Source organism: Dermacentor andersoni, chromosome 5 (genome assembly GCF_023375885.2).
Source record: "Dermacentor andersoni chromosome 5, qqDerAnde1_hic_scaffold, whole genome shotgun sequence".
Taxonomy (NCBI): Eukaryota; Metazoa; Arthropoda; class Arachnida; order Ixodida; family Ixodidae; genus Dermacentor; species Dermacentor andersoni.
Window position 1 is genome coordinate 78,080,391 of NC_092818.1, and position 258,568 is coordinate 78,338,958.

The 258,568-nt window shown below is 46.7% G+C and overlaps 3 long non-coding RNA genes and 1 pseudogene across 3 annotated transcripts; 3 read left to right on the plus strand and 1 right to left on the minus strand.

Annotated features, from left to right (window-relative positions):
• Positions 1 to 58,635: 58,635 nt before the first annotated feature.
• LOC140218357 (uncharacterized) lies at positions 58,636 to 232,973 on the plus strand. The gene is made up of 3 exons (XR_011894636.1): positions 58,636 to 60,019; positions 171,199 to 171,266; positions 232,766 to 232,973. It is a non-coding gene; the product is annotated as an uncharacterized lncRNA (long non-coding RNA).
• On the minus strand, positions 87,232 to 87,331 carry LOC126532544 (U2 spliceosomal RNA; annotated as a pseudogene).
• LOC129385014 (uncharacterized) lies at positions 108,345 to 120,953 on the plus strand. Its single transcript, XR_008612544.2, has 4 exons — positions 108,345 to 108,519; positions 110,035 to 110,070; positions 112,726 to 112,930; positions 115,652 to 120,953. It is a non-coding gene; the product is annotated as an uncharacterized lncRNA (long non-coding RNA).
• Positions 189,210 to 196,796, plus strand: LOC129385015 (uncharacterized). Its single transcript, XR_008612545.2, has 2 exons — positions 189,210 to 189,295; positions 194,379 to 196,796. It is a non-coding gene; the product is annotated as an uncharacterized lncRNA (long non-coding RNA).
• Positions 232,974 to 258,568: the final 25,595 nt, after the last annotated feature.

Genomic DNA, 258,568 nt, shown 5'->3' on the forward strand with positions numbered 1-258,568 from the left:
AGACAGAGCGTGAATAAAACAACGCAAACTTGGCTTTGACATCGTCCATCTTTTTTTGTCTGTTTGCTTATTGAAGGAGGGATGTGGTCTACGTCACGCTTGAATATGTTGAGCTCCGTCCAGCGCAAGAAGGTTCCTTAAACACACTGCAAGGTGACCGAGTGATTAGCGAGTTTCCAGCGAGAATCATTGCTGAAGTCGAGCGAGATAAATTTTATTATCACAACGAGATTTTAGCAGAAGAGAATAAAAAAAAGATGAGAAAGAGAAACAGGCCAGTTCACGTTTCGAAATAAGAATGTGATAGTGGGAAGCTCAACAGTACAGCATCAGTCAAGTCGCAACGCACCAGAAACACCCCCCTTAAGCAACCGCCTAATTTTCAGGGAACTTTACACCGAAAATAATGTGGCTAAGAAATTACAGGCAGGACGCGTGCTGAAAAGTCGCGAAAGACAATATTCTTTTTTTTTATCATGTGGATAATGCGAGGGATTTCTTGCCCACTCATCTATATTTAGAGTGGGCACAAAAGGTTCATGTACATTCTAGAGATCACACGACCTACATAGCAAGTGTGATGCATAAACCGGTCCACCTGGCTCTATGTTGAATATCTACATATAAGCATTGCCATATCTTGAAAGTGATCACTTATGTGGCCATTTGTCAAACCACAGCTCGTGCACACTGGGCTTACAGCACAATGCGTCGTGCGTCATGCTACTAAAGGTTATTGTTATGTTGCTAACGGATGGGCCACAATAGCAAGGCGCAGGTAGTGTATTGAGCAGCCACATTTCAAGTAGACAAAGGTTGGTATCAGGTATGGGTTGCTTGTTAACCCTTTGAAGGTTTTAGCCGTACATGTACGGCGGCGGTTTTCTGTCCCGCAAGGTCTTTGCCGTACGGGTACGGTTCCGACCCTCCGTTTGAAATTTCGCGCCATAATGGCGATTAGCGCTCATCGGGAGGTGCTGCCACCTCTTAGCACTTACAAGATGCGTTTGAAATTGGTGCTACCTTCTTGGGGAGATAAACAGAGCTGATTGCTAGCTTCAGCGCGTCGTTCAGATTGCGGCAACGCCCCTTTGGCGGTTTCGGTTTCGCCGCGTGATCGCAACGGAGGCGCGCGAAACGTCATTTTTTTCTTTGTCGGCACTCTCTTGCAGGGAGGTGGAAGTTGATTTCTATCTTGATTGGCGCTGCTCTTAGCTTGCTTATAGCGGCGTTCGCGAGGTATTCCCGCTCTCAGTGGCAACGCGCTTTCGCGGTTTCGGTTCCGCCGCGTGATCGCAACGGAGGCGCGCGAAACGTTGTTTTTCTCTTTGTCGGCACGCTCTCGCAGGGGCGGCGGAAGTTGATTTCTATCTTGATTGGCACTTTTCTTAGCTTGGTTATCACCACTTGCTTATCAGCGCCGTTCACGAGGTATTCTCGCTCTCCGCGGCAACGCGCTTACGCAAGAGGGTGCCTCAGACCTCTGCCCAAGGCAGCCGCACGCAGAGATGGCATGTGTGCGCCAACACAACTCCTCGCTTCAAGAGAACAGACACGCATTTTAGGTGTGCAGACTTCGATAAGGCGCTGTGCGTAGACCCGTGTTACAACGAGTACCACGCTCGGAAATACTATTGAACATTTTGCAATTCTGAGTGATGCCAACACCAAAATACTGTTCCTAATTATTTTTGACTATTTATTCCCAACTTAATACATTTTGGACCTTCAAGATCCGCAAAAAAATAATTTGACCACCTGGGAAAGTTTTTTTCAAAATAATTCGACCCTCAAAGGGTTAAGGTAGTCTGTGGGTATAAAATATTCATTGAGCACACAATAGCGTTACAAAAAGTGTCGAACATTTTCCTGTCGAATCTTTTATGGGGGGGAAAACGGTCTTGAAATAATGAATTGAAGACGGAGTACCTTCTCATTTCTAAACAACATGAAATATAAAGTTTACGTGTGCGGCGGATCTGGAACATCCTTTCTGCCGCAGTCGTCACGGGTACGTGATCTTTCTGGATGAAGGCAAGTGGTCAATAAACCCGCACATGCTACCCAAAGGCATCAGTGTCGCCGGATTCGAGAGCCTCTTTATGTAAGAACGAGAAGAAGGGAGGTTGAAACCAAGGGGCCAGATTTTTATTAATCTCATCATGAGAAGCCAACAAACAAAGAAGCCAACAAACACTGAAACCAAGGATAAATAGGGGAAATTACTTCTGCTTAATAAATGAAATAAAGAAACGATAAATTAATGAAAATGAAAGTGGACGAAGAAACAAACTGCCGCAGGTGGGGAACGATCCCACGTCTTCACATTACGCGTGCGATGTTCTAGCCAATTGAGCAACCGCGGTGCCGTTTCCCCATCCAATTTGGTATTTATTTCTTACTACTAGAACTAAGCTTGGGAGTGCTAGCCAGCGCCACCACTCACACACCTTGGCGACGGATGGGGAACATACTTTCTGCCGCAGGCGTCACGAGTGCGTGATCTTTCTGGGTGAAGGAAACTGGTGAGTAAAGCCGCACACGCTTTCTGAAGGCATCAATGTCGCCGTATTCGAGACCCTCGTTATGTAAAACGAGAAGAAGGGCGGTTGAAACAGAGGGGCCCGATTTTCATTAATCCTATCATGAGAAGCCAACAAACAAAGACACCAAGGACAACATAGGGCATATTACTTGTACTCACTAATTGAAGTAAAGAAATGATGAACTAATGGCAATGAAACTAGATGAAAAAACAACTTGCCGCTGGTGGGGAACGATCGCACGTCTTCGCACTACGCGTATAACTTTTAACATTTAACATAACATATGACATATAATATAGCTTCCAGCTATCTCATATGTCATGACAACGACGGTAGAGAGTGCGAGAGAGATTTATTTAAATGCCCTTTATAGTTAAATTTTGGGCGCATATTCGCTTACATGCATGTTACTCTGGAGGGACTTTAGAAGTATAAGGAAGGAAGGAGCCAGCGCGCGTCATCACATGCTTGTAAAGTGTCATGTTCGTCGAAGAAGATAAGCGCAATACTACAACACTACGCATTATTTTAATTGAATGCGAACGTGTCGAGACTGGCCGAATAATAAACTGCTTTGCTTAAATCGAGAAAACAGATTCGTAGGCTGCCTAAAAGCGAGGCATTGTTGCTGAACCACGGAAAATTAATGAGCAGAAGTTATCTGTACCGTTCGCTCGCTTAGGAAAACAGGTGCCTTTGCGCAAGGACCCTCGACTCTTCTGAATCATTCGGAGCCATTTCCGCTTGCGTCGGTCTTTCTACATGGAAACTGCGATAAGTGTTGTTGTCCTTTATATTCGAAGATGAACAAATGCTCAACGATTTCGAAGAGACAATTCTCGAGATGAATACAGATACCAATGAGAAGAAGTATTCGATTAGTATGAGAAATGATTAATATTAGCACGCGTCTACTGTATTTATTGAAACAACAACACATACTTGAAAAGCAACCGTTCCCATAGGATGCAGCTTCATTCATATGTGGCACTGGAGCTGTACTGCAGGTTATAATAAGTTTTTTTGGTGAAAGAAGCACAGATGGTGGCTTCTTTATAGGCGTTTGTGTATACCGTCAGGTGTATCGGCTGGCATCGATCATGTTATCCCCCGACTGTAAGGTGATAACGCTCGTGGAAATCCCAGAAGTATAACGCGTTCGTGTGAGCTATTAAAAAAAGAAGCAACTAAAAGTAATAGGATGCGAACTTAATAGCGCTCTGATATACTCTTCCGCAACGCTCCTGTCTCCAGAACAAGGCCAAAATTCGTAAAAAAAGGTTGAGTATAAGCTGCATTGACCGAAAAATAAAGAAAGCACAGAAAAGCACAAAGAACAAAAGAAACAGTATTGCTATCCCACAGAAAGCACATACATCTATATATCTATGCATTCTACAAACATTTCGCTGTCCACTCCCGTACAGACTTCACAGTTATGGAACATTTCAAACGTAAATATTCATTCAGCCTAGGACGTTACACATTTCTTTAACAAATTTTAGGTGCATAGGCTATATTACAACAAGACGTGAGATGGAGGGAAGGGCAGTGGGCTTACTGGACTCTTAGGAAATCAAACAGCGCGAAAGAGTGGGTGGAGTATAGATGACAGCCGCAGCGCTCGTCCCTGCAAGGAGCAGCGCTTCAAAGCGTTGCCTTCAAGACGCACATTGCCTTGACGACACAGCCATGTGTTATACTTACTTGGTCCCACCTTTTGCATCGTTATATTATGTTGTCATATATTGCAGCAGAAGACAGAAATTGCGATATAAAGCACAGAAACCGGTCAGTAGATCGTTGAAAAGTTGTGGTATACGATATTCCCTTGTCATGTGTTAAAAAAAATGAAAAACAAACAACAGTGCTCACACAAGCAGATGCTTTAACGTGCACCTCCATGAACACAAACAAGAAGTGCAGAAAGGCATGGGCGATTACTTATCGGTATAGACTATAATGACTGCGGTAGCGCACCTCGGTTTGAAGGTACCACAGTAGTAGGAAGGCACGGGAATGATCAGACTAGAATCATTATCGAAGCAGCGGCCGTCGCTAAGGGTGACGCCGTCATCGCTAATTTTATTGATCTTTCACAAAAAATAGTTTGTCTTAAGATGCGTGCAAAGCGGTGTGCCCACTTAGGGTGCTTCACAGTCGGCATATAGTCAAGTACTTGTTAATAGGATTTTGTTTTTTTCAATATTTTTTCTTGCGTGATTAGGAATTTTACGTCTGAATATGTAACTTACTCTCGGAAACTAAAAAAAAAATCACAGCCCAAGCACCCCGTACAAATGGTTAACCAGCGAAGATGAAGCGCGCGGCCCCGGTGTTTGTCACTGGGTTTATCTCGACGATTGGTTAAACGACGGCTTGGTAAGCTGCCGGATCTTCGGTACGCAGTTGCTGCTTGCACTCGGCTGCACGAGCGTTTTCTTGTGCCCGGGCTGCAGCATCGGCACGGCGTAGCCGAGCTCGTTCCCGCTTCTGCACGCGGCGTAGCTGATCGAAAGCTGCCTGCTCCTTAGGAGTACGTAGAGCACGTGGCCGACCCATTTCGGAGCCGGAGAGAAACTGCCGGGCGCGCGCGCTCGGCTGCGACGGAGAGCAACGACGTCACTTCTGGCGCAGCCAAGCTAATTGCGCGCCTCTCTTTCTATCTTTTTTTCGCACATGCGTATGGGGTTGCGCCGGTGGAATTTTCAGTGCACAGGTGACAGATGGACGGATGGACGAATCGGCTAGCCATATGCAGCTTCGCTGTAAAACTGTTGGAAGTACACGCTAGTCTTGTAGTCCTCCCCGGTCTTTGTCGCGGTGTGCGCTGTAATTCACAATAACATGGAACACCAACTAGAAAGGTGTCAAACCGTGTCACATTCGTCATTTGGACCGCGCATGAGACATTTGACGTAACTTTTTTTCCTTATGCCTGACGGCGCAAATTGTTCTAGCGCAGTTGCACTCTCTTTCGCTTTACGCCTGGCAGCATAGCTGTTCTCGTTAGCCTACTAAATTTTATGTAAGTGTTTATAAAAATTGTTCAACTACCCAAATAAGTCTATTTGCAATAAACCCTGCGTGGCATACCAGTCACGGGAAGACAAGCTTAATTGGCTGCTGTTGACTGTTTGCCCTGTGTCTTCCTTTGCTCTATATATATAGAGCGGGATTTGCCAATTTCGCTCTAGTAATAAACTGCATCAAATGGCTACATATTCCTGCTGTACTGCTTCAAGTGCACTTGGAGAGGTCAATTTATTTCGCTCCAACACTGCTTGAAGAGGCTGCTGCGGCTGATCCTAAACTGCTCCAGAACGGCTTCTTTCCTGCTTCAGAAATTTCACCAGATCCTAAACTGGCGGGACCAACACTGATATCAGAAACATTTTTATGGGTTCCTTTCTTTTAAAAAATACATTAGCTTAAAGGAAGAGGGAAGCAAAGTATAAACATCACGGGAGGCATAATATTCAACGTTGTAGGCAATATACAGTATATTGCGGGCTTTGCTCGCAGTAGTCTGTCCTTACAAGCAGAACTAAACATTTATTTGTTCCTCTCGTAAAAGGACGCTTGATATTTGCGTGTCATTAGAAAGCGTTATGAAATGCAGAATTCCTGCCACATCGTCACACAACATTGCTGGCGAGGTTTCTCCCTTTTTTTAGATTCGGAAACTTTGTATGCAGTAGGCGCCCAAATTAAGCTTATGACATGGTGTATTGAGTGAATCACATTATTAGATGTTTCTAGCCTCTCCACAAAGTTAACATTAAGCAGAAATTAAAAGAAAAGATTACATGAGGTGAAATGAGTCCTTACGGTAATTTAGTTTGCTCAGACACACGGAGCAGTCATTTGCGTATAATAAATGTAAGGGAAAAAAATTTGGTAGCGCTCACCTCACGATGAATGTTGAAGTTAGGGCAATAAACATTGCCGAATGCAGTGCATCGACGCACCGCGTTGTAACCGCCGAAATGCGTTATATTTGAGGCGTGTGTTGTTGCGGTTGGCGTGTAGTACCCCGTGCAAAAAGGATGCTCGACCACCATGCCTCATCGAAACGAAGGGCGAATTCCCAATTTATTTTGGTTGTCTCGAGGGGTTGCCGGTCTGGCTGGCACATGCAGTGCTTACAGGCCCCTTTGTGTGTGTGTGACTTCAGAGGGACTCTTTCCTCGAACTGTCAAGCTCTACAGGAGAACTTCCGCGAACCAACGTCGCCTAGAAGAAAGGATCAAGCCATGATGAGGACTTACAACGTCAGCTGGGACAATGGATCAGCCGCCTATCCACAACCAGACGCCCTTTCCGCGAACCAACGATGCGCGAAAGAAAATCCTCAGCCTGTCCCCGATCAAGACTCCGTGGGTTGCCCCTGCGGAGGCAGGCTCATGAAATGTCGCCGGGTGAGTGGCTGCCGTCGCGAAGCACCGTAGGACTCAGTGCATATTACGTGACGTTGACGTGAGCAAGATCCCGCCTACAATTTTATTGGGTCTATTTAAGGGGCCCCGCAATTTACTTTTACATTTCATTCTCTTCTCATCTTTCCCCAACCATTCAAAACCATGCCAGTTTCGCACTAGAAATCGTCTCGTCCTTGCCTGGTCGCTATACAGTTTTAGACAAAGGTACGCTGTTTGGGGCGTATATCTGCCACACAAAAATAATCGTCATCTACCTTACTTGCGTTTCCTTTCTTGAAAACGCCGCGCCCGCTACTTTCCGGTCGGAAATGCTATGTCATGCTGATAGCCCGCATGCCGTTCGTTATTGGAAAGTACCGGGCTCGCAGCGTTAGAGAAAGGAAATGCGGACGAGACAGATGACGATTATTGTTGTGTGGCAAATATACACGCCAAAGGGTGCAACTGTTTTTAGAGTGTAGTCTACCGGATGCCTGGAGCCTGCCGACAACGCCGCGCTACCCAATAGTTACGTCGGTCGAGCTTCGATAAACAGGCCTCGCAACAACTGGTGGCAGCGGCGGGATATGCTACCCTGGAGAACGCAACTGGCAGCAGCGGTGGGATACGCTACCCCGAAGAACGCAACTGGTGGCAGCGGTGGGATACGCTACCCTGGAGAACGCAAGAGTGTGCAGCCGGGCTGCTCTCTCACTCTTTGTTCCTCCCACACACACTCAATGCTTACTCTCCACCTTTTCCCTCTTTCTATTCCCCTTTCCCCCACCCCCAGTGTAGGGTAGCAGACAGGGTGCTCGTCTGGTTGACCTCCCTTCCTTTCCTGTTCTTGCTCTCTCGCTCTCTCTCCCTCTGGACACGCTGATCGCGCCATGTATCGCCGGCCCAACGATGTCCCCTCGTAGAGCGTCTGTGAATGTATATGCAAATAAGAGTGTCTGAATATATATGGCGTGTGTTGCACTCCGCCCAGCACCGGATAAATTAAAATTATTTTTTTAGTCGTTGACGAGCGGCACGCACCCGGTGGCTGACACCCACGTGATCCAAGCTTTCGTGATATAGCTTCGTTGAAGAGCTGCACTTATTCGAGTTACACTTATAGTGACCGAATTCGGCGTAACAGACGTTCATTGAAGTGTGGCCCATACCTTGGGGTACATACTCAGCTGCACATACCCAGTGACCCAAACTGTTGTAACGAGGTTCATTAATAAAGGGAAAATGAGAGATCCACCAAATCGTAGCAATTGCTACAAAGGAAACTCATCCATGTTCCTCCAAAGAAAAGCCACGCAGTTGAAGAAAAATCCGTCGTGGTCATGGACTCGAACCCGGAACCACTGCCTTTACGGGGCAGCCGCTCTACCATCTGAGCTAACCAGGCGGCTAGCAGATGGCAGGGTGAAGTCGAACTTGTTGATATCAACAACTGGAAGCAAAGGCAAGACTTTGACGTAGTAGTTTTGCGGAAACCCGCAAGGTGAAGAGAATTAATAAAGGAAAAATGGTACATCCACCCGATCGTAGCAACTATTACAAACGAAACCTATACGGGTTACTCGAAAGAAAAGCCTCGCAGCTGAAGAAAAATTTGTGCTGGTGCGGGACTCTCAATTTCCCTTTATTAATTATTTCTATTAACCTTGCGGGTTTCCGCAGAACTACTCGTGTAACGAGGTTCACTGAAGAGCCCCCCCCCCCCCCCCCCCAATACATAACCTTGCCCATATACCTAGTTACCTATATAACCAGTGGCCCAAAGTGACATCAAATAGGTTCATTGAAGTGTGCCATATACATAGTTTCGCATACCCATTGACCCAAGTAGGGGTGAAATAGGTTTATTAAATGAGGTACATAAGCACTGCAGCAGATACCCAGTAGAAGTTGGCTTGAAACGGAGTAATTGATGTAGCTGAAGTGCGCTGCCCACGTAGTACCGCATGCTCGGTTTACCCGCGTTAGCCTAAATGTGATTCACTGACGAGCGGTACATACCAGTACCACATAGCCAGTGGCCGAAGTTCGCGTCAAGTTCATTGAAGAGCGGCACAGACCAAGTGGCACATACCCAGCGCTCCAATAACATGAAAGAGGTTCATTGAATAGCGCTACATACCCAGTGCCACATATCCAGTGACCTAAGTTGTTCCGTCGGTTAGTATCGAAACATGTTTCATCAACACAGTAGCACGGTGCGCTACGCATTAGACCATGGACTATCTACTCCCAGTGACCGAAGTTGGCGGGCAAACGTAGATAGATAGATAGATAATTAGATAGATACACACATACATACATACGTACACACACACATACACACACACATACATACATACATACATACATACATACATACATACATACATAGCTGCTGAACCCATCTCTCGATGACTGTCGATCTTAATGCGCTCTGCATTGAAGCCGTCGAAACGCCTCATGTAAGAGGCTTTACAACAGTGCAACTCCTCTCTCGGGCTTCCATATATGAAAACTGCATTAACTAGCGCCGCTGCCGCGAAGCCTGCGTGTGGCCTCCAAAATGCATGGTGCGCTGGTGCATGCGCTGAGAAAACCACAATGCGGCAACCGTGTTCCTATCTCGCGTTTTTTTCCTAGACACCCTGCGCCATCTAGTGGTGCTGCTAAGAAGTCAGCGCGTTGCCTCCGAGACGAGATGCGGTGCGGTGCGCGCCGGCGAGTGCCGAACGTTGAGAATTCTTCCCTCTCTAGTCGCACACCCTGCAGTGGCACATACTCAGTGACCGAAGTTGACGAAAGGGGTATTGAAGAGTGGCACATACATACCCAGTGCATTCATGGCGCAGCTCGTTAAAGTGTTGCTGTGAAAGACGTTCATTGAAAAGAGGCAGATAAATTCCCTGTGCATTTGTGCCGCATCTTGCTGCAGTGTCGGGATGCTGTCCTTGAGGAAACGGCGTAACGTGGGCTCGATTCTCCCCACACGGGAAAATTTCAAATGTACGCGTATTTATAACGGTACGTCTGTCTTGTCGAAATCGCCCATCGCGAAATCGGCTGGTCGAAACGCAGCCGGGTTCTTCTCCTGCTGCACTGTTGCTACTGCCCGCTGCTTCCCACTGGCCCCACTGCGCCGTCTGGCGGCGGCGCCACTAAGTCCGCGCTCGGCGCCGGTTCGATTCCGCCGAGCATAGAAGAAATTAAAATGATTTATTTTCGTCATTAAACAGCGGCACATTCCCAGTAGCATTTACCTAATTACCGAAGCTGGCGTCAAAGAAGTTCTTTGAAGAGCGGCACACACCTATGTATACTGGCGCATAACCAGTGACTCAAGTGAGTAACGAGTTTATAAGAGCAGTACAGACCAAGTGACAAATACAAAGTGCTCCTAGTCAGCGTGAAACAGATTGGACGGACGGACGGGCGGGCGGGACAGATGGCTTGCCTGACTATCCGTAGATATACAGATAGTTGCCGGAAAGTGCATCAAGTACACTAAGAATGCTAATCACACTCAAAGAGAAACATTCCAATTGCCATATATGGAACCCAAGAAAACAATCTCGTAGCATGCACGGCTTATACACAAATATCTGCATGTGGTTCTGTCGGCATGCATTCCCAGTGTGCTTAGCGTGGTCTACCCATGATGCATTATATTTCTGATGTAGATTCCATATCGTGAATGTAGGCTTCCCAGCCCTGATCCCACTCCTTGCTCCCTCTGATTATCACCTAGTACATGCTTAGAAAGCGTTCATTGTTCACTTTATTTCGGTGTAATAGAACAGTTGCGGCAGTGATGCGTGAAATGAGCTGAAAAGAAGTGTGATTAAGTAGAGAAGTGAAGGATCATTTGTATTTCCACTTGAAACATTCATCTTAATATAATAAATTGCCCGTCATCTTTTGAAACATCTACGTAAGTTAGTAACGTGAGATAGAAGCCCCGAGTCCTTTTTTGTACCTTCCGGCGTTTCGTGTTTCCGCGGGCAAATTGTGCTCGACGACCATCTTATTCATTAGGAGTGCAATAACTGAAGCAGTCGAGCGTTAAAAAAGTCATTTTTATTCACTTGTCCATTTTTAATGAGAACACGCCTTGGTGGCTTAGCGGCTATGTTGCTGCGCTGCCAAGCACGAGGTCGCGGGATCAAATCCCGTCCGCGGCGGCAACATTTCGATGGCGGCAGAATGCTAAAACGCCCGTGTCCCTTGAATTGGGGGCACGTTGAAGATCACCAGTTGGTCAAACTTATTCCGGAGTCCCCTACTACGGCGTGCCTCAGATCGTGGTATTGGCACCTAAAACCTCATAAGTTTTAATGAGCAAGGGAGACAGCGACTGTTACTATTTTATTTGCTTATATGCTCCTGACGCGTCTTGAAGTTATTTATTTGAAATGATAATGAACGGAAGTCAGGTAGTTAATAGTTCGCATTTCTTTAATCATGCATTTTTCACCGGACGCCGCTATGTATACGTTCTTTTCACTTTTGTAATCTTTTTCGTTTTGGTCAGTGCTAGGCACACTTGTTCTATAGTTTGCCAGCACCATGCCGTCAGCTAGCATCATCCTATCATCCCGTCTTCTTTCCCTAGAGGACGACGCGATTTTATGAAGGACACCATAGGATAGCCGGAAAGTTCTTGAGACACACACTCTGACGATAGTGTACGGAATGGGCCTTTGCTATCGGCATTAAGTAGGAGTTCGCGCTTCACGCGCCATTTATGCTATTAGCGTTCAAAGTATGGCAACATATCAGTCACAGCGGCATTCAAGAACCTCATTCACCTGGCTTGGTCACGGAAAAAATGGCTTGATTAGATGTATGATTCTTATGGAAATTCGGATTACCTGTTGAGGCGTTGACGTTACCATCTAAAAATTAAATTGTGCTATGTTTATCTAACTCTGTGATAAAAATAGTCACAGTTTTTTAATGTCGAACAGTGTGCATATGATATCTATCTTATTTGAGTGTCAACTGTGTGTTTACGTTTGTACTTGTGCTTACGCATGTGTTACGTCATTCCTCGGTCCGTGCTTTACATGCGTTATTCATTGAAATATAACGTAACAACCAGACCAACTCTCTACCATTCTCCGGTGACTTTCGTTACATCCTCGTTGGTCCGTAATTGACTAAAGAATACTTACAGTTACAGTATCCGGGAGAAGTGCTATGCGTAATGTATGCTGATGGAGCGTCGTCGCTCGATGAATGTGTCAAACGCGTGTTCTCCGCTTGCCTGCGATGAACATCGGCGGCGGCATTCACAGCATAAATTGCAGTTCGGCGAAGCAAACTTCCAGACGATTGCGAAATAAGGTCATCGACGTACTGTCTACTTAAATCACTTTACAAGTAGAGATGCTGAAAAAAAAATAAAGAAAATATCGCAGCAGTCGAAAGAATTTAATCGTACGGTTCTACACAACTAAGCATAACGGTATGTTTAATGCTCGCTGCTACAAAGATTTATTTACAGTAACTGGGCTTTCATTAAAACAGCTGTCAGTTTCCAACCTTGGGCCTACTCTATCTCGGATTTACTGTGACAGTGTCCAAACAGTGCATTGCGGTGCTGATTCGAAGCAATGCTCGTCCGAGCAATGTGCGTGATCGGGCTAGCTGCCTTCAGCCGAGCCTGCGAAGTCGGAGAGCTCATCCGCGAAAAGTTGCCACGCGTGCTTGTGGAGCAAAGGCCAGATTGTTGTGCGTATACGTATTTTATACGTTCTACTATTTGGCTGAGCAGCACTCGCCCCACATATGTGCCGTATTTTCCTTCTTTGTAATGAGTCATGTTTTTTTCAGTCTGTGTAATGATTCTGAGTAGCCATTTGACGAGGATAACATCTTCTAAAGGGCGCGAGAGCAGGTTAAGAGGACATCAGTGGCGAACGCATAGCGCCTTCTTTTGAAGAATCATACGTCGTGCCTTTCGAGAAAGTGCCTCCGATCTTACAGCTGCGTTTCGTCAACATAAAGAACGAAGAGCACTATATCGCCTATTATATCTACATCCCCTAATTTGGTAAATATTCCATTAAGGCCCTCGCATTCCATCCTTCGCGATCTTACTTCGTCAAAACTTCGATACGTCCATTTTCTTGCAGTTTCACCGCTTCTTCTATACTCACATTTACGCGAAACGCAACTGTCTCCATGCGTGCGCGTCTTGCAAGTGGACACGTTTTAGCACGTTCAACGAGTTTAGACACTCCTGTCGCTCTGCATTCCGTAGCGACTGCAGCATGACGTCAGCGGCGGGGCGAACGTACAATCAGCCGTCGAAGCTGGAGCGGAGTGGGTGGGGATGCGTGGAGCGCAACAGCGCCATTTCTCTCGGACAGGAAGTTCACATTGAACCGCGTCACCCAGCGTCTAGGGAAGGCAGTTCGTCATCCGTGACAGGGTAGCGAAACAACCCTTTCATTTGGCCGGCCCCGACCAACTGCGCAGTCATGCATGCGCGCATTTGTATATACACGTTCTCAGGGGCCCTGCCGCGTGCATGGCCAGACGCCACGGAGACCGAGATTGCGAACGGGGTCTCGGGCTGACCGGGGGTCTGGGCCTGAAATTGAGGTGAAGGGGGTGGAGTTCGCGAGACACCGCCAGCCTCGCCACTCCTATAGCCCCGAAGTTTCACGCCAGAGGGCGCAAGTGCATGGCGAACCTTGGCTACGCCATCAGCGCTTTGGGCAAGTTCGCTGAGCGTAGGAGCAGGAGGGGTGAAGAGCGAAAGGATGTAGAAGACGCCGGGGTTGAGAGGCTGGGGGGGGGGGGGGGGGGGGGCAGTGTGTCACCCAGGGCACCCCCCGCTCTCTTGAGTGAAGTAGATTAATACACCCCGGGAGCTGCTGCGGGCAGCATTCCAGTGCGCATGGTCAGCCGAAATGTTCTTTGCCCGTGAAAACAACAATGGCGGGAGAAATTATTAATGGTCTTCGGCCGTCAAAACAATTGGTGCTGGGCGCCTCCCCTTCTCCGAGCAACTGCGCGCCCTCTTCGGCGCTGTTCTTTGCTTTCCCTCAAGTTTCTCCCCGCCTCTCTCTCTTTCTCGTTCTTCTTTCCTGCAGTTCTCCGATGGGGCGCCTCTATTTCGTTTCGATTATTTCGAGTTACACCCCGCGCTCTTCCGGATTTTCTCCTCGCTCACCTCTCTCCTGACCTCACGCGCACAAGTTCACCGATTCTGTGTATACTTCGAGAACGCAGTGACGTGTTATCGGCTGTGAATAGATCGCAAAAAAAGCGTAAATAAATCTACCTTCATATAAGTAATTAACCTTTAAGATGCGAATGCCTGACGTCGGTACAAACAAAACGGCGTTTCGGCACTAACATTAGCTGCTAGTGTTTTGGTGTTAACATCAGTTGCTTGAAGGGCAGATCCACAGGGTAAAGTTCATTCTATTTTGCGGGAGTGCCTTATTCAATATTCAGCTTTTGCTGTATACTGCTAAGGATTTCATGCTTGAGCTAGGCTTCCCATGCCAACATAGGAGGACAGTCGTTTCTTCATTTTATTGTAAACCAAAATGTATTCAAAGTATATTCACTTATGTGGTGAATGTATTCTTTGTCGTCTTCTGCGGAGGGCCTTAATTCTTTAATCTTTTCGTACTTTAAGTTTACGCGTGCCAAATCTGCATCGATCTTTTTCAGAGCTTGCAAAGCTGCCCGTAAGGTTGCTGGATGGTCTGTAGATTTTTTCAATGCGGGTTGCCCGGATGGTGGCATTTGTGCTAACCGCCACTCCCTGATTGCAGTGGTGCTTTACTGTTTGGCACGATGTCGCATGTTCGAATATCTGCTGCGGCTGCGGCGTTCAGCTGGAAGCCAAATGAAAGGAACCTATTGCCTATATTATACGGCGTAGTAAGTATCTTCAAATTGTCAAAATAATTACAAGGCTCTTACTACGGTGGCAGGTGTAACTTCTGAATGGATAAGCTTGTGAACCGATCAATCGATCAATCGATCGATCGATCGATCGATCGATCAATCAATCAATCAATCAATCAATCAATCAATCAATCAATCAATCAATCAATCAATCAATCAATCAATCAATCAATCTAAACCTATGTCTTCAGAGTGGAAGCAAAGTTCGGAGTCCGCAGTAAACTTTGACCACTTGACGAGCCATTACAGAAGGCGATGCTGGCATCATTATGAGTTTAGATATGTTTTGTAATGAACAAATGGTTTAAAGACATTATTGCATATCAGTGCAAAAGTCTGCGAGATTCTAAGTTTACGTAAGAAATTTAGTGATTACACGCGGTAGCTCTGTGAGCTTTGCGATTAACTATGGGAGATATGGGTTTCAAGAAGAGTGTCGAAAAAAAAAAGTTCTGCTCTTGAAAGCCTACCCTTTCTTGTAGACATTCTTGAAATGCATGAGAAATATATATTTACACAATAGCCTGCGAAAAACAATTCTGAAAAAAAAAATGTCGCAGAGTGATTACTAAGGATATAAGGCGAACAATAAAAGTGGTGGCAGCGGGAAATATCTTGAGAACATTAACCAGGTACGATTAATCTGAGCCGGCAATGTTTGTCACTCCTTACGGATGCCCACTGATTTTCTATTAGGGATGAATAGATCCAAATTTCTGCAACCAAAATCAGAAAGGGAAATTGTCCATTGTATGCGTGTCATGCTCATTTCATTTTTCGGAAAGCCGCACTCACTTCACGTTTTCTTCGGCCTAGCTTTCGTAGTCATTAGCTAAAGTTTCTGTGCCGTGATAAAATTTAATGTCCTTGCTATATGTGTGACCTCGTGACTTGTACGAAATGAAGAATTTGTCATTTCTGCGAAATGGCCACATACACAATTTTCTCTTGTTACATATTTTTAACTTTAAATCTTCCTTTCGTGGAATATATAACACGAGCGTTTTTTCCTACTCCGTCTGCCCGAATGAAAAGAACAGCGTGGCAGCAATGCAACTTCATCAAATGATCTCAGCAAAAGTTGAGGCCCCCCAAAAAAAGTAAATAAAAAAAAGAAAATTATGACGAGCGAGCAAATCACTGGGCAAGTGGAAGGCCTACATTAACAACACATTAGCGCACGCTTCTGCGAAAATAGCGCCTCTGCGGCTCCCTTATTTCCCGCCATTTTTCGCTTAGGGAACTTTCGCGCCGCTGCGGGACTATACAGGACGCCGATTCGGGGGAAAGTGCTCTGTGGACGCTGCGAGAGCGCCGCGCGAGCACGCGAGATGGCGCAAGTGCTTCATACAACACTTTTTTTCGCATTCTACGTGGCCTCCAGAACCTCGGAGAGCCGCACTTGTAGACGCAGAACTGGCCTCTGCGGCATTTCCCGCCTTTCCGGAGCTTCGCGTCAGCGCAGGCGCGTTGGTCAGCCAGCCTCCGTACAGACCATGACCGAACCCCACGAAGACAACAGAGTCGACAACGAACGTAGTAGAAATAAAAAAGACAAGAAAGAAAAAAAGAAAGGAACGAACAAACAAAGAAAACCCAGCTCTTTCTCCTTACGCCCAACTCGCTGCTTATTGGACGAAAGTCCCACACGATTTCGAGCAGCCGCGTTCGCTCCCCGTAGCGTCTCTCCTTGGATCGCTCGGAGCGTTGCTCTGTACTACGTTAGTGCGTGCGAGATCCACCCTCCTCCTGCAGCGCGGAGGCTCTGCCGCGGTGCCCTTTGCCGACCGGAGGCGGCAGCGAGGAACAACCGGCGCGAAGGAAGAACCGAGGAAGACCCGCCGAGACCGTGGACGCTGAAGAACACAAAGAAAAAGAAAATACCCGTAGAACGACAGGATGAACTGCCAAAGAAAGACATACTTCAGCGGTAACGAAAATTCAAAGTTCGGTGAGCGAAACGTCTAGCGCGGCGAAAGTTCTTGAGAAGAGAAAGAAAAGAAGCGAAGAAGTAAAAAAAGAAAGGAGCCGCGCGGCCGTCGCTGCTGCCACACCGGACAGGAAAGCGCGGTATCCTAATGCGAAAATAATCGCTCGCCGACGAATCACAGAGCGGCCGAATGCGTGGCTCCTGGGAGGAGGAGCACAAAGCGGCAGCGCCGGAGAAAGCGGACGCTCGGATGCGCCGGCGTGCCTCGAATCGCTTCTCAAGGTTTCCACGGCCGGCGCGGATCCTGTCCTCGCACCGCGTCACGCAGCGTCTTCGCCTCCCGAAGATGGTGAAATAATTGTTTGCTCTGCCCTTGCAGTCCTCTAGTGTCTCTCTCCTTTTTTTTTTTTCTTTACTCTCTTTTCTTCGCTCGCGCAGTGCCGCCTTGAATCGAGACGACGAAGGTGTTCCTTCCATGCATTGACCCATAGCGAGAAGATACTCGAGAGAGAAGGGTTTTCCATTAAATAGGAACGAACGAAAACGGTAGAAGAAACCGACTCCGACAACTATGCTGTCTTACCGCGCAGCTTTTATCGTAACTGAGAAGGCCGTGATTTGAGTCACTGATGATGCCAATGTGTCTACGCGAAAACACCGACCTTCGGTCGCAAAGCGGCTAGATCATGGGCAAGCTTGCTGCAACGTGCGCGTCTCTGAGGACGAGTCCTTATTTGTGCAATCAGTCACAAAATGCAGACTCACCGATGCATTGTGCAGCAGGGCACTTGTCCAGCATAACTAAGCGGCGCGTGACGGAATGATGCCGTAATTCTATTCCATACATTTTTCGTTATATGCGCTCGTCGTCAATGGTCCGAGCGGAGAGAGAGCGAGACCGAAATAAAGCGAAATACGGTGATCTTAAACAGAACAGAAAACCCTGTTCGCTACCAAACACTGGAGAACGGAGTACGGGGATATGCGGAAAGATAAGAAAAGAGAGAGGGAGAGGGAGCGCATGTACACGATAACAGCTGGTCATGATCACCGCATGATATATCACAGCACAGGTTTACGCGCAGCACAACGAACACTAATTCAGGCTACAGCCGTTTGTGCAGGTCTCGTGTCCTTTAATACTAGCAGTGGTTTTGTCCTTCAGTGGACCTTCGCCTATGTTATCAGCAGGATTTACCGGTTATGAGCGGTGGATGATAAGAAAGGGACATAAAAAGTCGAGCGAAAGCTATCGCTGGGTTATACAAGCTAGCCCTGCATTCTAAGTAACGCCCGACGTGGTCAACAGACTGAAAGCCTGCAAAGTCCAGTGCAATTAATGGATTCCTTTCGCTCATTGCTATTCTTTTCTTATCATCCTCCGCTCTCCGCGGCCCGGTCCTGGTGATAACGTAAGCCGAGTGCTGTTCGTACAACTAAGGAAGCGCGAAAAGGAACAGCACTGACATAGAATGGTTACGTTCATCCCGGCGTTGATTGGGGTAGGACTCTCGTTCCAGATGATCCTCAAAAACAGCGAGACGTAGTAGCACCAACAATAGGGCACGGCAGCTGGCCGCAAGGGCACATGGATAACCCGTTTACGTTAATTTCGCAGATAGCTGCAACCCTGCTGCTGATAGCCGCAGGCCATGGCCCCGGTGAGACACGAAGCCTACCGATGGAAAACGCGCATGCGGCGCATCAGATTCCGGACCGCTACACCACCGAGCCGGTCCTGCTGGCATTGCACAGCCAACAGGCCATTCTATTAGCACGCTTCAACTCGACGTTGGTGCCGCATCAAGCGATCGTGCCATAAGAAGGGACGACACGTTTACGCGGGCCATAGGGCGCGGCATCTGGCCGCAAGGGCACACGGTTAACACTGTTTGTGTTCATCGCGCAGGTAAGAAAGCGCTTTAAAGATTGCCTGCATTTGAACGAGCTTTGTTTAATTGCACTGCCGTGCCCTGGGCGGCTGTGTGAACTGATCTTTGACATCGTGGATCTCGTCAAATTACTGCTGTTAGCAGCAGAGAGAGAGAGAGAGAGAAAAAAAAACAAGGATAGGAAAGGCAGGGAGGTCAACCAGAACCGCATCCGGTTTGCTACCCTACAGTGGTGGTGGGGGAAAGGAGAATAGAAAGAGGAAGAAAGGGAGAGAGTAAGCTCTGAGTACGGGTGTGGGAGGGACACCATACACAAGGACACTACAAACGGTCTCTTAAGCCGGTGCGCTTCAAATACTCCAGTAGTGCACGAATTGCTTTTCGAGCCAGTGATGGGTGTGGCCGCGGTCCGAGTATCTTATATAGAAACGAACTCGGGTCCTAATACACCCGAAATTTCACGGCTACTACAACAAATCCTGAAGGATTCTATAGAAATAAAGGAACAGCGCTTAACAGCAATAGACAAGAAACTCGAGCAACTTACAGCCCTAGACAAAAAGATTTCGTCTTGCAAGGAAAAGGTCACTAATTTACAGAAAGTTGTTTAACGCTAGAACCAAGACTAGACGACCTTGAAAATCGCTCTAGACGATCAAATTGCCAGAAGAAGACAAGGAAAATGAAGACGTACTACAACTTACAGTAAATGGAAAAATTATCAAGAATGTCCTGAAACTTGAAGCTGTAAGTATCGAACGCATCGATAGATTGGGCAGGCCGGATACCACTAAAACAAGACCAACAATTTTTAGACTTCGCGACTTTATAGACCAAACTAGATTCTTGAGAAATTGTTTCAAGCTAAAGGGGTCAGGTTTTTCGATCTCCGAAGAATTTTCGCCTCGTGGACGAGACTTAAGAAGAATGTTGTGGAGTTCTGTCAAATCAAGGAAAGAATCCGGTAAAAAATTAATCGAATTTATGATAAACTACGGATGAATGACGATATGTTCTACTTGGACGAAGAAAAAGATAATATAGCTCATTTGTAATCTGTTTCCGTCGATATTGATCCAAAAAACCAGCAACACGGCCCTCGAAGCCTGCGTTCCAGCCGAACTTGATATCTGACTTATCGTTTTTGAACATAAATGCCCGTTTTTTTTTATTGATATGACATAAGGAGATGCTGACGCACAATTTAAGGCGCCGGCTGTAGTCCTTAGCTCTTGAATGGTTCTATCTTATAACATACAGGGTTCAAGATTAAATATCAAATAACCTTTTCACACAAGCACCAGGACTTGTCACGCAAGCATTCACAGTAACACTACGTCGTAAGAGACACACGATACATACAATATACAAGTTAAATGTCTCCACAGTTATGTAGAAGAAAGTCTCAGAAATAGAAATGATACTGCCGCCTAATAACACAGTTTCTAGTCAGCGGGTGGTACATACTTCGTGTAAATGCATTATCACATATAGTCACAACAGAACAGTCAACATAACGTAATCCACAAACACATACATACATACAGTGACATTGAAATGAAAGGAACAATAAAAGCGTAAATAACGGCCAACAATGCCGCTGTCTTCAAGAAAAGTCTTTAGTGCTTTTGAAGCGCTCTTCTGCAAGGACGTTGTTGGTCAAGGACCCAAAAGTTTCTTTAAACTGAAAAGTCTGCGGTGTAATGCAATTGGGGTTGATTTAAGTCGGCGTCTTGTGTCGTGATGTGGGCAATCTAGAAGGAGATGATATATATCTTCGTCTACATATCCCGTAGTATATTAAAGAAATGGATTCCCTTGAAGCTTTCATTGTTGCATACGAGCCTTTCTAACACTAACAGAAACTTGGCTAACAGCTGATATTAAAGATGTTGAGATAGCCCCTGCGAACTACGCTATCATTAGGAAAGACCGGACAACACGAGGCGGTGGCGTGGCCATCCTATTAAAGAAGGAAATCTCGTTTTTAGTGTTACCGGATGTTGCGGGCGCTGTGGCCGTCTTTTGGAAACTAGTCACTATACTATACCACACTATACTAAACCACACTATAGTCGTAGGCTGCGTCTATCGCAGTCCTTCTTCCGGCCTCGACAATATGCGCCGGCTGTATGAACGCACGGAGCAATATGCATCAAGGTCGAGATTAATAATCGCAGGTGATTTTAACGTTCCTGACGTAAACCGGCAGACAATGCAGCACCATTCACTCTGTACAGACGTGTTACTTGATTTTATGTTATCATTCAACCTTACTCAAACTGTAACTGAACCTACACGTGTACAGGGATCCAGCTGTTCCATACTAGATGTAATATTCCTCAGCAATTACTTCATAGATGACGAAACTAGATTAAGCTTACTAGATGGTGTTTGTGATCACAAAATCACCCATTGCCATATACCCCTTCCTGACATCATTACTCCTCAGCAAATCGTCGCTTACCCCGACTATAGCAAAGCTAACGACACCAGTATACTGGATTCAGTACTACCTTAATCAGGTAATCCAGTAGTACTGGATTACCTGATTAACGAATACGACTCGTTTTTTTCAACTTTCACATAACAGCAATACGTACATCTATACATTGTGGCTTGCATTTAACGTTATTATATCTCATTGTATAACCAATTACATACAATCTAGAAAAGAAAATTAGTAGGCGTAATCCATGGATAACGCGTGACGTTATACGTCCGAAACGTAATGTTAAACGAATGAGAAAATTGCTGAAAACTAACCCATTAAAATTTACGAATGACAATCTCAGCGCTGCTATCCAATGTATGAAATCAAAAATTAGGGCAGCTAAACAGTTCTACTTTAATAATACACTGACAAACTTTTTGAATACTGCTGCCACGAAGTTTTGGAGCTACATTAACCAAAAGAATCGTAACGACAACGGAGCCTCAAATGAAGATAATAGAAACTTGATGACTTGCTTAACGGCTACTTCTGCTCCGTTTTCACTGAGGACAACGGCACACTACCACAAGCAGGCTTCTCTAGAAATAAGCCGCCAGAGCCACTTACACTAACCGAAACAGACATACTTAACCTACTACTTGACTTAGACCCAAAGAAATCGCCAGGGCCTGATAGTATACCAAATGCATTCCTTCGCAGATACCCTGAGTGGGTGACCAAGCACTTAATAATTTTTAACAAATCAATGTCCTCAGGCACACTCCCTAAGGATTGGAAAACAGCTAAAGTGAAACCAATTCATAAATCGGGAAGTAAAACAGAACGCGCTAACTACAGGCCAATCTCACTAACATGCACAGTCTGTAAATTACTAGAACACATTCTCTTAAGGCACATAACCAAACACCTTGAGCAGGAAGAAATACTATCACACTGTTATCATGGTTTTCGCAAAGAAGTTTTCACGGTCACACAACTAATTGAGCTTGTTCACGATGTATCGTTAAGTATTGATCTACAGGAACAAATCGATCTAATCTATCTAGATTTTTCAAAAGCTTTCGATCGCGTAACAAATAAGAAATTAATTTATAAACTTGAACTTACCTTGGTAAAAGGCCCTATTCTCTGCTGGATCAAAGAATACCTTACTCAAAGCACTCAATGTGTAGAAGTTAGCCAGCAATATTCCATTAAATCTAGCGTAGGATCCAGAGTTACACAAGGAAGTCTTATGGCTCCAGTTTTATTTCTCATATATATTAATGATCTGCCTTCTAATATTCCAGTCAATGTTAGACTTTTTGGTGACGATTGTGTTCTGTATCAGGTAATCAATTCTTATAATGACCATGTGGCCTTGAACGACTCTTTGTCACTTGTATACAGATGGTGTAACGAATGGCAAATGACTTTAAGCATTAAAAGATCAGCTGCATTATCAAATACAAGAAAAAAGCTCGGATCAGAATTTACCTACACTATAAATAACGCCACACTTAACAAAGTGAAGGAGTACGAGTACCTTGGCTTAACATTAACACACGACTTCAGATGGGAGCGTCATGTTAACAACGTTACCTCGACCGTACAAGAAAATTTGTTTTTCCTAAACAGACATCCCAGACTAGCACCTCCAAACACACTATTACTAGTATATAACACATTAGTCAGATCTGTATTAGAATATGCTAACGCTATTTGGTTTCCTATCACAAAAAAAAAAAAATAACTCATTAACAAACTAGAAGCAATTCAAAGGAAGGCACTAAGATACATTTTCAATAAATATAGGTGAACAGACTCATCTACAGAATTGATAAAAGAGGCCGGTATACTGACCTTACAAAACCGAGACAAGCTTGCGCGATTAAAATTATGTATCAACTTATTCATAATGAATTAAAAATGGACAGTTCCAAATGCTTATCCATAGCACAAACACGACTCACCCGACATAAAGATTCATTATCACTAAACGAACACCCATTTCATACGGAAGGTCATAAGCATTCGTTTTTCCCTTTAATGACGCGTGAAAGGAATAAGCTGGACCCTAGTATTACACGAAGCCGAACCTTATCTACTTTTTTTTAAAGATTAGCCGAAAATGAATTGCAGGCTTCACAATTATGACGTACCTGTGTCACCATTTATTTCTGTGCCATTTTATTCTATTTCATTATATTGTGTGCATAATCCCAATTTATTTAACGGCACCTGAAACGTATCTCATTGATTACTACCGCTTGTGTATACCTAACTTTCATAACTTGTATTACTTGCCATTGCTGAGTACTATTGTTTATTTATGCAAATTGTTTACCTCTTTCCTGTTGTAATTACCTACCACCATTGCTATTTGACAGACTATCTCATTACCCCTTGTTACTCTTGATTTTACTGCCATGTATAATTGAGGAATCAATGCCTACCATTTTGTTCACCTTTGTAAATTGTCTACCTTTTTGATTACCTCTTGCTTTTTCGTAACATTATTACAATGTATTACATTATTTTTCTGCCTACTATATTGTTTGCCTTTGCTAATTGTCTATCTATTTTGTGTAATCTTAATATTCTGCTAAGTATTATTGTTGCATTGCAAGATAACTATGTAAATGCCCTTCCTGTTATGATCCCTGATGGGATCGACAGGATAAATGCATAAATAAAATAAATAAATAAAATAAAAGAATATTTTTTTCAGGATGAGCGTCAAATTAAGCCACGACAGGGTTCGTTGATTCGGCAAGCGCGAACACACTACTAACACCGGTTCCACTTCCTCAAATGTGGAGCCTCGGCAGCGATCCTCCAGTTTAGTGTACTAAAATATGGGGCGACCCCCTTCAAGCACACTTTACCTCAAACATAACGTAGAGACTGCGGATAATATTTTAGCACGCCACAGGTACAGGGTCTTTTAAGTTAACGTAACGGTAATTTTAATGAAAGCGCAATGCTAGTTTAAAGCGGCTTGCACAGGTGGTTTCTACACATTGGCAGACAAAATTTTTGCGAGCAGTAAGTCATCAAATCCATAATTAGCGAAAAATTCATTAATTTTCTTGCCATAATGAATCTTTTAAACGTATTTGAAGACAACTGCACTTTGATTCTGCTGGAGCGCTTCTGTTTCGACATATTTCGCATCCATGCCCCAGGAGGGAGAAATTCAGGGTCGTATGGATCTCGAACAACGTCAAGCCCCCATTGTGACGAAGCTTAGTGCATGTGGCATACAGTTTACAGGCTGGTCGAAGCTCATAACCGCGGCACGCTTGTTCTCGGCTGGTGAAAACAAGCCACGACTAACTTGCCTTTTCCTCACACGCACTGCTGCGTAATCGTCAGGTTTGACGTTGTGTCGAGATCAGACTTGTGTGTGAAAAGAACATTACATATAATTTATTACCATTAATGTATCAAAATTTGCCGTAAATTTGCAACATATTGATTACATTCCTTGCTAGGTAGCGCTCACTGTAATTTAATTACATTTTCAGTAACAAATTGCATCGCAAATGTGCCGTACAACTCACACACTGAAGGTCTTTTCCCCAAGTACAACATAACAAAAAGTCGTCGTCTCTACAAACAAACTCGCCTACGCACCTACTACTTTCAGGTAAACGATAGAAGCAACTTAATAACAAATATAGCAAACTTAAAAGAGAATGCACCCACATATGACACGCGCAGCCATGAAAAATGGCTCATTTTTTTCTAGAGCAAATTACGGCCATCAAATGGTCGAAAACATCTTGCCACGGCTACTAAATTCTTATCTAGAAGCCGGCATTGACATCCATGCCTTGACACCATCGGAGCTCATCTGTCTGGCGAAAACTACAATTTATACACCATGGTTCTGTAAAACCACATGTATTCAGTGAAAGAAATTTAATTACTCTAATTGATGTAACTCACTGTTCTTTATTTCTTTTTCATTTCTGAAAGTGTTCTTTGCCACTGGTCTGCCAATATGTAAAGGGGGCCAGGGACCACTCAAGCTGCCAATAAGCAGCTTTTACCTTGGCCCCCTCCATTTGCTTGTAAATGGGCCCAAATGAAATGAAATGAAATGAAATGAAATGCGACTAGTCACTTTATTGGTCGCACAACCTGCAATAGGTGACGAAAATTTGGCAACCTCCATTTTTCGGGACGTACAGAAGAAGGCCCATGATTTAGCCAAGCAGCATGGCTCGCGGACGCACATGTTCAGACGAGCAAGCCGGGGAGCTCAGTATATGTTTCCACGTGTCAACGCTCCGCCAGATGTTGGCCGACGAATTAAAGCGATGCTTGTATGTCTCGACAGCGAAGACCACTTAGGACGTTATTATCCGGATATGAACTACGGGCGATTTTTACATCTCTTCATTGTCCCAACCGGGAGCGCTAGGATCTTCTTTAAGTCCGAGCAAGAATGAAGCGTGCCGCGTCAGATGCCAAGTAGCGACAATCTTCTGCGCAAGGTGTCCGTACGTTACAACATTACCCTGCTTCCCAGCCCATGCATGGAGCGAGCTTTCAGTGCTGGTGCCGATGACGCACTGAATGTGCCAGGCCAGCTTGTTCTGTATACCGTATCTGTGTAATGTTATCAAAATTTCGAGGAAAGTAACGTAGACCTAAGCAATTACTTTAGAATAATTCAATTACTCTCGTGCAGCACTAATTGGTAGCTGTAATCAATTACATATCTAATTAAGTAATTGTAATTGTAATCAGTTGCCCTCTTTTTTTTCCGTAATGTGTTGAAATCTCGTCGAGGTCCAAACACTTGAGGGCGAAATTAGCTGGCTGAGTGTCAAATTTGATGATACCCGCCATGGCAGCGTAGTGGCCTTGGCGCTGCGCTGCTAAGCTTGAGGGCGCGGGATTAAATTACAGCCTCGGCGGTCCCTCGATGGGGGCGCGAAATGCAAAAAACGACCATGCACTGTGAATTGGGTGCACGTTGAAGAACTACAGGTGGTCAAAATTATTCGGGAGTTACACTACGACGTGCTTCATAATCATATTGCGGTTTTGGCTCGTAAAACCACAGCATTTATTTTTTCAATTTTACGATGACGATTATCTCGCAAAGGAAGCACTCCAGGAGGAACAAACAAAAGGAAGTTGTCCTCCAATGCGATAAGCTTCAAATATAATAAAAAATCTAAAGTACAAACACTGAAAAACCATACGCGACTATCAGAAAGCTAACTTCGTAGCAATAAGCGATGAACTGTCTCGCTTCTATGCTGACTCGGTCAAAACCTTTGAAGATCGTTCAGTTCAAGCTAACTGGGATTTCTTCACACGTACAGTTCACAGATTAACTGAGAAATACATACCTAACCACACAATCGCTTCAAATGCTCAAGCGCCATGGTACTCCGCTCATCTAAAACGCTTATCCAACCGGAAAAAGCGCTTCTATCGCTTAGCGAAATCTTCCCCTTCTGGGCAACTGGGCGCGCTGGGCAGCTTATAAATTGGCTTCAGAAATCTATATAGCAGCTCTAAAAACTGCTAAAGACAACTACTTATCTAGCATACTACCTGAAATACCAAAAACAAATCTTAAAAAGTTTTGGCATATAGCAAGCCAAATAACTAACAATGCTATTTCATTAGAAGATTCATCTGGAAATGCTGTTTTCGAGAACATATGAGCGGCCATTCTTAATGAATCATTTACAAGTCACTCTGAAAACTGGCAATGGTGAATTTTCTATTGCGTACCAACACGAATGCTTACCAATACATCCTGTGACTGTTGAGGTACACGGAATTCACAAGTTAATAGATAGTTTACTGCATCATTCATCACCTGGCGGCGGCGGCATTAACAGTAACTTCCTTAAAAGCACTAGCGTCTTTAATTACATGATACTGACAAAAATTTTCCGACAATCCCTTAACTCATGTGAGGCTCCACAGGAATGAAAAACTTGAAAGGTGGTTCGAATCTATAAACCTGGCCTCAGAAACTCACCTCTTAACTATCGACCCATATCCCTTACAAGTAGCTGTTGTAAATTATTAGAACATGTAGTTTTCACGAATCTGGTTATCTTTCCAGAATCTAACTTGTATTTTATTAACGCAGAGCATGGTTTTCAAAAATCATATTCTTGCGAAACACAACTAGCAACGTTCAGTCATAAACTACATCGCATCCTAGATCGCTCATCCGGCGCTGACTGCGTCTTCTTGGATTTTAGCAGAGCCTTTCATAAAGTGTGCCATCAAAAAAGTACTTTTTAAACTAAGCTTGCTAAATATTGACCCTAACTTTCTAAAATGAATAGAGCATTTTCTTACAAACCGCTTCCAATTTGTTACTGCTAGCAGTCGTAACTCTCCGCTCACTGAAGTTCAACTGGGTATACCACAAGGGTTTGGGCTGGGACCACTATTATTTCTTATATATATTAATGATCTGATCGCTAAAATATCTTCTAACATACATGTGTTCGCAGATGATTGTGCTATTCTCCGGGAAATTAGAAGCCCTGATGAATTTCTTCATTCAGGGGCATGGATTCTTATTTATATAAATGATTTACCTAACAACATTTCTTCCTGTATGCGAATTTTCGCGGATGATTGTATCATCTACCGCCCCATTAAACCTGCTGATGACCGCCTGGCACTCCAATCCGATCTTCAGCTTACCAAAGAGTCGTGCAAAACATGGTTAATGTGCCTTAACGTACCGAAATGTAAAGAAATCTCATTCAGCCGCAAATATAACAATTCTAGTTATACATACCATATTCAAGATGACTTACTGTCTCACGTCTCCCATTACAAATATCTCGGCGTTAACCTTCCATCAGATATTTCTTGGTCATTTTATATCCCATCCATTTGCGCCGTCGCCTCTAAGTCTATAGGGTATACCTACGCCGTAACCTCAGAAGTTCCCCTGCTAATATTCGCAAACTAGTGTCCTTACTTTTGTTCGCCCACAACTTGAGTTTGCTTCTTCCGTTTGGTCTCCTTATCATAACAACGTGGTCACCACTTTAGAATCCATCCAAAATAGGGCAGCACGATTCATCTCAAGAAACTATAACTACCATTCAAGCGTCACTCAGATTAAAACTGATCGTTTTCTCCAATATTCAGGCACACGCTGTGACACCGCTCTACTAACAGTATTTCATAAGTATGAACACTCGAATAGATCATGTTCCTTTCACCTCGATGTCCCATCCCACACGTCCAAAAGATTGCACAATCATTTGACTCTTACACAAACCTATGGTGACACTTTAGCTTTCAATTCATCAGCACTTCGACGAGCCATCAGATTATGAAATAATCTACCAGACAGCATCGCATCTCTGTCAAATGCTGGTACCATTCCATCACCAACTTATTACACATTTCATTGAAGCCGTCGTTTAGCGTGTTTCATATTCATGTTTCAGCTCATGTTTATTCATGTTTCATATTGATGTTTTAGTTCATATTTCGAAGTTAAGCATTTCGTTTCCTTTTTATTTTCACATTTGCTATAACACGCTTGATGAGTTGGGCACGTATTCATGCATCATGCGCTTTTTATGTTATGGTGTGCTTCAAAGCTATGTACGATATTTCTTGTTGTTATTTCCGCGTTTCTTAGTCTCCTCTTCTTTACTGTTATTAGGTGCACAAATTTTGTTTACCATGTATTGTGCTTTTTTTTTTCTTTTTCATCTGGTTGTGTATGCATTGTTGGGATTTTTCGCCCCACCCTTCTTACACCAATGCTCCACGACCCTGTAAGGTACTTCAAACAAACAAACAAACAAACAAACAAACAAACAAACAAACAAACAAACAAACAAACAAACAAACAAACAAACAAACAAACAAACAAACAAACAAACAAACAAATAAACAAACAAATAAACAAACAAATAAATAAATAAATAAATATTATTTATTTATTTCCCTTCTCCAAAACCTTCTTCCTCCTTCTCTCCCTTCTCTCCAAAAGTTTCCTCTCACTTTAGCCGCAAACACTGGCTGACTGGAGTCACCACAATGGGAGATCAATGGTATCGAAGTGTCTTCTTGACAGAACGCTTGTTTCTGTGCTCTCTGCATTTTTGGTGAACTCTTTGCCTTTCGGGGTGCCTTACCTCCCCGTCTTGCGACCATGGACGCGGAGCATGCCACAGGCCCTCCTGGCCAGAAGTCATCACGGCTGTCAACCGCAAGGAAGCGAGTTGGCTCCCCCAGCGACACCGAGGACACCGAGCTGTACTCTATGTCGGAAGACGACTCATCCGACGACGGCTTCATACCCGTCCGGAGTAAGAGGGCGAAGAGAAAGATCGCCAACACAGCGCCGTCACCTCCTGCGAGCACTACGACTATGAAGTCAAGGCCTGCGCGCTGGCCACACGTCATCATCTTTATGCCGGAAGAACCGTCAAGCAACCTACGGTTGCTGAACAGGCAAGCCCTATCCATTTTTCTGGAACGTGCGGTGCCGGATCAAATTAAAGACATCAGAATAAACCCACGCAAGAATATACTCGCCATAGACGTGTACAACGCGAGTGCGCTTGGAACACTTCAAGAAATCACGGAGCTTGGCGGAATCAAAATGCGCCCCTTCATCCCGATCGACGACACATCGATAGCCGGTGTAATTTACGACATTGACATTGCCATTCCCAATGAAGATTTACCTAGCCTCATCAAGCCGGCAAACGAGGGCACGATCATTACGCAAGTGCGCCGTCTTGGGAATACGCGCTGCGTAAAAGTAATCTTCAAGGGGGATTGCATACCCTCCCACGTTAAAGTCGGACATTTTCGACATCCAGTTCGACCATTCATCCAGAAGCCGCTTCAATGCCATCAGTGCTTCAGGCTAGGACACGTAAAGGGCGTGTGTCCGAACTCGCTTCTGTGTCCCCGTTGCGCTGAACCTCATGCAGAAGTGACCTGCGGTGCCACAGTTCTGAAGTGCGCCAACTGTAGCGGCCCTCACGCAGCCTCGTCGAAAGACTGCCCCCGCATCAAGAGGGAGCGCGCGGTTCTGAAGCAAATGGCCAGAGACAATTCGGCCCACAGGGAGGCAGCCGAAGTAGTCCGGCGTCGGCGTCGACGTCGGCACCGTCGTAAGTCTTCAAAGAAGGCGCATGAGCGAAGCGATAGTACCCGCTCCACTACGGTACCACTTAGTCGCGACGCGATAGGGCCCACCACTTCCACGAGGGCATCAGATAAGACTCTTTCTTTAGAGGAATGGCCTACGCTACCGAGCCGCTCCCTTGCTAAGGAACCTCAGAAGGTAACGGCGCCACCGGAGCCTTCTCCGGCCATTGATGATTCACCTAAAACAGATCAAGTCATCTCGGTGCTACGTTCCCTCATGGAGGCCATCCGAACGATTTTAGTTGAGATGGGGACACCGTCTGCTCGAAGCGCACTTAAAGTGCTGGACGCCTTAAGCCCAGTGCTTGAATCCCTCAACTAGAAAGATGGCTACCCATACCCCATCCTTCCGAAAAGAAGTCAAGGCAGCGTCCGTCATGCAGTGGAACGCCAGAGGGCTAAAATCACGAATTTCAGATTTCCGTCAGTATGTGTACACCAATGTGTTTCCACTCATCGTCATTTGTGAGCCCAACTTGTCGAAACCAATCAGACTGTCAGGGTACGAATGTTTCATGTCATCAACAAATAGTGCATGCAGCAAAATCATCATTTTTGTTCGTCGGGAACTCACCTATGTTTTGCAACCGATTGCGCCCCACGACGACAATCAGTATATATGCGTCACAGTTAAAAAGAACAAACTCTTGTTTACTCTCATAGGCGTGTATATATCGCCTTCCAACAATTTCGACACTAAAAGATTAGCGGATATCTTGAGTGTTTGCCCCGCTCCATGGGTCATCATAGGAGATTTCAATGCACACCATCCAGCATGGGGAAGTACAAAGACAAATGCAAGAGGACGAAGATTATCAAGCATCGCCTACAACTATGGCCTTACTCTCTTGAACGATGGTAGCCCCACCTTTCTTCGAGGCGTGACATACGGCAGCTGCCTCGACCTTGCTTTTGTCTCCAACTCTCTCGCCAGATATGTGAAGTGGTTTCCAGATATTGAGACCCATGGGAGTGATCACATTCCCACCTATCTGAACATCAAAGGCTTGATGTCTAGATCTGGCCCACGGAATACCATTCGGACGATTCAATGGGCCAACTTCAAATCTGATATGGAAGATGCCTGCAGCGAGGGCCTGCCCTCTGGGTTAGAACAAACAATTAAAAATACGATGCGGAACGCCACTCGCATACTGACGATCTCTCACACGCGAAACGACTTCGACATAGAATTAGAGCGACTTCGCGCACTTCGTCGCCGGGCGGAACGTCGATATCGGCGTACAAGATCAATCCATGACCTTAGGGCAGCCAGGAGGATACAAAAGAAGATTCAGCGTCGAATGAATAGATTAGCGTCGGAACGTTGGGCAACGTTTTGCCAAACACTCGACCCCCGCAAGCCGCTGTCTCACATTTGGAAAACGGTGCAAGGTCTGCGTTGCCTTCCGGAACAGCGTTTTCCATTCAAGGCACTCGCGCTTTTCCAAGGGCGGCAAGACATCGATGTCGCAGAAGACTTTTGTGTGCGAATGGCAGACCAAGCGACACGCCCAGATCCTCCAGCCCGAGATGATGTCCCCCATTCCCGAGATTGCCGCATGGACCTTCCTTTTACAATGGAGGAGCTCGAGGCGGCACTAGCTCTCTGCAGGCGCTCATCATCTCCGGGTCCAGATGGCATATCATACCGAGCCTTGTGCTATCTCGGAGAATCCGCACGGACAGCACTATTGAGTCTCTACAACACCTCATGGCAGGAGGGAAATGTTCCTGACGATTGGAAAGTGAGCCGCCTGGTGCCAATATTGAAGCAGGGCAAATCCCCACTAGAGCTCAGCTCTTACCGCCCGATAGCGTTGGCCAGCTGTGTAGGAAAGATAATGGAACGGATGATCCTTGGCCGCCTGGAATGGTACCTTGAACACTACAAGATTTATCCGAGTTCCATGGCTGGTTTCCGACGTGACCGCTCTTCCATCGACAATGTAGTTGATCTCGTTTCATATGTCCAGCACGAAAGGTCCCGTAAACGTTTATCTGCAGCTTTATTCTTAGATGTGAAAGGAGCATACGATAACGTATTGCATGAGGCTATTCTCGACGCTCTTGTGACGGTTGGCCTAGGTGGCCGAGTATATTTATGGATTGCAAGTTACCTATCTGCAAGATCATTCTATGTATTAACTGACGATGGCCCAACTACGCGACGCTATACCAGCAAGGGCGTTCCTCAAGGCGGTGCTCTCAGCCCGACGCTATTCAACCTCGCTCTTATTGGGCTTGCTGAACACTTGCCAACTACCACCAATATTTCAGTATACGCAGACGACATCTGTCTCTGGACTTCGGCAGTCACACGTCCTCAGATACGTGCACGGCTTCAGAGAGCGGCTACTTTGACAGCGAGCTACTTGTGTGAACAAGGTCTCAGCATATCGCCAGAAAAATGCGCCCTAGTGGCGTTTACTCGCAAACCAATGACGCCTTATGTCATCTCAATCAACGGGCGGACCATTTCCTATGTCAGAACCTACAGATTTCTAGGCGTAATTATCGACCGAGACCTCTGTTGGAGCCCGCACGTGGCTTACATGAAACGACGCCTAACAGCAACCTCCCAGTTGTTTAAATACCTGACAGGAAAGACGTGGGGGATGTCAGTAGACGCAATGCTGAGACTCTACAGAGCTCTCTTTCTCGGTTTTTTAAGATACAGTCTACCTGTACTGAACAACACCTGCAAGACAAATATTCGTGTTCTGCAAGCAGCGCAAGCTCAAGCACTCAGAGTTTGTCTTGGTTTGCCGAGATGCACGTCAACTGAGGCAACTATTGCGATTGCTCGGGACCATCCAATGCAGACTCACATCACGGTGGAAACCCTGAGAACGCATATCAGACATTTGGCACGGGCCCCCTATCACCACCTTGCAACACTACCTTCAGACAGGCACCAAGCATCATTCTCAAAAACTATTGTCAAGTACAACGACAAACTTCCCACGGGCTTCACCGCTGCATCTAAACCATCGATGCCCCCTTGGTGCCTTGTCAGCCCCACAGTCCATCTCAACGTGCCAGGAATCGGGAAAAAGTCTGAGCTGTCGTCGCCTGTGCTGAAACAACTGTCTCTGCTTCTTCTGCACGAGAGGTACGCAGACAGTGCACATATTTATACTGACGGTTCCACAAACATCCAGTGTTCGTCCGGTGCTGCAGTCGTCCCAGAAAGAGGTATTACCATCAGCTTTAGGACTGACCACCCAACGACATCTACATCTGCGGAACTAGCTGCTCTTCGAGCTGCACTTTGTTTTGTCAATCGGGAACCACCTCGACAATGGTCAATTTTCAGCGACTCAAAGGCAGCCCTACAATCTGTACTATCAGCTCTGCGTCGCGGGCCATCTGAACAGCTCGTATTCGATATTAGATGCCTACTTCATACATCACATGAGAAAGGACATCACGTGACGTTTCAGTGGCTGCCAAGTCACTGCGGCGTCATCGGAAATGAAGACGCCGATAAAGCCGCTCGGACAGCTCTTGAAGACACACAGGAAGAGGCCATACCACTTTCACGTTCCGACGCAGCCAGCAGACTTCAAGTGCTTGCACAGGAGATCACGCTCTCTCTATGGTGCACACCAAGCAGCCAGACCAACCGCAGCGATCATCAACACGACCTGCCCTCCTTGATGCATCTCTGTATGCCAACCGGACTCCGCCGAAGTGAGGCCACCCTGCTTTATCGCTTATGGCTAGGGGTGGCCTTCACGAAATCTTACTCGTTTCGCATTGGAATGGCCGACAACGCTCTCTGCAATGCCTGTCTTTGCGAGGAGACGCTGGAACACATTCTGTGCGACTGTCCTGAATATAATGTTCAGAGACAGTCCATGGCGTCCGTTCTAGCGCACCTTGACAGTAGACCATTGTCAGTTGCAACCATTTTCACATATCGCCGACTGAAGACATCGCAGCTGAAGGCGACGAAGGGACTACTTCGGTTTATGAAGGATACGGGCTTGGACAAGCGACTGTGACAGTGATGTCACGTACCACACAAGAGTGACAGACTGTAACCAACGATGTGTGTGCCGTGTTATGTGCCCTCTATCTCTTCTCCCCATCTTTCATCCCCCCCATCCCCCTCCCATGTGTAGGGTAGCAAACCGGTTAGGCAAAACTGGTTAACCTCCCTGCCTTCCTTCTCCACTTTTTCCTTCCTTCCTACCGGAATTCATTAGTCGGCTTTGATGACTTTAGCCCGAGAGACACTGCGCTGAGGGCTTCTGAATGCTCAACCACTGGAATAAATTAAATCTCTTCTCTCCCAGACGGTGCCGCAGTGAGTCGGAAGGCACTGAAAAAGAATTTGGCGCCTATTCTCCCGAGGATTACGAATGATGTCCCTTGTTATGGATACGAACTGCTCGTATGTTCAGTGGCGTTTCGAAGACCGGATATTTTTGAAGAGCTGCTCTCGAGTCATAAAGTACGACCCATTTCCGTGCTAGTTCATCAGTGACCGAGTTCGCAGTTGCACTGAGAGCGACAAGTTGTCACACCTCGAATTCAATTAAGGCCTGTTGATTTGAGATGACAACAGTATAAACAGGTATATAATGTTACAATAACCATACAGAGTGTCCCAGCTACCATGCGTGCATTCCACCGAAATTTTTAAACATGAGTATTGGGTATACCACAAGGGTTTGGGCTGGGACCATTATTATTTCTTATATATATTAATGATCTGACCGCTAAAATATATTCTAACATACATGTGTTCGCAGATGATTATGTTATATTCTGGGAACTTAAAAGCACTGATGAATTTCTCCATTCAAGGGCATGGATTCTTATTTATATAAAAGATTTACCTAATAACATTTCTTCCCGTATGCGAATTTTCGCGGATGATCGTATCATCTACCACCCCATTCAATCTGCTAATGACGACGCCGGAATTCACTTTCTGCCATTTCTTCAAACGCGTTTCGCACCGCCACCCGCTCGCCTCCTTCCTCTAGAAACGCCAGCGCAACAATTTAAGTTCCCAAAGGAAGCGCCATTCTCTCGAATTAAACTATGGATTGGATCCAAACGTGCCATGGCGCAGCCGCCGGTGGGATCCAATCCAATCCACCAGACACACCATGCGAAGCCGTATGATCGCACCCCAGGGGTGCGATCGGAGATGGTTGTTCGGCGCGTTCGTTCGGTTACCGGCGCTCGCGATTGGCCTACTCCGCGCCGACGTCGCCAGCCGCGGGGCGCGGCCACGTTTTTGGTGACGTCAAAATGACGACACGCTCCTGTCAATCATCCTCCAACCAAGCATTTCGTCTGCTAGGCGCCGAACCCGACGGGAGCTGGGAAGTTTGGAGCGATCATACGGCTTCGCATGGTGTGTCTGGTGGATTGGATTGGATCCCACCGGCGGCTGCGCCATGGCACATTTGGATCCAATCCATAGTTTAATTCGAGAGAATGGCGCTTCCTTTGGGAACTTAAATTGTTGCGCTGGCGTTTCTAGAGGAAGGAGGCGAGCGGGTGGCGGTGCGAAACGCGTTTGAAGAAATGGCAGAAAGTGAATTCCGGCGTCGTTTTCTTTTTCGAAACAAATAGTTCGTTGGTTGTACAGATAAATCGACCCCATCATCGGTGCCAGCGAACCACTGGAATGTTGTCGCTGCCTCTTGAAAAGTGCGCCACTCTTCCCTTCGTTTCTTTTTCTTTTTTCTTCTCGCTGTGCGCGACACCACCTAGGGACGACGCAAAGAAACTAATAGTTATAAATTGCAGTAGTCACACGTACTACTATTTGAAAACGTGTTTGGGCTTGAGAAAAAAAAAAAATTTTAAAAATAGAGATTTCATTCATTTGGAAGACGAGAAACATTTCGTTTTGTAGTATACTGTCTGCAAGCAGACGACAAACGACGGAAGTAAACTTCCGGGGTGGTCACCGCTTCCTGATTGGCTGCTCTTTCCGCCCCGCTGTCACAAATTTTGCATACTGCCACTTTGTGACGTTGCAGCAACCGAACGGAACGCGTATCGAACAAAATATCTCTGATCGCGCCCCTGGCACTTCAATCTGATTTTTCGAAAATGAAAGACATGACCTCTGCACAGCTCTCAATCAGTTAGATAGAAATCCGTTCACCTTGAACAAGATCTTGGGACCATGGCCTCGCATATCGCAGCTACAAAAGGCCACAAAAGCGCTGCTGCGATATTTGAAAGCTACAGGATTGAGTCAGCGTCTGTGATCTGGACTGAGTGACCGAATGATATCCCCAGTGGATTTTGTCTTCTTTTCATCTTTCCGTCTCCTTTTCTCTCTCCCCAGTGTAGGGTAGCCAACCGGGCTCAGTCCTGGCTAACGTCCCTACCTTTCATTTATCATTTGCTCTCTCTCTCTCTAAACATAAGTATCGTTCGACCTAAATAAGGTTTAAGTGCACGCTGAGTACAGTCTTGTTGGCAAACGGCCAGAAACTTTTAGACCTTGATCAAATTATTTAGTCGAAAGTCATTATCTTAATTTTAATTGTTGATCCAATTGTCAAGATGTCGATTAGGCCGTTGTAGATAATTGTTAGACACGTCAAGATGAGGTGTTTCTAGCAAGGTACACTCCGCGGGTTTTTCCCGGCAACAAGAGAAAGCCCGCGAAATTTGAAAAATACCACGTGACTGTGCACCCGTGCGCACGGTATAGCAGCGCCATCGGGCAGCCTCAGTGGCAGAGCAAGCTGTTAATCATAGGCTCATCGTTCAGGGCAGCACATAGAGTTTCTTGCAATAATTACTAGAGGGAACTCTGGCTCTTCAATCGTTCAGCCACCATGGGAATGATGGGAAGTACATGGATTTGTCTGATCTTCGCGCTTATGGATCCAGACGTTCTTGTGGCTTGGCTTATTACTCTTTATATGTCTTCATTGTCGTAAATTTCAGAGCAATCTGTACCTTTCGAGCTGCATAAGACGCTGCGAACACGCACAATCGCTACTAATTGTAACGGTTCACTTTGTCGAGGTGGCCAAATCTAAACGCGCCAAGCGTCTCAAGGCACTGGCTTGCCCGCGATATATTCATAAGGGCGTTTCATATCGCTTGTCGACGCACGCGTCCATTACGTAATGGTTTCCACATCCGGCTTCTGTGCTAGAGAGTCTGTGTTCGAATCCTGTCCAAGACAAGTTTACTTATGTTTATTTACGTATTTATCGCACAGTACATTGTTGAACATAACAGATTTTCTTGAGTCGAACAACAATCTAACTAATGTTCAGCATGGCTTTAGACGTGGTTTTAGTACTATCACCCTGTTAACCGACTTCACCCATGACATTGCTTATCAATTGGATCTCGGTAAACAGATTGACGCTATCTTCATTGATTTTTCTAAAGCTTTCGATTCATTGCTTTATTCTCACCTCTTGAAAAAATTAAACGCGATACCGAAAAATTCCCGTCTGGCCGGTTGGATTGCTAGTTTCCTTTTTAACCAGTCCCAATACGTCGACATTAGTTCTACAAGGTCATCCATACTTGAAGTAGGCTCCAGTGTTCCTGAAGGATCCGTCCTGGGTACTGTTTATTCCGTCCTGGGTAATGTTTATTCCAACATTCGTCTTTATGCTGACGATTGCGTCTTATATGACGTGATTGACTCTGCGACTAGTTACAAGCGACTGAACGATTCCTTTGTCTCTGTCAGTGCTTGGTGTGAATAATGGAAAATGAACATTAATAAAAAAATGGTTGTTCTGTCCTGAAAAGAGCAGCACCTGCAATTGCCACATATTCCTTGAATGGGTCACCTTTAACCAGAGTTCGACAATAGAAATACCTTGGCGCAACATTTACTCTTAACCTCTCATGGACTACACACATTGACCAAACATGTTCAAAGGCCCCAAAACAACATGGATACCTACGTCGTACTATGCAAAAGGTTCCGAAGGCAACTAAACCCTTAATGTACAAAACTTTTGTTCGCCCCGTTATCGATTATGCCGCAACAGTCTGGTCACCCCATAACCAAAACAACATAATCAAACTAGAAGACGTTCAGAAAAAAGCCGCCCGCTTCATTTTTCACCGGTATGACCGCTATTTTTCATCCTCGTCTGCCCTCCCTACGCTGAAACTAACATTACTTTCAGTACGTCGTGATGTGGAATCATTAAAATTTTTGCACAACATAATTAACAAATCCTATCATACTTCAAACACAGCTTGCATATCTTTCACCAAGCCTTCTTGCACGCGTAACTTCCACGAGCTTAATCTTAACCCTTATTATGCCGGCACAAATACTTTCAAGTACAGCTTTCCCCGCACAATAGATGTATGGAATTCCTTACCTGGCTGCCTTCGTTCACTCCCGATAAGCAAATTCGAAAGTGCTCTCTACGAAAACCATAATGTGTAAATACTTTACTTAGGTTTAGTTTGTACTTTATGTGTGTGCATTTCGCTGTTTCTCTGCTTTTAAGAATCGACGAAAACGATTTTCCAGTTCTTTGACTGTCGTACAAATGTAAGCGTCATTGTTGATATCACTTCATTTTTTGTTCACCATTGTTTTTACCTACTCCTGCAATAGCCCTCCTATGGGGCTGCAGTAGGTACAAATAAATAAATAAATAAATAAATAAATAAATAAATAAATAAATAAATAAATAAATAAATATGACGGGTTTACAATATCACGAAGCCGTCTGAAGACAGAAGGATGAAGTTTAGGGGAATCCATGTACTTCCCATAATTCCCGTGCTGGCTGAACCACTACCACTGCAGCTCCCGTAGGCACTAACGTCAGAGTTCCCTCTAGCAAATATTGTATGAAGCTGTGTGGGGCAGCGCAATTCCTTCATCTTGATCAACATAACCTTGAGTAAAAGGTCACCGCACGCTCGTGTGACGTCACGCATATGAGATGTGCCTGGAGTTTGTCTTCACTGCTAATAACAAAGAAACGAGCAAGCTTTTGCACTCTTATATCCGATCTCCATAGTGGTGATAATGATTACTGACCTCTTAATTTCTAAACCTGATTCATTACGAGCCTGTAGCTTTCAGTGAACAAACGCGCGGAGAATATGGTGGCTGTGAAAATTGTGATTGCTTCAAAAGGCACGAAAGTATTATAAAAGTAGTTTCATTCATGGGACATTCGATCATATTTAGTTACTATTTGATCAACATAATTATTTAGCAGTACGCTAGGTACTACTGATGAAAGCAGCAGTATCGCTAGCCAGAGCAGCTATGCTACCAAATATATATGTTTCGTATGCACTGGGGCAGAAACAAAACCATTTCAGGTTTAACCAGAAATAGCAGTCCATGCTGTAAGCTGTAAATTAGGTTCTTTGTCCAGGAACTACTTATAAACCAAGTTTTAGCGGTTCCAAGCTACCGCATTTTGGTGGGAGTGGACAGGTTGTGAATTGCAGTTTGCACAAACTGTTCACATTGAGACGAGACTCAAGGACTGCGAACTTGACACCGCGGACATAAAGCCACACACTCACGCACATACACACAGGTTATATACTTCCAGCAATTTATTCTTGCGATCGTGTTGCTACTTTATGCATTACAGACATCCGCTTAACCCGAGCATATCAGCGCGCAGTACCAGAAAAAAAAGAAAAAAGAAACGTAAGCGCTTGACAACCCCATCACGCTTCTTTTGCCGTCCTTGTGGAACACGAACGTGCCCGAGGTGCCACTATGTTTCAGCATCGCATTTGCTGCGATACTCAAAATGTGCTGCGCGACCTCTCCGGCTAACGTCCATTGTCACAGGTCTACAAGCACTGTCCAGCGTTGATGACACAAGTCCAACCATTCAGTGTTACCTCGTGACAGAGCAACGAGAACTGCGTTGCGAACTGAGCACTTTAAAGTGTGTGGAGCCCAATTTTTTTTTCACTAATTTAGGATTCACAACCACCTGCTCGCAGAAACATCAGCCACGTCTTGTAATGCTCGAAACAATGACGTTCCCTGGCGCAAGTAAATCTGTGTTTTGTACTACAAAAATCCACTTCAGTGATGCGTGGTCACTTGCTCCGCAGCGTTCGATCTCATCGCGGTGACGTAGATGCTGGGGAGAGGAGAGCTTTCGGAGGCCTTGAAGACTTAACTGTTGGAGGTGGTGCCTTGATATGCGCAATAATCGTAGCGAGCACTTCGGGCGTCAGGGAAAGACCAAGCTCGCTGTTATCGCCGCCCTGGACCCAGTAAAAGATGAACAGCTTGCTCTAGCCCTGCGACTGTTTGATGACGCTGCTATTCCATGCACACGGGGCCGCAGGTACACGGCATTTTTTTTTTCATATTTCGCAGGATTTTTTTGTTTGCTGGAAAAAGTAAACACGCAATATGCCCTTTGCAGAATCGACAACTTTTTTGACGTGTCTTACAATTCTCTGCAACTGCCTATTTGACATCCGGACAATTATAATAAGAAATAAAAACTTATAGAAGTACGTTTAATTAACCATTTGGATGTCAGAGACTAAGTAATTACTGACGCTTTTTCAACAAGGCTCTGAATGACGTGTATAGTTGGCTTTATTCGCGTAGAATGATCCGTATTTTATTAAAGCCCGTTGCATGATAGCTGGTCCATACATGCATGTGGAGCTGCAAACAACTACTGTCGTACGGCCCAGGAAAATTTATTTATTTATTTATTTATTCATTCGTTCATTCATATATATACTTTATCTTTCTTTAAATGCACCAAGAATGGCACAGAACGTAACGGTACAGCGATACCTGACAGGGTCCTCTGTACTGGTTATACAAAAAATATAGCATTTCAAATACGCAGGAAAGTACAATAATTAAGATTATTATACCATATAAAAAGGACAACACATCCGCAAGTTGTTTTACCTGCAGGGAGAGAAAAGAAGAAAAGAACACCACATAACAAGAATGCTAATACGAAGGAGCTTGCCTATGTACAGTGCAATTAATCAATCTAACATGAAATGCAACATAACAGTTAACTAGACCGGCAAGGCGGCCATTACTGTTTATTTCAGCTCATCCCCGCTCCCCACTTCGTCTTCGAATCATCTTTCTTGCTTCTTCTTCCTCGGCTAGGTTACACTTCCCCACTTTTCTGCGTCACCCCTCCTGGGGTGGGTGATAACGAAGAACGTTGCCTATGGCCGCAAACTCCAGCTGTCCATTATTCCCACAGTCTTGAGTACACCTTGTTGCACCGATAACTTCACTACTTCAAAAGGTCCAAGAATCTTTGCTTCACTGGCTGGTAGTCCTTTTCGAACGAGCACAAGAACTTGTAGTCCAACATCTGGTGTATGGCCTTGGCACCGCTTGTCGAAGTGAAACTTCATAGCTTTTCTATATCTGTATCACTTCTCAGATGTTTTTCAACGCTCAGTTAGCATTAGCCTGTCTGCCATTCCAAGCTCTTTGTTTGCGCTTACCTTTGGAGGAGGAGGAGGGGAAGGAGGAGGAGCAGGAAAAACTTTATTTGCTCTAATTGGTTAGGAATTAGCGGTGGCAGATTTAGTCGACCGTCTTCACGGTCGTCTTCCCCATCTGCGCAGGGTCGACGCCCCTATTCCAGGGCACCATTGAGGGTGCCTACTCGGTGAGTGTGCCTTACTAGTCCATGCTGGACTTCCTCGTCGCTGCTGGAGAGCACCCTCTCCCACTGCTCCACACTCGGGTCTTTTATTTGAAGGATTTGTTTATTGTGAACGCATACCCATGTAATTTGATACAAGGTGGGCTTGGCGCCGCACCAGGAACCTCATCATAGGTAGCAAAATACGAACTGAACCCAAGACTGCTTGTATGAGTCCTGTTATGATGAGCCACAGCCACTTCTAGGCAAAATTTCCAGCCGCCGTTAAAATTTGGATACATCGACATGAAGTCTTTCAAATCGCGTATCACCCTCTCCGCCATTCCATTTCCCTGCGGGTGATAGGGCGCACAACGCCGCAGTGTAATGCCACAGTTCTCTGCCCCCTCTTGAATCTTCCTGCTAATGAATGCAGGCTCATTGTCCGATATCACAACCTTCAAATTGGAGAGAGAGAGATAAAACTTTATTATGTCTTTGATGGGGTTCAGGGGTGGCGGGGGTCGGGAGACTAACCCCCATTCCCCCCCTTTCCACAGATGGCGGCCAGTCCTTGCTTTCTGGCGGCGTCTTCGGCCATCCGGACGGCCCAGAGTGCTCCTCTGGGTCCAAGCTGAGCAGCAATGTCTCCCACTGCTCGGCCGTAGTTATGATGCGTGTGTTAGTGCGGGAGGTGTTGGTGGGTGAGGCTTTGGGGCATTGCCAGATAATATGATCGAGGTCAGCGCGGGCCTCGCACGCTTTGCAGAGTGGGGATTATGCATCGGGGTACATGCGGTTGTAAAGCACAGGGTTCGGAAAAGTTCGTGTCTGAAGGAGTCGCCAAGTTGTGGATTGAGACTTATTCAGTGTTTTGTGTGCTGGGGGGTAGCGTAACCGCTCTCTGCGGTAGTGCAGGAGAATGTCTCTGAACGTGACCATTCGGTCCAGCGCGTGACCGAATTGGATAATATGCCTCTGTCAAGGAGGGCTAAGACACTGTTTGCGTCTTGCTTGCCTTGCCGTGCAGCCACCATTCTGGTACATTGATCTATTGCGATCAGAAGTGACTGAGTTTTGCGCACACCTGGACTTTTCTTTTTCAGCTCGACGAAGTCTACATGTATGTCTTCAAAAGGTTTGTCTGAGTGTTCAGGCAACACAAGCTCGTCTGGTCGTGGAAGATACTTGGCTTTGTTTACCTGAGACGAATGACATGACCGTACATAGGTTTCAATGTCTCTTTTCACGTGTTTCCATCTATACCTTCGAAAAATCTTGTATGTGCAGCAGAAACCATCGTGGCCGCCGGACTCTGGAGTGTCGTGGTACAGGTGGAGTATTTTTGAAACAAGAGTCTCGGGTACCATGAATTTCCGGTTTTCAATATATAGGTCGTCACATCCTTCCCACAGCTTGGTCATATTAATCATCTCATGTGGGAGCTCAATTGCCAATCGAGACAATGCATCGGCGTCTGCCAGATGGCTGCCTGAACGATGTGCACACTGCACCCTTTATGCTGCCAGAAATCCCCTCTTTTGAAGGATACTACTTGTGTACTATTTACCCAACAAACATGTAAGGAAAGATTTTTGGCGTAAGAGCCGAATTCGCATGGGAGGGTTGAAACTTCTGTAGACAATAAACCAAGGCAGAAAGCTACTTGGAAACATAATCCTCAAATCGTACCGGGAAACTGTAACGTCGGTGCACATCGTCCATGGAAAATCGGTGCGGCTCAGGTGAGTAGCACAAGGTTCCATATGCGACTGCGCCAATTTGTAATAGAACAGGTAACTAGACCGACAAGGTGGCCATCACTGTTTATTAAAGTTCATCCCCGCTCTCCACTTCTTCGTCTTCGGAATGACCTTTCTCGCTTCTTCTTCTCCGGCTAGGTTACATGAAATACCAGACATACATGGTAAGTGTGCTCTATGTAAAGCAAATATTCCCATGCGCATTATAAGGAAGAAAACTATAGCTTAGCTGGACAAACTGAATGGGAACGTGCTGGTTAATGATATATTTTTAGTGGTTTCTTAAAGAGGTGTTAACTGACGTCAAAGTTCAAATTTGTTTCGAGTTTACGCCCACTCCATGAGAGCCCAAATCTCTCGTGGCCTGCAGGACCTCGAATAAAGTTGATTTCCTTCCTTATTTCCTTCCGAGTTTATTGACAAGCAACTCATTTGTTGTGTCATTATTTGTTTTCCGTAATTAGTCCGTATGACTAGCATGTGTCATTATCGCTGACTAAAGTCAGCGAGAATGACATGACAATTAATGTTGCTGTTTTTGTATAGCTTTTGCTGATGCACAAGATGGAGTAATTTGTAATAATAGATTGTAATAATAGAACTTGTCAAGCTTTAAGAACAAAGACGTTCTCAGATCCCACGGATGTTCCTTGCAGCGTACATAGCAGCTGAGTATTCTTTATTTTCTTGCAATCTTGATTATTCATTGTAATTTCCTTCTTTTGTCGTTCCCCGTATTAAATTCCCATAACACAATCTAGAATAATAATAATAATAATAATAATAATAATAATAATAATAATAATAATAATAATAATAATAATAATAATCTCTTTATGTCCACTGCAGGACGAAAGCCACTCCCACAAATCGCCAATTATTGCTGTCATGCGCAAGCTGATTCCAACTTGCGCCTGCAAATTTCTTAATTTCGTCACCCCGCCTAAATTTCTGCCGCCCTCGATGGCGCTTCCCTTCCCTTGGCACCCATTCTGTAAGTGTAATGGTCCATCGGTTATCTGTCCTACGGATTACACGGCCAGCTGCCCAGTCACGTATGGATTTTCGCAACTTGGCCGCTGCATGTGGCCGCTGTCACGTGCCATCGACAGAGTCTGGCACATAACGTCAGAAATAAATAAGGTCGCATGCAGATGCTGCCTGGCACACCGCATACAGGCACAGCAACGCATACTGTCACAACGATGGGTCTCGCGTAAAATAAACAATTTGTGCGCGTCAACTGTCACGTGACCCCATACAGAGTCACGCAAAGAACGTCACAGCCGTTGTGACAAGCACCAATCTTTCTCTACAGGCGTGTAGGTGGTCTATCTCTTGTGACATCAACTACACATAGGCGACTTGTGTTGCAGTGTCCTCCCGTGTATGAGTTGCCACACGGCCACGGATGGTGTGTCGCGTAGAATGTCGCAACTATGTGGCATGTACGCAGCCGCGTATATGTCGATGCGAGAGCGCGAGCTCGACGCACGGCCGACGCCCCTGCGCACTGTCCTGGGGGAGTCCGCGCGCGTTTTCAACCCAGCGCAGTGGCCACGAGACGGAGCCGCGCGTCACGTGATCCACTTTCATTAGGAATCGCCGAGCTGGGCGTGCGGCGCGCTTTCATTCCACACGAGTACCTCGGCGCGGCGGTGGATTTGTTTTGGCCCGTGCCGCGGGGTGGGCTCTCCTGCGAGGCTCGTGTTTTCATCACGATGATGTACCCTCGGCGTAGGAATCAATTGGGGCCCTCTCTCTCACGGGCTTGCCGAGGCTCGGCGTGTACCGCTGCACCGCCGGCCGAGGTTCCTACTTCTCCCTTTTCTCTTGCTTGCATTCGCGTGTGCGGGAGCGCAATTAGAATAGGGTTTCATGCTTAATGAAGTGCTCGCAACTAGCGAGCAGTGGTTATTAGGGAGCGAAAACATAAAGCGGGATCATGGTCCAAGTTACTCTCGATAATTTCGGGCAAGAAATCGCAGAAGCAATTATGAGAAAGGAAGAGCGCATTGCGCCTGCATAGAGGTTTTTACTTCTGCATACTTTTGCCGAATCAGTTGTCTAAGGGGAAAAAAAGGAATTTTCGGGAATAAATTTCTGCGATACTTGTGGTTTCGAATGAGCGTGGCCCGCGTACCTTTATCCCATGTTGAACATTCTCACACGCGTCACATTGGAAACAAATATCAATCTCACCCACGCCGGCTTTGGAACAATCGCGACACATGTGGCTCTTTCTGTGCCTGGACGCAAGAGTGTTCAGGTAAAAAGAACAGGCCTGCCCGTCACGCTCAATATTGGCTTGGGGTGGCAGGCCCTGCAATTCAAGAAGGTGGATGCATGGGGATGTGGACATGTTGATCGTTCGTGTTTAATTGGGATGAAGTGTAGTGAAACACAAGGGCTGCAATTTTGTAGCGATGCCATTTCTTATACTATTCTTTTACCGCTTTTTTTTCCGCTGCGTCAGCCGCCAGGATGACCCCCTGCCCACGTTAATTATATCAATGGGATCAGCCGCCCGTGCACGGTGGATGATAAGATTGGCATAGAATCGAGTGAAAGGCATCGCTAGAAAATAAAAAAAGGAAACGACAGACACACAGGGCTTACTTTCAACATAACCATCTGTAGGTTCTATAGTGTCACGCTGCAATTCATTTCATTTGAATGTCACGGCATGAATTTTCAAAAGAGGTCGCCTCAGGGGCCTACTTTCCAATTTTGAGCGCTTCAGTTTTGCCTCATGATGTCCAATAATGTAGCCGCGGCCGAATACCAAAGAGATGCGCCCGACACCAGAAGCGTCTTCGTTCGATTGCAGTGGTGTTAACGACGCGCTTCACCCGTATACATCTTCGTAGAATGACAAATTCACGAGCAACAAATCTCACTCTAGCTCCATTTCTAAAGAATGCAGCAGCTATATATAATAATTAGAGCTGGCCGAGTATAGTTTTTTTTTTTTCGGATATGAATCGAATACGTATAGTAAATGTCAAATATCGAATCGAATATCGAATAGTCAAACGCAAACACATTCATCTATGGCAGGAATGTTCGTTTCGGTGCAATTATAAGTATCATGCTTGTACTGACTATGAAAACAAAGACATCCAGCTATTCCCGACAATTAGAGCCAGTTGTAAACGCACGATCTGTAATTGATTGTCAGTAAAGTAACTGCCCGAATAGTCTCAAAATTTTTATTGCAAACAAGCTACACAAGAATGAGTGGCTGGTGCATGACCAGCTTTCCGAAAGAAGGCGAATAAATGGTTGAAGAATACATCAGAGTTTGAGGCAAAACAAAGGAAAAACGTTCCGAAGGGCTTGTGCTCCGCAGACTGATGTAAAAAGGCCCGTTTCGAGGAAAACATCACTGGTTGTAGCGTAATAAATGAAACTGCTACGTGACTAGACTGGCAAAATAACACTAAATTACAGGCTACAACTAAGGATCACGCGGTGCCATGTAGCCTTCTGCCACGAAGCCGAAAACAAAGCTTGCGTCACTCATTTTGTTTCTGTATTGCTTCGAAAGCTTTTGTCGTTGTTTCATTACTGAAAATTGCGACACTTTATTTAACAGTCCGTAGTTGCATAAGTATTTGCTGAGTTTCGGCACTCGAAAATACTGAATTGCTAACTTTCTTATCCGAATACGAATAGTTAGTGCGTAATATTCGATTCGTATTCGTTCGAATAATCGTCCACCGAGAAGAATAATTCGAGTATGACCTGCAATTGAGAGAGTCACACGCGACACACTACGAGCTGTCGCAATCGTAGTTTCTGTCTTTAGAAATGGGCGAAAAAACGCCGTGCAGCTGGACGCACGCGGCACACCCATGTGACGCAGCGAGCACGCGCATCGGTTCACGTGACGAGAGGAAGAGGAGGCTGAGTGTGGGTTCTGCGTCCCTTCCCGCGAGCTGTAACGGCGCCACATTTTCTAGTTTCGACACGGGAAACAAAGATGTTTTGAGGCCACTTTCTTTTTTTTTTTTTAGATGAGGACATTGCAAGACTCTCACTATCACAGAAGGCAGAGCCTTAGTGATTGGGGGGGGGGGGGGATTTCAATGCTCAGCACGCGGCCTGGGGATACAAATTTGAAAACCCCAAAGGTAGACACCTATGGCTAGAGAGAAGTGAGAGAGAGAAGTGGTTCTTATAGGGAAAGGAGGAAAGGCTGGCACTATCTTCTGCAACCCTTGCGGGAGCACGGCTCAGCGCCAGCAGGGGGGCGGATATGGGAGTGAAGGAGATAGAAGGAGGGAGAAAGGTAGAGAGTCGCCACGGCAGCAGCGGAGCAGCCCGGCCTGGAAGGCCCAGTGGCTTCGACCGGAGGAGTGGACTGGTGATAGACCTTGGAAGGTGGCCCAACAAAAGCGAAGTTTAGGCGGATCAGGAGGCCCGAGGTGGTGAATAGCCTTACCCTCATCACAGACCCGTCAACACTTACGAGGCGGGGGTCTAGTGTTAGTGTGGACACTACGCCAGATCTCACCTTTACAAAGAACATTAAGGATGCGAAATGGATTAACACCCAACAGGATCTAGGCAGCGATCATAGCATCTTCGAAATCACTGTTAAAGCAGGGCCACACAAATCTAAGGGTAACCAACTCAAAACTGTAGACTCGAACAAACTCAGACAAATTCGCAAGAAAAATGATGATGTTATCACAGACATCGTGGACTGGAGCAAGCAGCTTAAGCAGGATGTTAACGCAGCCACACAAGTAATCCCCCAGGACGCGCAAATGGAACAGGTAGACAGTAAACTCCTACATATGTGGGAAGCTAAAGAAAGTCTCTTGAGGAGATGGAAAACTCAGAGACACCACAGGACGCTCCGACACAGGCTGGCCCGGCTTAACAGAGATATAGAAGCATACGCACAACAGCTCTGTAACCAACAATGGGGATATGGATAATCAATTAGGATTGTCCAGAACATGGAACTTCCTCAGGTATTTTTTGAATCCTGAGGAAAGTAAAGCCACGTACAGACAAAACAAACAAAATCTTACATGCATATGACAAAACTGAAGCAGCTTTTATCGATGAGATAGCCGCAATGTATTTATCTCGGGCTAAGCCAACAATTCACCCAGATTACAGAGGCACCAAAAACAGACAATTAGACGAAGAGATTAGCGAGGCGGAATTGAGAGCAGCTCTACAGAAGCTTAACACTACATCCACGCTAGCACTGGACGGAATAACAAACAAGACGATCCGAAATCTCGATGATGCCTCTCTAGAACAACTTACCAAGTATATGAACGAGTGCTGGAAATCCGGTACAATACCACAGCAATAGAAAACGGCCCAGAATATTCTAATACCTAAACCAGGCAAGCGGCTACAGTTGGAGAACCTGAGACCCATTTCACTCACGTCCTTTGTGGGCAAGCTCATGGAGCATGTTGTCCTAACGAGACTGACCAACCATCTCGAGGATAACGACGTTCTCCCCCCTACAATGTTGGGTTTCCGGAGAAATTTGTCGACACAGGATGCAATGCTCCAACTTAAGCATCAAATTATAGACAACACAAGTCGGAACACCAAAGCGATCCTAGGATTGGACCTAAAGAAAGCTTTTGACAGTGTTACCCACGAAGCAATACTAAACAGAATAAATGGGCTGGGCCTAGGCCAGCGAGTATACAGTTATATACGAGACTTCCTTACTAACAGAAAGGCACACATTAAGATAGGAGACCTTAACTCCGAAGAACTGCAGGTCGGAAACGCAGGTACGCCCCAAGGTTCAGTAATATCCCCGATGCTGTTTAACCTGGCTCTTATTGGATTACGAGCAAAGCTACAGGAAATAGATGGCCTCAATCATACCATCTACGCTGACCATATCACCCTCTGGGTGAGCGATGGCAACGATGGACAGGTTGAAAACACATTACAACGTGCAATAGAAGCAGTTGAACAATACCTAGCAGGAACTGGACTGGCGTGTTTTGCAGAGAAATCTGAGCTCCTCATTTATGTAACGTCGCGACGTGGCCGAAAGTCACGCAACTACGAGGAACGAAACAATCCGGAAATTCACCTAACTACGGCAGAAGGTACGCAAGGTTGACAAGGCCTCATCATTGAAAGTAACGGCTACAATGGAGAGACCATACGCAAATTAGACACTATAGCATCTCAAATCATGCGGCTACTTAAACGAATAGCCACCAAACATGGTGGAATGAAAGAAGGCAATCTGATTCAACTAGTCCAAGCGTTCGTAATAAGCAGAATAGTATACGTGGCACCGTACGTACGATGGTACTCGTCAGAAAAATACAAATTAGACTACTTAATCAGAAAAATCTACAAGCAAGCAATCGGACTCTCCATCACCACCAGCAACGATAGACTACTGCAGCTAGGTCTCCACAATACACTGTATGAGCTAATCGAGGCACAACGAATAGCACAATACGAACGCCTGTCCAAAACTAAAACAGGTAGGCAAATATTGGATCGCCTAGGTATAAGGTACCATACCCAACAGGGCGTCAAAGTCGATATGCCCAGACAGATCAGAGACATGATAACCATCCCTCCAATACCCAAGAATATGCATCCTACCCACCATCAGGGTAGACGGGAAAGCAGAGCACGCAATATACAGAAGAAATTCGGCAACAGCAAGGATACCACATTTGTAGACGCAGCTAGATACAGACACAAGCACGCTTACACAGCAGGGGTGATAAATTACGAGGGAAAATGCACGACGAGCGCTACATTCAAAACGCCACATGCAGAAACCGCAGAGGAAATAGCTATTGCGCTAGCCATAGCACAAACACCAGCGGGCGCAATCGTCAGTGATTTCCAGACGGCCATGCGAAACTTCGCCAACGGTCGAATCTTCCCAGAGGCACTACGACTCCTAAAATTAGCTAATAACCGCGACAAAAGTGTCGATCTCATTTGGACACCCGCTCACACACTACCAGACGGTAGCAACGAGGTGGCTCACCGCATGGCTCGAGAGCTTACGGACCGAGCCTCGGTTAGCCCCGCCTCAGCGACTACCGATGAGTGGGAGTGGAAAGATCGAATGACCAGATTTCACGAAATTACACAACACCATAGATTGCAGAGGCGTACATTCCCGCCTTCGCACCCAAAATTGAGCAAAAACCAGTCTGTAGAATGGCGGCAGTTACAGAGCAGATCCTATCCGAGTCTAGCTATTATGCACCTAATATACCCAGATTTAAACCCAACGGACAAGTGCAGACATTGCAAATCTATTGCCACCCTGAAGCGTATCCTATGGGAATCCAGGGTAACGGCGATGCAGGCCTCCGCGCGCGCTGGGAGTCTGCGTTGCTCAGCTCGGACCTACAGCACCAACTCTGGGCCGTCCAGCGAGCCGAGGAAGCTGCCAAGGGCCAACAAACCTTGGCTGAAACCTAGGCGGGGTCCAGGCCCACCCCACCAAATTGTACGGCACTGAATAAAGTTATTTGAATGAATGAAGACATCGCAGGCCCATCACGGCCCTCGCATCCCTTGTTCGCACTTTGCAAACAAAGCTTCGCACTGAGACGTTTCACCTCCGCGCACCAGGTGCACTTCATCTGCTTCGGGCGAACGAAGACCATTTGCTTCCGTTACTGAGTTTCGTTATCAGTCAACATGCTTTTCTTAAAATTCGCTCTATTTTTTTTTTAGGGAAACGTTGTTGCCTGCTCAGTGCACATGGAAATAAAGTCACTGGCCCTCCTGCCCGATTTGTCAACGTCCGCGTCGGCAGTCTCGAGGAAGCGAAGCATCCTCTCTATTGACAGTTGTAGGATACTCTGATAGTCTCAGACGACAGCCATGACAACGCTGTTGATGACTACATGACTGCACTGTGGCAGAAAGGAAAGCGTAAGGTGCTCAGTGCCTCGTGGACACTTCTAGCATGAGGACTTCAGCCGAAGTACGCCATCCTCTTCTTACCTGTGCTATAGTTCCGATAATACGAGGCTCCTCAGCCGGTCAAGTTGTGTATATTGAGCTCGAACAATCGCTACAAAATGAAATGTAGGACATCAGAGTCAATACTCGAAAGAATGTCGCGGCAGACGTCACTCAAGCGATGGCATTAGGCTCCCAGAACTCTGTCCCCATCCTCGGTGTCATGGACGTTTACACCATCATTTTGCTAAGCAATGAAGCCGCGACAGGTGCCATTTATGACATCGATGTGGTCCGATCAAACGACAACACGCCTACCCGTAGGTGTGCCATCGAAGGATGGAAAGTACTCCAGGTGTCCTATCTGGTCAATTATCGATGCGTGAAGATAGTTTTCAAGGGCGACCACGTGCCATCGCATGTTAAGGCAAACCATTTCCAACATGCTGCACGGCCATTCGTACCCAAGTCGCATTAGGCGCCGAAAAGGCCAGTAATTCAATCACGTGAGCGCCATTAATTCTGCGGTATGATCCCGTTTCGCGGCCTCATATACACTGCAGACACCTGCTTACAAGTTCCGAAACTGTTAAGGGCCGCAGACGCCTCATCAAAGGACCGTTCAAAAATTAGGCTGCAACTTTCCGTATTCAAGAAAATGGTGAGGGACCATTCACCACTCGAGAATCGTTTGCTGATGTCAAGCGATGTCGTTTTCGTAGCGGACTGCTGAAAACATTGCGCTGCCCGGCCGCACGCACACGCGGCATGTATCTCTCGATTCCTCTCGATTCCGCTCAACCACTACTGCTGAACATATTTCACCCGTGCACTAAAAATGCATTAGCTGAAAATGATGCCAAAGATAAGCGCTGCTACTGAAAAGCAACAAAGATAGGTGCCGCGAAGCTCTACACGTCAGCCAGATGAATTGGCAGAGCGTGACGACCAAGTTGTGATGGTGCTCAAGTCGCTATTGAATGCGATCCGAATTCTTTCGGGCAATTTGAATAAACCAACATCTCAAAGCTGAGTGCAAATATTACATACTCAGTCTTAATTTATTAAACAACTTCTTAAACGTTATGATTAGATGAAAATTCTCAAGGAAAAAATTGTAGAGCAACATAAAAAACTCGCGAGACAGCTTGATGTTGCTCAATACGCGATACATCAAAGTGTTTTTCCGAGCTTGAAAGAAGCCCGCGAATACGCGCAAAGTACCTCGAGCGGCCAGTCGCGCGGCAATTTTGCGTGGTTTCACGGGCTTCTTTCACTCTAGGAAAAACACTTTGATGTAGCACGTATTAAGCAACAGAAAGCTGTATCGGGAGTTTTTCATTTCTAATTTACACTTTCAATGTAACTATAATATTTGAGAAATCGGTTAATGAATCAAGGCTAATTAGGCGGTATGCAAAAATTAATCCAAGTATCTCCAAGTGACAGCAAACAACATCACCTCGGTCTGGTCCAGATATACGTGGCATTTGCATATTTTTTCAATCTTGGTGCATGATAGTTGGGACAACCTGTACATATAGGGCACGCACGTTAACGAGCATTCAACTGCGCACACGCTACATATATGGTCGCTGTGAAATATATTTCTTCTAAACATTGCGAATGTCAGCTTGCAAACTTTAACCGACGAGGTTTTTTTTTTTTCTTCTTTTTAACGCAGGCACGACCTGTATACAACTGTGGCTCCACCGAGGCTTGCATGGCCGCAAGTCGAGTCGCGCGAGAAACAGAACTCGTACGCGCTTCACAGACAACAGTTGCAGGATGGAAAAGGGTTGGCGCGCGCGGTGTAGGCCACGGGTCCGGCTCGGAGAACCCAGGAGCGGCGGCTGCGCGTTCATTAGTCAGGCGACCTATACCAGGAGCTGCTCGTGTGGCCGCTGCCGTCCCTTTTCTCCTGCGCGGGACAGCCGCCGGTTAATCAAGACGAACGCCCGTCGCGCCTCTTCCTATTAATTCACGCGTGAAACTGGAGTCCCGAGGACGACGAGGCCGGCGCCGCGGTGTCTCTGGCTCGCCCTGTCCTCCGCCTCTCTCGCGCTAACGCCGTATACCGGCCTCACCGAATTTCACGGGACAGCCTCGTGGTGACAGTGGTGAGCGTACGGCGTCAGCAACGCAATACGTATACGGGCAAGGCGCCGAGTTTTACGTTAGCGTCCAGATCCATGGAGTTGCTACATCCCCGTGGAACCTCTTACGCATTATATATTGTTACGGAGCGATCAATACAAGGATGAACGCGACGTTTGGCACAGCGATGAAGACGACGATGAGGTCACTTGCACGTGGGCCATATCCGATGTCTTCTCTTGCCCTAGCGTTCTTTGTAAATATTTTGTAAATACATTCTTCGCCTACATCTCGCCTCCGTCACACTTTGGTGGAGCTTCGTGGTTACCGAACCATACTTTTGTACTGCATTTGAGGTAGAAAATAATATTTGCCAACATCAGGGTAGGGCCCCATCGGTTGTAAGCACTCACGCGTTCGTACTCCGCTATAACCTGCCTTCAATGTCCGCTTCACCTGAACCGGAGAACGTGTCAGTATGATCGCTCATTGTATTCAATCTTTCTCAAAAGTTGCTCGGCCGTGACCATCCGGACGCAGCTTCTCGGAGGGGTGGTACGCCAGTATGGCACCTAGGATGACGTCATGGTATCACATTCCCTGCCGATGGTAACCTCCTTCCAGGGAGGAAGGAAAGACTTAGGAAGGTCCCCTACCCTACCAGAGGGGCTGGAGAGTACCTAGGAGCCATGGCAGACGCCAACGGATGCAGCTATTCACCGAGCTTGTTTATCATCATATACGGTGCTTAGGATCACATCAGTGCAAGACACCTATTATGTAAAATATCCATCTCCCTAGTGGGCCTAGCCAGGTGACGTTGAGTTTCCTCTCGTCTATTGCGGACAAAATAAAGTTGTTTCACTCACTCACTCACTCACTCACTCACTCACTCACTCACTCACTCACTCACTCACTCACTCACTCACTCACTCACTCACTCACTCACTCACTCACTCACTCACTCACTCACTCACTCACTCACTCACTCACTCACTCGGATATGCGTGAAGTCGCCCCATGCACGCAGAACTTTATATAATTGCACGATTATATTGATGCCCTCATCTGTAGCGAGAATTCACACATACTTTGTTTAGACCGTCGTGTTGTCACAAACGAATAAAAGCACCCGTGTGTTTCGTTACGAATGCCACGATTTGACATGACAATCCTGGCGTTCCTGGAAGAAGATCCCTGTACTATGTATACCCACCATTATCGAGCTGGCTAAACAGACATATTCTGGCAGCGCACGCATGCAGAAACCACAGCGTCAAATTTTTCTCCAGTGTTCGTAGTGCGAAACTCCACACTCTGGATATGGCCTTCGAGGGCGGCAGGCACAGATTCTTCGTGCGACGACCGGTCTCGGAGGCCATACTCTGAAAGCTGCCAGCAAGGATGTGATGAGATATGCGATAACATTAGGAATTTGTGAAAATTCTTGCCTGACATCTTGCCTGCGAGAACATTGATTCGCTATGCTGACAAAGCGGGTTTCTTTCAATAAATGATACCACCGTCACCTCATGATATGTCATATATTAAAGCAACGTCTCCCAGGAAGACACAGTTTACGTGTTAGGTAATAATAAATGAGTTGCATCGACCTTACGCAAATTTCTGTGCCACGAAAACAAGTGCAACGTGTAGTATGAATTGTTGGCTTGGTTAGTCCAGGAAATTCACATAGTGTGCAAGGATCGGGTCAAATGTAGCTTAACAATGTGTTAAACACTTGCGGCTGCGTGTGTATAGTCCTGGCGAGAAATGCGAGGATGGATAAATAAAACGAAAATGTGTCTATAATGTGGTATAAAAGGAAATTCATAAAAAAATAAAAAAGAACAAATATTTGAGTCGCAGCAAAATCGGCTTGCTTTGTAATTAGGACTTATACCACCCGCTTTCTTTCTCTTTCCCTTTACGCAAGATTGTGCAAACTTTAAAACATCGTTTGTGGCCTATAGAAAAATTTGGTAGTCGTTTTACCATAGTCGTCACTTCAGTGTCGTCATTCGAGTGTCGTCATGCCGTCGTCGTGGCCATAGCACCTTCGACGATCAATCGACGTCATTCCTTGTTCATCCTTCTATAGCGATCATGCCGTCATTATTCAATCGTGATTATGCCGCCGTTGTCATGCAATCGTCGTCGTTGCGTCGTCGTCACACGTACGATATCATGCATCCGTTGTCATACCGTCGTCGCCATGCCATGTTGGTCATGTTATCATCATTGATCCCTCTTCTTCATCCGGTAGCCGACGTACCGCAATCGTCAGGCCATCGCCGTCATGTCGTTGTCCTTATACGCGTTTGTGGTTCGACTGATATATATATATATATATATATATATATATATATATATATATATATAGAGAGAGAGAGAGAGAGAGAGAGAGAGAGAGAGAGGAATACAGGAAGGCAGGGATGTTAACCAGTCAATAGTCTGGTTGGCTACCCTACGCTGCGGAATGGGAAAAGGGGAAGAGAGAGAAGGGAGAGAGAAGGTGTAGATACGTGTACGGACGACACTTGAGTTAAAGCCGCTCGCGCAAACCAGAAGTTCTGAGAAAACACAAAAGTGCCTTCACTGCCTTCTGAGCTGATGATCGGTTGGGACGGTGCTCTAGAATTATCTGTTCACTCAAAGGACGATCATCTAGTTTTCTCAATGTGTTGGACAAAGATTGTCTTTGTGCTTGAAATTGAGGACAATGGCACAATAAGTGGTCAATGCTCTCCTCGCATCCGCAAACATCACATGCAGGACTATCAGTCATTCCAATTAGTGCTGAGTAGGTATTCGTGAAGGCAACTCCAAGCCATAACCGACACAGAAGAGACGCTTCACGTCGGTGCAGACCGGCTGGGGGTCTGAGTTGAAGTGACGGGTTTAGTCTGTGCAGTCTTGTGCGCCTTGTATGTACGCTATTCCACTCTGCTAAGGAGATCGTGCGTGCTAGAATGCCAAGTTGTTTCGCGGTGTCGGTCCTTGAGAGAGGAATGGGGATGCAGCGGTCTTCTTGGTTTGACGTCCGAGCTGCCTTATCGGCGTCATCATTTCCAATGATACCGCAATGACCTGGTATCCACTGAAAAGAGATATCGTGGCCTTTTTCTCTTAAGTGATGGACAAGTTCCGCGATTTCGCACGTGAGCTGATCGTCAGTTCCATGTCGGAGAAACGACTGCACACGTTGCAAGGCCGGCCTTGAATCGCAGAAGACTGCCCATTTTCTAGGACTTTCAGCATTTATCACTTGAAGCGCGTCGCGGAGAGCCGCGAGCTCTGCAGCTGTAGACGTAGTGACATGGGAAGTCTTGAACCACTTGGTTATTCTCATTGCTGGTATAACTACAGCGCCACCGGAACTGGTTGATGTAGTTGATCCATCAGTGTAGACGTGTGTGCAGTCGCTGTATTTCTCGTATTCCTTCTTTATATCATGAGAAGTCAACAAGGACACCAAGGAAAACAGAGTCAATTACTTGTACTTACTAATTGAATTAAAGAAATGATAAATTAATGGCAATGAAAGTGGGCGAAAAAACAACTTACCGCACGTGGGGAACGATCCCACATATTGGCATTGCGCGTGCGATGCTCTAATGCGAAGACGTGGGATTGTTTCCCACCGGCGGCAAGTTTTTTTGATCCACTTTCATTGCTATTAATTTATCATTTCTTTAATTGAATTAGTAAGCAAAAGTACTGTACTCTATGTTTTCCTTGGTGTCTTTGTTTGATGGCTTCTCGTGATATGCTTAGTCAAAATCGGGCCCCTCGGTTAACCCCCTTTCTTCTCGTCATTCCGTATTTTCTATTCTATCATCACCGCGTCGGCGTCGTGCCCCGACGCTCACCAGCAACCTTGGCAAGCGAGTGTCACAACAAAGTGGGACGATATCGAAGTATGGGGCGTGTAGCCGATGCAACGACATTCACAGAATTATACCACTATACACGTGTTAAATAAACGTGACTCCAGGAATATGGTCTGTCATTGCAGTGCTCGATTGCTTTTCGCATTACCGTCGACAGACACCGCGAGACGAGTTCAGCCGTAATTTTCTGTTTTTCACGTGACCCCCATCAAAAATTTGAAGGACGCTTAAACTTCGCGTTTAAAAGTGGAACGCGATAGCATTCAGATATCCCTGCCTGCTTCTCACGCTTCCCGGCAACTGCAGATTATATAACCGTAATGGTTACCGGAAAACGCTGGAGGCCAACGCTGTGCACGAAGGCTGGCGGGCGAGCTAATAGAAACGCGGCCTTCTCGCGTGGGCCGCGGATTCGCGCTGACGAGAGCCATCTGGACGGTGTTGTTGCAAGCAACCGTGCGCAGCGCACCGCTCTACGATAGGTGGAAACGCAGCGAAGGGGGTTTATGTTTGAGTTTCCGCGTAGGAGAATTGTGTTTTCTGGTATATTCAAATTACAACCAAATGCTTTCATGTCTGAGGGTTGCGCTTAAGTTTCACTTTACGATTTTTCTGACGCATCTTACTTTGAGGAGTTCAGTTAGCTTTGCAACGCAATTGCGCCACATGGAGGGCCTGCGTGGTTGTGGTTCGGAAGGATTTTTGGCCAAACGACGTCCGACGCAGGACGCCGGCGCCGCATGCTTTTGTGACACGGGGCGGTTAACGCTATCGCGTTAAAATGCAGCCGCCGCTGCCGGGATCTGGAGCTTAGCAGCGCAACGACATAGACACTACGCTACCACGCTTGCGGGTGCGTAATTGGCTTCAGAAAAGGATAATATGTGGTGTTATACAAAACATTCGCGCTGTTTTTGCGAAATTATTTTCAATCTTGGTCCCGTGAAGTGTCGAATCTTTTGAGAGTGAGTGACTGACTGACTGACTGACTGACTGACTGACTGAGTGAGTGAGTGAGTGAGTGAGTGAGTGAGTGATCGAGCGAGTGGGTGGGTGAATGAGTGAGTGAGTTACGCAGAGGCAAGAGTTGGCAGCCCACCTGCATACACAAGATCTGATATTGCTAATCTAGTTATTTCTCGGCTGGAGTAACAAGCTCGAAAATATGTGGAACTGCTTTGTCTGAGCACTTTTGTTGAATAATTCTCACGGTTTGGTCCCCGACATATGAAACCACCCGGTGTTCAAAATACACCCGAAAGACGGCGAAAACAGGCCAAATGGTTTCCCTCTTCATTCTTACGTTTTCTAGATTCATCTCACCGCTTTCTCGCTTGTACATGCGCCTTGAATATTCGCACCTTTTTCGTTGGCACACGGGGCCCCTCGGCTTCCCAAAGACGCGAGGCTAGGTCTTTCTTTCTTTCTTTCTTTCTTTCTTTCTTTCTTTCTTTCTTTCTTTCTTTCTTTCCCTTTCTTTTCTTGCGTCCTTTCTTTCTTTCGTTCTTTCTCGCCCAGACCAGTATTCTTGCATCGGGAATGCCATTGTTCAGGATGGAGCGCAAAGTGAAGAAGTAAAAGTACGGCCAACAACCCTTCAGTTCCCGCGTCTGTGCCAGCGCTTGTCTGCCGTCCTTCTGGTGGAGACGACGGCGACGAGTTCCCCCGTGCAGGCCGTCGCCGCTTCCGCAGCAGCAGCAGCAGCAGACAGCGTCCGGCGCGACAGAAAAGCGCGCGCGCGGTGGGTTTCTTTCAATCGCGCGCCACCACGATCATAATTTAAAGCTGTCAAGGAGAGGAGAGGCTCGGCTTCGCGACTCGGGGCTCGCTCGTCGCTGCTGGTGCCCTGGGCACAGATCAACAAAAAGAAATGGGAGTAAAAAAAAGAAGAAAAAAAATGCCTGGCGCCGAGCACGCGCTTGCTCCCCAGAAGTGGGCTGCCGTCTCCCGTTCGCAAAACAGCGCGCGGCAGCTTTTCCCATTCGCATGCACCGCAACGAGAGAGCGCAGCCGCATGTTGTAGTACGCAGCGAGGTCGCCGTGGTCCCTGCCGACGAAAGGGTCCCGTAGCCGACTTCTCGGAAGCGAACTGCGTGCGCATAGTCGTCGTCGGTGACGACTTGTGTCGTTTGCGGCCTGGGACGACGGGGTGGGGGGCTCTGCCCCGAAGTCGCCTTTTCGAAGGATGCATCTTCGCACGTTCGGACAAAAAGAAAGGGGGGAATGGTGGGGTTAAGCCTGCCACGTCGAAGCCGCCTTCCGGATTACACGACCTTCACAATAAGAGCCCCAACGTCAGAACGACCCCCCACCCATCCGACGCCGTTCTGCTCGTTAAGACAAGGATTCTTCCTCCAGTCGCCGGGCAGGCACAGGTAAGCAAATGGCGTTGCAATCGGCAGCACTGAAAGCACGAGAAGTCGCGGACAGGCGCCTTTTTGCTGGCAGTGGCGGCGGCTTTTGTCGACGGAAACAAGCTTAGCTATGCTTGTTGGCTTTTGATGCTCAAAGCAAATTGCCTCTCGAAGTCCCCATACCGCCCGTCGCTTTTCCTTTTTCTTGTTCCTCTTTTCTTGTCGGTGTTGTCGACAGGCAATCCTTTCGTTTCGGCTAGGCCTAATGACTTCTGCACCACCCTTCTCCATCCTTTCTTCTTTTGTAGGCGTTGTTTACCAGAGGACCAAACGGCGAACACTTGCAAGCAGGGACAAGGTTTTCCCGAGGGTCGGCTCCTTCCTGGTGCATTAAAAAGGACTTGCCCTTAAGAAGCCGTCGCAAATACTTAAGAGGCCGCGTATATGTCCTGATGTAAGGAGCGACTAATGCGTTAAGGAAAAGTGCGGTTTCGTATTCGGTAGAATCTGCATAGCGCTGTAAGCTTTCCTTCATTCATCAGCTTGGAGGAGTCTTTCTTTTTATTATCGATTTTTTTCTTGCTGTTTCTCTTCTTAAAACGGGCCTGTGTCACGGAAAACTTTCGGCATGTGTTGGCATCGACCAGAAACATCTTGGACATTCACCGACCATCTGTGTGATTTAGATGCCAGCTGCAAGCTTATTTTTAGACGGCCTTGCCAAATGCTTATAAGCAGGGTTGCCATGGTAGCAACAATATTCTTTATTGCAAAGTTTTCATTTCAACGTAAGGTTTCCACACACGTCCTTTCTTGACAAAAAGCGTATTGCGCAAATATTTTATGAATTTGAAAGATACGCGCCTGGAATTCTCTGCGCCGGTGCTTCAGTGCTAAGTGCTTCCAACTGACTTATCAATCTAACGCGATAACCAGGAGTACAGGTTTTCGGGCTAGTTGGTTCGTTGAAGTAACTGAGGTCGCAGAGCTTAATTGACACGGACAAGAAAGACGACAGGACGTGCGACAGGATAGCGCAAGTCATGTCGTCTTTCTTGTTCGTGTTAATTCAGCGCTATGACTTCAACTTATAACCTGATAACGTAAGAAAGCTATACGAACGGCTTTGTGGAAACGGGCCTTCCTTTGTAAGTTTATGCAGGCTCTGACGTCATCTTGTTTTCGGCAGGAATCCTGGTCTGCTAGAGGGAGAAATATTGTTATTGTTATATAAAGCTGATCCAGATGCGATTGGTATCATATCATAGCAGGAGATTTCCTGCTACACGTAGAGACGTTTTTCAAAAAACTTCGACTTAAAGTGGCGTATAAAAATAGCTTTCTGTACGGAACATGCCGCTACGTTTGTGAGTGTTTCAATGGTCATGAAATTTAGCACGTTTACCGTGCCCCTGAATACACAAAATTAGTACACAACTAAAGATATTGAACATACGACCCTTTAACATTACAGAAGTTACTTGCAGCAAAAGCGGAACAAGGCGTTTATGTATCAACGCACCGGCCTTGCAGCAGCACCTGGCCACACGAAGACGACAAGAGAGAAGACGCTTGACGAGCTGTTGATCAGCCGTACTGTTTTGACAGCCAGCCTTGTATGATATTGTAACTACATTCTTTTATTTTATCCATTCTACCTCTGTGTAATCCCGCTGACAATATCATTAGAATACTTGTTAGCAGGCAGCGCTTGAGCAGCGTTTGTGATAATTGGCGCTGTGAATTTGGGCATGAACTGATGGCCACTTATGATGTGTGGAGTGAACGTGATCCGAGCTTTGTGTTCGGATCTACCATCCACTTTAGCATGTGGAGAACTAGTCCGCCATATATATTTCTGTTGAAGGTAGATAAATGAAGCATGCGAGGTACATTCTCTAGATCAATGTCTCCAGAGCTACCGATTTACAACGTAACAGAAGAGAACGGATAACTTTTTGCTACTTACTTCACAAAATAAAACCGGCACTTCAGCCTTGACACTGACTACTTGAATCCAAGACTGACAAATATATAGTGACCTGCTTTATTTTTATTCTAACAACTTGAAAATACGATCGTCATTCAATAAAACGCATTTAATCATTGTTGCATGGTTCATCGAAACTTTTATTTGCCGAGATGTGGCAACGTGAGTCCAAGTATACACAGCAGCGCACCTCTCCGACGGCAAGGGGCTTATTACGACGTAGACTTTTTTTGTTATTTTTCAAAGAAAAGCTTTCGTTGCTTGGCCCCTCGCATCTTTAAATGATATTTACCCACAAAAATCATGAGCCATTCCACTCTGCGAAGGTGGTTGACCAGCGAAACTGTTTAGCACACGACACGGAGGTGACACAATAGTCAACAAAGGTACGAACTCATTTATTGTCTTGATGGGTGATCATCGTGAAGAAAGGTATGCACACTCATTTATCGTCTTGATCGGTGGTCGTTATTTCACTCGCAACCGCAATCACATTCTTTGATAATGTCAAATCGATGAACGTACGCAGCTGGGTGCATGGTTGGTTGGACCGGATCGGTGTGGCATCGCAAGGGATATGTCCGCAACACGGAACGCGTATATTGCTTCCTTTTCAGTACCGACACATAAACATCGAAATCACCGACAACACGGGTAGTGTCATCGCAGCTAATTCATGCAAAGTGAGTAGCCATGCACTTTATGGAGCTATGAGCCATTGCATTTTTTGCTTGATTACGATAGCATGAATGCTTACGAGGGTATGAGCCATTGATGATGATAGTTTTTGTTCACGGAGAACAAAAATGCATGGAACCCTAGCTTTATACAGCTTCACTGTAAAATGGTTCCAGTGCGAACATCATTGTTATAACACAATAAATAACGACATAAATCGCGCGAACATGCTGTCTGATCATGGTAATCACGAAAGCGCACTCATATGCTATACCAGAAGAGCGCATGCATGGTATTCAACGATTTCTTTGATGTTCTTAAGCTTCCTATATTTGGCCTGCCCCGTACCGGGGCACCTCTATATAGGTGCGCCACCGGGGTCTCCAACTCAAGACATTTAAATTTAATGTTTATTTTTCCTTTAGAACACAATAGGAAAGTGTCCAACACTGTTTGTACATGCAGCACCATACATGCAATGAGGCCGAGTGCATTATTAAACCATTCGGACCAATATCTTTTTATCTTTTCTTCCTTTTCGCGAAGTTGACCACCACCAAAGAGCGGGAAGCACGAAATATCCATGGAAAAAAAAAACGGGGGCGTCACTACGATCATAAAATGCGACCTTTCTGCGAAATTTCAGCAAGGACGCGGTATAGCGGTATAATGACAAAATATCTTGGATGCGAAAGCATTATATGCGCCATCACGCGAAAATCCAGCGTCGTCGGCGCCACCACCGAGCGTCGCCGCCGACCAAAAATGACCGAGGGCGCAAAGATTTAATTAAAACATGTCAAAAAATGCTCGGATCGGCGTCAAATTTCTCAGGAAGGTTCTGGTAAACGAATTAAATCAATGGCTTTGAAGAGAAAATTTAGTACGTTTCGGTCTGGGTGGGAACCGAACCCGGCCCTCCGGGTAGCGAGATGAGGACGCTTCCCCGACGCCACGGCGACTCCACGGTTGTGGCGGACTTAAGGTGTGCCTATACTGCGTGCGTCATTACACACGTCACGTCGCGTTGAGAGGAGGAGGAGGAGGAGGAGGAAAAAACTTTATTCTTGTCCTGTACAAGGTGTTGCCACCCGCCTGGCTAGTCCCATGTTGGGACCGGGAGGTCAAGCCTCCTAGCCCTATCACGGGCGTACTGGACAGCCAGGACTTGAGGGATATGATCTGGAGATCTGATCATTCCTAAAAACCGATTCCGGGAAATGCCAGGGCCGAGCGACCCACACTCACATTTGGCCCATTTAGATTTGGCCTTACCGAGGCGCAGTTGGAACGCAGGCGAGAGACTGTGCGCACAAGGGACGCCTGGAAAAGAACATTTCACCAAAGGGACCATAACGCTTGCGCATTCCCACACGTAAGCAGTCATAAGTGTCTCTGGCGAATTTTCTTTTTCTTTTTTTTTTGTTTGCGAAGCGCGTAGAAGAAACGTACGTCTCCGCGTTTACTGTTAGCGCGCCGAATTTCACGAAGGGTGGGCTCACGTTCAGTAGCTAAGAGTATCCTCGAAAAACTGTTTAAGGAACATGACTAACTCCAAAGCGCCACCTGTATGGGACTTAATGCAAACGCTGCCGCATATGGTCGGCGCATAAGTCACTCCGCATCCCACTGTATTTGCGTCGAAATTTTAATGCGACTCCTCACCCATGCTCAAGGGACACAGTTGGGTTCATGCAAATTTGCATGTAATTAAACAAGCAGCGAAACCCGCAACGGTCGCCTCGCTATATACGCACGTACGTGTTCCAGCGAGCCCGGGTGTGAGCATATACACGCATACAAGGCAGCACGGATAACTCGCGGCCGTCTTCGCTATGTGCCCGCGGTGCATTCGTTATTAACAGTGGCGTCGCTCATTTGAATAAGGTTTAATTTGTCCACCTACAGCGTCATTAGCAAGCAGCGCTGCCGGCAGGGGGAAAGGTGCGTGGCAGCCAAGTCCCAATTTCCAAAGCGACAGCGTGACAACCGCCTCGGTATTATACGCTCGCGGTTGAGCCAATATACCGCGCGGCAACAGTATACGACGGTGCCGCACAGCTTGGAGGCGGGGAAGCAAGGTGCGGAATGCGAGATTATGAAATGCGTCGCATTTTCGCGTCACACAATCAAGCGGCGACGACGACGACGCATGCGTTCGGCCATGATTACTCGGTTTTGCAACCCGCTCCTGTGGGAAAGGAGTCGGAGGGGGGGGGGGGGGTGCAAGTCTGAGTCACCCGGCGAAGTGCGCACACCGACGCGAGCGCGCAGCTCGACGACTCTTCGCTGCTTGACACATCGCAGGCGCAATATGTGGATGCCCGCGATTATAGACGCGCTGATTAGTCATCATAGCTGGCTACGCGCCTGCGCACTGTTCCTGTAGCCTCTCTGCGTACGTGACACACAGGTCGACCTTACAGGCTTCCCGACGTATTGCATTAGCGTGGAATCAGTGCGACCCGCCATTCAGGTCGCGTTGCATTAGTATTGTAATTTCCTGAAACGATTGCATGTCGAAGGTAAAAGTCTGTGCAGGACGGAGTGTCACCTTCAAACGTTCCCGCTGAGCTGTATAGGTTATTGTCTGGCAAGAGGCATTTGTGTGAGTACAAAACTAAACTCGTTCGGAGAGGGTGTTATATAGAGGGGTGGGGGGATGTACTCAGATGGTTACGGGAATAGTATAATGTCTAACTAACGAGCTTAACACAATCAAATTATAACTCCTCTGAAAGCAGTATGTGTCAAAATGCATAAAAGAGGGGAGGGGAATTACAAGGGAGGAAATAAAAGTTACAAATGCGAAGGCGCAGTTTTGCTTACGTAGGTACGACTACGCTGTCATTTGCATGCAAAAATAGGAGCAACCACTCGAGAACTATATTTCACTGACAGCATAGGCGTGAAAATTGTTACTAATGTAGGACATAAAGCGCAAAGATAAATTACGCATACGACCCCTGTGTTAAGTTCTTGCAGAGAAGACATAGCTAGTAGAGTTCAGCAATGCCAATAATGTAAATCCGGTTTCACCCTGCGGATGCCCGTGATTAGGCGGTCAACTTTGCACTTAGACTTGCATATTGCAACGCCGACGCCAAACGCTATTGCGGCAGAGAGCGGTCAAGGCACTGCTACAGCTTTTAAGGACAACAGCAGACCTGCACAGGCTGCTGTAGCCTAAATTCGCGTTCGTTGTATATACCGCACGTGATCCTGTTCTGCGATCACGTGCGGGGATCATGACCGTCTGTGATCGTGTATCTGTGCTGCTTGTCTCTCACTCTCTACTTTCCGCTTATCTATAACTATTTAAGTACTATAACTTCTTCCTATGATCCAGCCTGCCAGATGGACGAGGTAGATTTCACTCTTGATTAGCTGTGACACGCGCTCAGCCTCTCCAACCGCCGCACTTTTTCAGGTGAGGACGTCGGGACGTACCAAGCGTTGCGGAACATTGAAAAGAGTTTTTATGACCGTGCATTAGACAAGTATAATGAAGTATGGAGAAACTGTGTAATCCCTGCTGAATGGAAATCGCCCGTGGTAATACCAATTTCAAAGCACGGGAGCCCTGCAAGACACCTCAAGTCCTACCGGCCAATATCCCTATATAGCATCGAATGTCATCAAGTTAATAGAGTGAATGGTCCTGTTTTCGCCTAGATGTCAGGCTAGAGAAGCTAAATTTTTTCCCTGATGTCATGAGTGGCTTTCGTCGCCGCCATTCAGCTCTGGACAGCACTTCAGACTTTGTGTCAGTGGTTGCATTTGGCACAGGAAACAAGCACTCCGCCTACAGATGCTCTTCCTAGACATACAGCAAGTTTTCGGCTCGGTTCCGCATAAGGCGATTATTTTCGAATTTCGGGTCGTCTGCCCCGCTTTGTGCATAATTTTCGGTCGGAGCGCCGGATGAAAGCACGTGTCGGAAAAATAATCAGTGAGTAATCAGTGATTCACAGTGCGGTGTTCCACAGGGCAGCGTATTATCACCGCTTCTGCTTAAAACCGTACTCGCCGCGCTTCCAAGTCACTTGCCTTGCGACCGTGACTTCCCCATGAGCATCTATCTATGCAGAATATATTGCTCTGTCGATAAGTGGCCCTTCGAGTCTTGGTCCGCAGCTATGTGCAAGCTTGCAAAGAGCTCTGAACGCGACTTCGGAGTACTTGGCCGGAGTTGGCTTGCAAATATCACCTGCTAAGACGCCTGCAATAACATATCATCCTAAACAACGTGTTCGTCGGACAATGAGCCGACTGTAATTTAACGATACGCCAATAAGCTGGGTGCGACAACACCGTTAATCAGTCTTAAACGTGTCGCGTATAGTTTGATGGCTCAACTGGAACGAGAAGATCGCGTTGCCCTTCGACTAATGCTTGGATTACCTCATGAGGCGCAATCGGCCGCATTACTCACTGAAGCGCATCTGTTAACTGCTGAGGCCACAAGCAGACCAGAGAGTTCTCTATCATATACTGATCGTCTGCACCGCGCATCGAATGGTCAATCGCTCCTTGATCGTCTGATTCACCGCCTCTTTTCTCACAAGGGAAAAATGGCGGCATTATTTACGAACATTGCTGTCATTTCTAAACACGCTGCTTCAGTTACGCCTCCACCTCCGAAAGATATCACCAAACACTTATTCCCCATTTCTCTCACAATCCCTGACATACACAAAAAAGTCTGATATGCCTATTTCGGCAATAGTCCAATTGGCTCAGTCGCACATATTCGAAAGATTTCCAGATTCTCTCCAAATATATCACAGATGCATCTGTACAAAGTGACAGTCAAGACGCTTCTGCAGATGTTCTCTGCCCTTCGACGCAAGTACGACGTATATTTCATATACCCCATCTAGCCTCGACAACAACTGCGGAGCTAGCAGCGATTAATGTTGCACTGAAATACGTGCACGAGGGGTTAACCGCATCGAAGATTGCCATGCTGACGGACTGCCGCACTGCGCTTAGCAGATTACAGCGCAGTCAGATTGATTGTCGAGTTGTGCGCAGCATTATACTCTGCCAACAAGATCGTATCACATGGCACATCTCTCGTTGCCCAATGGATACCTTCACAAGTTCACACGTATACAGGATCGCCGTAAGTGAAAAGCTGATCGGCTGGCTTCAACTATAGCGCTCATAACGGCTGTGCCTGCCCTGAAACATTGTGCGAGCTTTATGACGCTCGTCTGCTGATTCGTCGACACCTAGTCAAGCAGTATCCAGACCGAGGCGTCGCAAATGGAACGTTCCCGCCCCGTGTTCGCGGTCGAGGTTTGCCTCGTCGTGCTAGAGCACATCTACGGAAGCTAAGGATTAAGGATAAGCTGTTAAAGCTATAAGGACTAAGGAAGCTACTGAAGCTAAGCTGTGTGAACGTGTGCTAACGTTTATACCGACAAGCATGTATGGCCAGTCCATCGTGTGCGTCTTGCGGCTGCTGCGAGACACTTAAGCACCTGATATTGGAGTGTCCCGCTTTCATTGGGCAGCGCACGATGCTAGTGACGTACTATCACCTCCCTGGCCTGCGGCGCACGACCCTCGACGAATGTTTGCACCCCAGTGGTTGTGCGTCTCGACGCAATCAGGCTCATCGGAGCTCTTCTTACTTTCATAAAAGCTTCTAACTTAGGTTCACGTTTGTAGCTTATTCCTCTTTTCGGGTGACGGGACGACAAACAATATTTCTTCTATTTCGACATGCTTTAGTTGCATCACCTGCAGTGACCGGCCCTATACTGTGTGCGACCTGTGATGTGTGTTTTCTTCCTCATTTTTGACATTTGTCAGCTTTCTCTTTCCTTTCCTCTTTTCTCCCCGTCTTCCCATCTTCCATTTCTGTGTTTCTCTCCTCCTTTCTACAGGGCAGGCAGGCACAGTGCCCCTTCCGGTGGCATTTTCCAGCCTACTCCTCGCTTTTTCTTTCATGTCAGCTGTATATATGTTTTCAAAACAACAGCAACAACAACAATTTACTCTTATCTTTCTATCTTCCCCTATATTAAGGCGCTGAGCTGTGCGCCCTAAATATTTGGAGAAAATAGCGCTTCTTCCCTCTTCACGATCACTCTCTCTCTCTCGCCCCATACCGAATTTCCCAGTGCAGAATAGCAAACCTGATATTCTTTCTGACCTTTCCCGTATCCTTGCCTCTCGTATGCTTGTACGAAACACAATTTTTTAAATTCTTTTTTCTCTTGCTTAGTCTTTAAATCTTAGATTTTTTACCATGCTTTTATAGCTTCATTCCAGTTTGTTGACGACACATTTTTGTGCACTTGCAGATTACACATAAAAAGCTACACTCAGTAGTTATATCTGCCATTTTAAGGTTCAGACTTACAAAAAGGAAAAGAAGCCGGGGGGATTAGGGTGTAAGCATTTATTATGCCTTATTTTATGCCATTCTTATCCCCTACCCCTCCGCAGTGGCCGATTCTGGCGGTGCCACATACAGGGCTGGTAAGTGACAGAACGCAGAGGACCGTTTATGGAATAAAACCTTTACGATAATTTGACCGAAATAACCACTGTGATGTAACTTTGCTTGAGTGCAACATCTGAAAATGCCCACCGTTGCAAAGAGAGAGGGATAGAGAGAGAAATGAGATGCGAAATGCGTAGAGGCTAACCAGAAGACACAACATCCAGTCTGCTATACAGTATTGGGGAAGGATGAACTAATTTATTTATTTATTTATTTATTTATTTACCCTCAAGTGCACAAATCTATACAGAGGAAAGTGGAGTAGACAAAGATGACAAAAAAATTACATCAAATGTATAGCCACCTGGAGGCACATACGAGGATGCCATTTTCAAGGCTCATACAATTGAAAATTCGAATACGATGCGAAGTACAGTGCATCCAAACAAGGAAAAAAAAAGAACAACGTTCACTTCACGCGTCATTAATTAAATGACCGTGTGTCGGTGAACGAAACAAGCAATGGTCTGAAAGGGAAACGATATCGGAAGTAAGGCGGTTCGAATTTTTGGCCATGCGCCGTACGAAATAATGAAGGAAAGTGTTAGTGCGGTAAATTGTGAAGGGTGCTTTACGGTGATACAAATGGGCAAAACGATATGACCAACTTACTTTTAAAAACTGGACGATGATATATCTTGGGAAAAAGCCTGAGTCGGGAGTTGCTATATATATATATATATATATATATATATATATATATATATATATATATATATATAGCTTTAGAAACGAAGGTGCTCACTTACGAAGATTGCATCTTTAATGTTCTTAACGTTTCGGCCGTGGCACGGCCTTCGTCAGACATTCTGACGAAGGCCGTGCCACGGCCGACACGTTAAAAACATTAAAGATGCAATTTTCGTAAGTGTGTACCTTCGTTTCTAAACCTACCTATGCACCAGACCTACAGAACTTCTAAATGAATTATATATATATATATATATATATATATATATATATATATATATATATATATATATATATATATATATATATATATATATATATATATGGTACCCCGCACCTCCACCAGAAATGTTACGTGTGGAAAGACACAGACGAGAGATGCTATTTACACGCTATTTACACTGGAGCCAGGCAGCCAGGCTGACACTCGCTCGTGCCGAGGGCACCGACCAACTTCTTCGTCGTTCTCGCGGCTGCTCGTCTCTCGCGGAATCATATCGTAATAATAATAATAATAATAATAATATATATATATATATATATATATATATATATATATATATATATATATATATATATATATATATATATATATATATAACATGCAGCGTTATTCTATATCATTTCAAGTGAGTGAGTGACATGTGATTGAAAGGGGCCTCAAATGAAGCGTGCATACTCAAGTGTCGGACGCACTGGTGCTTTATACATTGTTAGTTTCACAGGATTAAGGGTAGAAACACAAGAAGTTAAAGCGCACGCAGAGACAGCAAAAAAAAAGAAACAAATTCAAGGGCGCACATAAAAGTGAGCGGATGATGTAACCACTCCAAAGGTTACAACTACGGTAGTAACCGAGTTCGTATTATAACTTCCGATTTACCCAAGTTATTGTTCGCCGGCAGAAAAATTGCACAGAGGGCTGCACCCTCCCCCATTCGTCTCTGTCTCATTTTGCGAGGGTCGTAACTAAAATTAGCTAGGAGCGTTTACATTCTGCTCCACGAGGAACGGCTCTCCGGACCATCCGTGGCTTATTAGTGGCTCTAAAAACCACGACCGGTGCTGCCGCTATTAACGCTTAATGGTTCGGTTTCTGTGGCGCGCCAGCCTGCTTACCAGGTGTATACGGCTATACTATTCACACGAGTCTACAATTACCACCAAGGGGAACTAAACAACAGCAAGATGGTAAAACAAATAACGTCACCACGCTGCGAATAATGTGTACTTGTGTATATACTTCCCTCTCTATCACTTCTCCCCCACACTTCTCATCATACGGGGACTTTTCCAGGAAAGACTTGGCGGTGTGGCCAGCTTGCGTTTATAGACCGAGCTAAGGAGGAAAAAAAAATTAACGGAAAAAAGAAGAAACCTCCCCGAAGACGCGCAGAGGAAACCGCCGCTCTGAGGGAATGGCTATTTAATTACGTCGCGCGGCGGAAGTCAGTTATTAATTACAGTGCGGCAAGCCTTGGCGAAATCTAAATAGACGACTTAATCTTTGTTTACACGTGCTTTAGAGAGCGGTAGCACCTGTTAGCGTGCGCAGCGGGGAGGGTAATCCGATCATTTGGGGGGGGGGGGGGGAGGCAGGGCGCCGGGCGATTCTTCACGGCGCGCCAACGGAGGCGCGCGCACGCGCCCGGCCCTAATGGCAGTAATGAGCGCCATTTGTTCGCGGGCGCTGGCCCGAGACGCTATGTGGGCGCGCGCTGGGAACGCGCCGCGGTTTTAAAAGCGGGCGGCTACATATAGTATATACATGTACACTCGAAGAAGACGCGATGATCGGCAGGTCGCCGCGCGCTGTTGTGAACTTGGTGTACATGAACGCCCCCGCGAGGTCATCTAAGTTCATTGTTTACTAGAGCTACCTATTTTGAGCGCTGATGCTGTGCCTCCCAACGGAAGCGGAAACCCCGCAGAGAGAAATAAAGTGAAAGGTGTGGAGGTTAACTACATCGCAGTATCCACTTTGCTAGCCTGCGATGGAGGAGGAGAATGAGGGAGGGTAAGCGGCAAAGGAAAGCGATAAAGAAGGAGAAGATTAGAAATGGAGAAGCAGATATATGTTAACCAGAAGGGTACCTGCTTCGGTTATACGCTGGCGAAAATGATGATGATGATGATGAAAAACTTTATTTATCCCTCTTTAAAGGGAAGGGGGCAATGGAATAGAGGGTGGGGGGACGAACTACTTGAAGTAGGCCTCCTTTATCCTCTCAGCCCACTCCAGGATGGCCTCCTGAAGTTCGGGCCTGGAGCTGGCGAAAGAACCCGCTATATTTGGAGCCTCAAACCCGAGCCCTCGCCAGAGTTGATGTATAAAGGCCGCTGCAAGAGTGGGTCTGTACAATGCGCTTCATCATATGTACCGGCGACTGCCGTGGTACTCTGGCGGCCGCCCATCGACTTCGGCCCAACCAGTCGGCGCCCGAATTCAAACCTACAAATACAAGCCCGAGCCCAGACATACTACGCCTCTATATATGGCAGTGCCACCTCTTGAGAGTAGTAGATAGTGGAGCCAGATAATAGTTGAACTCCCTCTCATTTCCCAACCCTACAATCACCGCAAGAACGAAGTGACAAAGAAACGTGTTTTCAATCAAACAGGGGAATATGGAGATGAGAGAGAGAAAGGAAGGAAATAATTATGCGGTGTCGTGCAGTTAAATGTGTTCACGCAGGCAAGTAGACCTCAAGAAGCGCAAAAATACTTTCACTGCCCATAGCTGTGGGCCGACGCGCCGTGGATACGGTGCACCGACATGCTGTCGTCGCAATGCGTATAGGAGAGTGGATGTCTTCGTAGCTGAAATCGAGAACAGTGACCCAATAAATGCTCGATGCTCTTTTAATTTGCAGCTGCCGACATCGCATGCAGCACTGTTAAACATTCCAATTATCGCATTGTGCCAGCCTTTGTGAAGGCAATGTCTGAACCGCAGCCGACGTAGAAGGACTGCTTATAGCTCACTTCTGTGAAGCCGAAGTGGAGGTCTGAGTTGCAGCGAAGGGCTCAGAAAAAAGAAGGCATAGATAGAGTACAACATAATGAGATATAGAGCACAACGCATGCGCGAAATCAAAAACGCGCCTAATTGTGCGTCGTTTTTACAGGTACTTGAACTAGGAAAGCACGCGCACCTTCCGTGTTGACAGTCGGCGAGGCCGCCATTGTATCTTCTGTGCATGAAATTATGGGTTGCGGAACATTCCTCTATATACACTCAAGGAATGGCAGCCCTGTAATGATTGTATCGACTACATCCTATATAGTACTTTGTGTGCTGTATGAGAGTACGCGAATAACGTCCGTCAACAAACGTAGGGCAGATATGGCTTCCAGTCAAATGGACGGTTGACGCTCTACAGAAGCAAATATCCTGGATGCATGGCCTCACCCACCGTCAACCCAAAAGCTACGCTCACTCTAATGACTTTCATAAAATCAACTGACCTGAGAAGATGCTTATCTCTACACTACTGTTTGCGTGAATTCTCTCAGCTTTCGCCTTCCTTCTTTCAACCCTCATCCCTTTTATCCCATGCAGGGCCGTCAACCGAACGGCTGTTTGGTTAAACACCCTTCCTTCACTTGTTTTCTCTCTTTTCCTCTCACATAAAAATGGCTATGGCAAGGATTTTTTTTATAACCTTGATAGTATCGCAAAAATGACGTGCCTAGACAGGTTTCTCAAAAAGAAAGTTCTGAAGTATGGCTCATTTTCTAGTTTTGTGCTAGCTTTCAAGTGTATGTCACCTTTTCTTACCATTTACATTGCCTTTACTCAACATTGCGGATTTCCGCAAGATATGATTCGCCAAATGCCATGGACTTCCCACAGACTGTAGAATTATTTTGCTAGCATCCATTCATCCAGTGAGTGTAGTTGATATGGATCTTTTAAGCTGGCTATTGAGAGAAAGAGAGGGAGAAAACGGCACAACAATAAATCGTCATTATGCTGCGTAAGAAAGCGGGGTTTCGTTTTTCATGAGTGACACTCAGCCTTTTCTTGGCCTAGATTAAGTGAAAATTGAACGTTCCAACAAAACATTTTCCTGAGTGGCGGTGGTGGAATCGGAGATTTATGTAAATCGAGGCAAATATCCTGTTTATATGACCAGCCGTGCAGAACCACGTAATGACAATGCGAAATCGCACCAATGAACCTTCAAAGTGTCTAGCAAGTATGGCTGTGTTCGCCGCATAGCACATCGCTAGTGCAGCGAAGGCATCTTTCATGAACAAGCAGATGGGTACTTTACAGAGCACTGCCATCACCTTAGCGTACTCTCACGGTTTTCCAGCCGTCGTTGCTACTGTAACTTGCGCTAACAAGGCAAAGCGCGTAACTAACTTACCTGGCTCACATCCATTTGGGCCGCTAAACAGAGAAGTAGCTTGCGCGTAGAAACCAATGAAGATGACTGAATTAAGCCAGCTACACACTTTGCATTTAGCTTAGCTATATGGCATCTCCAACAGCAGCTATAGTTGATTAACTGTCAGGAAAGGAAATTTGCTTATACTTGCGTTAGGTGCACCGGTAGACTAGCCTACATAAACACGCTGTGGCCACCCGAACGGTCTTTCTTTTTGTAAAGTTAGTTACTCACCTCGCTAACCTTACTCGATAGGTGACAATATAATAATAATAATAATAATAATAATAATAATAATAATAATAAAAACTATGAGATATGAGGTCACATACTTTCGCGGCTGCGTACATAAAACACGTGCGACGGACTGCTTAGCAATCTGGTTAAAATTATGGCGTTGACGCGGGCTATTTCGTACATTTCGAAATTCTAACAGCGCGAAGGACGGGACAAGTAGGAAGACGCGAACGATGAAGCGCTGGTTAAAGCTTGCCGATGTCAAATATGCACGTGAACGTGCATAAAAATGATCACGTGTAAATACCCACAGAAAGAGACACGTGTAAACACGGCCAGAAAACACGTACTGCGAGATCAGTCGCACAATGGACAATAAAATACAAGCAGTCAGATTTGATTGCCCGTTGCCTTCAAGTGAAATGAATACATGAAACGCCAGGAACTGGGCTGCCTTTTTATCCTACGATGAAACGAAATCGCAGCACGTAAAATCCAGGCACGTAACACCGACGTACGACGAATGATACGATTGGTCTCGACGCACATTGCTTTCTCAAATTGATAGGGATACTAATCGTGCGCCAGTATTCGCACAGACAGTCTACGGCCATGAGAACGCCTATATTTACAAATGCGCACTATCGCGTTGCTGACGCACGGTGCGCGCTAGCGTAGACGATTCAATGGCCCGAGCCTCTATTATTAATAACCCAGCGCATGATCGCTGAAATCGGTGGCCACAGAAGCGTCAGGCGATCGCTATCTCTGCCCCGCCGCTTGTTTGGCAATCCGCGGCACAAATCAAAGATTTGCCCCGTTTTCTTTTTTTATTGTTCTTTTCTTTACATCGCGCAATCAATTAGGCAGACGGAATTGCATCCAGTTCGTCACGTGGGCGAGCAGCGACCGAGTATGATTCCGATGAAGTTGCCCCGCACGACAGCACGAACTCGCGGGCACAACATGCAGACACAATGGAACTGAACACAGGAATAGAAAGGAGCAAAAGAAAGGGAGAAATGTAACAGGAAAAAAAAATAAAGAACCGACGTAGTGCAAAAGGGAAGCCTCCCACAAGTAAGGAAGCGCGCGGAAATCGAGCGGGGGACGCATTGATCCCAGAGCGTTGTTTTCGTCGCAGCCCGGGCGATACGACGAGACCGTCGGTTGCGCCGGAACCCCCCCTCCCCCCCCCCCCCCCCGGCTCCTCAGTGCACAGGCTGCTTCTGCGGTGCTGGCAAGAGCGAAGTTGTGGGCGAGTGAAAGCACGGGTACGAGGTAGGGAACGAAAAAGGGTGAACCGGGGAGAGGAGTTGCACCAAAGAGGAACTGCTGCCTGAAGCAGTGGTGGCAAAACAATCGAAGTGGAGCGCTGGCGCCGGTCGACGAAAGAGAAAAACACACGCGCTCGCGCGCCCGCCGAGCCCCACGCACGAAGAAGCAAAACGCAGCCGGCGGCGGTGTGCGGACGAAGTTCGAGCTGAGGGAGGGAAAGAGCGTAACGAAAGCAGACGGCGCAGTGGAGAGGGTTGTTTCTCCTACGCGGAGGGGGCTTGACTCTATGCAAATCCCCGCGTTTGAGTGACAGGCGATCCATCCATTCAAGAGTGGTCAATGCTCCTCCCCGGCGAGGGGCGAGCGAGTCCCGGCTTGCTTCTGGAAGGTCGTAGGAGCGCCGCTCTCTCACCGTCGTAGGAGGAACACCACCGACGGGGGAGCAGAAGAAAGAGCAAAGTGTAGGAAAAAGAAGAAGAAGCAGAAAAAAGGAAGCCATGCCTGTTGCCGGGAGAGAAAAAAGGAAAACGACAGAGAGAGGAAGAGAGAGGTGGCGAGCGTAGAGAAGTGAGAGAGAGGGTTCTCAGGAAGAAACAAAAAGCGGTATTGCGAAGGCGAGCTGTAGAGAGAGAGGGAGATGAATGGAGCGAGAAGGAAACGAAAGGCTGCTCTGAGCCGCCACGAAGGACGACGACGACGAAGGGCAGAGGAGCCTCTGACGGACAACGGTCGAACTTCCTTCGCAGATTGATCGTCCGGAATGGAGCTGCACTGCTCGTGGCGACATGCGAGACTGTTGGCTCGCGGGAACTAAAAAGTTCGTCCATTTCCGCGTAACTGCCCTTTCTTCATCACCCAAAACGCCTTTCTCTGTTTCCCTCTTGTGCGGTCTTCTTTTTTTCTTATTTGTTTTCTCTTTAGGTTAATCATTATCGGCTTGTCCTTCCAGGATGAAGTTCTAATTTCTGACTGGCCAAGACGCTACTTCTGCCGTTTAATCTTCTCAATGGCAGTAGTGATAGGTGAACTACACCATGGGTTGAATACTGTTCGTGATTACGAAATGCAGCATATGATTTACATAACGCGCTTCTTTGTTCTAATAACCAACGTATAACCACTTAATGACTGTACGTCTGCAAGTACATGAATCATAACGTTGAAACAAAGACAGGAGGTCCGGTGCTATGTAACGTTGTCAATATTTTGTAGAGACAAATATAACACTACGAAACGTCTCCAGGACCAAGGTGTCTCGACAAAACATTACTTTTTCTTTCATAAGCTACAAACATATTGTAATACAATATCCTCGAGGGAGGAAAGTTGACCTGCTAAACACTATAGTGCTTATCGTCACATAAAACAGTCGCTTACACCCACATCTCGCACAGGGCGCAGCTATCATTCATCCCTGCAAGTTATCTCGAAGTGGCTGTGAGTGGGTGCATTGAAGGCATGAGCCAGATGCGCATATTCTGTTCTCAAGGATGTGTGCCACATTTCAGTGGCCGGCAACGAGCCTGACTATGTGGCTTGTTTCGGAACGCATTCAGGGCAGGTATGCATTTACAAATCGATGCATACACGCCGTGGTGGAGCCCATATGTTTACTGGAGTAGGCAACCCCTCTTAAGTGACGAAGGCCGGAGAGATCCGGCCCCAGGCGGTACTCTTTGTAGCCGATATCCTCGTAAATCTTAGCGGGCGCTGGTTGGTGTTTTGTCGTACTCAATAGTAGAGCCATATAGAAATTAATGAGGAAAAAAAAGTTAGTGGTTCCTATAGGAATCGTATTTCCAATTCCTCTGGATTTGGAGGGTGGAATCTGGAATGCCTGGCTATCACACCTATCTTTCTTGCTTACTACAAACAAATGAGGAAATTTGAATCTTTCTGTGTCTTCTTAAATGGCGAAATGATGCCATTGTGTTGTGCCTCGTTCTTAGAATCACACTTTATTACCATACCACGTGCGTGGTCACGTGTGCTTTGATTCCCTGCTTCCAAGTAACGTGAATTTACGTTCCCGTTAAAAGTGATTACACCACATATTGTAATACAACATGGGGCAAGCATTTATTTGCTCTCGCAAAGGAGCTACCAGCGCATTATGTGTCCTTTGAGAGAGGTACAGACAGACATTAACTTTATCTTACAAACGGTTCTTTGTACGAAAAGTCGCTGGTAACACGTTCTCATGTGTTTTGCTTTGGGGCTAAAAAATTCATTGGATGGGCTAAATGGGCTGCACGTATTCATCAGACTCCATGCAGAAGAAACAGTCTGTCATGTGCTCTCATAGAGTATAGTCAAAATGAAACAGCCGTCATTAAGTTGTGCGCTCATGAAGCTGTCAAAAATATTCTTGCGACTGCATCAACTTCTGCCATGTGATATCGCAGCCGGACCAACAGTTTCCCATCTTCATGACTGATATTTCCACGAATGTTACGAAATGAACTTCTCGAAACGTTATATGCTGCACCGAACATTTTGGAAACGTTTTTGACTGATACCACTCAATCTTTTTCGGCATGCACTCCTGAGAAGAAGAGGCATTATGACAAAGCGCATGCAATGGTCGTCGGCTATTACGAAGAGAAGGCCATATGTTGCTCGGAAACAAATGTATACTATAGATGTACCGGTGGCATGGTATCAAAAAAAGTAATGTGTGCCATGTGGCATATCAGCATCCTCGTAACTACTCGTTCGACAACTTCAGGAGAAGTTCTGCCCACGAAGTTAACGTCGTCTGAATTGATTGGACCCTGTGTGGTGTACCATTAGTGATATAGCTTAAATTTGAGGACACGTCTACATGGCCCTATTTACGTGCGTAAGACGATCGATCTCAATCTCAGCTGTTGACATCCAGAAACAGAACACACAAAACGAGGTAGCCAGCTATTGTGAGAGTTCACGAAAGAGAGAAGGAGAGAGAGAGAGAGAGAGAACAGGAATCAAAGGTAGGGAGGTAGAACAGGTCGCATCAGGTTTGTCCCCCTACACTGGGGAAGGGTTAAACATTTAGCGAAATTAAACCTTTCTAATGCGCCAGTTTTTCTTTTCTGTATTCCTTTTTCCGCTTTACAGAGAGCGAAACGCTTATGTGAGGTAAAAAACACGCCGGAACAGAAATGGAGCATTTTTCATGTCGACAACGGGTGTTATATATGTCCTCACAGTGAAGTGCACACATCGCTTGAGCCGCAGAAGTGGCCAAGAGCCTTTTTTGGGAGGAACCAAGCTCCTCGCGAATTGGTCTGCCGCCCACAGGCTATACGCGAGGTTTCTTTGCAGTGACCGCAACTCGAGAGGCCCCCTAAAAGAATGCGACGCGCTGAATGCTTCCGGCGGCGGTCCCCGTGGCGTGCCTGCGGTTTGGTGGCATGCGCGCAGAGGGCCAGGGGTGGCGCTGTCTCCCTCAATTCCTCGCTCGCTGAAATCGCTTGCCCGCCGTTCTGAAGCGCTTCACGACGCTGCCAGCCCTTGCTGCTTGCAGTGCCGCTGCTATGTGGGCAGTCCCCTCCAGCAGCGACTCTCTGCATCAGCAGCAGCAGCAGCCGCTGCCGCCGCGAGCTGCAGGAACGCCGAGACACCGGCGCGGGTAGGGGGGGGAGGCTTCGCTGTACAGAGAGCTGAGAGGGTGTGGGGTGGGGGTCGACGCGACGTGATGCGCTGGCCTGCGAGGCGAAGAACGCCGCCGCCGCCGCGGCCGTCCCCGAAATGATGGATTACAGGCAGCCCCATTTTTCCGCGATTTAATGAGATGGCCCTCGCGTGCGAGCACGGGGCCGTGCTCTCGCCCTCTGTACCGCTTCTTCTTCATCTTGCTTCTGCTACACGTTCCCCTCGTTTTCCTTTCCCCTCGCTGCCAGAAGGCTTGCCCCTGTTATTATCCGTGCGCCTGCGCGGTGCCCATCTGGCTCTGCCCGCTGCGGCGCGCGCGTATCTGCCGCTTCGGGGTTTTGCGCGAATCGTCTCCTCCTCGCTGGCGGCGGCAGGCGTCTCCGGCGCGCGGTCTCTCGCCGCGTCCTGTCCGCGCCGCTGATCACACGGTACGACGCCCAGCCACCCTAATTCGTTTCGTCTGTATGCGAGCGCGCGTGTACATTCGGATGAAACAGCGCGCGCACGTTCTTGTGTAGAGAGAAACGGGCGGATAAGCTGCGTGCCACGTTCTTTGTGTGCGCCAAGCTGTGATCGGCAGATTCCGCTGCATCGGGACAGCTAAAGCAGCTCGAGCGACGGAAAGTCTGCAGTTGCGAGACGTGGTGGGCAGTCGGTATCGTTACATTAGCCAACATACCCATTGCCCGCCGCAAAGAAGAAACATTAACGAGCGTAAGGCTATACTGCTGGCGAAGTGCACACGTTTCGTACCACGACGCACTTTTGAGTACTGTAAACGCGGCGTATGGCTTCCAACGTGTATACATCTCTCTTCGTGGTATCGCTTTGTCACGCTGACCGGTTCTAATTTCAGCAAAGTCTTCAAGTACATCGGAAAAGAGCCTCTACACATGCTTCGTGTAAGCAACGGCGCTGCGCAGGGAGGACGGTCTTATCTATACACCAAGCGATATCTATCGCTGCAACACGCGGAAGACACGGTGAGCGCAGAATTGGCCGGTCCGCGCGCGCGAGACGCAAAGCGTGCGGCAAAGGAAAGCTTCTCGCGCGCGCGGTACAAAAAGAGCAAGGGTAAAACAGAGAGAAAGCAAACAAAAAGAAATCAAGCGCACCGCGTCGGTGACGCGAAAGAGAAAAGGGAGCAAAAAAGCGCAAAAGTGGCGCGCCGCGCAAAAAGCAGCAGCGGCGGCCAAGAAACAACGAAAAGCAGCAGCGGTGGCGGCAGAGAGGCCCCAGGGAGCCGGATTCGGCGCCGACCGCCCTCGCGGGTGGAGCTTCTCATCGAGCAGATGGAGTCTCTCCTTTTGTGCGCGCCGGCCAGAGCACCGCCCAGGTTGGGCCCGGCACGCCGCCGCCGCCGACGGGTCGGCGCTGGCCTTAGCGCGCCCACAAGCCGGCGCACCGCCGACGCTGCGCCGAGCGCCGGAGAGGACGTCGACGCCCTTGCGCGTGTGCGCGGACAGCGGAGGCACGCCGCGTGCGTGCGAGCGCTGCGATCGGGAAAGCAGCAGCAGCTGCTAAAACAAACGAGAAAGGAGCGCGGGCGTGTATGCGCAGTGACGACGAGTGTGTAGTTGTTTTTCTTGGTCGCCCGTAACGGACAAAACACATCATAGGGCGGGGACGAAGAGAAAAAAAAATCGTTGCCGGTATATAGGTGCCAACGCGCGAACAATGGAGTAGACTCGGCAAAAAATGCGTTTGTGAGGATAGATTGCGATTTGCTCGTGCCTTGTCTTGTGAATACAAGGCAGTATATTCCCTTACCGTTTTCGGGCTTGACTTCATCTCGTCCCCTATTGGCGAATTCCATAAAGCGACCGTGAGCAAAAAACTGTTCGGAAGATTGGTTGATCTACAGTATATGGCCGATCGTGATTTAGAAGCAGTGGCAATGGGCACTGTGGACTTAGCAGTTCTTTTAGGGGGCTCACTTTTGGAAGAGCCACACGTTCTAGAGAATTGACGGTCTGCCTGCGTCTCGAGTGGAGCCACAGCATCATGCGTGCTTGCTGCGTCAAAGGCAACTGCGCAGCAGCGCGATTGTCGCAGCTGCACAAGCAAACGAGTCAACATGTGGAACGCAAGGGCGTATGCACACACAGCAGCGAATTGCTCTCGTTCATGTTCTATGCCTCCCAAACGAAACAGTCGTTGTAAAGAAAGAAAAAATATTAAAAGTTTCACTTTGTACGGGAAGCCTTGTGGGTGGTGACAAAGTGGTAGCACGAATGTCTTCAACCTTTTCGTCTGGGAACTTTTTACCACTTTCTTACAAAGTTTTCAAGCCAATGTAAGCTGTCCTGTAAGTCCATGGCAATGCTCGTTTTGAATACAGTTACTTTTTCTCTTATATTTGTGTTAAGAACTCATACTAAGCGGGTACATAAGTTCGTGAAACGTCTGTATCTAATCATGCCAAATATTACTTCCGGTGGAAAGTTATAGTTAGTCTTCGGCCTGGCTCGTGCCACTTATCTGAAGCGCCCTGCACGTCATATGTGTAATCCCGCGAAATAAATGTGACAAAAGACGCAAGGGCGTGCGCCGAAAATCTCATAGGCAACAGCCATCATACTCCTGAGTTTCTGCTAGATGGCACCACTATACCTCACCGCAACAAATACAGTCTAGTATATCCAGTATATCTTCACCTCTCTCGCGCAAGTTAATCGACGTTCATCTGAAGCGGGGATTAATGAGGCCATTAAAACACGTGCGTCAGCCGCGCATGAGAGTCACGAACTTGCCCTCTCTCTCAGGTCCATCCATTCGTTGTTTTATGTGACAGCCTGCATGTTGACAGATATACAGGGTGTTCAGCTAACTTTAGCCAGAGTTTAAAGATGTGCCGATGCACTCTAAGACGACGCGACCAAATGCATGTTGCTCACTTTTGGTGTGTCACGCTATGTTTCGTATTTTGCTTATTTACATAATTAGTCAAGATTATTTAACCAAATTTTGAAGCAACGAAGCTAGGAATAAAATTCAAATTACAAAGTTACAGAGCGTTTTGCAAAATGTCCGATGAAGCAGTTTCTAACTTTCTATCTATTAGGCATTAGTGTTTTCCTGCTTACTGCAGATGCCTGCGAAATGCAAAAAAATACCAGGTGACATGTCCGCGTCACAGACCTGTCGCCTTTTAAGCGGGAGCACGCCCTGCTATATGCTATGTTCGTTTGTTCAAGAAATGTTTGGAAGCGCTGCATCCACGACGCGGAAGCGGGCATGTCACGTGGCATTTTTTTTTTATTTCGCGGGCATCTGCAGTAAGCGGAAAAAGACTAATGTCTAACAGATAGAAATTTAGCAACTATTTAATCGGACGTTTTGCAAACTGCTCTGGAACTTTCGAATTGGAATTTTATTCCTGGCTCCATTGCTTCAAAATTGGTTAAATAATCTTGACTAATTATCTAATTAAGCAAAATACAAGAAGGGCGTGACACACTACTTACAAAAGTGAGCAACATGCATTTGGTCGCGTCGTCTTAGAGTGCATCGGTATATTATTAAACTCTGGCTAAAGTTGGTTGAAACACCCCGTATACAAGGCGTCCCAACTATCATGCACCAAGACTTAAAAAGAGATGCGAATGCCACGCAGCAGGACAGAACCAAGACAATGTAGTTTGCCATCGCTCGGAGATACTCAGGTTATTTCTTTCATTCCGCCTTATTACATTATTGGCATCAATTATTTAATCAGCATCTAAAATTATCTAATTAGATTAAAAATGTCAATTATAACATTGTAGAGCCGCATGAAAAACTGCCAGCTTTCTGCTGCTGAATACGTGCTGCATAAAAGTGTTTTTCCGAGCGTGAAAGAAGCCCGCGAACACACGCGACATTGCTGCTCGACTGGCGGGTCGAGGCACTTTATGCTAGTGCTTGTATTGCAAAAATGAAAAGAGGGGAAATGTGAAGCTACATTTGCACGTGACCTCCAACGTGCAATGTCTACGCGTAAACCACAGCGCGTGAAAAATGCCACCACTTTTCAAGGGCAAGCCGTTCATAAGCTTCAGTGCACTATGCCGTAACGAAGAAGGATTGGTGTGTATATATAAACCTGCGTGGTTTCAGCCCGCGGAGAGAAGTGGCAAAGTGGTGGGACGGGTGCAAAGGGAGCGATTTTTTTTTTTTTTTTTCGGGCGTGGTGCACGGTATGTACCTCCTCTGATGGGTCACTAAGTATACACTGGAACCTGGAACCGTCTCATCCCTTCCGCTCTCGAGAGCTCCCCGGGGTAAAACTGAGGCCGCGCTCCCGTAATAAACGTTCCACATGCACCGCGCATCTGTATACTCCGTTCGTTTTGCCTCGCAAAGAATAGAAAGGGCTAAAAGCAGACGCACAAAGTCGCATGCAACGCGTCGGAAGCGGGGCAAAAGATACAAAAAGAACAAAAACACCACCACGCGCCAGCGGCGTGGAGGCATCCTCCTCGCCGCAAAGGGCTGGCGAGAGATAATTAGGGCGCGTTACACAGCGTGTAACAAGGAAGCCGCGGCGAACTGCCGCCGCTGCTCTCGCTGCCGGCATGATTCATGATAGCCGAGCTGAACAGGCAGCGGAAATTTTCCCTTCGCTCGTCATTAATAACCTGGCGCAGAAACTGAGTGACGGCTCGGACCCCGCTGTTTCTTCGGGCGCACCGCCCGCGGGCTCTGCATGCTCGGCGCACCGGACGAACGTGCACATGCAGGCGTGGTGTGTGTACGTCTAAGCTCGAGATTGGAAACAAGTGTCCCGGCGCTGTTTTCGTATCGCGCACTCGGCAGAGAACACTGCGCGTCATTCATTAGTCAGCCGCGCCAACTCCTTATTAGCTTCTTTGTTTTCAAACACGCGCCCATGCCTCCTCCTGCTGTCAAGTCCTATAAGAGTCAGAGGTCGACGTCACTGCTTTTCGTTCCTGGTATACACATAGAGGCAAGGGCAAGCTGGGTTCGTCGTCCTGTGAGACTCCTACGTTCCTCTTTTTTATTTTTTAGCGTCCTCATCGTTGGCTTTAACGCCATATGTATCGGACCAGTCGTCGCGTTTCTCCAAAGGGGTGTGACGGGGTTCGCCCATGTTCAAGCTAAGGCATGCGATACAGGCACGCATTTCTTTTCCGGGGATAGTGTGTGTCGATAAAGAAAGGCGACGTTTGGCGCAGGTGTATAGGAAATGATTAAAGAGTCACACTTTATGTCAGCCCAAAACATACCGAAAATAACAAGGATTCGCAGAATTACCAAGATATTGTCACGTTTCATGCCGATATACAGGTTGAGATGATACGCTGCGGGTTTACAAATGCGTGGGTGCGTTGAACACATTGTGTCTATACCCATCGCCTAATAGGCTTTCTTCAGTTTTCCATGTGACAAGTTGAGGTATAGCTGTGAAACTTTCGTAGATACCTGCTAAGCTATTCGCTGAGATCATCGCTGACGGAATGACTTCGTCATTCAGGCACCTTGATAAACGGCCAATCAATACGTGGACCACAGTGCAACGAACCCTCGGCTCGAGAGGCACTTCTTTACTTTCTTTTTATAGATATCTTTTTGAAAACACCTTCGTAGCCGAGCGAACAGCCGCCAGGAGCTTGGTGCTGCCGAGAGGTTTCAAGCATACTGCTGCCACCCCGACACCGACAGCTTCCTAAACAGCATCGATGAGACAATCAGCTGAAGTTGCCTCAGGTACTGGAAAAACGAAACTACGAGCCCATTTCGTGCGCCTTTTGAAAGAGCCGCTCCATCGGACACGTCGTTCGGGTAGCTACTGGCTACGTCCGCCATAGTGCCGGTGTTCTGTTTACGACGCGGCACGGATGTGGGCCTGAGGGCCTTCCGTTTCATCCAAGGACATCCACACTGACGAAAACGGACCCGAACACCTGGGAACAAAAGATGCTATGCCATCGCAAAGAGCGACTCTAAGCTAAGCTTTCTTCCGTACGAAGCGTTACTATGTTCGATCTTTGACGTTTAGCGTACAGGGGCCGGGTGCGATGGTTTAATTCACCTACGAAATATAGTGTCAGAGAGTGCGCCCCTGTTCAGTGTACTAAAGCAATAAATCACGTCATAAAACGTTGAATGAATGAATGAATATTTGATGTTTAATGGCGCAAGGGCCATGTGTGGTCATAAAACGTTGACGTATAATGTTGCCTCATAGGTATATCTCAAAGCACGCATAACCCTTAATGTAATTGGCGAATGGCATAGAATGGAATATAAGATCGAATGGGAAGGACAATACGAAGGAACGCATCTCATAGGACTGCGCCTTCATTCACGGTTTATTTCACAACAACGAGAAGACAAGCCACGCGCTCCCGTGAGACGCACTTCGTTTTCGCTTTTGTTGGCACGTGTTCTACTGTAGCCGCCAAGACTGTGGTGTATAAAATTGGCCTCGGTGAGCTTGCTGAGCTTCAACTGCGCGTTTTCGGACAACAAAAATTAATTTGACAATAAACGCTGTCGTTACGCCTCCAGCCACCGCTTTGCCTCGTTACTGTCCTGCCTTTGCGTTATAGTTCAAATCACAAACTGATATATATAAGATGGTTGACTTCCAGTTGTTTTGAGGGCTTTTGTGAGTGGGCTCCTCTCCATGGACACAGTGCGTCATCTAGTGCCACCGCCAGGAAGACTGCGCGTGGCGCGTGTCAAGATTATCTAAATATATATGACGTGGATTGGATTTCACCCAGCACCGGATAAATTTTGAAGGATTTTTACGCATGAAATGCTTTTAACTCCCGTTGCCGGCGACTTTCAAGTCATCTTGAGCCGAAAGCCAGAGCAGTTGTTCAGGCCCTTAAATGACAACATCCAGGCCCTCAAAGAAGAACAAAACGAGATCCCCCAACCCTTTGTACGGGACCGCATCACATACACCAGTTACTCCCAAAGAAGGTACAAAAAAATATTGCTTCCAATTTCTTCCTAATGTTTGTTCATAATATTACTCAAGCTGTAACTTCTAGTACGGTGAAGCTTTAGTTGTCATTTCCAATAGGCGAGGTTCAAAAGGCAGGCATACAGGGCACCGTACATTTCGATTCTGGGAAGTGGAATTTGCTGAGGATTTAATGAGATCGCGAAGCTTCGGCGTGGCGTGGCGCCGGAAGCGTCTGACGCGCTGCTCTGCCTTCACAAAGAAAAAGTTAGGAGAGAGTATTACGTCAGGCAGCCAGCCAACTCTCCGTGAAGCCAGCCCTTTGCTCAGTGGTGGCCCAACACGTGACCTCTTGCCACGAGATGACAGAGCAATAATCGAGATTTGCTGAGACGTTTGGTCGCGCCTCCTTCAGGTGCTTTTCTTCTTCTAGCTGGGCAGTGCGCTCGGTCTTCCTGGCGTCTTTCGCTGCCTGGCGTGCCACCTTCAGCCTGTTTTGTTCAAGCAGGGCAGCGCCCATATGGACTAGTGCACAGTATGGCGTGGTGTGGTGTGGTGGGGTTGGGTGTGCCGTTGCGAACATGCACTACACCCATTTTAAGATTGTGGCTGGTATTATCACCAACCAATGTGTTTTGCCGGCCGCCATTTCATGCTTACATCTACTCTCGATTACGGGAGAGGGAGCAATTTTTCTTTTTGCAGTGAATCTCTTTATGGCTACGGTAGCGTGCATGTTTGTTCTGCGCAAGCAAAAGTGTTGGCCGATCGTGATGAAAGTGCAGGAGGGGTCCAAGCGCAATCGGACGTACCCATGTGGACTCCGGGTGGTGGGCTCCGGGACCTGTAACGCGCCCTTGAACTACCCTTGACACACCTGGGACCAAAAGAGGTCCCAGTTTAATATCTTGGGTCCAAATACAACCTGTATCAGATATTAAGCTGACAAGAACAGATAATACACTTTGACCCGCGTCGGCAATGTATACGTTCGCACCGCCCTCTCTTTGTCGGCGTTCCCAAGCGCTTTCGTATCTGCTTTCCTTTCCTTCCGCTCTCCCGTGGTGGCGGTCCCATCTAACCGTCACGCGTGTCTAGTTTCATCCGGCTTCCCGGGGCGGCGATCCCGTCGTCCACGCGAATGCATATAAAAATCACGCTGAATGAGTTCGTAACTTGGTTCTAAATTCCGTATCACTTCTGTGTCGTGTGCTGAACGCTGGTCACAGAGTACCAGAGTACAGAGCCATACCACCTTCACAGAGTGGTATGGCTCACGACTTTTTTTTCATTGGAGAGCGCACAATGCCATGTGACCCGAGTTGGCGTCATTAAAGTTCATTGAAAGGCGGTGCATGCATAGTGATCATAGTTCGCGACAAATAGCTTTATTGAAGAGCAGTACACACACACAGTGGCACATACCCTGTGACTCATGTCGGCGTCAAAGAGGTTCATCCAAAAGCGCTCACAGCCAGTGTTACATACTCAGTGGCCCAAATTGGTGAGAAAACGATTAGAAAAAACAACAACATATATATATATATATATATATATATATATATATATATATATATATATATATATATATATATGTATATATATATATGTTGTTTTTTCTATATATATATATATATATAAGCAACCCGGAAAGTGCGTGAAGATAAACGCGCTAAAATATCTGAACACTTTAAAGAAATGTGCAAGCACTTTAGTTCCTCTTTTGATTGAATCAGTCATGACACGAATGGGCGTACGTAAGTTCTGTGAAGAACCGGCTCATTTCACATTCACTGACAATTCTAAGCGGCCCATAGCGGAAACAAGGAATGTCGTAGTTAACTGTGGCGGTCGCCCAGAGACTACGGCGTTTTGTTGTTGAACGCCAAGTTGTTTTTCAAATGTATTGTTCATAACAAATTCTCCTCCGCTCTTGAAGATTGTCACCAGGGGTCATGAAATGCTGGAGTAGTCCTGGCATCTTATAGAGTTCAGCCCCGAAGCCCATCTCACCAAGGTAAGCAAGAAGTGTATCTGCTATCCGCTTCCGCTGATCATGGTCTCCAACAGGTCGCATCCACTTTTGTTATGGTTCAATTCCCTACCGTGGTGGCCGCATTTCGATGGAATCGGAATACAAGAATACTCGCGAGTTCAACTTAACGTGCGCGTTCAAATATCAGAAGGCGACCAGGGTCAATCCTGGGCCTGCCCTGCAGGACCATCGCGGATAGCGTAGGTTTTTGCTTATGAGGACAGGAAACTGGGGAACTCGATTCCGTATCATCCTTCACCATTCATGGCTGGCTTATCTCACTGATAACGCAGGACCACTAACGAAGCGCGAAAAGCACGTAAAGGAATAGAACTGGCAGAAAAGGCACCGCTACAATATTGCTGCCCTGGTATTGGCCCATGCCTTCAGTAATATTAGCGCTGGAAAGACAAAGACGAAGGTGAGTGACACAACAAAGTTGGTTAGAGGCGCAAAACCTCGCTAAACCATGGAGTCAAACGATCAAGCTTTTCTTGTGCCTTTTTTTTTCCAGGGCTTTATTTTTTATAAATGAGGAGCATAAACTTGCCCCCCTTAAGAAGCATTTATCCGTATTCGGTAACCCTTCACATATGAACTTTATTATAGATGGAGTGCCGATAGCTCCAATATAGGTTTTATGCACCCAATATAATTACTGTTTGCACGACGTTTCCTTTCCCCTTAACGTCGACTACTCTTGATGCAGATTTGGGGCAGGTTACTCTCGGATCTATATACAGGCGTGGGATATACAAAAAGACCCGAAATGCAAGGAGGCGGTGGAACGACCCACCTGTGGAGGTTGAGGGCGTGACGCACGGTTGGTGCTTGCCACAGGCGCTCCCTACGCTGATCCGTCAAGTATGAGTGACAGTCGGGCGGATCCTGCCAAGCAGGTCGCTCGCCGGCAGACCAATCAAAGCTGCCCTGACTCGTGATTATGCTCAAAGTTGACGGGTTGATTATTCGCGCGAGTGCACCTTTCTCCAGAGGCGTGAGATATATTATGAGGGCCACAAAATGCCTGCGCCGTTTATTTGTCCCAGCAGCCGCGTATAATCCTAGTGACTCGGTGGTAGGTCTATCATAGGCTCATCAGCATCTGGGCCTGTACTCACAGAAAGCCCTTTACGCTAGAATTGTTCGTAAGCGTAAATTCCCGCAAATCCCGATGGTGGACTTAGCATTAGAGAACGCTACTAGACATTTGCAAAGAGAGCTTATGAACAGAAAGCTTTGCGAATTCGGCCCATGTTCTGTTCAGTAAATAAACATTTCAGACAAAGAAAATACGCTGCGTAGGCTTTTGAAAGGACAGCTAATTTTTCTGCATGGTCGTGTTCTAAAGCACTACACAGCTGACTTTGCGTTTATGTTTACATGAAAAAAAAATGATATTTTTTTTGCATCCAACCTTCAGTCATATCAAGCCCTAACTTAACCTGACCTACTAGAAGAAAACCATGTCTGGCCATTACTTCGGACAAGGCATGCGACGCGCAATGGTCTCCCACACCACTTCATAAGCAATCGTACACTTGCGGGGCACATTTTATATTAGCGTTATTATCATATATAATTATTTATATAAGCAGTTTACATACATTGAAACCTGGTAAAACGATATTAATTCATTCGAATTATTAGTTTATTCGAAGTACTTTTGCAACAAAGGTCAAAGAGCATGCATTTAGAATTGGATTCGGAGCGCTGTGGCAAATTATTCAGCTTATGTGGGTAGGAAGGACCCATTTATGATATCACTTAGAACGATATTGCTTGAAATGATTATTTGAGAAACTCAACTTGTTGGTGAGACTTGTACTGCATGTATTGAGAGAATCCCGAGGTTGTGTAAGCATGCAAGTGAACCCACGTATGTCGGAAGAAGACAACGTTGGCCATCTAATCAAGGGGTTCGCTGATGACATCTGTAATTTTGTCATTGGCAAGAGTAATTTGAACTCTCTGACGTCACACGACATTGCCGCACCTTGGAAACATTGAAGATGTGCCAAATAACGATCAAGATCGGTCGGCTGGCCAGTGTAACGACGGTGGCAAGCATTGACGTGAACTTGTCGTCGGACCAGGCCCCAACGATACGCCAAATTGTTCGTGAATAGCTGCTACCGAGGAGAAGTGCCTTCATCTACACTACGTGTCCCGGGTGCAGATGAAGGCAAGATGATGTGCTCGTCACAGGACACCGCATTCTCACTGCCTACTCCTACCAGGCAATCGGTGAACGTCGCGAACGTCGACATCTACGCGGAAGCTACACGTGCAGGGGTGCTAGTGTCAGCGAGGTCCGACCAACCCCGCTCTCGCCCCATCGACCAATATCAACCACCCTCAAGTGGTTATGATGTGCAGACGGGTGTTGGTTATTCTCCGTATTCCGACATGGTTTTCTACTTCGACGTGCCGTGCGTGCGCCAACATCCGTTTTCCGCCATATGGTAATGCTGCGGTGCACCAGGCCACATCACATGGTTCTGCGGACGCCGACAGTCATCTTGGTACGAGCGACAAACTTTGTGCCCTCGGCTCTGTGGCGGCGGCCCTCCGGTTCTCAGTTGCCGACTCACACGACCTAACTAGAACGGTAGTTACCGGCAACGAAGCTTCAGAAAGGCCTCACTGGTCTCCGAACGGAGCTTGACACCACCGCCTGCGCCTCGGGCACGCCGTTCCTCATCGCCAGAGCGGCGCTAACCGTCGCCATTGTCTCTCGTAACCTAGCGAAGGAACACGGTCAAGAATGAAAGAGCGAGCGCGGAGCAGAGGGGAGGAAGGACTGCGATAGCGAAGAGAGCGCGAGGAGGAAAGCGGAGGAGGAGGGTTAAGTAAAGACTCTCGATTTTCCAAAAGTAGTGCCATTCTTAGAGCTTTCCGCCACCCCGCTCTCCCCGGCGTTTCCTCCTCCACGCCTGCTGTCGCCCCAGACACTTCCGCTCCTCCATTGGTCAATCTGTGTCACGTGGAAGCATGCGACGCGCTTTTGTGTATGTTTTTCTTTCCAGCGCGCTCCGACCGCCATTGCCAGCTCAGTGTGACAAAAGTACGCGCAGACGGATTGGTCGCGGCAGCTCACGGGATCAAATCGCGGCCGCGTCAGCCGCATTTCGATGAGGACGATATGCAAAGACGCCAGTGTCCCGTGCGTTGAGGGTACGTTAAAGAAGCCCAGGTGGTCCAAATTTATCCGGAGTCGCCCATTATGGCGTGCCTTATAATCTGACCGTGGTTTTGGCACGTAAAACACAAGAATATTTTTTTCTCTGCCTTGTGTGCCTTGAGTGTTCCAATTAAAGCAACACTGCCAAAAGTTCCCTGCGAGAAATTACAACGTAAAAGAATATAGACGCACGTAGTCTACAGATATAAAATTACCGCTTCAACAAAGGAGAGGAGACAAAGGAGAGGAAAGACAGGGAGGTTAGCCAGTGTAAGTACCGGCTGGCTACCCTGTGCTGGGGAAAGGGGTAAAGGGAATAACAGGAGAAAGAAGAAGAAGAGGAAAAAAATGGAAAAAAAAAAAAAAGAAAATTCACACAGTAACGCGAAACTACGCGCTACAACGTTCAGAGGCGGTCGCACAATTCGCATGTCCTTAAAAACTTCAACAAAGCCCTTAAGGCCTTGAGTGCCGCTTCAACAAAAGCGTTACTGGTGCTAATAAGGCATGGGGGGGGGGGGGGGGATACATATTGTCGGAACCTCTGTCCAGTGTTTCATTAAGTTCGTTCTTGCTATTAAATTCCAACCACTTGCACTGTAATAAATAAATAACTATTTAATGTGCTGGTACGTTGTTCAAATTATCGATACTGTCTACGTGTGAAAACGTTGCTCATGGCTGCCACAACCCGTGCATGAGCTACAAACATGTGTAAAAGGCGCGGAGCAGAAGTGACCCTGTTGCTAGGCATTGCTGGCCCCAGACAGTTGGAATCTCTCACGCGCCGGCCGAAGAAAAGTATCCTGCAGGTACGTAGATGAACCTACGAAACCACGTACACATACTTTCACGCAGTCAAAACCTGAAACTGAGGTCATTACGCGCGTGTTTGCGAACATTGTGTGCATGCGTCGTGTTTCAGCAATACGAACTCTCAACGTGAGGATGCTTTACGCCTTAAACAATTGTACTTTCCCCTATCTTTTGCGGACTTCCAACAAGACATTATTGAGGCCAGTTACCGATTGGCGACGCAAAATCTCGCCTCAAAAACTGCTCCGCAGAGCTCGAACGAACTTTTAAGCGGATTTCCTCCGGTAGCGTGTTAGCCGTTATCTGCTACGGCAGGGTCAGCATAGGCGGCTCCACTGTCGAGGGCGCGCTAGCGCGGGAGTGGAGCGGAGGAGGAGGGAAGTGGTTAGCACTACTTTTGGAGATTGAGGGGTTCGAGGGTTAAGGCTGTTTCACATGCTGCTACTGGAACGACGAAAATCGGTGCAGTCGCACGCGTCGCAATGCAATTTTTAAAGGACCCATTTGAGATGATTGCGATTTGAATTAACAATGCGACTGGTGCGACGCCCAGGCTTGCTTACTGCCAGGTTTCGTGGCGCACGCTGCATAATTCTTTTATTGTACTGAATAAAACGTTAACATTATAATTTTATTGACTTTTCTTGATTAGGCGCAAATAATATGCACGTTTAGTAATTCAATATCGTGTGAAGATTTGTTTTGGAGTGCGCAACAGCGGTTTCTGAAGTTCAGTGCGACATGGTGCACGTAAACAGCTGTTCGCAGGAGGTTCAGCGCTGTGAGGCTGTGTGTTGTTTCATCTGCCTTCTATGACCGTTTCTTTCTGCCTGCGCCACAACAATCTACAAGATGACCTATCGACAAGTTCATATGGCTACCCTCACCGCATATGCAGTATTCAGAATTAATTCGACTGCCACGGAGTCGTCGTGTCAGCCCAACAAGATCCTCGCGACCCGTGCTCGGCGGCAGCTTCTGGAGAAATGATGCGTGTATATTGCTCGTGATTGCGCATATGCGGTGCCTGCTCCGAGCCATATTCATGCGCCAAACGCAACAACAAGCACCAACCCGAAAGCCCGCGTGTGCCCCTGAACGAAGCCGCAAATGATCTGTGTGATTACTGAACGCGGAATGAAAATTGTGTTGTGAAATTCAACTTTAGCGCTAGCCTGGTTCGTCTAACGCCGTGCGTGTGCTGTGAATATATTATATATATATATATATATATATATATATATACATATATATATTGTGGGGTTCTCCTCCCGTGCTCTTGGGACAAAGGAACGACAACACAGTAGAGCAACCAATCACAAAGGCATTTATTGCACCTTTCATAGATCAATGCCTGCTAGCCGAGTTGCTGTCCACAAAACATGCCGATGGGCGCGCGACAAATCTAGAAGTCCGACTCACCGCGACCGCATAGCGAGCGAATATGTTCGCCCCAAGCTGGATCTAAACGCCTGGTCGTTCGCGCGTACGGTCACGCGAACGGTGACGCGTTCGAAGGCAGGCCACGCGAGGCGGTTTCGCAGAAGCATGGATCGGCGCCCGCGCGGGACGTCCGCGCCGCTCGACGATCTTGAACCCAAGAGAGAGCGCCTTGTCTTTCGGCGCCCCAGTAACCCCACCTGTCGGCGGCGTTAGTAGTGCAACACGCGCGCCATCTCTCGTACTGCGCCTCAACCACTCCGACCGCTGCGGGCGCCAGGCCACGCGAGCCGTGCGGGAAAACCAACATATCAGGGGCCGCGTGAGTCGCGCATCCCCACAATATATATATATATATATATATATATATATATATATATGGGAGTCCTCTCTAAATGTCTAAATGCGCAAAAGCCGACGCATTACATGTTTAGCAGTTATCGTCACTTTTGTAGAAACCTGTACGTTGTAACATAGGATTCTAAAAGACACGCTTCTCATCCACTTTGTTGTCTTGTGTCTCGTGCTGAAGTATAATTTGAACTTCTAACAAGAAGACCATATCAATACGCGCTATCCGTAATGCAGGATCGTATGCCCACGGCAGGCACACTTGCCGTAGAGTTTTCCAGATTTCTGCTCAGCCTCGCACGCCGCTCACGGTTAGCCTGTTTTCTGGAAATAAATATTATTATTATATTATTAATGTTATTAGATATTATAGTTTCTTCACTGTAATTTATAACCATCATCCAGATTTCTTAGGCTAGTCGTGCATTTAACCTTTATTAGATCAACATTGCTAAGACATGCTTATGGTAGTCATTTCAAACTAGATTGCTCAGCCAGAGAAAGTACAAATGAAGGTATCGATGTTTATTCCAATTTGGTATTCCTAAACAGATTATATTGACAATATTATGCCTGCTTGCACTGCCTGCAATTCAATGTTCAGAGCTGGAAAAGCTGATTCCTTTTCTTGCTGTCGAAAGGCTGCTTCAATGTCGATAGCAATGAATAATTATAATTCATTTCGAAAGTGTTAAGCAATGACTATCTCTAAGCTCATCAATGCGTTTTTGTTCCACGAACACAATTAAGTTTTCTTTCTTCCTCTCATTGACAGCCATGGAATGAAACTCTTCACTTTCATAAGTATCAGGATGCAAACATTCTGGAGTTCGTCCTGAGCATTTGTCCGCATCCTATAGTGTGCATGTTTGTATCAAGTTCTGGTGTTGGAATCGCAGTGATCTACGCATACTTTTATATTGCAGCAAACGGACTTATTGAACGTTGTTTTCAAATCTACAATGGGGCCATGTAGTAACGACCACATTATTTAGCAAAAAAAAAAAAAAGAAAAGAACTGCAGATTCAGTGTACGTGCTGGAATCTACGCGAGCAAGTGGTCAATTAAATGCTGCTAAAGTAATTGCGATATATACAATTTATCTTATTTTCAACAATCCAACATGCCATCTTTTGCAAGATTTGCTTATGCACCGCATAGGTCACAACCTTTATGTCATGTAATCTTCATGTACTACTCTGTTCGGCAGGTAATGTAGATGCACACTGCGAGACAACACAGTGACGTTTTTTGAGCAAGGAATGGTGCGAGGTGTATGCAGATGAATGAATTACATTAAAAAGTAGTTACAAAAATAAAAAAAGTTAAAAAAGTAATAAAAAAGTAGTTACAAAAGGAAAAAGGGCACAACATTAAGAACAAAAACCAGAAAAGATGCAGCATCAATACTATGCACCTACTAGCCCAACGTGTTTTACTGGCACAAAATTATACAATATTTAACAAACAATAACAGAAAGAATTACTGCCCATGCACCCTGTACAGATGGTAAACCAGCGAAGCTGAAATGTGCGGCCTCGGTGTTTATCACTGGGTTAATTCCGACGATTTATTCAAGTCTTTCTATATTATTGGTTGTGTATGGGTTTATTAATGAGGGTATACGCACACGTTTGGTTTAAGTTTATCAGATTGTTTATTTGGAATGCCACACATCGCGCTTCGCAAGATCACCATCATGGAAAGTGCAGTGAGTGGTTCATTGTGTTAATCCAGCGGGTACACCAAACTATTTCTGAATTATGTTACGCATTCATGTTTTGTAATGCTTTAATCATGGTATTTATGACTCGGATATGCACTGTAGTTACCAAGTGACACACCGGGCTGCACATTTAATTTAATTAAATACAGGGACACATTTATTGTTAAGAATAATTAAGAAGTCGGAGAGAGACTGCTGCATGTGCGCTCTCCTGCAATAGAGAAAAGACGTCACTATTGGAGTAGCCAATGGCCTACCACATCTTTGCTGCGAGATAATTATGACATGATCTTGTCTTAACCCCGTCCCCCTATGTATTCCTTCCCCGCAATAATAAGTAGATATATGTGTATGTTTTAAATGCGTTAGCATTTCTATATCTACTCAACAAGCAATTTCTCCGTTCGTCATGTAAGACGAATGCAATGGCTCACACCTCCATACTAGGGTTTTTGTGATCGGACCACGAGTGTTTCGCCTAGGCATATAAAGCTTCACTATAAAAAGAATGAACACCTTTCTACTAGAGACCAAGACGACCATGAGGCGTACTAACAAATGAAAGTTTATTGAACATGCCGAGTAAATGCTGGTTGACAAGCAATAAATTGAAGTTACACAAAAAGCAGAAGCAAAAACTGATTTGTGTCCATACAGATCCCAACAGGAAACGCATCCATCTCTGAAAGTGTAACAGAGGCCATGCTGACACAAGATTCTCCCAGTGTCTTTGCATTTACAGCTTCCATAATTTCTCTAGGCAGCCGATCCTAACAGCATACTAGCTTCTTCATCTGCGATGCACTCTCGAAATCTGAGCGTGCATTGTAGAGGAAGAAGCCAGCATTATATGCAGATCGGCTGCCTAGAGAAATTGTGGAAGCTGTAGATCTATAAACACTGGAAGAATTTTGTCAGCATGGCCTCCGTTAGAAATGGATGCGTTTCCTGACAGGAAACACACATTAATTTTTGCTTCTCCTTTTTGTGTATGTTCGGTTCATTGCTTGTCAGCCAGCATTTACTCGGTGGGTACATTAAACTTTTGGTCGTTAGGTCATCTCGGCTTTTTTGTTCGTACTATGCGTCCTGTGGTGCCGTTTGCAGCCAGGCTATTCTTTATTTTCTTTTAGACTGCAACAAGTCCCTTTAATGGCCCTTACGATGCTTCTGTGTACCTTATAAAATTTTTTATTTGGCCAATGTAGCAAGAATACTATATAGTGTGAAGCAGTAAGAACAGGGTACGCTAACTTCTAATGAAAAGGTTTATTGTGAAAATGCAGTGACTTATAAAGGTTACCAGAAAGTAGTACAGCAATATTGTGATCACCAAGTGCGCCTGCGGCTACCTTCCAAGAAACTCGTTTTTTTCCCAATGGCATGGAACGGGAAGAGTGTGCTTGCATAAGCAAGCTGTCGGTTTGTCTATCGGAATAAGAACAGTGTTTCTTGAAAGGTGCTGGCATGCAGGATTGGCAATTGTAATGATTTTTTCCTGCACTTGGAATTTTTCTGTATTTTCTTTCTGTAGGTCTTTTATTTATGTTTGGCTGCATCGAGCACCAATTTTTATTTAGCCTTCAAAGATGTCTTTTTTATTTTCCGGTAATTTGTATAACTCGCCACATTTTTACGATGACGCTTAGATGAAAGTTAGGCCTCATCCATCTCTAGTGTCATCTTGTTGATACTCTTTTATGCTATGCATCCTTGCAACATTTGTTTGTGTGCGTGCGTGCGCGCGCGCGCATGGATTTGGATATGAAATCACGCCCTTGGGAGGAGGTATCAACAGAAATACGATGGACAAGAACAAAGTGAACAGACAGAGCGCTTCCTTCTTGTCCGTTGTCTATCTGCTGCGCTTTAGTTAATAATGAATACCCACCAACTCGTCCAGTCTTCAGTTCTTATGTCGGGCTTATAATTATGCCTGCTTGTGTCCTGGAATGTCTGCATGGCTATGTATTCTGTAATTTAATTCTTGGCCATGTGCTTGCAAGTCGTGCGTCACTCTCCTGATTTTCCTGATAATCTCGTGTGATGTGCAGACCCAGACAGTTTCTGGTGAATCCACGCAGGTGTGCAGGGTGTAATTTGCACTACAAGTGCTGCTTTGATTGCTTTCAGTTCAGCTTTTCTAGGTGTAGGAAGACCTGGAATGGTATTCAGTTATATGAGGTTTAATTTTATGTAGTGTCATACTACTGTTACACTGCTATTGCTACATCAGTGTACTATATGTGCCTGATGTTTCCTTGCATCTTCATGGTTAGCAACCTCCTTTATGTGTTCGGTAGTAGCATGTAGTCTCCTGGCCTAATTGTTTGCCCCCATATTGCACGGTATGGGCCTGTTGTGTTTCAAGTTCAGGTGCTCACGGGGTTGTTTCTGAAGGGAGGGGTAGTTGTCTTTGCATCTCATGTGCTAGCTGGCATAGTATCTTGGGACGAGGTTCTGAGCTCTTGAGGCAAATAATTTGTGTTGCAGGCTGCAACTCTACTTTCTAGGCGCCTGTTCATTTGCTCTTTCTCATAGAGGTCTTCAAGCATGGTAAAGTCGGAAATACCTGTTGTTACCCGATGCCTGTATTCAATGAGTTGTCTTTTTTGTGCGCTGCTGGTAATTCATACCGTACAATACCTTGAACACAAGCACAGCATCTGCGATTTTACTTAGTATCCGCTCGTCCACCCCCCATGATTTCAAGGTTATTCTTTTCACCAGGTGTAGAATTTGTGTCCAGGCATGGTATAATTGTTTCATCAACGTGCTGGCTCTGCCGTCATGGTCTTACGCTAGCTGAGGATTTGTGGATGTTGACTTGAGGGTATATTTGTTCAGCTATGGTGGAGTACAATGTGCAATATGGGGTAGTTCTTGATTCTAGTCTTTTTTCCGACGTCGATGTAAGCCGACTTATCAGAAAGCGAGAGGCCAGACTGGCCAAGAAAGTCTGCAGTGTTGTCGAGAGCTTGTTGCATCATTCTTAATTTCTGTATAAGATAGCTTTTCCATACACTGTAGTACACCATAGGCTGTAGTACTTCTTGTAGTATGCCTGTGTTGTTGGCGTGGGTGGGCCAAATGTACCTCCAACTCTCACCTGGAATTTTCTGTCTTTCAAAAAGTTACTGTTTAACTTAAATGCTCTACTAGAATTTTTTTTGCTCATCGTTCCTCTTATCAGAGTAGCATGACGTACTGCTGTTAAAAGCCTCTTCACTCTCTTCATTCTTTCATAAGCGGTATCACACAACGCCCTGCAATAAAGTTTCTGCTGCTTATGGCACACTCATATCTGCCAGAAGGGACAACTCTTGAAAAAGGTTTTCTTTCTGCTGTGTTTGCGACGTAGTATGAGCATTCATGTCTTGACATTTATATATCTGTAGAACCAGCTTCCTGACAGAGTACTTGTTATACCTGATTATGCTTATTTGTGCAGTGCTGTTGAACAATACATATTGATGCAATGAATGTTTACACACTCGAATTATCACGAAAGATGGTTGTTTTACAATTGTGCCCTTTGCTTTCGATTGGTGTTAGATTTTGCATAAGCATGCCCCCCCCCCTATGCAATAGTATTTGGAAGTTTAAGGGTTCAATAAAAGGTGATGAACTAAATCTAAGTGCAAGAGCTTTTTTTTTACCTATGACTCCCATCGAAATGAGACTTGCATAGCTGGCAATTCAACCCCTCGCCTTGTGTTAGCAGCAGAATGCTATAGCCACAGTGGCAGGTGAATAAATGGAAGAACAATATTTTTTCTACAGATCTTTTTTCTTGCCTGTTATGTAAGTAAAACTTGGAATAAGTTTGCCATTGCAAAAAAGCAGTTTGTGGTCCTTTATTGAATAAACCACATATTGTGTATAGTTGAAATACATAAATTTGTTATAAAATCCCCGGGTGATATGTTCTTGCAAGTAGCATGGTATTTCATTACTTATAAAGATAGTAATCACAGCGGATATCACTGTATGGGTTTACACACTAATATATGTGATCACAAATTTATTGGAAACCTATTAGAAACATGTAAGGCATGAATGTTTCTGCACATTTGATCAGCTGTGAACGTGCAAGAACTGCTTGTACTTAAAAGATTCATAGTTTCACAGGAAGGGATGCAACTGGCCGACTTCACTGCACAGTTTTGATTTACTTTTCTTTAACGTGTCATTTTCTACTGTGTTATCCCCACAAGAACAAGCTGTTTGCCTGCTTTTCGCATTGTTGCACGAGTTTTACATGACGGTGCAGGAGGTGCAGCAAGCGAATAATTTACTTAATTTACTAGCCGCAGAGTTAATTACTTTTCAAAGCAAATGTTAATACAGCTGCAGTAAGGATACAAAGTCCGCAATGTATTCAATGTTTATTGGTTTCTGTGCAAGAAAAAAAAAAATTATCCAGAGAAGAGGTGCAACTTAACGGGCATGTAATATTCGAAAACAAATTAACGACGCTGTTTATTCAAGCCACGGATTTAATGCTGTCGTAGAAAATTCATTACGATAGCCTACACTTTTGCTCTGTCAAATTTAATAAGTTAGGTAAGATAACCTTTCAAAATGCATCGGGAAATTCACGCTTGAAAACCGACAAGAAAATGCAACTGAACGGCACCGCGTTCAGCACAACGTTGAAACTTCGGGTACTTTGCTGTCTTGTCATATGCCCTTGCTAAGGTTGAAATTATTTAAGCTGCTCCGTACACGCAATTTTTGTATGCTATTCAGCAAAAGAAAATTGTGAAGACCCCAAAAGGCCATGTCTCGTGGCAACTCGCAAAGCTGTACGAAGCAAACGTGAAAATGCACTTGATTTGATGCGTAGCGTGTCACCGAACGCGTAGAAATGGGAGAATGGAATCTGCGGTACAAGTTTTTTATTCTCCCTTGACGTACGTACCGAATTTGTTAATCCACGTCTCCGCGCATTGTATCTGTTGAGCGAGACGCCATTTCCCAAAACAAACCGACGAAATAGCTCTCCGCGCAATTGCGACGGAAAATCGCAGCGATCGCTGCGACAGTGCGACCAACCGGTTGGTCGCAGCCGAAAATCGGGGAGTCGGCCCTGCGACTGCGATTTTCGTCGCAAACGAAGGAAATCGCACTTCCGGTGCGACGAAAATCGCATCATGTGAAACAGGCTTTATGCGGAACCATGAGGCGGAAAGCGGAAGAGGAGAGTATGGCGAATGCGTGAGAAGAAAAGCATAGTGCTGCAAAAGCGTGCTTTGCCTCGACGATGGCTACGAGATGGCGCCAGAGTAGCACGCGTCGTCTGTATGGAAACAAAGCGCTGGATCGGCGGAGGTCTGTCTGCAGCGGCTGCTTTGAATCGCGTTCCCGCGTCACCCATGCATGCTTTGCCTCTCATGATCTTCTGATAAGCGAGGCAGTCGCGTCACCCTTCGTTTCCTTTGCAACGTGCCGCATGAGACAGATTGTCCGCGCCAGCCATGATATCGCGAAATGAAAACACGTATAGAGCTGCGCTCAAATTTCGCGTTAAGCAGCATCGAAGTCGTTTTTCATTTACTACCGAATTCGTAATTATTTCCCGATGCACGCACGACGTAATTTTAGGCATTGACGAGTTGAAGCAGTGTGGTGCTAGAGTTGACTGTCGAACTGGGGAGTTGTCAGCACGCGCCAACATTCCATGCGGATTCCTGCAGGACAGCAGCCTCCGGCACGAAAGTAATTTCTGTGTCTTTGGAGATACTAGCGTACCAGCCTCGTCAGTTGCCTTCGTTCCCGATGCATGCGCCAGCACTACATACTATATGTTTGATACCACTGTGGAGCCCGTTCATTTGGCCTGTGCAAGAAAGAACACCGTGATTCCGCACTGCCGACTGCCAGTGGAGCAGGGGCGCGCTTTGTTTGTGGACTGTGAATTACTCCATGGAGCCCGCTATACTCTCTGACGACTTGAAACTCGCCATCTTCCGAGAAGACGCGCATTTGACAGTGGCTTCGCTGACAGATGCAGATGCACCAGGCGAGGCGGTAAACCTTGAATCTACGAACTCCCGTGTTCGTCGCACGGTCGACAAGTCACCCAGTACCAGTGAGCACCGTGCCCTGGTCGATGTTCCATCAGGACACCTGTCTGTGTTCGACTTCTCACAGCATGCCAAAGCGCCTAAGATCCCTGCGTCTCGCACACATCCCAGGATCAGCACACGCATACCGTGTATCCGATAAGACAAAAGCCTTACCAATTGTGCCCAGTAGAGCACTAGATTATCGATGAACAAGTTCGCGAAATGCTCCCAAAGGGCGTAATTCAGGAGTCATGCAGTCCTTGGACAGCTCCAGAGATAATCGTCAAAAAGAGAGACGGAAAATAGAGATTTTGCGTGGATTATCGACGCCAAATGCGGTCACTAATAAGGACGTCTATCCCTTTCCACGGATCGACGACGCCATTGACTGCTTCCATTCAGCCTCGCACTTTTATTCACTTGACTTGCGCTCAGGCTACTGGCAGATCTCGATGGAGCCGGCACAAAGAGAAAACGGTATTCCTGACTTTAGGTAGACTGTATGAATCGAATGTAGTACCGTCTGGGCTTTTTCAGAGCGGGCATATGTCTACTCATCCCTTGTGTGTGCAGTGCGTAGACGGTAAGAGAAATAATAGAATTTTGTATTTGACCGTACGATAGGCCTCACGTATAGCGTTGAGTTCAACATTTAATACAATAATTCCTACAATTAATACATTCCGTTCATTCTTTTATCTTTCCCCCCTACTGCATGGTACCAAACCGGTTACCCCCTCCCTCATTTTTCTTCCTTTTCTCTCTCCTCCCTTTGTATGATTTGAACTGCATTTTTGATATCTACATTTACGCGAAATTCTCCGATCTGTCAGCCATCATACCACCCTCTTGCATTTGGTCCAATCATCGTCGTCGTCATTATAATCATCGTAGCGTTAGCAGGAAGCGTCAGATGCGAGACGAAATTGCTTCTTCTCTGGGAATCAAATTCGTGACAACCGCCCGACTGGGCCACTCACCGTGTGGAATGAGGAGCTCGCGACCTTAATGTCTCCACCTGCAGGGGAAAAGCGAGAAGCTTGAAGTTGATAGCACGAGAGCGAATAAGTAATCCTCAGCTATAAACGTTCGATATACTTTCGGAAGAACACAAGCCTGTAGATGACCGTAACGCTTATGTCAATAAGTACACATAGTATCTGCACCTGTAACATCTGCACATAATACACCTGTACGCGTTGTACTACTCCACGCACACTCACGGAAGCACTTTCGCGCATTACGAGAAAACACTGCATGGAAACCTTATTAAAGGGATTGACAACCATTTTTTATGGTTGAAGTTTTTTTTTTAGTGCAACGGAAAGCTTACTGGTCCGAGGGTCCATTCGCAAAGTTGGTAATGCGGAAAACGTCGTGGAACATTCTGTATCAGAATTTTTCGATTTGCATTGAGTTGGCAGTCCGGCTAAAGAAACACGCTGGGAACAGTAATAGGTGAGCGCGATAGCGATTATCCGCCAGCATTTGTGGGAAGCAGGCAACAAATGCGGGTTTAGCTGTAAGATAGTATTATTTTGTTTATCAAGCCGACGTTCCGGCGGCTCATGCTTTATGAAGCGTCGAATTATTTTTGCAGTAATATATGGTGTCCGAATTTACGCCACAGCGGTGACTCTCCCCAAGTATGACAAACTGATCTCGAAGGTCACGCTCTTGCTGGCTGCATGCGCCAGGATTTTGTTTTTGTTCTTGTTTTTAGTCATTCGAAGCTAAGTGATAGGATATACAAGTACTGCTATTATATAGGTGCTGCCACAGATTGACGGAACAATTCCTTGATGGCATTTTGCATTTAACAGAGATCACAGAACTCGGGGTACTAACTCGAAAACTCGTGCGCGTACAAACAGCCCTCGTGTGCGCCGCGATGTATTAAACAGCTAGCCCTGCCTGTTACCACGAAGCAGTGTCACTCGTTAGCGTTCACGTCATTTTAGTTTGTTATACGCATATAATAAAGCAAAAAAAGCCTAATAATATATGAACGGCAATTTGTAGCAATAAGTATATTGTACTTAATAATGACTAACGTACGACTGTACGACTTACGTACAGTAATCTCAAATGCTACGTTCAAACTTCTAAGACTTCGCCACCAGGTGACGCCACTTACTGGCTTCTGAGACTTTCTTTGCCTATTTAAAATTATAATTCCTACTTAAATCGCGAACAGTGTGCTGGATTCTATCGTAATAAATGATGGTCATTTCAGATTACATCAACGTCTCACAATACATTCTGGCCAGTTGTTTGGCCCTTTAACGCTGGGAGCTCGCGGTAATCAAATTTTCTTGCTCAATTCGTAAACTGCTAAATCGAAGCCAGGGGCCCGAAGAAGAACAAGAGGCAGACAGCCCAGCTGCGACTTGTTTATGGTTTGAGTTCCGGCGTCAAGGGTATACCGGTACCGATTTTGCGACATTTAGGGTCGTTATAGGCACAGAGGTTGTGGGCCTTGTAGAAGTCATCAAATGCACTGTTGGAGGTCTGTTAGCAATCATGCACGAGCTCGAGGTCAGCTCCATTTTCTTTATTCAAATACATGTAGTACGCAGAAACGCTTTTATAAGAAAACCACAGCGCCGATTTGAATGAAATCCCTTGCATTGGAGAGACAAAGTTAAATTCCAATGACTGTTGGAAGCGTAATTTTGATTGAGGGTATGAAATGCATTATAAAAACATGTTCTAGTTTGGCAAGCTTAAAAAGAAAATGTCGAGGAACGAAGTTTAGAAGTACGCAACTCTGCACCAAAAATAGATATCGTAGTTCTGCAGTCAGAGCATCTAATACAGACAAATTATTCATATGAATTTACAGCTTCCGTGAAATTGTTACAATGTTTACGAGGGTTTTGCAGAGGTTTTACTCACCAGTTAGTTGTATACTTCAAAGCGATGTATAATAAAATATTTGTGTCCACTTTTGATGTATATTGAGGTGTACATTAGAGAATTATGATATCTCCTTTTGGTGACGAATTACGTATTTACAAACTTCAGGCTTCAATCATTCTTAAAGTTACCAATTTCGGGAATTTTTGTAGGGCAATCCATAGCTTCATTCAAAATTGTGTTTCCAACAGCCGCCAGAATTTAACTTTGGGTGAAATTTACAAAAGTGAAATGTCATTTTTTATTGTTAAATTACAAAGTTGTAAACTTATTAAGGTTTTGTGTCAATTTTGCAATTTTCAATAAACGTTTCTAAACACACTGACGGTCAAATTAAACATCCGCTTTCGAGAATCACTACATTTAATTTTTTTCTTTTGAATACAACAAACCTTAGCAAATTCGGTGCAGTGGTTGCCGAGGAAAGCTTTTCGCCATTCCTTCGTATTCAGATAGGAGTCCCCCGGCACTTCCTCTTAATTTTGAGAAGTCCGGACAGCTCAGGAGTTTGTAAATTATAAATAACTGCTTTCAATTATCTGGGTCACCACGGCAATGGCAGTAATGAAACGCGCGAACAGCATGCTCACGGATGCACGTACAGTGTTGAAGCTCGCTGAACAAGTGTGACACAACAGCACGACGCATTGTTTTAAAGGGATGCAAAGGGATATGAGGCTCGCCGTATAATAAATTGAGTGAGATAAGTTCATATAACAGACTGCCTTGAAGGGACCCCTTATGAAAATGACTGTTGAAAAGTTGTTGGCATATTGTTGACGAATTGTTGACTCAATAGCCTTTCAACAATACCTCAACAATTATTGAAACCACAGGCAATAATTCAACAGTAAAGTTGTTGGGCAGTTCACAACAAAAAAGTCGTTGACTAAATTCTGTTGGTATATTGTTGAATAGTATTGAGTATTATTGAGCCATTGTTGAGCAGTTTTCAACAATAAAGTCATTGACTAAATTCTCTTGATATATTGTTGAATAGTATTGAGTATTATTGAGCCATTGTTGAGTAATTTTCAACAATAAAGACGTTGACTAAATTCTGTTGATATATTGCGGAATAGTATTGAGTATTATTGAGCCAATATTGAGTAGTTTTCAACAATAAAGTCGTTGACTAAATTCTCTTGACATATTGTTGAATAGTATTGACTATTGAACCATTGTTGAGTAGTTTCCAACAATAAAGTCGTTGACTAAATGCTGTTAACTTATTGTTGAATAAAATTGAGTGACGAGCAATATTGTGTTTCGAAGTACATGTGAAAAGCACACGCACATATGTATGTGTGCGTCTTTTGCACATATATGTTGCTTTACTGATCACTTGATCACCATTGCATATATACAGGGTGTTGTTTCACGTTACTTGAACCATAGACGTATATACACGTGTTTCAGCTAACTTTACTCAGAGTTTAAAAATATGCCGATGCACCATAAGACGATGCGACCAAATGCATGTTGCTCACTCTTGTACGTGTCACGCTATTCTTGTATTTTTCCTAAGTAGTTAATTAGTCAAGAAAATTAGCCATTCTGAAGGAACAAAGCTAGGCGAAACATTCTAATTAGAAAGCTCTAGAGCACTTTGCAAAACGTCCTATTAGGTAATTTCTCACTTTCTATCTATTAAGTGTTAGTGTTTTTCAGCTTACTGCGGATGCCCGTGAAATAGAAAAAATATCACCTGACATATCCGCTTGCGCGCCGTGCTTGCAGCGCTCCCAAACGAGCATACCATCGAGCAGGGTGTGTTGCCGCTTAAAAGGTGACAGGGCAGTGACGAAGGCGTTGGCTGTGGTATTGACGCCAGCGACGTGCTTCCCTCGCTGCGGTTCATGATGGCGATAAGCAGACGGGTGTTCACACCGGTTAAATGGTATGTTTTCATTTGTGCGCAGAAGGCTTAGGAGCAGTGCAATCACGACTCGCAGGCGGGCATATGTCACGTGGTGCTTTTTCTATTTCGCGAGCATCCGCAGTAAGCTGAAAAACAATAATACTTAACAGATAGAAAGACAGAAACTGTTTATTCGGACGTGTTGCCAACAGCTCTGCAACTTTCTAATTGGAATTTCTTTCCTAACTTCCTTGCTTCAGAAGTTGGTTAATTATGCTTGACTAATTAGCTAATTAAGCAAAAATACACAAATAGCGCGACACGCTACATACCAAAGGGAACAACATGCATTTAGTCGCGTCGTCATAGAGTTTACACTCGGCCTAAAGTTAGCAGAAACACCCTGCATATATATATATATATATATATATATATATATATATATATATATATATATATATATATATATATATATATATATATATATATATATGCAGTTTGAGAAGACAAACGTCCCTACAAGCAGTGACAAACAACCGATGATGGGACGCATCCTGCATTTCCATCGGCCTCCATTATAAGGGGCCAGTGCCCTGGCTGTGTGTTAGGAAACGGCATTGCATGCCTCCATGTTAAATATGGTCAAGGTGGCGGAGAAGGTTAACAAAATTCAAGTCTGGGGTTTGACGTGCCAAAACCACGCTTTGATTATGAGCCGCACCGTAGTAAGAAACGCCATATTTATTTTTTCCATCTGGGGTCCTTTAACCTGCACCGAACGCACAGTACACGGTCGTTTTTGCATTTCACCCCAATCGAAATGCAGCCGCCGCGGCCGGCATTAGATCCCAAGCACTCGGGTTAGTAGAGCAACACCTCAGCCACTATGCCACCACGGTGGGTGCGGCGGAGAAAGGAGTGAACATCGTTTTTACAGAGTGCGTTTCGCTTACCCGTTAGCGCGCTATACAGAACGAAACGAAAAGCTTGGCCGATATGTACGACATGGTGCTCATATTTCACATGGAGGCCAAATTCTTTTCTGTGACCTAGACGGGGTGCTGGGGAATGTGTTCGGAATCTGCTCGGCCACCAAGCACAATCTGCGCTGCTATACGTTCTCGGTGACAAATCGCACAGCGCAGGAGCACACGCACAAATGTTTAAAGAATGGGACGACAGACCGCCCGCAGTTTGCCATGACGTCGAAATGAGAAGCACAAACAGCGACGTTTCTGTACTTTTCTGGTCAATAGTTCAGTTCGCATGGTTGCGGCACGCATTACTTTTCTTTTTTAAATCCAAACGACGAAAACTGTGCGCGCACAAATTAGCGCGGCGTTTGTGACGTTTGAATTTGGCGCCTTTTCCCGCGCATGCCATTAGCTCCGGCCGGTTCACTGCGTTACTGCGCTAAAGAAAGTAGTTCACCAAAGAAGCGAAGCAAAAAACTTTTATACACTTGCAAATCGCAACAATTGTTCAGTAATAACATGAAATTACATAATTTGTTATCCAATGGTACAATTTATGATAATATAAGCGTGTATTTATATGAGTGCACATGTATGATTGCGCGTTTGCGCTGTTGATGCTTTGCGCGTTCCGGCGAGTTCGTGCACGCCGCTGGCTTGAGAGTTTCCTGCGTTTTCTGTGTTCTTTGTGTGCTTCGCTGTGACATCTTTGGAATATTCCTGCGTGTTGCTCGCTTTTTATGGACTTGTTGCCTCGAAGGTCGCCATGATCGCCTCCGACTCAGCGACATCAAGGGTGAGTGAGTGTTTCGAATTCCCCTTGTTCGTCCATTGCGACGCGGTGAACGGAAGCGGGGAAATTTCAGCGCTTGTGCGTGTCTTCCGCGCGCCTCTTTTCTAGTGTTCATTCCTAGTACTATCCTTCCGTTGCGAGAATGGGTTGTACAGCACTAGATTTGTGGTAGATAACGTGGAATTTTGTCCTGGTTTAACTTTACACTCCGCTTGTGGTGACGTAAGGCAGCTATGTGGTGCCACCTAAAACAGGGCATGTTGTACGCCATGATTTCTGATACGGTGTTCGAGCACCGATTCAGTTAGCCTTATTAATGAGCGCAAAACAATGCGACGTGAAACCATCCGATCTGTACTGTAATCGAAGATATTTCGTTTGCGCCACGCTAGTAAAAGGCGTGTGAGCGAGCTTTCAGCAAAAGGGGGGGGGGGGGTGCATTGGGATTGGCGAAAGTGTATTCTGTTGCGCTGTTCCCTTCAGGATCGAGTGACTCCGCGGTGCTTCAAGGCCACTATCTGACACGCCGTGCGGCCGATGTTCGCGCGATCGGAAAACACAGAGGAGGCTGTCGCGCAATAATAAAGAATTTCAAGGGTGTACATGCGATACGTGAGATACAATAGGGGTGATGCCACAGAGTGCTGCGAAATCATCGAGTTATACGCCTTGCCAACCGCGTGCGTTTTGTTTTCCCCCAGGTCGCGCGCATTCAACTTTTTTTTTGTCATCTTCTCCGTTCGTCGCCATCGAGTGGTTCGCCCAAACGGCTTCGCGTAGGCGCTCTTTGCATTCGCGGAAAGGCAGATTTCATGGCACTCCAGGTCCTACAACATTCAAAATAATGTAATTTCGTGAAATTGCAGCTTTTCGCACTTCAGTAACTGATTTAACAATAGTTTTAAAATCAGTAAAGGAACGAGATGCCTGGCATATCTGCGTTGTCGTCCCACTGTGTTTCGAGGCGGCATGTATACGTTATCGGCAACATAAACATCAATAATTAGCATTGTTTCTTGTGACCATAGAAGTAGCTAGTTATGTCGAAAAGCTATTTTTGCTTCGAATCAGAGCACTATAGAGTGAACAGATTCAAAGGGGAGCGCATCGTTGTGAACTAAATCACGACGCTTTGCCACAAGCTTGGAATAATGCTTTGTCGAAAGAGCAGTTCTGTGAAATTCTTTCTTTGAGAGTAGGCAAAACTTCAGTAGCATCAGGTAGACGGGGAGTAAAAGAATGTAACAATGGTTTTATATGAAGGAGCTGCCTTTAATATGTGGCCATAACAGTTAAGTAGATGCGTGGAAATAATGTTTAAAGTAACTAGAGGAATGTGAAATAAATTTTTTGACAAGCTCACACTGCCATTGGCAAGAGCGGCCACACTTTAGTGTATTCAATGACTAGTCATTTGTATCCGTCCACTTATGTAAGCCTAAAGGTCCATGTAGCTCTTTTGATTGTCACTTTTGCTGCATCGTGGCTTCACGTTTTAATAGTGACATCTTTTTTCAGATTCAAAATGAGCTGGGAGAGGCCCCAGCTGGAACGGTAAAAGTGAATTCTTTGGCCATCCATTCTGTAGCGTCACGATGATCAAATACAGTGATACCGTGAAAATGTATTGCAGGAAGCAGAAAAAACAACATTGCTGATGCAACTGCAACGCATTTGCTCCAGTGATCAATTGGTGCAGAGTGCCTTCATTAGGAGACATGGTGCCTTTAAGCACTCAGCTTAAAGACTTTGCAACTGCACCAGGACTGGGAGTGAATTTCATCGTCACTTGTGAACATATTAAACGTGGAATGTGCCTTTTTCAGTGTATATGCCTGATATGAGAGGGGCGTTCAGAAACTTAGTGTGGACATTAGTGGTCTGCATGAGTGCACATCTTTCTAGTTTTACCAGAACGAAGGTATTATGACCTATGTCATACAGCAGTGCACAGCTAGAGGTATCAAACCAGAACAGCAGCACCCTTTGAGAAAGTTGGCTGAAGAACGAGCAGTGATCGGGGCTTTCTGCATTTCAAGGGCCAAATTCCAAAAAGATTGATGCCGAGCTGGACGGTGTGAAGTGCCGCTCACCACATGCTGTAGCCAGCATGGCATTTTTAATCTCCTTGGCATTATGTCTCGTTAAGATACAGAAATTGCATCACTGCTCATAAAGAAATTGGAAATTGGGAGGTTGAGGGGAAGTGGAAGGGCTCCCCTCTGGAGCAGCCAGTGCATGCCCTTTGCTATACTGATAATCATACCTTAATGAGAACCAGTGATGCATGTTAACCTATTACGCAGCCAAGTGCATTCCTTGTTTTGTATTAAGGGGACACTAATGACACCTTAAATGAATTTAAAATAAAGCATCATCTTAAATAACTACTTCTGTAACTTTCTTGGTAGTTGTTTGATTATTAGAGAAAATAAAGCTCAAAGTTCAATTTTCTGAATATCGCCCCAAAATCTTCGTGCTGACACCTCATTGTCACATCATGGATTCCAAGTATTTTTTCAAACTTGGGCTGTATTGGTTCTGTAAAAGTTCCTGACGCTTTTTCTTTCGGGTTTTTGGAATACGATGAAGAATATCTTTATTTGTAAAAAAAATTGCTACACCTCAACAGACATCATCAAAATCCATGACATCACAGCAAGCGGGTGTGGTAACTTCAAGGCAGCACTGCCACCAATCTTTCCTCTTGCTGCTTTTACAGTTTACTCAGCCTCTTGTCAAGGTATGAGTGAATCTCTTGAATTGTAGGAAGGTCATGTACAGATACATCTAAAATAATTTTTCTCTTTAGTACTTTCATGCCGTAGTTGCTTAGGGGTGTTGGCACAGCTCCGCTAAGCACGAGGTCACAGGATCAAACAGCCGCATATTGATGGAGGTGAAATACAAAACTGCCCAGGTACCTTGCAGCCTGATTTGGTAAAAATTAGTCCAGAGTTCCCCACTAAGGCGTGCCTAAACATCAGATTGTCGTTTTGGCACATAAAACGCCAGAATTTAAATAATTTAATTTTGCTTTAGTGCTCCTTTAAGCTGTAGAATTCATGATCTTTGCAAAAACTCATGCTCAAAGTATTCTCCATAAAGATTAAATACACAGTAGATATAAGTGTCTATTTATATTTTGAATTGTGGTGATACGTGATGACTATTAGAACGGTGGTACGAGACAGACAGAATTGTCATACAATGTATGACGGCACGATGATGCACATCGAGGAAATGACTGAGTTTCCCTAGAGGTCCCTGACATGGACATCAACTGACTGTCCACAAACTTCTGAGTTCACTCCGTGATCTTGTGCAGCCTGTGCTTTGCGAGTCGATTAATTTAATTGAAGTGGTGGTTGGCACATACTGTCCTTGCAGCTTATGTACATTTCATACAGTGCAGTGGAATCTCACATATTACTTCTGCAGCACAGCAAGCTAACGTGACGTGTAGTGGTAATCTTAGTAATGATCGACAATCATGTCCCTCTTTGAGCTCCTAATGCTGCTTGCCAACACAAGCAGCAGCAGTTGCCCAAGATAGCGGGAAGGAGATTCATTGAAAAGTGGCATATGCCCAGGGTCGCATACCCAGTCACGCAAGCTGTTCCAACGGTTGATTTTGAACTCTTCCCTCAACATAGCAGCCCAATCTCCCCATTAGACCATGGACTACCTATTGACACAAATGGATGGGAAAATAGAGACAAACACCTGAAAATATGAAGTATCCTAAGAATGGTAATCACAATAAATAGTACTAGATGTGCATTAGCGCAAGCTCTTGGGCCAGTTGGTGCATGATGAACTTGAAAAAGGGGGGTACCAGCAAAACAAAGGACGCGCACACACGTAAAAGGCGTTAGACAGGGACGGACGCTGGTCCGTCCCAACGTCCGTCCCAACGTCCGTCCGTGTCTAATGCCGTTTCCTTGTGTGCGTGTCATTTGTGTTTCGCTGGTACTCCCCTTTTTCAAGTACTAGATGTTTGGATACTTTGGTTTATTATTCTTGTTTGTGCTGGATTGTTTTTCTGAAGCATGTGGCGTCCAGACAGCATAAGAAGCTTGTAAGAAGTAAAGTTTAGCAATCTAGATTTGCAACAGGTACTTCTGTAATTTATTTGCAGTAGGGCTGTTGCGTGAATGTGCTTGAAAGGCTTAAAACTGTTTTGCTAACATTTACTTAAACATGCAGGTTCACATAGGTTGAAGGAGTGCACATTGAGAAGGTTATCCTGGCACAGTTTACCATGGTCTGCCATGGTGGACCAGGAAAGTTTGCAAGGGCCTTGCTTCACCATGTGTTCACAGAGGAGGAGCTCATGGGCCATTTGGGCTTTGGAAATAACACCAAGGGGCAAAAAAGGCTCTTGACCCCACCAGGGTCAGTGCTGTTATAGGCAAGTACCATATATCCTTTCTGGTTGCATTTTTACATTCACATTTTTTTCTAAAATTATGAACTTGCCATTGGCATAACAAACGACTTTCAAGTAGCCCGTGTGTGCAGTTGTATGCGACAATAGCCTACTATTTGGAAGGACTGTTCGTACGATCTTAAGTGTGTAATGCCGCCATACTCAAATGCTTCTAAAATTTAAAAGCTGCCTTCACTGCTGAAAGTTTTTAGTGGCTCCACCACATAAAATGAGCTGCATTTGCGCATTAGCAGTGTTGCTTGGCTGTCATTGCAAGGAATAGTTGTCTGTGAAGCACGCTCCAAATCTATTGGCATGGAGGACATGTTTAGTTAGCCTGAAAATGTTATTCTAATACGCGAATTGCGGAGAAGGTATGCTCAAGTGTGGTTACTGGTCAGCTCGAGCAGGAGCATGTTCACCAAATTGCAGAAGTCAAAACAGCTCTCCAGGTTCTGAGATGTGAAACAGTAGTTTCACTAATTTTAACAGACCACATCGAATTAAGGTTGCTCCTATATTGAAGGAGTTCCATGTGATGCCAGACAGCAGCCTTTTAGCAGAGGGAACCTGAGTGGTGTGGCAATTTTCTTTTGGTTGTTTCAATCAAAGAAACAACAGGGACAGAGTTGCAAGCATTTCTGTCAACAGTACTACGTTTAGTGGGCGCTTACTCATTCTAAGCACTTAACCTATGGCTCGTATTTATTAACGCACACTTTATCACTTTGTATTCTAAGATATGAAAAAAATATTTATGTGTATTCTAAGATATGAAAAAAATATTTATGTGGCTTTTCCCCATATACTCCAATAAATTGAGAATAGGCTCTTGGGGCCTAATGTATAAAGCTTCTTACAGACCATCGGACATGTCCACTACTCCCATTCTGAAATTGTTAGAATTGATTCCTGCTTCCTTACTTCACCTACCTGTTAACAGGGTTATTATGAACCATTGCCAAGTAGATTAGGGGCTTAAAGTAATCAAAAAGATGAATGGGCTTTTCTGTCACTCTTGTTTAGCCCATTGAGGATCACATTTTGGGGAAAAATATGCCTCTCTAATTTAGGAGTTATATATTTTTTGTGGTGTGCAAATGCTCAAAACTTTCGAATTGAATAGTGTCCTATTCAATTTAGTCTTTGAATGGTCACTATTTGTAAATGCGAGTATTCTAATATTTCGAAACACCAATAAAACATGAAATTTGAGCCAAAGTACGGTAAATTTTCACCTCCAATAACATAGTGTAGACATAAACGTAACAACTTGTAATAGCAGACCAGGCTACATTACTTCAGTAGCTGCACTTTAGAGGCTGTACAGCAATCATTTATGCTTACTGAAGAGTCCTGTGCATGTGAAGAAACTTTCTGCTGCTCCATTTGTGCTTTTAGTAAACAGCTTTTCATAACATAACAATGACAGAAACTTGCTAACTTTAATAATACTAGGATGTGAGCCTCATCTTACATTAATTGTGATATCAGCTGTTCATTATTCAGAAACTATCCATTATTTGATTTGCTTCTAGCATTATTCGGTTCAGCCTCAAAAATCACTTTTCACGCACCCTTAATATTTTGATTGCAGATTTAAGTTCTTCAGAGTGACATTCCGAGAAAATAAACTGGTAAATAATATTTTTAAATAACAATAAAGTGGCAATACCATTTCAGTATTTGCAGTTTTACATGTTTTATTTTTTTATGCAGGATAAAGCAGCATAATTTTTTTGTGTAATGAAACTTACAAAAAACTTGTGGCAACACTCCCAAATTACTGCAATGACAGACACCAAGGAGCTAAGTGAAAATCAGTTTTGGAGAAACCCATGGAGCGAAAGCACTATAAGAATATTTTCTAGAAGTCTCAGAAGGTTGCAGCACCTCCAGTGGGATGCTAGGCAACACTTTGTTCTGAAAAGGCACATTTTTTCAGTAAAGTTCCGTCACAGCCACAGATGTACGGCAGTAAACCCTAAAAGGGTTAAAGAAGTCAGTCCTATGGCATATGGCTCTTAAAAGACAGCATTTCTTCGTATCTGTCACATTCTGCATGTGTCATGCTAAGCAGCTTGGTGCACAACTACATGGAATCCTCATTATAACAGTAATTCAGTCGTTGAGGCAGAAAACATACTTTGCTGTAAGCAGTGTCTTCTTTAATGTAGAAAGTCCTAAGTCATTGTAAGGCGAGAAGTACATTCCGATTGCATGTGAACTCAGGAAACCTAACTTCAAATGAAGCGACACTCAATTGTAGTGACATGACAGTATTGTATTTGGAGCATGGAAAAACACAGTCAAGTGCTGCACATTTTAATTATGAAAGTTACAAGAAATAATTTTAGTTGTCAGCTCAGGTTTATTTATGAATAACATGAATTTTTTTCACCATTTTATTTCTTAGCAAGTAAAGTTCACATCTTCGACATTGAGGATATTCATCAAGTTATTTTGCTACAGTGTTTTGTTCCTCTTTGCCCTTTCCTGCTTTTGACACTTAGTCGAGTCCTGTGCCACACTGAATAAATTTAAATGGTCATGCTCATGCTGTAAAGCTGTACCCGTGGAAAGTTGGAATAAAGCAACACAAATACATAAATCAATTTCATTATAACGAGGGCAGATTGCATGCCATTCTTTTGCATGTGGAAGTTGCTTTTTATAACTTGTTCTGGCTTCTTGTTTTTGCAGGCTTCACGTGTCGCAAATTGCCTGGTACCAACATGCCCTAGGTAAAGAACTGTGGCCTCGCTTCTCGCATGGGACCAATAACCTCTCAAGAGCCCAGGTTGGACAGCTCAAACCAAAACACAAGTGTTGTGCTTTTGTAGCTCTCGACATTTTTATGCTCTGTGTTAGTCTCCTGAAGGGCCCAATTTGAATTTCTCAAATGAGCTTACAAATGTTGTGCCTTTCTATGCATTCACATTTTTATGTTAATTTTATTTATGTTAATTATGCTAGTCTCCTGAGAAGTCCACATTGGATTGCTCAATCCAGAATACAAGTGCTGTGCTTTGTTATAGTTCACTGCATTTTTATGTTAGTTTTTGATATGGTTCTAGTAAGGAAAGTGTTTTCTTATTAATATATTTTTAAGTATCTTAAGCCATTCATGCCAAACCACCCAAATTTGTCAAGAACTGTTCCATTACGGCAAACCATTTCAAGTTTGCTTGATTTTGAGTAGGTACAATGAGAAAATTTGCTTTCGTACATACACTTGAGTCATTCCAGGGCAACCAACCAACGTTTTTTTGACCATCACAGATATAGTTGAAGCTCCAAACTCTTGCTCCCCATTTATTTTCCTTCGCAAAAATTTTTTTGAACTTTGGCAAAAATTTATTGTTCTTGCCCAGCTAAGCTAGAAGGCACTGATACACGTTTCTTCTGAAAGGGAAATTGTATGATCCAAATATTCAGATGGTGTTCATGTCAAGAGACTGAAGTGGTGTGAGTGCCAAAATTTGCAAAGTTTGAATTGTCTTTTAACGTAGGGAAATACAGAAGGCACAAAATAAATATAAAATCAGACTGGTTGACTTGGGATGGCTGCAAAATATTTCAAGCCTTGGAGGTTCAGTTGATCAGCTAAAAAACTGTAAAGTTCAAATTTTTTGCAAGAAGCTTCGTGTTGAAGGTAAATAAATTAGCTTTGGTGGTTGGCACAAAAGTATATGTCGCCCATCGTTACACAGCCTTACATGTCTGCTATACATGTGACAAGTAACAAAAAGGTATTATTGTTTAAGTGCGATAAATTATTTTTTATAATGTTGATTTGTGGATCACACATACAGCATAAATATAGCATAAATATATGAAGCCATGTCATCTAGTAAGGAAATATTATTAATATAATTAGCCACAAGAACTATTCAACAAACTGACTGCCTTTTTTATCATTGCGAAGGCAGGTGACGTCTAGCGCTGCAGCTGCAGTCTCAATTCGTATTTTTTTAACATGAACACAAGAAGTGGTTGCCAATGGTGTCTGACCACATCAGACTAAACATGGCACATATGACTTATAGATGAGCATGTTCCGGCTCTAAAACAGTGGTAGCAAACACCACCACAAGAATTTGTTCGTACTCATGTAGGTTTTCAGTCCTAATTATGAAGGTGTTTTCTACTTGCATCGTCATTGGGCTTCAGGGAGCAGGGCACAAAGTGTCCTGCTCCCTCTATGTTGCATTGCACTGCGACATGCCCTTTAAAATGCTTTGTATAAACAATATCAGCGCTCTTTCTGGATTTACTGTCTACATAATAGCTGATATTTCTTTTTGTAAACTGCACGAACCATATCTTTTACCACTGCAGGATTCCCTCACGTATTTAATACGTACGAGGTCTGTTAGAAAAGTATTTGACCTTTTTTTGCGAACACCTGACGAATATGTAACAAGTGCGTTTTCATCAGCCGCCCTTGAACCTTTGTGCGCATGCACGAATTTTTTCCTGCCTGCCAATAGCGTGACTTGCTGGGATGCAGCATTTGAATGAGGTAGTACACAGTGCTCTCGTCGGTTTTTTATTGCAAGGAAAATGGCGGAGTGACTGGAGCAGTGCTACTGCATCAAATTTTGCCAGAAACTGGGCGACAGCCAAGTGGAAACCATTCCGAAGATTCAGACTGCTTTTGGTGACTATGCTATGAGTAGCACACAGATTAAGGAGTGGTACAACCAGTTTAAAGACGGCCACGCATCGGTAGAGAGCGAGCCACGCTCCAGTCGGCCATCAACATGCCAAAATGACCACGTCATTGCCGAAGTGAACCCCGTGGTGATGCGGGACTGTCATGTGACTATCCAAGAAATTGTGGAAGAGGTGGGCATCAGCACATTTTATCCACATTCCATTATCACTGAAGATTTGGCCATGGAGAGAGTTGCACCGAAATTCGTTCCCAAGCTGCTCATGGTGGAGCTAAAGCAACTTCGTGTTGAAGTCTCACAGACATGCTGGATTCCACAAACAGTGACCCCAACTTCATGAACACCATAATCACTGGTGACAAGTCTTGGGGGTATGTTTACGACCCGGAAACCAAATCCCAGTCATTACAGTGGAAGCATTCCACGTCACCAACCAAAGACCGCTAAGTGCGCATCAACGTTAAAGTGTTGCTGACTGCTTTCTTTGACTCCCGCAGTGTGGTACACCACGGGTATGCACCACAGGGTCAAACAATCACTAAAGACTACTACAGGGATGTCCTCCATGGCCTATGTGATGCTGTGTGGCGCAAGATACAGAAGTTGTCAACAGGCAATTGGCACATCCATGACGACAATGCTTTTCTCGCACTTGATTCAGACTTTTTGGCGAATAACCAGACTCCTGTAGTTCGACAGGCTCCTTACTCTCCTGATGTGGCCGCCTGCGACTTCTGGCTGTTTCCCAAAATCAAGAGGCCATTGAAAGAAGCGATTTCAGACAAGAGAAGACATTATGGCTGCAACGACAGCTGAGCTAAACTCCGTTTGGAAAGAGGCCTTCTCGGAATGCTTCTAACAATGGCAGCACTGCTGGGAGAAGTGACTGGAGTACCAAGGAGACTACTTTGAGGGTGATTAGGTTTCCAACGCTCCAGTTATGCCAGTTTTTTTTTTTCTTCAGCCAAAGGTCAGATACTTTCCTAACAGACCTCGTATTGATAGTTTATGTGCAATGGCTGTATGGTTTACCTGGCCCACACCAAACACAAGCCTCGTTGCGTTAGAGCACGTGGCCCTTGGCAATAAAATGCAGACCCTAACACCGCTTCTCTGTCATCTGTGTGGAGACAAAGCCAGCTTTGTCGTGTGCATTCCCAGCCGGCAAGCTGTGCGCACATCCGAGAAAAGTCTGTGCTGACAAAATCTCAAAAAAGAATTTCTCGTATTTAAAAATAATTCCTTCTTTAACTTCACACATGCATAGCAGACATGTAGAGCTATCCAATAATGTATCACATTTTTTGGCCAACTACGAAAGCTGTTTTTTCATTCAACATGAAGCTTCTTGCAAAAGATTAGAATTTGTTTTATTTTTACAGGCGATCAGCTGAACCTTCAAAGCTGCACATATATTTTGCTATACTATGTCACCTGGGCTACCATTCTGTATTTAAGTTCTGTCCTGTGAATTTTTCGTTACGAAAAAAAATCTAACGGATTGCAATTTGACTCATTTTTGCCGGTGCCAAAAGCAATTGAAGTATTCAAATATATGAAAAATTGGCTATTTTGGCAGTTGCATCACTTCACGTATTTCCACGCACACCATTTGAAGGCCTCGATCAATACAATGTGCATTTGAAAAAGAATGTTGATTGATGTCCTCTAGCTCAGCTGAGCAGGAAAACTAAACTGTCACCAAAATGCTACAAAATATCTGGCAAAAATTAATAAAAGTGGGTAACGAGTTTTGAGATCTAGTAAACACATGGCAATGTTTCAGCTATATGTGTGGTGTCAAAAAAACACTGGTCGATTGGGCATGGAATCGCACGCCTGCAAGTGCATCTGTGCCATTGTCAGAGTTCAGTAAAAACTGCATTTTACATAGCTTTGTAAACATGGTTTATTGCTATCTAAAATACATGAGTAAAAATTAATAGGTATAAGTCGGCTTAAATTTAAAATGCAACAAAAAATCTCCGGTAATGGCAACGATGTGCCTTTCATGTTTGCATGAAACCATATCTTTTTCTGAATTCTTTCGTTATTTTTTTGTGACAGTGAATAAAATTGAACTCACAAAAGGAGTAACTGTTTTGTTCCAGCACATCAATAATAGTTTTTTTTTTCATATAAAAATCTGAAGTAGTTAATATGAATAAGTCGCTTGATATGGAATGACCTGCGCAGGAACGTTATCATGGCAGAAAATGCAACTGTATCATGCAACAGCAATGCAGCATAATAAACTGCTCCCATAAGCATCACTTATTGTGATTGCCATATTTCAGAAGTATGTAAGGTTTACTGAAATTGGCACACACCATTCAACCAACAAATAAGGATTGTACAGTGGTCCTTTTTCAGTTTTACAGATTTTTTTAAAGTTGTCTGTGCCAGGTAGCATAATTTTTGTTCTTGCGCTGGATTATTCAGAGGTGGACATTACTAGCACAAGAAATGGAAACATTAAACTGATTCTCATAAATTTATTAATTCACTTAAACATCACGGCACATATTTCAATTTGCAAATTGTAGCCAGTGAGGTTGAAAGACATATTCACTTGAAATTAATTTCCAGGATGACACCAGTTGCGAGATTTTTTCATAAATGTGAGAAATACATGGGCATTCCGGTTACTTTTGTGCTTCAATGCATAACAGTGCGTTGTGTTAACAAAAAAGTGCTACAGCAGTGCATTTCTACAGCCAGTTTGATGGCATGTGTCTTGTTACTGGTGTCATTCTGGAAGTTCGTTCTTAGTGCATACACCTTGTAAAATTACCGTCTACAATTCGTAAAAACTTTATTAGGAACTGAGTTTTTCTTAATCAGCTGACTATGGTGTCTTGATTTCTCATGCAAGTAATGTTTGGCACTCTGTATCTAGAATTATGTTAGCTGCAACAGTCCGTGTTTAATAAATTCCATGAAACTTAAAGATAACCACCCTGCATATCAGGTCTCATTTGAGTGCTGTGGGCTCAAGCAAATCGTGCCATGGTAATAGTACCACTGGCTCCCTAATAGAGAAAGCAAGTACCTTTTTTGAGTGTTCTTATTGACAGTCATGTCAGTCTGCTTCTACATTTATTTATTTAGGTATTTATTTTTTTAAATTTATTTCTTTTGGGAAATGTATTTTACTTGAGGGCCACACAGACTACACCTTCAGTATTCAATTTTGTTATGGTGTCAAGCTGCAGGAAGTTTGTACTGTGCAATAGTTTTTAAGAAGTTTCTGATGTTCTCAAACTACAAATGTTTGTACATTTACACAGATGTTTGGTTACAAATAAACAGTTCACCTAGAAAAATGGTTTTTGTCTGCATCAGTTCAGCACTCTTGATATTGTGGAGGACCATTCACTCTGACAATTGAAAAAAGTGGCATAACAGTACTGCTAGCAGTTTTGCAATATGTTTTATTACAGGCAATCTAGGAGCATGTTTTGAGCCCAGGGTGACAGAGGCCTGCGATACAAAACGGCTGTATTTAAATTTTATCCCTATCCTCTCACAGCAAACATACCAACGTGACATCAAAGGTACTTATATGCAACATAGCTCAGCAGTATTTTAAGGTAAGTGCAGGTTTAAACTGCTAAATACCCAGTAGGGCATAAAGGGATTTCAACATAATTTGTGTTGATGTTCAACAGATCTGCAACAATTCTTCCATGGGCTTTCAATATTGATGAACAACACATTTCAACAATACGTCAATGGGCTTTCAATTTTGAGACTGAACACATCTTCAACAACGCTTCAATGGGCTTTCAACATTGACAAACAACACATTTCAACAATACCTCAATGGGCTTTCAATTTTGAGCTTCAACAACGCTTCAATGGGCTTTCAACATTGACAAACAACACATTTCAACAATACGTCAATTGGGTTTCAACATTGACAAACAACACACCTTCAACAATGCTTCAATGGACTTTCAGCATTGAAGTACACCATAGTTTCAACGATATGCCAATGATCTTTCAAATTGAGAGGCCACAATGATGTTTCCAGTGAATGTCGCGGGCCAATTATCAACACTTGTCAACAATTTCCTCAATGATGTTTCAACAATTCCCCAATGATCTTTCAAGGTCATTTGTTGACGTTGAACAATGATACGTCAATAACCTTTCAACAATTTTTTTTGTAAGGGACCCATTCTTACTAAATGACTGGAAATTATTGAGCGGAAGTAATATCTTCTCCCATGTGTTCACTCAGGAAAGCGTGACTCTACGCAATAACCTCAACTACGTCGCAGCAGAATCACTCGCAACAGTCCTCACTTATATCGTTACTTTTCCGCGCTGATTTAACTAGGTGTTTTCATCGCTAATGTATTAGAAATAACGAATATTGGACAACTTTCCAAATTGGATTTTTGAATCGAATACGAATCATATAGCAGGCACTATTTGACTCGTAATCGAAATTCGAATATTCGCACGCGGTGATAAAGGATACGCGTAGGCGATACGCCGTCGCGACGTAGTACGCAAGGAAACTGATGCTGCGCATTAGACGGCGTGATGAGGAACGGTGCCAGCGGTTTTCCAGGAGCTAGTAGCAGACAGAAGGGGGTAAAACAAAAGGTGATGTATGCTCCACCAGAACGCCTGGATGACACATCGTTAAGTTAAGCGTCTAACTGTCCAGTTAGATCCTAACAAAAAGCTGTTATAAAACTGTTACTGATAGTTATCGCAAAATATATGGCAATGTCGCCAGAATTCCAATACTATCAATTGCGCCATTAATAGCAAACGTTAGCGAACTAGCGTATCACTGCCGATTGTATTATTGATGCTATTGAGACGTTAAAACATACTGTGGACACTATGGATGGAAAATTTGTCAATAATTTTGCATCGCTATGCCCGACAGGTTTGCCGACAGACGCGACATCTCGCCAAGCTTGACGCATACCTAGTAATCTTGGACATCGACATTAGTTCGCTTCCTCGCCTCTATGTGCCACTCTAGCATGCTTCATTGCCTCTCTAATAGTTGTCGCAACTGTTGAATGTCTTCTGCGTGAAAATAACTATGTTCTCAATTTGACAATACGCGCACAAACCACTTTCAGCCCGTCAATTCATGGTTCGCCCCTGTGCGTAGTTTTCACTGCAGTGCGCAGGTGCTTTACTCTTTGGTGCTTTACGGTTCCATGCGAATAGCGCTGAAAAATGTCTCGAAAGACGGGAGCACCAGCAATGGCTCTCGAAAGTACTGTGACGCATGCGTAAGTACCACACCAACTTTTTCGGGGAGATCAGATTCGATGATTTCGTACAGTGCTCGACATTTTCACTAAGCGAACGAGGAGAAGGGGAACCCAAAGGCCCGATTTCTCTTAGTAACAACAATGTGATGTTAACAGGTAGTGAAACCTCGGTACGCATAAGGGAAATTCTTTCGTTCGTTTAATTCACGTGCAGCAATGATGTGTCAGAGAGAAATGAAACCGTTATTTTACAGCAAAGCTGTTAGTGCGACCAGGAGCACTTGGAAACATTATAAGCGTACTTTCATAGTTTCCTAGGAGAGTCAGATCATTCACCGAGTTTATGTTTCAGAATATTCAGGGTGAGGGGAATATTAGGAGTGATATAGGTGAATTAGGGGCCAAGCAATGATTACTAAGGCCTCTTTTGTTGCCTGTGTAGAGGCTTTCTATAAAACGCTTACGGAGTTTCCCTGCCGCCCTGGAGAAACAAAAGCTGCTAGCAGTTTTATTTTTTAGGAAATGGGATGCGCGTTATGTGCAATATTTGCCGCATGTCTGAGATGTGTAAGTTGAATTTCAATGTTGAAAATAATTACTGAATACTGGTATCTTCATGTATCATACGAGACGCGTGGTTGTTTTTCCCTATTTCCTCGGTGAATAAAACGAGGCACGCTGCTTATACTTTGTTGAATTAGGACGCATGTTGTAGATAACGCATGATAAATGTTTAAACTGCTTAGTCTGATTGCAGCATTTGCTTACAGGAGCGTCCCAAAACTTTAAACATTCTACGAACCAGGTAGGAAGTATGCCCAATGTCCTGAAAAATTCAAAGAGCCAGAAAGTTGATATTCTAAGGAAATAGGCGTTACCTTATGGTAACGTGTGGGCAAAGCTTCATAAGCATCGGTAACCTACAGGCTTCGCATTCACTCGAGATAGCACCGAGTTTACATTATGTGGAAATGAGGCAACGTTAGGGGCGTTATGGGGATAAAGTTGAAGTTTTCTGGTTAAGTTGTGAGTGTTGCAAACAATTACTGAATACTCGTTTTTATTTATTGTCATATCCAGTACAAGTAGGGTTTGCCTACTGTCCTCGACGAAATAAATGAGGCACCATGCCTATATTCAGCGCAAATAAGGCGAACGTAATAGGTGATGTGTAGGCCAATTTAAAGTGTGTGGGTTCAAACTTCAAGGTGTGTAAGTTAATTGCGGCTTTTGCAGTAAGGTACTTAAGGAAGTGCTACAGAACATCAACAGGCGCGTTTTGCAAACACTATAGAAATTAGCTAGCTCTATGAAAGAGCTGTAACAACCACCCAGATCAAATTTGGCGTAAATGGAGGAAACATATTGCGGCTTGTGCATTAGAACTTAAACATGTGTGAGTGAAGTAAGACCTTTTATATAAAAAAATAATTATATGTGATATACTGTCTACCTTCTAAAGCATTAACTTTCATTACAGGCAGCTGCAGTTTGCCATGTTACTTCGCTAAAGGAACAGCTAACCTCGGCGGAAATCGGGCTATGATTCTTCACGGTCTCGCAGACCTGTGTTTTTTCTTCTTTCTTGGCAAGAGTTCGCCCAGTCAATTGTCAGATTCGTTTTTCTCTATTACTTTTCTTTAACGCGTTCGCATTAGGAGCGCTAAAGTGGAAGAAACGTGTTTGTGTGAATGTACGCGTATATGTACACATATAGTGCAGCTGACCGCGGTCTGCTCGGGACCACCGTCAGCTGAGCTTCGCTGCTCGAAGAGGCAGGACGTGTTTCGAGTGAGCCCCTGAACAAAACTTCGCATATGCGGTGAACGCGGTTTGATAACGGATCCGGGACGTAGCGCTGACGAGTTTCTCCCGTATCTACCACTATATCACCACTGAAAATTTTTTGAAGTCACTTCAACGTCACCGCCGTGTAAAAATATGGTAAAAAATTATCACCGTCTAGATGTCTAAAGTTATCCGTCATTAACCTCACATTTTGGCAGATTGCAGTCTACGCTCGCCATCTTTGTTCAGCGTTGCAAGGCATTCGGACTAATTGAAACGGCTTTTCTTCTACTCGCGTCCGAAACAATCAAGCGAGGACGGAACAAATTGCGGTAGCGGCACATTATTACATAGGCGCTCACGCTAAGCAGTCGGAGCCGACAGAATGATGAATGCCTCCCGCGCTGTTTATATTAGTCGGCCACGGCGTTAGCTCCCCCTCCACGATAGGTAAAGGAAAAAAAAAAAAGAGAACGCTTTGCATGGCTTCACTAGCAAAACAGTAAGTGCCTCTGTGCTCTCGCATATGTGTTTGGTCAACTGCGCGCTCGCGTGCACGGGCGCATGCACACGTGTGTGTGGGTGTGCGTACGTGCACCAGTGTAAACAGCTCGACGAAGCGGAAGCGGCTATGTTTGCCGGGACAGCTGGACCGCGCCAATACACACATGCATGTGCACGCACGCACACGCGCAGACACAGGCGTGGAGCAGCCAATCTATAAGAACGCCGGACGAGAACGCCAGTGTCCCCTCCCGCACGCGAATTCGGGCCACGCCAGGGAACCGGTAGTGAATCTGATATGAATGTGTCACGCAGCAAAGTCTCCGCTCCTATGCAGTAGCTGTAGCCGTGGGCCCAAGTCGATAGACACACTCGCCCGAATGTCTCTGCCGATGTCGATGCCGATTCCACCATGGGGGGTGGGGGGCGGCCATGCGCCAGTGCTCGCGCTGCTGCCATTACGAATCGCGGCGAGAACAAAAGGGAAACAGGAGAGACTGTAGCGTGGACTGAACCGCGGACATGTAGAACGCAACCGCGCTGCCTCGTGCTGTGGACGCCTTTATTGACGTTTCTATACGAATCATTGATGATCCTCACTTTCTGTTTTATTGTTTTTTGTTTCTCAGTGTCTTGTGGGTTGCTATTTCTTTCTTTCTCTCGTGTTTATTCTCTGTTGTCAAGTTTTGTAGGACTCGTGCAACCACAAACAGGGGCCCCGTTCAAACATGTGGTCCGTGTCGCCTACCGTGTTGTTTTGCCTTCTCACTTTGTTAGTGCTGCTTTTGGGAGGGTTCATTATTTTTGTACATACGTGGCAGGACGACGTGTACGCAAGCGGCCACGTGTTGTACACAAGATTAGGGATTTGCATTTGCGTAAGGGTTGTGTAGCGTGGCTCATTTATTTTTATTTATATAAATTTTGATTTTTCTAACGTTTAGCAGACAGTTGCACATACACGTACGGCATGACATTACAGTTCACTAAGTCCTGTGCGTCACTTCTGTCACGTCGATGAAATGGCAGCATGACATTCTGACCCCAGCTCAAGTCATACGCTAATTACTTGAGGCACAACAAAGACAAGACGTTGCTTCTGGAATTCATGTCAGGGAAATAAATAAATAAATAAATAAATAAATAAATAAATAAATAAATAAATAAATATTAGCACTATAGAGAGCGCCCCCCGCCCAGTCGCTGCAGGTGTACCACAGGGGTCAGTGGTGAGCCGCTTCCTTTTCGACCTGGCCATGGCACGGTTGCCTGCTGCCCTGCCCATCGACCCTCACTTCCCCGTGCAGTCCTCAATCTACGCGGACGACATCGCCCTATGAGTGCGGGGGCCACCGCAACACATCCGCAAGGCACGTGCGGCCCTACAGAAAGCCCTGGACACGGCGGCTGCCTAATTGTGCAGTATCGGCCTCGCTATCTCGGCCAGAAATACCGAGGCCTTGCTACTTCATCCCAGAGCATCAGCCCACCGCTCAGCTGCCCGGCTGCGCTTGGTGGGCGTCCAGATCCCATGGAGCAAGGCCGTTACCTGCCTGGGGCTGCGCATTGACCATTGGCTGACCTGGCTGCCGGCTACCAAGGCCCTGTGCGCCCACACGCTTCGGGTCCGCAAGGCGATCTCACAGCTCCTTGCCCGTGGACAGGGCTATACCACCAGGTGGGCCCTGCAGCTATTTGAAGCTGCCGCCACTTCACGGCTACTGTATGCCCTCCCTCTTGTGGCGCTGCCCCCACGCCGCCTGCGGAAACTGGAGCTGCAGCACCGGTCAGCAGTACGGCTCTGTCTTGGCGTTCCCCGAACCTCACAAGTGGCCGCCACTTTGGCTGAGGCAGGTGCCTGGCCCCTGCCATTACTCTTCCTGCAACAGGGGCTACGACACATTGATCGCCTACGCCATGCTGCAGAGGGTCAAGCACTCCTGACCCGCCTACGCTCCCGGCCAGCATCACACATGGGACGGCTGTGTGGCCTCTATAAGGAAGTCATAGGGGACACGCCTGCAAACGCTGTACAGCATCGCCCACCACATCGCCCACCAATCCCTATCTCGACGGAGCTGCCAGGTGTCTCGAAGAACCTTTCCCCAGTATCTGCCCTACAGCAGACGGCAGCCTCTCTCCTCCAAGAGAGAGTTGGGGACCACCTTTACATCTTCGCCGATGTATCCGTGATACCAGAGACGGGCTCATCCACAGCAGCCTGCGTTGCACCGGCCCTACAAAAGAGCAAGCTGTGCCGTCTCCCGGGACATGCAATCTCTACCGCAGCAGAGCTAGTAGAACTCCACCTTGATGTGGACCTACTTGCAGAGGAGCAACCAGCGACCCCGGCAGCCATCTCCTGCGACTCCAAGGCGGCGCTGCTCTGCCTGCAGAACCCTGACAGGGCTACCCTTGGGGTTACACTGCTCTCTTCAAGACTGACGGCCCTTCAGGACGCAGGATGCTCACTATCCGTGCATTGGCTACCGGCAGACGTGGGGATCCCGGTCAATGAAGAGGCGGACACTCTTGCAAACAGTACCCACCATTCAAGCGTCCCCCTCAGCTCTGCTGTAACGGCCGCAGACTTCTCGAGACACAGGCTGCGCCGGCGCATCATCGCCTGCCACCAGGACAAACTGGTATCCCTGGGCCGGCCTCCACGGCCTCTTCCACAGCGCGGCCTCATACGAAGGGATGTCTCGTTACTGCTCCGACTGCGAATTGGCTGCTACTGGACAGCAGCCCGCCGGCACCGCCTTGGGAAAGCCACCTCGCCAGCCTGTGCCTCTTGTGGTGAACCAGAGACTCTGGAGCACCTCTTGCTGGCCTGCCCTGCTCACCTGCAGCACCGCGGCCGACTTCTGCAAGAGTTCCATCGCCTGGGGCTCCCATGTTCACGACAGGAAGATATCCTCTTCCCCTGTCGTAATCAGCTACCAGCCTTCCTAAGTGTCGTCGAGTACCTCGACTCGTCGGGGCTCTCGGCGAGACTATAGGAAATTTCTACAAAGATTTCTACCACCTCGTGCTTCCTGATCCGCCACTACTTCACTTCTACTGGGCCACCTCCTATACAGTCTACCTCCAGCCTACTCCTCCGGTCTGAGCCACTGGGCCCTCCCGGCTGGGCAACTCTGATGCTGCTGGGATGACCCTCAACCTTCCTCCATCCTACCCTCTCTTTCTTTTAATACCATGTGCTCCACCCTGCTGGCGCTGAGCCGTGCTCCCGCATGGGTTGCAAAAGATAGTGCCAGCCTTTCCTCCTTGCCCACAAGAACCACTTCTCTCTCTCTCTCTCTCTGCTATTCCTGGAATTACAAGAAAGTCCAATCATTTATCGCCAACTCTGAAGCAACTTACGCTCCTATTATTGCACCAGACAATATCATGACCACATTATATATATATATATATATATATATATATATACCGATGGTTCGACCTCACCTAGGAGCTCAACTGCCGCGTTCGTCGTTCCATCTAAGCAGGTTACAGTTAGATTCAAATTGTCACACATGACTACATCTACGTCGGCAGAACTTGCAGCTCTCCATGCCGCTATGACGTACGTCACCGAAGATCCAACAGAGAAATGGGTTGCATTTTGTGATTCTAAGGTAGCTCTTCACAGTATCAAGTCTGCATTACATCACAGAACTTACGAGCAGATGACATCTGACATCAGGGAAGTGCACCACCATGCTCTGGAAAGAGGGCGCAACATTATACTTCAATGGATTTCTGCTCACTGTGGCATCGCCGGCAACAACCTAGCTGACAAGGCTGCCCAGTCTTCCCACGAAGATACCCAGACGCGTCCAAAACCTTTGGCGAGGTCGGACGCTGCCAAGGAACTTCGTCTACTTGCATGCAAAAAGTCACAATATCTCTGGAGTTCAAGTGCCTTCAATTGCCGATTGCATAAACTGGACCCCACGCTACTGCTACAACTGCCATCTAGCCTTTCCCGCGGCGAAACAACCTTGCTGTGCCGCATGTGGCTGGGAGTGGCGTTCATGAACGCATACTCCTATCGTTTGAGAATGGCCGAGAGCCCGATCTGCGACTCCTGTGGGTGCGAGGAAACAATCGAGCATCTATTGTGTACCTGCCCTCGCTACAATGTGCAACGCCTCCCTCTGCGGGCAACTTTACACCGACTGGACTCAAGACCGTCAACCGAGTCAACGATACTCCGACCGTGGCCACACCCGTCACTGGCACGAAAAGCGATTCGTGCATTAGTGCAACATTTGAAGTGCATCGGCTTCAGAGTCCGTTTATAGTGTCCTTGTGTTTAGTGTCCCTCCCACATGCCCTCAGTGCTTACTCTCTCCCTTATTCCTCTTTCCGTTACCCTTTTTCTCGCCCCCAGTGTAGGGTAGCAAACCGGGTGCTCTTCTGGTTGACCTCCCTGCCTTTCCTGTCCTTGCTTTCTCTCTCTCACTTGATGGCACTCACGCGACTACGCGCATACCGGCCGGCGCCGCCGTGGCCGCGTTTCACAATTTGTGCCTACGTGCTGTGCTTGCTTTCTTGTACGACAAAAATGCAGATGCTTGGCTGCGGAGTTCGCGTGCTGGGCTGTGACAGCGGAAACATTACAATCGTCCATAGCCTGAAGACAGCGCTGGAAGCTGGCGTCGTACGCTTTCATTTTATCGCCCTTGGGGTTTATACGGAACCTCACAGCGACACCGACGCCCACGGCAGAAATGGGCCTGGAGTGTCCATATAATTGCAATCGTAATAATATTTAATTCTGGAGTTTTAGGTGCAAAAACGACGTTATGGTTATCCGCAATGCCTTTAGTGGGGAAATCCGGATTAATTTTGACCAACTGGAGTTCTTTAACGTGGACCAAAGGCATTGTATATGCATGGCCGTTTTTACATTTCGCTCCTGTCGAAATGAGGCCACGTACCATGGCCGACATTTGATCCCGCACCCTCGGGCATAGCAGCACAGCGCCAAAGCCAATACATCACCAAGGCGATTTCCCCGTGAAATTGAGTAAACGCACGTCAACATATGGATGTGGGGCTACAAAAACTACACATCTTCTCAAGGAATAAGAAAGCCCGAGCAGATAATGTCTTCTTAAGAAGTCAAGTTAGGGCACATGAATACGTTAACAAATCACTGAAAGAGCGGGGCAAGTTAACTGGTAATAGAGTTAAATGTCATATAGGAGTTTTTAACTTAAATAATCACGTGCTGAGGGATAGCGAACCATAATTAGGTAAAAATCCTAAGCCCCACGTCCAAACTGGATCCTGAGTATTATATATATATATATATATATATATATATATATATATATATATATATATATATATATATATATATCCTCACTCTTCAGTATGGTGGAGGTTGCATCATCTCTCCTGAACAAATGTGTCATCATCATGTGTCACCAGCTTTTTCGGATGGTGTACCACCAGAAGCCCGCGCATACACGCAAAATTGCTGCGTGACTGGCCGCTCGAGGAACTTTGCGTGTATTCGCGGGCTTCTTTCACGCTAAGAAAAACACTTTTATGTAGCACGTATTGAGCAACAGAAATCTGTGTAGCGAGTTTTTCATGTCACTCCACAATTTTCTAATTGGCGCTTTTGATCTAATTATAATATTTGCGAAGTTGATCAATTACTTAAGACTAATTATGCAATCAGGCGGAATGTAAAAAAGATAATCTGAGTATGTCGAAGCGACGGCAAACATCATTACCTTGGTTCTGGTCTGCTACGTGGCATTTGCATATTTTTAAATATTGGTGCATGATTATTTGAGACACCCTGTATACATTCAATAAGTATACAACGAGTAAGCAAAGCTTGTGTACACCATGAACAAACGTGACAATGTAGGTAACTGTGTTTTTTAACAATGTCCCCAGGTCGCACCCAAAACACTACACTCTTAGGGAAAAAGCAATGATTGATCATGATGATGATTATGATGAGGATTACTTCATCGCAATTTTGTAGTCCTATGCTTGAGCTTTTCTTAGACGTAGTCATTATTATTATTATTATTATTATTATCTTTTTTACTTCAGCTTTATGCTTCCTCGTGTGTTGGCGACTCAATGGTCGGCATGTGAACGCGGGAAAACAACCAAGGACATATGAAAACAGTACCAGGTATGAAGAGTCTGCGTTGCGTATAGAAATACTAGCTTTATGCATCCCCTGCAGGTGGCTCACAAATAACCTCTCCGGTATGCATTCACATCTAGCGACAAATTGAGGCGAACGCACGCTCGGGACAATATAGGGGCGCGGTATTGAGGCTAGACATACTGTCTTAAGGAATTTTTCCCAGGAGAACGTGCTGGCTACGTCCTTAAGTAAAATAACTTCAGTTAAATCTGGCACTCCAAAAAGCAAACCTGTTATTAAGGTGTCTAAAGTCTCTCTGAATTTATAGACGTTCTCGCTATGTTCCCAACAGTCAAATATGTTGCTCGGTACCGTATAACTGCCCTTCTTGGCATTTGCAACAGTTTCGTGTCAGGACGTGGGCCTCACATAAAAAAGACCATGCGAGAGTGCGTGTGATGGTGCTTTTCTCCTGAAAGGAAAAAAGTGGGTGCGGGTTACACATGTGAGAGATCGAAGCACACAAATTATTTATGGCCTCTAGTGGTAGGACACCATCGACGAGCGGACGAGGCAGTTGAGTTGGACGCTAAAAAATTTAATTGTGCGGGCTTACATGGCAAAGCGACGATGCGATTATGAGACACGCCGTAATGTGGGACCAATGAGTAATATTGAGCATGTGGGATTATTTAGCACGCACATAAACCGAAATATACGCAAGCGTTTTTGTATTTCGCATCCAAGGAAATCCGGCCGGCGCGGCCGGGTATCGAATCCGCGACCTATAGAGCTCAGCAGCACGATGTAATAGTCACCAAACCACCACGGCTGATTTTGGTTGGACGTTGTAAAATGGCGGATGATTCACGTCGCTAAATGGAGGGCGATGTACCTCTTACACATACAGCCCAATGAACGTAAGATTAGAATCGTACCGCAAAAAAAAAAAAAAAAAAAAAAAAACAAAGCCAAAAGCAATACAAAAAAGTGTCAAGAACAACTTTGTTTTCTGCTCCCCTCCAAAACAGCTCCACGCCACAAGAAAGCTTAAAGAAGAACCAGATGATACAGATATGCTGATGGCCCGCATTTATATCATATACGCTGTTAAAAGCGCATCGTCCCCTTCCCCCTTCCCCGTACCCGCATACAAAATTTCTATACGCGGCAACGGCTCGCGCTCGTCTTATCGCTGGCGCGAGTGAATAAGCGCGCTCGTACGCGCTCGAGCTGTTTCAAGGTGTGATGCAGAACACCGCGGGGTGGCGAGTTTCCCGCCCTCCGTGCCGTACGTTTCCCCCTCACCTCCTCGCCCCCACAAGCGAGCTCAACACCAACGGTCAGGGGAAGGGGGGTGGAAGCTCGCGCCACAGGCCGCCGCGCAGTCAGCACGCACAGGCGCATCGCGGATCTCAATCCGAGTTTAATACGCGCCCAATTTCCATAAGGGCATAAATCGCGCGCCACTCGAGGACGCTCCTCTCCGCCGCTCAGCCCCGCGCCGTAGTAAACACGCCGCGTGCGCTGCGCGTTGTTGAAGGAACCGAGGTGGAGAGAGGGAGGTAGGAGGGAGGAGGGATGCGAAATAGAGGCAGCGCAACGGCCTCTGGCAGTAAAGGCAAGGGAAGTGGGGGAGAGGGTTTGGGGTTGGTAAGAGGTGGCCACACCAGCGCGACGGCGGCGCGTCAATGCGCGCATGGCGGCGTCGGCGCCGACGAAAACAAAAGAGCGCCCGCCGCCGTTGCATGCATGCAGAGGGCGGCGTGAGCGAGCGAACTGCTTGCAGCATTCAAGGGCCGCTTGGCGCACGCGTTGCGATCGCGACGGCGAGACTGCAGATCGGCGGCGGCGGCGGCGGCCGGAGCTCATTTGCAATGCAAAGTCGCCCTGCGAGTGAATATGACGAATGGCTTTCCGAAAGAGATTACACATCGGCTCGCTCGTCCCCGCTACGAGCCGCGCGGCGTCCGATGGCTCGAAACGCGCGCCGTTGGTGGTGGCGCGGCAGCTCAGGCAGACGCGGTGCGGCGAGCGAAGAAGAGCAAAACTGTTACTGAATGATGGCACCGAGACGTTGGTAAAGAATATATGTAAGCTATACCAGCTACTATCACAACGCGATGGTTTAGAAGAGGAATCGCGGGTTAGGCCCGAGTACAGGAGCGGAACCGAATGGCTATTCAAAGAAGCCGCAATCGGGTATTGATACCTTTATTTGTATGCTCCTTGCGTTGTCAGGGCAAACATCGACTTATGGAGCGCCGTGTTTATGAGGGTTGCGCTCTAAGAGACGCGCCGCGAAGAGAGTTGCGAGAGGGAACGCAGTATGGGGACATGCACGTGAATTGAAGACGCGCAACATGCGGACGCCCAGATTTGGTCTAACGAGTACACTTATTAAGAAAATGATCGCAATGCCTCAAAACCATTTTGGTTATTCCAACCTTAAAGTGCTATCATGTCATGGTACACTTCTTTTTGTTTTATGACGATACTGTTCTCCATCCTACTCTTTGTCCCTCGTTCGTATTTTCTCATAAAATATTCTCAGTGAACAAAATTGAAAAATAAAATAAAAGCTCGTTCGCTTTTCGAACAGACACAACGTTGTGTGTGTCCCTGTGCGTCTTCTTTTGTCCCGTCTTTTGATCGCGCTACCGTACACCCCTTGAAGATGCATTACCAACAAGCCCACATTGCAACCCTCGTTCGGTGAATTTCACGCTTTATATATAAAGTTAGCTTGCTGCTGGCAGTTGTATTGTTTATGGCTCATTTAGAAGCTACAGGTCATTTAGACTCTCAGGTGGTCATCGCTAATGTACTAAACCAACGCTAGATTTGAGGACGACAGCGTAAGTTGAGGTTATAATATGCACGACGAACATGACGTTGGTGAAAGCGGTGCGCCTTTCGTACGTCGTCGATCACATAAAGCAGCGTTGCAGGTAAACTACCAGGCCGCACAACCAGAAAACAATTACCACCGTTCGAACTCTTATTGACTGATTATAGTACTGGAAGCATCGGCGACAAATATTTCGCCGGCTTATCTGCCCCGTTGAACTGAATGAATGAAGGGTTGCGTTGCTTAACAAATGTATTTGTGAGGCAGAGTGCATGCTTATACAGTTGTTTAGCAGTTTGCTAAGGCGACGTTGGAAGCCAACAACATCAATGAAGATAAGTAATCTAGGAAAGTGGTAATAACGCTTTCCACGTGTTCTAAAATAGAATTATCTCCCTCCCCCTCCCCCAGATATAATAATAATAATAATAATAATAATAATGAAAGGAAGAATCAGAGAAAAGGAAACCGTCTGCTCTTTTTGTGTCTACCTTCTTTCTCTCTCACTCTGTGAATGTACGCGTGTGCGCTCACACATCATATATAGATCCGAATCTCTTGCACATACTAACTCGTGCAGAAGCTTTTTGCACGGATTTCTTTCGGAAAATAGCTAGCCTGGGTAAAACGTTCAGTACGTCATTATTGACATATTAGACAACCCGCTAACAACCGCATTAGTCACATGTCACATATTATGCACTCAGAGAATCCGCAGGTCACTTGCGTCGCTTGCCCATTGGCTGGAGTGTACAATGTATGCAGGAACGTGGCCGAGCGTTACTCGCACTACACTACAAGTTCCATCGTTCCTTCATAGGGGCGTAAAATGACCGGGATTATCGTTTCCTGCTCTGCCGTGGCAACCATTGCGTGAAGCATCGATCGGGGCCCGCGAGAGTGTCAATGCGTCTCCAAAAACGGGCCCGAACCTACTTCCGGGGGAGGCCCTTTGTCTCCTAACACCGCTACCACGCAGCCGGAAAGTTTGCTGGCCAGGGCCATTTTTCTAGCGGCTCTGACACACCAAGCGCACAGCTGCGCACGCCGAAGTGCAGCGCCAACAACGAGGACAGCGCGTTGGCTGCTTTCTGCCGTACAATCAACAAAGCGAGCGAACGAACTTGGTCGGGCGAATTCCGCGCCGCTGGCGACGTTGGGTGCGTCAAGCCAAGACGAGACGAACAAGAAAGTCGAGAAACACCGAGAGCACAGAGCGTGAGGAAAAAAAAAAGCAAGAGAAGTAGAGAAAGGAGACGAAATAGTGGACAGCCCGAAATCATCTCCTCTTCGCCCAAGCGTTCGCTATCCGGGGCGAGCAGAAAAGAAATCGAACCGCCAGAGTAAGAAAAGGGCGGCCCCAGGGAAGCAGCGAGGTAAAAGCGCGAAGTTGTCCAAGACGAGAGGAAAGAAAAAAAGGAAGAAAATGAGAGTGGAATGAAAGAGCGAAGAAAACCAGACACCGAGCGGAAAGATAAAGGAGAAAAGGACGCGAAGTAAAACAGCGGCAGCGAGCGCGCGCGATGGAAACATGGTCAGCAGAAGGAGTGAACGAAAGGAACACCCCAAGCGAGGCGAGGCCCAGCGAAGTGCTTTTCTAACTTTCCCACGATTAATCTTGCGAAGCGCCCTCTCCCTCTCCGCCGGTCTTCCCTCCCCTCTCCACATCTCCGGGGCGAGCCGCCTCTCCACCTGACGCTAGCGCCGGTGGCGCCCGCTCTAGGCACCACGCCACTTTCTTCCCTTGCTTTTACTAGCCTTCCTCTTTTTTTTCCCTTTCCCTGCTCCCTTCAACTAACCCCACTCCCTACCTTTCCTCCTTGTGTTATTTCCTTCCTATTCCTTCCTATCTCGGCTGCTAGCTGCAACCCGGGTCTTTATCGGGTTTTGTCGTTGCGCTGGCGGTTTCTGCTCTTTGGTTTTGCGCTCTTGCCCGTTCCTGCGCGAGCGATCGAATTCTACGAAATCCACGCAGCCCGCGAGAAAAAGGAAAGCAAGAAAAGATTAAATCAAAAGCTGGAGTGTACTGGCTCGAATTTGTTCTTTCCGTACGTGCATGTGTGCGTGCTTGTGTGCTAGCGCGCCCATTGTTCGCTTTTTTTGGTTTTCTGTCTCTCTCTTTCGTTTTAAACCTCTTTGTTCGCTGAAGAGAGACCACCGCATGACCGGCTACAGTCACCATGAAACAACGTGCACGAAATAGCTGGGAGGGAAAGTAAAAAATCGGCGCTTTCTTTTGTACTTCTTTCTCTCCAGCTATATCGTTCTAGATAGCGGTTTAAATATTGTACGCGACCACTGCTTCTGAATGGAATGGGAATGCGAGCTCCTAGCGCGGTCATTTAAATCGACCCCGCGCAGGGGGGCAGGTGGACTCATCAATCTCCGAGTGAATATTCGCATGCCGCGCCGAATGTTATCCCTGGAACCTGTTTCAGTAAAAGACGCACTTCCGGGGTGTCTGTGGCTGAAGACACTTGCTTCACAGGCTCGCGGAAGCACGTAAGAAAGATTGCACCCGAAAAGCATAGAAACAACCACTGTATTGACCGGGAAGGTGCAAACAACAAAAGTTGCTTCGCGCGATTGTAAAGGCACTTTCGGCGATGACGCTTTCATTGTTTGGTTCACCCGTGATGCGTTGCGATGGGCGCGGTGGGCGTGTTAACGTGAGCTAGCAAACTGTTCCGCGCTTAGATCCGCACGATATTGCTTTCGTGACTTGTTCTGTTGAACATTGAGTCAGAACGAACTTTCGAGGGTTGTATGCATTCGAGTGACGCCAGTTTTGAGCATTTTTTAACGGAGCACAAGTTGGTTGAAATGTAGGGGTGCTTGGGAAGCGATATTTTCGATTTGGATACAGATATTAATATCAAACAAAGAAGAAAGAAAGAAAGGTTTTGAACATTCGATCAATCAGAAATATCCTCAATATATGGACTTCTAACCATCAATTCAAGTTATTTTTTTTTCTCCTTCTATATTTACGAATACAAAAATAAACATGAATGGGAAAGAGGGAAGAGAAAACTATACATATTCTACCCAAGATATGCACTGCATTTCGGAAACCCTAAATGGAGCAGCTTGTAAACGAGTTCAAGGTTAGAAGTCATGGCAGGTTTTGATGAGCTTACAGCGGACACTCGATCAGGCCGGTATGTGTATACCCTTGGTCCATTTCCTTGGCAGGCACAGTGGGAGAACCTTCGTAAAGCCGTACGTTCAACTACGACCGGAGAAGTCGGACATAAGATTGTCCGGTCGTATACCTTTTTTGGAAACGCAGACATAATTCTCTTTCGAAATTTCTTGTATTCGAACACCCATATTCAAACGGGATCGACGAAAAGGCGATAAGCGCGCGTGGGTCAAGACATGGGGTGCAATGCCGCTGGCATGGTATCCGCCTCTCCTGGGATTGAAAGAATACTGATGCTATTAGCTAAACCAATGCAAATTACTTTGTTCTGCTGAGTAAAGCACGCGGTCGCGATCGAATCGCTTATTTGAGCATATTTAAAGGACAGTAAAATAATACAAAGAAAGTTTATTAATTAAGGAATGTCAAGAGCTAAAAATGCTGCTGCCATTGCAGCGTCGGTATGCGTCCATTTCGCGAACAGCCGGTATCAAATTCCATCATTATGCATTCTTTTCTGATATTATCCAAATGCACCGAATAAAAAGGTCAGGGGGCAGGTACACGCTAATTAAACGCAAATATGGGGATCCCACGCACAGTGGGAATAGATGTAAGCGAAGCTTTGTATGCTGTTTGCTTTGATTGACGATAATTAGCGGTGATGTTGGGGGCGAATGTGTAGTTTCTTCAGCGTCTCGTCTAATACGAGAGTGGTGAGCTGGTGTTAAACTTACCTTGCGTGCACCACTGCTGTTTTTCTCCGTAGTCCACAGAACACAGAGGCATACATGTTTGGTTGAGGCGCTCTTGTGCGTCATTCTTCCGATAGGGTTGAGCATTGCCTCACATGGCACATCGCAGAACTGTTAAACTTTAATTGAATTATAGGGCTATACGTAATTTAATTATAATTGTATGTATACATTGTATACATACATTCTCGATCTGCAGCACGCTCCTGTTCCGCGCGACGCTTCTTCCGGGCCTGTGTGTCTTCGACGCTAAGTGCGCGCTTTGGAGCTGTTTTGCTGGCGCGGGTTTACGTGTTCCTTCTGCACACGTGACCAGCACGCTGTTGGGACGCCAGCTTCAAGCGCTCTATTCAGGCTATGGACGATTGTAATGTTTGTACTATCATGGCCCAGCACGCGACCTCCACAGCCGAGCATCTGCATTTTTGTCGCATAGGAAAGCAAGCACAGCATGTGCCGTACGCACAAACTGAAACGCTGCAGCGGTGGTGCCGGCCGGGATGCGCGGAGGTGAGTGCCATCTGGTGGTGTTGCAAGAAACCTAGTGGCACGCGCGGCAGGACCATAACAGCAGCAGTAGCTAGAGGGAAGTTCAGGACAAGAGGCAAAGAAAGCTTCGCTTTAATAACTTGCGAGGACTTCGTTTGCTGCGGTCAGAGCGAAAGTCCCGACTACATAAATGATGACGGTACTGTGCTAATAGTATGCTCCCGATCCAACACAGAATATTATAAGGGCAGATGAAAGAAATCAACGTGCGACGACAATCTTCTAATGAGAAAAGAAGGTAGGATTACAATATGCATAAGCGGTATTTTCCAACACTTGGAGGCTGAACTTGGAACCTGGAGATTGTCAATAAAAATAGAAGGTCCCCCACCGGAAGCATTACAGTAAGCATTACACGCTTCGGAAGCCGAAATTTCTTACACTTAATAACAAACACTTTTGACAGGATTTTACTGCCTATATCAATTGTTCCCTGTGATATCTATATTGAGTACAGTTATTCAACTTGTGCATTATATTCATCAGATGCAAGATTTTTTGAGCAGATATTTTGTTTCTTCGGTTTGTGCCAGTGACCATTTCTGTAGATACCTGTAGGCTGTGGCCTTGTTGTTTCCGGATATATTGTGCGACAAATAAAGGAATGCAATGTGACGCCCGAGGCCTACGAAATGATTATTATTTTTTCTTCGTGAAGAACTTTGGAGGTTCGCAATGATCATTTCTAACCTCTTTTTTCAAAGTATTAGCTCACAAGTTTCGGTCATGGTATGGTGACGCAGAATCCCACTTGCTCCCAGAGCAGGACAGCTGAGGGAAAAGGCGGTCTGATGAGTTGACAGCTGCGCCGGCACCGGAGCGTGAGTCATTAGAAAGGAATCCAGCTGCATAGGCGCGCGCTCACGTCTCGCGCGCAACCAATCAGACCATTTCGCTTCCGCCGGAGAGGGAAAGGGCAGGAAGGGTGTGGCGCACGCTGCGCCGGTTTCATTTCCATTCAGTTCAATCTCGGAAAACGAATGGGTCAGCCACGCGATGTGCTTTCTCTCAAGGAACTGGCAGCCTTCGATGAGCAGCGGCGAGAACTCGCTCGTGAAACGGCTCGCCGTCGGCGCGCCGATCAAGCCGTTAAAGCCGCCCGAGCCCTGGCATTACGACAGCAACGAGAATAAGTTCCAGAGTTGAGGGAGCGGGAGGCAGAAGGAAAATCGGCAGTGTTACCTGTGGGTTACTTAACCGTGAGGAAGGTCACGTGCACGCAGGACAAGCTTTGGTTACACCTATATTGCGACAGGGGAAGGGTTGGTCATTTCATTTCTTACTGATTTTAAATGTTTAGTCTATCACACACTCTGCTAACGGGATAAGAGCAGTAAAATTGTTTTACTAGGAATTGACCAGCGTGTGTTGTCTTGGAACACCATTAAAGCGACAACAAAAGAGCACTTTAGGAATTTTTCTTTCTAAACACGCAAACAGAAATAACAGGAGCAAAGTGAAAATGCAATATGGAGGAGCCTATGTGTATATTAAGACCTTTGGAACCAAGAAAGTTAAGAACAATTATAGAAGGAAAAGAAAAAACATAACAAATAACACATCACAAGTATAGGAAGGCTACGAAACACAGCCTTACATACTAATTGAAGTTTTCTCGGGAAAATATTCCAGTGTTTAAGTTTTGCGGAGGCAACGTTTTGACTGAATTTTATATACTTGGTTTTCGCAAAGAAAGCACTGAGCTTCATCGACACCGTTCGCAGTACTTAGTTCAGCGACCCACACAGGAATGAACAACTTCAACATAGCGCGAGACCTACTGCCCCGAAGAAAACACGCATTTCCTGCATACCAGGCAAAACACCAGAGCAGCACGCACACTCCAGAGCGCCCGCCGTACCCGTGGTGCGTGTACTGCATGCAAAACCGACGTCGACGACGCCAGCGCCCGACAGCGACGTCGTGTCCGCGCCTCTGGAGAAATTTGCATGACCTGCCAACGACAGCACGAGATCCCCGAGAGTTTTCTTCTCCCTGCCACAAAGGGATCGCTCCCTCTTCTCCCGCTGCAAGGCGTCCCGCAACTGCCGCCGACACACGCGCGCACACCCACAGGCCGCAGAGGCAAGCTCTCCCGCAAGGCCGCCCTGCCAGCCTGCCCCGCTCACTCGCTCGCTCGCTTGCTTTGGGCAGGCACAGGAGAGAAGTGCTCTCAGAGACTCGTACGCTGGGCCCAACCGAGCCGAGCCGAGACGAGCCAAGCTTAGCGGCGCAAGGGCAGCCGAGCGCTACACCCGGGCGAGCTCGGTCTCTGGAGCAGTGCTGCTGCTCACGCCGGGGTAGAGAGAGACGCCGCCTCGCTTTCTCGCCTGCTTGCTTGCAGCCGTATTTACATATTTTTAATCAGTGAAGCTTCTGAAATTGGAGAGATCCATTAATCACGTCGAGCGTCGCTCCCCTCGCCTTCCCCCTCCCGAACGCCTCCACGAGCCACCGCACTCTCCTTGTGCAGCGCGGAGAGCACTTTTCGCAGGCGGACGTTGCCTGTAGCAGCAAGCGCGCCGCATCGCAGTGCGTGCACTCGCGAGTGCGTGCGTGGAGGCTCTGGCTCTTCCGCCGCCGCCGCTGTTCCAACGGAAACAAACGCGAGAGAGACAAATAAAAAAAAAAAAGGATCTGCCGCACCGAACGAGAATATGAAGCGAGACAGCGCTTCGCACGCGTCGGGTGAGTCCGTGCTTCCCTTTGTGAGCGGACACCGCCGGCAGCACGGCCGACGCACGGAGCTTGAGGAGCTGCGAGAAACCTGCGCTCCTGTAGCGGAGCAGACTGGATATGATGTGGCTGCGGCGGCGTAGTTAGGCTATCGAGACTCGAGAAGGGAAACACAGATGAGAGAGAGAGAGGACAACTTCATCGGGCTTCGGAAGAACGACATAATCACACCACCGGTTTTGCTGCTGTTTCCCCTCGGCTTGTGGCGTTGTACCTCGCGGATACCAGTCCTAAATGGTCGTATGCGAAATCCCTTAAACGACCTTGCTATTGGAACGCTACTAATTCGATTTCCGTCTATTTTTCGATTCGCGGAAAACAGAAATCAATATACAGCTCCGGGTCAGCATATATATATATATATATATATATATATATATATATATATATATATCCTATACCGAGTAGGTCTTTCTGACGTACCTCCACCACTTTATAATACCGAGACCGACCAATTTGTCCAGCGCTGTTTATTCCAAAAAAGGCAACGCTCCAGCTCACGCGCGTAGAAGTAGAACACGGAAGATGATGATGGCGGAAGGAAATTAATAAATATAAACAACTTGCAAGATAGGCTTGGTGGGAATCGAACCAGGGTCTCCGGAGTGTGAGACGGAGACGCTAACATGCAGCCATGAGTTCTATGGTTCAAGCCGCAACAAAAGCGCCTCTAGTGAATGCGGTGTTGCCTTAGAAACGTGCCGTAGAAAGTTATACTGCGGTGTATACCGGTAATTATGAGCATGTAAATTACAGAAGTCGTAGTTAAACGCGTAGCGAAGTAAGTTTCCGCTACATTTCTTCTGCGCTTGGCGCACACGCAGAGCCATCTTGCGGCAAACACAGAAGACCCCCCCCCCCCTCTCGATGTACGGCGCTGCCCCGTCAGGTGGCGAGCCACTCGCTCGCTTCTCCCCTTCGTCTCGTTTGAGAGCATTGGGGCCGTGCGGGGACAGGTGCGAGGATGCCCCAATACCGCTCTCGCTCTCTCCCCTTCCAACTTCCAGCGTGCATCACTCGAACCCTCGTGTTTAGGCGACGCGGCTCCTCTTTCCGCTCACAGCGCGATTCCTAGGTGCAGCGTCCGATGCGGGACGCCTCCGACGTGATCGCTGCGCCTTAGCGCGTCTGGTGGGAAAGCGTCCCCTGCGATGTGTGCAGTGCTGCTGGCGAGGAGTCATGTGTCTGCGTGGTGCTGCCAAGCGAGTTAGAGGACGATCCCATCGAAGCGTCAGCCGCATGCTCGCGTCAGCCTTCATGGCGCGTCGCGGTCCGGCTCTCTGTGCCGATCACGACGTTTGGCTAGCGTAGATCGTTTCTCCCTCCGAGACACTGAGTTCTTTGGTTCGTTCCGTTTGCTCAGGCGCACGTTTCGTCTTTGTGTGACTCAAGAGCATGCCGAGAGAATGAGTGGGCGGTGCGAATGGGGTGCAATAACGCTATCACGTTCCACTCTTGAAGGCGAAGCTTAAGCGTCCTCCAAGTTTTTGGCATCCCCTTCGAAGCGGGGTGGTGACAAATAGTGACCTATACTGCTCGAGTTAACCAGGTACAGCTATAGATGCAGCATGTAACTGCTATATGCAACTTGTATACATGTCGGGACACCTGGTGAAATACAACTCAACTGAGATGTAAAGCTTGCACACAGAGATGGCGATATATGAATTGAACAGCAGCTTATTGTGGTCGCGTAGACCGTGGATGCATTCGATTGAATTATCAAGTTCAGGGTTTGAACCGAAGAACAAGTCGTGCCGGTACCACGTGTAGGAGTTGTGACACTCTGCGTGAAGTTGAAAGTGAGCGTCAGGTCAAGAAAGTCGCTGGAAGAAAGTCAATGTGGTGTGAGGTTATTCGAGTCGACGTCTGGATAGTTGAAGTCGCCACAGACCAGATAATCAGTACCCGTGAAATGCGTGTTTAAATCTTGCAAGATGGAGTAACGATCAGCGTTAAATCTAGCATCACAGTCCGGAGCACGATAAGAGGCAATCATATTACACGTGCACTGAATGGAAGCTTGGCTTTCATGTATAATATCTCGTGGTGACAGTAAAAGGATACTGTGAAAAATGGCACTATACATTTTACAAAGGTCAACACTACCCCAACCCAACGTCGCGGGCTATATCACGTCTGCGGATTGTGTAGGACGCCCGTTCTGTCAGCCGTTCCTTTAACTTGTGCATTAAGCCATAATTCGGAGTAATGATTTCAATGCTAGCAACGATATCCTCGAGCAGTGATTCCATGGCATTCTTTTTACATTCTACCTTTACAACTGCTGATGCTGACGACCCAACGGAACTTGAACTCCGCGCAATAGTCTGGGCATTAGATAGAGTTTCAAGCACCACGCAAGCAAAACACATCGATATATACACCGACTCTCAGTATGCGCTGCATGCCTGCAAGTCGCGCCACACAGCATCATTGGAAGTACTCCTCGTCAAGCAGGCCTTCAGGCGTGCGGAGGCCAAAGGGGTCACTGCAACACTTCATTGGATCCATGGTCACCAGGGCATTGAGGGAAATGAGAGAGCCCATGAGGCGGCGCGCGCCCTTCTTTCCAACCGCGTCGTCTCCCGGGATCCTTCAGAAACCCTCACAACCAGCACAAGCAACACGACAAATGGAGCCCCGTATGACCCAGACAGAGCTCTGAGAGCAGCAGCCAACCGACGCAAGAGGGAACTCCGTGCGAATGTGCCCTCAGACCCAGACCCACTTCCAGCGGGTCTTCCCAGGTCGGGGCACGTGCTGCTGCATAGGCTCCGTTCCGGCTTCGTCCTCACACCAGATGTGCTGGAGCGGTGGCGACAGTACCGGCCACGCCGGGAAAGACGCCCTCCATCTCCATCTCCCAACTCCCTTCCATCGCAGGAACTCGGCCATCCCACAGCCTCCGCGGACCAAGAAGCACTCCAGACGCCACACAGGTGCCCTGACTGCGACATGGCCACGCGGCCATCCGCAGCCCATCTGTCTTGGGAGTGCCAGCGACACGCTCAACAGCGGGACCACCACCTGAGGGCGGTGCGAGTGTCGTCCTACGAGGAGTGGATTAGACCGGCAACTGGCTCGATGGATTCAGACAGGGCCATTCTGGACTCACTCTTGGCTTTCGCCAAGGGCGCGCAGCCTCTAGGACGGCTCTGAATACGTCTCCCCCCCTCCTCTTCCTATTCCTCATTATAGGCCTTCGCGCCATCCCTCAATAAATACATTTTGTCATCATCACCAGGCAAGGAACTTCTGACTTTGGTCAACGTCACCGGGGTCGTATACTTGAGCTCGTGTTGAATTCGGGCGCGGGTTGAAGCGCGGGGAACACTGAACATATGAGACACGCGGCAACTGCTGCTATGAATGTACTTCTACAACCAAGTCACGTTTCATAGCTATAGGAATACTGCTCCTTAGCTATGATAAGTTTGTCAAATAGGATCGCGAAAGGTAGTTTTTATTGCAAAGCGAAGGAATACAGTTCATTCACGCTTACCACACAGGCCCTGAGAAGTGCTCGCGACTTGAAGATGACCCGCCTTTCAGTTTCGGAGAGGGTCTTTATTTTATCTTTGCAACTTCCAAATTTGACAACGACAAGGCGTTTCATTGTGGTTTGAAATCTGTCCACACTTAGCGTCCAAGCACCCATACAACTTCGGTGAGGTGTTTACGAAGACATAAAAATGTACCTGTTAAGCCTGAAAGGCGAAGCGAGTGTCCGCGCACACTCGATGAGCGCGCACACTCGCTGTCAGAACGCTGGCGTTAGGAAGAGCGGTCACAGCAACGACCGAATGGACCTCCGTGCTGTCTCTGGCTTCAAGACTAGCTCAGTGGCGAGAATACAGCTCCCACGAAGCTATGAGCCCCCGGTGAACCTAGACTCTACTTATCGCAGATCGCTATCAAGATACGCGGCCGCGACATACGCAGCAGCAGCCGGAGTAGAACGCCACCCTCCCCCCCCCCTCTCTCCTATTCACCCGGTGCCTCGTGAGCGACGGAGGGCGGCGCGCTTCGTGCCCGCTTTCCTTTCTTGCGCGAGCAAGATTGAATCGGCATCGTCGGCTCACCCTCGCGCGCTTTCACTACGTTACTAAACAATAATCCCACAATCCTGGAACAATTACAAACCTCGAAATCAAGCTTGAGGTTCAAAAAAATCTGTTAAAACGTATTTTCTTCGCAGCTTTATTGTATAACTTCCTTATGTATGTACCTCAATGTTAATGTTTTGTTTTCCTTTTTTAACATGTTCTGATTAAGGTTCGAATTCTTTATTGTTTTGATATGTCATCATATTTTGAAAATTGTAACGCTTGTTGTTCTGTTGTTTGCTGCAGAGTGTCAACATGTTTTGGGTGCTGCAGCCTTTGTCAGGCAAGAATATTGCCTTTTGCTGCAGCACCTGAGACAGCTGTATGTCTCAAACAACAAATCAATGAAATGAAATAAATATGTGCCGTGTTGTTCCCCCCTGAGACTAGTCAATATGAGCGGCTGAACCCCTTAAACAACGGCAACTGTTATCCAGATACATCGATTACGGGCTGTTAATTTAATACTGATTCTCGTTTTCCTTTAACTCCATCATACTTACAGTTTGCGCGTGCCATAAAGCATTATTAGAGAAAACTGTGCTCGCATAAGCGCTCATTTATAGGCCGTGTTGTTCTCTGGCGAAAACGCGGATGCCATCGCTGACACCATTGGTATAACTGAGTGGGACGTTTGTTTATGCTGCTGTATACCGAATGCACTGTCTCTTGTTTCCTGTTTGACGCAGAGGTCAACAGTGCATCTCTCGAATTGAAAAATGCGTCAGCACAACAAAGCCGTACAGATCCACTCATCTATGTAGCGAATACGACAAGTCAGACACACGCTGCCACCACCAGCAAGTGAGTGGCGACGCTGCAAGAAGAGTTCGTTAGCAATGTGATGTTTTTAAGCGTTGCCCAAGTGTAACGCGGGGGTTTTTCGTTAACTTTGTTAGTCATCAATGAAAGGCGGCAACTACTTGGCTCACGGTCTAGTCTGGACCACTGATCCCTGGCCGTGTTCTGTTTTAAAGTGGAGTTGCAGTCTTGCTGCGCAAGTCTTCTGTACCGCATCGATGCCGAACTACGAATGGAGTTTCAGCGCGGCACATGGCACGAGTGTTCCGCGCGTGCCCTAAATTTTTTTTTCGGTGACTTTCCCCTGAGGTGGGACCTTGCGGCCGAGCGCGGTCCAAAACGTTTCGCAACTAATCCACTAGGGCAGTGCGCATGCGCCGTCGCGCCATGAAAAAGGCGGATTGCGACTGGAGTGTCCATATAATTGCTATCGCACTAAAAGTGAATTTTGCACCTATGTACCTGGAGAGCCTGGAATTTGAGAATACGCTGAGAAATTTGTGCCCCCTCCACCGAGGAAGGCAAACACTAATCTCTGGGTAGATGCAAACTCGGTGACAAATGTTAGCTGTTTCGCAAATGTCCTTATAGGCTTGAATAACTTGAAACCGAATGTTTACTAAATGTTAACAGCCCGTGTCTTAGCTGTCCCTAAGAAACACTTGGCAGACTCGGGCCCATGGAGCTTCTTGCGACAAACTGCGCAGAGGGCATACGTCCATATATATGCCCGGGAGCTGTGCAGATCACGACGTCGAGGCCTCACGAAAAACGTTGTTTTGCCAGTTTTGTTTCTTCGCGTCTTGTGTGAAGCCAATCAAGAGGAGAGAGTGAGGCGGTGGTGGCTGTGAAATTACAGCTAAATGATGGGGAAAAAATTACCTGAAAATACCTGGGACGAAAATAACACAAGTGCTTTTCTTCTAAATTCTCTCTTAAAGGAATCTTTCGCTACCATTGCTCGAAAGCGAAGTTACCATGGTGATTAAAAATTGAGGCAGGACAGAGCGTTCTTTCAAAGTAGTTATAATATATCACGAGGCACTAACCTAGTTAACAGTAAAGAAGAAGAAAACTGAAGAAGAAAAGAAAAACTACGAAATGACAACCAGAATTCATGTAATCTCTCATCGTTACACAACGTTTACATGCAGTCTATACTGAAGCGCAGTTAATGATATTCTTCTCTCAGACAACTGCATCCCAAACTTGCGCAAATAGATAAGAAACTCCTTGAGGCTTATGCTACATGCATCATGCATAGCTATGAAGCTTCTTCGCAAATTCTGTTCGTCATTAGACATACGTCCTGCTTTCAGTTACGTTACAGTTGTCGAGAATCGACATGCCGTGCACGTATACGACTGTTTGCATCGGTGATCGATCATCTGTCGGCACCGCGATCGATTACGTTTAACGTATGCCCAGAAGCTCATCCTATAACCTTCGTCGCCGGTGGCTATAACATCTGCTCACCGAATCTTATAGCTATAGATTGAACGGCTGCCTTTGTCCAAGCGATCGTGTCCATACGGGGTATGAGGGTTTGCAAGCCGTACGTGGTTTCGTCCGAGTGCATTGCATAAATTTTCGGCGTAGAATGCTGCGCGTACACAATCGCCTCTGGAACTTTTTCCGGTGTAAGCAGCATCCTGCGTGTACTCGCACAAACGAGTTGACGTATGTCGTTTTGCCCTCTCTGATACAATCGTATATTTCTTCAGAGGAGGTCCCAAAATTATTCAAATGCGTATAACCTTTCCATGTTGTTGGCAATGCTCCTCAGTGCCTTGGCAAGTCTGTGATCCCCGTTTTAAACAAACTAAACAAATGTTGCTAGTTGTGCTCCAGGAGAGTCATCAAGGAAATTCCGGAGTTCTTCATTAGGCAAGCCTCCATTGCTGTATTAGCGAAACCATTTCTTGGGCGAGTTCGTTTCATAATGAAGAAGCAAAAATAATACCGCAAAAAGGGCGAGAAGACAGGACAGTGCGCAGGACAGGGGCTAAAACGCATTTGCCTATGTGCGTTCAGCCTGTCCTGCACACCGTGTCTTGAGCAGCGCGAAGGAGGCGGACTTTCAGGTCCACGTGCTTCAACACCGCTGTTTATCCATCACCATGTATATTTACTAAATACTTGTCAAGTATTAGTACTGTCGAGCAGCATCTGGTTAATAGGACTGCTGCAGAAGGATTTGCCAGTTCGAGTCCGTGTGGTTAAGCCGGTCATCTTTGCATTGAGGATGCGCATTGTATGGTAGAAGAACAACACTGCGATGATTTCATCGCTCGCGTCAGTGGTTTCCTCCTGTTAGGGTTGGCGTCTGACAGCACGTGTTGAAAGGAATTTCAACCGACCGTCTCACCCTGCCTCGTCGAAATTAGGCGTGACTTCGCCTGCTATTGTGGGCGTCCTCATCCACGTGCAGAAAGAACTTTCTCTCACCGGACCTTTTACCAGGCCTCGTCGAAATGAAGCGTGACTTTCTAATTCGCCATAACCGTTTCGAGTGTGCCTGTCTGCCGGAAGCCCCGCAGTGTACAGCCTCTTTTGTGTGTGTGTGTGTGTGTGTGTGTGTGTGTGTGTGTGTGCGAGTTTAGAGAGGCCCTTTCCTCGAATGGGACCTAGAAGAGAACTTCCACGAACCCGCAAAGCGCAGAAGAGGCGGACAGACGTCTACAATTCCGAGAGGCGGGACGACTTCTTGCTTTCAGCAGGCTCGGTATAACCAGAGGAGGAGGGCCCCTCTTTTCGTGCCGGTCACGTGACATCGACGGAAGCAAGATCCCGCCCACGATTGTAGAGAGCCTATTTAAGGGGCTCCGAAATATACTTTTAATCACTTCATGCTCTTCTCATTTTCTTTCATTTACCTTTGGATAAACCGTGCAAGTTTCACACTAGAAATCGTTTCGCGCTTGCTTGGCCGCCATGGTCTACCGGATGCCTGCAGCCCGCCAACAATGCCACGCTACTCAATAAGTAACGTCGGTCGAGCTTCGATAGGCAGGCGCCGCTACTACTCGGCAGCAGTACGATACGCTACCCTGGAGTACGCAACACTCCCCACGCTATAATTGGTTACAGTGCAGTGCAGTGCTGATTGTATCGTTCCGCTTGAGCTTTTCTCAGTCGATAATGCCCTACATATGTCCACCTGGCACACAGGATGATCTTCAGAAGACGAAGACCCTGCTCTGGCATTGGTGGGAACATAATTTTGGGTTCAGCCATTTTATCCTTTGTATGAACTATCCGCAACAGAAAGCTCGTGTTGCCAGCAGCTTTCCATATCATCGACAAACCGTATCATCGACGAAACACGCCAATTTTCAAGGCCTTCCTTCATGCAGCAGTCCTTCTCATTGGCCTTTTCACGGGTGGTTTTACGACACTTCCAATGCATATGATTGTTTAAACGTTCAAAACAAAAGTGCGATGGAGAAAAACGGCATAGAGTGTGTGTGATGTAAAAAATTGTGCACCGAAACTGGCCCAATCAACTGCATGATGTCCTCTCAGTAATGACATACTCCCCAAAAACACTACTGTCTTGTATCCTCTGCAGTGGACGACTGCATATTAAACTCTCACAGAAGGTGTTGCATAATGACAGCGCATGCTGTTTCGATCTCATTCCAATGACAATTTCGGTTGACGATGGTGTGCGTCACCGCCGCCTCCGCCACCGGTGTCCGTAGCAGCTATCGCCAGGAATGAGAAGAAAATACCCAGTTCCCGCCGGGATCAAACCCGGGCCAGCTGCGTGGGAGTCAACTACTCTACAAATGAGCCACGCCAGCCATTTACCCCTTTATTTCCAGCTTGGCTACACGCGTAAATAAGTGTTTGTGATGACAGATCACACTCGTTTTATCTGCGTTAAAGCATTCAGCATTGACACCAGATCATCCCAGCTAATCGACTTATGCACATCACATACTTTCACAAAATTTCCTCTAAATATTCATGCACAGATCGGCCTTTAACATCACAGTGTCTATATGCCAGAAGACTACGCCAGACTGCATGCAGCCCGAGCAAAAAGACAACGCGCATCTGCTAAAAATCCCGTTCAGGCTGTAAAAAACGAATGCCATGTCGATCAAAAGGCAAGTCCATCTTTGAAGTTCTCTCTACTATATCCCAATGAGGCACACCAGCGCTTGCGAGCATGCATGCCCTACAATGCCCTATATACGCGTCCTAGCGCGCGTGGAGACACGTGATGCGACATGCGCGCGCCGTAGCGTCGATAGGGGCAGATTTTGTATTGAAGTTGCAGATTATTACACCACGTAAAACGCCATATAGCAGATGCATAGGTAGCGGTACAAGGCAGTTGAAGGTTTGAGGAAGAAAAAGAATTTTAGGGTGATGTACACAAGAATGCTAGAAAATATATATATTGTGTTCCTGATTATATCAAGCTGACTAGATAACTATGACACCGCCGGATTCCAAATAGAATGGCAATAAATCATCATCATCGCCATCAGTAGCACCGTATTCAGCTACTTCTCAAATCAAGCTGGCTAGGTGACTATGTCACCGCCGCGTTTCAAAGGGGATGCGAATAAATCATGGTCATCATTAGCATCGTATTGTGCAACTTGCCTTGCGATGTGAGAGATGTGCGCTGCGTAGCGTCTACACGTGCGCTCTTCGCACTACAGTTGCATATTATCACACCAGGTGGCACGCCACGTGGCAGTTGCATGGGTAGCGGCACCAGGTAGATAGAGTTATCCCGTGGAAGAAAAAGAAGATTATGGATATTTATAAATATCGATGCAATGAAAACATGTATGGCACTCCTGATTAATTCAAGCAGACTAGGTGACTGTTTGTTGCCGTCCCGTTTGTGGGCTCTTGTTGTCTCACAGGAGTACCGACCACTGCGGGTTCGAGCTTAGCGAGCTACAGAACCGCGTCAGCCTCTATAGCGCCGCTGTGCGCGAGCTCAGGCCACAAGGGGCTACCGAGCGACGCACGCAAGAACACAGTATTGCCCTACGTTGACGGAAACCGTTTATCGTATTCGATGGCACCCGACACTGCACAAACGCCCGGTCCCGGGGCGGCGGGGAACCAAAGAGGTCCCGCACCAAGGGCGAAAAAATACAGTCAGGGGCGCCTGTAGCACGTCGCTGCGAGAGCACAGGCTCAGCTGGGACACGCCGCTAGGAGAAGTCCCGGCGGCTATGCTACTTGCTCTCGCGTTAACCAATGGGCCAACTCGCGAGTCCTCGGGCAATCTCCTTCGGCTTGGGCCTCTGATAAGTGCGGCTCCACGTGGTACGACCACGCGTGAGCACTAGGCACCCGTTCTTCGGCTTAGCGTCGGGAGAGGATCAACACGCGGTACGCGCTCCCCGCACGGGCAAAGGCACCGTGCATGAGCTCAGTCCTAGTCACAAACGTGTCGGCGGACGAGAGGAAGAGTGGCGTAGCCAGAAATTTCGTTCGGGGAGGGGCTCAGAATGCAGCTCGGCCTCCTCCTAAGAGGAAACATTAGGTCGGATGCTCCTCTCTAAATACATGTAGAAGGAGAATTCATTTTTCTCGGCAACCACTTCACCAAATTTGATGAGATTTGTTGCATTTAAGAGAAAAACTTAAATTCTAGTGATTGTTTGTTTCGAATTTTCTATTTAGGTCGTCAATATTTTATTGAAAACCCTCTAATTCTCAAGCTTGTATTATCTGACGGTATGTAATTTCATTAATGTAAAGAAAGGCAAACTTGATATGTGGAGACCAGTTACAATAGAACATGGCCCTTACACTGTGAAAATGTTTTGTAGCAATACACTCAATGTGAAGGCCTCCGGATGCGGTGTTGACGCATCAAAACAACCTAGAATAATAGAGGTGCTCCATGGGCTAGATTTGGCAGAATCAAGAATTGGGGGGAGACAAGATACGAATTACATACATTTTAGCTATTCTAGTTTTTTTTTTTTATTGTGAGTGCTACAGGTGTTTCAATTCTGTTGTGCTGATTTTCTCAGAACCCACTTTTTCACGTTTCTCTCATGCACCAACAAGCACAATTATATTGACACGGATGCTTTATCTGTATTCAGTTACCGTATTTCACCGGCTAAAAAATGTTAAACGTTATCGCTCGGTGCAGGATGCGCCTGAACGTGTCGGAAGTTTCGCGAATGTTATCGATGGTTCTGTCTGTTGTCGACCGAACCTTGCTAATCTGATTGCATACGCGACACGAATTGTGTTGTAGTTTCTGTAAGGCGCGCGGGCACCAGCGAATAGGCTGTAACTTTCGACGACTGACGTATGCAAACCGACGCGCTTGACCCACAGATGAGATTTTCTACGATTGCCGACATTGCTCGCCGCTATCGTTGCGATTGAGCCGGCACTATTTATTTACCGTCACTACTACGTGGCAATATTTCCAACACAGATTTTTTCAGTTATACATTGCACGCCTAATTCTTACATAGTTGGCTGTGCAATAAGCTACCAAAAAATGAAATGGTACAACAGTTTTTGATATATGGCATCGTCGTGCAGGTGTTTGCAAAGCGATCTTGCAGACAGACGACGCGCGAGCGCTGATGTCGATATTTTGTACACTATTGTTACTTCAAAAATAAAAAAACTGTTGCGGCAGGTGTATATTCATTATTCAAACGTGTTTTTTATATCTAAAAGCACATACAGATCACTAACTTATTGTTTCAAGCTTAGTTTACAGCAAGCTGTTTTAGGCCGGACTTTGACGGATGAAGACGGAATAGTCCAGCAACAGTGCGCCGCAGCCGAGGAGCGAGCTTCGGCGCGCGTCGGAACTTGTCTCCAGTTTAGTCTCCAGTGGTTGCGCGCCCTTTCCCTCCAGCCGAAGCGAAGCGACGCATTCGCTTGCCAGCGCGCGCCGAAGCTTTCGGCGCGTGCCAGTGGTTGGGGCATAAGGCTCAGGCGTGCGTCGCTTGCTCAGGCGCACATTTCGTTGCCGCGCCGAACGCTGCGTTGCTCGACGCTCACCGCGTCCAATGCGGGGCGCGTAGTCGCTGCGCCGTAGCCCATTGTCTTACACCCCTTGGCGGGTCGACGGGAACGCTGTCGCGTTCCACTCTTGAAGGCGAAGCAGAGTAACGCATGAGTTGTTTCTCCGTCTAGCCGAACCAAATATAGCCAAGCAACAGCAGTTCACCAGGCTAAACAGTGGTTCAACAATTAAATAAAGGCTAGTATGCTTCGCATCCTGGGCTTAACCTTACCTAAGCCACAGCCATTTTTTTTATGCTTCTGTCACTACCACCATCGTCATAATCATCATCATAAGCGTATTTGTGTCTGCTGCAGCACGAAGGTCTTTCCCAGTGAGTTCAAGTTACCCGTGTCTTGCGCTACCTGATTCCATTTTCCTAATTTAAATAAGATTTCCTGATTTCATCACACATAAGTTTTTGCTGTGCTTGACTGCGCTTTCTTTCCCTCGCCTACTTAACTCTGATAGACCATCAGTTATCTGTTTTAAGCTTTACGTGGCCTGTTCCTCTTAATGGCAGCCAGAATATTGGCTGCTACCGTTTGCTCTCTAATCTGCACTGCTGTATTCCTGTCCCCTAACGTTATGCATATTAGTTTTCGTTTCATCTCTCGTTGCACGGTACTTAACGTCTTCTCAAGCTTCTTTGCTAATCTCCCAGTTTCTGCCCCACATGTTAGTACCGGTAGATTGCAATGATTCTGCTTTCTTTTTCTTCATGGATAGCGATAAGCTGTCAGCTATTACTTGGTAATGCCTGCTGTTAGTGCTCGAACTGATTTTCATTCTGCAAGTTTTCTCCTCATGATCAGAATCTCCTGTGATTAATTGGCCTATAGGCTAACGTAATCTTACACATACTGTAGAGGCTAACTGCTAATCATGAATTCTTGTTCTCCTACCAGGCTATTAAACATTACGTTTGTCTTCTGCATATGAGTCTTCAACCCTACTCTTGCACTTTGTCAGCTAAGGTCTTTGATGATTTGTTGCAAGTTATCTTCAATGTTTCTGAACAGGAGAATACCATCTGCAAACAGTAGGGTGCTGCGATATTCGCCAATGATCCTCAATCCTAATCTATTCCAGCCTAATAAAGCTTGAATAAACCTTCTAAGCATAAAGTGACGCACATTACAGAGTTTGTGCCTCATTGCCTCGCAGTTTTCTTGATCGGCATTTCACCACTTTTCTTGTGGAAAACTAAGCTATCTGTGTTGTTATATTGTTACTGCATCTGCTGCCGGTTTTCGCCGGGACATGTTTTTGCAAAGCCCTTGTAACATCATAGCTAGTTAAATATGGTACTTCTGCGCCTTATTACTCACTACTTCCAGTGAAAGTTGCGTGACTATTCTGACTATATGGTTAAGCATAGAATTCTTTGCGGCCTTTGCTATATCATCGAAATTGCTGATGACATTGCCCTAATTACCTTTCGCTACATACATCTCGCTCTTTGTTATGCCAAGTTTCCTTTTCACCAATTTAGTGCTGCCACCATTTGTACTACTTCCTCAGGATTTCCAACAGTTGTAATTTGGAATATCACTTACTTTTTTCTTGCTTATCAGTTTTGACAGTTCGGTCCATTCCATATCAGATCTCTTGGGTTAGGCACATTCGTTTTTTGTCGTTTGTTTATATGGTCCTTTGTTAATTGGGAGTCATTACCTGCTTGCTGCCTTGTTCTTTTACAGCCCACTTCAAATGCGGCTTCCGAAATAAATGTAGTTACAGCCTCATTTACTACATCTGTTATTTCCATCTTTCTGATCTAAACACGCGCATTTGTTTGAGAGCATTAGCCTGAATGTAAGTGGCTTCACTCTGAGTACTTGTACGTTGGCCTGTGTTCCCCTTGACTAATGTTTCTCTTCCTGTGTTGAGAAAAGAGCGCTCCTTGAAATCACTAACCTGTGAGCACTGCCCTTCACTCTACCTTACACATTCTACACGCTGCACAATGCTAGGATTGGTACACAGTATGCCGTCTATTTCACTTCTTTCCCCGTTAGGAATATCCAGGCCGATTTCCTGTTATTGCTCTTCCGGAAGAAGGTATGCATTATTCGGAGCGGATTTCTTTCTGCGAATTCTCCCAACATATCTCCTTTACTATTTATAGAGTATAGATGCCGTAGTTCCTACAATTACCTGTTCCCCAGCCTGCTTACTCCCCCCCCCCCCCCCCCACCCCTTTCCGCAATAAGGTACCCTATGACTACAGTATACTGCTTTTGCATCTTTCGCATTACTGATTCGACACCCTCATAGAACTATTCTATTTCTTAATGATGATGACTGGAAATAGGAGGATAGGCTTGCACTGCCGTTTATCTATACCTCTTATTTATCTTTATTATGACGACTGCTACACCCTTTCACTAATGCTGTTCAATTAATCAATCTTGCCCGTTATGTCCTGATGAACTGGAGATCCTACTCCTATTCTCTGTCATTTGAAAGGCATCTGTAACAGAAGACATGATCATTCCCCAGTGACGAATATGCCTTAACTGTACTCCTAACTTCCCTAAGGCCAATGATATCCGAGGCAATAACTGGTAATTCCGCAAAAAGCCTTGTTTATGCTAGCTTCATTCGAGAAGGTTCGCGCGTATACATATTAAACGATGTCTTCCTGTATGCCTCGCAATAAAGGACTGAGAGCGCAAGAAAAAACAAAGTGCTCGACCAAAGCGCACGACAGATGTTGACGTAGACAAAAAAAATAAATAAAAACAAGGTCTGCATTTCTTTTTGCAGAAAGTAACTGTCGCTTACAAATTCAAAATTCTGGTAGAAGGAACGACACATTTATTTTCGCCAGGAACACATGTAATTATCTATAGGCACCGTAAACGGGTATATTTAAATTTGCCTTGATTACTAGCGGCAAGCCGCTGCCGGGATTTGAACCCGCCACCTCGTACTCAGCAGCACAATGCCATATTCGCTGAGTTGCGCACGGCTGGTTAAGCATTCTCAACCCATGGCCGTCTGCTCTGTCTGTGCCTTTGATAGCCCAGGTGTTGCTAATAAACCTGCGATTGAGGACACTTTGTGGTACATTGTATCGAGCTTGGGAAGTTTAACTGAATCACTTAAAACGCGATGCAGGCACCCCAAGGACGCGACGTTCGCTCCGTGACGCTGCAACACATCACCTCCTGCGTTTTGTCTCGGGAACAAGGCAGTGAGTGCGACGGGCGCGTCGTCGAAACAAATGCGAGCGCACGTGATGTTATTGACTGTTCTCTTCAGAGCACGGTGCACCGTAGCCGGGGCGGGCTGCGTGCGTCGTCGCACGCGGTCGGTTGTCCCGGAAACAGGCACCGCCGGCGCTGAAAAGAAAGCCGAGCGGCGTGTTCTCGCAAAAGTCGTCGACGCGGCCAGACAGGCCTCTCGCGTGTCCCCGAAGCCTCTAGATAAGCCGAGAACTCAAAAGGGACACAGTTTAGAAAGAGTGCGTCGCTTTCGGCCCAAAGGAAGTATTGATTAGCAGTGGCGACATCCTTCGCCGAAGGCAGCATACGAAGAACTTGAATGTCGTTGAGGTTTCTTTTCGAAATAACTGGGCTTGTTTTAATGTGTCATGAGAAATGCAATATTGATATTACCTTGCTCGAATCAAAAGAAAACATTGCCCGTCGTGAGCGCCATGTGATTTCACAGTGGAGGAAATGTGGTGTAGAGGAAAAACACCGCAAACTTTAGTCCTTCGTTCAGTGGCTACACAGCAAGGCTGGGAAGTACTGAAGATTCATGCACTTTATATACTTTCTTAAGGTATGTCTTAAGACAAGCTACTGGGCTGGGTCGGTTCAAAAGGAATGGTACCAGAGGCAAGATTGATCGAGCAAAATGCAGTGAGAATTAACGTGAAAGCGGAGGTGAGCTTTAAATACTTTCGTACCGTTCATTAAAGCTACAGCGCAGAAGAGAGCCGAGGAACTTTGACACCAATCAGCGCCTCACTCAGCTCCTTGATTTCCATTATAAACAACAGGAACAACAGTCGCGGATGATAGCCGCTCTTGCCTGCATAATACAAAACAAGGAACGCCGTCCAAATGAAACTATAGGGCCGGAGATCTTTGGCGGGTCGTCAGCAGCCTCAAAAACGTGGCTGGTGTTCGACGAGTACGCTTGTGAACGTAGTAAGTGAAACAGCGACACAGAGAATTAAGGTCCAGTATGATTTCCGAATTTTAGACTGAGTCACTGAGAATAAGTGGAGCGAAGGTTTTGCACCAGCCTTCAGCCTTAACAGTGTCAGACAGTGGGAGAAAGCGTAAGTGATCTCGTATAACCACCACGGAGGCACCTTTCTCGATTGCTTTCTTGAGAAACGGAGGTTCCTTGAGTTGGCTGACCTAAAGCTCCCGGAGACGTTCCTTGTGCCGTTCCTCAATCCGGAAATGAGCAAGGGTTGTAGGAGGCAACTCCAAGCTAGGCAGGTCAGCAGTGTTGAAGAAATTCTTTCTCCTACTTCCTTCTTATCTTTCTTTCCCATTTTCCCCTTCCTGAAGAATAGGATAGCCAATCGGTTGTTACTTTGACTAACGTCTCTGCTTTTCCTTCTTGTCCCTCTCTCTCTTCTCTTCACAGCATAAAATACATCGTAGTGCATCAGCCTGCATATGAGCGCCGACGTGCCAACTGCATTTCTAAAGCATCACTGCATCGCTGTGCAAGCCCAATTAATGGACAAACAGGACCAGGTGCTTTTACTTCTTACGATGCGGCAACATGGAGTGGCATAAAGGCCCAATGCTCCATCCCGCAAATTTAGATGCATTTGTTTACCTTGCCAAACTTGAAGTTCTACAAGCAAAGATGAAAATAGGAAAGGATGCGGATGTTCTAGTTGACACAGAAGCATCTGTAAGCCTCAAACTCCCGTCTCATACCAGAAAATGCGATTCACAGAAACAAAGTCATCAAAGTGCACAGCTACGATGGAAAGACTAGATTCCTACAGGATTGAATAACCATTACAGTAGAATTCAAGGGCGTGACATTTGACATTGTAGCTGCAGCCATGAAGGACGTTGAATTCATCTTCATATCGTCAAGACCCGACATGAAGCGCCTGAAAGTTATCTCTTGGAAGTACGAGCTCCCACATGTTTCCGAGCCAATTGAGGTCGCTGATGCGAACCACAGGACGGCTGTGGCGTCAAATCTTCAGGAGATGTCCCTAGCGCCTATCCAGATATAACTGGCATAGGGGCTTACCCGGCTGCGACATCGGAGATGGACGTGCCCTTTAGGCGGAAAGATACAACAGTTCTTTGCAGGAACTTATAGCCTTTAAATTGTTGAAAAATGAGCGCCCGCTAATGCTGAGCGCTGAAATAATCAGGCTGGCAACGTTAGCATTCGCCTCTCTGATTAAAATAGTCCAGAAGGAAGATGGCACATTTAGACATTGCACCAACTATCAGCTTATCAACAAACAAACGTGTATTTTTCATTTTCCAATGGCATGGATTGATGACATCCGGAACGATGCAGTGGGCAATCGATAGTTCTCAGGAACTGGCCCGTGCGAAGCATCCTGCCCGATACCACCGGGAGAGGAATACAAGCAATACACTGCTTTTGTCGCACCCCTCGGTGTGTACGATATTATCCGAGAAATGCCCAAGAGACGAGCCGCAGCGAGAACAACGAAGTGGGTCTGTGCTCTTGGCGCGAGCGAGTGTCGGCCTGGCTCTCTGGCTCCACTGTATATAGCCTGTAAATAGCTTCTTTCGTCTGTGTCTTTCCACACGTAACATTCTGGTGGAGGTTAGCGGTCCCCGTCCTCGCCACGAAACTCCGAAGTAGTGGGTACATCGAGCTTGTCACCATGCCTCCCGGTGACGAGACCGCCTCTGCAACAGGTTTAGCTTGTCCGACTGCTCCAGTCGTCACGGTTGCCCAACGTTGCGACCCTGGTGTGTTCTCTGGCCTGGAGGGACAGGATGTTGACGAATGGATTACGATTTGTGAACCTGCCTGCGCTCATAAAAGGTGGGGCCCACCCATTATGCTCGCCAATGTCATCTTTTATCTCGGCAGCAACCCACGCGTGTGGCACCAAACGCCTGACGACGAGATAACCGGTTTGGACAGTTTCAAAGAAAAGCTACGGGAACTGTTCGGCGACCCCATTGGGCGCAAGATTGCCGCGAGAAAGGCTCTTGCGTCTCGTGTTCAGACAGCTACAGATCCATACGTTTCATACATACTCGACGTCTTGGCTCTATGCCGCCAAGCTGACGATGCTATGTCTGAAGCAGATAAAGTGGCGCATGTGCTAAAAGGTATCGCCGACGACGCTTTCAATTTACTTGTTTTCGGCAACGTTTCGACTGTCGACGGCATCATAAAAGGATGTCGTCGCCTTGAAGAAGCGAAGAACCGCCGTATCTCACACCACATCACCCGGCTACCCAACACTGCTGCTACGTCGACATGTGAGGGTCGACCGCGTCAGACTACCACCTGTGACGACGTAACTTGTATTGTTCGCTGCGAACTCGAGGCCGCCTGTTTGCCAGCTTTCTCAGCGACGCCTCCCGATCCACCAGCAACCACGATTGCGATGATTCAGGCCGTCGTCAGGCAGGAATTTGCGAACATGGGTCTGGAATCGATGTGTTCAACTTCTCAACCCAGTGTTTCCCAGTTCTCTAGCGGCCCTCTTCGTCCCCGGCAGTCCTTTTCTGCCACATCTCGCCACAACCAATCCGAATGGCGTACCTCTGATGACAGGCCGATCTGCTTCCACTGCTGTCGCATCGGCCACGTCGCTCGTCACTGCCGCAACCGATAGCCACCACCTCCTCGGACATACGCTGGCGCTTATTCCCGCACCTTTGGACCTTCTGTTACCTATACTACCCGCCATGAACCCACTGCCACTGATGCTCCTGCTCCGAACCTTCGCTACAGCCGCGCGCCGTCACCTCGCCGCCATCAGTCTCGTTTGCCCCAACGCCATCGCTTCTCTTCGCCGCCTATCGGCTCCCGGGTCCAGCCGGAAAACTAGGCACTGCAGCTTCTGGAGGTGAATCTGCGTTGTCGACCCTGCCCTCAAATCCTCTGCTCACGTTACCTACGAACCAAAACCTTCTTGACGTTGACGTTGACGGCTATCCTGACACGGCACTCATTGATACAGGAGCACATCTTTCTATTATCAGTGCTGCCTTCGGACGACGACTGAACAAGCTCCTCACCCCAGCGTCGGCACGCGTCGTCCGCGTTGCGGATGGCGGTACTATGCCTATCATCGGCATACGTGTCAGCATCGCCGGCCGCCACACTCCTGTGCTCTTCACCGTGATTGCTCAATGCCCCCACAACCTAATGCTCGGCCTCGATTTTCTCTCCGCGCATTCTGCTGTTATTGACTGCTCTGCCAGTACCCTTCGCCTTAAGTTACCGATTCTCGCGGAACCTTCTGACGCACCCCTGTGCCGCTTATTCCCCACCGGCTTTCTTCGCCTGCCGCCCAAGTCAATAGCCTATATTGAACTGTTGTCTTCCCCACCAGTTCCTGATGGCGAGTACCTCGTCACTCCTCTGCCCAACATTCCACTACAGTGTGACGTTACCGTGCCTCACAGTACACTTACTATTATTGCGAACCGCACTCGCATGTCTGTCTTTACCTTTGGATTGGCAAAGCAAATTCTACCGCAAGGTATTTGTCTTGCCAACGTTGATTGTCTCGGAGACCATCACGTGGCAGCGTTATCGACCGATGGTTCTTGCGAGCTCAGCAGGCACCCAACGCCAGCTTCGGGCGCCCAGCCCAACATAAAGAAAATGGTTGCGACGGACCTGTCCTCTGCGCAGACTGAAGACCTTTGCCAAGTATTATCGTCCTACCGAGATATTTTCGACTTCGACGATCGCCCTTTAGGCCAGGCGCTCACGGTGAAGCATCGGATTCTCACTGGCGATGCTACACCTATTCACTGACGACCGTATCGAGTTTCTGCGTCGGAACGCCGAGTAATTCAAAGTGAAGTGAACCAAATGCTAGATAAAAAACATCATTGGGCCTTCTTCGAGCCACTGGGCGTCCCCTGTGGTGTTGGTTAAGAAGAAGGACGGCACGTGGCGCTTCTGTGTCGACTACCGTCATCTGAACAACATTACTAAGAAATACGTCTACCCGCTCCCACGTATAGACGACGCCCTTGACTGCCTGCACGGTTCCAGCTCTCTTCTATTGATCTTTGTTCTGGATACTGGCAGATTTCTGTTGACGATATGGACAGAGAAAAAACCGCGTTCATCACACCTGATGGCCTGTTCCAATTTAAAGTAATGCCGTTTCTATTATGCAACGCCCCTGCCACCTTCGAGCATATGATGGACTCCTTGCTCCAAGATTTCAAGTGGTCCACGTGCCTCTGCCACCTCGACGACGTCATCGTCTTCTCGCCAACGTTCGACACTCACCTTGAGCGTCTAACAACTATAGTTGATGTATTTCGCAAGGCGAAGCTGCAACTTAACTCGCCCTAATGTCGTTTTGGCCACCGCCAAATTACTCTTCTGGGCCACCTCGTTGACGCTTCCGGAGTACAGCCTGACCCCGACAAAACTCGCGCTGTCCGAGACTTTCCGTTTCCGAAGGCAGCCGCAGACGTTCGAAGTTTTGTGGGGCTATGCTCGTACTTTCGTCGTTTTGCTCAAGATTTTGCGGCAATTGCTAGACCCCTCACAAATCTTTTGAAGTCGAACTCTCGCGTCAAATTCTCGTGGGGTACTTGGGAAGCCGCCGCCTTCTCTCGTCTCGTCGCTTTTATAACCTTACCACCCATTGTCGCCCACTTCGACACTGATGCCCCTACAGAATTGTGTACAGATGGCAGCGGTCATGGCGTAGGTGCCGTCTTAGCCCAGCGTCAGCGTGGCCAAGATCGCGTTGTTGCTTATGCGAGCCGCCTTCTAGCACCTTCGGAGCGCAACTATTCTACTACGGAACGAGAATGCCTTGCTGTTTTATGGGCGGTTGCCAAGTTCCGTCCTTACCTTTACGGTCGCCCTTTTCCGTAGTCACTAACCATCATGCTCTCTGCTGGCTCTCATCGCTAAAAGATCCTGCAGGCTGGTTTGGTCGATGGGCTTTGCGGCTACAAGAATTTTCATATTCCGTGGTGTACAAGTCTGGTCGCCTGCACCAAGACGCCGACAGCTTGTCGCGTTACCCTGTTGACGACTCTGACTCCTCCAATATTACCAATGCTGCTTGCGTATGCTCTGTATCACAGCTGCTTCATTTCGCCGACGAGCAACGTCTTGACGCCTACATCAGAGCACTCATCGACCGTTTTGAACACTCTCCGGCCGATGCTACTTTACGCCTCTCCGTCCTCCGCGACGGTACTCTGTACCGTCGTAACCTTCATCCGGACGGCTCTGAGTTCCTACTTGTAATACCTAAACACCTCCGCTCCGCCGTTCTAGAAGAGCTTCACGACGCACCAACGGCAGGCCACCTCGGCATATCTCGAACTTATGACCGTGTGCGTCGCCGTCTTTTCTGGCCGGGCCCTGCCCCTTCCGTACGACGTTAGGTCGCCGCTTGTGAACTTTGCCAACGACGCAAGAAGCCTTCCCAGCTCCCCGCTGGTTACCTGCAGTCGCTCGACATCCCTGCCGAGCCCTTCCATCGTGTCGGCTTGGACCTTCTCGGCCCATTTCCGAAATCTACATCAGGAAACAAGTGAGTTGCAGTCGCGGCGGACTACGCGACCCGCTACGCCGTAACCTGCGTTCTTCCGACCAGCTGCGCAACTGATGTTGCGGACTTCCTCCTACATGACATTTTGATGCGTGGTGCTCCGCGTCAATTGCTAACAGACATGGCCGTACGTTTTTGGCCAAAGTCATTGACGACATCATACGTGCCTGCTCAATACAGTATAAATTTACCATCTCCTACCACCCTCAAACGAACGGCCTCACTGAGCGTTTGAACCGCACCCTTAGAGACATGCTATCAAAATACGTTTCAGACGACCACAGTGACTGGGACCTGGCTCTACCGTACATTACCTTTGCATACAACTCTTCCAGTCACAAAACTGCTGGCTTTTTCCCGTTTTACCTCTTGTATGGCCGAGAACCGACGCTACCACTGGATACTGTGCTTCCGTCCACCACATCTTCAACTAGCGGTTATGCCCGTGATGCAATAGCCCATGCTGACCATGCTCGCCAACTTGCGCGCGCACGTCTGCAAGTGTCTCAAGACAAATAGAAGCAACACTAAGACCTCCATCACCGTGATGCGCATTTTGCGCTCGGCACCCTCGTGTTGCTTTCGTCACCATCGCGTAAAGTTGGCCTTTGGGAAAAACTGCTTTCCTGTTACACAGGCCCATGGCGCGTGCTCCGCCCAGTGACCGATGTCACCTATGAAATCGTTCTCGCCACGCCCACTGCGTCCTCCGCTGTGACAACCAGTGACATTGTCCACGTCGCCCGACTCAAGCCCTACACCTCTCCACGCGCCTTGGATATTTAACAGCACCGTGACGGCGCTTTTGCCGCCGGGGGGGGGGGGGGGGGGGAGGGTAGTATTACGATATTATCTGCGAAATGCCCAAGAGACGAGCCGCCGCGAGAATGACGAAGGGGGTCTGTGCCCTTGGCGCGAGCGAGTGTCGGCCTGGCTCTCTGGCTCCGCTGTAAATAGCCTGTAAATAGCTTCTTTTGTCTGTGCCTTTCCACACGTAACGGTACGAACACTGTCACGTAATAGCGACGGCGAAGAACAAAGTTGCGAAATCTCTTAACCACAAAACTAGCTGTTCATTGAGCGAACTCGTGCCCCTAAAAGCTAGTGACATTTTTCAAAGCAAGACGATAGCGGCGAGCACAGTCGGCGATCGTTGAAAATCTCACCTGCGGGTCAAGCGTGTCGGCTTTTGTTCTTTGCTCGTCGAAGGTTTCAGCGTCATCTTTGTGCTTGCATACCTTCCAGGAAGTACAGCACTATTCGCGTAGAGCAAACAACCTGATCACAGAAGGTTCAGCGAGAACATACACAACAGATTGAAACAACGATATCATTCGAGTAAGTTCCAAATTATGCAGGCGCATCTATGGCTGAATGATAGCTTTAGCCTGTTGGCGGGTGAAGTGTGCTCTCCGGAAAAAGGATAAACAAGAGCACGTGTCAATACAACAGGCTACTCTTTGGTTGGAAGAATTCCGGAGGATGGTTCCAGATAAATGATGAATGGAATCTTGAAAATTTGACTGGTGATAAGCGCAACGTCTATTTTGATTATATCATTGTGTGGTGTAGCACTGAAAAAGAATAAAATGGTGGTACAGTACCATCGTGTAATTTATGTATCTTACAAGATATTCTGCGTATGTTATATCTGTATCATGATACATTCGGCAAACGTGTATCATTATCTGTATTTTGGATACGTAATGCTGAGCATCATATATCGCAAGATACACAATACACCTATCTCTAAATCGACGTAAAATAACTCATTTTTTCTAATAAGCAATCATGATCGTTAAAATAGAATGCTGTGTTGCATTTGTGTAAAAGATTTATAAAATTTCACTATATAACTTTTGAATTACAGTCACTACGTGGAATCTTGCAACTGAAGAATGGAAGTCAAGCCAGGGCTCATTGCATGCACGTGTGCTAGAAACTTTGTGCTTAGGATATTTTTCAAGAAATACGTTATAATTTATTTAAACTATGAAGTACAAGTAGTTTTGCCGGTGTAGTCCATGGTGTCTTCGTTTGTTAGCTGCTTATGATATGTATATATAGGTATAGGTGTGTGTGTGTGTGTGTGTGTGTGTGTGTGTGTGTGTGCGCGTGTGCGTGTGCGTGCGTGTGCGTGTGCGTGCGTGTGCGTGTTAGTGTGTGTGCGTGTGTGTGCGTGTGTGTGTGTGTGTGTGTGTTCAGTTTCAAAAGCCGGTGCTAAGCAAATGAAATTATTAAATTATGGAGTTTTACGTGCCAAAACCACGATCTGATTATGAGGCACGCCGTCGTGTGGGGAACTCCAGAAATTTGAACCAGGTGGAGTTCTTTAACGCGCACCTAAATCTAAGTACCCCCCACAGGTGTTTTCGCATTTCGCCCCTATCAAAATGCAGCCGTCGTGGTTGGGAGCGGCGCTATACGAAACAGTTTTACTCTACTTGTTCTGCTGGCCGCTGTGGTACATATGTCTTCATTCCTGCACGCTGTTTGAACCAGACTTGTTGAAGTTACAAAAAAAAAAAAGAGAACGAAAACTGATTGGACATAAAATACGTTGCTGGTATATGCATTTTGTGATAACTCTGGCGCAGCAAAAGACCAGAGACAAAAGACCGGTTACTTTATCAATGGTAACCGATTACAACTACAAGAATTTAATTGAAATTAAAATTGAATAAAGGGACCAATTACGGTGCAAAAAAGGTATTTTGAGAAATTACTAAACTGTACTTCAGTACAGGGTAGCAGCTTCGACTAGTTAGTGCAACATAATTCAAATCCTGTAAGACAGGCGCTGGTAGTCCATAATGTGAACTAAAGTGTAACTGATTACGTTTGCGTCACTTTTCTCCCTACAGTTATTGCACAAATATAGTAAATGCAACGAGCTGGTCTGGTTATTTCAGTGCGTCCTCAGCAACCATTCATACGTTCTTTCTCTTCCAAATTTGTCAAACTGTCATTGGTCATTTTCTCTCGCTTTAATGTGAAGACATCGGGCAACAACGATGAACACTCGCTCGATGCGCGCTCTGCAGAGAAAGGTAGTGCTGCAACGTACGAACAAGTTGTGCACAACATTGCGTTTAGTCATTGCCGTGATGTTCGCGTCTGTGTTTTCTGCGTAGCGCAGCGTTTCATTGTTCATGTGGCTATTTGGGCGTGTTAGTAAGACATGACTAAAAACTTAAAGCGCACACCCAGACGAGGATGGTGAAATAAGACGGGAGACACACGAGCACTAACTTGCAACAATCTTTTTAGAACCACAAAGTGGAATACAAAGTCATGTCGTAGCTATAAACCACGCAAGCACAACCAGCAAAACAATTAGTGACGACTCAAGAGCGTAACTCCTTCGGAGATAGAGCAATCGACTGCTTGGACACAGTTTTCCTGTAAACTGTCAGTGCTTTCTGCCTTGATGATTCCGCGCGTGAGTCGACACCTGCTTCTCGTACCATGGCGCGTTTTCGATAGATTAGCACGCAGCTCAATTTCACACAGAGGTCTCTAACATTGACCGGAACTGAGAACAACACTGCGATTATCACTAACTTCACACTTCCTACAGTACACATGAAGGAGCCCTTCTCCCTTGTCCCTCACATTTCTACGGCGTTCTCGTAGGTGATCATTTACAGACCTCCCACTTTGGCCTATGTATGTATTGCCACAAGAAATCGGTATGCTGTACACGACCTATTTCGCACATTTGACGAGCTTGTCCTTATGCTTCTTTCTGAACCCAAGCTTGTGAGAGGCACTGAGATTGATCCTTCTGCACAGTTTCTGAAGCTTGTCAGGAGCGGAAAAAACAATTTGAACATTCACCCTTTGCCCAAACTTTATAGTTGATGCGACAAGCCGCGAATGTACGGAATCGCGGCTAGCTTCTATTTCTCAGCAGAAGCCTGCAAGGCATGAGGCTGCTTTGCCGGCTTCCGTTTTAGTATGCCTTCAGCGACACTGACTACTACACGAGTGGGGTACCCTGAAGGGACCAGCCGGAGGGTTTGTTCATAAAACCCGGCAGCCATTAGTTCTGGACAAGACTTATGTAAATTGTTAGAAATGCATAATTTTGCAATGCTCCTTTTAACTAGTTTAGAATCAGCGGAGACGTACGGGAGCAGTGGCTTATTAGAACGTGGTTCATACTTCCAGTAAACCTGTTCGTACTGAAAGAAAATTCTGATGTCAAGGAATCGACTACTGTCGTCTGATGGCATCTAATCGGTTATTTCTAGTGGTGCTAAGCTTGCGCATAAGAAAGTCAGTGCGTTATTGGCTAGTGATTTAAAAGAATCTGAGTCGCAGTCAAGAAATATTAAGCATTCACCTACGTACCTAAAAGCCTTGGTTACATGAAATTTGGCATGGCGGCAGCTAAAGTCCCTGTTTAAGTTATGCTAAAAACAAATCACTAAGAATGGGGGTGACACAGGATCCTATACATAGTCCCTCTTTTTATAGCCGCCCGTTCCACAGTACGACAATAGATCGAAGGCAAAGACTTAGCAGTTCCAAAAAACCACTGCTCGCCGTTCAGCACGCGTTCTGGAAAGTTACATTTCCAGACATATCTCCATACAGACTTGAACACAAGAAATCATATCACATTGCGACAACTATAGCGCTAGCGTGTCTCCCGCCTTCTTTAACAGTCCTCGTCTGTTTGCGCGCTTTAAAGTTTATAGCAGTTTCATTGTTGCTGGGCTCGTAGGAGGCGCTGCCGGGAGGCCCAATGAAAGCTGAAAAATTCATCGTCCGTTGCTATCGAGCCGTCTCGGCGTCGGCTCAATTCGTCAGCCAGCATTTGCTGGAGTGTTAAAATGGGAAAACAAATACTGAGAGCCCAGGTCCCGCTGTCTGAACCAGCACATTCGCGAAGCTGCTGCGTGACACGGTCATAATTGTTCGTTCCACATTAGCTCCCTCCCAATTCAAGTGATCAAGACTTTATCACCTGTTGCAAGAGAGAGAGAGAAAACAAGGGTAGGAAAGGCAGGGAGGTCAACCAGAACAGCATCCGGTTTGCTACCCTACACTGGGGGTGAGGGAAAGGGGAATTTATATTTATTGCAATTAATAAAGTTATTGCAATTTATATTGTCTGTAAAGGACCTAACTGGTTGCATGTAATTGGTCACTGAAGAGAGTGATCAAATTACAATGAGGGTTACCACGTAAAAAGCAATCAGTCGTTCATAAAATTACCAGAATTGCAATTCATTACAATTATTTAGTGTGATTCGTTACGTAAAAGTGTGGTTAGAAGTCAATTTACCTAAAAGACACTATATTCCAGATTATTCTACGGCAGTTGCACAAATGCGTTCAGCAGTTGAGGATAAGGAACGATTTCGATAACGCGAAACAGAGCAACAAGGCCGTTAGCACAATTAGCGAACAGTGTGAGGAGGTGTGCGGAAGGGAACGTGTAGTCTATTTTCGCGCGATGTTTTTACTGTTTTCGGGGCAAGTTCATTAACCTTTCTCCAACTAGCTTTAACCGTCGGCCATTAAAAACAGGCTAACTATAACTCCCTATTTGCCGATGCCCATATATATGAAAGTAAGGAGTTAGTTAGCCTGTCTATGGGTACCTTGACGTGATAACAAAACATTATGAATAGTCCCTGCGATATTTCGGGACGCTACAGATGAATAGTCATCGGCAAATCGTCTCCTATAACACAGCGTTTAGAGAATCAGTTACCCTTATATGGGCTCTAAGAGTAATGCTAAACGTTTGATTTCCACTGCTGCTTTCCTTTCCATCCCCCCGATCCGCTATGTTATTCCCCAACTTGGTTTTAACAGCATTTCAGTCCGCACGTCCGTGAACAGAGCAACACTTACTGGTTAGCTTCGTGACACATCTGCACACTTTTTCTACTATTCGTCAATGTTTTTCGAATACTGCCAACATTTTTCCATGTTCTTCCGACGCCCTTTCATAAGATTGTGAAATTCGAGCTTTTTGTCAAAGCGGGCGATCGCTGCACAGTCTACGACAACATTTTATGGAAGTTTCCACCGAAGAGCTGGGCATGGCTAAGACATGCTCTCTTAGATGGAGTATCATTTGAGTTTACATGGCCTAACAGTTCTTCGTCTAACTGCCACAAAGTCAAATCAAGATGTGCGGTTGGCAAGTCAGTGCCGCGTACAGATCCAACTGAAGCTTTAACATTCGCTTAAAATTACGCGCACTTTGAACATTGGTGGGAACACAGTATGTCATGACGGTGACGGGATATGAGCATCTGATGGTGGTATGATATGAGCAGCTTGGTGGTACACGCCACCAAGTTCGTTCTTGCAACGTTCTGGTGTTTCTAAATCTTTAAGAAGAAGAAGTATTTTAATGATTGGAAATGTAGAGAGGTCGGCTGGATAATGGAGCATCTGGCCTGCTACTCTACGTAAGGGAAGGGGAAGAGGGGAAGAAAAAGGGTCACAATGGGGGATGATAATGGGAGGAACGAGGTGAATGACACATTACACAACTGGTATCACAGGCGTGAGTCCAGGCCCGTGTCACCTAGGAAACGTGAAAGTGCACGCATTGTCTCTGTCGTCTGCCACCTCTGTGGCCACGCGCCTAGCAAGAGGTCCTCCGACAGTGGTCCATTGTGTAAATGTCTCAATGTATCTGCCAATATCAGTCTTTCTCGCGCATACTCAGGGCACACCACGAGCCCATGTTCTATAGTCTCTATAGCGCCACACACTGAACAGTCCGGGGAGTCTGTCCGTCCAATAATGTGCAAATATTTAATACCTGGATAAGCTGTATGGCATATTTACTGTGGTTCACTTACGCATAAAAACGAGAAATACGTAGCGAGATGCATCATTTATAAACATTGTTGCATCCATTAGGATGCGCGACATCTGTTTAGAGCGAGAAATGGAGATTACGCGTTGCGGCTTAGTGTAAGACAATTATGGACATATAAAAAGGAGCACGTAGCTAAATTACACGTTAATCATTGGATCATGATGCAGTGAATCGCACCTGGTGCAAAGGCAGCACAACACAATCGCTGACTGCGCAGCGTACCTGTGTTTCATGATCTGATGAAAGTCTGGTCAGCCTCGTATATACTGTTGGGAAACAGCAATATTATACATGGTTAGGGTGTCGAACAATGTTCTTAACAGTGAATAGAGGAACCTCGAAAGGAACGCCTGGGAGCGGGCGGTAAGAAATTTGCAAACAAACACATCCCCCTTGCGGCGGCCTCTATAGTGAAGCTATAATGAGGAAGGGGAATTGACCAATGTAACGATGTATCTGAAGATACAATTGACAATTATCGTATCAGTGACCATTAGTTTGGTAGTATGTCGCATCTTTATCTCAAACACTTGTCGGTTCAGTCTCATGTATCTGTATAAAGATAATACTTGCAAAGTATTTTTGTCCAGCTCTGCGACACAGATATGTTCCAGACAGCACATGATTCTGCTATGGAGCATCTTCCGCAAGTCTTCGCAAAATTTTTCTATTGTTTACATCGAGCACAGACCGGAATGACACTATATTACAAATATTTATTAGTTGTTACCTTCCTTCTCACCCGGATGACAACTTTATTTGATCGCTATGACCACCTTTACCTCAAATGGTTGCCTTTAAGAGTTTCTACATTCAGTGAGTGCCTAAGAAAGAAGTAAACATGTTTGAAATGGAAAGCTTTTCCTTCTGTGCAATCTGCCTTCGATTGCATGTTATAAGCAATTCACGCAGGAGTAGCTTAGACGTTTTTCAATGCCGTTTTTCCAAACATAACCAAAGCAAAAAGAAAAAAAAAAGATTCTTCCAATATCAGCTGAGTCAGCATGCTGCCCTGACTTTCATATTTAGGCAATACAGCTATTATTATTATTATCATTATTATTATTCGCAAAACGCATAAACGTAAGGAAAGAAAGGGGCGATCATCCAGATGAAATAATAGAGCAACGATAGGCAGCAGCAAAAAAATTAAAAAAGAGAAAAAGACAAAAAGAACAAAACCTAGAGAGATGTTCGTAAACGAGGATTTTAAATCACGCCATTGCCTCAAATAAGAGGGAGTTGACCACTGACGAATTTTGAATGAAGCTTTTGAATGCCGCATAAATTTAACTTTCCCGTCTCCCGTTTGTTTCTCCCCTTCCTATTTAGGTGGACATACAGGTGCTGGCGGTCAATTGAAGACCTCTAGGAATTGGAAGCCCAAGCCAGGAAAAAAGGTGTAGAAGGTTATTTGCAATACCACAGAAGGGTGTACTTTGCAGGGAATTTCTATACCCTGCAAACGTGGACCTATTTAATGCGTTTAGCATTTCTTGCCTATTTCAGGTATTTCAATCGATCACGGAATCGCTCACTCAATCACTCAGCATCCATCCATCCATCCATCCATCCATCCGTCCGTCCGTCCGTCCGTCCGTCCGTCCATCCATCCATCCATCTTCTAGTCAGCCAATTACGCCGACCCAGTGACCCAATTAGTCTACTAGCTTGGGTAATTAGATATGTGCTCGAGGTCGTGATGTCGTCGTGGTTGTCTCATCGTCGGCATTACATTGGCGCCATTCGGACTCTCGTCATGCTGCCATCGTTCCGCCATCGTCGTCATAAAGCCGTCGTTATCCCCTTGTCCTCTTGCCGACGACATCACACTGCCGTTCTTATACTACCGTGATCATTTAAGAATATTCCTACCATTGTCGCCATGCCGTCGTCGTCATACCGCCTTCATTGTTCCGTTGACGTAATTTCATTTTCGTCGTTTGACCATCTTGACTGCGTCGTCATCACTCCGTCCTGATCATACCGGACCCTGGCAAGCAACTGTCATAGAAAAGTGGGCAGATCCCGGAGACAGTCAGTTTGTCGCATACAGCCGAAGCAATGGAAATCTCAAAGTGACCCCGACAGACTCCGAACAAAGGTGTCTTCAACAGTACAGTGTGTCGATACATTGCTTGAAGGCTTGTCGGTATAATGCCGACAGTCATCGTGGTTCTACTAGAAATTTTTATTAGGCAGCGTTTGTTGTTTCATTGCGTAATTGTGTAGAGAACCAAGCTGTTAACCACGCAGCACATCTGTCGCGGTAGTATATATGTGGCTGTACATATAAGCCGATTCGCCCTATGTGTGGGGTCTGCAGCGGTGAGAGCGCCGGCGCAGTAGGCGACTGATATCCAACTCTTCCGCAGCCACCACAGGGAGAGAGGGACAGTGGGAGAAGGTGAAGGCTGCCCTTCCTGAGCGCGCCAGCACAGCTTCTGCACCTCAGAAGTCACAAAGCTCTCGCGCGACAGCATGTGTGTCTTAAAGAAGGGAGGCGGATTGGACTAGTTCGTTTCCATACCGATGAGTGGTGCAGCAGGAAGAAGAAAAGACTCGAGGGCAATTGAAGACGAGGACAAACGCTTACTACGAACTGAAGAGTATTGCTTGAAGCGGGGGTTTATAATCTGACGATGGGTCGCGTTTATTTGCCGGATGGGAGATGATAGTTCAGGGAAGGCCATCTACGGGGGCGCTTGCAGTACAGTCCCCAACTTCGTCCTTTTCTTCTGCCTTCAGTTAGTACGTTTCTCAACATGTCTTAGTTGCCGATGGGTTTTCGTGGTTGTCAAACCAAACCAACGCGGTGAAATCAAGGAAAAAATCAAATTTAAAATAACACTGGCTACTAGCACTCCAGTCAATATATTGACTCACCCGCCGACAGCGGTTGAGCCACTCATCCACGTCGTCGCCGGGTTTTTCTGTGAAGGTACTCGGCTCCCGGTACATGGCGCGCCGACGCCCTTGCGGATTGATGCTGGGCGTCTCCACCAGAGCTCATATATTGGCTATAGCAGTGCAAGGCTGGCGAGTCGGCGGCTAGGGCGGTTCTCGTGCTGTTGTGCTTCCGCCGTTAGTGGACGGCATTGCCGCAGAAGCAGTTGGTAGTGGCTAACCCTGCGTCTCCTCCATAGGTCTGTGACAATGGGTCGCGTTTATTTACAGGATGTGAGATGTAGGATAGCTTAAGGCAAGACCATCTACGGAATCGCCTTGCAGCAGTACAGTCCCCAACTTCTTCCTCCTAATCTACTCTCCGTTAGCACGTTTCAATGTAACAAAAATAGTATATTAAAAAATTGTGAGGTCAGGGAAAAAATGAAAAACGCGTAAGAGGAACAAATTGATCAATTTAACGAGTGAACAGGATGTCACAATAGACTGCAGGGCATGCTGGCATTCTCAACACATGCCAACTCCTTTTGCTATAGGGCGACTGGTGGCTTGCTTACGCAAGAGCTGCTGTACCTTGCTCTGCTGTGTGATTTGCTGTGCATCTCAAAGAACTCAAACCGTTGGCATTCGGCGTGTGACGCACCCCGCAACTCAGTTGCATGAGACCACGCGCCCTTTGCATCGGCGCATTTTTGTCGGTGGTCAACGTCCGGCCACCGGCCATCATACACCCAACAACCCAAAAAATGACAATAGAGTCAAGGAAAACTATTCACTTTCTATTTGTTAACAATTATTTATCCAAATCGCACTCAATGTGTGGTAAGATAAGTGATTCTGTGAGCGAGCCGTTACTTTATCCTGCAATACCTATATCGAATATGTAGCAAAGTGGCTAAGGTTAGTTTGTGATGACATGTATATTTTAAGATCAATTTGTGGCGTCTCCTTAAAGAATGCTGTATATATAAACCATTAGGCAAATCTATTATTAGGTACGGCTTAACAGCTTACGGTTCTGCATCTCCATGCAAGCTAAACTAATTCATTTTATTGTACAGAATATAGCATTTCTCCCAGCTTATAGAACACATTGTGGAAAAGATGCATTGATCTTAATGAGCTGCTTCAGCATGCTTGATGGATGAATGTATGGATGGATGGAAAAACTTTATTGGCAGTTCTGAGATGCGCGATTATCGCGCAGCGGCTGTACATGGACAATTCGTATTCGATGCTCTTACCCAACACTACTACTCTACTACCTTCAAAACTGAAAATAATATACACAGACGATTGAGAAATATCAAGTATAAACTCCCACAGGTATTCACAAACCATAGAAGGGGAACCCGTGCTTCTCATATTTTGCTGTACTTCATTAACTTGTAAACAATGTTTTCGACCAATTCACATAAGCAAACTTTAAATTTCATGAAGTCATTGGTTATCTGCTTGGGCAATAGAAGTGACGTGGAAAAAAGTAAGATATATGCCCACTACACGCTATGACTATGCTGCATACGCTGTCATTAAGCAGTGCATCTGCACTTAATTCTCTCTGTAACGCATGTTATCATACTCGGCCTTAAGTTAAACTTTTCCATCTTTCATCATTTTCTGCTATCTACGTGACACTGATGCGTTTTTGATGAATTTAATTAGTTTATTTTTGAAGCGGTCTGCGCTGGACGCATGACAGAAGACGAAGAAAGGGGCTAGAGGAGAAGTGAGAAGGAAGAAGTTGGAATAAAATGGCGGACGACACCCGTCTCACTTAGATTATGTCATTTCTGTTGCCGTTCTAGTTAGGAACGCTACATTTTGGCGCAGCCGACAGTTTCTGAAGACCAGCCATGAGGGTGACGTTTTTCGTCGACCAGGCTTCATCGGAGTCTGTTGTGTCCACCCGATACCAAGTGCACGGTCAACCAGCGACGGACCTTCCTCTTGAAGTTAGTTCTACCGCGCTGATCAACGTGGTGCTGCAACAAGCTGCAATCAGCCGCCAAGCCCTCCTGCAAACAGGATCGGTGAGAGTGAATCTACAACTGCAGACACTGAGCGAACTCGTTCTGGAACCCATACGACGTGGCACCCTCAAAGAGGAAACGCCTGCCGGGAAGGTGAGCCTAGACTTGAGTGTTATGGAACTGCAAAGGAACATTATACAACAGATCGAAATAATGAGAACTTTCGTCCAAGCGCTTAGTCGAGAGCAGTCAGCACGAAGCATTGTTGAACCAGATGTTTTTGAAGGAAACTCGCAAAGTGCACACTACTGGCTGTGGTTTTTCAAGTACGCCTGTGACAAGAATATGTGGCACTTCGACGACACAAAGATTTTGAATATGCGCCGCTATTTGGGCGGTATAGCCAGAAAATGGTATGGCGTGCAACTCATGGATCATGGAACAACATGTTGGGAACTGTGGAAAAGCAACTTTTTAGAGGCTTTCGAAGGCAACGCAGTAGACAGATGGGATGCGGCACTACGGTTCAGTTATACAGGTGGCTCTCTGCTTGAGTACTGTCTTGAGAAGCGTCGCCTATTGTATTCTGCAGAACCGAAGCTGTCGTCTTCTGCTGTTGTAGCTTTGATAACGCAAGGGTTGTGTATCGAGATCCGTAGTCATGTCCAGCTCAAAGGTCCAAGAACGTTTGATGACCTTCTGAACTTTCTACAGACCTCAGTGCCAAGAATTACACCGAGAAAACAGCCAGATGGTAGAACAGATCAACTTGATTCTCGTAAGCTGAGTGAGCATCTAGAGTCGTTGCCGTCAACTGAATGTGAACACAGCTTCATAAACAAATCTCTGGGAAGCGTAAATCATGACTGGGAGGATGGTGAAGAACCAATTACCGCAGTTCATGGCAACCTTCTTCCACATAATCTGTCTACCGTGCATCACAAACCCCAGCAAAAGAGCTTCAGTGAGACAGTGTATTTGGTGTCGTCAAGCTTATTGTACGCCCCCATTAAGGTAGATGGCATTGAAGTGAAGGCGCTCGTTGACAGTGGAGCTTCGGTATCAATTATCAACAAGACTCGAGTGGATTCCAGTCGTCTGCACGCTGGTAGAACATTGCGTGTCCAAGCCTACGATGGGTCAGTGACCATGCATAGCGAATGGGTAACCCTGGCTATTGAATTTCAAGAAAATGCTATTACCAGTGACGTATTAGCAATTCCCAATGTCACCTACAATTTTCTTTTGTCCCGTCCAGACATGAAAAAACTTAAGATAAACCTCTATTGGGATGACAAGGTAATGGCCGAAGACACGATAAGAACAGAAGATCGTGGTGAAGAACCTAGTCTATCAAGGCTAATTTTTCACCAGGAAGACATCAAGACTAAGTACCCAAAGCTTATATACATGGGAAGCTGCCCTCCAGCAATGAAATCACATGTTCCTTTCGAGCTCGCAGATAAAACAGTGGTTCGTAGAACCCGCTATATGTCCAGAGATAAAAAGGTGTGGCTGAAAAAGGAGTTGCAAGACGCAGGTTAGACGCATGTTAGACGCAGGTATCATCCGGCCTTTTGTATCCACATTTGCTTCTCCTATAACTATTGCACCTAAAGAAGACGGGACATTCCGCCTCTGCACAGACTACCGGGCTCTCAATCGTCAAACTGAATTGATACCTTATCCAATGCCGAGAATCGACGACATCATTGACGAAACTGGTGGTTGCCATTGTTTTTCCCGAATAGATCTCTGCAAGGGTTTTTTGCAGATTCCACTAAGTGAAGAAACGAAGAAGTGCACCGCGTTCATAACCCCATTTGACTTGTTTGAGTACAACCGCCTACCATTCGGTTGGAAAAACTCCGCTGCGTGGTTTCAGAAGATTATGACGGACATTCTGAAGCCTTACCTGGGCATATTTTGCAATGTGTAAATCGACGACATCATCATCTACTCAAAGACAAAGGAAGAACACCGTAGTCATCTTTCAAAAGTTCTTCATGCCCTCAGACTTGCCCAACTCAGTCAACTTCAAGAAAAGTGCGTTCTTTCAAGATACCGTAGTATTTCTTGGCAGGTTGTTTGATGGACAGACTAAAAGCACTAAGCAAGAATCGGTAGAGAGAATCTCCAAGCTGGTAAAGCCTTATGATGTGCACTCCCTGCGCGTTTTTCTTGGCCTTGCAGGACACTTCCGGGTGTTTATCAAAGACTATGCACTGAGAACAAGGTGCCTCACACGTTTAACTCAGAAAGATGTGCCTTTTCATTGGGACGAGAAGTGCGAAGCTGTCTATCATGAGCTTGTAAAACTAATATCGTCGGACCCCATCTTGCGAATACCGGATTTTTCTCTGCCTTTCGTGCTGAACACGGACGCATCACATTATGCTACCGGTGCAGTTCTATACCAGAAGCCATCCAAACAAGCTGATCAGACCAAACACTACGTTGTGGGGTACTACAGCTATACCCTGAAACCCACCGAAATCAATTACTCTACCACAGAAAAGGAAGCTCTGGCCGTCTTAAAAGCTGTGCAGTACTTTCGTACTTACCTGGAAGGTGCCGAATTCATACTTTTCACGGACCATCAAGCACTGACTCAACTTCTGAGCATGGCCCAGCCAAGAGGCCGCATTGCTAGATGGGTGAACTATCTGCAACAATTTGATTTCGTAATTTCGCACCGTCCTGGCCCACTCCTCACTGACGCTGACGCACTATCAAGATTACTTGTACAGGAATCAAGCAATAATCCAGAGACAATCAATCATTAAGCTATGGGAAGGTACAGAAGAGCTCCAGTTTACCAATGGATGGTATCACGTACCACCAACTATGATTCCAATGATTCTTCATCTATACCACGACACCCCTGGATCGGGTGGACATGATGGCTTCTGGCGCACTTATAAGAAATTGCTCATGAGATTCACATTTCCGGGCATGAAAAACGACATCAGCCATTACATCCGCACATGCCACCTCTGCCAGGTGAACAAAGTTAAATTCAAGCAATCGACAGACGTTATGACAAACCCTGAATATTCAAGCGTCCCGTTCGAAGTAATTCATTTGGACTTCGCGGAGCTCAAAAAGAAGGGGGAAGGAGTCAAGCGAACGCAAGCTTTCTTGCTCTCCATAGATGAGTGCACAAGGACGATTGCGGCTAAAGCTGGCAAAGAAGACGCAAACAGCGTAATAGGTCTCCTCAAAGCTGAATGTTTTAAACACACAAAGACGCTCATCTGCGACAACGGGCCGGCTTTCCGGAGTGCCAAATTATCAAAGTGGGCACAGGAGCACGGCATAATGATAAAGTATTCTTCTCCATACCACCCGGCAGCAAACGGCCTAGCGGAACTTGCCATACGAGACATCAAACAGTATCTGAAGATGTATCCAGACTTTGCCGGTGGCTGGAAGTGCTGTCTCGAGGCCGCTGTGAAACATCACAACAGATCATACACCAGGGCTACAAATGAAGTTAGAAATGAGGGCTGCGGCCCTCATTTTGTAACTTCGGGTACAGCGCCCATACTTCCTGCAGATCGTGAGCTAGGTCTCCTAGAGAACCTCGAACTCGCCGAAGTAAGGAAAACTGTCAAAGAACAGGAGGTCTACAAGCGCCGCTTGAAGTGAAACTTTGATAAAAGGCACAGTAGCGAGATACCGGACATACAGCCTGGAGACTATGTCCTTGTAAGGAAAGGAGCTGTGCCTTCAAATTCAAAATTTTGCGGACCATTTCAAGTTATTAAGACTGCATGCCAGCATGGAATATTGAAGAATGTCTGGTACGCCGGAGCCTCGGACCAAACGGAGTGCGCCGCTATTGGAAACATATTCAAGTATTACCCCAGGAGGTGTAATTAAAGGAAATCCGGAAGCGTGAAGCGGTCTGCGCTGGACGCATGACAGAAGACGAAGAGAGGGGCTAGGGGAGAAGTGAGAAGGAAGAAGTTGGAATAAAATGGCGGACGACACCCGTCTCACTTAGATTGTCATTTCTGTTGCTGTTCTAGTTAGGAACGCTACAATTTTATGCAAGATTTACCTTTAGTGATACGGCTTTTACAAACTCATCCTTGTGCAAGTGTTCCCAAGCTTCTGTATAATCTGGTGAAGTTGTCATCGCTCCGTTGCGTTGTTTTTCTTCTCTCTTACCGATGGCAGCCATGTTACACAGATTACGTGCTCATGAGCGATACCACCCAGTCACGCACTGAAGCAACAAGGATTATGCGGACTATATTACGTGGGTATATATATTTGCGCAGAAATAAACATTATATTCTACGTATTTCTCTATAGCTTGTCTACTGTGCTGCAGAACAACAGAACAAAATTAAACAAATAAAGAAGCACTGTAGCAACCATTATGCCACACGAAAGCAGAAAAAAATCCATCCGTGCAGCTTTTTTTTTTTTTTTTTGGTGGGTGATGAACGCCTAAATTTTATAAGCAATACGAATACGCCATGGAAATATTAGGAAGTGAACGCGATTAAGAACGGATAAAGCCCTGATGGCCCGAGGTGTCAGAAAGAAACACACTGAATAATTTTACATATTAAACAGGAAGATAAGTAATAGACAAATAAAAGGTCGCTCCAATGTATGTACAAGAAATGGCGATAGATTTATTGCGCTACATTGGACATATTTTGATCAGTATGGCCTGCAACTAAAATGCATATGTATGAAGAACCAAAATATTTGTTGCGCAGTAGACTCATGTCAGCAAAGACAGTGTAAACGTGTCCTTTCAACATTTATCACATGATTGACGTGGCCTGCCCATTCCCCCCCCCCCCAGAAAAAAGAGAAGCTTTGTGCAAACAATAGTCGCATATTTATGAGATAAAAGTAATCGAATTTCGCACTCAGTACACTACGGACCCAGTCCCCACACACCGTCCGGCTCCGGAATCGAAGTTTGGACTATGTACGTACGTCCGACTTATACGGACGTCTGCAGCACTGCACGCGGCGTCGCTCCGGAAATACAAAGCACGTGCACTTCGACCGGTACTGCCCTCGCACGAGCACGGAGAAGCGGAAGACGCAGCAGGTACGGCAGAGTAGTGCCTCGAGTTCCCGGCAGATGGGACGAGACTTGATTTATGGCCCCCGAGGCCTGCTGCCACCTTCTGACAGTCCGCCGAAACGCCCACCATTGATCGAGGCGGCGCGCGCATCGTGAAGTCGGCGCTCTCTCATAGATGTCGCCCCCTTGCCTGAGCGGCGGGACCGTGCACCATGCGCGCCGGAAATTCGAGTGCGCTTCGTACGACGCTTTTTATCTGCGACGTAGATATGAATGCAGTTCTAGACGTTAGAAAATTAAAAAAAACAGAATTTAGAATGCTGCAAATTACGACTAAAAGGTAAGGTGAGAAAATTGTGCCAAGGTTGTTGAAAGCACCAGAAAGTGCTCGCACCAGGTGCACGGTAAATGAGCGATTGCCCATCCCGTGAATGTGCGGTGAAGTGCGTGCATGTAAAGTGGGATGTAAAGATTTCATTCTTCATTGTTCACAGATAGGGCGTGCTATATTCGGTCTGTAACAGAGAGCGTAATTTGTCCTTTCTGCCTTTTCTTTTGGTGCTGTGGAGGGGACCCGGGTGCGAGAAGGGGGAAACGTTATATTTTGCCAGAGAAGGTGCGGTTATTTTTACTAATTTTGTGCGAGCGTGGTACTTGTACATAATTCAACTATGTAGCAAGTTCCTTTCACTGACTTTCTTTTTGGGGGGGAGTATGTTTAGCTACAGTTACGTGTCTCTGCAGGGAGGCCGAACCCCGTACAAGGGGTCAACTATCGCATGCATTTTTATTGCATAAGCGTAGTTTGGCAAAACGTTCAAAACAGTTTGCTCGAGGTTGTGCTTTATTTATGTGCAGGTTCTAAGCGCTGCCTTGTGCGTCGCAAGCAAATATAAGCGAATCCCCCATTCGACGACAGCAGGTACGAGGTTACGGCAAGGTGACTGCGGCAATTACATTTATTATATTTCGCTACTCTAGCCAAAGTAATAATAAAACCCCATAAGCAATCTCATTGTTTTACAGAGTAATTCGTGAGTGGAATAACCAAAAATTCAGATGTATTTCGTCTTGATTACAATAATTGACAGCCTAATGAACTAATGAATGCAAATGCATTCTGGAATAATTCTGCGCATATTCACCATTTCTGCGCTATTTATTTGCACGTTAGGCTACTAATGATTTTGTGAACTTCCCCAGTAGAAAATAGTATGTGAATTCGTTTCTGTGCGAAGTTTGCCAAAATTTTCCGGCCTGATTCCGTAAAGATTGTGCCTTCGAATATTCTATTGCCGCCTATCTCGCCTCCTCCCTCCCCTACCCCACCCCTATACCTGCCTAATTATATGAAAAAATAAAATGTTGGTTTCAGATAAGTTTTCTTTGTGTTTCAAGAACACTAAGTTCCTAAGTGGATCGTGAATGGTGCTTGTGATTTATTTACGGAACTTCAGTTAAAAGAAATCTTTCTGGTGACAAGATGAACGGTAAAAAAGAAAACCATTGATATGCCCTAGGGAATAACAACAACAAAAAAAAAAGCATCTTCCGTTGTCTTCAATATTGAAACCCTGCAAGCCTAACTTATTTTGCCGCAGGTTTGAGACAAACCTATCATAGCAAGGATATTTGTTGAATTCCAAACTCTTTTGCGCCGAAGGGTTCACAAATAATGCGTTACAGTCTAGAAAACGTAACCTTACAAAAAAAAAAAAGGAAACCTCGAGAAGCTTTTGGGTATTCAAAGGTAGTTTAAGTAACTTCTACTCTTTAGTTGTACTAACAAACGTGCCATATCAGTGAAATATTTATCCATGAAAGCTGGAAACGTTTGAATGGTTGTCACTATCGTTTGCAATATTATTTTCATTGTGCTCGCGTGAATAATTGCTGCACAAATAAAAAAGGTACTTAAATGAGTTCAAAATGCCGACATTATGAATCGTTAATTGTCTTTAGCTCCTCACTTATAATTTACCTGGCATGCTAGATTGTGCATGCGGCAAATTATGAAGCGAATTCTAAAACAGTGGTCTTAGATGTTCTTTCTCCGCTTTGAAAATTGCGTGTACACATTGCTGCAAGAGAAGCCTTCTGCGAAACGGCGTCGTCTTGAAAAACAGCAGCACATCCATCGGTAAGCTGGAATTTATGGAAAGCGAATTATTATTGATGATTAATCGAGTTTATTGGCGCAAGCGTCATATGTGGCCAAATAGCGCCACGTAGCGTAGCGAAGCTCAAACAGAGCTGTTAATTAAATGCTTTACTGCTAATGCTGGTGCGTACAATTTGTGGATGACAGATGTATGAACAAAAAAGCACGATACGTACAAGCAACATTTCGGGATTCTGTACGTCTTGTGCCACAGCGGGTCTCGCCAATTATGGAGGATTTGCTGTGAAGAGGCACACCTCCAATGGCACATATGGATTGGCTAACTCAAACAAAGTGGAGTAAATCATATAATTCTTCAAATATAACTACCTAGGTTGGTGTGCTTAAGAGATATCTGTGAGCTGACGCTTCAGCTTCACTTACTTATTTTATGTAGGAATCTTACAAAGTGGGGCATGCCCATTCTGGAGCATTGGTAAACCCAGTGGCAGATACTCAGTGGCTGAACAAAAGAAAACAAGTAAATCAAAGAAGCTCCTAAATTAGTTTTTTTCTTCCATTAACAGATCTGCGTGCATTAAAAATGCCTACGAGCCGACATTATATGCAAAAGTTTTGTACAGCAAGTTATTTTTTGTGACGCAGAAGAGAGTTCGACATATGAGCGCAGCATACACGGTTTCTATGAGCCACTTCATGAGTACCTTCACATACGTACGTGGGCACACATCGTATCTGTTCTTGCTCGACCATATGAGTTATCTTCCGCGAAGAAGAAGAAGAAGAACGGAACAAGAGTTTCTGCTGACGTCCCTGCCTGTTCCACGTCGGGGACGTCCACTTCTCACGCCATGGCGCCTACAGCGCCGTGTACTCCCTCGAAGGCCCACGTCTTCGATGTTGTCCCTACGGGGAATGGTACTAAGACCATCGTCGACGCGACGGCCTCAATAGCTCGCCTCTCTGAGGTCTACTGCAACTTCGAAGTCACCGTCGAAAGCACGGCTTCCGTGACTCCAATCGTCGATGCTGGCTGCCTTGTCATCGGTGGCGAGCGTTGTCCTGTCGTTCCCGTCGCCCCGCAGGTCACCAACGTAACCTGCCTCTTCTTGTCGTCCTTCGTTCCGAACGAAGTCCTCGTCCACGCACTATCACCATGCGGTAAGGTTCTGTCTGTCAACGCTGGTCTTATGAGCCGACGACGTGGCGTACAACTTGAGTACCACAACCCCGATCCGCAATTATCTGTGAGTCTCTGGTCATCGTGTGACGTTTGACTACCGCGGCTTGCAACGCGTGTGTCTTCGGTGCGGCTCCAGCGACCAATACCGTGCACTGTGCACCGCAGCGTTTTGTGGCTGCTGTGGCACCCATGGCCACGAAAGCGACGGATGCTACCGTCCTTGTCGGCGTTGCGGGGATGGTCACCCTACGGTAGCGTGCCCTGTGCGCCGTTCATACTCGGACGCTACTGCTGGAGCCTTTCCCTCCTTACCGCCGGCGTCAGCTGCGGTTGCGGCTGCGCGTGGCACCGTAACCAAAAAACTGCCCTGAGGCCTCATGAACCAGCGTCGACAAATGAAAAAGAAGAGGCATGCAGCTCGGGAAGTCACAACGCGCCATGTTCCCCGGCCTCCTCTACTAAAAAAGAAGACCGTGACGTGGCGGATCGCAATACGCCATGTTCGCTGGCCTTCCAAACAGCGAAGGACACGCATGCTGCGGCCGATAGCGCCTCCACTTCGGCTGCTACCATCAGTCCTCCTGATCGCAGTGAGGTTTCAAACACAGATAAAACACCTGACCCTGTGATTACTACAGCCGATACACACAGGAAATCTGCTGTGGCTTCATGCGCCTCAATTACGTCACCTACAACGCTGCATCAGTTACATCTGAATGAGCCCCTGGCTGTCGAAGTTGTCAACTGCGATGAACTCAATCCCGCCGCCCTACCGCTACCGACATCATCCTCATCAGAAAACAGCTTCAGCCTCGGAGTTGCAGCAGCGTTGGACTCTCGCCAAGCCTGGATGAACTCCACATAGAAATGGTGGTCCCACGAGAAGTAAAGCGTGCCCATGCATCAGCTTGTGGCTCGGACGGCGACCCGCGGATCGCCATGCCGAGTTACAGCGGCCCAAAAAACCTCGGCCTTCTTCGAGAGGATCGAAGAAGTGACGTGTGCACTGCATAACCCCTGGACCTGTTCCTGGGGCGCCGACTTGAACAACACGACCAGGTCAGTTTGGTGATACATTTAACATGACTGACAGCCTGAACATTATTTCATTAAACACACAAGGGTTCCGAAGTCTTGTAAAACAAGCCGATATTATCAGCGTGGCCCGCGCAAAAATTGTGACATACTGTGCTTACAAAAAGCAAACTTATTCAACATTGCACATGTTCTTACTTTCATCCGCACTTTTAACCTAGCCTATTTTTTCTCCTTCGCGACAGCACGCTCTTGTGGAGTTGGTATTATTTTCAACAGAACTCTCTTGCGAGATCATCATGTGTTTTATGATGGAACAGGGAGGATATTGACATTTGATTGTGTACCATCTTCATTTAGGTTACGGATTTTGAGCATATATGGACCCCCGCAGGCCATTAAGACCAATTCTTTTTTTCGTGACCTGGACGTGTATTTCCTGGACGGTCCTCACGTGGTGCCTGTTGGGGATTTTAACTGCGTCTTAGACACGCGAGCAGATGTGCAAGGCCCGGGCTGGGGTCGCCCTGATTGGAACGCACGGGAGTTGCGTCGCCTCCTCCAGCACCTTTCGTTGCTGGATACATATCGACTTTTTCATGGTTCTTCATTTGCCTACACTCTAAAAATTTTCACACCCTTATGGGTGTAATACGGGTGTATTCATCTTTTCACCCTTGTAAACACCCTTGAAACACCCTTTTTTAATGGAAAAGGGTGTTCAACAAGAAAGCACCCTTGGAACACCCCAGTCTTTCTAATATACACCCTAATTATAAGGGAGTAAGTGAACAAGCTTACAGTATATGATAAATGAACATTGCCAGTTAAGGCGTTGATATTGGCTTTACATGAAACGCGCGCTACCTGCGCTTGAATCAGGTAGCTGGAATGATTAGATCGGGGCATCTAGGCAGCAGCGCGCTGGCTCCGAACAGCGGTCAAAAATGAAGTTTCCCACTAATGTTGATATCGAACGGATGCCACTAACGCGCAGACTTTGCATAGCCAGATATCTGCAAAAGGCTTGATATGATCAATGGCAAAATATTTACAATGCTATCACTGAATACTTAAAGGTGTGCAACCAGTTAGACTGGGAATTGTTAGGAGTGAGGGCTAACGGTAAATAGCTCACCAACTTACGGTTTGTAGATGACATTGGCATACTCAGCAAAGCTGCAGACTATTTGCAACAAACGTTTGAGGACCTTGGCGAAGAAAGTGTAAGAGTCTGATTGAGAGTTAGTATGCAGAACAGAAAAGTAATGTTCCGCAGCCTGGCGAGAGAACGAATGTCATGGTCGGCAGTCAGCCTCTAGAACCTGCGCAGAAATACGTTTATTGAGGTTAATTACTCACAGGGGCCTCTGATCAAGGAAATTAACAAAAATAAAAAATTAGCTGGAGAGCTTACGGCAGGCATTACTAAATCATGACCAGGGAGCTTACTGCTAATCATTGCTTTCTACCGTTACTAACGTATGGGGCCGAAACTTGGAAGTTACCAAAGAAGCTTGGGAAGACGTTGAGGACCGCGCAACGAGCGATGGAATGAAAATTATTAGGCATGACGATAATAGACTGGAGGACAGCGATGTGGATTAGAGAGCGAACGGGGATAGCTGATATTCTGGTTGACATTAAGAGGAAGAAGTCGTGCTTGGCAGACATTGCAATGCGTAAGGGAGAGAACTGCTGGTCTATTGGAGTTGCAGAATGGGTGCTAAGGGAAGGGAAGCACAGTCGAGGACGGCAGAGAATAATGTGGACGTGATGGAATAGGGAAACTTGAAGACACGTGGAACCAGTTAGCACAAGACAGGGGTATTGGAGATCGCTGGAGAAGCTTTCGTCCTGCGATTGACGTCAAAATAAGCTGATGATGATGATGATGTGACGACATCCATGCCAGCTTCGCGGCATGTCATTCATGTTATGACATGCATGCGTGTCATGCACGTTCTGATAGCTCGATTTGCGTCGATTGCGGGGGGGGGGGGGGGGCGGCTAGTAGCGGCGTAGCCAAGTGGGGCACGCCGGGCACTTGTAACGCTCACTAACAGTAAATTTTTTGCTACTATGGCAATGGCCCCGCTCCTTCCCCCTCCACGGTCAATTGGGACCCCACCCCCCCTCACACGAAAAAAATTTTCTGGCTACACCACTGTGGGGAGGGGGGTGTAAGATTGCTCCAGACCCCTCCCCCTAACTTGTCAACGGAAACGGGGGAGGGTTGGGCCGCTGCCACCGGGCCGCAAGCCTTAGGCAGCCCAATTACCGGCTGCATTTCCCTTTGTACGTGAATACTGCTCTAACGTCATTACACTGTAGGATTCGTGGCGGTTCGAGGGCCCCCATGCGACAATAAAAAAAAAACACATACAACCATCAGCAAGTCTTACCTTGAGCAGATCTTTGGGAGCTGGGCAAGACTCTCATAAAAAAAGAAAGCTTGGCACCCCTCTTACATGCATTGTCAACTCTGGGTCACCGCTGACTGCACATTTCCGGTAAAAAAAATCACACAGGAACTCCTCTCGGATTTGTCTAAGTATGCGTAAGCATTGTGACTCTTCCTCATCCACACGCAGTCCATGTCGTTATCAATGTTATGAGACTTGATCCGACGAGTATAAGCGACAGCGCTGCGGCGACACGAGCTGCTGTGGTCGGCGGCGCCAAGTGAATGGCGCAAGCAAAGTACTGCAGGTGGCGGGGCCAGGTGCGCTGTGACGTTACGTTCGTTTTGAGCCGTTATCGCTCTTTAGCACTTCTCAACCGCGTCGAACCATTATCAACCGTTCTCCGGCGGCGGCGGCTGCTTGTGGCACGGCCGCGCGAACCGTATCTCGAAAGCGAACTGCAATTTGGACAGAGTGTGCCCACTGCTGAAAACTTCACGCGCTGTGTTCTCACCGTTTACTTCGCTTTGAAAACAGACGCGCGTACACCTATCTTGAAAGTGATCTGCGAAAAGAGCACAGTGCGGCATAAGCTGAGAGCTTCGTGAGCGCTGTGTTCTCGCCGCTTCAGTCGCGTTGAAGCGAGAGCTAGCACGAAGGTGAATTCACTCGCTGCTGCGGGTTCTATTTTGAAAGGTATCGTGCGGTACGGACTGACGGACGGATGGTTTTTATTTGTGGGTAATTATAGAAATGCTTACGTTATAAAAAAAATCGCAGGGTTCGCGGATGCCGCGATAACAACCAACTCTGTCTTGATCGCCCCCTCCCCACCCCGGGAAAAGGGACACTACGCCTCAACCTCAGTTGAAGAAACGATTATGAAACGTTAACGACAAGAACGGCAATTTTTAACGCGTTGTCTTATGGCCTCCAAGATTTGCGCGCAAAGCTGGCGCGCGCGAACCTGGGGGGCCATAATTGGCTGCTTAATAGCATTAAAGGACAAAAAGATAATACCAAACGACACAGTAAAAATGCAAACAAAGAACTGATCTTCGCTATACTGTTCGGGGAAAAGAAATAAAAAATTAGACAGCCGCAACACACGCCACTAAAGCCACTACCGCCGGCATAACGCGGAACCAACAGTTGGCAACATTCATTCGCGCTTCATTGTCCGCTTCGTCTCCGCAAGGAGAGCCGCCATCCTTTCGCGCCGGCCGTATTGTCATAGTTTTGTTTTTCTGCAAGTCCGCGCACGCAGCTCATCGGTAGCTGCACGGGTGCACGGCGTCGCATTGCGACCTGCGGCATTTTCTCGTGTTCGCGCAATCGGTGTGAAACATGTCCCATGTGAAATATTTGATAGAAGTGCCTCACGTCCAAGTCGAGCCGCCGTACGGGTGTAAGGCTGTGTGCCCCGTTCTCGGAAGCGTCGACGGGTTTCCGGCATGCGGATTTCAGGTACGTGCAAATGCGTTTCGCCCTTCTATTGAGCTCCGCAGCAAAGCGTGCAATATTTCATGTGAAAGATGCAGTGCCCGTCATCATGGTGTGAATTTCGAGCGGCAAACGAGAACTGTGGCGCTTAGAGCACACCGCGGCTGCTAAGTCAGCGTTGAAATTGTTTTACGTTACCGTAATATGTTGCTGTCTGTCTAATCTGCGGCTTGTGGACAGCTAGCCCATTGACTTTTGCTTGTGGCAGCGATAGGTATATAAATGGAAGCGGTAATAATTTTCGAGAGCAGACAGTTGTTTCGCGCGATGTTTGGTCGTGTTCATGGCGTTATGAAAGCTAGAAAACTAACTGGCTTGATCGTGCTTAGTTCCAACTCTAAGGAGCGTAACGTTGGCGCTGTATATGTTTGTTTTCCGTGCCGCGAGTACCACTTTCATGCTTTTGTTGCATGAGAGTGGTAGCTGCTGCATGCCGTCTGGGCAGAATACAATAAAAGCAATTTCCTCACTTTCATACGTATGCAATGTGACGTAACAAAATTTCCAGCGTCTTATTCGGAGCGTAAATGTCCAGTAGAGTTTAGTAAGAAACTCAAATTCTGTCTTAGCTTAGTAGGCGTGAAACAAGTGAAACTCTCATTCCTTTTTGAATTGTTCGCCCAAGCCGCACCGCCCCCAGATGCGTCATCGGGTAATTGACAGTAGCTTTACTACGTGAGTTGTTTTATGCGCCAATATTGCCCCGTTAAGTATCCTGTTAATTTATGCCGACGCTCGTTCATCTTGATTTTAAGCGATTACTATCCCCGAGTACCGGACGATGCCAAACTTGTTGTGAGGTGTAGCAAACGCGGGAAATTCAAAGTGGCGTGGCTGCAAGTTCCTGTTTTTACTTTTCTTGCATTCAAAGCCAACAGACACAGTATCACTGATTTATTTTCCATTTCTGCAGTACTTGACCAATCTAATATGACAACTGCATTTGCTCTTTAATGTTTTCCATTTATGTGTATTCAGCTGGGCTGCCAGAAAATGCTTGAATTTTTTTCAGTATCCAAGTGACGAAATATTTCACTTACGGCCGTGTGTGAAACACGCAAGATGACAAAACTGATAGCAAAATGATGAGATGTTTCTTTTATAGCGTTTGGACTCGACTTTTGGTGAAGATGTCGATCGACCTTGGGCCTGGTAACAGCACACCCGACATGGCCAAAGTGCAGTCTATCAGTTGAGTGCCCCCGAATGGACCATCAACATCGGAAAATGAAACAGAGCCAGGTAGGGGCAATTTTTACTTTGGAACAGAATACTGACAGCTGCCTCTTTTTTAAAGAACTAAATAACATATTTACAAACCCATCCTTTCTCTTTGTGCAGCCTACATAGAATTGTTTTTTGCTTGTTATACAGATCTTCAGAAAGCAGTTCTTCTGAACCCTTTCTGCATGCACAAATAAATAAAGAGGAGTGCACTTTCTGAAGAAATTGATGCACTGAAATGTGCGTTCGACACACAATGAGATGCAAAATAACCAATAACATTAAAGCGGTAAAAAAAAAACAAGTTTGAAACATGTTCTAACATCATAACCCGCCTTGGCATACGGATCTAAATATAACAGCAACAGAGGTGCATGCAGAGAAGTGTTTGTAAATGTTTGCAAGATATGTACGTTGTATAAGAAATTGTTTTTACTTACTCGGAGCTTCTTGGTGCCGTGGCAGTGCAGTAAAAGCTCAAGATGATGCCCCTGCTCCTAATAAAGCACCTTTCGGTTTTAAAATTAAATTATGGGCTTTTACATTCCAAAGTCACAACCTGAAGTTTTGGGAACCTGGCCTTCTTTAATGTACACCCGAATCTAAGTGCATAAGCGTTATTGCATTTTACCCCCATTGGAGGGCAGCTGCCATGGCCTACATTGAAGTTAGGACCAGCATGACTGAGCAGCATGGCATCATAGTAAGTGGGCTATAACACCACGTCAAAATGAGAAATACTGCTTAGAACTACCAACTTCTTGGCTCACAAGCACTTTGCACTAAGTTAAAGGAGTATGGAGTACTGACAGCGACCACTTATGTACCAATTTCTTTTAGGCTGACTCTGTTATTAGGGTGCGAAGCTTCAATTAGTCAAAACCAGCCTAAATTACAGAACCAGCTCAAAACACGCACCATGTATAGCTGGATTTGGACATGAAAATGGAGTCAATTCATGTCGCCGAAAATGGAGGTGGCAGTCACACTATTTCATGCATTTTGCCTAAAACATAGTCAATAATAATTAATCAATTTCTAAAATATTCTTTTCAAAAAGTTTTTTTCAAGCATGAAAGGAGGAGCCAAATGGTGTTCAGGTGCACGAGTGGTTAGTTGCATGGCACTTTTCGCATGTATTCACTGGCTTCTTTCAAGCTTGAAAAAAAAGCTTGTTGCACCTATTGAGCAGTAGAAAGCTGGATTGGTAATTTTTCAGGATGCTCTAGAATTTTTGCACTGACACTCTTGCTTTGAATATAATATTTGAGCAGTTAAATAATCGTTTATAACTAATTACCTAATTAGGAAAAATGCAAGAATTGGTTTCACTTCCTCCAAACAATGGCAAACGACATTACCTTGGTGCTGTCCAGCTACGTGGCACTTGTACATATTTAAAGCTTGCACATGTCAGACAGACCACCTGGTAATTACAAGGCATATATAGCAGTGGCTAAGTTGTGTGAGCCAGCCATGTGTAGCGAATCATGCGAAACGGCCATGTTTCTTTGACTTAAGGGCATGGTAAGATTTACATGCTCGACACCTTGTATCGGTGGGTTCTAGGCCTGTTCGTAGTTTAGCTGCTACATAAACAACATTTCTTCACGTGTAAGCTCATATGCATCTTTCAAGTATATTCCCTCATGTGTCCAAAATAAACCATCCTCGCGCTTCCTTCATTATGTCTTCATCTGTTGCTGTGCTAAATTTTTAACATGCAACTGCACAAATTTTCATCTAGTTTTCATATTTTCTCGTTGTTTGGTGGCTTTATTTCTGAACAAGTTGTTTTCGTTAAACCCTGTTGCACACAGCAGTACACAGCATTTCTGCCTAGAGTGGGAATTTTTTTTTTCAGAGTGACATTAATACACCTTGCCTGGGCAATGTAAGGCATTCTACATAACACGGCCCTGCAATAATGTTTTATATTGCATTCCAGCATCATGCAAAAGCTGTTTACTTACCAGATTAGAATATGTATAAGTGTTGGAAGTAACAGAACTGGAAGAAGCCAGCAGATAATGAGGCCAAGGAAAGCATACAGGAACATGTTTTAAGTTTTTTATATGAAGTAAGAAGTGATAAATTCTAAGTAAATGAAAGTGGATTAAAAGATATCCACCTGTGGGTGAGGAACGGACCCATAACCTTCACATTACGCATGTGATATACTAACCACTGTGGTACTACGGCCGTGTTCAAGCGTCGACAATCTGAGGGGCCATTGTGGACGGTTGAATGCTGCCTCGGTGGCACAGTGGTTAGTGCATCGCATGCCTAATGCAAATGCTGTAGGTTCGTTCTCCCCCCATGCCTGTTTTTACCATTTTCATTTACCTTTATCATTTCTACATTTAAATAGAAAATTACAAATAAGTTTCCATGTGCCTTCCCTGGCATCTTCCAGCTGTGATTCAGAAAAAGTTTGACCCTCAGTATCCTTTCTTCTCATTTGGAAGAACAGGAGCTTCATTTTAAAAATAATGAGTTCACTTTGTTCAGCATCTCAATGTGGTCTCAAATCTTATCACAGCATGTGTATTACTAAGTGAAGTTTTTGTTAAGATGATGATATAGCATGGGACCTAATTAGTAGCCTTTATGTTCAGATATATGACTAGTCTAATAAATAGGAGGATTTTAAGAAGCACTTCTAACATGGTCTGATCATGTGTTTAAAAAAACTAATCTAGCATGATTTCAGGTATAACTGTTGCCCCTGAAAAATATTTGGATCATCTGCATTGGTATTGTTTTTAGAGAGCACCAATACTGCTTTGGTTGAAGTAGCCTCGTGGAACATGAAGCATCGCTTCTTGCTGAGTCAAGGAAATATCTGCATATCTGAGGTGCATGTGTCATATGCTCGAATGCTGTTTAAAGGCTGCTAATAAGAAAATTACTTCACTTGCCTTCCAGAGATTGCTTCAGTAGTCTATGCTACTCGATCATAAAGAATTTACCAGAGTGAACATTCATCACAGTTGGCGTTGCAATGTTTATGCAAAGTACCACAATTGCCTACTAGACATGTGACTGCACTAAAACTTGGAATTAATGACCAGTAAGATTTATGGGACTGCAAAACTTGTTATTACTCCAGAACAAAATGCCAGGCACTTCGGTTATTTCTGCCATAGAGTTTCTTACAGTAATTACTAGAGGGAACTCTGGCGCTCCAGTCGCACCACCATGGGAATGATGGGAAGCACATGGATTTGTCTGATATTCGTGCTTGTGAATTCGGACGTTCTTGTGGCTTCGTATATTATACGCTATATAAATCTTATTGTCGTAAATTTCAGCGCAGTCTATACTCTTCGAAGTGCAGAAGACGGCGCCAACACGCACAATTGCTATTAATTGCAACGATTGAGCTTGTCCAGCTGGCCAAATCGAAAGGCGCCAAACGTCTCAAGGCACTGGTATGCCCGCGGTAACTTCATCAGGGCGTTGCACTCGCTTGTCGTTACATGCCTCCGTGGCTTAATGGTTTCAATATCAGACTTCTGCTCTAGAGTTCCTGTGTTTGAATCCTGTCGTCGGACGATTTTAATGTTTATTTATTTATTACACAGTATATTGTTGAAAATGACTAGTTTACAAAGTCACAAAGCCGCTTGAAGCCAAACAGACGAAGTTTAGGCAAATCCATGTACTTCCCATAATTTCCATGCTGGTACAGCCGTTCTTGTTTGACCTCCTGTAGACACTAATGTCAGAGTTCCCTCTAGTAATTATTGTATGAAACTGATTTCTGCACCTCACTCTTGCAGAAGCGGCACCACACCCGCTGCGTAAACATGCACTACCTTTCGTCCAAGTGCAGGGAATGCTGTGAACTCGCCCTGTACAAAGCCTGCACTTAGTAAAACAAATCACAACGTGCAGTTGCTGTCACGTTGAACTGGTGGAATGAGTATTGAAATGCAGCACCTCCTGAACTAGTTCAGGAAGTGCAGGTTAATCAAGTGGAGATTATATAGTAGCAGAAGTTGAGTGATGCTGCATTACATTCACGAAATATACTTCATGATACTTTTCCATTTATTTCCTCAGTTATTAAGAATCCATTTTGCATTGTTGGAGAAAACTACAGAATGCCAACATATTTTCTAGCATTCATTGGTAGCAAACATGTCAAAACATGTTCTAGTTTCTGGATTGCCGCTTCAACCGTTAACCCCCTAGTTAATTCCGGAAAAATGTACAAAATTTTCCAAATTTTTTACATACTCAATTTTTCGGTGTCATTCTCATTCTAAAAATAATTACTTCATTGGTCTCTGGTTAGAAATAACACAAAAATAAGAGCTGCTCTTGAGGGCAGCTTTCCCTCAATGCCGACTGTAACTCATCTTTGACAATAACTGCAGCATAACATCGGGCAGAAAGAGTGCGACTCGTCATTGGCGATATTGGTACTACCTGCAGTCACTAGTACAGCTTGGGATCAAGGGTTAAAGGTTGCGACTTCGTTGCTGCCCAATTTTAATTCTGCAGCTGTTACACGTGGGTGTATCGTGTGTATGTACGTGTGCATGCATTAAAATGACTTCACGCTAGAGCAAGGCAACTGTAGCGCAGAGAGGCATTAGTCATCTTTATATATTTGCTTTGTAAAGATGCGCTAAGTTTATCTTTTGCAATATAGACTTGGTGCTCTTTGGCCAAAGATGACCTTGTGCTACTAAAACCTATCAATTAGCTTTTTGCAGTAGCAGGTGCTTATTCCTTTTTCGGGATTGGTGTGTGAGTTTTAATTTGTTTTTCTTGAACTGTGCAATTCCCACTCAGAGGACTGCATGTCATCTGAGGTGTTCCTTTTTCAATCAAGAATGTTGAGGTTGTGTTTGTGAAACTCGATTTCTTGCCTCAAACGAGCTTGTACAAACTGACCAAGCTGATAATTCTACCTGCTTATATATGAAATATGTTGCGGTTATGAACCCTCATAATGAATGACACATAGTATAAAAATTATATCTATTAAAACAATTTAATGAAATTTTTCATGTTTTTCGCGTTCGTATTCAATTCTCTACTCTCGTGTCCTGTCTGCATGCCTCACCTCTTTTTTACCACAATGCAGGGGGAAAAGGTTCCGGTAACACCATGCATTCAGTATGGTGGCCCAGACGTGTATGCAAGCAATCTCCTTCATGTGGACCAAGAACTACTCTGCAGTGTCTCGCAGACTTCCATGCGAAGTCCTCAACATTCTCGTCTCAGTGGAATGGCTGCTCATCTATCTGCGTGTCCATCACCAAGACGGCCAGTTGTAAAGCTCCTGTACCCGTTTAAGAAAGCTTAATGATTTTTTTATTTAGTTTTCACGGTTGGCCATAGAATCTTAACATTTTTGATGTTTATAACATTTTTACCTGGCACAAAGTGGTGCAATAACTTTAAACCAGTGTAATGTATTTAAGTGATGCTCACTTTAATGCCTATCTGGTTTTGTTAGTGTTTAAGAAATTTGTATGTCTGATGAGGTAACAGCATTTGAATTTGTCATCGTGGCTCGTTTCAATGAGCTGCTAGGAAAAAAGTCGCAAAACTTATCACACGCCAGTTGTAGCATTTTTGTTTTCATGACTATAGTATACACGTTTCAAAAGATGGAAAGTGGGGAAAAAAACCTGTAGAACATAATCATCCTAGGATTGTCATGTCCTTACAACTCCGCAATGATAATGCCTCATACATCTTGGGAGCACATTGGTCACAATGCCTGCAGGTATACTTGATAAGAGAATAGCTTGCACCCAGATTTGCCACACAGTTGATGGCTGATGGCTTTTGTTTGTCGTCTTCATGTTACTACTATGTATTCAATATTCATTTAGATGTAAAGGACACTAGAGGCACTGAAGTACCAAATGGCACTTGCATTTCAGGGGACAAAGTGCCCAGCATGCCTGTCACAAAACGTGTTCTAGGGGCTACCTTGCCTCTATAGGTAAATGGATACCAGATGCTCTGTGTACAGTGTAATCGGTGTACTTGTCTGAAGTGCTTGAAAGATGTGCTACGGGCTGTACTGGCACTGTCTGAAGATAATGCATGGTTCTAGAAAGCCTGCAGCTGAGCATCTGCCACCATACTGAAGGAACTGTCCTAATTTTGTTGTTGAAATGTAGGAGCTGCAATGAATAGTTGTGAATGTGTGCTCTGAATCTTTTAATGTGAAATGCCTTGATTATTTCCCGTGTGGTTTGACATTTGTCTCGAAATAATTTTTGTGTCTTCAAACAAAGGTTTACAACCGCAATTGAAACAATGTGATGCTAGATGTGAAGCATTAGGGTTGTAAAGTGAATGTTTGTTTTCTTTTAGTCTAATATTAATGCACCTGCCGCTCTGTACAATGTAAGTCTTCCCTCACTTGAGAGGATACTGATAAACTATACCAGTGTTACAAGGCACAAAATGGGACACATGACTAACGCCGCAATTATCTTTTCTGTTTTGCCACCCTGTTCAAGTTTCCTATTTATCATAGGCACATGATAGACAACTTGCGGTGCCGAGAAAACTTTATCCACATCATATGTATTGGCCACGTTCCATAAACCATCTGATAATCTATGTATATAGGGCACCACAGCAAACCTTCTTCTTCTGTTTTTCTTGTTTCTTAGCCTGGCCTTTTACCCACTTTAAAAGCTTTTTGCAGGTTAGTGATAATAAATGCACAGGATAACTAGCCTTTTCGAGCCTATTTGTTGTGAAAAACTGTTTCATATTGTGTGGACATGACTAGCTTACTCAGCTCTTAAGTTTGCCATTACTAATGTCCGCACAATATGAAACAGTTTTTCACAACAAATAGATAGAGAGGCATTCCACATTAAAAGATTGGGAGAGACTTACATTAGCCATGCATCTTTGTCTCTGTTAGGATGCGAATTTCAGTATCTTCAGAACACGTGTGTTAATCTGAAGTAGTCTTTTTGTTGTTTCCTTTTTTACTTCCTTACTTACTGATATGTTTAACTGATGTCTTCATACCTTGTCATGTTCTTACGCTGCGGTTTTTTGCAGTCACCCATATATATATATATGTTCTTCGTATCAATAAAAATTTAGTTGAGAGTTAGCGCTCATCCTGGTCTGCTTCTAGTGTGTGTACGTGTCACTTCGCGCTACAATCCAAGATCATGTTACTGTACCAACTCGCCCAACTTTCTATCCTTGTGTTAACATAGACACACTCAGACTTGTTCTTACTTATGTGACCGGTTATTTTTGTACTTTATAATAAGATGCAGTGCTTTTCGAATGAAAACATGTGATAGTTCGTAGCGAGATTATTTAAAAAAAACTTTTCTGCTTAAAATTTATTTGAACAAGCCTGTGCCATTATTCGGTGCTTATGTCTTTGTATTGGTATGGTTTTACTCCTTATCTTTTTACTTTTAAAACGTGCAAACATTATTATGTAAGCATTTCTCTTTATTTAAATAATAAATACTTTTCTTATGACATTTCGTCACAAATTTTACAATGATTTTGTTCAATTAGGTAAGCTTAGACTAGCTGATTGTTATTCTGATAGCTTAACTTACTATGCCTGTGGGATATTCAATGCAAGCACATGGGGAAAAATAAACTAAATTGTTGGGTATAAGCAGGTCACTGGCAGTAAATGGAGCATACATATATTTCAGGAAATAGTGCATGCTTATATATTGAACAGCATGCACAGCTACACATGCTGTTTCGTTCGTAAATGCTGAAACAATATTCGAAGTGGAAGCGCTTTGTTGCACTTTGTTCTTTGGCTTTCAGTGCTACCTTTAAGTCATATATGTGAAAGTACTAGTAGAAGCATCCCGTGGAGATAAATGACAACTTTGATGAATAGAGGTATAGAATGTGTGCTTAAAACGGCAAAAAACTGCTTCACAGGCAAACGTATGCTTCTGTAGTACTGCACTTGTTACCGTCGCCAATCCATGCATTGCTTGCGCTCTATTGCATTCAATATGAGCTACGACAACGAGCTGTAGTGTCTTTCCCTCCTGGTCGAGGTGGTGTTGCGAAAATTTTTGACCAAGTGGAGGTTTTTAATTATTTCTGAAATGCATGCAGCCATGCTTTTGGCTGTGTGCTGTTTCCACGGAGTGATAAGTACTGGTGCACCAAGGTGCGGGAGATCCTGTGTCCTTTGTGCAGCGCGCGTTGTTATTGCGCTCTGCATCCTGCCGGCAGAGAACTATCACTGCAGAGGAAGATTACGAAAAGCATAGGATGTGTGCATTTCTGCGATCATGAAACTTAAATTTTTTGCCTGAAAGGGTCGCACGTTATGCTACCACATGACGGACCAGAAGCGCAATATGACGACGCCTCACAGATTCTGGCTCATACTGAACAAGGTAGTACCATAGCTAAGGCTAGGCAGCATTCACAACAGCTAGTCTGTCCATTAACTACATGGCTGTAGTGAACGCTAAAATACTTGCAGGGATAACACCCTTTCGGAAGGGTGTTGTCCATGCTACACCCATATTGAAAGGGTGGTGTCTGTGTTACACCCCATAAAGAAAGGGTGTCGTTTGTTTTACACCCATAGGCAAGGTGACGTCATATTAACACCCCTTCCTTTGTGGGGTGTTAATTTGCATCTCTTTGCTTGGGGTGTAGCAATACACCCAAAAAGGTGTCACCCATGGGACAAGTCATTTACACCCGTAAGGGTGTTAAAATTTTTAGAGTGTAGACGTGGCGACGCGGCGCGTCGTCGAGACGGTTAGACCGTGCCTATGTGCCAAGCACTTTAGCTCAGTATGTCACCCGATCTGATATGATAATTTTACATTCATCTCCTGTTTATATTTCCGATCACAGACCACTTATACTTCAAGTTCGCTTCCCTGCTTTCTCATCAGTAAATCCTTGGCGTCTAGATATCCATGTTCTTGCACGCGTCTTGCACGCCTCTGTTTCTAGATCTGACCCAGAGTCATGGGACGCGCTCAAGGTGCAGTGGCGTCTGCATTGTTAAGTTGAAGGACGTGCACTCAGACGACGTATGCCGGAAGAACGGGCGGATACTCCCACGAAGCTCCGTATTGCCCTTCGGGTCAATCAACTGACTCCGTTGATGCGGTCATGGCAACGTGAGCTACGGATTCGTTTCCTACGTCTCATCGCAGCGTCGTCTTTGTCACCTGCTGCTTGGCGATGCAGACATAATACGTGTGCACACCCTGAAGTTCTGCGGTTTGCAAGAAACTCGTTTTTAGACAGTCGAATTCATTCGGTTCTGCGGCCCCAAGAGCACTTCCTGTTACGTCGCCTGCCGCGCGTGATTATTCGCTCTTTGTAACGCATTTTGAAAACATGGCGCGTACGGCTATGCAAATAGACCCCGCCTCTCGAGGATTTCGTACAATGCTTAGTGGGCTGCCTCAGGTTCCACCTGAGGTAGCTGACCGTCTTTGTGCACGACCATCAGCTGATGAAGTGAAGTCATTGTCTTCCATGAAGCGTGGCTCAGCCCCAGGGCCGGACGGGTTACCTGTTGAGTTTTATGCGAAGCATATTACTAGGGCTCAACCCAGCTCCTCAGGCGCGGCGGTGTCGCCTTCAATACGACGTGACACCGTGACGTCACGATAGAGGAGAAACGGGGCTCCAACTCGCGCCGTCACTCGCGGCGTCGCGGCAACTCTTGCAAGATGGGCTGGGTGGGAATCGAACCAGGGTCTCCGGAGTGTGAGACGGAGACGCTACCGCTGAGCCACGAGTACGATGCTTCGAAGCGGTACAAAAGCGCCTCTAGTGAATGCGGTGTTGCCTTAGAAACGAGCTGTTTCTAAGGCTCAGGCGCGCGTCGCTTGCTCAGGCGCACATTTCGTTGCCGCGCCGAACGCTGCGTTGCTCGACGCTCACCGCGTCCAATGCGGGGCGCGTAGTCGCTGCGCCGTAGCCCATTGTCTTACACCCCTTGGCGGGTCGACGGGAACGCTGTCGCGTTCCACTCTTGAAGGCGAAGCAGAGTAACACATGAGTTGTTTCTTCTACTAGCCGAACCAAATATAGCCAAGCAACCGCAGTTCACCAGGCTAAACAGTGGTTCAACAACTAAAATAAAGGCTAGTATGCTTCGCATCCTGGGCTTAACCTTAGCTAAGCCACAGCCATTTTTTATCTAGCGTTCTCGGAAGATATTGGTGCCACTTTCGCATCTGTCATCAGCCGCTGCTTTGAGAACTTTGAATTCCCGTCTAGTTTTCGAGAGGGTCGTATTGTGCTGATACCTAAGCACGATCCATCATCAGTTCGTCCAGAGAATTGGAGGCCAATCACGCTTCTCAACGTTGACTACAAAACCTTCACAGCTGTAGTCACCCGACGCATGAGAAGTCTGATGCCTTCCTGACGCCATCAGGCATGCTCAGTCCCTGGCAGAGAGATACACAGTCTTTCGTTCGTTACGCGTAACATAATGACATACACGCTGACCAGATCAGCTCGTGGTCTCTTAGTTTCACTAGATCAAGAAAAGGCATTCGATCGCCTTGAACATAGTTAGATATTTAATGTACTGACCACGTTCGGCTTTTCGTCAAATTTCGTTGAACTTATTAAGAATGCCTATTCAAAAGTCCGAAGAACATTGTTCCTTGACGATCGTGAAAGTGCACCATTTCCTGTTACTCGTGGTGTTCGTCAAGGGTGCCCTCTATCCCCAGTACTCTTTGTGCTCAGCCTTGAGCCATTTCGGCGCTCGGTTGAGACCCTTACGTATGCGGTCTCCCACTACCTGGTAGCGGTGCTGTGAAGGCGACAGCCTTCGCCGATGACATAACATTATATCTCAGGAATGACGATAGCTTATCCCGTAGCTTTCGAATTGTAACTGAGTATGAAAATGTTTCAGGTGCTGAACAAAATTTTTCAAATGTCGTTATTTGTTCATTGGTTCATCACAGACCCGCCTAAGTCACCTTTTCCGTCTTCAAAAGAGCAATTCTCTTCTTATTTTAGGCCTTGATTAAACCTATGGTGGCATATCAGACTGTGTGGCTCTCAATTCTTGAAGATATAAGGCGAAATATTCAAGATGTTGAAGGGTATGATTTACCCCTATTAGAAAGAAGGTACTTAGCACAGTCTGGGATTTGCGGCCGAGTGTGGTACGTTTGTCACGTTGTACAGCCACCCTTACGGGTTACTAGGTCTCTGCAGTCGCCTTCTCGGTTCCTTCTTCTGGTCGGGAAGTACAGAACTTGTCTGTCGCGTGGCGCTTGGGCAACCACGCTCTCGCGGTGGGATCGCGTTCCCATCAGTATCTGTCCGCTGCCGGCTGCTTGCTCTGCGATTTCTGCTCGGCCTGTTACAGCGTCATCCGTGTCCTGCCCGTGAACTTGCTTGCTATTTCCTTGGTACAAAAATTCGTTACATGTTACCGGGCGTGCACTTATATCGCGGACCACAAGTTAAACGCACCTACATTTTACTGTACGGCCGTGGCATTTTATCGCCACATACAACAGATATGTCCAGATGTAGACATTCTCGAAAACCGTGTAGTAGATACTATGTCAGCCTTACTGCTTCCTCTAGTTCCCCTAGCGCGCCTCGCCCGTTCCAATAATGTGTCGTGGGATGCGATAACGGCATCATTTCTGCCTGGCCACCTAACGTGAATTCATGTGGCGTCTAGAGTGGCAAATGCTTCCAACTCGTGACAGGCTTGAGCGGTGGGGCGTTGTCCCATTTTGGCTGCGCGCCAATGGCCCCTTCAAGAATCCAATAAACATGTGCTGCTGCAATGCGTCGTTGCCAGAATATTTTGGAGGGCCGTGCATACTGGTGTCCTTGGCCTTGGAGTTAACCGCTTTGTTACATCTGGTCGCTGCTCACGTGGCCGCTTCGCACGACTTTTAATTGCTGCGGAGGCCTTTTGTCTATGGCGTAACCGGTGCGAGGCAGTTGCCGCGGGGCATCGCCGCCGCGCTCTGTTTCCACTGCACGCGGTAACAGTTTCGCCCAGGTAACAAGATACACTTATTTTCACAGCACGTTGGCTAACATTGCAAAACAAACTTCAAAGAAGATTACAAATGGCGAGGGCATTTTTATCTGCAAACATATGCTTGGAGAGCAGTGGGGAATGCGACATCAGAAGCAACTTCAATTAGTTCAGGAGGCAGCAGGTTCCATTCGTGGATTGTACGGGGAATAAAGGAGTTTTGGTATGTTGTTGTGCGCGCGCATATTTCTTTTATCTTAAGTAAGTGGTCGCGGCGCCCAGATATGTATGTTGGTGGTTGTAGATAAGTCTCTTTGTTTAGTGGTGTGTGATTGAAGACGATATCTCGAAGGAAAGAGGGGCGCGAAACAACACGGCGTAGCGAAAGATCTTCTAAACATATGTGCCGTTTTATTTCTGTGATGCTGCTTGGAAATGAGTAAATGCCGGTTATGAAACGGGCCGCACGTTTCTGTATCGCTTCTAAGCTATTCACAAGAATTTGTGTATGCGGGTCCCACACAACAGACGCGTATTCGAGAATCGGGCGAACGTTGCTTAGGTAAAGTGTTCTCTTGACATCTAGTGGCGCGTGCCTAAAGTTCCTTTTTATAAAATTAAGTACTCGCCCTGCTTTTAAAGTGATGGTTTGAATGTGACGATTCCATGTCAGATCGGCGGAAAATGTGACACCCAAGTATTTAGCTTCGCGTGTTTCTGATAAAGGCGAGCCGTTCAAGTAATACTGTGTACGGATTGGTTGCCGCTTGCGGGTGAAACAAATATGCCTACATTTTGAGACGTTGAGGGACATAATGCGTGCCTATGCGTCAGCTTCTGGTTCGGACGGCGCCCCGGATCGCCGCGCCGCGCCGGACGGCTAAAGAAAACTCGGCCTTCTTCGAGAGGGTCGAAGAACTGACGTGTGTAGTGCATATTCCCTGGAATTGTTCCCGGGGCGCTGACTTGAACAACACGACCAGGTCAGTTAGGCGACACTTTTAATTCAATATGGCTGACACCCTGAAAATTGTTTCATTAAATGCACAGGGGTTCCGAAGCCCTATAAAAAAAGCCGAAATTCTCAGAGTGGCCCGCTCTAACAATTGGGACATTCTGTGTTTGCAAGAAACAAATTTTTTCACCATTGGACATGTTCTTACTTTCAAACGCACTTTCTACCTAGATTGTTTTTTCTATTTCGCAACGTCACGCTCTAGTGGAGCCGGTATTATATTTAACAGAGCTTTACTGCGAGATTGTTTTTTTATGATGGCACCGGGCGGATATTAACATTTGATTGTGTGCTATCTTCATTTAGGTTACGTATTTTGTGCATCTACGGGCCCGTGCAAGTCACTAAGTCTAATAATTTTTTTCGTGACCTGAACGTGTATTTCCTGCACGGTCATCACGTGGTTCTTGTTGGAGATTTTAACTGCGTGTTAGACACGCGAGCCGATGTGCAAGGCCCGGGCTGGGGTCGCCCTGATTGGAACGCACGGGAGTTGCGTCTCCCCGTTCAGCACTTTTCGTCGCTGGATACATATCGACTTTTTCATGGTTCATTTGTCTGGACGTGGTGACGCGGCATGTCGTCAAGCAGGTTAGACTGTGCCTATGTGCCAATCAATTTAGCTCAGTATGTCTCCCAATCTGATGTAGTAACTTTACCTTCATCTCGTGTTTATATTTCCGATCACCGACCAGTTATGCTCGAAATTTGCTTCCGTGCGTCTTCATCAGCAAAACCTTGGCGCCTCGACATCCGCGTTCGACAAGACGCGCATTAGCGCTCTTGTTTGTGAAGAGTCTTGCGAGCCTCTGTTTCCAGTTCTGACCCAGAGTCATGGGAAGGTGCAGTGGCGTCTGTGTTCAGTTGAAGGTCGTGCACTAAGACGGAGGGGGCGCTGCGAGAGCGCGACCGGATCGGACGTGCAGCACATCGGTTCCTCGGTTTTCGACAGGATCACCGAACTACTTCATTGGACCCTCCCGAAATCACACCCATCGGCTCCGCAATGTATTCCAGTCCCCGTGGATACCTTTCTTGAGAAGGTGGACCCTTTGAAGCTATTCCCGGGCGCTTTACCTCCCGACAACGCTGGCGGTGCCACTAAGCCTAACGGACGCGGCGGCTCCCCGGCGAAGCGGACGCTCGGCTCCGCACCGATCTGCGTCCGATGGCGACAAGAAATTCCGAGGGGAGGGGTTACGACCCCCACGGCATGATGTGGGCGACCATTCCAATAATGTGTCCTGGGGTGCTATAACGGCGTAATTTCTGTCTGGCCACCTACGGGACTTCATGTGGCGTCTACGGTGGCAAGTGCTACCAATGTGTGACAGGCTAGAGCGGTGGGGCATAGTCCCATCTTCGCTGCGTCCCAATTCCCCCTTCAAGAATACAATAAACATGTGCTGCTGTGCGTTGTTGCTAGTGTATTTTGGAGGGCCGCGCATGTTGGTGTCCGTTGCTTTGGAGTTAACCGTTTTATTACATCCACTCGCTGCTCACGTGGTCGCTTCGCGCGACCTTTAATTGTTGCGCTGGCCTTTTGTGTTTGGCGTAACCGGTGCGAGGCAGTTGCCCTGGGACATCGTCGCCGCGCTCCGTTTCTGGAGCGTCTCTTCTGGAGAGTCTCTGCTCTTAGTTACTGTCGTTCCTGTCAGATGAGTTGTTCTTCCTTGGGGAAGAGGAGTTCCTTTGATAGTGATCATGCAGTTTCCTGTGGGTGGCTGATGGACGCGTATGGCTTAATTTTCAACCGGTCTGGTTCTTGTAGCCAGGTCATCAAAAGTATTGAAAGTGCACTGAATGTCGGTGCTCGTGATTTATGCGTGTGCGTTCTCTCGTATATATGATCACTTTTGTATATACACATCTCATACCATCACTACAAAATTATGTAAAATGTCTCTGTCATATCATCATTACACATACTGAACATCATTTTATTTATGTGACAATCAGTTTATGTGTAACTGTGCGCTTCTGTGCTCTATGTGCTTATATGTTTGTGAGTGAGGACCTTGACACTACTTTGAAAACGTGCCGTATATTTTTGTGAAGTCGGGGTTCCCTGCGGTTACGACAGCTCCATGGATGATGCCATGTGAGGTGCCGGGAGAAAGAAGGGTTCCGAGTGACGGTTAAGAGATGAGAAAAAGGATTATCTTAAAAAAAAGTACATGAATAAGTCTTATAAACACGGCTCCAACTATCGGAGCACACTGCATGCTAGAGTCTTTGCATGTCCGAGAGTCACTCACAGCCATTCGGAACCGCTCTTCATGCCGTTTATTTTCCTCTTTCCCCCGTCGAGGAAATTCACTGGTCAATCGCAAACGACTAATCGTTCACCACCACCCGTTCGCCAACGTCCCATGCGACTCCAACGTTGCACAATACGTGGTAACCACGTGGCAATCTGTGAACCTGCCGTCCACGCTTTTCTCGGGAGTTCTCGACAGGGACCCTGTCATCGATCGGTAACCTCTTCGTGGCGGTCAGGAGAGGGACGTTGTTGTCTTGAAGCAAGCGGTAATTTCTGGGCTCTCGAAAAGCCGAATATCTGGAACCTGTCTGGCTGTCCGTAAGACTCGGTGATGCTGATTGAGCTGCCTTGAGTGGACGATGAGGCGGGATCATCACCCGTGACAGCCACATGTCTGCCAGTGAAGCATTCTTTGTTCTCAGGGATTGTCAGGCTCAACAGCACACAATGCTTCGTGCTCTGCACATGTAATCCCGCTGGTGGAATTGTGCCGTCATTGTGACTCGGTGTTTCGTATCGTCTTTTGTTGAACTAAACTCTTTCTAAACACACAGCACCCAGCCAGCAGCTACAGTCAGGAAAGTCCGCGGTGGTCGCAAATAAAGGCTTTGCTTTGAAAAGTTTCGCACTCAGCATGGTGCGTTTGCCGTCCTGTATTTAAACTTGTTTTTCAGAACAGCCCATTTATCCAGAGAAATTGAAGAAATTAAATTTCTTAACACAAAGAATGATTCCTCCCTTGAAGCAATATATCACAAGGAGTAAAACAGAAGAATATATGGAGATATTTAAAACCAGATGTGGTCAAGGTAAGGAATTCCACGTAATGTCATTATGTCACAACGTAGTGGAATGACTTCTACTTGAAATGTCTGAGCTGATTTATGATTCCCAAGCATTAATATTTATTTTGTTCTCCATTGAGCTACGTTGCCGCAATAAATTAGTTTACATTCAATTGGAACGCATATGGTGAAATTTATCTGCTAGAAACATCATGAGCCATTCCACTCTGTGAAGGTGAATAACCAGCGGGGCGGTTTAGCACATGACACAGAGGTACATATAATTTTGAAGAAAGGTCAGTGACATTTTGCGTGTATTTGCGGGCTGCTTTCAAGCTCGGAACAACACTTTTATGTAGCACGTACTGAACAGAAAGCTGTATCGGGAGTTTCTCATGTAGCTCTACAACTTTATCATTCACAATTCTCATTTAATTATAATTTGAGAAGTCAAATAAATAATTAGGACTGATTATCTAATTCGGCTGAATGCAGAATATAATCTGAGTATCTCCAAACGACGACAAATAACATTACCTTGGTTCGGTCCAGCTGCGTTGCATTTGCATATATTTAAAGCTTACTTCAAGTTAAGTAAAAAAAAAACTGTATCAAGAAATTTTCGGCAGTCTTCTAAAAATAAGCTTTAAAAGATGTTTCCCTAAAAGGGGATCACGCAGGATGGTGGATGGCGTAAAGATCAGTAATGCATAAGTGCAAAACCTGATAAGACCGGCAACGCATGCATGGCCTCCTGAAGTGACGATGAGTCCCGTCGATGCTGTACAATTACTTTTTTTTAGATATAGACCACAAAGGCCACTCTTCGTCTTACTCAACCAGTTGAATGAAGGGGATATCAAAGCTCCTAGAGTAAGCTATATGGTAACCTGGTAACTTGGTGCAACTAATATATATCACACGAAACTTCAGAAGAAGATCAGATGCAAGAACTTGTTGTAGTTTGTTGCGAAGCTTAAGTAAAGCGGTTAATTAAATGCTTTACAACAAGCGGCGACGCGTAGTTTTGTTTATGCTCTTCCTCTGCTATGTGCGATCTCATGGAATGCTTGTGTTTATCAACCACAAAGGTCTCAACTTTATTTCGTGTAATTTTTATTGGTATGCACTGCATCTTTCACACGTTCTGACGAAATGCAAATTCCAAATCATGTGGACGCACAATGTCAGTCGGTTAGCCAATGATGTGCGGATATAGGCGTATGTGACATATAGGGGGGACGTAGGTGACTTATATTGGCAATGATGTATACATATCTTTGCTCTATATATTCACAGCACGAAATAAACTGTCACAAGGACTAAGGTGATGTGTGAGGCTTGTCGAAGGAAGAACGTTGATGGCAGGTGTGTGCAAAAAGAAGCACGCGTATTTAGGCATTCTGCTCCTATTGTGTCACAGTGCCGCCCAAATTGCCACGTCCACGCCGGAGACGAGGTCAGTGGGCTATCCCCCATTCCCTGTTTGTGAGCAGCGATGTGCGTGTGTTTCCGACAAAGCTCCATTCAGAGGGAAAGGGAAACAAACCTCCGGATTGGTGGGATCTGAGGCCATCGGTCTCTTGACGCCGGACTGGGTGAGACGACTGAACAATGACTACGCAGGGGATAAAAAGAGCGATGGAAGGCTGGAGTCATCGGCTGCTACAACTTCTTCATGAACTCTATCTGTACTACTTTAAGCTTTCTTGTAAATATTTAAGTATAAACGTGTTCGTAAAACGTCTTGGATATCGGGCCCAGCCCCACGTTCTCTTATTCCTGCACGAGCAAAGTACATTCCACATCTTCGGACTCCCAGTCGCAACTGTAGTAACACATAAATACCTAAGAAAGTCGATGGAGGGGGGGGGGGGAGGCTCTGCGAGCTGTCAAGGAGGGCGGACGAGTTTCATGTCGGCTCCATCGAATCGATGTTCTGCCGCCAAAAATTTCTTCTGCACCGCCCGAAACCAGTTGGACTACATCCGTGAAGTTACCAGGAACCCGAGAACACCACTCTTATCCAGGTGGGCCAATTTTTGGTAGTTCTACGGGACCTTATTCTTCAACCACGCGAATGAGGCGCGGGGTCGCCGCGCAGAATGTCCGTCGGTGGCGCATTTATAGAGGCAAAATGACGAATAAAATGGCAGTAATGCGAGCACAAGCCGACGAAGCTTCGAAATTCCTTTAACTTATTTTGGTTTTGGAAAGTCGCTGACTACGTGAAACTTGGCTCCATCCGGGACAACGCTCTTTCCCGACGCAACATGGCCAAGAATGGTGCATTGTCGGTAACGAAAACTTCATTTCTTTAAGTTGAGTTGGAGTCCTGCTTCAGTGAGGCCTTGCAGAACTTGCTCTAAATGGCAAAGATGCGTGTGGAAATCAGCAGAGAAGACAAATACGTCGACGAGGCAGCATAGAAACGTATTCAAATTGAGACCTCATGAAATATTCTTAATAATTCTCTCAAAAATAACTGGCGCATTGCATATGCCGAAAGGCATCGAGGTTAATTCGTATAATCCGTCGGGAGTGGCAAAGGCTATATTAGGTCTATCAGATGGGACCATAGGGACTTGCCAGCAGCCGGAAGGCGAGTACAATGGTGAATAGAGAGTATCACCGCTTCTTGCAAACAGTCGAGGTCGTCGTCGATGACCAGCAACTGGTAAACGCCCTTGCGTGATAGCACCCAAACCAAGCAGCTTTTCTGCGCGTTGTAAAGGTCTCTCGCTCACTGCCACTAGCCGGTATTTGATCTTGCCGTTGAGTGCGGGAGTTGGCCGACATTGAGGTGGACTTGGAGAAATGAAGGCTTACTTACATTCTGTACAGGACTTCGAAACAAGAAAAGTAAGAAGTCATCGACGGCCGGCAGCAAATCATGCGCTGCGGCCCGTGACAAGAAGAATGTCTATCCCTTTCCGATAGTTCTCCGGCGCATAACCCTTTCAGTCCGTCGGAGTCACGACACTTTCAGCCAATCGTCGAGCACATGCAGGTGTCATTTTCGTGGCCTCACGTTCGGCCAATGGGGAGACTCCCTGGGCTCTACCCTCCTATGGCCGCCTCCGTCCTGCGTTGCCTCCTCGCCTGGTCGTCCGTGAACGACCTTTCAGCACTGTAAAGCAGCTTTTCCCGGGACTAAGGTAAGCTGCCTCGAACCGTGCCGTACCACATGTACACTTTCGGGGAATCGTCACACAAGAGTGGAGACGAAAGATCCCCGCGTACAAAAAAGCTCCCTGCGTACACACTTGGGCAGGATAACCAGCCTGTCTGGCGCGTCTGGTGGCACGTTCTACCGTTCTACGCGCACCTGCATACCATAATTGTAAAACGTCGACGAGGGGTTGCGCTCAGACAATTTAACCGATGCTGAAAAATGGTCCGTATCTAACACCGCAAGTGGAATAGTGTGTACTGCGATTTACGATATGACAGATCCACTGCTACACACAGGAGATGCGTCGTTTAGATTACAGGGCTCAGTAGAGCCTGCCCTGAAAATTTCAACCCCAGGACGAAGAGTAAAGACTATCTAAATGTGGCGAAAAAAAAGTACACTTCCTGTTTAACTGAATGTTCCGGATTGCGAGTTCGCGATCATTGCGTGGAAAGTGTTCTGGCGAAAAGTGACGCCAACCGAGCTGGTGATGGCCGGTGTCTTGGATAGCCGACGTCAGAGTGAAGTTAACGGCACGCCAGCAGCTCTAATCAACACATCGAAATAAGGAAGATGGTTTGACCTACGTGGCTCATGCCGCGTGACGTCACAAGACGTCAACAGCTGACATTTTTGCGCACGTTTACAGTTGCATGCGTTCCCTAGGCCCTAGCTTCCACTCCCTCCCCCTCCCCCGCTAAAAAAAATGAGGTTTCTCCTGCTGCAGAGCTTAATCAAGAACTTCTTTCACGATTTCAAAACTGATATCAGATCACTTGACCAGTAGCTACAAACTTTCTCCTGTCAGCATCCTCTAAACTATGCTAATATAGTATATTAGTGCATTTAAATAACTTCCGGGACCATTATAACACACAGCCTGTTGCCTAACGTCCACCGCTACAAATAATACGGTTTGAGAAAAAAAAAATATCGTAAGTTCCCTATACAAGGTGTTTCACGTAACTTGAGCCAAACTTTAAATATATGCAGAAGTCACGTAGCTGGACAGAACCAAGGTAAGGTTGTTTGCCGTCGCTTGGAGATACTCAGACTATCTTTTTCATTCCGCCTATTTAGATAATTAGTTTTAATGATTTAATCAACTTCTTAATTACTACAATTAGATAACAAGTGCCAATGAGATAATTGTAAAGCAACATGAGAAGCTCCCGATACAGCGTTCTGTTGATCAATACGGGCTACTTAAAAGCATTTTTCCAAACGTGAAAGAAGCCCGCGAATACAACTAAAATTGTCGCGCGAGTGGCCGCTCGAGTCACTTTGCGTGTATTCGCGGGCTGCTTTCACGCTCGGAACAACACTTTTATGTAGCACGTACTGAACAGAAAGCTGGCTCGGGAGTTTCTCATGTAGCTCTACAATTTTCTCATTCACACTTTTCATCTAAGTATAATAATAGAGAAGTTTAATAAATAATTAGGACTAATCTGCTAATTAGGTGGAATGCTAAATATAATCTGAGTATCTCCAGGGATTACAAATAACATTACCTTGGTTCGGTCCAGCTACGCGGCATTTCCATATATTTGAAATTTGGCACAAGTTAAGTGAGACACCTTGTTTCTAGAAATTTCCGGCAGACTTCTTAAAGTTATGAAAGACGTTTCCCTAACAGGCGATCACGCAGGACGGCGGATGGCGTAAAGATCAGCAATGCATAATTGCTAAACCTGAAGACCAGCAACGCATGCATGGCCTTCTCACGTGACGATGAGTTCCGTCGATGTTGTACAACTATTTCTTTAGAGATAGATCACAAATATCACTCTTCTTCTTACTAGACCAGTCGAACGACGGGGCTATCAAAGCTCCTAGAACAAATTGTATGGTAAGGCGGTAACTTGGTGCAACTAAGTGATACATAACAAAACTTCAGAAGAAAAGCAGATGCAAGCACCTGTTGTAATGTGTTGCGAAGCTTAAGTAAAGCGGTTAATTAAATGTTTTAGAACAAACGGCGAGGCGAAGTTTTGTTTATGTTCATCCTGTGCAATGTGCAATCTCGTGCAATATTTATTTTTATCAACCGCAAAGGTCACAACTTTATTTCGTGCAATTGCTATGGTTACGCGCTGCATCTTTCACGCTCTATGCCGAAATGCAAATTGCAAATCATGTGGGTGCACATTGTCAGACGGGTAGGCAGCGATGTGCTTACATAGCCGTATATGACGTATAGACGTATATGACTTGTATAGGCAGCGATGTATACACATCTATGCTCTGTATTTTCATAGCAGAAATAAACTATTAATTTGTCTATGTCACAAGGACGAAAGTGGCGTGTGATGCTTGTTGAAGGAAGAACGCTGATGGTAAGTGTATGCACAGAGAACCACGATGAGTATCAAGCATCATTTAGGGATTCTGCACCTCTCCTGTGTCACAGCAGGACACACCCATTCTGAAGGAGGCCAAGAACGGGCACGCCCTCAGTGGCACATACCAAATGGTTAAATCAAAGGAAGTAAAGTCATTCAAGGAAGCTGTGAAACTCATCAGTGTGCTCTGGAGATATCCGTGAGCCGACATTCTAGGTTCAAGTTTTATGCAGGAAGGTATTTGTTACGCTTAACAGAGGTGTGCATGCGTAGTCGGCGTACAAGGGTTAGATAAGCCATTTCGCGGGTACTTTCACGTTACCTGTTGAACGTAAATCCAGAATACAATACATTCAGAAATATATCCGCTGAGACAGTGACGGCCGAGATAGCCAACAGCCAACAACAGCCCGGCAGCCGCTCCACACTCGGGAAAGTACGCAAAGAAAGCTTCAGATAAAAAACACCACTAGGCAACTACTCCACTAAATCAAAGACAAGAGTGACGACAAACTGACAAGATTGGGGAAGCAGGATTAAAGAAAATGAAAGTCAATTAAGCAGCCACACTCCTGGCGGTGAGACAGTAATTTTAAAGGAAATGTCATCGCATAACGGATCCTGGCGCCGCCCAGGCGCTGTTCGCCGCCTGTTCTTTCTTTTTGTTCCTTGGTTTGCGTGAAGCCCGCTTTTGCATTCGTCGACGACCGCCCCTGTGGTTAAACGCCCTGCTCTGTGCGCCGGCCGTGGCAACAAGAGTGAATGAAGAACTTGCGCCGCCTCGACGCTCGCTCCTTCCAAAGTTTCGACAGCGCACGCTTCGTATGCAAATGAGAGCCTCATCTGGAAAGTATGTCGTCAGCCGAAGTTGGCTTGTCTTTTTCGCGAGCCGCGTACATATCGAGAGTGAAGGCGTGGAGACCGTGCTGCTTAGGACTCAGAGAAAGCGTCGTGTGTTAACGAATGCGAAAGAAAAGACATTGGGCATAGCCGGGCATCAGATTGGGACAGAACGTTGAGAATAACGATCGTACCAGCCGGACGGCATTTTCTTTATTGTGTTTGTGCCTTTCTTGTGAATGTGATAATAGCAAGCCACAGTTTCAAGCTGCGACTAAGGCACTAAGTGCCACCGGCGCTCACATACACCCTTTTAATTCGCCTATAGAGAGAAAAAATGCCTTTAGAGGATGTCGACCCAAGTATAAAGACAATAAAAGGTTGGTTTTGCAGGTTCGGTTTAATAAGATATTTAGGAATGGCCTGGTCGTAAGTTATTGTGTTTACCGTTTGTTGTTATTGCTCTACATATTGTATTTGCTAATGTCGTATTAATTTTCCATGTTGCGTGCATATTCCTTTCATTATACTGATGCTTCTTTTGTTCCCAATTCCATACTAATACGTTACCGTAAGGTACATGTAAATAAATAAATAAATAAATAAATAAATAAATAAATAAATAAATAAATAAATAAAAAATAAATAAATAAATAATAAATAAATATGTAATTTCGTTGGAAGCGAACGAAATTTCGGCGCTTCCTTCATTCTGAGTTAGCCCGTGCAACGTCACGGAAGCAAGAAAAAATTGTGCAGAAGCAATCGACCATGATTGTCAATGTTAAGAGAATAGCCGAACGCTTCCAGAAATATTCTGCAGGAGGACTTGTTGCTGGGCTAGTTGGCGTTTGCTTAACGACATATTATAGCGCAAAGGCACAATCACAAAGACACACACGTCACAGGCTCTTTTGACGTGTGCCATGGCACAGGGGCTTGTGACGGGCGTCTCTATTTTCTTTGTTTACAGTAAGACTACAGTAAGACTCAGGGTACCTCCTGTTGAACAACGTGTAAAATAATCAGTAAGAGTAAGCAACCCAGGAATAAGCAGCAGAGTACGAACATTTACATATAAGGTAACGATAGAATGGAGAATAAAATCTTGATTACAAAGATAATATAGCTAATAGATGCAATTAACGTTTAATACAGAAGAACACAAATATCAAGAAAATCGTGCAGTTATTGAAGAAAATGCTTAAATATGTGGCACAACGTTATTTAAAAAAATACGTTCTGGTGTTTTACGTGATTAAACTACGATATAATTATGAGGCACGGCGTAGTGGGGGTCTCCGTAAATATTTTCACCACCTGACGTTCTCAAACGGGAACCCAGCGCAATGTACACGGACGTTCTTTTATTTCGCCCGTATGAAAAAAACGACCGCCGCGGCCGGGTTTCGAAATCGCGCCCTCGGGTTTATCAGCGAACGCCAGAGCCACTACGCCAGCGAGGCGGGTTAGAAAAACAATATTCACGAATACGCATAGTTCAATAGAATTAAACTGTGGGGTCTTATGCGCCAAAACCACGATCCCATTTTGAGGCACGCCGTAGTGGGAGACTCCGGAATAATGCGGACTAACTGGGGTTCTTTAGCGCGCACCTAAATCTAAGTACACGGGTCTTTTTTGCATTTCGCTCCCATCGAAATGCGGCCGCCGTGGCCGGGATTCAATCACGCGAGCTCGTGCTTAGCAGGCCAACACGCTATAGCCACTAGGCAACCACGGCAGGTAGTTAAACAGAATCTAACTATAAAATGCAGAAGCGAACAGTACAAGAATCAAGAGTGAAGTAAAACAAAAGAAGTTCAGCGATGATTACGATACTCCCTAATACAAAATTTGAGTGCAGGTCTATACGTACTTCCCTTTTGCGTTATATTGGCTGGCGCGGAAAATCTGTCTCGTGCGGCACATTCCAAACGGAGTGAAGTGGGGTGCGACCGCATCGCTAATCGGGAGATCGCGAGAGGCAGCACGTGGGTGACGCGTGGCCGCGATTCACAGCAGTCGCCAGAGACGGACCTCCGCTCATGTAGCACTTTGTTTCCATACAGACAAATGCGCACTACTCTGGCGCCATTTCGTAGCCATTTGTTGTTATGCGAAACCACAGGGAAATTAGACGTACTTCTGGAAGACATATATTGTTACCTTAATTTCATATTAACGCATCTTTAAGAAGCAATTCAGTTACAGAGAGCGCTCGAGTCTTGCATTTCTTTCTTTCTCCCTTGTGTTATGCACTGAATTTTTTGTAAACCATGAATCCTACCTTCTAATCTAGCCCAGTTAGCAGTCTGGGTTTTATACAGTGCTGAAAGCAAGCTAATGGGACTATAGTTCTTCAATTATTTAACGTATCCAGTCTTATTGATTAGTATAATTGTTCCAGCTCTCTGGTATACTTGAAGTCTTGTGGCATTGCGTATGAAATACCGGTAGATTTTCAAGCCTATATCATCGCCTCCGTCTTTGATCGAATTAACTATTATTCCATCTTCTCCTGTCCTTTTCCATGGGACATGTCTTGAGAGCTCTTCTAACTTCGTCGCTAGCTATACAAAGAGCATCTGTACCCTGTTAATCATTACTTTCAATTAAAATTGCGTGGCTGCTCTTGGTACTGTACGGCTAAGTATAGAAGTCTTCTGCTGCCTTTATTATATCATCGAAATCGCTGATGACTTTACCTGTTAACTTTCACTGCGTACAGCTTGCCCTGTCTTACGCAAAGTTTTCTTCGCACTGATTTCATGATGCGCACATTTTTACTGCTTCCTCGATCTCTCCTACGCTATAATTTCGAATGTCACTTACTTTCTCTTTGTTTATCAGCCTTGACAATCCAGCTAATTCAATCTGATCTCTTGAGTTGAAAACTTTCATCCTTTGTCGTTGCTTTATTAGGTCCTTTGTTACTTGGGAGAGCTTCGCTACTTGCTGCTTTGGTGCCTTTCTTTCCATTTCAATTGCTGCTTCTGAAATCACTATAGTTACAGCATCTTTCATTACCTGTGTGTTATGTTCATCTTCCTGTCCTAAATCTACATATTTGTTTGCGATCAGCAGCTTGAATTCGACTGCCTTTACACTTACTGCGTCTAGGTTAGCCTGTTTGTTCTTCATCAGTGTTACTATTTCTCTCTTCAAATTGAGAGAACTCTTGGAACTGACTAACCTAGTGTCACTGCACTCTACCCTACCTAACACTTCTACATATGGCACTATACTGGGATCGGCAGAGTATGAAATCTATTTCAGTTCTTGTTTCTCCATAAGGGCTTTTCCAGGTCCACTACCTGTTGCTGCGCTTCCTGAAGAAAGCATTCATTATTTGGAGCCTATTCCTTTCCACCAATTCTACCAACATCTTTCCTCTAGTGTTGCTAGAATGGATGCCCTAGTTGCCAAATGCTTGCTCCCCAGCCTGCCTTTTCCCCACTTATGCATTGAAGTCGCCCATGACTACAGCATACTGAGGATGTACTTCTCTTATAGTCAATTCAACACCTTTGTAAAACTGTTCCATTAAATGCGAATAATTTCTTGGCAAACGTTTGTCACTTTGACAGTATCTATCTATCTAGCCGCCTACGTCTTGGTGCTCTCATGGTCGCTTCGTTAATGTGGTATGTACTAAAATTGGCGTAGTATGACAAGAGTGTATGACGAACATAAATGATAGGTCATGACATGAATGTCGTGATATGTGTGTAACGTAGGTCATGAAACAGCTCCCTACGTCTTGGTATGTACCAAAATTGGCATGGTATAACAAGAGTGTATGACGAAAATAAATGATGGGTTATCACATGAATGTCATGACATCCGTGTCATGCAGGTCATGAAACAGCCGTCTACGGCTTCGTGCCCTCATGGTCATTTCGTTAACTTGGTATGTAACAAAGTTGCCCTGGTATGACAAGAGTGTATGACGAGCGTAAATGATATGTCATGACATGCGTGTCATGTAGGTCATAAAAAAGTCGCCTACATCTTGGAGCTTTCACGGTCATTTCGTTAGCTTGGTAGGCTCCCTGCACACTGCTTCGTATAACATCGATCCCTATAGGGCGTGGGATCTGCCGGCTTATTTTACGTCATTGGGACTTCAGGTTCGAGCGTAGGCTGGAGCTACCTTTACTCTCTACCTCCTATTCAGCTTGACCACGACGACTGCTACCTACTCATTAATGATGTGGGATTCATCAATGTTGCCCGCTATGTCCTTAGGTTAGCCTGTTTGATCTTCATCAGTGTTACTATTTCTCTCTTCAAATTGAGAGAACTCTTGGAACTGACTAACCTAGTGTCACTGCACTCTACCCTACTCAACACTTCCACATACGGCACTATACCCCGTATCCGCTCTTATCTGGTAGACCTCTGTAGCAGAGGATTGGGCCGTTAGTCAGCATTGCATAAGCATCGATCATCAGTTCTCCTAACCACACCAAGGCCAATAATGTCACTAACACCAAGAATGACGATAAGTAGCCTGCATATGTCCGTGGCCAATGCTTACAGCAATGGACTACCGTGCTGGAAGACACGTTCGATCCCATTATCGTTCATGTATTTCTTTATAACATTATAGGCGGACTTCATCACTGAAAATATTTAACAAATCCTGAGGTGAGTATCACGAGCGCGTCACAGTGTATGTGAATAAATCGCACATTTGTAAGAGATAGGAAGCATGGAAAAGCAATTTTAATAAAGCCAAACAGCTTTCTGGAAGCTTAACGACATATTTTAGCGTGAAGGCACAAACAAAGAAGACAGAGAGAAGCCCGTCACAAGCGCCTGTGCCATGTGACACGTCAAAAGTTCCTGTGACGTGCGTATGTGTGTGTCTTCTTTGTGATTGTGCCTTTGCGCTATAATATTGACGCGAAATAAGTTCGCACGTGTTGACAGGGGACCCTTAAGGCGAGAACGACGAAGTTCGTGGTTGCGCGCGGGCTCTCCGAGGACCAGTCATCGCTAAAGGCAGACATTTTTTGCCAATCTGTATTTTGCCAAACTGCTTTAGTTGTAATAGCTGGGTGACATTTCTGGTGGACGTGCTGGGTACGGTCGATGTTAAGATCTCCGGAGCATACCCCAGACCTAAGCCCGGTGAGTAGTTCAGCCGAGCTTACCCCTGTGCACGTACGTGCCAGCCGACGTCTCCAGGGACTCCAGCCACAGCACGGTCTGCTACCCGAACGAACTAGAATGACGAACCAACCACCTCCTGCCACTCCTGCAGCATCGCACGTTGTTGTCAATCACATCCGGACGCCGAATCTGTTCCACGGAAGTGCTTCAGAGGACGCCGACGACTGGCTTGACCATTTTGACCGGGTTGCCAACCTCAACGACTGGAACCACGAGCGTAAGCTACGCTACGTGTACTTCGCTCTTGAGGATTCCGCGAAAACATGGTTTGAGAACCACGAGGCGACACTGACGTCATGGGGAGAATTTCGTAGGCAGTTCCTCAATGCCTTCGCCAGGGCGGACAGGAAGGAGAGGGCGGAGTTAGCGTTGGAGGCGAGAATTCAAGGCCCGAATGAGCGAGTGACGGCGTACGTGGAAGACATGAATCGGCTTTTCAGACGTGTGGACCCCTCTATGACTGAAACAAAGAAGGTGCGCCATCTCATGCGCGGCGTCAAAGAGGAAATCTTTGCTGGCCTAATTCGAAATCCGCCGATGACACTTGCAGAGTTCCATGACGAAGCCACTACTATGGAAAAGGCCCTTCAACAGCGGGCCAGGAAAAACAACCGCGACGCCGTGATTTCAAGGGAGCTCTCTGCCGTCACCCTCGGTAACGACGTTGGCGCCTTGCGGGAACTCATCAGGGCTGTCGTCAAGGAGGAATTGCAGAAGATGCAGACGACCACTGCCCCTGTGGGACAACTTTCCATTGCGGAAATGGTGCGCGCCGAGGTCCGACAGGCCGTCCATGTTCCTGGACAGTACGAGGCACCACAGCAGGTACCGCACGCCGAAATGAGTTACGCTGAAGCAGTATGCCGTCCGCCACCCTCAAGTGCGTGCAGCATGGTACACCCCACTCATCAAATAGACGTAAGCTTCAGGCCGCCTCGCAGCCCACCGCACATCGCCGAAGCAAGGACTTGTAAGAGCGACGTCTGGCACACCACAGACTACGAACCCCCTTTGTTTTCATTGTGGCGAAGCCGGGCACATCTACAGAATGTGTCCTTATCGTCATGTGGGGCTTCGTGGATTCTCGCCGAATGCACCTCGTCCACGACCTGGTGAGCGGCCGCCGGAAATGAGAGTTTCGTCGCAAATCGTCGCAATGTTGATCAGCGATGGCCGGAGCCCCGTTCGTCGTCTCCTGCTCGTTACAGGTCACCATCACCAAGCCAAGCCTTTACTCGCGGCGCTCTGAGACGCCGCTTGCCTAGCCCGGCGGGTCGGATGGATGGATGGATGGATGTTATGAGCGTCCCCTTTGGAACGGGGCGGTGGGTTGCGCCACCAAGCTCTTGCTACTATGCTGCCTAATATCCTACCTAGGTTAACCAGTGAAAAAAGAAAAAAAAAACACCATGAACTACCGCGTCCAAACTTTCTGATCCCCTATTGCGAATTGTGCTTTTGTACGTCTCCGTCTTTTGTCGTTTCCCTACTTTTCTTCCACCAATCCTCCAATCGCCTCTTACTAATGTCTATTGCCGACCTGTTTGCTTTACCACTGCTCCCGCTGAACCCAAGGGCTTCAAGGAGGCCAGTGGTGCCTAAATCGACCGCTGGGTAGACGTCTTCACATTCTAATAAAATATGCTCCGTCGTTTCCTTAGCTTTACCGCAGCAAGCACATGCTTCTTCTTCCTTCTTATATCTCGCTTTATAGGTGCGTGTTCTAAGGCATCCCGATCTCGCTTCGAAAAGTAATGAGCTTCCCTTTGAGTTATCATAAATGGTTTCTTTCCTGATTTCGTTTTTTCCTCTTAAGTAGTTACTCATGGCAGGTTTCTTTTCCATTGCCGCCACCCATGAGATTAATTCAGCCTCTCTGACTTTCCGCTTGACCTTCCTTGTTGCAGTGTTGCCCACCCCACAGGCCGCATACTTGCTGGTAAGCTTCCTAGTTCTTTTCCTCCACTGTGAATCAATGTTTTGCCTGTACAGATACCTGAACACTCTCCCGGCCCATTTACTTTCTTCCATATTCGTCGGGAAAACTGAGTTCAGCGACCTCTGGAGGTGAGGCCGCTGACGACGACCGTACGCAATATCCTCCACTACGACGACAACGACGAAAACAGAACGACGCAGAGGTACAGACGGAGTCGAACACCTTACGAGAGGTAGTAACGTCGAACATTCCCGTCACCATAGACGACGAAGAAATAACGGTGTTGATCGACACCGGAGCGGACACCTCAGTTATGAGCATGGACCTTGCCTGCAAGCTGAAGAAAGTTTCTAACGAGTGGACAGGGTCGCAGATTCGAACTGCAGGAGGCCATCTGCTAACCCCGGTAGGAAGATGCACAGCGCGAGTGAGCATTCGTGGGTATACGTACCTCGGAGATTTCGTTATCCTCCCACGCTGCTCGAGGGACCTAATTCTGGGAATGGACTTTCTGCAGGCTAATGGAGCTGTGATCAACTTACAAAAGTCGCGGGTAACGTTTTCGACGGCGCAGGCCTTAGCAGGGAGCAGCACTGACGACACGTATGTCAACGCCTTGAGGATTGTTGACGAGAACATCCCGGTGCCGCCAAGAAGCAGCGTATTGACCCTCGTCACCTGCGACGCATTCGACGGCTATGAGGGTATCGCCGAGGCAAATATCCCGCTGCTGCTCGAAAAACACATCTGCATCGCCCGGGGCCTTGTTCGAATACAGCGTAAGTGCTCGCAAGTTTTGTTGACAAACTTCAGCCATGAGTATCAGCACATCCCTCAAGGTACAGCTGTGGCATTCCTGAACGAAATTGCTGACTTCTCCGATATCGGCACGTTACAAGTGACTTCACCGGACGCAACAACTCACGCCATCCTGAATACCCGCGTCCACATTAATGCTGACTTAGCAGATGTCCAGAAGGATCAGCTGCTGGGCCTACTGACAGAATTCTCCGGCTGTTTTTCAACGGAATCCAAAGTCCAGCGCACTTCCGTTACGCAACACCGGATAGTTACAGAGGAGTCGGCGCGGCCTGTTCGTCAGCATCCGCATCGCGTGTCACCTATGGAGCGGGAGGCGATTAAGCGTCAGGATCAAGAAATGCTAAATGATGACGTCATCCAGCCGTCGACAAGTCCGTGGGCATCTCCTGTCGTACTAGTAAAAAAGAAAGACAACACACTCCACTTCTGCGTTGACTACAGACGGCTTAACCGAGTCCCCAAACGCGACGTTTATCCCCTGCCACGGATCGATGACGCTTTGGACCGTCTGCGTCATGCTCAGTTCTTTACTTCGTTAGACCTAAAGTCAGGCTACTGGCAAATCGAAGTGGACGAGCGTGACCGTGAAAAAACCGCCTTCGTGACTCCCGATGGGCTGTACGAATTTAAAGTGCTGCCTTTCGGTCTCTGTTCCGCTCCTGCTACGTTCCAACGAATGATGGACACTGTACTCGTTGGACTAAAGTGGCAGACGTGTCTAGTGTACCTAGACGACGTTGTTGTGTTTTCCAGCACGTTCGATGAACATCTCGCCCGGCTACGAAGTGTCCTTACCGCAATACGCAAGGCCAACCTCACCATCAAGCCTGAAAAATGTTACTTTGGCTTCCAGGAACTCAAGTTTCTAGGCCACGTGGTCAGCTCCCAAGGAGTACGACCAGACCCAGAAAAACACGCTGCCGTTGCCGAGTTTCCTCGTCCTAAAGACAAGAAGGGTGTTCAGCGGTTCCTGGACCTCTGCGCTTACTACCGTCGTTTCGTTGAAGGCTTCCCAAGGATTGCTGAACCGCTCACGAGACTGACACGACAAGATGTGCCCTTTGCGTGGACGGAAGACCAAGAGCAGGCCTTCACCGAATTGCGTAAACGCCTTCAATCCGCTCCAGTGCTGACGCATTTTGATGACACCGCGGCAACTGAAATACACACCGACGCCAGCAACGTTGGACTCGGGGCCATTCTGGTTCAATGGCAAGATGGCGCAGAACGTGTAATTGCGTACGCCAGTCGTAGTCTGACAAAAGCAGAAGCTAATTATTCAACGACCGAAAAAGAATGCTTAGCAGTCGTGTGGGCCATCAGCAAGTTCCGACCCTACTTATACGGCCGGCCATTTCGAGCGATCAGTGATCATCACTCGCTCTGCTGGCTTGCCAATCTACGAGACCCGTCAGGTCGCCTCGCTCGTTGGAGCCTCCGCCTCCAGGAATACGACATAACTGTTGTCTACAGATCCGGCCATAAGCATAGCGACGCTGACTGCTTGTCACGTTCTCCTATTCCCTTGACATCCTCCGATTTGGAGCTAGATTTGCCGTTTCTTGGTGTCGTCGACGTGGTGCGCATGGCTGACTATCAACGTGCAGACTCTGAGCTGCTTCCAGTCATCCGATATCTCGAGGGAGCTGACGTTGTTGTCCCACGCCCACTTTCACGAGGATTGACGTCGTACTGCCTGCGAAACGATGTCCTGTACAAGAAAAATTTCGAGAACAGCCAGGAAACGTTCCTTCTCGTCGTTCCGACGGCACTGCGCGAGGAAGTTTTACAGGCGTGTCACGACGATCCCTGTGCCGGCCACTTAGGCTTCGCGAGGAGATAAGCGCGCTTACGGCAAAAATACTATTGGCCACACCTATTTTCGTCGGTTCAGCGCTATGTGCGAACATGCCGTGACTGTCAGAGGCGTAAAGTTCCACCCGTCAAGCCTGCCGGCCTCCTTCAGCCTTTGGATCCGCCTCCGGCGCCGTTCCAGCAAGTGGGAATGGACCTTCTTGGGCCGTTCCCCACGTCCTTCTTGCAAAATAAGTGGATAATCGTGGCAACTGACTATTTAACTCGCTATGCGGAGACGAAAGCTGTGCCGCAGGGAACTGCTGCTGAAGTCGCCAGCTTCTTCGTCCACAACATCGTGCTTCGCCACGGTGCACCCGCTGTACTCATTACTGACCGCGGTGCAGCGTTTACAGCGGAGTTATTGCAACAAGTCGTCACACTGACGCACACCGACCACCGAAAGACCACAGCCTATCATCCCCAAACTAACGGCTTAACAGAGCGCCTAAACAGAACATTAGCCGACATGCTCTCCATGTACATTGATGTGGAACACAAAACATGGGATTTTGCCATACGTCACGTTTGCTTACAATACCGCTGTGCAGGAGACCACCGAGTTTACACCATTCGAGCTTGTTTACGGACGTCGCGTTACAACCCCCTTAGACGACGGAACCACAAGGAATGACAACACTGAAGATTTCGTCGAGAAAGCCGAGGAAGCTCGCCAGCTTGCTCGGAATCGCATCCGCACCCAGCAGAATACCGACGCCTACCGTTACAACCGGACCCGACGGAATGTCCAGTACTTACCAGGCGACCGCGTGTGGGTGTGGACACCTATCCGACACCGTGGGCTCTCAGAGAAATTGTTGCGCCGCTACTTCGGCCCCTTTGAAGTTGTACGCCGCCTCAGTGATGTGAACTACGAGGTGGTGCCTCAAACATCTGATCCTGGTTCGAACCGACGCCGTCCCCGTGCTGAAGTCGTCCACGTAGTACGGATGAAGCCGTACTACGCACGCCAGAGCTAAGCAACCCTCACAAACCGCTTCAGCATTGTGTACATTCCTGTATGTTTTTTTTTTGTCTTTTCATGTTGGCACTCTTGCCCATAGTGCGCGCCCGCTGCCCTTGAAGCGACCGGGCCGGTCGCTTTTGAGAGGGGAGCAATGACGCGAAATAAGTTTGCACGTGTTGACACGGGACCCTTAAAGGGATAGTGAAAAAAAAAATTGTCGCCGAGATTTCTGTCTCGAGTGATAGCTGTCGCACCGAGAGCGACCAAAACAACACTCTTTCTGAGGAGAAGTGAGCGAAAAGTAATTATTTTAGTCACGGAGGAAGGAAACTAAGGAGAGGCCCTACCCCCTCCGCGCGCTAGGAGAAAAGTGTGGCGGAAATGACGTAGTAAGTTCTCATTTTTTTGCTACTTTTTTATTTTTTCTCTTGTATGGCCACGCCTTTTGGGCCACAATGGCGGCGTTGTTATGGTTTTGAGCGCTCACACGTGTTGCTCTGGTAGGTTTCGGGCCGTGGCAAAGGCGCTGAGTGGGCGGGTTTGCGTTAGTCACCGTGTCTTGTTGCGTTGTGTTACCTGCACCGTGCTCTGCCAGATGTTGCGCGAGCGCGCGCGACACCACGCGCAGCGCGGCGTGGTTTCGCGAAAGATGTAAACAAGCGAGGAGGGTGGCCCAAAAGGCGGAGCATCGCCATGAGCAACGCCAAATTCCGGCTTCACTTTTGCTTCACAAAGAGTGACGTCAGGGCCTCTCCTTAGTTTCCTTCCTCCGTGATTTTAGTGAATATTTCTCAAATCACAGCACCTACCGGCCTCCTCCGAAAGCTCTGGCAAAACCGGATATCACGTAACGCTTACCCACCTCGAGGCCCATTGCGAGCGATCATCCACACTGAGCGCGCGAAGGGGCGAGTTGACGTTTGCAGCAACGCGCTTTCTTTGTTCGACCGTCCTATTCGTACCGCTTCCTCGTGTGAGCTGTTCGAAAACCTCGTCTTTCACCTCGTGGATTTGTGGTTTGATGTGTGGAGCAGTCGTGTCAACGCCGCAAAATGCCGAGGGTCTGCTGTGCGCATGTGAACACGGCAGGCAGCGGTAGTCTTTTTCTCGCGTACTTGCTCACGCTGTAGTTTTGCGCACAGGTGCCGTTTGACCGTAATTTGTCGTTTGTACGACGTTCGGAGCCAGATGTTTGGCCAATTCTGCCAGCATGAATCGAAATCCGCATCGTCTGAAGCGACGGCTGACGAAGAAAAATTCGCCGACATTAGACTGGTGGCGCCATCTCGTGTGCACCAAGGGAAGGAGTGCTCGGCTGGGATGAAACAACGGGACGCTGGAACCGCTGCGCATGTACTCGTTCACTCCGTGAATAACAAGACGTTCCCTGCTTACAGAGGCGCATTTCAGTCACTGCACATGCCTGGCTTCAATCCTCACCCGTTGCTTCATCGCATCTATTCTCAAAACAGCTGCTTGCGCGCATCAAGCATCTGCCGCGCGAGAGTCGGCAGCCGACTGTTATGCTCACGCCACCGGCCACACCTGCTCCGATGGCGTAGGTACAGGGAGGTCTACACGCGTCAATATCTTCAACGATTTCTACGTTATTATTTTTTTTGTGCAATGTGTACTCACGGCACCTGTATTGTGCATTGGTGGCTTTCATGTTTTACGCGCTAGCAGCTACCCATCCAAGCGGGCGGAGCAAGCCGCTTTGCGCAGAACGCAGAGTAAGTTCCTTACGTCGCCTGACATTGCATAGCCTGAGGCATAAGCATCCTCGCTCTGTTGAAGTCAAACATGGCAAAGAGTTTGCGTGAGTGAATCACGCTGGGCGCACCGCCACGGATGCAACACTGTCAATGAGGCATGTGCCTCTCGTCTCGCTAATTCATTCGTGACAGGTGCGAGCTTACGATCCGAGCCGCAGGAACCGCGTTTATATCTGGTTCCCACCTATGATGCCGCCCCTGATCTCTCGAGGCGAACGCGTGTACATGGAATGCACAGTGTAAGCACTACTTTGCTGGTCCAGACTCTCTCGGCACCGCGGAGGGGGACTGCTGCGGCGGGTCGTCGTCAATTTAGCTTGACGACGTGGACGGATCGTAGGCATACGCCTTTATCGTTCGTGGTCTTTCAGTAGGCCGCTCATCCAAGTCGGAGCCATAAGTTCCGCTCATGCTATCGCTCTCACTAGAACTTTGCATTTTGCACTGCGCAGCACGAGGAAAACAAAACTGCGCAGCCGGCCAGCTCGCTCCGCGGCTGCTGAGGGTAGGTGTGACGTCAGATCCGCCGGCTTGTTGTCGGGAGCGCTTTGCGAGTGACGCGGTGGCCGCTCATGGAGAGTCAAAAATAAAGCCATCCGCTCAAAAGTAACCCGAATAATGACTATATACTATAGCAATTGTGTCTTAGGAATGCAATTGTGGGGCTCTCTCTATATTCTTCGATTTTTATTCTGTATCCCTTTAAGACGAGAACGACGAAGTTCGTGGTTGCGCGCGGGCTCTCCGAGGACCAGCCATCGCTAAAGGCAGACATTTTTTGCCAATCTGTATTTTGCCAAACTGCTTTAGTTGTAATAGCTGGGTGACAATATGTCTTTAAGCAAACGCCAACTAGCCCAGCAACAAGTCATCCTGCAGAATATTTCTGGAACCGTTCGGCTATTCTCCTAACGTTGACGATCATGGTCGATTGCTTCTGCACATTTTTTTTCTTGCTTCCGTTACGTCACAAAGGCTAACTCAGAATAAAGGAAGCGCAGAAATTTCATTGGTTACTTTGTATAGGCGTGCTATCTGTAGCTGAAACTAGGCATGCAAAGAATTCATGTGCGACACGTTGTTTCAGACGTCAAATGCTTCACTTTAGTATATTTGGATGTACACAAGCAGATATGTCGTGAGCGCGCATGTGAATAATTTTGTACTAAATACCCAAAAACGTTTGTTACTTTTAAACTGCACTCTACGCTCAGGCTACAAACACATTTGACACTCCGGTATATATCCTATCAAAGAGCGATAAGCACTGAATTTCTGGTAGAAGAAATGGGGTCCACCTTCATTTCGTATGTTATATCAATATATATATATATATATATATATATATATATATATATATATATATGTGTGTGTGTGTGTATGCAACGTTACCCGAATCAGGGAGCAATAGCATTTCTGCATTCCTGCATCCCGCCTCAATCCATTGGGATGCTGACTCCGTTGCTGCATATCAAACCCGCGACCTCGTTCTCAAAATCACAACGGTGTAGCCACTGATCCACCCCGACGCGTCCAGGTTCACGTTTTTGTTGCGCAATGTGTGGGACGGAAAATGACAGGAGCAACAAAGGAACGTTCGCTCTTTCGTCCCTTGAAAACCAGGAAGGAGAAAAAAAAGTACGCACACACACACGAGCACACAGAGGAAGAAAAAAAAACTATATTTTAGAATATTCTTCAGTTCACGGTTTCCTACACAGCTGAGGTAACCAGGCAGCTCCAGATTTAGTGTAATTTAGAATAACGCGTTCAGAAAACGTCCAAGTTTCAAACATATATAAAAGCCCCAAGCAATCTCTTTTATCATAGCAACAGACTCGTTTATTGTATCGCACCACAGACGATATATAAGCACATAAATTTCGACAAGAAGTAAGGAAGGATTATTACGTTGGCTAGAGAATTAGTTACCTCGATCAAAGAATTGATTGTAAAAAGTAGAGATTATAAGGTTGAGTACTTTCGTCGCATAGAGAATTCTCACTCAACATCGTGGACTCAACTTCTCACCGTAATAGTACACGGACATTTAGGCTCAGATGACGTCAGTGTACCGTGCTGTCACGCGTAGATCGTTGTTTTCTTCTTTGGTGATGACAGTTTTGCACAGGGTTATCACTATTGTCGATTTGCAACCCTACAATCCCACACCCCACCACGCAACGGTGGGAAGCCTCGCTGTCTGGCGTCAACTCGCGAGAACAGCTCGATCTGGCCATGAGAGCGCGTCCGGCGGCCCCGGCTCATGGGTCCTGGACTGAGTGAAGACGCCACGCACAACCAGGCCCCGTCGCAAGACCCTGCGGTTTCCCTTTATTTTACTAAATTTTTTTCTCTCTCTGTCACTCGACGAAAGATCGCCTATCGTGCTATCAGGTTTCCTGCGCGTACACTACCTCGCAATGATGGTACCCGGAGATGGTGGTCACGCTGACGTCGATGCAAGTTATCTCTTGTAGAAGAAAATGGCAATCTTGAATGGCGAAAGCCGAGACGCCTTTTTTTTTTTTTTTAAGTCGCTGCTATCAGCAAGCTGATTTCAGCGGTCTAAACACGAAAAGACATCACCATGCACTGAAACATTTGACAAAATCAACTGCGTTCGTTAGTCCGGATAAAAGCACCATAAATGACAAACGACTTGATACCGGTGATAAACTTAAGAATTTCTAATGATCCAACTGAAGCCTTCACACGTCAAATTCAACTAACAATCATTCTCGCAAACTTTACAGCCACACCTTCGCTGAAGTCGACAAATTTCTCTGAGTATGCAGGTTGCAGACGTTTTGATAATACACCCTAAGCGAGCTTTTTCACCACCTGACTTATCTTGAAGTGCAGACATATAAAAACTGTCGGCTCTGCCAGAAAGTTTTTAATCTATAGAACCATCGTGTCCGACGTGGGGTAATTATTTTGAGCTGGATATGCGAAATATTCCGTTGTTAAGTAATGAGACGCGCATAAGTTCAACGTAGTGCGAAGCGTTATGCGAGACAGCCTTAGCTGCCAAGACATGTGCAACTAGGCCCAGCATATCACGAACCGATCAAGTTTCCGGTTCAAGTTCTAAGGTATGGAAGAAACCATGCTTTTCGTTAGCAAGATGTGCACTTTACCTTGCGATCTGGCGACGTTCCCTTTGATGCCTTGCTTTGTCGGCGTATTCCCATGTTGTGGAACCGTCTTCAAAACTGTAGCCACTACCGATCATCCCGTGACACGCTGGCTGTGGGACAAGCTATGACGCTGTGTGAAACGGAGCAAGCCAAGTGTTCACTGTAGACTTCTGCACTGGCACAGCACGGGGTAGCTCAAGCTTTCCTTTGCTGTCAACGAAGATGGCGGGCGTTGCACTGCGGCTGGAAATGTGACAGTACAAGGAGCTTCGCGAATTCATTGCAATTTTGAATGTCGGTGGATACACCCCATCTTCTAGAAGCCGACATCCCCGGCACCCGTCGTCAGCTCGTCAAGCTTGCTTCATAATCGTTATGCGCATGCGCATGACTTCCGAATAAAGCCGACCACCGTTCAAAGCTGCGTCTTGCTTGATGGAACAGACTGATACTGAAATTTCAGGGTCACAAGAACTGTCGTTACCGCTCAGTCTCGACGACAGCCAAATGCAGAATGCGCACTTGATTCTGCCTACCGGCACGCAAGTCTTCTACAGTGTTGGGCGTGGTTAGGGGGAACATGGAAGTGCGTTGTTTCGCGTTCAAACAGTGTAACCTTACAATGTTGCTAGGAGCCACCAGCGTATGCGCTTACCAGCGCCACTGCTAGACTTCGCTGATCAATAAGCCATACACCGCGATCGCCACTGCACACTTCAGCATGATCAGCGTCATTGTTCGCATAGTGAGTTAGAGTGGTCATAATTAAGCTGCAGAGAAAGCAACCAATGCGTCTGTCATCCTGTGGTCCATCAATGCATCACGGCTACATGCTGATAATATCGGCTACGGAGTTCGAAATTTGTCTTGCATATGCACACATTATTAGATTATGGGGTTTTACTTGCCAAAACCACCCTCTGATTATGAGGCACGCCGTAGTGGGAGACTCCGGATTAATTTTGAGCACCTGGTGTTCTTTGACGTGCACCTAAATCTAAGTACCTGGGTGTTTCTTGCATTTCGCTCCCATCGGAAGGCAGACGCCGTGGCCGGGATTTGATCCCGCAACCTCGTGCTCAGCAGCGTAACACTACAGCCATTAAGCAGCCACGGCGGGTCCGTATGCACCCATACTTTGTGGACAGATCAGCAACTAGACCCAGTCGCTCCCCTTTCATACAACGCCGACTTTTGAAATAAAATTAGATTGTAAGGCTTTAGGTGCCAGAACTCTAATAAGATTATGAGGCACGCCGTAGTAGGGGCCTTATAGGATTAATTTTGAACGCCTGGGGTTCGTTCTCTGACGTGTGCCTAAATCTGAATAAACGAAGGTTCTCGCATTTTTCCACCATGGAAAGGCAGCCGCCACGGTTGTGAATCGCACCCGCGAGCTAAAGCTCCGCAATGTGTATGTTGGTGTGATTCTTATACCTATCCAAAGCGTGTTACAAACTTCTCTTATGCAGGATCGTTCTTTGTATTTTTGTACAATTTATTTATTTGTGATGGATTAGGAATCTTCAGGAATGAACATGTATATTTACGTGATTCTGTACCCATAGTATACACACAAATTGCTGCGAAGTTCTTTTTTTCTAGAATGATACTTGGTTCTTTTATAAAATTTATTTATTTATTGTTATTCTGAAAACGTTATCAAAAGATACGTATTTCTTGTACGTTTCTACATCGACTTCTAGATCGTGTTACAAATTTCTCTTATGCCTGACCACACCTTTGCAAGCTGAAAAAGAAGAAAGAAAAGACTCCTTTATTATAGCCATTCTTGCGGATTCATCAGTTGCCAAACTTATGGGATATGGACATCACCTTAACGCCCGCACCTGACTCCCACTGTGTCATCCTTTCATGGTTCTGCACTTCTCAAAAAAAAAAAAAAAAAACACAGGAAAGCTGATGCGGAACATTTCTCGCGTGAGGGACTCCTTTCTTTTTTCCTTCATCTTATCCACCTTCTGGCAAGCTTGTCACTCGAAAATTTTCACGCTTTTAGTATTCTTCCCATTCCTCTGACTGGCGTAACCATACGGTATATTTTTTGAAGCCAGCCAACGATCTACTTTCCATTTATCGAGTAGAGCAAGATTATATCGAACAAAAGATCCTTTCTAGGACACAGGATCTAAAAAAACACAATTAATTTCTTTTGGTTATGCTGCTAACTAGGCAACTCGTTCTCTCCCAGCTACGAACCTGGGATTAAACAAGGCATTGAAAAGAGTAAATCATGCAATTCAGTCCCGCCACTACAGTACAGGAATTGCGTACATATTCACCAATGACCGCTGCATTCTCCTACACATGTGAGCAACTGAACATACCTTTCTGTGATGGGATGTCATAAAATTTACACTCACAAAGCTCTCAAGCGTAGGTTTGAGCAGTCACTAATAATGAAGAACAGTAAAAATTGGATATCCATATTTATCATCAGCAAACGTGTAGTGTAATAAAAAGAAGAGCAAGAGCTAGGGAGAGAAATATTTTGATTTAGGTATCAGCAGTTTAGGGTCCCCAAATAAACGGAAGCCAGTATGCGGTCCTTGGGCCCTGGCGGCTTCCTCCGTTCGGTGGACGGTCCAGAGTTAGTCTTCCGGGGCCAAGAAGAGCAGGAAAGGAATCTGCGCTGGTCTCTACCTTCCTCGATCTGCAGCGGCGCTGAACGCTGCATGGTAGAGCCCATTTGTTGTGAACAACGCAGCTTTGGTATACTACCCATTTTTTCAGACGGTAATATTGCGCTCGGTAATGAAGCGTAGCTGTAAGTATAAGTCCCGTGCAAAGAAGGTCATGCACTTGCAGCCTGAATGCATGACGAGACAGAATGTCGAATTTTGGGCATTCAAATTTGTTCAACATTCAGGCTCGTTTAACCTTCTGTCTAGGTCAGACATTCCGCTTCACTCGACATTCATGCCCTGAATTCACAATATGGAGGACACTAGAGAAATAGGAGGCACTCAACCTCTTGGGTCTACTGTGGCAGTTGTCGCACGGAGTCTAGCAGCCTTTCCTTTCTTTTGTTTTACGCGTCTTTGTGAAAGCCATGGACTTGATTCCTTTCGTCGATGACACCAGAGACGTATTTCATATAAAAATGTTTTCTCAAATCATTTCATTTGACAAACGAAGACGTGTAGAAGACGTGGAAAATAAAACTTCCCAAGTTTTCTTTCTTCTAAAAAAAATATGAGGTCGTCCGCATATCACGTTGCATTTCGCTTCTCATTGCTCTTCGACATTATATGTGCTTGCTGCTTCAGAAAACACGTTAAACTAGCGAAGGACTGAAAAGACGACCTGAAGAGGGTGGACAACGAGCATCGCCCGTATGAAAAACGTGTCAGAGAACCACGCTAATATACAAGAACAAAACAGACACCCAACGAACGTAATCTCTGTCCAAGGCAAGAAAGTCGTCGGGGCTTCCCCGCGCACAATGGCTCGACGCGTTCGCAATTCCGGCATTCGGGAGAAAAAAACCCAACACTGCCATAGCTATCCTCTATATACTCGGCGTTCTGGTCCCCGATCTCGTTCGGTATCTTCGCCTTCTCTCCACGTCAACAATGGCAGTGTGAGCTCGAACTATCTAAGGCGAGGGAGAAAAGTCGCGGTATATATATAGTCGGGAACTAAGAAACTGGAAGCGCCCACACAACGAGCACACCGACACATCGGCCCCTGCGTACGAGGTTTCTACACGAATCCGATGAGCTCGCGTAGCCAGCGCGACGAAGGCAGCGGGCGTATATAACAGGAGAACGACGAGCCGCAATCACATTCCCCGCACGGTGCTACGGTGAAAGCGTGAGAACCTTGGCACTGCCTGCGTGCGACGCGTTCGTGCGTGTGCGCGCATGGCTGGTACGTGCGGCGCGGTCGGTCTTTTGGAGTCGTCCTTCTCGAAAAGAACGTTAGGGTGTTGGCCGCATTGAATGTACGTGTGGAAGAACCGTCCTCAATGCCTCATTAGGGATCGCTGCGCCGCAGGGACTCGCCGCTGCTTCGCCTTTCCCCAAAGACGACTTTATCTCGCCCGAAGATGATTTCTGGTGCGCGCCGTCGCTGAAGAGGCGGCTCTTTCCCCTCGTTCTTTTTTTTTTTCTTTCTCGCGACTTCCTGAAGCCTAACCACGATATGCGCTTGGGAGAAGTGTGGAAACAGGAGTGCCTTCCTCGCAGCGTCCGTTACTTCTCGGCTTTGAGAATTTTTTTTTCTCCCTCTTCTTTTCTTTCTTCGAGCCAGTACTCGTAATGGCACAGCGATCGAGTGACTGGAAGCAGCGAAGAAGAACACGAGCTGCGCTGTTCCTTAGGGAAGTCAGTGCGCAGAAGGCATAAGCGCGGTTGTGGGGGCCCGTTTGCGAACAAAGACGGCAATGGAAGTTCTCGTGTAGAAGCAGTGTGTGCGCCGGCCACTTTGAGGCCTTGTATCCAGTCTGCGATATTTTGTACAAGCACAACTCATATATGGGCGTACATTTCATACCTACTAATGAGTGTTGGTGACATAGCGGTTAGCGATGCAGCGGTTAGCGAGGATACTATTGAAGACTGTTGTACTTGTTACTGAATTTACACAATGTTCATATTTATCTCTTTGGTCCTTCAGGGCAAAGTACTAACTTTAAGGAGACTAAATCGCCTTTATTGCCATTGTCTACTTTGTATGAAGAGATTCAGAAGCATGGCACAGAAGAACGGACGCATGTACCACACAAGGGAAGTGAAAATAAATTAGGAGAAGCTCCATAATACGAAAAAGCGCATTCAAAAAGAGAGAGCTGTGGAGGTGGGTGTGACTCCACACGTGCTTTACCCTCACTAGCAAAAGAGAAAAATGAGTGTAATTTGCCGTTATTAAGCTAAGGGTTAGCTTCTTTCCGTCCAAAATAAAACTGAAACGTTAAGTCAGTAGTTTTCGCGAAAGAACAACGACGGCCTAACTCAATGATATCATTTTCTCATCTCCAAGTAGGCTTACCGTTAGGACGGCTGCGTCGATTCATTTACTCCCGAAATGCGAAGTTAGTTTTTCATCCAGAGACGCGACCGCCCGGCATCTAGTTCTAGTGTCGAGAGCAAGGATTTTAAACAGTCACGTCTGAGTACTTGCGCTATGACACATAACATTCGCAAAGCCCTCTCCTCGTGCGATCTAGTTCATATGATATTGACTACCACCGGTATAGCAGCAAGAAGCGAGAAAGTCACTGTTGCTGAAGACGAGGTGAATAAATCATCAACGTAGATGTGAGCCCTGTCCGCATCAATTGTCCATACACATAGTTCGACGTTCTGTGGTTCAGACCATGTTACAGAACTCATGCCTTGTTTGTTTGTTTTTGTTTTCGCAGGTATTTCAACCTGCAGGCACGGCCTAGTCTGGACTGAAAGGAATTAAGAAGATTACAAGTGTATGTCGCCGAAGGATGATGTAACAGAATCAACACAGAAATGACCAAGAAATGTGACGGTTGGAGCACTCATCCAACTTTCAATCGTTGAAAGGCCAAACGCAAGCACCTCGCATCTGGATCGCATATCTTGTTTCACGGCTTAACAATGCTCACTATTACGAGAAAAGCGTTGCTCGTTTTACACCTATCTCCGGCGACAACTTTCATGCGGCAGGGCATCCAAAGCTACGGAGCCGAAGCACACGTTTCCTTGCTGCGCGTCGGCATGCATAGTCCACGAATTTAAGCATCTGGAAGCTACTTAGCGTAAAACAAACCTTACCAATATTTTCTTCAAGTTCGCTCGCGTAACAACTAAAACACTTGCTTAGGAAAAGAACTTTCATTTTTTACTCTTCCTGGTTTTCTGGCTTTCTGGTGCCCATGTCTGGTATTACAGTTCCTGTACACCGCCAGCAAAACGTCGGCACTACATGGCGTAGTAACACAAGAACAGAAGTTCAGGACGTGCAAGCGCCTGTGCGTAGCTTTGGTTTGGCCGCCACTGAGGGCTGTCGTCGGGTACACTCAGAGTGAGACAAAAGTAATTAACCGCTAGGCGTGTCTTATAGCCGCATCCTATTCATTCCCAATTCAGTGACGCTTGCTGAAGAGGCGAGTGGGCACTATGTGAATATCATTAAGTTGCCGCGGCCGGTTCAGTGGCGCAACGACAAATTAAGTCGTGAACTCGAGATCCTCGCACGCTCCGAACTCCTGCCTGGCGGTTCCATGAAATCTGTCGTAAATATCGCACGTACAAGTCGACCGTGCGCATACGGTGATCTGCGGCGAGTCCTGCGCGGGTCCCGCTGAGGGACCACGCCTTCCTTCTCCGCCTCCCCCGCGCCGAGTCCGCAGTCAGCCTCGCGCAATCTTCACTCGGCGAACGTGCAGCGTACGGAACTTCACAGGTCAGCAACGTTCCGCCAAGACGCTGCCGCTTCGGCTCCCCGAGGAGAGATCAGAGGCGCGGGCAAACGCGGAGACGGGCGCGCTCACGCGCCTGACTTGCGAGACCAAGACCCCGGGTCGACTTCCGGCGGCGGAGCCGCCGAATCCAATTAGCGGACGGGGACTTCAATAATCACCTCGCGCGCCGGCGCGCTCGCCGTTCACATTTCAAAAGGGCCGGCTCATCAGTTAGCACATTTACAAGGCGTTGCAATCAGCCATGGCGGCGGTGTCGGCGTCGAGCAAGCCCGCATACACGGCACGCGCGTTGCGCGCATCTATCCGGAACGACTTGGCCCAGCCTTTCCCCCCCGCGGCCCTTCTCCTCGCACAGCGCCCGAGTCCCCGCGACTGCTGCCGCGTACACCATCCGCCAGTGCACGAACGGCCTACATAATACATCACGGTGCACGCGCGCGGAGGTGAATCATCTGCCGCGCCAAAACTTTCTTCGAAATTTCTTTCGGCCGCTCCCTTTAATCAGATTAAAACTTGGTAGAGGGGACGCAATCGCGCTGCGACCAATTAGACGGCCCACCGACTGCTCGCCACCGCGCTGCTACGACGCCGACGAGAGACGAGGGCGCGTCACGGGCAGGGTTGCGCCAGGATGCATGCAGGATGCGTCGCAAAAGGGGGAAGTGGGGGGGGGGGGGGGGCAGTGCGTCGCTGGCATCTCTCGCGGGACATGACCGCCCATCAGGAGGACTTCGGACCCGCGCCCACCGTATATGGAAAACGCACTGTATGTACGCACGAACGAATGCGTACATATCCGACACGCACACCGGTGTGTGCGTGCGTGTGTGTGTTCGCCGCCGTGGAAACCCAGCGCATCTCTGAGTATATACGCGCGCTCCGCGGAGAGCTCTCTATACTTTCCCGCGCGATGTCCCTGAATGCATTGCCCGGCTTGTTGGCCTGGGGCGCATGCGCGAGCAACCCTGCGACCCACATTATAATTTCAAGGCGCACCGAGGCCTGGCCCGTCTGCATTATGAACGCGGTGCGCTTTACCTGCGAAAGTGGTATCATACGTATTCGAGATTACGGTTATAGGTCACGAGCAAGTCAGCTTCAAAAGGCCCGCAGTCACTCGTATCACTGGAGAAGCACTCTCGCCGAAAGCTGTATGCGACTACTGCTCTCGACTGGCAGTTCACGTTGCCCGGCGAAAAAAAGAATGTGGGTCTTCGCTCTGAGAGAACGCTGGCTATTATTAACTACACGGGAATCCTTACTCCCGCAATTAGTACTACTCAGACTTGAGATGAAGTTACGCTGACTCATGAATTTTCACCCAATGATGGGTCAGGAGCGATTCGCATTCTTCATCTCCGTGTTCTACTCAAACACTGACTGAGATCCACATTAAGCATCTGCCCAGCTATGCATCAGTAGGTGTAAATCCGAGATCTGCGGCACCACACGCTTTCTGCGCGAGTAAGTGATCACGCAGTTGTGAATCACCATCCACACTGTTTCCGCTATTTTAACATCACAGTGTGATCTACCAAATAATAAGAGCTCAAAGGGCTGTTTAACAATGCCAAAATTTTGGCAGGAACCGTAGGTAGCATAGAGTCTTCGTTCCTTCTTGTTTCATCCTTCCATTTTCTTTTATTGCTCTTCTTTTTTTTTTTTTTGTAGACCTGGCTTCGGTAATGGGCAAAATAAGTGGATATAGCTATTACTGCCCGTTAACGAAATAATGTTTAAATAATCTTTCTCACTGCTCAGACACGAAGCAACTGAATCTTATAAGTTATGAGATCAACCAGAACGATAAATATAGTTTATCACCCTAACCGGGAGGGGGAAGGGGCGGGAAGCATGAAGAAAAAAGAAAGAATGTGAAGTTAACGGACAACGTTTCATTTTTTTCATTCTTTCCCGCTAACGCTAAATAAGCTTTGCGTATAAATGAACTTACACATTGCGACTTAATTTTGTTGCGCTACCTAGCGACAAGCCAATGGCATCCCAGACGCGGAGAGCGTCTGGGATGCCATTGATGCCAGATGCACGCGTCAAACACGCCCCTAAAGCGAGCGAGGCTGGATGCGCATGTGAGCGTTGGCCTGTTTCTTGACCCGTCTGTCTTCAAGGCGAAAGATTTTGTACCCCATGAAGTGGAAAATCCGGCGAGCAACCGGTGTTAACATCCGATGGCAAGAAAACTCACGTCACCAAGTGATGACGTCATGTTCTCGGCGCTGCACCTGCTGCGGCTCGCGCCGCGATATCCCACGGTGAACACCACTGCAAGCCGGCCTCTGCTACAGTGTCATAACCAGCTATGGCCGCTGGATACTTGATGACAGGTTCCCCAAGACACTGCTTCAATTCATAAGCGACACGGCCTCACAGTACACATATAATACATATATACACATCAAGATTTATGCCTTAAGGGGAAGTTTTTATCGCAATAAAGAAAGAGAAAAAAAAAACATAGAAACAGTGGGCGTGGCCCGCACCACAAAATATTGACTTTGCCTAGTTCGAAGATTAAGTGGACACGTTAAATATCGACCTGGTCGACCCCCAAAATTGACTTTGGCCACCCCCAAATTTTGGGTCACTCACCTTCGACACCTTCAAAATTGACTTTCCAAATTCGAGCGCATCACCAAGTGACCACGTCATGCGGCATAGTCACGTAACCAAGTGGTGACGTAATGTGACAATGTTACTTGACATGGATGCATAAATAGTATGGACGCGGATATAATTGATACTCCTGAGTGCTTTTGCATCCAGTGCTCGTAAGTATAGTTAAGCGCCTCTGTAACGTTTTCTTGAGATAACAATTATATGGACACTCCAGACGCGTTTCCGCCGTCGCCGTCCCAGTAATGTTCCGTATAAAGTCTAAGCTCGATAACATCGTAGCCGCACGCCGTATGCTGCTTGCGAGTGAAAGTATGCGAGGGTGAGCCGACGATGGTGGCTCTATCTCGTACGCGCATGGGAGGAAGGCGGGGAGGAAGCGCGTCGACTTCCATCGCGCGAAAGACACCGAGGGTGGCGCTATACTCCGGCGGCAGCTGCCTATGGCGCGGCCGAGTGGGCCATATCTCGAAAGCGATCTGCGATCAGGACCGAGTTCCCCGAGTGCTGATAGCTTCGTGTGCACTGTCTTCTCGCCGCTTCGCGTTGAACCGAGAGACATCACGAAGGGCAATTAACCCGCTGCTGCGACCGCGCTTCGTCACCCATCGTTTTGACAGCGACTGTCCGCGGTCATCGAGTGAGGTGTGTTCACGTTTGCTTGGGCGCGTGACACCATGCTTGTTAATTTTGTTAGTAAGCGAATGTTTGCACTGTAGAATAATTTACACCCTTAAAATTGAAAAAGGGTGTAAATGTGTCTATAACTCACACTCTTAGGGTGTGATTTATATATCTGAAACCCTAACGGTGTGAGTTATAGACAGATTTACACCCTTCTTCAGTTTTTAGGGTTTAAATTATTTTACAGTGTACAAGATTATACGGCCGATAAGACTGCTATCGTTACTTCGTATAGCTGTCTAATAATTTCCGATTGCAATCGATGCTTCGCTTTCGGGAGAAACTGCGACTTCCTTTTGGATGTAGTCTGGTTTCTTGGGCTCTCAGCGTATTCTGGCGTTACTTCTCCACTTCGACACAGCAACACTGCTATACTGGACTAGACAAAGTGAGAAATTTTGTTTGAGCGTCTGGGCTGCATTTCAAACAATTTATGTTTGGGCGCGGTACCGAGCGTTGTGGCGCAGTTAACGAAAACAGCTCGGCCGTTGTGGCGCAGTTAGTCTGGCGTGTACTGAATCGTACTGGGACATGTTTGCGACGCTTTCTATGGGCGCCCACATTATTGTAACATATTTCGGTGCTTTTTCGGAGCGCTTGATGCACCTGGCGTTGTGATGCCGTTAGCGGAAACCAGCTCGGCCGTTGTGACGCACTTAGTTTCGCGTGCATTGAACCTTATGGGCCAAGTTCGTGACGCTATTTATGCCTCCATCCCCCTCCCCCGCCTCCCCACGGCCCCAACCAGCAAAATATACCTTCTTTCTTTTGATATTAGCGCTTGTCGAAAAGGCGACGAGCGATTGCCAAGAGTGATAACATGGGAGTGTGTTGCTTGCGCCAGCAGAGCACGCAGAAGGCAACGTCGAGAAGCTCAAGTAGCAGGAACTTGTAACTCGAAACTTCCGTCTTCTGAATGACTGAAAGCAGGCTTTACACTCATGGATTTGTCTTTAGTGCGAGTAGAAGGTATTCTGCGAGCGGTAGCATGGTCTGGCTGGGAGCCTGTGCTGTGGTCACCTCTGTGTACTTGGCGCAGCATTGCGTCGGCTGAGGTCAGGTTGTGTCGAAAATGTGCAGTTTCCCGTGTACTTGAGCTCTTAAAGTGCACGAAGTAAGGCCCAGGAATGGAGGAATGCTTGGAAATCAGATGTTTTTGTCATATTTTATTCATGTCATTGTTTGGGATGAGTCGACTATTTTCTACACCACGATTGTAAAAGCGAATTGCTTTTGTTTCCCCCATTCACCACTTTGGCAGGTTTCGCCTCGACACGAAGTTTTCCTATAAGGTTTAAAACCAAAACGACACATGCTTGTAATTTACTTTTTCCAGCTGATGCCGTCCAGTGGAGTTTTTTACAGGAACTACTGTTGCTTACCTGGTGCCACATCATTGGATGACCGTGCCGAAAGCCCTGGACGCGCATTTATATAGAGCAAATTGAGCAAATTGAACATTTCCTCATTTGATAGGGTGTCTTGCATCTACTTTATTAAATTGCACGTTGTATTGATTCGATGGACGCTTGTAATGATAGTTCGTACTCATCGTTGAGGTTTTAATGCCAGCCATATCGTGCGGTACACTCAATTCGACTGCAGGCTCTGTGGGATCCTTGGCGCAAGCACAATCGCTACTAAACATTTCCTCATTTCGCAAGGCATCTTGCGTCTACTTTATGAAATTGCACGTTGTACAGATTCGATGGATGCTTGTAAAGATCGTCCGTACTCATGGTTGAGGTTTTAATGCCAGCCACTCCGTGCGGTACACTCAATTCGACTGCAGGCTCGGTCGGGTTCTTGGCACAAGCACAATCTCTACTCTCAATGGAGCGCATGGCACTGCTAACATACGCAATCCTTAAAAGTATCCGTATGTGCTCTGGTTGTACTGCAGATCTAGACCACATCTATAAATGAAATTTTGGGCCACCATGATGTAAATATCTAGCAATAAAACTCTTCGTGCTTTCTTCACAACCTCTAATCAAACATCTACAAACGCAAGGCCTGGAACTCTACTGAAGAATCTGCTAAAATACAGGGCCTTTTACTACATGAACATGGGTTACGCGTAAGAGAATGGGTGTTATGTCAACGACATTGACATTCACTGTGATGTCTCGCAGATGCCAGTGACGATTATACACAGAGCCACGTACCCAATCAGGTTATCGATGAAATCTCTTGAGAAGAGGTTTATTTACGGCTCCTTGTGCAAAGGCACAGCGACCGGGATCGGCGAGACAGCCCTAAGCACTGTCCAAAAAGACGCCAGCAATCAAGAGCGTGAGCCGAGCGTAGCCGCGCGTTGGCGATGCGGCTATGCCGCGAGACGCGTCTTCTTCTTCACAATCTCCCCCTGGACAAAAAGAGCCATCCTGGCGCCTTAAGAATCAGGAGGCAGAGGGTCGTGGTAGGGCTCGAGACGTCAGACGAGGACAACGTCACATCCACGCCTGCGCAAGTCGTCAGGTGGTGACAGTGGCTCAATGAGAAGATTCACCGGGGATGTTCGCTCCAAGACTCGGTAAGGCCCTTCGAATTTTGGGACGAGTTTCGAGGAAAGCCCCGGCGTTTGAAAAGGAAGAGACAGTCACACAAGAACGACTGGAGCGTAGGCGGTGTTTGGAAGCGACTCGGTGCGGTTTTCTTTCTGGCGCAGCCGTGGCTCTGCCGTAAAGGAGCGCGCTAGCTGGCGGCATTCTTCGGCTTGTCGGACGATGTCGGACACAGGTAGACACTCGCAGGCGTCAGGACGGTATGTAAAGAGCGTGTCGATGGTATGCGTAGGCTCGCGGCCATACAGGAGGAAGAAAAGTGAAAATCTCGTAGTGGCCTGGATCGCGGTGTTGTATGCGAATGTGATGAATGGAAGGATGCGGTCCCAGTTACCATGATCAGATGCCACGTACAGCGAGAGCGTATCACCAAGTGTGCGGTTAGATCGCTCTGTGAGCCCGTTACTCTGGGGCTGGTATGCCGTGTTTGTCCGATGAATAATGTGGCATTCCGAAAGCAAACCTTCGACGACTTCGGAGAGGAACGCGCGACCTCTATCGCTGAGGTGTTCTCGAGGTGTGTCGTGTCGAAGGATGAAGCGATGTAGGACGAAAGAGGCTACATCCCGCGCTGTAGCACTTGGTGAAGTAGCAGTTTCGGCGTAGCGTGTCAAGTGGTCAACAGCAACTACGATCCACCGATTGCTGTCTTGTGTCATAGGAAGCGGGCCGTATAGGTCGATGCCGACGCGATCGAAGGTTGTGGCAGGGCACGGGAGCGGCTACAAGGCACCAGACGGGCGTAAAGGCGGCGATTTGCGGCGTTGACAGTCAAGACAGCACGGAACAAACTTTTGTACAAAATTGTACATACTGCGCCAGTAGTAGCGGTGGCGAATTCGTTCGCACGTCTTGAAAACTAGGGCGTGGCCACAGTGCGGATCGTTCTAGAAAGAGGCACAGATTTGTGACCTTAGGCGGCGGGGTACCACCAGAATCCACCGACGGCCTTCAGGAGCGTAATTGTGTCGGTGGAGCAGCTGGTCAGAAATGGCGGACTTCACTGCTTGTCGTCGGAGGGTTCTGTATGCAGAGATGGTCGATGATCCAGATCGATAGTCGAAAAGAGAAGCGATCCACGGATCACGACGTTGTGCGGTGGCAAATGAGTCCATGTCGAGAGATGACACTAAGTGTGCAGAAGTCGTTCCGCAGGCCGAGTCTGGAGGTAAAGGTGAACGAGACAGGGCGTCTGCGTCTGAGTGTGTGCGCCCGCTGTGGTATACGACGCGAATGTTGTACTCCTGGATGCGTATATAGTGCCCAGCGGGCTACGCGGCCAGTGGGATCTTTCAAGTTGGCGAGCCCACAAAGCGCGTGGTGATCTGTGACCAAGTCGAATGGGCGCCCGTACAGGTATGGTCAGAACTTGCCAAGTACCCATACTAAAGCCAAGCACTCTTTTTCGGTGACGCTGTAATTGGCCTCAGGCTTCGTCAGCGTGCGGCTCGCATAGGCGACTACGTATTCGGGGTAGCCGGGCTTTCGTTGGGCGAGGACGGCGCCGAGACCAACCCCGCTGACGTCTGTATGTACCTCAGTTGCAGCTGACGGGTCGAAATGGCGAAGAATAGGTGAGGAGGTGAGAAGACGACGCAGCGTAGCAAAGGTGTAGTCACATGCAGGTGACCAGAAGGAGAGGGCGGCGTCACCGCGTAGAGCTGAGTCAATGACGCCATGATTGATATGAAATTCCGAACAATGCGCCAGCAATATGAGCTTAGGCTCACAAAGCTTCGAAGTTCTTTGATGGTCTTGGCTTCGGAAACTCAGCGACTGCTCGAAGTTTTGCAGGATCGTGTAAAACGCCATGCTTGGGCACAACATGACCTAAGATAGTAAGCTCTCGCACGGCGAAGTGTCAATTTTTGAGGTTGAGTTGGAGGCCAGCGTTCGTTAGACAGGTCAAAACATGCCTGAGGCGGAGCAGGTGAATCGGAAAATTAGATGAGAAAACCACGACATCGTCGAGGTAACACAGGCATCTAGACCACTTGAGGCCACGCAGCGTGTTGTCCATGAGTCGTTCAAACGTGGCAGGAGCGTTAGAAAGCCCGAAAGGCATCACGTTAAATTCATATAAGCCGTCAGGCGTAATGAATGCGGTTTTCTGGCGATTGGACGCAGCCATCGGGACCGGCCAGTACCATGAACGCAAGTCGAGGGACGAGAAGAATACTGCTCCCTGAAGACTGTCGCGAGCGTAGTCGATGCGCGGAAAACGATAGACGTCCTTGCACGTTACCTTATTGAACCGACGGTAGTTGACGCAAAAGTGAATAGACCCGTCCTTCTTGCGAAGGAGAACGACAGGAGATGCCCAGGGACTGTGCGAAGGTTGAACAACGTCACGACGCAACATGTATCTTCGACTTGGGTGGTAATGACACGACGCTCTGCGGCAGCGACTCGGTACGGTCGTTGACGTAACGGCTGATGCGAACCGGTGTCAATGTAGTGCTGCACTTTCGACGTGCGGCCCAATTGAGGTTGTGAAACGTCGAATGAACTTCTAAAGTGGTGCAGTAGATCATGAAGGTCGGTGCGTTCCGCAGGTGTGAGGCTATCGGCGACGGCACTCGAGAACGCATCCCTGGACGTCTCCTCAAGCACGGAAATTGAAGATGGTTGGCCGGAGTCGACATCAAAAGAGTCTCCGGGGACGTCAACCAAAGACGAAGAGCAAAGGAGTTCCACGAAGCCAAGGCATTCACCAACGAACAACGTAATAGGCGCACAGAGGCGATTGTAGAAGTATATATTGCTGCAGCTCCCGGCGATGTCGAACGCTGCGAAGGGTAGTGGGAGAGGTTTACGGCTCATGAAGACGTTGGACGGTGTGAAGAGGACCGTTGCATCAGTGATGACATCGCAAGAGACGGGTACGAGGGCGAAGGATCCAGGCGGAATAGCTGTGTCCTCGCGCACGGTAAGTTTAGAAGGGCGATCACCATCTTCGTGCAATGGTGCGTCACACAGAGGGGGAAATTCAACTTCGGCGCCTGCGCCATCGATCACGGCTTTATGGCGCGATAAAAAGTCGCACCAGAGGATGACGTCATGCGAGCAGGCGGGGAGAACAATGCACTCGACGATATAAACAATGCGGTGAATAAGCACACGTAGAGTACAGGCTGCGTGCGGAGTGACGTGCTACGCGCTCGCCGTACGAAGCGACAGGGCAGAAAGCGGCATGGATGCCTCGCGCAGTGAACGGCACAGTTTGACGGCTATCACAGAAATGGCTGCGCCCGTATCCACAAGAGCGAATGCAGGAACACCTTCTACAGAAATTTCGACCACGTCATCAGGACAGGCGCAAGGACTTAGACAGCTCGAATGGGGCGTAGTTCTTGCCTCTTGAACTGCGACGTTCAGTTTTCCTGGTCACATGGTGCGGGTCACCGACGCATTGGGGAGAGCGAGCGTCGGCGAGGGGATGGCGAGCAACGCGACGGAAATTCTGGGAGGTCAGCACGAGCATACGGTTGGGGGGAAGGAGCGGCGTATTGGCAAAGGGGCTGGCTGCCGTGCTTGAAGGGCTGAGAGGCGTCGCCGAACGCTTGAGGGCGACGGCGGCAATATCGGGCGACGTGTCTGGGAGTGCAGCAAGAATAACAGATGGGGCGATTGTCAGGCGTCCTCCAAGGATTAGCTCTCGGTGTGGTCCAAGATGCGGCATGGGCTTCCGGTGGCACCGGTTAGGACTGGGTCGAGAAAGACGCCGGCGGAGGCCTGCATACTACCTGCGCATATTACCTGCGCATATAGGCAGGACTGGCTGCGCATAGGTGAGAGGCGTAGCGACAGGCTGCACTGCCAGCGCAGAGTTGAGATTCGCGGCGCAGGCGGCTGATGATGTGGCGAAGGGAAAACTTGAGCGACATCTTCGGATATGAAGGCGCGGAGCATGTTTGGAAGACGGGAGGTGGGCTCCTGAGTGAAGGGGACTAAAGAAAGTTAGCGGGTAACTTCTTCACGTACGAAATCCTTGACCCGCTGAAAGAATGAGGATAGGTCGTACATGCTGTCAAGGCTCGCCAACGAGTCGTCGCTTTCCGGAGCACGCCGAGTCGAAGCGCGTTGCTTTCTTAACTCATCATAACTTTGGCATAGGCTGACGACTTCGGAAACGGTGCGCGGATTCCTGGTTAGGAGCATCTGGAATACGCCGTCATCGATGCCTTTCAGTATATGGTGAATTCACTAAGCTTCGGGCATGACCGCGTTGACTTGTTTACAAAGCTTCACGACGTCTTCATAGTAGCTCGGTGAACGTCTGTGCCGTCGGCTATGCTCGTGCGCGCAGGCGTTGTTTAGCGCGTAGCTTGCGAACAGCGGGTCGACCGAACACTTCTGTAAAGGTTGTCTTGAAGATTGACCATGTGGGTACGTCACTTTCGTGGTTGTGAAACCAGAGTTGGGCAACACCAGCCAGATAAAAGATGACGTGGGTTAACTTCGCTGGATCATCCCACTTGTTGTGCACGCTCACCGGTTCGTATGACGCCAACCAGACTTCTACGTCTTCGTCGTCTGCATCGCTGAAGATTTTGGGGTCCCGTTGTCGTGGAACGCCGGTGCAGGTGACGGACTGTGGCGTCGGCGCCGTTTCAGGGTTTCAAGCGACGGGGTTTGAATCCCAGCACCGCCACCAACTGAGAAGAGATTTATTTGCGGCTCCTTATGCAAAGGCACAGCGACCGGGAACGGCGAGACAGCCCGAAGCGATGTCCAAAAAGACGCCAGCAATCAACAGCGCGACCCGAGCCGAGACGGGCGTTGGCGATGCGGCTGTGCCGCGAGACGCGTCTTCTTCTTCACACTCTCTTAAAGATTTTGGTGGCGCTTCCGGGCTTCGCGCAAGACACTGCGATGGGCTTCCGAACGGGCTTCCCGCTGTTGAAGAGTTTCTAAGCTATGCCGCCTTGACTGATGCACCCACATTGTCGCAAGCCGCCTAGCGCGTTTTCCGGGAATCTCCTGGGCACGCCAAGCCCGCCCCGCGCCTTTTGCCGGTCTTGTTATGCTCGTACCCTGCGCTTGGCGACGACCAAATGGCCGCGGCCGCTAGGTGGCGGTACCGTTAGCACAGCCGAAGCCCTCCTTCCTGTGGGCTCCCCGCCTAGAGCAAATGCGCTAAAAGGACTTCAATTCCTCAAAGTAGAGTTCGTCAGAAAATTTCTAAAGTATGACTCACACAAAACCTGCAGACATGATGGCATCGGATTGTAATTCGTATATACGAGGAAACACAATGCTGTTACCCGGGTATCGGTACACAAACCCCTTTTACAGTTGGCAGTTTCTGGTTGAGCATGCCGCGAAAGATACCACCCAACTAGAGGCTAACAGTTCGCTGTAAAAGAGGAAAGCGACTCAGTATCTGCACTCACAGAAAAGTTTCTAGATAAAAAATTTAAACGTAGCTGCTCGTCAGGAGAGCGATACGTGTTTTTAGCTTTCTGTTTGTAGCAAGACTGAATAAGTGCTACGTCACGCTTATATGTATGCACTGCGCATGACCCACTGCGGCACTACTTTGTATATATATCCCATTCATTCATGCAATAAAGTTGTTCATTGCCTGACCCCGACACGCCTACACTGTTAAGCTTTTGTCGCTTCCATCTCTTCAGGAGGCCACGTCTAGCCTCCCAGAGATGGAGGAGGTGCGTGTCGACCGCGGGTGTATCGGCATCGAGTTGTATGATCTTGGTGTAACGTTCTGCTGTGTCTAATACATTTTTGAGCCACTCGTCAATGTCAGTTATGCTTGCTCCGGAATCTAGCTTGTCCCTAAAGGATTTCCATTCGGTTAGCCGTGCAGTTCCGGTCTTGGTCTCTTTACGCGTGTGTGCTATATCTAATTGGAGGATATGGTGATCGCTACCTAAGGTTTCCTGGAGTCGACTCCACTCTGCCCAGGGGACGTCCGCAGTAAAGGTTAGATCGGGGTTTGTGTCCCTCGAGACGCTGTTTCCAATTCTCGTGGTCTGGAGAGGATCATTCCAGAGGGTGAGTCTGTGTTGCTGGGCAGCATCATGCACTCTAGCACCCTTCTTTGTGGTGGTATGATAGCCCCATGCCATGTGCGAGGCGTTGAAGTCTCCCACTATGACGAGTTGGTGTTCATTCGTGGATTTCCTGATTTTTCGCACAAAGTGATCGAAGTCCGGACCACCTCGCCAGGCAGAACTGGCACGCTTTCTGTGACAAGCTACAGGGGACTCTGAGCACGAAGAGGACCTGGCACCTCCTACGCGCACTCCTGGCCACTGAACCCACCAAAACGAAACAGAAGCAACATCTTCACAGTCTTATCCACAACCACGCCGGATCAGAAGAACACCTCCTGCGAGAACTACAAAAGAAACTATGCGGAGACGCACCCTCTACCGCGTCAACTCGCAGCAAAGAATACTCTGGAAAACCGAATCCAGAACTCGACTGACCCTTCACGCAGGCCGAAATCCACGTAGCCCTATCTAAACTGACTAGAAATACAAGCCCTGGTAAAGACCGGATCATTAACAAACACCTACGCAACCTACCGCCGCAGGCCACCGAGGCTCTCCTCCGTTACTACAGTGAGTGCTGGGAGAAAGGAGAACTGCCTGCTGTATGGAAACACTCGGACATCACCATGATCCCCAAGCCCAACAAGCCTCTCAGCTTGGAGAACCTAGGCCCAATTTCCCTCACCTCGTGCGCGGGAAAGCTTTTCGAACACATAGTTCACGATCGCATTACCCAGTACCTGGAAGACAACGGCCACCTACCAGACACCATGTCCGGCTTCAGGCAGCACCTCTCAACGCAGGACGTGCTCCTACAACTAAAAGAGGGCCTTCTAGATCACCTAAACAATCGAAGCAAATACTCCATAGTGGCAGTGGACGTCAAGGGAGCCTTTGATAACGTTAGCCACGACGCGATCCTCACCAATCTCGAAGACACCGGATGCGGCGCTAGGACCTACGCATACGTCAGAAACTTTCTGATGGACCACACGGCAACAGTCGGAATCTGCAACATTCGCAGTGAAAGCTTCCTACTTCCAAACAGAGGCACCCCGCATGGGTCGGTGATTTCACCACTACTCTTTAACGTAGCTATGATCAAGCTACCCCCACTCCTCGAGACCATACCAGATCTGCGTCACGCGATGTATGCTGATGACGTCACGCTCTGGACCAGAGCTAAGAACGTTGGAAGGCAAGAAAGTAGCTTACAAGAAGCCGTCGACACCATCGAAAGCTATCTCCGAAACTGCGGTCTCCGCTGCGCCCCAGAGAAGTCTGAGCACCTCGTCCTGAAAGCAAGAACGAGAGGCCGACCACCCAACTACGAAGAGCCCGACCCTACCATCACACTCAACGGGACAACAATCCCCAAAAGTCGACACCATGCGAATACTTGGACTCCACATCCACAAAGACGGATCGGGAGCTGCAAGCCTACCGAGACTAGAACGCACCCTTTCGCAACTCACGCACCTTGTCAAGAGGATCTCAAGCCAGAGAAGCGGGCTCAAGGAGCAAGACACTCTAAGCATAATACAAGCACTGCTCACCAGCCGCATCACATACGGCACGCCGTACCTGGCTTTAAAGAACGGTGAAATAGAAAAGCTCAACATCATGATAAGGAAGGCAATCAAAGTCGCCCTGGGACTCCCCGCCATGGCCTCTACATCACGTCTCCTTAACATGGGCGTCCACAACACGTGGCAAGAGCTCGCCGAAGCGCACAAGAACAGCCAGCTAGAACGACGCAAGCTGACGCCCACAGGGAGATCAGTACTGCGACACCTGAACTACAGCGAGACGTATGTCGCAGACACGGACAAGAAAGAGCGAATACCACCGGACGTTCGAGAGTGCATTTGCATCGCACGTGTCCCGCGCAACATGCATCCCATATATCACAAAAGTAGAAGACAGGCTAGAGCCAACGCCATCAAACGAAGTTTCAAGCATGACCCGAATGCCCGCTACACCGACGCAGCCAAGTATCCGCATCGAAACGTGTGCGCTGACAGCGTCGTAGACTCCCAAGGCTCCGAGCTAGCATCGGCAACCATCAAGGCACGCAACCCGGAAACGGCTGAAGAAGCGGCAATCGCTCTCGCCACCACTACATGCACAGACTCAGCGGTTATATTCACCGACTCTCAGGCCGCCTGCAGAAACTTCTTGAGGGGCCGCATCTCGGCCGATGCACTCAAGATACTAAAAAGACGAAGCACTCCGCTCCCGTACACCTCCGTAACGTGGGTACCCGGACACGAGGGACTAGAGGGGAACGAAGCGGCCCACGCCGCTGCCCGCGAGTCCCCGAGGCCAAGCTAACCCTCGGGGACCTGGAAGACCAACGACAACTCGTCGCCAGGGCCAAGAGGGCAGTCGAAGCCAGGGGGTTCCTGGCCTTCCCACCTTATAATAGGGTGATACCCGTCATCGCTCGGGACACTGTTTCGTACAATAAACGTTTCTTTCTCTCTCTCTCTCTCTCTCCAGCTGCTCGTACCAGTTCAGCCATAACCATAAGACTTTGGTGAAGCTTAAGAAGCGTACTAATGGATTCATTGCTTTCGGCTGCGACAATGTACAGAAGACGACAGCCGTTCAAAATAGGCTGCGCTAAAAACGGCCCCTCGTGAAGTTTAGGTAGAGTGCGCGGTAGCGAGAGACTGCTTATAGACAATCGCAAAGGATATGTGCTAGGAGATGGTCTCGTCATGACCACAATTGTCACGGCTACCATTGGTCGTCGTACTGACATCTAATATGCCACAGACCAAGTAGACGCCAACGGCAATAAAGAGCCCAATGAAATAATCGGTGATCTCATAAGAACGGACAACAGGCATTGATCATGCTGTCAAGGACGAAAAGTGCGAGTGTTTGCATGCGAACTCAGATTCTCCATGGTTACTTGACAGATGAACTTATATTCAAAGAACTCCTCCCTTATCCGTGCTGTCCCCTGCAAGTGAAAAATTCATCATGGATGACACCACCTGCCCGAACTGTCCCGGATATGGACTTGCTCAGGCACTGGTAGATCACTGATAGTGACCTCCATTGCTGTCCTTGTGTGGGCTACCCCCGAGCGAAGGGTCTGGTCTCCGCAGTGGCCGGCATGCTTATTTCAGTACGTGGGTTCAGGAGTATTGCAACCAGTGAGCATTATTAGTCTTCCTGTCCGGATTCCTGCCCGAAGCGGAGTGTTTTCAACAAGTGCATGCACTTACAGCGTAGGTCCCTGTGATCATCTAGTGCCAAATTTGTGTGATCTGCTTAAAGCGTGGAACTCAATTATTAGGTTATAACCATCTGCATTGTTCCAGATAACAGCGGCCCCGGGCCCCGCGTTTCCAGCCGTCTCTACCCATTCGACGTAGAATGAGTGAGTGATGTCCTTCGGGAGAGGAACCTGATGGTTTACCGCTTTACGTCACCAGGAATACTTGAAATATGCACCTCGAGTAAGCTTGTGTTTAACTGCATATGTGTACATAGTAATTTGTGGACATGTAACAATAAATACGCGGATTAAATAACTGTGAACGTTTCGACATGACCTCCCGTATAGAGGAATATCAGTTCAGCGGAAGTGCGCAAGGGGGAAGAAAGTTCATGAAAGAGATTTTCTCGTTCACCCGACTGTAGCATGAAGCTACACAGGAAACAGGTAGGGGTTTTTCAGAAACTAAGCTCCAAGAAGAAAAACACCGATGATTACCGTAGTCCTTAACGCGAAATTTGAGCGCAGCTGTATACGCGTGTTTTCATTTCGCGATATATTGGGTGGCGCGGACAACCTATCTTGTGCGGCACGTTGCAAAGGAAGCGAAGTGTGGCGCGACTGCCTGGCTATCGGGAGGTGACGAGAGGCAGCACGTAGGGGACGCGTGGGCGCGATTCACAGCAACCGCCGCAGACAGACCTCTGCCCATGCAGCGCTTAGTTTCCATACAGACGACACGCGCTACTAAGGCGTCATCTCGTAGCCATCGTCGCCGCAGAGCAATTCTTGCGCGGCACTACGCTTTTCATCTCACGCTTTCGCCATACCCTCCACTTCCGCTTTCCTACTCCCGGTTCCGCTGTACCTTCCTCCTCCGCTTTCCTTTTCGCTCTCCCTTCGCTATCGCAGTCTTTCAGCTGCGTGAGCTTTTTCTTCCTGCTCCTAAATAGTGACGCCTATCTGACATTTCTTCCTGCTCCTAGCGACGGATGGAATGCTTGGATGATCCGGATGGATGGATGAATATGTGCGAAAGCCGGGTTCGGACGTCCGGATCATCAGTTTGTGGGAGGTGGCCGTAGCCACGGTTTATTTAAGCCGACCAGCCATGGTGCAGCGGGATCTCGGGAGCAGCCGACACGGCGGCCGCTCAGGCCGATCGCGCTAGCGTGTTCTACCTCGCACTACCTGCACGTGGACCCTTCTTCTTCAACTGATTTGGAGGACACAGTCGCGCCGCTAGAAATGCTATAAGCGTCCCCTTTGAAGCGGGGTGGTGGGTTGCCCCACCAAGCTCTTATACCCCTCCAATTACACCTCTAGCCTTGCGCCCTTTCGCTTGATTTCCTTGTACTAAGCGCCCCTGCGGGAGCACACACAGTCCATTCGCAGATTTGGCCTCAGTCGGAGCGACGCGGTCCGTTGATCCGGCCTAGCGCTCGCGATTCACCATTGCAATTCAACCTGAGTCACCGACTTGAAACTACAGCGGGAGAAACTTCCTATCATCGATTACTTTTATTTTTTTTTTACCAAAATGTAAATATATATTTTAAACAATTTTGGTCGGTGTCCGGACCTCTTCTTTTCAAAATTATTCTTATTGTGGTAAGCGAGCGAGTTCTTAACCGCAGTTTTCCTTGCTTCCTCAACAATTTCACCTGGTTGCTTCAATACGGCCGGATAAGATGGAATTATGTGCATCAGGTAGGGACGTGCGTAACGAGTAACTTCGTGAGGAGCCCTTTTGTATTCCTTGATGACATGCAAGAGCAGCTTAGTCTAAAGCTTCTGTTGCTCGTCGTTGACCTCGCATTTAATTTTGGCGACTATGGTTTAATGTGTCCGCTCGTTTATATAATATATACCCTTGCGTTGTGGATGATGAGTTGACGTGAACAGTTGGTTCTTTCGGAACTTTAAACATTTTGGGAACTTTAGGAACTGTTTAAATCGTACTGAGGCGAACCCTATTCCACGTTCTGAAAGGAATTCCCGAGGTTTTCCGGCAGCAAAAATGTTTTTCAAGCACGAAATCTATACGTCACAGTTTTCACTTTTGTGAGCGAGCGCCCATGCATAACCAGTGGTGTGGTCCATAAACAGGAGCATGAACCTTTTTAATGAACAACATCCAGAAAATCCTCCTATTAATAGTGACCATCGCATGCCGTGAGGCAAACGGTTCCTTCAGCTGGCGAGAGTGACTCAAGTCATCCGTGCTTCTTTGCTTCGGTCTTGCATTTCTGGCATCCGTCACAATGTCGAATGAAGTTGGCAATTTCATTTATTATATCAGGAATAGTATACTTTGTGGAAACAGGAGTGATAATGTTTTCTCTGCTCCGACATGCCCAAAATTTCGATGGGCATTCCTAAGAGTGGTTAGATGCAGTTTATATGGCATGCATATTTTCCCCAGTCTTTTCTTTTTGACGATGGCTATGTCGTCTACTAGTGAGTGCGTTCGTTTCGGGCGGTCGTTGTAGCATTACTGAAGATCGGTGGGTGACAGAAGCTCAACTACTGGAGCTCTAGAGAGCGCATCAGCTTCAACGTTGCTTATGCCCTTCTGGTGTTTAATGTTCATCTCGCACATTGACAACTTTAACGACCACCTGAAGAGACAACTTTGAAGATCCTTGACATTCTTCAGTGACTGTAGCGTAGAATAATTCGTTTCAACAGTGAGCGGTTTCCCATGGTGACGACGTAGTTAACCTCGTGCTTGAGTAGTTTATGGGAATAATAGGCAAAGGGATGACGTCTTTGTCATGTGGCTGCTTCAGCACGGAACCAACCCCTTCGGCAGGGGAATCGCTTTATACAGCACGCACTGGTTTTTCAGTTATGCGCTTCTTGAATTCTATAAAGGCCGATTCGCATGCTTTTGTACACGTCCATTTATTGTCTTTGTGAAGCAGTTATGTGAGAGCAAGAGCGATATCGCTGAAATGAGGGATGTACTCACGGTAAGTGTTTACAGTGTCTTAGAAAAGCTGGAGGTCTGTCTCTCTTTCACGTGCTGGGAAAGTGAGTATCGCAACAACGTTGCATTGCTTAAGTGCCACTGATTCTCGTAAAATGTTGTGGAACATACACTCGGTGCTAGACGTCACAAACTGACACCTTTTGCGTTTTAGTTTTATAATCTCGGCCTTAAAATCTTTACCAGCAGTCGCTCGAGTTGTCGCAGATGCTCATCAAATATTTGAGTAGAGGACTACATCGTCGAAGTAGTTGATTACATTATTGACCTGATACATTGCAATGGGTCACTTCATGGCTCCTTCAAATGTAACAGGAGCGTTCTTTAACCTGAACGGCCTCACATAATACTCATAATGGTCATTAGTCGTGACAAATGCAGTTTTCTGATTGTCGTCGGGATGCATTCAGACATGCTAGTATCCGGGCGTTACTTCCAATGTTGTAAAAAAGCTTCCATTTCGCAATTGGTCAAGAACATTGTCAATACGTGGAATCGGTTGGTGGTCAGACACCGTTACGGAATTCAGCTTGCGGCAGTCAATACACAAAAGAATTTATCTCTCAGCTTTCGTTTCCTCCAGAACGACCAGTGCGGCGGGGGGGGGGGGGGGGGGGGGGGGCATTGAAAGCCTCACGACACCTTGTTTGCTGATTTCTGCTTTGCCTGCTTGCGAACATCTGTATTGTGCTGGATGGACTGGAACAATATTGGTAAGTGCGATCCTGTTTGCTCAGCAGAATTCCATCCAATATCCGTTTGGGATTTCAAGCAGATATCTTCATATTTACGTAAAACACATCCGAGCGTACGTTTTTGCGGATCTGCTATATTCTGCGTTTTCAGTGTTGGGATCAGAATGGCTTTAGAGCTTTCCTGCTGGTTCTGATCTTGCAAGTTCGAAATTTCCTGTCCTTGCGTAACTGTCCTCCACTTCAAGTTTGCAAAAAGTTTGAAGTACGAGGCGCTCTCTGTAGGCGAAAAATCAACTGTGTCCTCTTGCCTTGCAACACGTGTACGTCAACTTTCTTTGTGATGTTTCTGATCTACAATTGAGTGATTACGAAACTCAAATTCGAATGCTCAATGTAACTTGTCGAACTGTGATGCTGGATTCTCTCATCAACTGAACAGCTGTCTGTACACAGCCTCACTAATACATGTAATTGTTGATCCCGCACCGAAAATTCCAGTGACCATTCTCCCGTTGGTGAGGGCCTCAAAGCGTATGGATACTCTCGGTCGCTCTCCTCGATTCCCGATGCAGTCTCAAGAGCAGACAAGTTGTCGCGACGAGGGCATTCATTGCGCCAATGAAACTGTCGTGGGAATTCCAGCAGCAGACCACTAGCATTCAGAATAACATGTGTGCCAAATGTCAAAGTTGACTGCTGCGGTCTGCAGACGAGACGTGGAGCTCTTGTCATTATAACGAGAGTTCGAGTAGCGGAAAATCCTCACACCCGTTTTATACGAGGCTCAACCTTACGGGCAGCGGCGAGCAACTCTGATTGCAGAGTTGAAAGGCAGTCGGACTCTTCTAACCCGGTAGTGCATGAGAAGCCGGAAGGCATCGCAAAGCGGTCCTCCATGCTTTAGGTCACCCATGAGTGTCTGTTGCCGAATACCGCCCTCAGGTACCACTTGAACGCTACTCCTTTGACGTACTCGTTGACACGACTGACCCGAACGCGCTGCGTGCACGATGGTTCAGCCACTTTCATCTGGAAAAGACGGAAACGTCTTCGAGCGTCCCTTCGTGTACATATATATATATATATATATATATATATATATATATATATATATATATATATATATATGTGTGTGTGTGTGTGTGTGTGTGTGTGTGTGTGTGTGTGTGTGTGTGTGTGTGTGTGTGTGTGTGTGTGTGTGTGTGTGTGTGTGTGTGTGTGTGTGTGTGTGTGTGTGTGTGTGTGTGTGTGTGTGTGTGTGTGTGTGTGTGTGTGTGTGTGTCGTGGAAGTGAGCGAACCTGATTGGCTGGCGCATCTGTGCAAATTGTGTTCGAGTTGTACAGAACATATTAACCTTGTTGTTCTTAGCTTGTCACCAAGGAGGTTTGGGTTGCCACCGTTTTGGCTGTCACCGACTGTTCGAAGGAAAAGAATAGGCTGCCTTTGATTCTTATTTTTAATTAGCTTTATTTGAAAAAAAAATGATACGTTGGCGATAGAGCGGGACTAAGTTAGCGTGCGAGTTGGGGTGGATGTGTGTAGATAACGTGCGAGAAACTTACAATATGCGAAGAGGCGGCGCTATACAATTTGTCACCGTATAACGAGTGGTACTCATTAGTGCAGACGTTCCGGGGTTGAACTCCGTTCTTTGGAGATCAGCGCCAGAACGCCGGCGGATGAGTGCGCTTTTCTTTTTATCCTCGAGGGAAACCGTACATCTCAAAGAGCCGGCCACACAGGCAGTCCTGATCTAGCAGCAGTCCGTGAATTTGGTCACACAGATACATTACATTCCTTAATATGCCAGTCACTACTTTTGCAGCCAACTTCTGCACACGTTCACTCCATCGTTGCATATCTTGCAGCTTGAATGGAGCACAGTGCTTTAACGAAAACCCAGTTGCATGTCCGGCAGCTGATCGCATAGAAGTAGGGCAGAAGAGGCAAGGGTTTCGTGTCCGCGCGCTTTCGCAGAGGCAACGTGTGGCGCACCTCCGAAAGCGCATCACGTTTATCTAGAGCAAGCTCTTTCGCGAAAAGAGTAAATCTTTACCTTGCGTTTGGATATGTTAGCTTAAAAGATAAAAATGCAGCATAAATAACAATATTCTTAGATGTTTTTATACGGATGCCACAGTGTTAAGTGTAGATATGTATACGAAATCTGCAGACTTACCCCAAGCAAGCACGGGGTCTTTTCAACATAACATATGTTCGTCGTGTATATACACATGGCTCCATCAGCAATGACAGCGCTTACCCTATGTTCCGCACATATGTCACGCGCCTAGGTGGCTGCTTAGAGTGCATTTATTTCGCTTATCTAACAAGCGCGTCTCCCAGAGACGCCATTGACGTGCTCTCAGCTTGGCTGTTAAACGATTACGAAAGCAAGTAGACGCAGACTGACGCCACGCTAAATCGGGTTCCTAGCGGAACGTGGTCAGCGTTCTACGTTCCACTGCCGCAATGTGCGGTGTGCGCGCACGCATCAGTGTTCCTGGTAGCGCTCTGCTGAACGGCTGTGCGCAAATTGTTGATACGACGGTCCTAGGGGAGCGGCCCGTAAACGCCTTGCTAAAACTCTCTAAAGTAGACCATTGCGCTGGTCAGTGTCGTTGTACATAACATATTGTTTTTCGAAGTGTGCGTTAATAGCTATACTCCGCTCCATACATAGCAGTCAATGCTGTCGAGGCTAGAGAGACTTCTTGCAATGGCTTCGTTCGCACTAGGATATAGATCTATGTTTTTATGCGTTGCATATTGGAATCACTCAGTTCAGCCCTTGGGCGCGGCCGGGCAGCCACCATTGACCTTTAGCGCAACCACGTGACGTGACGTCACGACAGCCGGAGGAAAAGCTGGGCCCCAACTCGCGCGGTCGCGCGCGGCCGCAGCCACCACCTGACTCCCGCTCCTCCAAACTCCCAAATATGCAACGCATTCTTGGCTTAACCAAGCTAAGCCTGGCCATTTTTCGACCGCAATTGTGCGCAACTATTGTTTACACAGGCTCAGTACTGAATGAAATAAGCTTTAAGCCTTAGAATGAAGCACACTGTGGTATGCGGCTGCTAATGCGTTGTTTTAGATCATTTTTATTTTTGTTGCTCTTTGCGGGTTTTCTTATTTGCAACCCGTCGCGAGGAGCCTCACGTGCATGCTTGCGCGAGCGAGCGCTGTTGGAGCGCAGCGAACCATGAAGGAAACGCGCGGAGTGATATAATTGTTCTTGACCGAACTACTCGCGTAGCTTCTACAGCGCTGGCTGCCATTATGGAACAATAAGCTCAACAATAAGGTTGAGCAATAAGGTAAACGTGCCGAACACTTCGCTCGCTCGCTCGCTCGCTCACACACACACACACACACACACACACACACACACACACACACACACACACACACACACACACACACACACACACACACACACACACACACACACACACACACACACACACACACACACACACACCTGTCGAGGCCAGGGTTTATTGAAAACAAAAAGAACAATAATAATTCGTATCCAGTCCACGCTATGAAGGTGGTTGGACAGCAAGCTGTAAACAACTAGGACGATTACCCATTGCGGCGTAGCTTGAAATTATCCGCATGGCAACATTCACATGCACTTTACCTCAGTATTGGCCCAAGACGACAATTTCGGTTCACCAAATGTAGCAGGCAACGCGGTCTGCCTGCTTGGTGTTTCGTCATTTTCTGAACCCCATCGTAGATTTCCTTTTTTTTTTTTTACAATTTCACCCGCCAATCAACTGGGAGCGGCAAGTACTCTTGCAATGGGTATTACCAACCTATAACGAAACCTCCATGCAGGCTCCGAACAAGCAAGGAACCAAAACAATAGGCAGTGTTTACTATGAGAGAATGCTGCTGTCTTGTATGTGAGTTGAGAACAGAGAGAGAGATAAACTTTATTTATTCAAGTGGTTGGAATTTCAGAGGTCCTCGTCCAGAGCTTCGCTGGAGAATCTTGTCAAAGTCGATTCCACGAAGTCCGCCATACACCCTTGTTCATCCGCGGTGGCTGCTTGAGTGAGTCGCGCGGCATTAGGGGGTAGAGGAATCGCTGAAGATTGGTGTTTCATTACTGCGCTTCCAGAATACTTCTAGAATACACTTAGCAGCCAGCATCACAAATGGCAAATTACTTCACACGATAATTTTTGTACTCCTTTGTTACTATAACGCATACCTGGGCGAGGAGGAGGAGAAACATTTATTAACAAGATAGGACAAGCAGGTGTCGTTCTGCTTGTGCGGGAGGCGCCCTTAGTCCAGGGCTCCTGCGGCTCTTGCTGTCTCCCGGGCCCGCCGCACCAGTTGCTGCTGGTTACGAGGGTCCGAACTAGTCAGCACGGCCTCCCACTGTTCGGGTGTGGGGTTGGGTATTTGCGGGGCCGCCTTCACGTTGGGGCACGCCCATGTGGTGTGATATAGGGAGGCGTAATCATTACAAAGGGGACATTTGTATGAATATAGTGTAGGGTGTATTGCGTGTAGTCTGCTTAAATGGGGGTATGTGTTGGTTTGTAGTTGTCGCCATGTTACGGCGTCTTCACGTGAGAGGGTCTTGTGTGGAGGCGGGTATTGTCGTCTGTTCAATCTGTGGTGTTGTAGTATGGCGTTGTATTGTAAAGGTACGGGCTCCATGGATGCGGCCGTATCCCTCTCTTGTGGCGCCCGGGAGGCATGAGCTTGGGCTACAGCGTGCGCCCGCTGATTTCCACGGAGGGACTTGTGTCCTGGAGTCCACACTATTTCAACGTCCGGGAATTGGGAGGCTTGTTTGAGGAGTCGGTGGGCGATTGAAGATATTCTGCCTCTCGCGTAGCTACGGCAAGCTGCCTGGGAGTCAGTAATAATTGTGACGTATTCGTTGGTCGGTCTAGAGGTGATGGCCAAGGCGATGGCTGTCTCCTCCGCTACGAGGGCGCTGGCAGTGCGGACCGTCATCGAGACCACCTCTTGTAGGTTATAGTCGACGACGCTTGCCGTCATGGCTGCTTTTTGGGGGTACTGCGCGGCATCTGTGAACAGTGTGGTGGGGAGACTGCCATATTTTGTCTGTAGAGTTCTTGCGCGAGCTTGGCGACGATCGACATGATGTTCCGGGTGCATGCTTCTGGGGATAGGTGCTACCTTGATGTGTTCCCGGAAGTTGGGGAACGTTGTTTCGCATTACCAGTGTTCGGCTGAACTTGCACCAGGTACGTAAGATAGCCAAGATAGACAATACGGTGCTACTAATGCAGTCTCTGCTTGTGGTAATTGCTTTAATGCGATCCTAATTCATTTTATCCAGACAGCCAAAACTGAAGGTCTTTTTGTTGCTCGCATTGCTGGCATACTGGTTCCTATAAAATGAATTCATCCCCTTGGGGATCGCAGCCCTAAAGAAAAAAATAAAGCTGAACTTCTACAATGTCGTCCAGCGCTCACGTATCTAACAACGTCGAAAGTTCAGCCGGAAAACTGGAACTACCTCAATGTACCGCAACAGTTGTTCGCAACTTCCTGCGAGATCAGTTGTTTCGTCTCCTGAACGGCAAGGCCGTGGAGTCACTGCACACGTCATTCTGGACATCGGGGCAGGCTTGGCATGATTTAAATATTTACTTTGACCGAGAATGCCAATATTTCCGGGACACTCTAGCTGAGGCGGTCACCTTGGCTTTGTAGCAGCCGCAAGCCACTGACGCTGCTGCATGGCGTAAAACGCGATATGTTTATTATTATTTATTTTAATCTCGCCGCAGACGCTCCGTAGCTTTGATGTTCTCAGTACAAAGTGGCAGGTTCGATTCCTAGACTCGGATGCCGCATTTCCATAGCAACGAAAGGAAAAAAAAAAGCAGGTAAACTGTCGTCTATTTAGGTTTAGGTCCAGGTAAATCATCGCCAGATGGTAAA